We start from the raw sequence: 288358 nt of genomic DNA, 5'->3' as shown, positions 1-288358 counted from the left end.
CCACATGGGATGCCAGCACTGCAGGAAGCGGCTTTACCCGCTTCACCACAGTGCCAGCCCCTATCATTAATCTTAATAAACAATTACCTACTCATGATCTACAGAAATATTCACACTCTTTGAATCACTTCTCTCCTATAAATTCAATGTACAAATATTCCTACAAAAGCATCTTAATAGCAAAAAAAAAAATGTTCACTCAAAAACTGCTAAAAGAAATGAGGACGTAAACAATGGAGAGACAGTCCATGCTCATGGACTGGAAGACTGAATATTCTCCAAAGTGATTTATAGATTCAATGCCTCTCTATCAAAATCACAGCTTGCTTTAAAAAAAAAAAATTGACAATCTGAATATTAAAAGTCATATGAGGCTGGCGCCGTGGCTCAAAAGGCTAATCCTCCGCCTTGCGGTGCCGGCACACCGGGTTCTAGTCCCGGTCGGGGTGCTGGATTCTGTCCCAGTTGCCCCTTTTCCAGGCCAGCTCTCTGCTGTGGCCAGGGAGTACAGTGGAGGATGGCCCAAGTGCTTGGACCCTGCACCCCACGGGAGACCAGGAGAAGCACCTGGCTCCTGCCATCGGATCAGCGCGGTGCGCCGGCCGCAGCACGCCAGCCGCAGCACGCCAGCCGCAGCGGCCATTGGAGGGTGAACCAACGGCAAAGGGAGACCTTTCTCTCTGTCTCTCTCTCTCACTGTGCACTCTGCCTGTCAAAAAAAAAAAAAAAAAAAAAGTCATATAAAATGCAAAGGACTCAGAATAACCATAACCATCTTGAAAAAGATCCAAGGGTATACATTCCCTACTTCAAAACTTACTACAAATACACAGTAATTAATAGTTTGGACCATGTTGAGAACAGATATATGGATCAATGGAAAACAATTAAGAGTCCAGATAAATCCTCACACTTACAGTCAACTGATATTTTCAATTTTTAAGACTTTATTTTTTTTTCTTAGTTTTTATTTATTTATTCATTTGAAAGGTAAAGTGACAGAGAGCAAAAGACAGAAAGAAAGATCTTCTACCAGCTGATTCACTCCCCAAAAGCCCACAACAGCCAGGGCTGGACCAGGCCTAACCCAGAAGCAGGAACTCTACCCAAGTCTAATAAGTGGGTGGCAAAAATTCAAAATACTTGTGCCATCATCTGCTGCCTTCCAGGTACATTAACAGGAATCTGGATCAAAAACAGAGATGGGTCTCAATCCCGGGTGTTCTGATAGAAGATGCTGTGATCCCAAGTGATAGCTTAACCCACTGCACCACAACACCTGTCTTAGCAACTGCTTTTTGACAAAGGTCCCAAAGCAATTCAATGGAGGAAAGAATAGCCTCCCAACAAATGGCACTAGGACAATCAGGAAGCCACATACAAAAAAGATGAATTTAAACCCTTCTCTTAGCCTCATTTCATACCACACAAAAAATAACTCAAAATGGCCTAAACTATAAAGTGCCTTCAACACAGGATGTAAAGATTCTAAAATTAGACTGTGGTAATGGTTGTAAAACCCTGTGAATTTCCTTAAAATAACTGAATGGCATACATACAATGAATGAATTTCATCGTATGTAAAGTATAACTCATTAGAGCTGTTTTAAAATTGTTACCTCTAAAAGATGACAATAGCCACAAAAGAAATTCTATTGTCAGAACTATACACTCTATTGCAGAACTAACAAGGCTAATAATGAGACATCAGAAACCTAAGTAAATAAATAAGATAATGCTGGGATACAACAACTGCAACCATATAAAATTACAGATATTACAATAAAAGTAAATAGCTATAGTAGCATTTAACATGCCATGCATCATTCTAAGAATTTTATAAGTAGAAGGGGTCTTCAAAAAGTTCATGGAGTGGCCAGCACCGCGGCTCACTAGGCTAATTCTCCACCTGCGGCGCTGGCACCCCAGGTTCTAGTCCTGGTTGGGGCACCGGATTCTGTCCCGGTCACTCGTCTTCCAGTCCAGCTCTCTGCTGTGGCCCGGAGTGCAGTGGAGGATGGCCCAAGCGCTTGGGCCCTGCACCCCATGGGAGACCAGGAGAACCTGGCTCCTGCCTTCGGATCAGCGCGGTGCACCAGCCACAGCGGCCATTGGAGGGTGAAAAAAAAAATTCACGGAAAATGCATGTTATAAAAAAGAACATGCATGGATTTCAAAAATCTTTTGCACCAAAATACTTAAAAAAAAAAAAAAAGACTGATTGATTTGAAAGGCAGAATTAGAAAGAGAAGACATACAGAGAGAGAGAAAAATCCTCTATCTGCTGGTTCACTCCCCAAATGACAGCAATGGTTGGATCTGGGCCAATCTAAAGCCAGGAGCCAGGGGCTACTTCTGGGCCTCCCATGTGGGTGCAGGGGCCTAAGCACTTGAGGTATCCTCCACTGCTTTTCCAAGCACATTAGAAGGGAACTGGATCCAAAGTAAAGAAGCCAGGACTCAAAAGGACACCCACAAGGGGTGTCACCTTCATGAGCACCCACTTTATCCTCTCTGCTAAAATGTTGGCCCCCAAAAATACTTTTACATAAATATATTATTTAAGAGTCAAAGAAACAGGAGGAGAGAAAGTTCACATCTGCTGGCTCACTCCCTAAATGCCCACAACAGCCAGGGCCAGGCAGGCAGAAGCCAGGAACTCAATTCAGGTTTCCCACATAGTGGCAGGGATCCACTTTGAACCATCACCTGCTGCCTCCCGGGGTTTTTTGTGAGCAGGCAACTGGAATCAGTGCAGAGTCAGGACTCAAATCTAAAGAGGGATGTGGTGGTGTCTTAATCCATATCTTCACCACTACTCCAACTGCCTATCCCTAAACTTATCTTTTCATTCTATTTTTCCACAATGTCCCCTCATACTTATTTTAATCCTGCTATAACTAATCCATAAAGAGATTTTAAAACTAGCTCAAGGTGAAAACAGGATGCTACAATAATGGATGACTTCTTTTCTTTTCATCTTTACACAAAGAGCTTTAACATTACTCTTCTATTTACATACTTAAAACACAAGAGAATGGGATGGGCATGTGGTACAGCAGTTAAGATACCTGTGTCCCATACTGGACTGTCTAGATTGGAAACTCAATTTTGTTCCTGACTCCAGCTTGACACTGAGAGGCTGCAGTGATGGTTCAAGTAACTGGGTTCTTATCACTGAGATGGGAGATGTGAATTGAGTCTAGACCCGGCCACAGACTGCTGCAGGCCACAGTGAGCCAGCAAATGGGAGCATTCTGTCTCTCCCTTTCTCTCACTCTCTCTCTCTCACTTTCTCTCAAGTTCTCTCTCCTGCTTTCCTCTCAAATAAATACGTATATAAACCTGTGCATGTGTTTTTGTATATATATTTGATATGAATAAAATAGTGGGTATCATTGGTTGCCTCGCTATTATCCATTCACCCTTTCAATTTCTTAGCCAGATTTTTTTGAGTATCCACCCCTCCACATATAGCCCACATACTTCAGAGAAAACTTACTCCATTCCTAGGTATAGCAGTTGGTCCTGACTTGCTTAAGGGGGTCAGCACACATTTCAGTGGTGACAGCCTCTTGATGTAGTGGTCCAGTCAAGACTCTTGTTTAGAATATTAACACAGAAGTGTTGTCACTACCAAGGGATATGAACAAGAATATCTGTGGCCCCAGATACCACGGGAAGCCACCCTACAATCACGAGGGGAATTGCAACAGATTGAAACTGATATCATATGAAGCAAAACAGAAAGAAGTTGGGCCTTTAATATTACTGTAGAACTGCAAGTCATACCCTACCTTCAGATACATGAACCTATAAATCCTTTTAACTGTGCTCAAAGTAGTTCAAGTTTTCTATTATTTATAACATAATTACAAATTGATATCAAGGAAGTTCATTAACAAGCATGTTTCTAGATTGGATTACTCTTAATCTTTATATTTATGATGGAAGATTTTAAAGAAGAAATAATTCTAGATCTGCACATCAGAACAAAAACATGTTGAATAATTACCTTTCTAATAAAAGGTTCATATAACACTTTGAAAGGTAACCACCTATGATTTTATATGGATCACATTTTTTATCTGACATTTTAAAAGATTATTTTCTGAAATCTAGATTTAATTTTTTTATTTGAAAGGCAGAGTGACAGCTTTCATCTGCTGGTTCACTCGCCAAATGACTGAAATAGTCAGGGCTAGGCTAGGCTAAAGCCTGGCACCAAGAATTACAACTGGGTCTTCCATGTGGGCAACAAGAACTCAGGTACCTAAGCCATCATCCACTGCCTCTCAGGCACATTAGCAGGAAGCTGGATCATAAGCACAGAGAGCCAGGACTCAAACCAGACACTCTGATATGGGATGCAGGCACCCTAAGAGATGACTTAACCTGCTGCACAATACCCTCCCCTAGATTTAAAATTCTTCCTGAAAAATCAAAATATATGACATCAATGGGCCTACATTACTGCAAGACAACAATCAGCTGGAACAGAATAGCAACTGCCCCTTTAGGATCACCAAGTATACTCTGTACACAGTCAATACAAAGACTTAGCATGCTCTGCTCCTGCAAGTGTTCAGAGTTTGCACCATTAATATTTGGCAGGATATATGTCAAATGCCACTTAACAGGTAACAAAAAATTATAATCTACCTATTAAGTTTTAGCCTTCTAATTAACAGCACATAGTAACTTCCTGAACAAGAAGGTGGGCATTTGGTACAATTGTCAAAATGACATTTGGGAAACCTGCACCTCATATCAGAGTGCCTGGATTCAAGTCCTAGCTCAGCTCCTGACTCCAACTTCCTGATTATGTGCACCTTGTAAGGCAATAAGAGGCTTAGTCCCTTCCACCCACGTGGGAGATCCAAATTGAGTTTCAGGTTCCTGGTCTCAGCCTGGCCCAACCTCAGCTACTAGAGGCATTTGGGTGAACCAGCAGATGCGAGATCTAATTGTTTATCTCTGTATCTCTGCCTTTCAAATATACATGTGTTTTTAAAAATCATAACATTTTACCTGTCAGCAGTCCATGAGAAACACTATTCTTGAATTAAATAGCACTGAACACCTTTAAATACGTGATGGAAGCCTTAAGCATAGCACTTCCTGAAAACAAGCCAATATATTGATTCTTCCAGGTCTAAAATTTGACAATTACTTTAACATACAGACGAAGGCAAAAGAACAGTTTGAAATTTCAGCACGAAAAATGTAAAAGTTGGCCATAAGTTTGAAATACTTGAATACACTAGTGTACCATTAACGGAAATTTATCTGCAAAACAGATTGGTCAAGGACATTACAAGAGGGGTAGTAAATTTCAAAAGAATTTATAACACTGTAAGGTCAAGCCATATGAGCAAGCTAGGAGGCAGCATTTTATAAAGACTGAACTCTGGAGGAGTCATATGGCTCTACCACTTACTATCTGGACAACTCTGGAAGAGGAGAGGTTGTTTAATTTTAACAATACAAATCTTTAAAGTAGCTAATATTCAATCAGTAAAAAGTACTCAGTAATACATATATTTCTATTTAATAATATGCTTAAAAATAAGAAAAGCTATGGTAGATTCAGAGCTTATATTTACTAATGAAAAATCCATGGAGACAGGATAAAAGAGAATATGTGAGGGTTCAGTGACACTGATAATTACAAGGGTTTGTGTAAGTTGGATATTTTTCGTGGCTTATATTGCTATAATATTTCATCACATAGACATGTTACATATTCTTGTTTGCATCGTATTTTTCACAACTTTAGTAGTTTTAATCTAATTTGTACTACCTGTAAACAAGTTAACAATCAACTTGTGTAGCCACATATTGAATGAAAAAACTACATCAACTAACAACTTATTTTTACTTTTAAGGTCTTTTTTTAACCAACTTCTCGAACGCTATCTGAACATAAAAGAAAAAGAAACAAAAATCTACTGATGGAGGTTTCAACATTAATACTTAGTAGGACCAGTGAGTTTTGTGTCCTTAAGGAAAGCACTGCCTGAGCTACAAATATCTGCTTAGAAAGAAAAAAAGAAAAAAACACCACTCTGCATCAACGGAGGAGACAGTTATCTTCCTGAAAAGACTGCATTCTAATAATCATCACACTGAAGGTAATCTATGTGGCCTCTCCATGCCTCAGTTTACTCATCTGTAAAATGGACTGTACTGGGGTATGTAATCAAAGAGTTACTGAAAGAAGAATTAAATCACATATCCAAAACACCCAGCCCCTCTGACTAGCACCCAACAGATAGTAGTAACTTTTTTAAAATTATCAATTTATTAGTTAACACAACTTCCTTCTTTGAGTAAAATGAAAACTGAAGCTGACACATCTCAGTTGCAAGCATTTAGATGAAGCAGTACTAACAATCCTGAGATAGACTGATTTATCAGGTCAATGTTTCAGTTCCCAAGACTTTCCCTTCTAAAGCGTGCCAAGATGCCATACATCCAACGCAGGAGCACGGAAAGCACTGGAAGGGTCAACGGAGGGAGAGAAACTGCTGTCTAATCCTCTCAGCAACCTCCCCAGCTCTGCACAAGAGAATGATGGCGACCAGGACTTGTAACTGAACAGCCTTCTCTCTCCTTCCACACAGATACCTTTCTACTTGGTAAACATGACCCTGTGAAAGACTTAACCGACGACCTTAAAACCCCACCAGTCCCACGGTTCTAGGCAGCATATAAGCAAACTATTACTCTAGAATCTGGACTTTCTTTAATGAGGAAAATGCAAGTGACTCATGTTTGGTCATCCACCCCCACACACACATTCTAAAGAATAGAGGATTCTGAATCCTCCTGCCAAAGAATGCTGTACAAAAACAACTGATTATGGACTATACCACTACCATATATTTGTTTCTCATCCAAGGGACATGAGGTTTAGAAAAAAAATTTAAAAAAAGGAAAGTTCAACTCTATTTTGAGTTAAAGCAGTAGGTCAATTTACTATTCATCTCCTTGAGACTCTCAAATGAAAGTCACACATAGAAGAGCCCCAAAATGTTGATAACTGTTGAAGCTGGATGATGAATACCAGAGCTCATTACACTATTCCCTTTCTGCATAGTGCTTACAATTTCTGTAATGTTCAGATAAAGAAAGATGTGTATGTGTTGGTATTTACATAGAAACTCCCAACACAATAAACTGGTAGAGAAATAGCCAACTGTTCATACTCTGAAAGTATGCAATTTTCATGCAGCTACTTTCTCAGTCTAGAAGTTGTATTGCAGGTTACCAGGTAGCAGTAAAGGTCCAATGAAGGAAATAATTAACTGCCCTGGACTACAATAAGCCTAACCTTGAAAATATGGAGGCAAAGGGGAAAGGTGCTAAACGGCTATGACAATTATTGCCCATTTATATCAGGTCCCACCTGTTATATTTAACACAGGTAGCTGGGTGAAAGAGGGGGAAGAATTTTAAGGCCAATTTTCCTTTAGAGTCTTCAAACTGATGGGTAATGCAGGTTGGGATAAAGAAATCTAAAAAGTTTCCATTAAAAATGGTAAGCATTTTTAAGAACGGAATAGGGAAAAAGGAAAGTACTTCATATCCATCTTTTTAAAAATAATATCCATGGCTAACAGTAGTGTTGCAAACAACTTCCAATGACCAAATATTGCTTACTGCTGGACACAAATTTGCAAAAGACAAGATTATACTGAATCTGTCTCAATTCTTTTTTCAAGCTGACATTCAATTCTCACAAAATCACTTTAAATGTAATCCTAAATTCATTCCAAAGATTAACTTTCATCAGTTACATTTTAAAATGAACCTAATCAAAAATAAAAATAAATGCTAACTTTGCAGCAAATTAATCTTTCATCAGCACCCTGAACAAGAATTTTATGCTTAAAACTTCTTATGGAAAAACATAAGCTAGGCAGACTCAAAGACTTAAATGATCTCTCAAGTCCCAAAGAAGGTCACAAGATCTTACTTTAAATGTTAAAGAGAAATGCAGACTTAGACATACAAGCCTCCAAAGTACCGAGGACGCCCCTGGGACCCCTCCCCCACCCCCCAAATACTCCCACAGCAACATTTCTTCAGCACAAAAGGGATCTGTTCACGTTCACAAAACCTGGATCACCTAAGTTTGCATGTTTCCCTTTAAACTGAATAGGACGAGAAACTGTTTCATTTAGGTCAGTAGAATTTCTGTGTTCCTATCCATGGAAAATGCCAACATCAGCCTAAGAAAAGCACATGGCTTCAACTTCAACGTCTTGTTCTCTAACCCACTGAGAAAAGTATATGCTCATAAAATATTTAACTACTTACCAGGTTAAAGACAGTTTCTACAATATCCCTATTGGATACTTCTCCAACTTCGACCAGCCCCGTCAGCACGGCAAATTTCATTCTGATGCCCCTGATGGGGAGCCCAGGCTTCAGGGACAATGCAGCCCCTCCGGCGGAGGTTTCTTCTCTTCTCCCTCCACCTCCCCCGTCATCACCTGTTGGTGGCGGGGAAGGGACACGGCTGTCTTCACTAGCCATGGCCGGTTCGCGAGAAAGGACAACTCAGAGTCACCCTGGGACAGCAGTCGCTGCCCAAGTGGGAAGCACGAAACACGCAACGCCAAGACGGAAAGGGTCTCTCTTGCAACTTGTGGAGAAAACCCCAAAAGCAGTAGATGCGGAAAGTCCTTGGCGTCGCCCTCCTCCTCTTGGAGAATTATTTGTCCAATCTCTCTCCCCGAGGCTGACAACAACGCCAAACCCTATTGGAAGATTAAATATATGTTAAATAGGCTAGGTTTGGGTTTGGTGGGGGCAGGAGAGGGGAAATAGTTATTGTCCGTCAAATAAGTTACGAACGGCGTCCCCACAGGCAGCCCCCCCGAGCTCAGAGCTGGGTTCTGAGCGAAGGCGGGTCCGGGAGGCCCTGGAGCAGGTTCACTCCTCCCCCACACTCTCGCAGGTTCTAGGCGCAGGGCAACCTCTCTTCACAGGTGCACGCCGAAGAGAAACTGCCTCGGGGAAAACAGGGGTCGCAGGAACAGAGGGGACCCCCACGCCACCACAGAGGCAGAAAGTTTCTCCTCACCCGGATCCTCGGGACCCGTCCTTACCCCCCGGCCCGGGAGCAGCGAGACAGAGGTGGCGGCGAGATCCAGGGCAGGAAAAGGCGGGGGAAGGGGGCGGTGATTATTCTCAACGCTCGGCCCAGGGGGAGGACTGGAGCACCTCTCTCAGGCACCTGAGGTTCCACGGGGCCAGGAAGGGAGGTGTGTGTTGTGGCAGGGAGGGAGGAAGGCAGCCGGGGAGGCCCGGCGGCGAGGAGAGGAGGGAGGAGAGAGAGGTCAGTGCACCTGGTCGCAGCCTCCAAGTTTCCCTAGTCCGCTCCCCGGGAGTCCGCGGCTGCACAGAACTCCATGGCTTCCTCGCCCGCCCCCACCCCCTGCGATCCGCCTGTGCAAAAGCAGCCGCTGCAGGCGCTACGGATGCCACCCCGGAGGCTGCTGCGGGTGCTGAGGATGCTACTGCCACAGCTCGCCTCGCCACGGCTCGCGCGGCTGTCCCGGCGTCCACTGAAGCTGCTCCCCGCCGCCATGACAGCGCCGAGGGCTGCGGGGCGCGGCGTGCGCGTGCGCGAGCGCGCGAGGCGGTGGGGCGGGCGGGCGCAAAGGCGGAGGCCGCCGCCGTGGAGGGACGCGCGGGCGGCCTCACGGGGGGGGGCGGGGGGCGCTGAGCGCGCGCTTCCTGGAAAGACCGCTCGTGAGGGGGCGCCCCCGGCGGGCGCGCCGGTCAGGTAGCGCGGAGCGCGGCCCCGCCGGGAGAAATAGGAAAGGAGCGACCTTTCCTTCAGGGGCTCCCCTCGCTCCCCGCCACCCGGGAAGGTGCTCGCTTGCTTGGGCAAGCGCTGAGGCGCCGCTGCTGACGCGCCTGCTGTTGTTAAGTTACCGTACGGTCTCCGGGCGCGGAGGGAGCCCGCCCCTACGTTGCCAAGGTGTCTTCTCGGCCTTGGACAAGGACACCTGAGGGACCTGGACGAGCCCGTGAGGTGGCGGCGCCCGAGGAGCGAGGCTGCCGTCCCTGTCTGAGGGGAGCGCAGAGTCCCCACCCCCGCCCGCCTTCAGCTGCTGCCGGCCCGCCGACTCGGAGAGAGATGTCCACTGGGATGCCCGGGCAGCTGCTGCCGATCGGCGGGCGGGCGGGCGGGCGAGCGGAGCGGGGGAGGCCGCGTCGCCGAGGAATAGGAAGGATTCCGGGCTTGGCAGCTGCCGCCCCACCAGACCTCTCCCACATTCTGAGGAGGGGAAGATTCCGGAGACAGCTGCTCCCAGCCGCGTGGAGGCGGGGTTGACTGCGCTGTCGATCCTCCGAGGGGTTTTTTCCTTTCGTGATTTTCCAGTGTGAAAGGCAGATCAGGCTGAAAGATAAATTATAATAGGGCACAGAGCATCGGGCTCTTGAGAGAGCATGCTCTCTTCGATCCCCGCTATTAACGGTAAAGAATTCTTTCTGGTGCGTTAGTGAAACACAACGGAAGGTGGTTTTTCACCTTTGAGGTCACCGGGTCATAATTTTTTAAATGACTCCTAGCCCCCTAAAATGAAAGTGAAGCCAAAAGTGGCGTCAAACAAAAGGAATTGCTCCGGAGGATTCGGAAGAAAAAAAAAGACATAGGTTGGTTTGAGAGGTGAAATAAGTTTCCTGGGGAAAGGGTTATTAGAGGTGGCCTTGAAAAGTAGACAATTTTAACCATCACATGGACATCTGCCAGCAGAAAGGCAGGGTCAAAAGAGATTCACGAAGCCAGGGTGTCCGTCTTCAGAAAAGTCTTACCTCATGTAGTTGCAAATATTTGTTAAAGATTTGTTTGCCGTAAGTGGGTTTAGATAAAACTCCAAGGTGAGGCAGGCATTTTTCTGATGATCTGAATTGCAATTCAAGGGTGAAAGGCAACATCAAAGGGCAGGCATGTGACTCAGCAGATTGAGACACTGCATCCCATATCCGAGTCCTGGTCCTGCTCTCTGGTCCAGCATCCTGCTAATGTGCATCCTGGGAGGCAGCAAATGATGGCTACCTGTCTCCCACCTGGAAGACCTGGATTGAATTCTGGGCTGCTGACTTCAGCCTGGCCCAGCCCTCACTGTGGTAGGACACCGGGGGAGCAGACCAGCAGCACTTGGATGCTGCCTCTCTCTGTGTCTGTCTCTCAAATTTGAAAAAACTTTTAAAAAGTAATAATAAAGTTTAAATGTTAAAAATCATAGAGTGCTTCAGAGTCAAATATCTGCCCATCAAATATGAAGCTCTTTCAGGGCACAGAATACACATTGGAGGTATTCAATACATGTTATTTGTATTGATTTAAAACTCCAAAGTTGTTTGCTTTAATATTTCTGGCCGGAAACCCTTTGTCTGAGTTTACATAGCTACTACCAGGTAGAGAGAGGGAAATCTTGGTATAAATGGGTATTTTAACATGGAAGGCAGTTTTACCATGTGTTTATCTTTGTTAATATCAATGGAAGTTTTCTAGTTGAAACCCTTTATATGAACTATCAACAGGACTGCCTTACCTGTATCATACACCAAAAAAGGGTGAAGGGGGAGAAAAATATTTAACTCCTATAAAGCCAGGTTCAAATTTTCCTATCACCATCCAATTTGTATCTCTCTGACACCAAAATTTTGGCAGAATTAAAGACCAAAGCTTTTCATAATTTTACTTGTAATTCACATTTGTCTATGTTCATTTTATTTGAAAGGCAAAGACATAAAGATTTTCTATCTGGTGGTTCACTCCCCAAATATCTGCAACAGCCAGGGCAGGACCACGCTTAAGCCAGGAACCTGGAACTCCATTCCAGTCTCCCACAAGAGTGACAGAGACCCAAGTGGGTCATCACCTGCTGCCTTCCAGGGTACACATCAGCAGGAAACCAGAACTGGAAGCAGAGCCCAGACTTGAATCCAGGGATACACCTGTTGTACCAAACACCTGCCCCAATTTTCCTTGTCAGCATTCATTGGAGTCATAGAAGAAAAGAAAAGAAAAAAACAAATAGTGGATTGAGAACAAGGAAGCCTGCATAACTTGGAGGAACTCAAGCAAAAAGAATGTAATTTCATGCTGAAATCAAGATTATTGATCTACAAACCCTTACCTATATACAAAGAAAAGACACTTTGGAGCACAAAGACGGAATGGAATTTTCTTTCTGCTCCATATCAGAAAACACAAAATGCACCCAATTGTAACTTCTTAGAATTTTGCTAGGGTATAGATTAAATAATAACTCGGGAAAAACACCTATGTGATTTGCTATGTATCTGGGTGCATATCCTTGGATTTACAGTTTTCCGGTTATTTAGTACAGCTTGTGATATTTTAAACTGCAGATTCATGTCCCTAGCTTGCAGCTTCCTCGTGAAAAAGTCAAACACTGATGTAAGTATTCATTAAATCATACTAACATTAAGGAAAACTTCAAATGTTAGTAGCCCTTAGAAGTGACATTTTCATTGGTCTTTTGACTCTGAGAACAATTACAATATAAAGGGAAAAGACATCATGCATAGTAAGAAACTTCAATGTTTAAGATAAGTTTACGTGATTGTGTAAGTTCAAAACACTTCACATCAACTTACTATAATTGGGACATTTTTAAAACATCTCCCTCCCCCTGTAATGTCACATGAAGGATAGAGGCTTTGAAAAGGGAAATTCCAGTTTCAGCAAGAGTACTAGCCAAAGCATATCTTTTAAGACATAAAATATTAATGCAATATTTAGTGTAGTTGATATGAAATAAACTAGGTAGATTGGTTGGTTTGTATTTTCTATTTTCCCATCTGTACTTAAGTAGTGTGTAAGTAGGTAGCCCGTTCATAGAGTTCCCTTGTGATAGTAAGATTGTACCATTAGCCTGCAATGAAATGTGCTACCACGTCACCACTGCAATTTATGTAAGTGCATATCTCTACCACGACTGTTGGAATTGATCAGCTAAGTTCTGAATGGCTTGTGCAGCTGAGCTTCCTGAGAGGTCAATGCATCCCCCTGAAAATGGTAGGTTACCATTTTCATCATCAGGATGGAGGTGGGAGTTCAACAGGAAATGAGGCACCAGAAGGTTGACTTCGAGCAGATAAAATAACTTTTCTAGACCTCATTCTTTGAGACTATACTTTGAATCACTTCCTAGTGCTTGCAAGTAGAGGGGAAAAAGATGATTTCTGTCATGTGATAGTATGCTTAATGAAACATTCTCTCTCTTTTAAGATTTTATGTATTTGAGAGGTAGAGTTACAGGCAGAGAGAGGGAGATACAGAGAGAAAGATCTTCCATCTGCTGGTTCACTCCCCAAATGGCCCCAAAGGCTGGAGCTGGGCCGATCAGGAGCCAGGAGCTTTTTCCAGGTCTCGCACGCAGATACAAGGGCCCAAGCACTTGGGCCATCTTCCACTGCTTTCCCACGCCATAAGCAGAGAACTGGATGGGAAGAGGAGCAGCTGGAACAGGAACTTCTGCAGGCAAAGGCCTAGCCTGCTATACCACAGTGCTGGCACCGAAATATTATCTCTTAAAATTGTAGCTACTTGGAGCACCCATGTGGAGAATAATTGGGGACCTTCAGTGGACATCCCCAGCTGAATCTCAAGCCCTCAACTGCCTGCTTTATAAGTGAGCCATCTTGGGGCCAGCACGATGGTGTAACAGGTAAATCTGCTGCCTGCAGTGCCGGCATCCCATATGGCCACTGGTTCAAGTCCTGGATGCTCCAGTTCCCATCCGACACCCTGCTAAAACTCCTGGGAAAGCAGTGGAGGATGGCTCTAGTTTTTGGGCCCCTGTATCCACGTGGGAGACATGGAGGAAGATCAGGTGCCTAGCTTGGATCAGCTCAGCTCCCGCCATTGCGGCCATTTGGGGACTGAACCAGCAGATGGAAGATTCTCTGTCTCTATCTCGCTCTGTAACTGTTTTTCAAACAAATGAGATAAATCTTTGAGAGAGAGAGAGAGGGAGAGAGAAGGGGAATTTGAAGGGATCACATTTGGAGTTATAGGTCCATAGGAATTTTCCAAAAAGATTTTCTTTGTCCTGGGTTTTAACTTTAAGGATAAACACTCATTTTCTTATAGATACTCCAAATGATTTTCTCTGCAGAAAACAAGTACACCTCTACTAAATGTAAATTAAGATAGTACCGAGATAAGATCTTTACCTCTCTCATTGCAAATATTTATATTACCCAGTGTTGGCAAAAGGGAAATATACAGGGACTAGCGCTGTGACGTAGTAAGTTAAGCCTTCGCCTGCAACGCCAGCATCCCATATGTGTGCCAGTTCATGTCCCAGCTGCTCCCCTTCTGATCCAGCTCTGTGCTTATGGCCTGGAAAAGCAGTGGAAAATGCCCCAATTGCTTGGGCCCTCACACCAGCATGGGAGACTGAGAAGAGGCTCCTGGCTCCTGGCTTCAGATCAGCCCACCCTGGCCAATTGCGGCCATTTGGGGAGTGAACCAGCTAATGGAAGACCTTTCTCTCTGTCTCTCCCTCTCTGTAACTATAACTTTCAAATAAACAAATCTTTTAAAAAGGGGGGGGGGGGGATGTACAGCATTAATGAGAGGTATTTTGGCAATAAACTACACTTCTCAAGAACAGAGAGGATGGGGCCGGCACTGTGGCGCAGTGGGTTAACATCCTGGCCTGAAGCACCAGCAGCCCATATGGGCACCGATTCAAGATGTGGCTGCTCCACTTCCAATCCAGCTCTCTGCTATGGCCTGGGAAAGCAGTCCATGATGGCCCCTGCACCTGCGTGGGAGACCCAGAAGAAGCTCCTGGTTCACCATTGCGGCCAAATGGGGAGTGAACCAGCGGATGGAAGACCTCTCTCTCTCTCTCTCTCTCTCTCTTTCTCTTTCTCTCTCTCCCTCTCCTCTCTCTGTATAGCTCTGACTTTCAAATAAATAAATAAATCTTAAAAAAAAAAGATTTCAAACAATCTGGACTCTAAAATTTCCAGTAAATCTTGGACTTTGGTTTTTCCAGTTTGGGCCCAACTGAAAAAAATCGAAGGACCTATGTCTCTCATCTTATAGAGACACCAACTAATCAGGCTATTTGGATTATATTAGAAGTACTGTCAAGATGTGATGTGGTACCAAACTTTAAGTTTCTATAACGGAAAATGCTATTAATACAAATGGTTGAGAATTAAAAAGTCTAATGATCTTGTGTTACTAGACATGATAGTTATCTTAATGAGAAAGCCCCAGAGGCCTAAAGGGTTAAATACTTGTAAAATCCTACAGGTGCTTTCAAAAATACTGTGAAGTAAACAAGTGCCTCTTGTTGGCTGATGAGTTTATAATTTTAAACATGGCGACTTAAAGTCTTTTGTCATCCATACTTATATATGATTTGCTGCTCATAAAACTAAAGCGTTGTTGGTTCTGTGTTTAGCTGTCCTCCTATAGGTTCCTATGGACTTTTTCCAGCCACTTCTATTGTATTCAGTATTTTGGGATGGCTCTGTAAACAGATGAAGCCAATAATGTATTGACAGTACCAACTGAGAGAAAGTATGGTTAACTGAGGTTACTAAAAACAAAAAGCAATTCAAATCAATTGGCAATCTACAAAAAGAGTTAAAGATTTTAAAAGCTATTATTAAAATTGCTATATTGGTCTACTATGCTATGTTATATGTGTGTACATATTGTATGTCCACATGGGGAAATTTTATTAAGAGTTTTATTTTAAATGGCTTATAGATAAGATTGTCCATAAATTTAAGCTGCTAAAATCAATCAAAGATACATTTTAATTTGTGGGACCTGAATCTGTGTATCATATGGTTTAAACTTGTTGGTAGAAAGAAACTAAAAACATTTTAGATGGTTGTGCTTAAGTTTACTGGTTAAACGAACTACACCATGTTAGATATTTAAGAGGTGTTTTCAAATACATGATTCTTAAAATTTATAGAAGGCATTGGACCTTCTGGTAAATGTTTTCTTAAGTTGTTATCTAATGGTTGACACGGTTTGCTAAGTATTCATGTAATATTGCTATTGTCAGCAATCGATCTAGGACTTGCTCCCTCATTTCTCTATTCTAAGCCCAACTTGTTCTTTCATTTCTCTATTCTCTTCAAGGTAGGAAACTAATTCTATTATGAAGGAATCTGTAGGACGCACAATTTAATCTTTAGACCTTATAAAAGAGATGGCTAACATTTTTCTGTAATAGCATAGCCAAAATAAGAACTTAAATAATAATTTCATAGCTAGATTCACTTCACCATCAGCGAAGTAAGCAGTAAGTAGAAAAAACCTCCCTTTCAGACCATAGGGAAAGAAAGTTTTAAAGTGAGAATATAATTTTCCTCATGGGCATTGTCTACCTTAGAAAAACTACTACAGACCATGCCTATGACTATAGACTTGTAGTTCAGGCCACCGAAGATTAGAGATGGGACATGGGCACTCCCTTGACTTGCATCCTCTGGTCTGCTTTAACACAAACCAGGAGGAAAAGAAAGCTAGGCATCAGAAGCAATGGGTGGCAGGCCTATTAATGGCTGATCTGTACAGTGATCTGCCCTCAAGGAGACCCAACAGGCCAGTCCACTGCAGTGGCTTTCAATGTGGTAAGCATGGGCTTTAGCAGAAGTCAGCTTGTGAAGAGCCCTGGCAGCTCTGCCAAGAGTTGGATCACTGGAAATGGACCTGCCCTGGAGTCGAAGGATGCCCAGGTCAGAGCCACAGATCTTATTGGCTCTAAGCTGAAAAGCCCTTCACTCAGCCCAGCTTCCAAAGTGCCCACTACAGCTGAGGGTATGGTCAAGTAGGGTCAGCAACATTGCAGGCAGAACTGTAAATTTCTTGTTAGAGATGCCACCTGCCTTTACCTGGCCAGCTCTCCTCCCAGGCCAGCCAAGTAATGAAAGTCAACAGAGTGCCTTCCCCTAGGAGGTTCACACCTCCCTTAGGATATACCCCATGTGAAGAGATAGATAGGTCTGGGCCTCTTAACTTACAAGGCCTAAAGCCCACCAGATTATTATCAAGCCCCTTCTATCAGGTTCTATTTGCCTCTCAATCAGAAAACTTAATTGTAGCTTAGACAGCACCTTTCTTAGCTCCTCTAATAATGACTCTGTCCTTTGTTCTAGACCCTGTCTAGCGTACTTGGGCCTCATTCCTTTGTAATCATAACCTCTACTCTACCACCAATGGCTCTACTCCCAATCTGTGTGTACTGATGGTCCTCTTCCCCACTTAATGCTGTATAATTGTTCAAACCTGGTAAATGCCACTCTTAGGATCATTGGTTACTATCCTCACTCTGTCTTTTATGACCTTGTCTAAATATGATCAGAGTCGGCAAACTTGGAAGGCTTCCATAGCCTTGGCAACTCATGACGACAGCCTAGGGTGGTTACTGGCGCCATAAACTAGAGTGTCAATTTGTTGGGTCAACAACAGGAGCCACTGTGCACTTGCTCCTCATGTGGGATCTCTGTCCTTAATGTGCTGTACATTGTGATTTAATGCTATAACTAGTACTCCACCAGTATGTTTCACTTTGTGTTTCTATGTGGGTGCAAACTGTTGAAATCTTTATACTAAATTGATCTTCTGTATATAAAGAGAATTGAAAATGAATCTTGATGCAAATGGAAGGGGAGAGGGAGCGGGAGAGGGGAGGGTTGCGGGTGGGAGGGAAGTTATGGGAGGGGGAAGCCATTGTAATCCATAAGCTGTACACTGGAAATTTATATTCATTAAATAAAAGTAAAAAAAAAAAAGAATGGAGAGGAAACAGCACAGAGGTAGAGTTAAAATCATATCCATTTTAGTGTTATTTGTAAATTCAAAAACTCAGAAACAAGCTGAATCTTTAAAACAAATAGAGGTCGGTTAAATGAATTATTACTCTTCCATGCAATTGACATTGGAAATAGTTAATAGACATAGAAAATTACGATGTTTTAACCCAAAGGACTTTACCTTTTAAAGTCATGTGCCATTGATAACGTGACACTGAGGACAAAAAACACTTAAAGCAAGAGGAAATTCACCCATTAGTTCAAATTATCCCAAAATACACTTGCTGATCATCCCTATATGGGATGCATTGAATTAGACATTTAGGTTAGAAATGAAAAATCCACTCTGCCTTGAGAGCACACAGACATGTCACTGACACAGATATCACAGTGCAATATGTTAAACTTAGAACAACCTAAAAGAGAGATTTCCAAGTGAAGGTGATATCAGAGCTCAAACATACAGAAAAATAGGAATAAGTTAGAATTTTTAAAAGTCAGAGAAGGTAATTCAAGGATATGAAAAATCTCCGAAGTAGTTGGACATTATAACGTTACAACTGAATCTGATTGTGACTTTTAAGTCATTATATTTTTCTTCTAGATAAAAGCTACCGAACAGTGAAAATGTGGTTCTGTTGAGATGTATTGAAAACCCATCCCACCCTAGGTGCCCTGTATGTATGAGAAACTTAAGTTTGGATAATCCTCATTGCATGACATTAAATAGTATTATGATCGTATTAAACGTCAGTTTACTGTTTTTACTGCCCTTGAACAAAGGGAAGTGGAACTGAATCCACACTCAGACAATAGACTGAAAACAAATAATGGAGTACAGTCTATTCTTGTGGGTTTTAAGATGAAAATTCATATTAGCAAAGCCAAGTCTTCATGCCTAACTTATACTTGTCACATGAAAACGATGACTCTGGGAACAGTAAGTAGGTTACTGATGGAAACTTGATAGAAATGAAGCTAAACAGGTAGGATTGATCATAGAAACCTAACAGTTGGACCCTACTCTTCAGGCAACCTGCTGCCTTTTTTGCCTTTTTCCAAGCAAAAAAGTGATAGGATTTCACTAGTCTTTTAAGGAAATCACCAACCTTATTCAGTTTCCACTATACATTTATTTGGGTGCTGTCATCCACTGTACTTGCATAGTATTGATTGATACAGTGTTTAAATTACTTTACAATTTAAATTTATAAAAAGATGCAAAATTTCATGAGATAATGAGACAATAAATACATTCCTTATATGTGGATGCTTAGTTTAAGCCTTTTCCTCAAAATGTTGACAAAATGAAGAGAAAATAAAAATGTCAGATTATTTATCCTTGGATATCATATTATCTTTAGTGAGGTGCTATGGAAGCATAGAAGTATTACTTAGCTATTAAGCAAATATTTGAATTAAAAATATTTGAAAGGTTGATATTACTATGTATGGCACACAGTTCTTGGACACTGGTGTGCCACAGGCCTAGGAAAATATATATATAAAAAAAACTATATCAAACACAGAAAAGGAATCTTCAAGCCATAAATGCCTAATTCACTGGGTCTTAACCTTGAATCATTAGAATCACCTGGAACCTTGTTTATTGTCTTTTTAATTTATTTGAAAGGTAGATTGACAACAGGGGAAGGGAAGCAAGGAAGGAGGGAGGCAGAGAGAGAGAGAGATCTTCCATCTGCTGATTGACTCCCCAAATGGCCACAACAGCCAGGGCTAGTCCAGGCCAAAGCTAGGTTCTGGAACTCTATCATGGTCTTCCCCGTGGGTGGCAGGGGCCAGAGTACTTGGGCCATCATCTGCTGCCTTCCCAGGTGCATTAGCAGGAAGCTGGATCGGAAGCACGGCCAGTATCACTATCACAAGCATCAGATTAACCCATGGCACCACAATGCTGGTCCCTGGAACCTCTGTAAGTTTCACTGTCCAAGTCAATTAAATCAGAATCTCAAACAGAACCCAGATAGACAACAGCATTTTTTACAGCTTCTTGACTAACTCTATCATGGGGCCAAGGTTTTTAACCACTAAGCTAATTTTTATATACTTAATTTCATAATACTCCTTTGATACTTTATATACATATAAAGTTTATATATGCTATAAATGATATATACAATAATATAAATATAATGAATATATAAATATATATTGTAAAGTTTTATATGTGTAAAGTTTAATGTCAAGTAAAATTAACTTGTGGGGCCAGTGCTGTGGGATAGAAGGTTAAGCTTCCGCCTGCAGCACCGGCATTCCATATGGGCACCAGTTTGAATCCCAGCTGCTCCACTTCTGATCTAGGTTCCTGTTAATGTGCCTGGGAAAGCAGCAGAAGATGGCCCAAGTCCTTAAGCTCCCGCACCCACATGGGAAACCTGGAAAAAGCTCCTGGCTCCTAGCTTCAGATCAGCCCAGCCATTTGGGAATGAACCAACAGAGAGAAGATTCTCTCTCTGCCTCTACCTCTGCCTCTCTGTAACTCCGTCTTTCAAATAAATAAATCCTTAAAAAAAAAATGTTTATTTCTAAAGCAAAATGTATTTATTGGGAAATTAGCATTTAGAAAAAGTATGCCAGTTTTCAAGATCTAAATGAAATTATTGGAAGTTCTATGAAAAGCAGCTGCAGAAAAAAATAGCTGGAAAAATTATTTTATGCTGTATAATAACTTTAATACACATTTTTTCTATTGCTAAATTAAACTTCTTTTAACTGGAGGTTGTAAGACAACTTAACGTTGTGTTTAAGCTTTAAAAAAAACAAAAAGTATGTTTGTTTATGTCATTTTAACTAGTTGAGAAAAATTGAATACAGAAAGTAACACATAACAGTACTGATCTCGTTCCATGACTCATAATGGTAAAAGGTTAGAAGGCAAAAAAAAAAAAAAAAAGCCTACTATTGAATTGAGGTCCTGGAAAAATTAGGTAAGACTAACTTGAGTGGAAACAGTTTGGCAAGTGGTAAGCCAGTTCTAGGCTGAACACACATTTCTCTCATTGCCCCTTTTCTGTATTGTTCTTCACAAACAGATGAGAATTAAGCAAAGAGTGTAATTTTCCTTTTTTCTCCTAATTCTCCCCTAGCAATTGCTAACCAAAATCAACAAGGTACACAGAACAACCGAGCAAATAAACTTTATACTTTTTCTTGTTTTTAAGTTCCCAAGGATCTGCCTGCTAGGAAACCAAAATGAATTGATGTCATTTTTTTTAAGTAGTACTAAATTAATTCAGAATTGTGATAGTTCAGACAAACAAGGTAAATCTTGACTTTGCAATAGGAAGAATGAAAGAAAAGCAGAATCATATTTCTGGTGTTTCAATTCCAAATCCAGTGCAACTGAGTGGCTGTGTGAACAATAAATACTGATCAGGCAAGAATAAAAGCAAAGTGTTGGTGCCACTTGGCTAATCTTCCACCTGCGGTGCCGGTACCCCAGGTTCTAGTTCCGGTTGGGGCGCCGGATTCTGTCCTGGTTGCTCCCCTTCCAGTCCAGCTCTCTGCTGTGACATGGGAAGGCAGTGAAGAATGGCTCCAGTGTTTGGGCCCTGCACCTGGCTCCTGGCTTCAGATCAGCGCAGCGGGCCGGCCATAGCGGCCATTTGGGGGGTGAACCAACGGAAGGAAGACCTTTCTCTCTGTCTCTCTCACTGTTGAACTCTGCCTGTCAAAAAAAAAAGAAAGAAAGAAAGAAAATGCAAAGTGTTTAGGACAACACTGGTAAGTTAGAGACAGACAAGGGAAACATAATGGGTTGAAAATATATTTTTTAAAATACAGTAGCATCAAAATAATTGACTAACATGTTGGCTGTTGAGAGAACAAAGATGAGGAAATGGGAAAAACTTAGGTTCTCTAGGTTTCTGACTTGAGCAGTTGGTGGATATGCCATTGACAGGTGGAGCTGACTGTGGCTAAGCTGGGAGGTAGCTGGCAGAGAAATCAAGGACTTGTTTCACACACTTGTCACCAGTCTGGCTCTTGGAGACATTTTAATTCTTTTTTCTTCTGGGATAAATGATGAAAAGGAGATCCAATGTCAAGCCTGGGGCTCTTGGAAATAAAAAGAAGGGTAATCAGAGGAGAAAGAACTAGGAGACTGAGATAGAAGAGGCTGGTAATGCAGATGGAAAACAAGAGTGTGCGGTCAAAGCAGCCTAGAGAGGAATGCAATTTGAAGAGGAAAATGATCAGGATATGATTGTGCTTACTCATGAACTTGGTTAAAATATTGGCCATGGAAAATTATGAGACATATCTGTACTAATGAGTGTACCTGTGAAAGAGCAGGTATTTGTGTTACAGCTATATTCACATACAGTTCTCTCCCCCCTTTTCTCCCCACAAAATTTCCGTTATCTGTCATGAAATTGATGACAGTATCTTTGTTATTCTTCTTACTACATTTCTTTCTTTGAATCTAAATATATTGAAGAGTCTACATAATTACAAAATAATGCATGTTAATTGTGGAAAGTTTGGAACATGCAGAAATGTTCAAATATGAAATTAAAAAATCCATAATGACAAAATTTGAGGTAACATCTCTAATTTTTGGAGTACACAGATATTCTCACTAAGGAAATGAGTATTACAACATTGAGATCATGGTAAATATACTTCTAGCCTTATAATAAGAAATTTATTATTTACATGTTTTATATCACTAAATAGTGTAAACATGATCTTGATAACTGTACATTATTACATTAAATAAGGGTACTTCCATAAGTTTGTGGAAAAATGAAATTAAAATGTTTATTTTAGCACAAAAAAATTTTGAAACCCATGCAGTTTTTCCTAATATGCAATCTCATATCTTTTTTTTTTTAAGATTTATTTTATTTATTTGAAAGACAGAGCCAGAGAGAGAGAGAGAGATCTTCTATCCACTGGTTCACTCCCCTGATGACTGCAATGGCCAGAGCTGAGCTGATCCGAAGCCAGGAACCCACTGCACCACAGTGCCAGCCCTACAATCTCATACACTTTAAAGGCCCAGCATATGCATAGACTTCAAAACATTTTTGTACCAAAATAAATTTATTTTAGTTCTATTTTCCACAAATATTTTGAAGTACCCTCACATGACTAGAACATATTTTAAGCAATCTATTCTTTAAAAAAAAAAAACTTTTTAAAGCTCTAATTATTTATTTGAAAGGCAGAGTTTACAGAGAGAGACAGAGAGAGTCATAGACAGAGAGAGAGAGCAAGATCTCCCATCCGCTGGTTTATTCCCCAAACAGCCGCAATGTTTGCAACTGGACCAGGCCAAAGCCAGGATCCAGGAGCTTCTTCCAGGTCTCCCACATAGGTGCAGGGGCCCAAGGAGTTGAGCCATCCTCCACTGCTTTCCCAGGCACATGGCAGGGAGCTGGATTGGCAGTGAAGCAGCTGGGACTTAAACTGATGCCCAAATAAGAATTCCGCATCACAGGCAGCGGCTTTATGCCAGCCCCAAGCAATCTATTCTTTAAATTCAAGTTTTCCCCTATGCTTTGCTGTTATACACATTATAAAATTGTGCTGCAGGCTGTCACATCTAACATGTCTGGTTTAAATGCTACTTCCAAGACTGCTGATGTGCTTTTGGGAAATTACTGAACACATTACTCAAGTTTTAGTTTCTCCATCTATCAAATGACTGTATTAAGAATACCTATTGCGGGGCCAACGCTGTGGTGTAGAAGGTTAAGCCTCTGTCTGCAGTGTCAACATCCCACAGGGGCACCAGTTCAAGTCCCAGCTGCTCCACTTCCAATCCAGCTCCCTGACAATGGCCTGGGAAAGCAGCGGGAGACAGCCCAAGTCCTTGGGCCCCTGCACTCACATGGGACACCTGGCAGAAGCTCCTGGCTCCTTGCTTCAGCCTGACTCAACCCCAGCCCTAGTGGCCATTTGGGGAGTGAACTAGAGGATGGAAGGTATCTCTCTGTTTCTGTCTCTGTTTCTCTCTCTCTCCTTCTCTCTGTATCTCTGTCTTTCAAATAAATAAATAAATCACAAAAAAGAATACCTATTGTGAGGATTATAGGTAAAGTACTTGACATGGTACTCTGAGAGCAGTTTGTGAGTAACAAATGGAAATCATTATTACAACAGTTAAGTCATTACTCTATATTTTGGAAAAAATTTATAAAATTTTCTAGTCAATTTTTCTGATTGATGTTCTATTTACCAACTAATCTGTCTAGCATTTGGAATAATCCTATAATCTCTTTCCTTTAAGAAGGAAAGAGAGAGGCAGAGAGAGAGAGAGAGAGGGAGATCTTCCTTCCACTGGTTACTCCTCAAATGGTCACAATGGCTGGGGCTGGGCCAGGCTAAAGCCAGGAGCCCAGAACTCCATCCAGGTTTCCCATGTTGGTTGGCAGGGACCCAAGCACTTGGCCATCTTCTGCTGCTTCCCCAGGCACATAAGCAGGGACCTAGAAAGGAAGCAAAGCAGCCAGATTCCAACCAGCACTCTAATATGGGATGCTGACATCGTAGGCAGCAGCTTAAGCCACTGCACCACAATGCCAGCCCCGCAGTCTTTCTTTTTATCTTCCTATATATTTATTTAAAAGTCAGAGTAATGGGGGGGGGGGGGAGGGAGAGAGAGAGAGAGAAGGAGAGAGATATCTTCCTTTCATTGGTTCACTCCTCCAGTGCTTCCAAAGCCAAGGCTGGACCATGCAGAATCCAGGAATCAGGAACTCCATCCAGGTCTCCCATGTGGATGGCAGGGATCCAAGTACTTCAGCCAGTACCACTGCCTTGCAGAGTGCACATTAGCAGGAAGCTGGAATGGAGAATGGAACCAGGATTTGAACCCAGGCACTCTGATACGGGATGTGGAAGTCCCAAACAGTATCTTAACCTCTGTTCCAAATGCCTGCCCCGCACATAATCTTTGATTCAGTCACAAAGTCCATTACTTTCTTGGACCAAAGGAGGCAACACTTGAAAACAGGTTTTTGTTTACTCAGGCAGGTCATTGAGGTTTTAGAAGCAAAATGATTTAATTGATTTTCACCATTGTATCTCTAGTAATTCTTTCAAATCACATCAAAAGTGTTTATCTGTCAAAATATATCAAAAAAAAAAAAGAATCTAGAACTAAACACAACAAGTCAGTACAAATTCCTGTTGTGCTTGCTCTGCTCCCACTGCTGCCTACTTCCTCTCTGCCACATTTTTTAGAGGTAGTAGGGAGAAAGCTAGCAAAGTCCACAGGCATCCAGGAGATGGGAGTTACTGAACTGCATCCTGCCCAACACAACATGCCCATCACCCTACCTCCTCCCAACCTCCCCACTGCTCACTGACTGCAAACTGTACCCCGTTTCCAGTCTTAACATATCCTTTTGCCCTTGTGTCAACAAATACTTATTATTACTTCCTTTGTAGTGAACTCAGTTCTCAATGTCTTGGTCACTTTCTCATCACTGAAAATTCTTCAGGATTCTTTTTTTTTTTTTTTTTTTTTTGACAGGCAGAGTGGACAGTGAGAGAGACAGACAGAGAGAAAGGTCTTCCTTTACCGTTGGTTCACCCTCCAATGGCCGCTGCAGCTGGCGTGCTGCGGCCGGCGCATCGCGCTGATCCGAAGCCAGGAGCCAGGTGCTTCTCCTGGTCTCCCATGCGGGTGCAGGGCCCAAGCACTTGGGCCCTCCTCCACTGCACTCCCGGGCCACAGCAGAGAGCTGGACTGGAAGAGGGGCAAGCGGGACAGAATCTGGTGCCCCGACCAGGACTGGAACCCGGAGTACCGGTGCCGCAAGGCGGAAGATTAGCCTATTGAGCCAAGATGCCGGCCAATTCTTCAGGATTCTTACAGATGAGTTACTGGAATCAAAAGTTTGGGTCAGGGCTGGCACTGCAGTGTCAGCATCCCACATGGGAGCTGGTTTATGTCCTGGCTGCTCCTGTTCCTATCCGGCTTTCTGCTTGTGGCCTGGGAAGACAGTGGAAGAGGGCTCAAGTGCTTGGGCCCCTGTACCCCCATGGGAGACCTGGAAGAAGTTCCGGGCTTCTGGCTTTGGATTGGCTCAGCTCCAGCCGTTGCAGTCATTTAGGGAGTGAACCAGCAGATGGAAGACCTTTCTCTCTGTCTCCCTCTCTCTGTAACTCTACCTCTCAAATAAATAAGTAAAATCTTAAAAAAAAAAAAAAAAAAAAGTTTGGGTCAGGGGCTGGCATTGTGGCTTAACAGGTTAAGCTGCCACCTGCAATGCCAACTTCAAGTACGGGCTCCACTTCTGATCCCGCTCCCTGCTAATGGCCTAGGAAAGCAACAGAAGATGGCCCAAGTGCTTGAGCCCATTCACCTAAGTGTGAGACCTGGAAGAACCCTGGCTCCTGGCTTCAGCCTGGCCCAACCAGCAGATGGAAGATTTCTCTTTTCCTCTGTCTCTCTCTGCCTTTCAAATAAATATTTTTTTAAAAATATTTAAAAAAAAAAAAAAAGGTTGGGGGCTGGCGCTATGGCTTAATGAGTAAAGCGGCCACCTGCAGTACCAGCATCCCATATGGGCGCCAGTTTGAGTCCCAGCTGCTCCACTTCTGATCCAGCTGTCTGCTATGGCCTAGGTAAAGCAGTAGAAAATGGCCCAAGTCCTTGGGACCCTGCACCCATGTGGAAGAACCAGAAGAACTCCTGGTTCCTGGTTTCGGATCAGCCCAGCTCTGGCCATTGCAGCTATTTGGGGAGTGAACCGGCAGATAGATCTCTCTCTCTGCCTCTGCCTCTCTGTAATTCTGCCTTTCAAATAAATAAATTAATTAAAAAGAAAAAGCTGAAGTCAGATTATAGTTCTGACCCTCCCTCCCCTCCCAGCCCTACCTCCAAAAAGACTGCTTTGTGGAATATGAGCTGTCTTCTGTGAACTCTTTCTGCTGGGTCTGTGTGCCATGGAAACTAGAGAAGTGCCGGTACTTTATTTACACAGCCATCATTCCTATTTACAAAATCTCTCTGTGGACTTTGCAAAGTTTTTTTTTTTTTTTTTTTCATGATTGCACTGTCGATCCAACTCGAATCATCAGCCAATGAGCAGTTTCTGCTGGGGGAAGTGGGAGGAGTACCCAACAAACAGGTTTGACTGCCTGAAGATAACTGATCACCCTAATTTTAGCAAAAAAGAAAGAGGGAAACAAAGAAGGAAAGAAAAGAAAAAAGAAACATACAAAATAACATCAGTCTGTGCTCCCCAAGGCTGAGACAGAAAAGTTGGGGTTGCAAACAAATACTAAAAAGCTTTTCACTTTTTAATCATTTTAGGACTGCCTTGTAGACACAGCTTTAGAGAGCAGCCTGTTCTTGCCAACACCACAGTCTATTGTAGTCTCCTGGAATGTAAGACTTATGTCCACAGCATCTAACCAACTGCCAGGTCACTTAGACGGTGAAGAAAATAAGAGTTAAATAACAGCTACTCAGTCTGGGGGGCTATGAGTCCATTTAGTTTAAGCACTCGCACCTGAGTTCCATATTTAATAGAAATCAAAAGAAAGAGTATACTTAAGTAAACATTCTGTACCTGGTTCCCTAGTGAACCCATTTCAAATAAGAGGAAAGGAGACTTTTAATCTACCTGAAGCCAGTTTCCTATATTCTTATTTCTCTGAATCTCACTTTTTTCACCTGTAAAACAGGGCTAGTCATACCTGCCACAGAGGATTGATTGTTCTTAGCCTCAAGTGAGATAACTATTACCGCTGGATCCAGTAATCACTTTATTTTACTTTTTTTTAGATTTATTTATTTATTTGAAAGGCAGAGTTACAGAGAGACAGAGGCAGAGAGAGAGAGGTGTCTACCATCTGTTGGTTCACTCCCCAGATGGCTGCAATGGCCAGAGCTGAGCCAATCCAAAGCCAAGAGCCAGGATCTACTTCCAGGTCTCCCCTAGTGCTTTTTTAGGCCATAACAGAGAGCTGGATTTGAAGTGGAGCAACCAGGTCTCAAACCAGTGCTCACATGGGATGCTGGCACTGCACACAGTGGCTTTACCCACTATGCCACAGTGCCAGCCCTCAGTAATCACTTTAGAATGGCAGTTTTACATCTGTATTGTAATGAATCAATAATTCAGGAAGAAAACCCCATTTTTTTGAGGCTCACACAGCCTTTATAACTTAGTTTTTTTCCTTTTTTCTTTTTTTTTTTAAGTTTTAAAAAATTTATTTGAAAAATAGAGTTAGAGAGCAAGATTCCATCCACTCCCCAAATGGCCACAACAGCCAGGGCTGGTCTATGCTGAAGCCAGGATCCCAGAGCTTCCTCCGGGTCTCCCACGGGGGTGCAGGGGCCCAAGCACTCGTGCTGTCTTCTGCTGCTTTCCCAGGCACATAAGCAGGGAGCTGTATCCAAAGTGGAGCAGCCAGATCTTGAACAAGTGCCTACGTGGGATGCCAGTATCACAGGCAGACTTAATTTGTTACACCACAATGCCAGCCCCTTAGTTTTTTCTTAGTGGCACATTGGTAATAAATTCCCTTGTATATGAAAAGAGATGAACAATTCTTATCTTCAGGGTCATTTTTGATTGCCTCTTCCTCTTCACTTCCAGGGAATGCTGTTTAAGCCTCTTATCAACCATTACCTTATTCTGCTTTGAGTTACAATTGCATGTTTACCAACCTCTTTCCTCCACAAGACTGAACATTCTAGAAGTATTTTTTCTCCCCTACAACATCTTTTTTTTTGACAGGCAGAGTTAGACAGTGAGAGAGAAAGAGAGAAAGGTCTTCCTTCCGTTGGTTTACCCCCAAAATGGCTGCCAAGGCCAGCGCGCTGTGCCAATCCGAAGCCAGGAGCCAGGTGCTTCCTCCTGGTCTCCCATGCAGGTCAGGACCCAAACACTTGGGCCATCCTCCACTGCCTTCCTGGGCCACAGCAGAGAACTGGACTGGAAGAGGAGCAACCAGGACAGAATCCGGCACCCCAACTGGGACTAGAATCCAGGGTACCAACGCCGCAGGTGGAGGATTAGCCTAGTGAGCCGTGGCGCCACCCTCCCCTACAACATTTGATAGAGTGTCTTGTACGTAGTAAACTTTCAATAGAAGCACATGTTGAAATGAAAGAAGAGAAAGCATGGCCGGCGCCGTGGCTCAACAGGCTAATCCTCCACCTTGTGGCGCCGGCACACCGGGTTCTAGTCCCGGTTGGGGCGCCAGATTCTATCCTGGTTTCCCCTCTTCCAGGCCAGCTCTCTGCTATGGCCCAGGAAGGCAGTGGAGTCCTCGGGCCCTGCACCCGCATGGGAGACCAGGAGAAGCACCTGGCTCCTGCCTTCGGATCAGCGTGGTACGCTGGCCGCGGCGGCCAGTTGGGTGAACCAACGGCAAAAAAGAAGACCTTTCTCTCTGTCTCTCTCTCTCTCTCACTATCAACTCTGCCTGTCAAAAAAAAAAAAAAAAAAAAAAAAAAAAAAAAGAAGAGAAAGCTGAATATAGAACCTGTTGTGCGACCTCACAGCTTCCAACTGACTTCCAATGCGCTGCTTAGAACCCCTTTTAGCTCTTGGTCAATGGAAAAGGGACGAAGGGAGGGAGTATAGATGAGATATAGATAGATGCCACTGGAATGAGATGGAGAGGAAAGCATGTTAAGAAAGAAGGAAGGTGAAAGTTTTGAGTGCTGCAGATAAGGAAGGAGGAGGGCTAATCAATGACCTCTGGTTTCCTCTGGTGGTACAGGCGACCTTCAAGAGTACTGTCTCAATTACATGCTAAGGAAAAGCCAAGTTATTGTAGGCCTAAAAGTGAGTGGTGCTGGCAAATCTGTAGCTGGCAGAGAGTGTAGACCCTAATTCTGGGCTATGTATTCCTTCAGGTTGAATTCCAGCCAAGCTAAGACATGAGTACCTCCACAGTGAAGGCTCCAGCTAAGACAGCTGTGTCAAGCTCCTCTTTTTTTTTTTTTTTTTTGACAGGCAGAGTGGACAGTGAGAGAAAGAGAGAGACACAGAGAGAAAGGTCTTCCTTTACCGTTGGTTCACCCTCCAATGGCCGCCGTGGTAGGCGCACCGCGCTGATCCGAAGCCAGGAGCCAGGTGCTTCTCCTGGTCTCCCATGCGGGTGCAGGGCCCAAGGACTTGGGCCATCCTCCACTGCACTCCTGGGCCACAGCAGAGAGCTGGCCTGGAAGAGGGGCAACCGGGACAGAATCCGGCACCCCAACTGGGACTAGAACCCAGTGTGCTGGCGCCGCAGGCAGAGGATTAGCCTATTGAGCCGCGGCGCCAGCCTCAAGCTCCTCTTTATACACAATAATACCCATTTCCAGTTCTCTTTTTGGTCTTCCCACATGATGAGAGTCAACTATTCTAAAACTCTGTAGTCTTATCCTAACTTCTTCAGTTTAAGGAATTCTGATTTGCTCTGAAGCCAATAATATAAAAGCTGTAAGTTTCTTGTGGCACTGAACACATTCAGCCTAGTTTCAGAGGTTGGTAAATATATAATTTCCCTTATCTAAGAGATAAAGACACTTCACCAAGTATTAAAATTACTTTTCATATTAAGGCACTACCCACTCAAATCAGTAGATTCATTTTGTTCCCCAGGATGTCAAGTCTAGCACCTTACTCATGTTTTATGAGCAGAAAATATTTTCTGGGAGTCAGTGTTAAGCCTACTGGTTAAGATGCCCATGTCACACACCTGGATTCAATTCCCAGGTCTGACTCCTCACTCCAGCTTCCTGCCATTGAATACCCTGGGAGGCAGCAGTGATTGCTCCAACTATTTAAATTCCATCACCCATGTGAGAGACCCGGATTGAGTCCTCAGCTGCTGGTCTTGGCCCTGGCCCATCCTTGGACGTTCTGAGTATTTAGGGAATGGACCAGCAAATGGAAGTGCTCTCCCCCCAATTCTCTCTCTCTCTCTCTCTCTCTCTCTGCTTTTCAAATGAATATTTGCCAAATAAGAATATTACCAAATGAAAAATCACATCTCAATGTGATTTTGCATGTTTTACACAATTAACACCTTTGGACTCAAGAAATCAGTATACAAATATATGTTCAAAATAGTTCATAGGGGCTGGCATTGTGGCACAGAGGGTGAAGCTGACACCTACAACTCCAGCATCCTATTTTGGAGCACAGGTTCAAGTCTCAGGTGCTTCATTTTTTTTTAAAGGTTTATTTTATTTATTTGAAAGAGTTACAGAGAGAGGTCTTCCATCTGCTGGTTCACTCCCCAGATGGCCTCAACAGCCGGAGCTGCGCTGATCCGAAGCCAGGAGCCAGGAGCTTCTTCCGGGTCTCCCACGTGGGTGCAAGGGCCCAAGGACTTGGGCCAACTTCTACTGCTTTCCCAGGCCATAGCAGAGAGCTGGATTGAAAGAGGAGCAGCTGGGACTAGAACTGGCGCCCATATGGGATGTCGGCCAGGCTAGGCCTTTAACTTGCTGTGCCACAGCGTCGGGTCCTCGGCTGCTCCATTTTTGATCCAACTCCTCATTAATATACCTAGGAAAGCAGTGGAGGATGGCCCAAGTACTTGGGTTGATGCAACTCACATGGGATACCGGGATGGAGTTCTGGACTCCTGGCTTCAGTGTGGCCCGCGCCTGGCTGTTGTCGTCATTTAGGGTATGAATCGGCACATAGAAGATCTCTTTCTCAGAAACTCTCTTTCTCTGTCACTCTGTCTTTCAAATAAATAAAAATAAATCTCTAAAAAGAAATTTTAAAAAATGGTTCATAAATAATTTCATATGCTATTGATATAAAATACTACGACATAGTTCTATACAATCATATTTATGGATGATTTTAATTTTATGTTTGTATGTTTTTCCATATTTTCAAGTTTCCTAAAAATGAACTTGTAATAATTTTATAATCAGAAAAACAAGCTTTTAAAGTCTTTGAAATATTCATCTCTTCTCAGTTGTAAATAAATTTTCACATAAAAAAGATTTAGTTTTAAAAACTGAGTACACATACTCCAAGAATAATTCCTGATTATTCCTAATTATTCCTAATTCAGTCTTTGTAGGACTCTTCTTCACCCGGATGAAGCCACCAATTCATTGTGTGTCCATCAGTAAAATGCTGTCAGGCCAGGGCTGAGAGTTACACAATTTCAGGGGGCCCATTCACGTGAACACAGAATGCACAGACAGACTTCAGGTACTGTTCCAGGCACTGGTTAAACCCTGGAGAGAAAGCTGTGAACAAAGCAGTTCTCCCAGTGTGGTACAACTACGTGTGTAGTCATCTGTCTCCCCCAGTGTGATGTGAGGCCCCACGTAGATGTTAAGTCAGCTTCCTGAAGAAGGTGATGACCAAGGAGTTTACCCAGTCAAGGAGGATGGACTCAAAGAAGAGGATTTCAGTATGAAAAAGCAATAAAAGGGAAGGTAGGAGAGGATTGGGATTGACAAATTCTGATTGGTTTATTTAAAGAGACTAGGAGTAAGGCAGTGGAGAGAGATCCATCCCAGGGGATTTGTAAATCACAGTAAAGCATTTAGGCCAAACCTAAAGGCCAGGGCAACTAATGATGAGTCCTTAAGGATGGGAATGGTTTGGTCAGATTTGTGCATTTCCAAAGTAGATGCTGGATTAGAGGGAGGAGCTGCTTGAAGGCAGCGAGCCCTGTTTAGAAGTTTCTGCCTAAAAGAGGAATTCATAGCCTAGGGTCAAGAGAGGTTGGACTTAGTGCAGAAAAAAATGTATCTTTATTTTTATTTATCTCTAGTTGAAATTAAGGATTTTCTCTATTGAGTATAGGCAATAAAAATTAATATTTGTGACTCTACAACCAATAGAAATAAAATACCTTACAGTGCACCCTAACTACTGTAGATACCTTAAAACATTATTTGTCCTTATTACTGTGACATTATAGTTAACGCAATGACTTCAAATCTTGTTGTTACTGAGGGATTGATAGATTCATACATAAACTACGAAAGGAAAAGCCACCATAAAACACACCAAGCACTGGAGTAACGGAAAAGGTTTATTGTTGGGGGAAACCCGACAGGCTGCTTCCCCATGCAAAGAGAGAACAACAGCCTGTACTGGGAGAACAGGGTTTATATAGATTTGCAGAGGTGAGGAAGTGGGAGTGGCCAATCCTGTCAAGGTGGGGATGGAGCTGATACTTCTGATTGGGCTATTGGGTCACCTGACTTCTAGTAAGCCAGGCTGGGCTTAGGAAGATGGCACCATTTTACTAGCAAACTACACTTGAGTTTTAAATATTCTGATAACTTCAGTATATCATAATAGTTTCCCATATTACACATTTTAAAGCTTTACCTGATGGGCAAAGTAGCTCATGGCACCAAAAAGGCTCAAAGTCTCTCATGAGCCTCTAATTCTGAAATTCCTCTGCCCAGTCTCTTCTGCTTTAAATGCTGCTTTTCTCCATGCTCTAACTCCTGCAGGCCTCATCTCAGGTTCTTGTCACCTATGCCCCTTCCCAATCAGATGCCCCCTCTGCATATTCTGAAGACAACCTGTCCTTACCGCAAGCATAGTATTTACCACGTGCATCCAGCATCCCACAATTTAACACTAGAAATTTAAATATCACAAGTGGCCCTGAAACTGCAGGACGTGTAGTAATTTGTCAGTCCACTGAGGCATGAAATAGGATTGCTCCTGCTGGGATGGAATCACTGAACCAGTCAGGAACCTGACTGCCCAGGGCCACACTGCTATTTAATGCTCACAACAAAGCTACAAATTAAGTCATATTGTCTCCATTTTACAAAAGAAAAATGTGATGCAATTACAAATTAGCATAGTTGGAAGGTCTGGAGATGTTCAGTGGTCTTGTTCAGGTCCCTTTGGACTCCTGTACTGTTTCTGATCCAACCAGGTGGAAGAAAGTGAGCTCCTGGAAGTTTGGGAGGCACCCCAGGGCCCACACTGGGTCTGACAATTAGTAGGTACTCAATAAATGGTTTCCTGGTTAATGAGGACAGGAATTCTTACCAAAAGGGAATCTCCTGGAGGTCATGACCTCTATCTTGATCTCACGGAATTCCCAGCTCCTAAAACAGCCTGGCTCACAAAAGTGAAGGCATTTATTAATTGTTTATCTAACGACATTAATTGGTGGTTCACATGTGACACACATTTTCTTTTATTGAAGCTTTCCTATAAATGTCATTGAACAGCAATGTACAAAACTATAAATAAGGCCAGTTTTTCAGAGAATTAGCTGTTTCTGTCAGCTTTCAACTTTTATATTCTTTGAAATAATTTGAATATCAGTCTCCAGGTTCATCACAGAAAGTATTTACTCAAAATCTGGAAGAGAAATCTCTATTTTACTTTGTGCATTGGTCATCACTAAACAGACAACGGGCACACACAGGTCACTGTACTTTCACATAATCACATTTTCTCATAAGCTCAATTAAAGTAAAAAGAAAAATGCTTAATTATCTTTTTCAGACTAATCCTTTATCTTACAGAATGAAAAGATGAATACAAAAATAAATACAATTGGGGAAAGCCTTAGTAAGAGATTTTACTGTACTAAATGCAGAACTCACTCAGGTTTAATACAAGTTTTGGAGGAAGATGAAATCTGATGATAGTAATAGTCAAAAAAAAAGGAGACACCTTTTTTTGTTATCATTTTTAGAATGTGTTAAGAATAAAAACGTGTCCTGTCTCAAAATGCTTCCCTTCCTGATGGATCCAGAAATAGGCGCACAAAACCCAAATGCACAAATTTCTACTGAACAGCTCCTTGCCCTTTCCCTCTCTGGCTCCACTGAGCTGAGTTCACTCAGAGAATCACTAATAACTATGTGTCCTGTGTATATTTAGAAGCTACCCTGCAGAGGCATTTGTCTTTGCCTTTAACTGCACAGTTCCAATAAGAATTTCAGTTACCATTTCTGACATGTCACAATAGCTCAGCCTTGTGAAATTAACCACATTCACCCTTTTAAAATCATGTGTTTTCATGTGATCCCAGATGACAAAAAGGATTTGGTACTATTTCTTTATAAGTAGAAAATAAAATTAAATATATTAATTCTTATTAATTATATAAATACATAAAAATATAATAAAGGAAAAACAATTTCAGTGTTTGCTGAAATCTGGGGATACTTGGACAAATGGGAACATTTCCTTGAATCCTAATACATTCTGAGCCTACAGATAAGTGGTGTGACATAATGGGACCAAAATCCTCTCTCCATCAGAGTTCTAACACACCTTAAAAGCCAACAAGGGGATTAGTCATTAAGTTTTCTTACCATGCAAACATTTTCACTATGTTAAGTCACTTGTGCTATTTTTATCTATGAATTCATTACTACTCATGGCACCTAAAGACCTGAAGAAATAACACATACAACAGGACGGTTTTTATAAACAAGAAATCCTACTGGAGAAAAAGCCCACCTCTGGACAGGCCAAAGCAGAGACCAATGAGTGACTTTGAGTTGGGAAAGTATTAAGACACGTAGCAAGCAATATCAAAGATTGCACATACATCTTTGTAAGTGATCAAAGACTAGACATTCATTCTCTGAAGAAAGGAAAAGGTGAGGTCTCTAGACTATGGAAGTGCCTGGCACACCTGAGACATAAATCCTGTGTCCCAAACAGAGAGACTTACTGATTTTATGGATATTGAGATTTTGTTATTATGGAGAATACCTCCTCCCTCATCCTTCTACTCTCACTGATCACCCAGAATGCTACACCTGGGCACTTACCCACCTAGCAGGAGACTGGAAGTCTCATTATAGTGCATCAAACCTGAGGGTTAAACTTGCCATCCACACCACCCTATAGAGAAATATGTCAGCAACCCCTGTATTCTGAACATTCACTGAGTTCCTAGTTCCTTATACTTAGTCATGGGGGTGAGTCTCTAAGCTTAGTGATTATGACCAAGCTTCAGTACCTTGTCCACACCACATCCCTGTCACATGAGGGGATTCTAATAAGCTGTCTCCCAGGAGTTAGTAAGTCAAGAAATCCCTTCTAAATTATAAGAGAAGCCAAAGCCAGACTATGACCAGGTACTCTATTCAGTAGATTGACTCCTAAGAGCCTTCAAAATAATAACAATGTATATTTTTAAAGATTTATCTTATTTATTTGAAAGGCAGTGTGTGAGAGAGAGAGAGAGAGAGAGAGAGAGAGAGAGAGAAATAGATCTTTGTGTGTTGGTTCACTCCCCAAATGACCACAACAGGCAGGGCTAGTCCAAGCCAAAGCCAGGAGCCTGGAACTACATCCAGGTCTCACACATAGGTGGCAGGGGCCCAAGCACTTGGCCATCTTCTGCTGCTTTCCCAAGTGTCAGGGAGCCAGGATGAGAAGCAGAGCAGCCAGAACTCGAACCAGCATGCATATGGGATGCCAGCATTGCAGCTAGGTGGCTTAACCTGCTTATGTTCCAACACCAGCTCCAGATGATAACAATACTGACCGGCCGGCGCCGTGGCTCAATAGGCTAATCCTCTGCCTAGTGGCGCTGGCACACTGGTTCTAGTCCCGGTCGGGGCGCCAGATTCTGTCTCGGTTGCCCCTCTTCCAGGCCAGCTCTCTGCTATGGCCCGGGAGTGCAGTGGAGGATGGCCCAAGTCCTTGGGCCCTGCACCTGCATGGGAGACCAGGAGAAGCACCTGGCTCCTGCCATCGGATCAGCGCGGTGCGCCGGCCGCAGCGCGCCAACCGCGGCAGCCATTGGAGGGTGAACCAACGGTAAAGGAAGACCTTTCTCTCTGTCTGTCTCTCACTGTCCACTCTACCTGTCAAAAAAAAAAATTAAAAGAAAAGATTAATTTATTTATCTGAGAGACAGAGTTACAGAGAGGCAGAGGTCTTCCATTTGCTGGTTCACACTCCAAATGGCCAAAATGGCTGGAGCAGTGCCAATCTGAAGCCAGGAGCCAGGAGCTTCTTCCATGTCTCCTACATGGTTGCAGGGGCCAAAGACTTGGGACATCTTTTACTGCTTTCCCAGGCCATAGCAGAGAGCTGGATCAGAAGTGGAGCAGCTGGGATTTGAACTGGTGCCCATATGGGAAGCCGGCACTGCAGGTGATGGCTTTACCCACTACGCCATAGTGCCAGCCCCATTACTACAGTTTTCAAAACTAAATAATACATTCTCTAGGGACATACACACATAAGTGGTGGGGTTTTGGGGAAGAGCAGGTAAATGTTGGGCACAAAACTAAAATAATAATTATAGCCTCTGGTGAGAAAAAGGGAGGTGTGTTTGAGATGGGCACCAGGGCACTGGTGCTGGTGGCACTAGTTCTTCTATACCAAGACTTAGCATAAGTATGTAAACTAATATATGTATTTTATATACTGTTCCATATAAATGATGCATTCCACAGTAAAACATCTTAAAAAGAAAAAAAATTATTTAACTACATTTTATTAAAAGATAGCTTCCATGTCATTATCAACTTTGAGTTCAAAAATCACAGAAATTTTATAAAACCTCACCTCTCCTGTATTCATGGAGCATTCCCTTCACAAAGCAATTAAATGATATGATATTGCTGCTACATAGGAAACAGAAAACAATTTCCTTCCAAATAAATATAATGTAACATGCTTTTGCATGTGTAGGAGACCCAGAACAAGCTCCTGGCTTCTGTCTCCTGGTTCCTTGCTCCTGGCTTCAGCCGGGCCCTGCACTGGCTGTTGCTGTCATCTGGGGAGTGAACCAGCAGATGGAAGATCTTTCTTTCTTCTCTTTCTCTCTGTCTCTCTCCTCTTTCTATAACTCTGACTTTCAAAATAAATAAATCTTTAAAAATAAAGAAATAAAAATTTCTGCATCATTGCTGAGGTCAGGTAAAGGAATTTTACGAAGATTCATAAAATGCACAAATTCTTTTTAGCTTGACTAAATGTAAAAGATAGTTAAAAATTTTTAAGCATTCCTCTGGCCATTCTGGCTCAGGCAAACATCTACTTTTATCCATGCCTGGGGGCCATGGGATTCATCACTCATTCAAACTGCAATTCACCCCATTCCTGGAAAATGCTAATGCTATCTATGTGTTCTAACATGTACTACAATTGAAATGCAGCTATCAATCTAAAATTAAAAGTAAGTCATTTGGGCCGGCGCCGCGGCTCACTAGGCTAATCCTCCGCCTTGCGGCGCTGGCACACCGGGTTCTAGTCCTGGTCGGGGCACCGATCCTGTCCCGGTTGCCCCTCTTCCAGGCCAGCTCTCTGCTGTGGCCTGGGAGTGCAGTGGACGATGGCCCAAGTCCTTGGGTCCTGCACCCCATGGGAGACCAGGATAAGCACCTGGCTCCTGCCATCGGATCGGCGCGGTGCGCCGGCCGCAGCATGCCTACCGCGGCGGCCATTGGAGGGTGAACCAACGGCAAAAGGAAGACCTTTCTCTCTGTCTCTCTCTCACTGTCCACTCTGCCTGTCAAAAAAAAAAAAAAAAAAAAAGTAAGTCATTTGCTGTAGTTATCAACAACAAAAGCATTATCATATGAAACTCCTGGGGCCGATGTGGTGGCACAACAGTTTAAGCCACCACCTCCAATGCCAGCATCCCATATCAGAGTGCCAATTTGAGTTGCAGCTGTTTTGCATCCAGTCCCTGCTAATGCACCTGGGAAAGCAGCAGAAGATAATCCAAATGCTTGGGCCCCCACCACCCACGTGGGAGACCAGGATGGATTTCCAGGGTCCTGCCTTCAGCCTAGTCCAGCGCTGTCTGTGGCAGCCATTTGGGGAGTGAACCAGAAGATAGATGTTTTTCTCTCTGTTTCTCCCTCTCACTCTATCACTCCACTTTTCAAATAAATAAAATTAATCTTTAAAAAAAATCCTGGAAAAAGTATAAGGTGAAAAAACTATGCACAGTTTTTTGTTTTGTTTTGTTTTGTTTTGTTTTTTTGACAGGCAGAGTGGATAGTGAGAGAGAGAGAGAGAGGAAGGTCTTCCTTTTTGCCGCTGGTTCACCCTCCAATGGCCGCTGCAGACGGCGCATCTCGCTGATCCGAAGCCAGGAGCCAGGTGCTTCTCCTGGTCTCCCTTGCGGGTGCAGGGCCCAAGGACTTGGGCCATCCTCCACTGCCTTCCCGGGCCATAGCAGAGAGCTGGCCTGGAAGAGGGGCAACCGGGATAGAATTGGCGCCCCAACTGGGACTAGAACCTGGTGTGCTGGCGCCGCAAGGCGGAGGATTAGCCTGTTAAGCCACGGCGCCGGCCAAGATTTTTTTAAAATATTACTATAAAAAGCTAGAACTTATAAATCACTAAGTAAACCTACTAAGTACTACTATATAAGCACTGTTGTAGGTGCTTTTGATATGTTAGTGTATAAAAACAAAGATCCCTGACCTTATTTTCTAGTAATGGCACAGATGATTTTTAAAAAGGTACATTATATAGCATGTTAGAAATTTGAAGGAAAACACAGTAGGTAAAGAATGTGTGTGTTTTGTAAGTTGCAGCTTTAAATAGAGAGCAGGAGAAAGTGGTCTTTGAGCAGAGTTAGGAAGTACGGATAGGGAGACTTGCAGACATCTGGGAGAAGCAGCAGCCAGTTCACAGATGAGAGCATGCCTGCTGTGTCTGTGGAAGACAAATGACACTCTGAATATATACATTTAGAAGGTAGGTTTTAGGTTGGAATATGAAAGAAAGAGAGGGGTTGAGGCTATCTCTAAAGTCAAGGCCTCAGTATGTAGAAGAATTCAGTTACCATTATTGAGATAGAGGGAGGGCCACATTGGTGTCCTGAATATGAGGCTCTGAGTTCATGTAACTCATTCCTAAATGTTTCACTACTTATCAAAGTACAGTTGGCCCTCAATATCCATGGAGAATTCATTCCATGACATTTCCACTCTAAGTCCCCTTCTAAATTGGTGGGATATTTGCCCACTATGGTGTAACTCACCTTTGGGTTATCTGTAATATCTAGGGAGAAAAATGCTGGATATAAATATAAATAAATATACATCTAGCTATGCAAACAGTAGTCACACTGTATTGTTTAGGGACTCTATATGTTCATGTTCAGTGCAGATGTAGTTTTTTTTCAAATATCTTTAATTGCTGGTTCGTTGAATTTGTAGGTGCACAACCTTCAGACAGAGAGCCAAATGAATTTCACAGTGAAAGAGAATTATTTCTAACTATCAAGGAACTTAAAGTGTGATTCTTTGTATTCCTGAGAATCTGGGAAATGAGAAAACATTCACAATTTTTCTTTTAAAATCCACTTCTAACACCATTGTTACTTGCAATTTGCAACTGTTACTCTTGTTGAGCTACTTAAGTCCCTGCCACTTATGTGGGTGTGAAAGCCTAGTGATGCATGCTGGTACTGTCTATTTTACACCTAATTGTAGGAATTATCTCTAGCCTATCTTCTGAGTTTTAATTATCTTTAGAGAGAATTATACATAGAACTTCCACAATGATTACTCACTGTCCTGTATTAGTAATTCCTGAACCTATTCATTATGATGTAAATAAGATGAGACTATTATTCATAAGGTACACTTCACTATAGTGTCCCTTTCTAGTTCTACAAATAATCTAAATCTAAAAGTATATGCGTAGGCAGGCATCGTGGCACTGCAGGTTAGACCACTGCTTGGGACGTCCCTATCCTGTATCAGAGTCCCAGCTGCTCTGCTACTGATCCAGTTCACTGTTGATGCATCCAGAAAACAGAGGAAGATGGCCCAGGTACTTGTGTTCCAGAAACCCATGTAGAAGACATGGATTGAGTTTCTGACTCTCAGCTCAGCCTTGACACAACCCCAATTATTATGGGCACTTGAGGAGTGAACCAGAAGATGGGAGCTCTCTCTGTGTTTGTCTCTCTCTCACACCTGCTCTTTCTCTCTCTGCCTGTCTCACAGATAACTAACTAGCTAAATAAATAAATAAAATTTTAAAACAATACAAAAAATGTACAAACAATTTTCAGAAAGTTCATAAATAGGACATATAATTTAAAAAACTATGCACGGATTTTAATTTTTTTTTGCACCAAAGTCATCCTTTTTTAAAAAAAATTACTTTATTTGAAAGATTTACAAAGAGAGAGGGAGAGGGAGAGACAGAGAGAGATCTTCCATCTGCTGATTCATTCCCTAAGTGCCTGTAATGGACAGGGCTGAGCCAGGGCAAAACCAGGAACCAGGAGCTTCTTCTGGGTCTCCCATGTGGGTGCAGGGGCCCAAGGACTTGAGTTGTCTTCTGTTGCTTTCCCAGGGGCATTAGCAGGGAGCTGGATCAGAAGTGGAGCAGCCAGGACTCAAACTGGCACCCATATGGGATGCTGGTACATCACAGGCTGCAGCTTTACCCACTATACCCACTATGCCCTCCAAAATTAACATCCTTTAAGAAAATTATTTTAATTATATATAATATATATAATATATATATATATATATATATAGAGAGAGAGAGAGAGAGAGAGAGAGCAAGCCCTACCATCTTCTGGTTCACTCCCTAAATGCTTGCAATGGCTGGGACTGGGCTGAGGCTAAAGTTCAGAACTAGGAACTAAATCCAAGTCTCTGACATGGGTGGCAGAAGTCATCACTGCTGCCCACCAGGATCTGCATTAGAAGAAGCTGAAATCAGGAGCCAGAGGCAGGTACAGAATCCAGGCACTTCAATATATGGGATACACGGGGCTGGTGCCATGGCTCACTTGGTTAATCTTCTGCCTGCGGTGCCAGCATCCCATATGGGCGCCGGGTTCTAGTCCTAGTTGCTCCTCTTCCAGTCCAGCTCTCTGTTGTGGCCCAGGAAGGCACTGGAGGATGGCCCAAGTGCTTGGGCCCCTGCACCCGCATGGGAGACCAGGAGGAAGTACCTGGCTCTTGGCTTCGGATCAGCATAACTTCGGCCATAGCGGCCATTTGGGGGGAGAACCAACGGAAGGAAGACCTTTCTCTCTGTCTCTCTCTCCCACTGTCTAAGTCTGCCTGTCAAAAAAAAAAAAATATATATATATATATATACACACACACATATATATATATATAGGATACAGGGTCTTTTTTTTTTTTTTTTTTGACAGGTAGAGTGGACAGTGAGAGAGAGACAGAGAGAAAGGTCTTCCTTTTGCCGTTGGTTCACCCTCCAGTGGCCGCCGCAGTAGGCGCTCTGCGGCCGGCACACCGCGCTGTTCCGATGGCAGGAGCCAGGTGCTTCTCCTGGTCTCCCATGGGGTGCAGGGCCCAAGGACTTGGGCCATCCTCCACTGCACTCCCTGGCCACAGCAGAGAGCTGGCCTGGAAGAGGGACAACCGGGACAGGATCGGTGCCCCAACCGGGACTAGAACCCGGTGTGCCGGCGCCGCAAGGCGGAGGATTAGCCTAGTGAGCCGCGGCACCGGCCTGGATACAGGTGTCTCAACCTAGCAAACTTATCTTTTAATTTAATTTTTCCATAAACTTTTTGAAGTGCCCTCACATTTAGCATTATATTTATTTATTTATTTAGAAAGTCAGAGTTACAGAGAAAGGGAAAAACAGAGGGTGTTGGGGGGAGACCTTCATCTACTGGCTCACTCTCCAGATAGTCACAACAGCCAGAGTTGGACCAGACTGAAACCAGGGGCCAGGAGCTTCCTCCAGGTCCTCCACATGGATGGCAGGGGCCCAAGAACTCAGGCCAACTCTGCTGCCCTTCTCAGGCCTGCAGCAGAGAGCTGACTCAGAAGCTGAGCAGCCAGGATGCAAACATGTGCCCATATGGGATGCCAGTGTCCCAAGTGGCAGCTTTTCCTACTGTGCCACAATCCCAGTCCCCATATTTAGTACTGTAAATCTTATCTACTCCAGTTTCCTTTTATGAAAAAAAAGAGAATCTGGCCGGCGCCGTGGCTTAACAGGCTAATCCTCCACCTTGTGGCGCTGGCACACCAGGTTCTAGTCCCAGTTGGGGCGCCGGATTCTATCCCGGTTGCCCCTCTTCCAGGCCAGCTCTCTGCTATGGCCCGGGAAGGCAGTGGAGGATGGCCCAAGTCCTTGGGCCCTGCACCCGCAAGGGAGACCAGGAGAAGCACCTGGCTCCTGGCTTCGGATCATCGAGATGCACCGTCTGCAGCGGCCATTGGAGGGTGAACCAACGGCAAAAAGGAAGGCCTTCCTCTCTATCTCTCTCTCACTATCCACTCTGCCTGTCAAAAATAAATAAATAAATAAAAAAGAAAAAATTTAAAAAAAAAAGAAAAAAAGAGAATCTAAAACATAAGTATGAGTAATATGATGTCTTCAAATATTGCAGCTAACCAGTGGATGGTATCAGGCTCTCTCTCTGCCTTTCAAATAAATAAATGAATTAATTAATAAATAAGTGTTGTACTGATTTTTCAAAATATGAAATAAACGTTTATTGAATGGCTATTGTGGCATAATGCATTAGTGCACTGTAAATAAAGAAGCGCATTTCAAGTTAGGAATCACTGATCTGACTCAAAAATCCACTAAAATTAAAATAGTACTGGTTTTTGGTAAGTGGCAGAAAAAGAGGCTTCAACGTTGTTTCTTTCCCTTTAACAGAAGGAACAAGTCAGAAGACTTGGGCTTGGGCTGGTGCTGTGGGGCAGTAGGATAATCCTCCACCTGTGGCATCCGCATCCCATATGGGTGCAAGGACTGCTGCTCTACTTCTGATTCAGCTCTCTGCTATGGCCTGGGAAAGCAGTAGAAGATGCTCCAAGCGCTTGAGCCCCTGCACCCACGTAGGAGACCTGGAAGAAGCTCCTGGCTCCTGGCTTCCGATTGGCCCAACTCCAGTTGTTGTGGCCACCTGGGGAGTGAACCAGCGGATGGAAGACCTCTCTCTCTGTCTCTCCCTCTCACTGTCTGTAACTCTACCTCTCAAATAAATAAATAAAATCTTAAAAAAAAAAAAAAAAAAAAGACCTGGGCTCTAGATATGTCACTGCCTTTATGGTAAGGCCCTAGACCAGTCACCAGGTCTTCTGTGTCCTAGTTACTGGTCTGTAAAAACAGGTAGTTGGACCAGGATTTTTTCAGATTTCAGAGTTTCTGATTCTATGAATTTCCTACTGCCCCCTTCTCTCTTCACTGATAGTTTCAATAAAAAATCATAGAGAATCATGGGGAATGGGACGTATAGGCAACATTGAGCAATTATCAAGGCCCTCGTCCATTACCACACTCAGAAATTTTCATTAATCTTTAAAAAGGAATAAATATTATTTTATAGATTATAAAATGCATAATCTGTACAAGCAAGTATTTCAGAAATGTATAACTTAGGAAATGGTGGTCTACGACAATCACTTCTAGAATAATCTCTGGTAACAGTCGTTTTTACATAAAACTCTAGATTTGGGGTGGGTATTGTGGCACAGTCGGTTAGACCATATCAGGGATCCTGAGCTCAAGTGCCACCCTCACTTCCAATCCATTCGCTTGCAAATATACTTCCCAGGAGGCATTGGTAATGTCTCAAGTACTTAGGTCCCTGCCACCAATGTGATAGATCCAGGTGGAGTTCCAGGCTCCTGGCTTTGGTCTGGCATAGCCCTTGCTGCTACAGGCACTTGGGGAGTGAATCAATGGATGGAAGATCTCTCTCTGACTCTGTCTCTCAAATAAATGAGAATAAACAATTTTTTTAATCTCTAGATTTTAAATGTTCATTCATTAACTCTAACATAACCTAAATATATAATGAGCACCTACAATGTATCCAGATTATTTAAGATCATATAATTTTTTTACAGAAATTCCAGTGTATTATTCCTTCAATACATATGATTCAAGTCGTTTCCTTTTTTTTCACTTACTGAAGAATCTTGGAATGCTGTATGACCTTCTGTTGCTTCATTAATGTGTACTTGGGCTGTTTCCAATTTTCATAACTATGAATTAGCTCTCAGTGACTATTCTTGAACTTATATTTTCACATACTAGTGAAAATATTTCTCTAAAACAGATTCTTTGGAGTGTAGTTGCAGAATGTGTGCACATGTAAAATGATAGTCAACATCACAAGTTACCATCTACACTGATTACAACCTTTTTATGCTCCATCACCAATAAAGCAAGAACACTTATGTCCAAACACCCTCTTCCATGCTGGGTATTATCAATCCTTTCCATCTTTGCCATTCCAAGAGGAGGAACATGATCTCCTGTTATTTTAATGTGCAGCTCCTTAGTTTTCAGTGAGGCTGAGCATCTTTTCAGATTCATTCACACTTCTATGATCCATCATCTATATGGGTTTCTCATCTTCATTTATTTAGGAATAGTGGCAAGTTCAATAAACAGGAAATTTAACTGGAATATAAAGCTCCTGAAATATCTCTCTTCCAGACCAGGCCAACGCCAGAAAACAGGAGATTCATCCAGGTCTCCCATGTGGCTGCAGGGGCCTAAGGACTTGAGCCATCCTCCACTGCTTTCCCAGGCACAACAGCAGGGAGCTGGATCAGAAGAGGAGCAGCTGGGACTACAACCAGCACGCATAAGGGATGCCAGTGTTGCAGGTGGAGACTTAACTGTTAAGCCATAACATTGACCTCTTTTTCTTATAACCATCCATACTAATGGATGTGAAGTGGTATCTCATCATGGTTTTGATTTGCATTTCTCTAATGACCAGTAATGTTGAATATCTTCACGTGCCTACTGGAGAAATGCCCATTTCTAAATTAGGCTATTTTTTGTCATTCAGTCTAAGAGTTCTTTATATATTCTGATTGCAAGTTGCTTATGTGAAATGTGATTTGCAAATATTTTCTCCCATTCTTTGAGCTATCTTTTCATATTATTGATAATGTCCTTTGAAACACAAAATTTTCTAAAATGTTGATGATAAATTGATTTTTTTAAAAAATCTTCAGAAATATGGATAAATGATAATGTTTTCTTAAGACATAATGAAGTTTCATAAAATTTATAGCACAATGGAAAGTAATTCAGTGTGTAACAAGAAGTATAAGAGAAACTAACAATAATAAAAAGGAAAAATATTTTGATGGATAGCAAATTAAATTTCATGTAATTAATACTCAAGAATAAAGTCTGGGGCCAGTGTTGTGGCTCAGTGAGTTAAGCTGCTGCCTGCAGCACTGGCATCCCATATGGACTCCGGTTCGAGTCCTGGCTACTCCACTTCCAATCCAGTTTCCCTAGTGGTAAGCCTGGGAAAGTAGTGGAAGATGGCCCAAGTGCTTGGGCCTCTGCACCCACGTGGAAGAACCTAAAGAAGCTCCTGGCTCCTGGCTTCTACCTGACCCAGCCCTGGCCATTGCAACTATCTGGGGACTGAACCAGAAGATGGAAGACTCTCTCTCTCTCTCTCTCTCCCCTCCTCCTCCTCTCTCTGTAACTCTGACTTTCAAATAAATAAATAATTGTAAAAAAAGAATAAAGTCTAATATATTTTCACTTCTTTTCATATTTGTAAATATATATAAAGCAAATTGTGAGAGGTTATTATACAAAACACAAGCCAGAGGAAAAAATCCGTACTTACCTCTAAGCTTGACTAAGTGGAACTGAAAAGAAACCAGAGCTGATTACTAGTATTAATGGTCTGGTGAGCCAGCACTGTGGCACAGAAAGTTAATCCTCTGCCTGCAGCACCGGCATCCCATATGGGCACCAGTTTGAGACCTGGCTGGACTACTTCTGATCCAGCTCTCTGCTATGGTGTGGGAAAGCAGTATCAAGATGGCCCAAGTACTTGGTCCCTTGCACCCTTGCACCCATGTGGGAGACCCAGATAAAGCTTCTGGCTCCTGGCTTCAGATGGGGCCAGCTCTGGCTGTTGCGGCCATTTGGGGAGTGAACCAGCGGATGGAAGACTCTCTCTCTCTCTTTCTCTCTCTCTCTCTTTCTCTCTCTCTCCCTCTCTCTCTCTCTCTCTTTCCCTCCCCCTATCTGTAACTGTACCTCTCAAATAAGTAAATAAATTTTTAAGTGGTCTGGCTACATAAAAGAAGTTCTTAACTTTATATACTGAGTGATTCCAGTGATATTTTAATTAATAAAAGTTGATGTTGAAATAAACTTTTCTGATTAACTTGTCCTCTCTCATTGGAATTGTCTGTAGTTTAAGTTAAATTTGATATGCACTTGAAATTTTTTTTTAAGATAGAGTTACAGAGAGGCAGAGGCAGAGAGAGAGAGAGAGAGAATCTTCCATCCGTTGGTTCATTTCCCAAATGGCCGCAATGGCCAGGGCTGAGCCAGGCTGAAGCCATGAGCCAGGAGCTTCATCTGGGTCTCCCTAGTGGGTGCAGGGATCCAAGCACTTGGGCTATCTTCCACTGCTTTCCCAGGCACATTAGCAGGGAGCTGGATCAGAAGTAGAGCAGCCAGGATTTGAACCTCGAACTGGTGCCCATATGGGATGCTGGTTCTGCAGGCGGTAGCTATACCCACTATGCCACAGCACTGGCCTGCATGTGAAACTTTTTTTAAAAATATTTATTTATTTACTTGAAAGTCAGAGTTGCAAAGAAAGAGAAGGAGAGGCAGAGAGAGAGAGAGAGGTCTTCCATCTGCTGGTTCAGTCCCCAATTGGCCACAATGGCCAGAGCTGTGCCGATCTAAAGCCAGGAGCCAAGAGCTTGTTCCAGGTCTGCCACATGCATGCAGGGGCCCAAGGACTTGGGCCATCTTCAACTGCTTTCCCATGCCACAGCAGAGAGCTGGATTGGAAGTGGACCAGCTGGGACTTGAACTGGCACCCATATGGGATGCTGGCATTGCAGGCGGCGGCTTTACCTGCTACGCCACAGTGTCAGCCCCATGTGAAACTTTTAAAACAGTTCATTCACAGCATACAAAGTTACCACTTGTAAATTATCCTTACCCCAAGAAAGAAATAGGCATGAGAAACTGTGAACCACTATTGTGGTAACTCCTGCAAAATGTCTTCTCCAGTGTGTTTTTGGTTATTTGTTTCCTTTGTGTAAATACATCTTGTGCTTTAAATAAATAAGAAGATACTGAAAGTCAGGGAAGAAATGCATCAGAAATTCCGGTGGGGCAGTGAGGCTGAAGCAACAGGAAGCTCTGGAAGTCGGTGTGGAAGTGGTCTCTTCCACTTGGGTCAGCAGCATAGGCAGGAAGAAGGGCAATACAGGGTCAGAAACCTATCGAAGAGTTCTAGCTGAAAAGTTCAGAACTTATGCAGAATTAAGTAATACATATCAGGCAACAGCAGAAAGCAGTACCTTAACATTTGGGAATTCTTATGTGCTTACAGTAAGAATCCTCAAATCTGGCCCAAGTCTGCAGTGGAGTACGTAGCTGAAAGAAAGATATTAGCAGCTCTTGACATGAAGCAATCCTGATGAGACACGGAGTTCTCAGTTCCTGGTACACTTTTAAAACTTTGGAGCCATCTGTATTCTTCAAAGGGTTTTCTAACTACATTGGAAAATACAGAAGTTGAAGAAAGCATTTAATAAGCATCTGGAGAAAATCAGTGTTACCAAGCAGCACTAATGTGCAACTGATCAGTTAGAGTATTTTGGTTGTAAATAATTAATAAAAACCATTCACACTGTGAATAATACCCAAACAATAAGGAAATTTATTATGTCAGAGTACAAGGAAGTTCACAGGCAGGGCATGGTTGATTGATGCGGCTGCATAACAACATCAAGAAAGAATCTTCCAGCCCTTAATTCTGTCATCCAGGCAGTAGCAAGATAATCACAGAAATTCTTGGCACCATAACCCATACATGCTGACATTTAGAGAAGGATCATCCTTAGGAGTGAGAAAGTGCAAGAGTATTTCAAAAGTTGTAGAAACTGGAAGTAAATGAGAAGTTTATTTGGGTGCAAAATCATTTCAAGGGGTAGGCATTTTATGCAGTGGTTAACAATAAGCTTGGGGGTGCCAGTGCTGTGGCATAGTAGACTAAGCCTCTGTCTGCAATGCCATCATTCCACATAGGTGCCAGTTCAAGTCCTGGATGCACCTCTTCTGATCTACCTCTCTGCTTATGGCCAGGGAAAGCAGTGGAAAATGACCCAAGTGCTTGGGCCCATGCACCCATGTGAGAGACCCAGAGGAAGTTCCTGGCTCCTGGCTTTGGATCAGTTCAGTTCCAGCCATTGCAGCCATTTGGGGAGTGAATCAGTGGATGGAAGACCTCTCTCTGTGTCTCTCCCTCTCTCTGTCTGAAACTCTACCTCTCAAATGAATAAATAAAAATTTTTTTTTTAAAAAAAAGAAAGATTCAGCTTAGGGGGGCTGGCGCTGTGGCATAGTGGGCTAAGCCTCTGCCTGTGGTGTCAGCATCCCATATGAGCAATGGTGCATGTCCTGGCTGCTCCACTTCCAATCCAGCATCTGCTATGCCCTGGGAAAGCAGTGGAGGATGGCCCGAGTGCTTGGGCCTCTGTACCCACATGGGAGACCTGGAAGAAGCTCCTGGCTCCTACTTTCGGTTTGGCTCCAGCTGTTGTGGCCATTTGGGGAGTGAACCAGTGCATGGAAAACCTTTCTCTCTGTCTCTCCCTCTCTCTGTCTGTAACTCTACCTTTCAAATAAATACATAAAATCTCAAAAAAAAAAAAATCAGCTTGGGACGCCCATACCCCCTATAAGAGTGCCTAGGATCAAGTCTTGGCTCTGTTTCCAATTCCAGCTTCCTGCTGGTGTGCATTCTTGGAGGCAGCAGCTGATGGAGCAACTACTTGGGCCCCTGCTACCCACATGGGAGAGCTGGATGGAGTTCCTGGCTCCTGGCTTTGGCCTGGCCCAGCCCTGGCTCCTGTGGGCATTTAAGGAGTGCTGATCTCAATCTCTCTCTCTCTCTCTCTCGCTCTCGCTCTCGCTCTCGCTCTCCCCCACCCCCTCACTCCTTCCACCTTTCAAATAAGCATAAATAAATAAATAACAGATTTTAAATAATTTGAAATCCATGCATATGAAAGGTCTTCAAAAAAATGAACGGAAAATGTGTATTACAAAAAATGATGCATGGACTCCAAATGTTTTTGCACTTAACGAGTCTTATCTTTTCATTCCATTTTCCACAAACTGAAGAAACCTGCACAATTGTTCACATGCCTACTCTGGAATCAATAACTGGCAAAGGTTGGGGGCCGGCGCTGTGGTGTAGCAGGTAAAACCGCCGCCTACAGTGCCAGCATCCCATATGGGCACTGGTTTGAGACCTGGCTGCTCCACTTCCGATCCAGCTCTCTGCTGTGGTCTGGAAAAGCAATAGAACACATCCCAAGTGCTTGGGCCCCTGCACCCATGTGGGAGGCAGGGAGGAAGCTCCTGGCTCCTGGCTTCAGATCAGTGCAGCTCCAGCCATTGTGGCCATTTAGGGAGTGAACCAGCCAATGAAAGACTTCTCTCTCTCTCTCTGCCTCTGCCTCTCTGTAACTCTTCCTTTCAAATAGATAAATATATCTTTTTAAAAAAATGATAAAGGGATAAAAAAAAAATGATTGATTTAGACTGTTCATTTGGATGGAATAATAGTCAGGGTGTCAACTATTTATACTTAGTAAGATCTAATTTTTTGTTGGGATTTCCTTAGTTTTCTCTTAAATTATCTATTACTTAGTAACTTAACTTATTATTACACTTAATCTTAGCTAAAAGGCCAAGAAGCAATTAACTTATTATTAACTCTAAAAAAGATATCACTTAATATCTTTTGCTCATCTGTTTTCATAAAAACTATTTTTTCCAAACCTTGAAGCTATAACTGAGGTGCTACTGTCTTTCCATGATAATCTAGAAGGAAATGGATATCTGAGTAGTTGGCTTATAAAACAAACTTATGAAGTGATGACAGCTGTCTGGGAGATAACTGAGTTAACATTAACTATGGCATACACATATAAAATAGTTTAGTTACATGCTATTCAGTATGATTAAGGTTTAGAATTAATGATATAAAATACTAGTACTTGAACCAACCAGGGAGTACAAAAGAGGGCATTGTGACCTGTCTTAATCCCAGAAGACTGGTAGTTTGGTGCCAGGATGGTGGTGCAGTGGGTTAAGTCACCACCTGCGACACAGATAGCCTATTTTGGAGCACAAGTTTGAGTCCCAGCAGCTCTGTTTCCAATACAGCTCCCTTTCAGTGCACCTGGGAGACAGTGCAAGATGGCCCAAGTGCCTGGGCCCCTGCTGCCCATGTGGGAGACCCTGGTGGAGTTCCAGTTTCCAGGCTTTGGCCCAGCCCCTGCCATTGTGGCCATTTGGGTAGTGAACCAGTGAACAGAAGATCTCTCTCTCTTTCTCTCTCTCTTTTTAACTGCCTTTCAAATAAATAAATAAAATTTATTGGGTAAATTATACAACCACACTTGCACTTATAGTAAAGATTACAAGATGAGAGAGTAGGTTTTTAGTGAGTAGTCAGGACACCTGCATCCCGCATCAGAGAGCTTCAGCTCAGTTCCTGGCTCTGACTCCTGACTAGTTTCCCATCACTGCAGACCCTGAGAGGCAAAAGGTGATGGCTTAAATAACTGATTCCTGCCGGCTTTGTTGGAGAACTGGATTACATCCCCATTCCTGGCTTCAGCCTATGCCAGGCTCAGATGATGTGTGTACTAAGGTGGTGAACCACCAAAGTGGAACTGCCTCCATCTCTCCAATTAAAAAAAAATTTTTTTTAAAAGAAGTGGTAAATAGTTATACAACTGACCTCTTTCAGGTGACGTCAGTGTCGCTGTCTGTGGGCATTCCTGCCTGCACTGTGCCACAGAGGCAATATGGGAAGGCCTGAACCTTTTACTCTATTTTTCTTTTAAGTTTATTTATTTGAAAGGCAGAGTGACAGAGAGACAGGTAGAGACAGAGAAGTATCTTCCACACACTGATTTACTCTTCAAATTCCTACAACAGCCAGGGCTGGACCAAGCTGAAGCCTGGAGCCAAGAACTCAATCCAAATCTCCCATATCGGTGGCAGGGACTCAAGTAGTAGGGCCATTACCTGCAGCCCCAAAGGTGCACATTGGCAAGAAGCTGGAATTAGGAGCCATGCTGGGACTAGATCCTAGGTACTCTCATTTGAGATGCAGGCTTCCCAAGCAGCAGCTTAGTCCACTGCATCACAACACCTGTCTCAACCTTCCACCATTTTCTTTCTTCCTTCCTTCCTTCCTTCTTTCTTTTAAGCTTTGTTTGTTTGAAAGGCAGAGTTGGGGGTGGGGGTGGAGACACAGAGAGAGAGAGATAGAAAAAGGTCTTCCATCTGCTGGCTCACTCTCCAAATGACAGCAGTGGCAAGGCTGGGCCAGGTCATAGCCAGGAACTCCATCTGGGTCTCCCACATCGGCGCAGAGACCCAAGTCCTTGGGCTATCCTCCACTGGCTTCTCAGGTGCATTAGCAAATTGCTGGGTTGCAAGCAAACCAGCTAGAACTCCAACCAGCACTCTAACAAGTGATGCTGGACCTGCAAGGGACAGCTTAACCCACTGCACCACAATGTCAGCCCCCTAATCTTATACTCTTGAAAGAAATAAAGAGATCAAAAGAATTCAAGTCTTGGCCGGCGCCGTGGCTCAACAGGCTAATCCTCCGCCTTGCGGCGCCGGCACACCGGGTTCTAGTCCCGGTCGGGGCACCGATCCTGTCCCGGTTGCCCCTCTTCCAGGCCAGCTCTCTGCTGTGGCCCGGGAGTGCAGTGGAGGATGGCCCAAGTCCTTGGGCCCTGCACCCCATGGGAGACCAGGAGAAGCACCTGGCTCCTGCCATCGGAACAGCGCAGTGCGCCAGCCGCAGCACGCTACCGCGGCAGCCATTGGAGGGTGGACCAACGGCAAAAGGAAGACCTTTCTCTCTCTCTCTCTCACTGTCCACTCTGCCTGTCAAAAAAAAAAAAAAAAAAGAATTCAAGTCTTACTATAGATCACTACTGGAAGCTCAAACTCACCAGCAGATTCGTGTTTTCACTCTTGGCAGAATAAGTGAAAAGTGTTGACAGAGTTGTGAATTATTAAATAGTGCAAAATTCCTGAATGAAAGTACCCAAAATAATTTTTAAAGATGTATTTATTTATTTGAAAGTCACAGTTACACACACACATACACACACACACGGAGGTCTTCCATCCAATGGTTCACTCCCCAATTGGCCACAATGGCTGGAGCTATGCCAATCTGAAGCCAGGAGCCAGGAGCTTCTTCTGGGTCTCCCATGCAGGTGCAGGGGCCCAAGGACTTGGGATATCTTCTACTGCTGTCCCAGACCATAGCAGAGGGCTGGATTGGAAGAGGAGCAGCCAGGACTCAAACCAGTGCCCATAGAGGTGCCGGCACTGCAGGCGGAGGCTTTTATCCGCTACACCACAGCAGTAGCCCCACCAAAGTAATTTTCAAAGATGGATACTTTTTATATGTGTTAAGGGCCAAACTCTGATTGTGCAAATGCTACAATGAAAGAAAAATAATAAAAGGGTCTGATATTTTTCCTTGATAAATCTAACTTTCACTAATTGATTTCATTTAATAATACTTGCAGCAGTGGTATCTAAACTTTTCTAATCATAACCCACAATAAGAAACACCTTTTTTGTAGTGACCCAATACACACATACACACAGAGTTGTGTTTTTAAAAACTGAAACAGAAGTTTGCAAAAGCAATTAAACTTTCGGGGCTGGCGCTGTGGTGTAGTGTGCTAAACCTCCGACTGCGGTGCCAGCATCCCATATGGGCAATGGTTCCAGTCCCGGCTGCTCCTCTTCCAAGTTAGCTCCCCGCTATGGCCTGGGAAAGCAGTAGAAGATGGCCCAAGTGCTTGGGTCCCTGCACCGGCGTGGGAGACCCAGAAGAAACTTCTGGCTCCTGGCTTTGGATCTGCCCAGCTTTGGTTGTTGTGGCCATTTGAAGAGTGAACCAGCAGATGAAGACATTTCTCTCTGTCTGTAACTTACCTCTCAAATAAGTAAAATCTTTAAAAAATGACCTGTGGTTTGAAAATCATTGTTCTAAGATGAATGGATAAGGAACCCCTGGCTCCTTTAAGGCCAATCCTATGCCTGTCCCTCATAGCAAAAAGTAGATGGAGGGAGGCACAAAGTCAGGGACCATGTAACAAGTGGCTGGGCTGCAAAACCCCCAACACTGGTGTCCTGAGTTTCACCTTATCTTGGGAATTGCTCACAACTGATGCTGCATCCAGGAGGCCTCAGGAGGACCTATTTCCTGTTTTTAGCTTTGGTCCAGGGTGGACAGAGCTATTTTCTTAATCCTCTGTTGACATAGTTAAGCCAGGCTGAAACTTTTAACTATGATTTTTAAAAAAATTTTTTTTTTATTTTTTTGACAGAGTGGACAGTGAGAGAGAGACAGAGAGAAAGGTCTTCCTTTTCCGTTGGTTCACCCCTCAATGGCCACTGCCGCCGATGCACCGAGCTGATCCAAAGCCAGAAGTCAGGTGCTTCTCCTGGTCTCCCATGTGGTGCAGGGCCCAAGCACTTGGGCCATCCTCCACTGCACTCCCAGGCCACAGCAGAGAGCTGGACTGGAAGAGGGGCAACCAGGACAGAATCCGGCGCCCTGACCGGGACTAGAACCCGGTGGGCCGGTGCCGCAAGGCGGAGAATTAGCTTATTGAGCTGTGGCGCCAGCCTTTAACTATGATTTTACCAAAGGCTGAGGGATGACAAGAGGGAAACGAATAGCAAGGGTAAGAGGAACCAAGATCATCTTTTATTAAGATGAGGCTAATTCATGTCCAAGTATGGTGAAGGAACCTAAGGCAATCTCCAGGTGGTTTTGCCTGGCATGAAAGCTACAGAGGCCAACTGTCAGCTGGAACCTTGGAGTTCTGGGCTGGGGAGAGGCTACAACATGGGGTTTTCATTGTGTCAGCATGACTTTATCAACCTCTCACCCCACGCCCAAAGAACCCACTTAAAATTTAAAGATGATACTCAGGATGGAGGCACAAGCTTGGGGTTGCTCAGCACAGCCTTCAGGAGTTTGGTTAGCAACCCAACGCGCGCCTCTTCCTGTACACTGATAGCATCAGAGGGCTGGCTGTTTCTCTATTCTAAGCATACTTTTCGTTGGAACTATAACCAGATGTCCTGTATAAAGAATAACTAGGTGCACATTGACATGCTACTTTGATGCATAACCAGCTTTCTACATGTCTCACTTTTGTAAAAGGCTTGAAAAACCTGTCTTTGGACCCATGGAGACCCTTTGGAGCAGCCATGCAGATCACTTGGACAGATCACTCCTGGACTTAAGTCCTCACCTTTGACTTTGCATTCCCTCTAACTTTCATTTGGCAAACGGTCTCATTTTATTTTGATCAGTAGGTGCCAAGGCCTGCCTGCCTCTGAGCTGCAGAGTCATGGTTTCCTCTTCTTCCAGGAGAACCCTGACATGAGAATCACAGCAACTCCCAGCCAAACATCGTGAGTCCCACTCCTGGCCCTCCAGTCTCCTCTTAGGTCCCTGCCTCTTCTCTGATAGTTAACACGGTGAGGGTCCAAATCTGTGGTGGGAGCCCTAACACCCAGCTTTGAAGTGTGACCTTGCTGTCTGGATTTACAGTTCTCAGACTATCAAGCTACAAAAGCTTAGCATTTTCAGATGAGATATATAAAAAGACACTCTTTCTGAGTTGCCAAGGGGTGGATTAAAATAAACGTGTTCAAACTCCCAGAAAGCTAGTATGTTTGCACTGGCCATTCTGCAAGAAGACCATGATAAACTCATACAGATTAGAGCCACCACTAGAACAGCAAAAACACCACACTTCTCAACTGTAGGCTTTGGAGTCAGGTGGGAAGTCCAACTCCCCTTACACTTTTTTTAAGTATGCATTTATTTATCTGAAAGGCAGAGTGAGTGAGCAAGCGAGCAAGTGTGAGAGAGATCTTCCATCTGCTAGTTTACTCCCTAAATGACTGCAATGGCTAGGGCTGGGCCAGACTGAAACTTAGGATCCTGGACTCCACTGTGGTCTCCCATATGGGTGGCAGGAGCCCAAGCAAACAGGCCATCCTCTGCTGCCTTCCCAGGCACCTCAACAGGAAACTGGATGGGAAGTGGAGTAGCCAGGACTTGAAGCTGCACTCTTATGGGATGCCAGCATTACAGGCAGCAGCTTCGCTCACTGCACCACAATGTCAGCCTCTCCCCTTACCCTTAAGAGAAAGCTGCTAAATCTCTCTGTACCCGTTTACTCAACTATAACATGGAGAGAAGTTTTACTTCACAGGGTTGTAACAATGACTGTAAGCTTATCAGAAAATATTGTACTGGTAGGTAACTCACTTAGAAAATGAGCCAGAGGGGCCGGCGCTGTGGAACAGTGGGTTAACGCGCTGGCCTGAAACACCGCCATCCCTTATGGGCGCCAGTTTGAGATCCGGCTGCTCCATTTCTGATCCAGCTCTCTGCTATGGCCTAGGAAAGCAGTAGAAGATGGCCCAAGTCCTTGGGTCCCTGCATTCACATGGGAGACCCAGAAGAAGCTCCTGGCTCCTGGCTTCAGATCGGCACAGCTCCAGCCGTTGAGGCCAATTGGGGAGTGAACCATTGGATGGAAGATCTCTCTCTCTCTGCCTCTCCTCTCTGTGTGTAACTCTGACTTTCAAATAAATAAATAAATCTTGAAAAAAAAAAAAAAAGATCCAGAATGCCGGCTGCTGCTTATCTTAGACCACACTAAAAATCAACCTTGTATATTTCTTGCTTTAACAACAATAAAAAAAAATTTCAGGCTTCCCAATTTTTCTTGTCTGACATCTTCCTCGGGGAAGCTCCAGCCTGCAGCTAGAACAGTGTTGTACATCTTTTGGTCTGCTAGTTCTGCCTGCAGTGGGAATCTATTTTTATTTATTTTAATTAATTTATTTTTTAATTTATTTACAGTGGACAGGAAAACTGGGTCAGGACCAGGAGTAGGAGGGGCCTGCCCTGACCTGCCCCCACCCACAGCCACCCTAGCCCCTGCTGAGCTGGCAGCAGTTATGGGGTGGACATGGGAGCTCTGGGAAGGAGAGAAGGAGTGAAGTGGACGGGGAGGAGGAAGGCATAGAGAGGGAGGGGTCGGGTGGCACACAGGAGAGGGTAGAAGAAGAAGGAAGACTGCGGGGAGAGGGAGGGGAAGAGAGACAAGGAGCACTGAGAGGGAAGGGAAAGGAGGCAGGGGGTCGGGAGGACCTGCAGTGGAAACCTGACTATGGGCGCAGTGTGCATAAATGAAAACAAAAGGGTTTCCGTACGTTTCTTTCCATCCCTACCATGACCACTTTACTTTAAGGCCTCAAGAAATGCAGACTGGTAGGAGAGATCTTGTGCCTCCAGTCCGTCTCCAGACCATCTAGCTTGAGGCCAGATGGTTTTCTAAAGCAAGCTTCTGCAACACCAAACTGCTCAGAAAGCTGCCGTGGCCGCTCACAGCCCACCAAAGGGACTCAGAACTGTGATTTGGGGCAGCTGTCATACCTTATGAAGCAACTTGATTTCTTTCTTTCTCTTTTTTTTCTTTAAGATTTTATTTATTCATCTGAGAGGTAGTTACAGAGAGAGGGAGAGACAGAGAGAGAGGTCTTCCATCCTATGGTTCACTCCCCAAACGACTGCAACAGCCAGAGCTGAGCTGAACCGAAGCCAGGATCCATGAGTTTCCTCCAGGTCTCCCACATGGGTGCAGGGGCACAAGGACTTGGGCCATCTTCCACTGCTTTCCCAGGTCATAGCAGAGAGCTGGATCAGAAGTGGAGCAGCGGGGACTGCTGGTGCTGCAAGCAGAGGCTTAACCTACTATGCCACAGTGTAACCCCTCCCTCCCTCCCTCCATCCCTTCCTTCCTTCCTTCCTTCCTTCCTTCCTCCCTCCCTCCCTCCCTCCCTCCCTCCCTTTCTCCCTCTCTCTCTCTCTCACTCTCTCTCTCTCTTTCTGAAAGATGGGGCCAGAGTTGTGCAGCTGGTTAAGCCACCATCTGCGATGCCAAGATCCCATATCAGAGCACAGATTTGTGACCCAGTCGCTCCACTTCCTAATCCAGCTCCTTGATAATATGCTTGGGAAAGCAGCGAGAAATGGCCAAAGTGCTTAAGTCCCTGTCACCCACATGGGGGATCCAAATGGAAGTCCAGATTCCTGGCTTTGGCCTGGTGCAACCATGACCATCACAGCCATCTAGGAGTGAATCAGTGGATGGAAGCTCTCTTTCTATTTGTCTCTCCCTCTTTCTCTTTCACTCTGCCTTTCAAATAAATAAATACATATTTTTGAAAAAAAATTCAATTTTTAAAAAAAGTTGACATCTTCATTTTTTACAAGATTTATTTATTTTTTATTTGAAAGGAAAAACAGAGGTGCTGGCATTCTGGCATAGTGAGTAAAGCCACCACCTGTGATGTAGGAGACCTAGAAGAAGCTCCTGGCTCCTGGCTTCAGACTGACCCAGCTCCAACCACTGCAGACATTTGGAGAGTGAACCAGAGCATGGAAGATGTCTCTCTCTCTCTTTCTCTCTCTCTCTCTCTTTCTCTGTAATTTTCAAATAAATCATTTAAAATAAATAAATTAAATAAATAAATAATTCATTTTCAAATAAATAATAAATGCCTTTTCAAATAAATAAAATGGGGACTCCAGACCCCCAGAATCAGCAGCACCTGAGAATCTGCCAGGGGAACAATGTTCATCTTTGTGGTGAAACTTGGTTTGAATGCCAGCTTTCCCCTTAGAGGTGTGAGTGAGGGCCAGTTACTGACCCACTGAGTCTTACTACCTTGTATAGTAACTCTACCCTATAGCACAGTGTGAGGACAGAAAGATCAGCTCTACTAAGTTACAACTCCCAAGATGTAATTTTCTTTCTCATTGTCAGAATATAACAGAAGCTTCTACCTGTTTTCTCAGGACTATAGATTCAGCGTAGCTACCAGTGGCTTAAGTTACTTAAACCACTTCTAATTTCAGCAGTATTGGGAAGGAAAAATGCAGAAGCAAGAAAAGGAGTGGAAAAATGAGGTCGTGTGGTGTTTCAGCAGAGAAATAGAGACATTCAGTCTGAGTCCATTTTTTTAAGGTGCTCAGAAAAATACCATCCTGGTGTACACTCAAAAATAAAATGACAGCATTAAAAAAAAAATCCCTGTTTAGGAGCCTGCATTGTGGCATAGCAGGTAAAACTTGTAATGCCAACATCCCACATAGGTGTCGGTTCATGTCCCAGCTGCTCCACTTCTGACCCAGCTCTCTGCTCATGGTCTGAGAAAAGCCAACAGAAGATCACCCAAGTCCTGGGGCCCCTGCCACCTATGTGGGAGACCTGGAAGAAGATCCTGGCTTTGGCCTCATCCAGCCCTGGCTGCTGTGGCCATCTGGAAAGTGAACAAACCAGTGGATGGAAGACTTTCTCTCTCTCTCTCTCTCTCTCTCTCTCTCTTTCTGTAGCTTTCAAATAAATAAATCTTTTTTTAAAAAAAATCTCGGGGCTGGCGCTGTGGCACAGCAGCAGGTTAACATCCTGACCTGAAGCGCCAGCATCCCATATGGGCACCAATTTGAGTCCCGGCTGCTCCACTTCTGATCCAGCTCTCTGCTATGGCCTAGGAAAGCAGTAGAAGATGGCCCAAGTCCTTGAGCCCCTGCACCCAGGTGGATAACCCAGAAGAAGCTCCTGGTTCCTGGCTTCAGATCAGCGCAGCCTCTCCTCTCTCTGTGTAACTCTGACGTTCAAATAAATAAATAAATCTTTACAAAGAAATAAATAAAAATAAAAATAAATAAATCTCTGTTTACATATATATTTTTAAATATTTCTTTTATTTATTTGAAAGGCAGAGTTACAGAGAGAGAGAGAGAGAGAGAGAGAGAGAGAGAGAGAGAGAGGTCTTCCATCTGCTGGCTCACTCCCCAAATGGCTGCAGTGGCAGGACCTGGGCTGATCCAAAGCCAGGAGCCTGGTGCTTCTTCCAGGCCTCCCACGTGGGTGCAGGGGCTCAAGGTCTTGGACCATCTCCTACTGCTTTCCCAGGACATAGCAAAGAGTAGATTCGGAAGTGGAGTAGCTGGGACTCAAACTGGCACCCACATGGGATGCTGGCCCTCCAGATGGCAGCTTTACCCACTATGCCACAGTGCCGGTCCCTACATATATTTTACTTTTACTGAGAGCATGACAATAATCCCTTGAGGTGGGTACAGCAGGCATCACTATCTCCATTTTACAGGGACCTAAATCTCAAAGGGATTAAGTGACTCGCCTATGATTACAAAACTAGTAGGTGAGGAAGCTGGAATTAGAGCCTGGCCAATTAACTGCAAATCACATGGTCTCAAAGTTGCTGTTAAGGACTTAAGTTAAAGGATCTACTGAGGGTATAAAGGCTATTTTGCACCTATTTAATATTACAGAATGAATAAATATCTGACTTAAAAGTAAAAATCTTGTTACAATAAATACCATTGCATAGATGCACTCAATACCATTGTATAGGAGAGGAAGCAAAGAGACCCATTTAACAGGAGTTTCTGTGTTATCCACAATGAAGATATTGAGAGCAAAAGGTAGGAGGCATGAATGTGGGTATTTATTTTGATCAAACGTTGAAACAAGGGGTGGGTATTTGGTGCATTGGTTAAGTTGCCATTTGGGAGGCCTGCATCCTATATCAGAGTGCCTGGTTCAAATCATGGCTCATCTGCTTCCAATTCAGCTCACACTGACGCACATCCTGGGAGGCAGCAGGTGATAGCTCAAATACTCAAGTCCCTGCCACCCATGTGGGAGGCCAGATTGAGTTCTCAGCTTATGGCTTCAGACTAACACGGTATCAGCTGTTGTGGTTATTTGAGAGTAAACCGGTAAAACAGATCTCTGCTGCCTCCATCTCTCTGACTCTCATATAAAGTGGAAAAAAAAGAAAAAAGAATATGGGGCCAGTGCTGTTGCACAGTGGGTAAAGCCACCACCTGCAGTGCCGGCATCCCATATGAGTGCCAGTTCAAGACCCAACTGCACCACTTCCAATCCAGCTCTCTGGTATGGCCTGGGAAATCAGCAGAAGATGGCCCAAGTACTTGGGCCCCTGCACCTGTTGGGAGACCCAGAGGAAGCATCAGGCTTCTGTCTTCGGATCAGCTCAGCTCTGGGGAGTGAAATAGTAGATGGAAGATCTCTCTGTTCTGCCTCTGTCTCTGCCTCTCTAATAACTAAATTAATCTTAAAAAAAAGATTCCTTAATACAAAGCCCATTTTTCCCCTCTGATTTTACAGTACCTACAAAATGAATAGCTACATAAATAAGTGAATGAATGAATGCATTTTCTTTTTTTTTTTAAGATTTATTCATTTATTTGAAAAGCAGAGTGACAGAGAGGGAAAAACTGGGGTAGAGAGAGGAAGAGAGAGAGAGAGCCATATTCCATGTACTGGCTTACTCCTCCTAATGTCTGCAACAGCCAAGGCTAGGAAAGGCCAAAACCAGGAGCCAGGAACTCCATCAGTCTTCCCACATTGGTGGCAGCGACCCAATTATTTAAGTCATCATCTTCTTCTTCCCAGCTGCATAAGCAGGAAGCTGGATGGGAAGCAGGCAGCTGGAATTTAACTGGCACTCAGATATGGGATGCCAAAGTTGCGAGCAGAAGCTTAACCCACTGTGCCACAGCACCCACCCCAGTGAATGCATCTAAAATCATCGTTCATTTACTTCTTGTCAAAAGTGACTTTCCCATGTGTCAGCCTTGAAATCACTTATCTCCTGTTAGTCAAAAATTATTGGAGATCTACAGGATACTAGCAAACAACCCAACATACAGGTCATTGGAGTTCCTGAAGGCGTGGAAAGACAGAATGGATTAGAAGGCCTCTTTAGTGAAATAATCACAGAAAATTTCTCTAATTTGGAGAAAGAAAGGGACATCCAAGTCCAGGAAGCACATAGAACTCCTAATAGACATGACCAGAAAAGATTTTCACCACAACATATTGTAGTCAAACTATCCACAGTAAAACACAAAGAGGGGCCGGCACTGTGGTGCAGCAGTTTAATGCCCTAGCCTGAAGTGCTGGCATCCCATATGGGTGCTGGTTTGAGACCCAGCTGCTCCATTTCTGATCCAGCTCTCTGCTATGGCCTGGGACAGCAGTTGAAGATGGCCCAAGTCCTTGGGCCCCTGCATCCACGTGGGAGACCCAGAAGAAGCTCCTGGCTCCTGGCTTCTGGCTCCTGGCTTTGGATCAGCACAGCTCCAGCCGTTGCAGCCAGTTGGGGAGTGAACCATTGGATGGAAGACCTCTCACTCTCTCTCTTTCTGCCTCTCCTATCTCTCTGTAACTCTGACTTTCAAATAAAGAAATAAATCTTAAAAAAAAAACAACACAAAGAAAGCACTCTAAAATGTGCATGAGAGAAACGCTGGATTACTTTCAGAAGATCTCCAATTAGACTCACAGTGGACTTGAACCCATGGAAGGAAGACCTTTCTCGCTGTCTCTCTCTCTCTCACTAACTCTATCTGTCAAATAAATAAATAAATAAAAAAGACACAAAAATTGTCAACCCAAAATACTCTTCCCTGCAAAGCTCTTATTTATGAATGAAGGTGAAATAAAGACCTTTCATAACAAACAGAAATTGAAAGAATTTGTCACCACTCATACAACCTTACAAAAGATGCTTAAGGATGTGCTACACACAAAAACATGGTCATCACTACGTAAGAAAGTGAAGGTATAAAATCTCCCAGTAGAAGTACAAAGGAAATTAAAAGTAAACAGCAGGAATATTTATAGAAAAATGGCAGGACTGAGTAGTTACTTATCAAAAGTCACCTTGAATGTAAATGGCCTCATTTCTGCAGTTAAAAGACAAAGACTGGCTGAATGGATTAAAAAACAAAACCCATTTATTTGCTGCCTACAAGAAACACATCTCACCAACAAAGATGCCCTCCGACTGAAAGTGAAAGGATGGAAAAAGATATTCCATGCTAGCAGAAACCAAAAAAGAGCTGGTGTTGCTATCCTAATATCACATAAAATAAACTTTAACACAAAAGCTGTTAAAAGAGACAAAGAAGGGCACTATTTAATGATTAAGGGATCAATTTAACAGGAAGAAGTGACTATTATAAATGTATAGGCACCTAATTACAGGGCACCTGGATATTTAAGAGAAATGTTAATAGATATAAAGGGAGACATAGACTCTAATACAATATAACAGGGGAATTCAATACTCTACTTTCAGCAATGGACAAATCAACAAGACAGAAAATCAGCAAGGAAACAACAGAGTTAATTGACACTATAGGCCAAATGGACCTAACAGACATATACAGAACTTTCCATCTTAAAGCCACAGAATACACATTCTTCTCTCCAGTGCATGGAACTTTTTTTTTTATTTGACAGGTAGAGTTATAGACAGTGAGACAGAGAGACAGAGACAGAGAGAAAGGTCTTCCTTCTGTTGGTTCACCCCCAAATGGCCACTACGACCAGCGCTACACCAATCCGAAGCCAGGATCCAGGTGCTTCCTCCTGGTCTCCCATGAGAGTACAGGGCCCAAGCATTTGGGCCATCCTCCACTGCCCTCCCAGGCCGCAGCAGAGAGCTGGACTGGAAGAGAAGCAGCCGGGACTAGAACCCGGCGCCCATATGGGATGCCAGTGCTGAAGGCAGAGGATTAACCAAGTGAGTCACAGCGCCAACCCCCAGTGCATGGAACTTTCTCTAGAACTGACCACAGGCTAGACCATAAAGCAAGTCTCAGAATATTAAAAAAAAAATTGAAATCATATCATGTATGTTCTCTGATCAATATGGAAGGAAGCTAGAAATCAACAACTGAGGAATCTCTAGAACATATGCAAACACATGGAGACTGAACAACATGCTCCTGAATTTCTCAAAACACAAAGCAAAAAATTTCTGGAAACAAATGAAGACAATAATACACATATCAAAACATGAGATGCAGCAAAAGCAGTGTTGAGGAAAGTTTATAGCAATTAGTGCCTACATCAAGAAATTGGAAAGGCACCAAATAAGTGAGCTACCAATGCATCTCAGGGACCTAGAAAAACAACAGCAAACCAAACTCAAAACTAGTAGGAGAAAAGAAATAATTAAATTTAAAGAAGACATCAATAAACATCAGTGGCTGCGTGGCTCATGAATAAAAGTGAGTGCCTCTGGTTGGATATGTGCTTTATTTTTTTAAGAAGACTTATTTATTTGAAATGCAGAGTTACAGAGAGGGAGAGGCAGAGTCAGAGAGAGACAAGTCTTCATCTGCTAGTTTGCTCCCCAAATGGCTACAATAGCCAAGGATGGACCAGGACAAAGCCGGGAGCCAGGAGCTTCTCCCACGTGGGTGCAGGGACCCAAGCACTTAGGCCATCTTCTGCTGCTTTCCCAGGCCATTAGTAGGAAGTTGGATCGGAAGTGGAGTAGCCAGAACTCAAACTGGTACCCATATAGGATGCTGGCACTGCAGACAGTGGCTTTACCCACTACACCACAGCACGGGCCCCAGGATAGTGTTTTCTTAGTGGTGGCAATGATAAACAGGAATTCCATTTGATTGTACCACTTTCAAAATGATACTCATATTGCCACGTACAAATTTTATCTCAGTTTTCTTTCTCAATTCACTTGCTTTGTCTCCTGAGGACAAATTCCTTCTTCCAATCTGCCAGTCACAGCAAACCCCACAGCCTAAGGTGGGCAGGGGAGATGACTCTAACAAGAACAATACTCAACATTTCACAAGGTCAAACAGAAAGGTGTGGGCCTGAGTGTGAGAAGGCAGCTGAGAGAAAGGCAGATAATTATTTGATATTTATTTTGGGGAGAAGGGAAAAAGACAGTTAAGTTACCAGGTACTTACTATATGCTAAGCTCTGTGTATATACTGAGTCACTCAGATCTTACCATAACCACAAGAGGTTGGTATTAATGCCAGTTACCAGTGAGAACACAAAGACAACACATGGGCATTGGAATCACCAGTTAAGATGCTGCTTGGGACACCCGTGTTGACTCATATTGGAGTGCCTGGGTTTCAGTTTCAGCTCTGCTCCTGATTCCACCTTCCTGCTAATGTACACCCTGGGAGGCAGCAGTACTTGCATCCTGTCATCCATATGGGTGACCCAGAACAAGTTCTTGGCTCCTACCTTTGGCCTGAAACAGCACTGGCCTTGCAAGAATTTGGGGAGTGAAACAGCAAGATGTCTGTTTGTCTCAGTCTCACTGCCTTTCAAATACATTTTTCTTTTAAATATTTATTTTATTTATTTGAAATCAAAATTACAGAGAGAGAGAGACACACGGGGCTGGGTGTGTGTGTGTGTGTGTGTCTTTGATTTGCTGATTCATTCTCCAAATGGTCCCAATTGCTGAGGCTTTGTGAGACCTAAGCCAGGAGCCAGGAATCTCATCCTGGTTTTTCCAAGTGAGTGCAGGGGCCCAAGGACTGGGCCATCTTTCACTGCTTTTGCAGGCACATTAGCAGGGAACTAGATCAGAAGTGAAGCAGTCGGGACTCCTACTGGCGCCCATATGGGATACTGCGGCTTAACTCGCTATGCCACAGCGCCAGCTCCTCAAATAAATTTTTAAAAATTAAAAAGAAAAGAAAGATAATACAAAGTCACACAGCAGGTGAGAGAACAGTGACTTCAAACCAGGTCTGACTTCAAAAATCCATGTTCTTTCCACTACATCTTGCCGCCTTGCAGCACTTTAAAGTCCTTTCACAAACTTCATTTTCTCATTTTCAAATACATCATGTTCCTTATATAACTCTGAAGATTATTTTGGGACTTTAAGAGAATCTCTAGTTCTTGAATGTGTTCAGCATGCCTAATAGGATGTTCACAGTAGCTGGAGTCTGCAGACACTCTGGCGCATAACCAGCGCCAGTGGGCAATAAGATAAGGCACTTGGGCTGCAATGCAAATTGGTGCACTGGGTCCTTGACAGAGGAAACCCTACTACAGGGAAAAGCTGGCTGAACTAAACAGTATTTTGTAGTGACATAATTGATTTTATCCTGCCAAAAAGTCCTTATCACACTGCTAACTGCTAACAGTGTGCTGCCCAGCTGTGTTTGGGGAAGCTCTGACATCGGGCACACTTCACTAACCCCACCTAGGACACATCTGCAATAAGTGCTCACATCACATATTTTCTTTCTTTTTTTAAAGATGTATTTACTTATTTATTTGAAAGGCAGAGTTACAGACAGAGAGAGAGGGGGAGAGAGAGAGAGAGCACAAGAGAGCTGTCTTCCATGGGTTGATTCACTCCCCAGTTTACCACAATAATGGGGCTAGGCTAGACTGAAGCCAGGAGCCTGGAACCCCAACCAGGTCTCCCACATGGTTCACAGGGGCCCAAGCACGTAGGCCATTTTCCGTTGCCTTCCCAGATGCATTAGCAGGGAGCTGGATCAAAACTGGAGCAGTTGGGACTCGAACCAGTGCTCATATGGGATGCTGGCATTGCAGGCAGCTACTTAACTCATTGCCTCCAAGTACTATTTTCACTTTGTACACAAGAAAGTAAGAAAACGGCCGGCGCCATGGCTCAACAAGCTAATCCTCTGCCTTGCGATGCCAGCACACCGGGTTCTTGTCCCGGTTGGGGCACCGGGTTCTATCCCGGTTGCCCCTCTTCCAGGCCAGCTCTCTGCTATGGCCCGGGAAGGCAGTGGAGGATGGCCCAAGTCCTTGGGCCCTGCACCCGCATGGGAGACCAGGAGAAGCACCTGGCTCCTGGCTTCGGATCAGCACAGTGCACCGGTGGCAGCGGCCATTGGAGGGTGAACCAATGGCAAAAAGGAAGATCTTTCTCTCTGTCTCTCTCTCTCACTATCCACTCTGCCTGTCAAAAAAAAAAAAAAAAAAAAAAGTAAGAAGAAAGCAAAACTGCCAAAGAAAGCTGCTCACTCATCATTAAGTAAAAATATGAGTCAGGAATCACCCCCTGATGCATGAAGTTGCTCTTCAGGTATTCAGGACAAGAGTACACAGACACGAGGGACAGACATCACTGTCTTACTCCCGGACCCAGGTGGGGGTGGGGGGCAGCCCCATTAAGGAACACAATACAGTGTGAGGGTCCTGACTCTTCTTTCTCCCCACAACCAGCATAGCAGCCAATCTGCTGGCTCCAATCTGAAAATACAGGCAGAATTTTCACCCAGGGCAACTGCAGGTGACAGTTCCCGAGCACGTCATGTGAACTTGCATTTCTGTCAGTTGTGTCCTCTTCCGCTGCTCTCCACCCTCTGCATTTCCTCTTCTTCCTCCCTAGGCCAAGCTGCCACCATCTTTTCCCACTCCTTGACTTGATTCTTGCTGCAAGTGCATTGTATCCTCTGCACTCTGTGCCAGAACGTCAAGGCAACACAGGTTCAATCCCTTCAGTGGCTTCCCATCCCACGCAAACATCCAAAGCTCCTACTGTAGCCTGCAAGATCCCACATCATCTGAAGTAGGCAAAAGGCTATTTTCTAAAAAGGACAGAGTACTCAGGTCCTGGGAGACCTGATAGACATTCACAGAACACATACACAGGGTTGTGCAACAATCACCACTTTGGAAGTTCTTTTTATATTTGTTTAAATTATACATGTAATACTTAATATCATAAAAAAAAAACTTGATGAGAACAGCAGGCAAAAAGTAGTATCATCCTAGTATGACTATGTTGATTTCTTTGAGTCTGGAACATATGGGCTCACCATATAACTTAGGAGATTTTAAAGTGGTAAAGTTCCCTGCATTCCTTTAACTTAACTAGTTAATCTATTTATTTGAAAGGCAGAGAGAGAGAGAGAGAGAGAGAGAGAGAGAGAGAGAATATCTTCCATCCTGTCCCTGGTTCTCTCCACAAATGGCCCCAACAGTTGGGCTGGGTCAGACTGAAGCCAGGAGCCAGGAACTCCTTCCACATCTCCTACATGGGTGGCAGGGACTCCAGTACTTGAGGCATCATCTCCTGCTTCCCAGGCGCATTAGCAGGGAACTGCTTCAGAGGTGGAGTAGCTGGATGTCACTTGGATATAGGATGTGGGCATCCCAAGCAGTGGCTTAATTCACCTGCTACCCCACAAGGCCCACCCCAAGTACCTTGTAATTCATGTTTTTTTTTTCCCACATTGCTTTTGTCTTTTACAGTTATAACATGCACATAAATCTCTGTATTCCGGTTTGACCACTTTCTCGTATACATTTTCCATGTTTCTAAACAAAGTTTATACTCATAATTTATAATGGCTGCATGTCATCTGAATATAATATAATTTACCTAAACATTTCCATATTTTTAAGTGTTTTGTTTATTTCTATCTCCTAATTTTACTATTAAGACTCTAAATATTATCTTTATGCCCATAGATTTTTTCCAATTTTCAGTTTTACTTAGGATATATTTTCATATGACATGAGGACACGTTCATGGCTTTCAAATCATGCTTAATGGAAAGTTACTTATCAAATGACTTCTTGTAAAATAATAACAACTATGAGAGAGTGGACTAGTCTCACTGCAATCTGATTAAGATTTAGTAGCACAGGTTGAATCAATCTGAAATGCTTATGATCAGGAATGTTGCTAAGATTTTTTTTTCATATTTTGGAATATTTGCATATACACAGCAGAGACCTCTTGGGAGATGGGACCCAAGTCTAAACACAACACTCGTTTACATTTCATATAAACTTTTTTTAAAAAAGATTATTTGTTTATTTATTTGACAGAGTTACAGACAGGAGAGAGAGAGAGAGAGAGAGAGAGAGAGAGAGAGAAAGGTCTTCCTTCTATCGATTCATTCTCCAAATGGCTGCAACAGCCAGAGCTGCGCCGATCCGAAGCCAGGAGCCAGGAGCTTCTTCCTGGTTTCCCATTGGGATGCAGGGGTGCTTGGGCCATCCTCCACTGCTACCCCAGGCCACAGCAGAGAGCTGGACTGGAAGAGGAGTAGCCGGGACTAGAACCCTGCGCCCATATGGGATGCTGGTGCCGCAGGTGGAGGATCAACCTAGTGCGCCCCGTTGCCAGCCCATACATTTCATATAAACTTAAGACACACAGCCTGAGGGTGGGCATTGTGGTGCAGTGGGTTAAGCTGCTTGGGATGCCTGTATCTGGTATTGGATTGCATGGAGTCCCACCCATTGAGTCGCTTCAGATTCAGCTTTCTGCTAGTGCACCTGGGATGCTGTAGAAGATGACTCAGTACTTGGGTTCCTGTCATGTATATGGGAAACACAGATGCAGATGGAGTTTCTAGCTCCTGGCTTTGGCCTGACTCAACCCTGTCTGTTGCAGTCATTTGGGGAGTGAATCAGCGGATGGAAAAATCTCTCTCTCATCATTCTGCCTCTTAAACCAATAAAAATTAATAAACATTTTAAAAACAAGCAAAAAGACACAGCCTAAAGGTAATTTTAAACAATGACTTTTTAAAAATATTTTTATTTATTTATTTGAGAGAGTTACAAATAGTGAGAGGAAGAGACAGAGAGAAAGGTCTTCTGTCTGCTGGTTCACTCTCCAGGTGGCCGCAACGGCTGGAGCTGAGCTGATCCAAAGTCAGAAGCCAGGTGCCTCTTCCCAGTCTCCCATGTGGGTGCAGGGGCTCAAGCACTTGGGCCATCCTCCACTGCCCTCCCAGGCCACAGCAGAGAGCTAAATTGGAAGAGGAGCTGCTGGGATTAGAACCGGTGCCCATATGGGATGCTGGCACCGCAGGCGGAGGATTAACCTACTGTGCCAGGCGCCGGCCCCATTAAACAATGTTTTTAATAACCTTGTTCATTTAATAAAATCCCATAGTATGGAGTTTTCCATTTGCAGTATCGTGTCAGTGCTCAGAAAGTTTCTGATTTTAGAGCATTTTGCAGCTTATTAGGGGTGCTATTTTTTTTTTTTTTTGACAGAGTTAGACAGTGAGAGAGAGAGAGAGAGACAGAGAGAAAGGTCTTCCTTCCTTCCGTTGGTTCACTCCCCAAATGACCGCCACGGCTAGAGCTATGCTGATCTGAAGCTAGGAGCCAGGTGCTTTCTCCTGATCTCCCACACGGGTACAGGGGCCCAAGCACTTGGGCCATCCTCCACTGCCTTCCCGAGCCACAGCAGAGAGCTGGACCGGAAGAGGAGCAACCGGGACTAGAACCTGGTGCCCATATGGGATGCCGGCGCCACAGGCGGAGGATTAACCGAGTGAGCCACGGCGCTGGCCCCTTAGGGGTGCTATATTATAATTTAAGCATGTTGGATAATGTCATCAGTAAAAAGACTTAAAACTTGCATTCTGATCCCCAATAAAACCTTATCACTTCACAAAAGAAAAAAAAGAAAAAAGAAAAACCTTGCATTTTGCTTTATTAGGATTATGCAGTATTCTAAAATTTAAGATATCAAAGCAGGGCCCACACTATGGTTCAGCTTGTTAATGCCCTGGCCTGCAGCACCAGCATCCCATATGGGCATTGGCTCATATTCCAGCCGCCCTACTTCCAATGCAGCTCCCTGTGGTATGCCTGGGAAAGCAGTGGAGGATGGCCCAAGTACTTGGGCCCCTGCACCCAGGTGGGAGACCCGGAAGAAGCTCTTGGCTCCTGGTTTCAGACTGGCTCAGCTCCAGCTGTTGTGGCCATTTAGGTAGTGAACTAGAAGATAGAAGACCTCTTTCTCTGTCTCTATCTCTCTAACTCTGTCTTTCCAGTAAATTAAAAATAAGTGCTTGAAAAAAAAAAAGATATCAAAGCAAACCAGGGCAGGCCAGGTAAGGTGTGGTCTGCAGTGGCAGAAGCAAAGGAGAGAAGGGGAGGAACATAGCTAGAAAGCATGGCTCTTGGGGCAGCATTGTGATATAGCCGGTTAAGCTGTTGCCCGGCTGGAATCCCATATGGGAACTAGTTCAAGTCCCTGCTGCCCACTTCTGATCCAGGCCCCTGCTCATGCACCTGAGGAAGCAGTGGAAGATGGCCCATATCCCACTGCCCCTGCACCCATCGGGGAGGAGACACAGATGAAGTTCCTGGCTCCTGGCTCCTGGCTTTGGTCTGGCCCAGCCCTAGACATTGTGGCCATTTGGGGAGTGAACTAGTGGATGGAAGATCTATCTCTCTTCCTCTCTCTCTCTCTCTCTCTCTCTCTCTCTCTCTCTCTCTCTTTCTCTGTAACTGCCTTTCAAATAAATAAATAAGTCTTTAAAAAAATAAAAACGCATGGCTCTCAAGTTGTAAGACATGGTTATGAGAGTGATGCCTCCACTGAAATGAGCACGACTGTTTCAATGTTTTGGATAATTTCTTTGAGTGATGAATGGATGGGATTGCTTCATTAAAACAACCAGAGACTTTCTGAAATTTTATCATTTTTTTTTAAGATTTATTTATTTTATTTGAAAGGCAGAGTTAAGAGAAAGGGAGATATAGATAGAGAGATCTCCTATCTGCTGCTTCACTCCCCAAATGGCTGCAATGGCCAGCTGGGCCAGACTGAAGCCAGGAGCCAGGAGCTTCTTCTGAGTCTCCCACATGGGTACAGCAGCCCAAGCACTTGGGCCACCTTTCGCTGCTTTCTCACACTCATTAGCAGGGAGCTGGATTGGAAGTGGAGCAGCTGGGAATGGAATCGGCGCCCATATGGGATTCTGGCTCTGTAGGAGGTGGCTTAACCCACTACAGCACAGTGCTGGCTCCAAAATTATATACACACATACATACATCAGAGTTCTGGGTTTGAGTCCTGGTTGTTTTCCACTCTAGCTTCCTACTAATGTGCACCATGGGAGGCAGTAGTGATGGTTCAAGTACCTGAGTGCCTGCCAACTACAGGTACAGACGGAGTACCTGGCTCCTGGCTTCAGCCTGACTCAAGCCCTGTCTATTGTGGGCATTCTGAGAGTAACCCAGAAGAAGAAAAATCTCTCTCCCCTTTCTCTCTGCCTTTCAAAAAAAAAAAAAAAAAAAAAAAAAAAACCACAAGTAAATCAACCTTCAAAAACAGCTTTTACTACAAAAACAAAGTTAATGATTGAAATACAGACCTCGGACAAATCCCTTGGGTGTTCCTCTTGCTAGCACAAACTGGATGCCGCTGACTTCAATACTGCGTTCCCCTGTGACTTTCTCTCTTTTTATTTTTTTATTTTTTTTATTTATTTATTTTTTTTTTTTATACAGGGACTTTCTCTCTTGAACGAAGCGAGGAATCAGACCAGGAAGGAGGTGAATCTGGCTTTTGTTCTGAAGCGGGCAGCCTGGAGCTCTGTGACATTTTCCGCTGGGAAAGTTTTAAAGGAGCAAACTGCTGCCTGTGAGGTAAACTTGTCAGGGTTACTACTAGCACAGAACTGAGACCAAGAATTTATTAGGCCCACAATTACATTTGCAGGGACTAATTTACTTCCACTGGTCACTAGTTTTCACTAGTGTGCAATGAGATGGGTAAAAGAAGATCCACACAGTTCTTTGTAAAAATGATGTATTCATAATTTATGGAATGACCTGACAGTAAATGGAAGTTGTTATTTATTTTAAAATTTTAATCACACAGAGAGATGCACACAGAGCACTGGTTCACACTCCAGATACCCACAACGGTAGGGGCTGAGTCCGAGCAAAGCAGGGAGCTGAGCATTCAATCCAGGTCTCCAACATGGGTGGCAAGGACCCCGCCTCCCAGGCCATCACCGTCTGCCTCCCAGGGTCTGCATTAACAGGAAGCTGTAACCAGGAGCAGAAGCAGGAATCGCACCCAGTCACTCCCCCATGGGAGGCAAGTGTCTTAGCTGCGAGGCAATATGCCTGCCTCCACTGTTCTGTTTGTTTTAAAGTGTGGCAACATTTCAACATTGCAGTCCTGTTTTTGCCCTAATTACTTTGAGAATGTGGGCCGATCCACAAAGTCCAAAAGGCAACTGATGCTGTTGGATCTCAAACTTGTTTGTTCATTTAATAAATATTTTGAGGGGCTGCTATGTTGCAGGAGATGGGGCATGAATACAAGAAAAGGACTGCACCAGGTGCCCTCCTGTTCACAGTGAGAAAGGCACACAGTCAACAGTTACTAACAAATTCCCTGGTGCCCAGGCCTCGGGGAGCAGGTGCGAGGGGAAGCCTGCTTGTCTGAGGACTCCACTTCTTATAGCAAGAAGAAAGCAAGCTGACTGTCTTGGAAATGCACAGGTATCTGCCTGCTATGGAGGAGAAACACACAGAGGCAATAGAAGCCTGTGTGGTCCTAAGCAGTTCTAGGAGGCTGCAGCAGATGGACCTGTACAGGTTAGGTTGTGCTGAGAACAGAAAGCAGTCTACAGGGCCAGGGGAGAGTGTCCTCAGCAAAGGACTTGCACTTGTTTTAGAACTTAGGCTGAGAAACACAGAACTTCACCACATTGAAGTGCAGCTCAGTGATGCTAAGTATGCTCGTACTGTTGTGAAACAAGGGCTTTCTCCTTATCCTCCAGGCAATGAGATTTAGAAAATTATTCACAGATTTTAGAGGCAGAGCAGAACATTAGAAAGTTTGTCTTAGAGGGTAGGGGTGGAGGCTCTGCGGATTGGCTGGGGACTGTGGATTTAGAAGCCGCAGGGCAGCTCTCCGGCTTAGGCGCAGGGTTTTGTGCCAGAGGGGACGTAAGGGGAGGGAACCGAGTACACCGCTGGCTGAGTCCCAAGGCTGTTTGGGCCAGAACCTTCCCAGGGGCTGCACACTTGAGCCAGGGGGCTGTAAGTCATCAGGATGGGCTTTGTTAAACCCCTACAGTTATAGAGCCTGGAGGGAGATTGGTTGCAAAAAACTGAAAAATTTAGAGATTGTATTCCACATTGTCTTAACTTACCAATGTATAAGAGACATAAAAAAGTACACAGGTAAGCACATAGCTTGATAAACGTTCACAAGGCATGGTCATAACTGACACCAACCAGCACTGGTACCAACAGGCAAAACATTATTAGCATTCCTGGAATTACACCCACATACATATTTAACCCTACTAACACACTTAGGAAGTAGCTTGTATTGTTATCCTCATTTTCTATAGGAGGTTACATCCAAAACTTCGTGGAAATGGAATGAATAGTTAAGTTTGGAAGTGGCCATTCAGCCTAATGGCCTGCATCTCGCGGGGCTGGTGCTGAGGTGCAGTGGGTTAACGCCCTGGCCTGAAGTGCCGGCATCCCATACAGATGCCAGTTCGAGACCCTGCTGCTCCACTTCCCATCCAGCTCTCTGCTGTGGCCTGGGAAAGCAGTGGAAGATGGTCCAAGTCCTTGGGTTCCTGCATCCGCGTGGGAGACCCGGAAGAAGCTCCTGGCTCCTGGCTTCAGATCGGTTCAGCTCTGACCGTTGCAGTCAATTAGGGAGTGAACCATCTCTCTCTCTCTCTCTCTCTCTCTCTCTCTCTCTCTCTCTCTCTCTCTGCCTCTGCCTCTCTAAAACTCTTTCAAATAAAAAAAAATCTTAAAAAAAAAAAAAAATGTGTGCATCTCACATCAGAGTGCCTGGGTTCAATTCCAGGCTTTACTGCTGATTCCACCTCGTGGAAACCCTGCAAGGCAGCAGGTGAGGACCCAAGTAACTGGGTCCCTGTCACCTTGTCACCTTTACGGGAAACCTGGATGATTTCCCAGCTCTGGCCCAGTCCCAGCTATTGTGGTCATCTGGGGAGTGAACCAGTGGATGCGAGCTCTCTCAGTGTCTGTCTGTCTCTAAGTAAGTGAAAAAAATTTTAATTTTATATCTCTCCCTCACTGCCTTTCAAATGAGTAAACAAATCTTTAAAAAACAATTTAAAGATGTTTATTATGGTGCAAAAAAATTTTTTTTGAAAGCCATGCAGTTTCCCATGACCTTTTTGAGGGCTTCTCCAGTGCATGCAATTCAAATGCTTTTTCAACAAAATAAACCTATTCTTAAATTCCAGTTTCCCACCAACTTCGTGAAGTACACGACCCTGACGTGTAGAGCGTTTGCAAGGCTCAGTGCCGCCGAAACTCGCACTTGAACCTGGCTCTGTTGCTTGACGCCACACCCTGGCCGGCGAGTCCAGCCGGCGTCTCCTTCCGCGGAAACTTACTTCACGTCACAGCCTCGGACACCTCCGGCTGCCATTCCCAAGGACCGAAGGCCACCGGGCATCCGGCCTCCGGACACACGAGGGCGCTGTCGCAGCCTCAGTGGGCGGCCTGTCACTCGCTGTTGTCGCGATATTCTTGAGGCAGGAAGAAGAAACGATCAAAGGTCACGTAAACGACGCGCCCCGCCCCGTTCTGTACGCCTAAGTTCTCGCGCGAGTTGCACTTCCGCCCTTTTGGCTCTCTGAGCACGACCATGGCGGTCGGCAAGAACAAGCGCCTTACGAAAGGCGGCAAAAAGGGAGCCAAGAAGAAAGTGTAAGTGGCGGCTGTTGTGGAGCCTTGCTTTCTGGGGTTCTGCTGGAGTGAGCGGGTGGGCCCTTGGTCGTGGCGTGGGCCGGATGGCGAAGATGCCGGTTGGATTGCGCGGGCCGTGGGGAGTTGGTGCACGGCAAGCAGCGGCGGCCTGGCCGTGTTGGTTGCTGTGTCGTGGCGGGCTGGCTGCTCATCGTAGCTTTCGGGGCCTTGCGGAAGCGGCGGTTGAGCCGTGTTGTTGGGGAGAGTTCGGCTGGCGGGGCTGGCGGTGCTGCCTGAGTTGCGTAGCAGCCCGTGGAGGAGCTCCGCTCCCTAACTTCACTGTCGGACAAAGTTTACCCCAGAATCAGATCGCCAGTTAGCCTCTTAACAAGTGGTACTGGAAGGAGAAAGCTTAGAAAAGCACTCGGAATTATGTGATAATGTAGTGAATCTTAAAGGTGTTTTTAAAATTCAGGGTGGACCCATTTTCTAAGAAAGATTGGTATGATGTGAAAGCACCTGCTATGTTCAACATACGAAATATTGGGAAAACACTGGTCACGAGGACCCAAGGAACCAGTGAGTATCTTGTTCTGTTTTCTTAAACGGGGGCACGGGAACTGTAGCAAGCATGTTCTATCGTGAGTCCTGGCCGGGGAGACATTAAGGAACTGTCAGCTCCTGGTTGCAGCTTCGTACCGCTGCTGTTTTACACACTACTGAGATGTGTAGGTTATTTTGAATTTTTGATGAGCACTGTTGATCAGTCATCTAGATGGATATTTGTTAAAGCCAGGCATTGTAATTCTGTTACCTTAATGTCTAACCTCAACTCAGTGCAAGACTTTGTAGGCTTGGCTTAGCTTGTGTAGTTCCTAACACTAACAAGACTTTTATTTAATGCTCGTTTTGTAGAAATTGCGTCTGATGGTCTCAAGGGTCGTGTTTTTGAAGTGAGTCTTGCTGACCTGCAGAACGATGAAGTTGCATTTAGAAAATTCAAACTGATTACGGAGGATGTTCAGGGCAAAAACTGCCTGACTAACTTCCACGGCATGGATCTTACCCGTGACAAAATGTGCTCCATGGTCAAAAAATGGCAGGTGAGACTAAAGGCCCCCTGTGTGTGTATGGTGCAGCCGGGTGCGTGACCCAGCATATCAGGGTGTGATGACAGAAAGAAGGGAATTGGAATTTAGATTCGTTCTCAATTCCTGTTTTCCCAGTACTGTTGAATGTTAATTCTGGGGTAGGCACCCCTGAGTTTGAGCATAAGTAGGCAAGCTATGGTCCTTCTGTTTACTAACCGGTTTATGAATTGAAGCCAAGATTTAATAACTTGGTTATCAGGGAAGATTTTTTTTTACTTGTTGAAGATCCAGGTGTCAGTGGGCAGTGTCACCTTGTTTCAGAATATCTCTGGACTTCAAAATCTAGGAGCCTATAGGGAAAAAAAAGTGTCTTGGGCTACTTTGGATTTACCTCTGGTGATAGAGCATAGATAGTGGGAGATAACTGGTGTGCAGCTTAAATCTTGGCTCCATTTCCCAATTGTGTCCTCTTTGGAAAATTAAGCTTGCTATGCCTTGGTTTCTTTGTAAGACGGAGATACAATGCCATTTCATTGGGTCATAGTGATGAAATAAAAAAGGATCCATGTAGACATGATTAGCAAAAGTATCATTTCAGGTAATTAAATGTGTCTGGCTGATCATCCACCTTGGGGTATTTGCATATGGGAATGAATGATGACAAAATGTTTCGGTCCCAAATGATATACACTGATTATACCATTACGTTATTTCTGACATTCCCATAAGGTTTTATGGCTCTCGTTCTGGAAATGTTTTAAGGCCTCTTTGTATTGAAGTTCACTTTTTTATAAACTGAAGTATGAAATCTGGAAAATGCAAAGAAGGAAATCAGTTTCTGTCACTGTTTAAGATAGTTCTTTTCAAATTCAGGTTATACAACCATGAATGTGGGTTTTTTATTTTGATTTTAGCTATGAATTGAATATTGAATCCTTAACATGCTTCAGTTTGGACCTTACAGAGCATTTTTTAATGTACACAGTGATATTACAGTAATGCTTCACCTATTCAGATCACATTTTAAAAAGCAAACTCTAAATGTAGGCCATCATGTTCCTTTTTTAACCTATTTTCATCTTGCATAGATGGGCCATTGAGAGAGGAGTGGCTGTTAAATGCATACATGTATATGCAAAAGGTGTAAGGGTTAAGGTGTGTGCAGTAAACAGTAACAGTGGACTTGAAGACAGCTGTTTGGACTATTAGATTAAAAAGGATAGTCAGAATTGGAGTATCAGGTCACATCTACAGAGTTCTGTAAATTAGATGTTACTATGATAGTTTATACTGCAGTGAGTGTTTAGCATTCCAACTTTTTAATGTTAAAAGAGTTGCTATTTAAGTCTAATATCTGGCAGTATCTTTTTTTTCCCTAGACCATGATTGAAGCTCATGTTGATGTCAAGACTACCGATGGCTATTTGCTTCGTCTGTTCTGTGTTGGTTTTACCAAAAAACGCAACAATCAGATACGGAAGACTTCCTATGCTCAGCACCAGCAGGTCCGCCAGATCCGGAAGAAGATGATGGAAATCATGACACGGGAGGTGCAAACAAATGACTTAAAAGAAGTAGTCAATAAATTGTAAGTGTCTACTTTTTTTTAAATTTTTTTTTATTTTTAGGATTGATTTATTTTACTTGGAAGTCAGTTACACAGAGAGAGGAGAGGCAAAGAGATAGGTCCTCCATCTGCTGGTTCACTCCCCAGATGGCCACAACGGCCAGAGCTGCACCAATCTGGAGCCAGGAGCTTCTTCCTGGGTCTTCCACACAGGTGCAGGGACCCGAGGACTTGGGCCATTTTCTACTGCTTTCCCAGGCCAGCTGGGTCGGAAGTGGAGCAGATGGTGGCTTTACCTGCTGTGCCACAGTGCCTGCCCCAAGTGTCTACTTTTTAAAGATCTTTTTATTTCTGAGAGGGGGAGAAATCTTCATCCTTAGATGGCTACAGTGGCTAGCACCAGGGCATGCCAAAACCAGGAGCTTCATCTGGGTCTCTCACATGGATGGCAGGGACCCAAACACTTAAGCTATCTTCTGCTCCTTTCCTAGGCCAGTGGCAGGGAGCTGGACACAAACTTGTGCCCGTATGGGGTACTGATGTTGTAGGTAGTGGCTGCCTTCTACACCACAGTGCCTGCCCTGTGGCATCTTAACCGTGGCACGCTAGATGAGATGGAGTCCAACCTGTTTAAATTTTCTCTGAATTCTTCTGGTACTGTCCCTTTTCGAGAAAGTGTTAAATGCTTTATATGGACAGAGTTGTCTCGGCAGGAGAGGAGACTTTAAGGACAGGAAACTTTTTTGCCTCAATTAGGAAATACACTGAATACATAAAATCTGCAGTTAATGATGTATGGGAATAAGTGATGAAAAAAGTTTCGGTCCCAGATGATGTCCGATGATAAATTACATTTTTCTGATGTTCCCATATGGTAGCCAGATACATGATTCAGGTAATTTATCCTTCAATTTTACGTAAAGGTTTATATGGATTAAATGATGTAGACATTACAGGACATGGCTTATCCCCTTAAGTGTGAGAACCCAGGACGTTTATTCATCTGATCTATCACTGCTGGTGGTTTGCAGGATCCCAGACAGCATTGGAAAAGACATAGAGAAGGCTTGCCAATCTATTTATCCTCTCCATGATGTCTTCGTTAGAAAAGTGAAGATGCTGAAGAAGCCCAAGTTTGAATGTAAGTGAGAGCTCCTGGGATTCCTGAAAACCGGGGACACATGCATTGTCCTTTTTTTAAGGCCAGATATGGGTCCCCTTTTCGCATAGTATTTTAAAGTATCAAACATGGATGTGATGCACTGTAACCAACGGACTGTATTCTTTCTTTCAGTGGGAAAACTCATGGAGCTTCACGGAGAAGGTAGTAGTTCTGGAAAAGCCACTGGGGATGAGACGGGTGCGAAAGTCGAACGAGCTGATGGCTATGAACCACCTGTTCAAGAATCTGTTTAAGATTTAGACTTTAATAGTGACAAATAAAATGTCCTATTTGTGATGGTTTGCTTCAGAACATTCCTTTCAAATTTGATTCTACTTGAACTATTTTACTTTTGTCTTTCTAGGAAAATAAACTTGTACCCAGGGAATATTTGAATCTTTAAAGTTAACAAGGACCTTTTTGCTAAAAAACATGACTGTTAAAACTAACACTTGTTTTGAAAACACTTTGGCTGCTTTAGCATGTAAAGTGGAGTATCCTTGCTAATTATGAAACAGCATACTAAGGGGGGAATTGCTGGGTTGGGTGGACCCGATATAATTATATAGGCTTTTAACTATGGGAAGTTGGGCTTAGATGAAGGGGGAAGAAGACAATAAGCCAAGCAGAGTAAGTGGTTTCTAAAAGCTTTTAGAAACGGCAAGAAGTTCTTCGTGACAATGGAGATGGAATACCTCATGATAATCCCATTTTGCACACAGAACAGCACTACCACCAATGTAGTGGGTTTTTTGTTTTGTTTTTGTTTTTTGTTTTTTTTCCTTGTTTACAGAGAGTTCCTATCTGCTGGTTCACTCCCAGGATGGCTGCATAGGTTGTAGCTGGACTGGTCAGGAGCCAAGAGCTGCTTAGGGTCTCCCACGTGGTCCATCTTCTGCTTTCCAGGGAGCTGGATCTCAGGTGGAGCAGCAGGGACTCAAAACTGGCCCCCACTCTCCCAGGAAGCTTTTGTAGCTGCACCTGTGTCAGCATGCTTGGCTCTTGACCACACTGCTTTGTGGTCTTCCATGCTACAAGGATGTTCAGTGTTCACCATTAATCCTTGGCTCTACTTATTTTGGTGGTCTAAAGCTCTGGTGGATTCTTCATACAGCATTAGGAGTGCTGGCTTACCTTTGTGACCACACTGGCTAACTGGAAACTGGCTGCTTGCTGCTACCCCAGAAAGCCAGCAAGTTATTTTATCAGTAGCCCAGGTAAAGATCAAATGCAGATTGGGACCAGTGTTGTGGCGTGGGAGGTTAAAGCCCCAGCCTGCAGTGCTGGTATCCCATATGGGCACTGGTTCAAGTCCCAGTTGCTCCACTTCTGAATCAGCTCTCTACTATTGCCTGGGAAAGTAGTGGAAGGTGGTCCCAAGTCCTTGGGCCCTGCACCCAGGTGGGAGACCTGGAAGAAGTTCCTGGCTTCTGGCTTCAGATCAGCTCAGCTCTGGCCATTGTGGTCATTTGGGGAGTGAACCAGCAGATGGAAGACCTGTCTGGCTCTAACTCTCAAATAAATCTCAAAAAAAAAATTTTTTTCAGAGTCCATTTGATAGACTTTTACACCACTGAAAGAGTAAGTTGAAGCATCCTGTGCCACATTCCTAAACAGTATTGAGTCAAAACAGCCACTACCATGTCAAATTCCAGTAGAGTTGGTGGGTTTTAAAATTATTTGGGGGCTTCAGCCCACAATTACTATATGGAAAGAATCATTAAAATCATTCCAGTGCTTATGTCATAAAATGAAGCTTGAAGGGGCTTCAAGCTTCTGAGAGCTGCTGGGGATCCCTGTACATAGACTCCCTAAGTTCTGTCCTGCTGCAGTGACCAGAGCTGTGCTGATCTGAAGCCAGGAACTAGGAGCTTTTTTTTTGGGTCTCCCATGTGGGTGCAGGGACCTAAGGACTTGGTCCTTCCTCTACTGCACTCCCATGCCATAGCAGAGGTGGATTGGAAGTGGAGCAGCGGAGACCAGGACCAGAGCACACTATGGGATGCTGGCACTGCAGGTGGTGGCTTTACCAGCTACACCACAACACCAGCCCCGCAAATCACTGTTAACAGATGGGAATTTGCAATTGATTTTTGTTGAGAATTACTAACAGCTTTTAAGTGAAATGTTATCTCCTACTACATAAGAATGAATTTCATTTTGCTTATTAGACCTGTATTCTACCAAAAATAAATAAATAAATAAAAATTTTGTGAAAATTTGATTCCTCTGGGCTGGCACTGTGGCACAGTGGGTTAAACCACCTGTAGTGCCGTCCCAGCTGCTTCATTTCCAGTCCGCTTCCCTGCTAATGGCCTGGGAAAGCAGCAAAAGATGGCCCAAATGCTTGGGCCTCTGTACCCGTATGGGAGACCTGAAAGAAGCTCCTGGCTTCAGCCTGGCCCAGCCCAGGGTCATGGTGACCTTTTGAGGAATGAACCAGTGGACCTCTCTGTCTCTCCTCCTCTCTAACTCTGCCTTTCAAATAAATAAATATTTTTAAAGAACTACTTTCTTTGCTAAATGCTTATAAAATATACCCTACTTTGCCTCTTGGACCACAAGGGTAAGATACTTTCTGGCTCTTTATAGATAAAGATCAAGACCATGCCTATACCTGGTAAATAAGGAGATAAAACATCTGAATTCAACTGACAGGTTTTGGGCAAAACTTTGAAGTGAGGAAGAGCAAAGATTTCTGAAAATTTACAAAATACACATTGTGCGTCAGGCCCTCTGGGCCACCTCAGTGCACTGTTGCCGTATGTAATCCGCCGCTGCTGGGTGTTGGCCTGATGCACACAGGACATTTCAGAGAAGACTCCTACTCAGGGCACTGTTACATTAGCCATGGGTTCATGGAACACACGCCCCTGTCACTGGCCACCAGAGGGGAGTTGGGGGTTAGTCAAAAGTGCTGGCTGGTGCCGCGGCTCACTAGGCTAATCCTCCACCTGCGGCGCCGGCACACCGGGTTCTAGTCCTGGTTGGGATGCTGGATTCTGTCCCAGTTGCCCCTCTTCCAGTCCAATTCTCTGCTGTGGCCTGGGAGTGCAGAGGATGGCCCAGGTCCTTGGGCCCTGCACCCGAATGGGAGACCAGGAGGAGGCACCTGGCTCCTGGCTTCGGGTTGGCGCAGTGCACTTGGGGGGTGAACCAATGGAAAAAGGAAGACATTTCTCTCTAACTCTGCTTGTCAAAAAAAGAAAAAAAGTGGCTGGCGTCAAGGCTCAATAGGTTAATCCTCCGCCTGCGGCGCCAGCACCCTGGGTTCTAGTCCTGGTCGGGGCGCCGGATTCTGTCCCGGTTGCTCCTCTTCCAGTCCAGCTCTCTGCTGTGGCCTGGGAGTGCAGTGGAGGATGGCCCAAGTCCTTGGGCCCTGCACCCACATGGGAGACCAAGGAGAAGCACCTGGCTCCTGGCTTCAGATCAGCGCAGTGCGCCGGCGGCAGTGGCCATTGGAGGGTGAACCAACGGAAGAGGAAGACCTTTCTCTCTGTCTCTCACTGTCCACTCTGCCTATCTCCTACTCTGTCTCGAGTTGTCACATATGGATGAAGTACGGTGTGCTGTTTCTCAAGCCAGACTCCTCAGTCTCATGGGTCTTGACTGGTATCATCACACTCCACCACTGGGGCTGTCTGATAAATTCCAGCAAAATTCAGGGGTCTGTTCCTCAAGTGAGATTTGGGGACTGTGTAGATGGATTTACAGTGCTCAACCCCCTTGTAGCTGCAGAGATGTCACCACCTGAAAGGAAGCCTGACGCCTAACTGAAGGCTTTGGGTGTTGGAGACAGACCGCCTCACTAAACTGGCCTTGTTGGCCAAGTACAGCTAGTGTGTACAGGGGTGCAGCGAGCTTAGCATCGTTTGAATTGTGTTTGCAGCAGCAGTTAACAGTGACTTGGAAAACCATTTGTCTCCTACGCCACTGCCCGTATCTGCTGGCTCCATGCGGCCCTCATTTCAAAGACTCCCTAACTCTCTCTCTCTCCTCTCCTCTTCTCTCCCATCCCTCCCTCCCTCTAATTCTGCCTTTCAAATAAATGCTTTCCAAAAAATGCTTTAAAACAAAAACGTTCAGCATGCTGTTGTGGCTGTATAAGCTCTGCAGCAGCTGTACAGAACTGAAGTGGATGTGGTCGCTGCTCAGCGGGTAGAACCCAGGGCTGTTGTCAAACCTGGCCAATCTTTTCGATGAATCTTGTCAGGTTTCTTACTGATTCTTGGATGGTTGACAGTGGCCTAGCCACATGGTGTGCCACTCAAAAAACTGCAGATTAAAGACCCCCCTTCTTTTTTTTCCAAGACTTTTTTATTTTTATTTTTTTGACAGGCAGACTGGACAGTGAGAGAGAGAGAGACAGAGAGAAAGGTCTTCCTTTGCTGTTGGTTCACCCTCCAATGGCCTCTGCAGCCAGTGCGCTGATCCGAAGCCAGGAGCCAGGTGCTTCTCCTGGTCTCCCATGCGGGTGCAGGGCCCAAGCACTTGGGCCATCCTCCACTGCCTTCCCGGGCCACAGCAGAGAGCTAGCCTGGAAGAGGAGCAACCTGGACAGAATCTGGCGCCCCGACCAGGACTAGAACCCAGTGTGCCGGCGCCGCAAGGCAGAGGATTAGTGAGCCACGGCGCTGGCCAAGACCCCCCTTCTTAGGGATATAAATTGTGGAAACACTGTGGCTGCTGGAACCACTGGGGTCTCTCAGGCACCACTGTAAAGGCAAATCCTCTAAAGACCCAGTGAGATGCAACTACTGATCGAGTGGCCACCACTCAGACTGTCCAAACTTCTACCACCCGAGACTTTCTTGGGGCCAGTGCTGCGGTGTTAAGCTGCCATCTGCAGCTCCTGCATCCCATAAGGGCACCAATTCAAGTCTTGGCTGCTCCACTTTGATCCAGCTCCCTGCTAATGTGCCTGGGAAAGCAGCAGAGCATAGCACAAGTGCTTGGACCCCTGCCACGCATGTGGGAGACCTAGAATAAGCTGCTGGCTCCTGCTTTTGGCCTGGCCCAACCCTTGCCATTGTGGCCATTTGGGGAGTGAACCAGAGGATGGAAGAGTGCTCTTTCTCCGTCTCTGTAGCTGACTCAAATAAATAAACAAATCTTAAAAAAAATTATAGAACTCTTTCTCTTGGTGACCCTGGCCAAAAGCTGGCTCATTTGGCTTAAGTTAACTGAGGCCACACTATGGGGCAACCATTTTGCCTGGAGGTAAAGATGTAAATAAAGTCCCTTTATTCTTGGCTCCTGCTCCTGTTACATCAAACAGGTTTCCGACTATGCCACCCTAACCTCTGTCTTTTCCACACACCCCATGAGGTAGCTGTCACAAAATATGTCAGTCTCCAGAAAGGGACTATCTCCTCTTGGCTGCCTGCTATGTAACAGAGACAAAGGTCTGGGCAAAAGAAGGGATGACGGGAGAGAAGCTTAAGTTACAGGTGCCAGTTCTGTAGCAGAGGAGGGAAAGCCCAGCACCCTGGCCCATGAGGAGAAAACACTTACCTTATGCTGCAGGAGAGAGGGGAGGGAATTCTTAGATCTTGATTCCCAAACCTTGGCACTACTGCTACTTTAGGCCGGGTAATTCACTGTTGTGAAGAACCATCCTGAGTGTTCTGTAAGATGCTCAGGAAGTTATTGGTATCATCGGCCTCCACCCACTAGATGCCCATAGTATGTTCTCTCCAGTTATGTCAAAATATCTTCATATATTGCCAAATGGCCCCTGGGCAGCAAAATTGCCCCCAGTTGGAACCACAGTGCTCTTTTTTTTTTTTTTAAGATTTACTTATTTATCTGAAAGTCAGAGTTACACAGAGAGAAGGAGAGGCAGAGGAGAGAGAGAAAGAGAGAGAGTCTTCCATCCGCTGGTTCACTCCCCAGTTGGCCGCAATGGCCGGAGCTGTGCTGATCCCAAGCCAGGAGCCAGGGGCTCTTCTTCCGGGTCTCCCATATGGGTGCATGGACCCAAGGACTTGGGCCATCTTCCACTGCTTTCCCAGGCCATAGCATTGAGATGGATCGGAAGTGGAGCAGCCGGAACTCGAACTGCACCCATATGGGATGCTGGCACTGCAAGTGGCGGCTTTGCCTGCTCCACCACAGCACTGGCCCCACCACAGTGCTCTTGATTCAAAACCATGACCCGTATCAAGTGGCAGCTTCAGACCTTGATCTGCTGCCATCACTTCTGTCCATGTACTGTGAAAACAGAAAAACTCAGGTATCACTGTTGACGTCTGGCGCCATCAACAGCAGCTCCCAAATTTGAACGTATAAAGACAGGAGCATGAACAACAGTCTCAATGCAATCTGAAGATCATGCCTGTGAAGTCGCAGGGCACCTGGTGACACTGCCCTGTGATCTAATCAATGCAGTGAGGCTACAAATCAGGGCCAACAACAAATCCTGAACTGAAGTGGCTTGTGCCCAAGGGGTTTATATTTTTGTATGTGGGGAAAAAAATGTACCACTGAGGACAGGGGTGGCTGCTTTTTTGTCCCTCTATCGTCCTTGTAACTACTGAGCATGACTTCAAAGTTTGGCGGATCAGTTTAGCCTTCCTTGTGCAGATTACAATGAATACTTTGATCTTAGAATACCTGGTGCCTACACTGAGTCCTACTGGTCAACCCCGGGACTTGCTCATAATTCAGTGTCTGAGCCCCCAGCGCATGACTGATCAATACTACAGGGTGGCTTTATCTGCTGCTTTGAATCTTACTGATAATAGCCTTAATGAAATGTCGAATGGGACAATCTGAATGGATTTGCTCCTAGCCTCTGTTGGTTAGATTAATCAAGTGCCACAAGAGCAATTAACCCATGTGAAAATCCAAGTCTGGCCAAGAATGTGTCAGGCTGAGCTGTGGATTTGGGAGAGGCAGCCTGCTTGTGGGCCACGAGTGTTCCTGCACGTTCTTGCTAAGTATGCCAAGACTGTAGTCCTCTGACTGCTCTCTGCTTGGGCCACCTCTCAGGCTTGCACCTGCGTCCTTGCGAGCAACCCTGAGGATGAGGTAATGTCTCCCCAGGAAAAATGCAGGCTTGCTTCTACTTGCTGGGAAAGCGGTAAATCTTGGTGCTCCTCTCGTAACACAATCCACTGAATGAGGAGCTCTGTGCATCATCTCCTGGAGATTTGGAGGGCATGGGAAATTGACACAAACAAATATGAAACTATTAAAAACTCTTGGCTGTAATAAAATGTAGTTTACATTTATATAAAATATATTTATGTATCTTCTTGTCTTACCCAGATCTTCTTCCAGAACCTATGAAACCAGGGCAGACTAACTTTACAGCTTAAAGTTGGATTAAACATCAAGTTCTGCACAATTCCCAACGCTTGGCCTCCCTGATTATTCTGAAGCAAATACAACGTATCAAATGTAAACGTTTGGGCTTGTATCTCTAAAATGATTCATGAACTAGAAACATGACCACAGTCCTATTAGCATACCTCTGAATTCCAATAATGCCTTAATATCACTAAACACCCAGTCACGGGGTGGGCACTGTGGTGCAGCGGGTTAAGCTTCTTGGGACGCCCACTATCTCATACTGGATTGCCTAGGATGCACGGAGTTCTACCTCTGCCTTTCATCCAACTTCCCACTAATGCACCCGGGAGGCAGCAAATGATGGCCCAAGCACTTGGACCCTTGCCACCCATGTGGGACCTGAATGGAGTTCCTGGGCTCCTGGCTTTTGCCTGAACCAGCCTTGACCCTTGCAGCCATTTGGAGGGATGAACCAGTGGATGGAAGTTGTCACTCTTTCAAATAAATAGAATTAATCTTTAAAAATATCCAAATCTGGGGCTAGTATAGCGGGGCTGCCTAGGGTGCTGGCATCATATGGGCACCAGTTTGGGTCCAGGCTGTTCCACTTTTGATCCAGCTCTCTGCTATGGCCCGGGAAAGCAGAAGATGACCCAAGTCTTGGGGTCTATGCCCCCACATGGGAGACCGAGAAGAAGTTCCTGGCTCCGGATCAGCCAGCTCCGGCCATTGAGACACCAGGGGAGTGAACCAGCAGACAGAAGATAGAAGATACCTCTGTCTCTCCCTCTCTGTAACTCTGCCTTTCAGATAAAATAAATTTGAGTCTTTTGAAAAAAATTTTTTAAAAAGTTCACATCAGTTTCATTCTTAGTAGTTAAAAATTGAAAAACAAATAGGAGAATGGGTGAAAAAACTGGTATATTCATATGTTCAAAAACCACTCAGGGAATGAATAATTGCTGGGTCCACATAGGTAACTCTCAAAAATATTACACTGAGCAAAAGAAACCAGAAGAGAGAACAGAAGAAGAAACACTCACCTATGGTGACAGCAATCAGAACAGTGACTGCCTCTGGAGAGGCAGAGGAGGGTAACGGGGTTGGAAAGGGGTATGAAAGCGCTTTCTAGGGCGACAGAAATGCTCTACACATTGAGCTATATGATGTATCTAATTGTCAAAACTCACAAAACTACTACCCATGTATTTTATGTACTTTCTCATCCCAGTCACAAAATGAGCCCAACCAGCTAGCTCACGGATTTGCTGCATTTTCATGTCTATCTGTCCTCCTCTGGGTATGCTTTCCACACACCGAACTTATCCCTTCAAACCTACTTGAGTCTGGAACCAACTTCTTGGCTACCGTGGCGTTCAGGAGCCGGGCTGCACACACTGTGCTCTGTACCGGGGCCTGAGCACCACTTTCAGGAATCAGCTGGCCACACTGGATCATGCTGTCCCACTGTCCGGTGGGCACGGTCAGTGTTGTCACCACTCACGGGCTGATGGTAGCGGTTCCCACTGCCATGTCCTGAAGGAGATCTCCCTTTCTGCAGCACCGGCACCAGCATGAGTGACCTGGCTGCTGGCTTTGTGGGGACCACAGTGGGTGGGGTTCTGCTTGGCAGCCCTATACGAGAATAGGATCCAGATTCTTGTCTTTTCTGAAGTGCTGAACTCGTGTGGCCTCCTCCTCTTCATAAACAGCCTGTTTCTGTGTCCACCAACCAGAATATGACATAGTGTGACAGAGCGGAGGCCCTCCATCCCCATGCTGACACACCCACGCGGGGCAGTCCTTGTACACACACACAACACGTTAGTGCTCAGGCGGTCTCTTGTGTTCGAGCTGCACCCGCAACTCCTCAATGCAGTGGACGTCTGGACTCACAGCCTGGCCAAGCCACTCTGACAGCGAAGGCCTCTGTTAGTTCCCCCACATTCATCTGTGCTACTGTGATGAAGTGGATCTTATTTCATCTGTTTATTTTTTAATACCTTCAATACTTTCATATGTCTAAAACAAGATACCACTACTCCCTAGAGTTACCTTAGGTATACTCTTTTTTAATGCATTTTATTATTTTTTAAAATATTTATTTACTTATTTGAAAGGCAGTTACTGAAAGAGAGAAAGGGAGATAGATCTTCCTTTTTTTTCTTTTTTGACAGGCAGAGTGGATAGTGAGAAAGAGAGACAGAGAGAAAGGTCTTCCTTTGCCGTTAGTTCACCCTCCAATGGCTGCTGCGGCCGGCGCATCACGCTGATCCGAAGCCAGGAGCCAGGTGCTTCTCCTGGTCTCCCATGCGGGTGCAGGGCCCAAGGACTTGGGCCATCCTCCACTGCCTTCCCGGGCCATAGCAGAGAGCTGGCCTGGAAGAGGGGCAACCGGGATAGAATCCGGCACCCCAACCGGGACTAGAACCCGATGTGCCAGCGCCACAAGGTGGAGGATCAGCCTGTTAAGCCACGGCACCAGCCGAGATAGATCTTCCATCTGCTGGTTCTCTCCCCAAATGGCCTCAGTGACTGGGCTGGGCCACGCTGAAGCCAGGAGCTTCCTCTGGGTCTCCCATGTGGCTGCAGGGACCCACAGAGTTGGGCCATCCTTTGCTGCTTTCCCAGGTGCATTAGAAGGGAGTTGGATTGGAAGTGGAGCAACTGGGACTCAAACTGGCGCCCATATGGGATGCTGGCACTGCAGGCTGTGGCTTTAACCTGCTGCACCATAGAGCTGGCCCCATTAGGTATAGTCTTGTATTGGGGGAGTAAGCCAAATGTTCTGAGGCCCTCAAGTAGCAGCAACTCTACTCTCCAGCTGTGGGTCATTTGGGAGCCCAGAGACCAATGGTCATTCAGTCAGGAGGCTCTCCATCCAGGAAAGTACTTCTAAATGACTGGGGAATAAATACAGCTGTTTCTTTTATTTTAATCATAAAGAACTAAATATAGAATAATAATCAGGGTTAATTTTTGTGAAAAGTACAAAGATAACCAATAGATAGCATTCATTTCAGAACTATGAATTTAAGAAAATATGTATTTATTTGAAATGCGCAGTGACACAAAAAGGGAGAGATCGTCCACCTGCTGGTTCATTTCCCATAATCACCACCACTGACGGCTAGGTCTGGGCCAGGTTGAAGCCAGCAGCTCCATCCTGCTCTTCTGCATGTGTGGCAGGGGCCCCAGTACCTGGGCCTTTCTCCACTGCCTTCCTGAGAGCATTAGCAGGACGCTGGATGGGAAGTAGAGCATCTGAAACTCAGTATGAGTTGTCATGTATCTCTGATATGAGATGTCAGCATCTCAACTGGTGGCTCAACCCACTGCACCACAATGCCAGCCCCTCTAAATCATGAATCACTACTTTTTCTGAAAAAGATTTAGTTGAATTACTGTCTAGTTTGCAGGCTTAAACAACCACAGTAAGCTGGCGCCGTGGCTCAACAGGATAATCCTCCGCCTTGCGGCGCCGGCACACCAGGTTCTAGTCCCGGTCGGGGCACTGATCCTGTCCCGGTTGCCCCTCTTCCAGGCCAGCTCTCTGCTATGGCCAGGGAGTGCAGTGGAGGATGGCCCAAGTCCTTGGGCTCTGCACCCCATGGGAGACCAGGAGAAGCACCTGGCTCCTGCCATTGGAACAGCGCGGTGCGCTGGCCACAGTGCACTACTGCGGCGGCCATTGGAGGGTGAACCAACGGCAAAAGGAAGACCTTTCTCTCTGTCTGTCTCTCACTGTCCACTCTGCCTGTCAAAAAAAAAACAAAAACAAAAAACCAAAAAACAAAAACAAAAAAACAACCACAGTATACATACAACTAAAATTCCTTTAAAAAACAATCCAGAATGTGCCAGAGACACTGAAATATAGACGTTAGCTTAAAAGAATTTAGGTTTATCTGTTAGACTCAAAATACTAGAAAACCATGTTTTGTGCTGTATTTGTATGATAACCTAGGCTTGACACTGCTCTGCTGATACTGAGAGCACAGATATACCTGTACAAGATCTGATGTTCTAAACCTTTCAAGGTTTCCTATTAAATAGAAAAAGAAATCTTCAATGACAATTCAGTTCATGTTTGAGTTTCTAGGAACAAAAACAAACCCTACATAAAACTGTGAAGCCAACAGGAAATAAAAATTCCAGGCCTTACTCTATTCCATGTAGCTCTTTCCGATCCTAAGCACTGTACTAGGAAGTTCCAACTTTTGCAGAAAAGCCAACAAAACTGATCAATTATACTTGTTCAATTGCTAAAGGAACAATGTTATCAATTTTGAGCACAAAGGGAAAAACTACTGGATTGGGAATCAGTAGAACTGTTTTACTTTAGGTTCTTCTAGTAGTAATGTGACCTTAGGCAAATCATTTAATCTCTGCCGGCTGACTTCTGGTTTCCAAGGACTCTGGCATGGTTTAACAGGATGAGCTTGTAACTAAGTGACAGGCCGCTAGATGGTGGTGTTGTTCTAAATTAAGACTTGTATTTCATTCCTTCTTGAATGACAATGTTTACTTTTTAAAAGCATAGGTTAGAAAATGATTTCCTATTAGTTCTGAAAAAAAAAAATGCAAAGGATTATTCAATGGCATTCAAAATGACATTGAATCATGAATCACATCACCAGCGTGCATCTGACATTAATTAAAAGGGATAAACCATTAATGATTATACTGAACATATTCTGTTAGTAGTCCATGTATTCATCACTATTTTTCTAGGTATATTTATCAAAGCCTAAGAAACTGAATAAAAACTAAACAATGATTATCAAGAGTATTAACTTACAGCACTACTGAAAAATGTCTTTAAATGACAGTTTTAAGAATAAATTTTGATGCCGGCGCCGTGGCTCACTAGGCTAATCCTCCGCCTTGCGGCGCCGGCACACCGGGTTCTAGTCCCGGTCGGGGCACCGGATTCTGTCCCGGTTGCCCCTCTTCCAGGTCAGCTCTCTGCTGTGGCCAGGGAGTGCAGTGGAGGATGGCCCAAGTCCTTGGGCCCTGCACCCCATGGGAGACCAGGAGAAGCACCTGGCTCCTGCCATTGGATCAGCGCGGTGCGCTGGCCGCAGTGCGCCAGCCGTGGCGGCCATTGGAGGGTGAACCAACGGCAAAAGGAAGACCTTTCTCTCTGTCTCTCTCTCTCATTGTCCACTCAGCCTGTCAAAAAAAAGAATAAATTTTGATAAACACATGGATTTCTTTCATTCTGAATGTTACAAAAAGATTTCAAGGTCTTGATGTCCATCTAGCCATGTAACCAGGGGTATCATTCATAGAGATGTGCTGCCTTTTAGTGTCTACGTGTAAGATTATAATTAAATGGCTTCTTTACTTTTAACCTACTAAAAAAAAAAAGACTCAGATTCAGGATTTGAGGAGGTTGGGAAGAAAAGTATCAGGTTTTCACCTAAAATTACTGAAATGGAATACATTCCTCTTTCTCCCAATGAAATTTACTATGTATAAAAATTGTATTTCTCCTCAAACTTGGTTGAGTCTTGCTTTCAAACCCACAGGCTACATTTTTGCCTTCTGTCAGCTGAATGGGAAATGAATGGCCAAAAAAAAAAAAAAAAAAAAAAAGAGCATGATAGAGTGAAATGACATTAAGCTGCAGTTTGTTTCAATATAGATTTTTGTTAACAAAAAGGAAAGACAGTGATATAGTATTAATGTATATGAAAGTCCTCAATCCATCCATCCATCCATCCATCCATCCATCCATCCAACCAACCTATAAGGTGCAAACAACTGGAAACATAAAGATACAACCATTGTCAAAAAACTCAGATGAGAAAGGTGCTTTGAAAAGTTCAGTTCAGTTTATTACAGTGTCAAGTAGATATACAACTATTGCACGTATCATTCTGCTGACAGAAGGCCAAAATTTGAGAAGGATATTTTTCTCCAATGAAGATAGGTCTTTGAATGTTCAATAAAAGATTTTAAAATTATACAAGCAAAGATAGATAATTTATGCCCCATTCCATATCTCCATGTTGCTTCCTGCTGTCGTACAGCTGCCCCGGGGGATTTCATTTTGATAACATTTTGTCATTGATTTCTGAGGAAATCACTTTCAAGTGAAATCTGCTACAAATTTTCTTTGTACTCTCTTCTTTATCCAGAACACAATTTAGGAATAAACAGGTCCCATACTCCAAAATCAAATGTAACCAAAGAACGGAAAGATAAACTTAAGTCAAAGACAAAATGAATATTGCCTTTCTTACATAACTCTATGTTCATGTAACGGTGTGACCACTGGTTGCCTAACATTCTGGACAATGAGAAAAAACGACAGAAGCTAAAAAGTGGTCCAGCATATGAAACTCTTCTTAAAAATAGAAGAAAGTCAAGGACATTGTTGGGAAAGTGTTTTCCATTTCCAATGAAATTCTACTTCACGGATCTGTTTGGAAGATTGTCTTCAACCCATTTGGCTCTCGCCCATAACAAGCCATTCATTCAGTCATGTAAAGAACCACCATTACCTTAAGCTTGGAGGGTGTAACAACGGATAGCAGGAAAGTGTTTCTTCATTTATTCTAATCATTATGCAGGGATGCACAGGAAAAAAAGTGCTAGCCTTCAGTCCTCTTAAATTGCCTCTCATTCTGATTATATTGCAAAGAAATGAGCTGTGGAGCTTGGCACTGTTTTCCATCCTAACAGTTCTTCTGCATTCTAAGACACTATATGTGATTCATAATGTACTGCTACAACAAGACACAGCTTTTATGTATTACTGGGGTAATGCAAAGAAAATGAATTTTCCTTTGGGTACCAGTAATAGTCAAAGGAATGATTGCAGATTCAGAAGATGTGCTGTATAATAACCCTGTTAACATAAAGTGTATGTTGAGGAAAGAACTAAGTATGGCACACGCGTGGAGGGGTTAGTTGTGTTAGCACGGCATTTCAGGGACGGCTGTGGGTCTTTAGTCCAAGACACATCCAAAGCTGATGTTCTGCAGTTCCTTGCACAAATGGGAAATGCAAGGAGCGTTCGGTGAGGATCAGCTGGCTTCACCACGTCCTTACAGATGCTCCAACTCGTTAATGGACTGTTCCTGCTGAAGCACAGGTCTGCCCTGGTAATGAGGCTAATGTGCTCAAGCTGTTAGAATTAATTTGAATATCAAAAATGGAATTTAGATTACCAACCAAGGCCTGATAGTTCAGCATGTAGAATGTCAAATATACTCTTTTTAAACTAAAGTAAAAAATGAAGAAGCATGGTTAATTCATTGCGCTGATTAAAACAGATGTCCAAGTGCAACTTTTGCTTGTAAGCCTCCCCATGCTGCCATGGCACCAGACACTTTCCCTGGGGGATATGGGTAACCGCCTTGCTAAAAGCCTGTTAGATGTTTTCCCCACTGGAATCCTAGCTCATGGGTTTCCACACATATTTCTACTGTGAATGAAAGCTAACTACAAAACCTAGAAGTTTTCTGCTTTCAAAAAATTCTAGTGTACCATGGACATTGTGGATATTTTTGTTTCAGTTTAAAAAAATAGTGCAAAAACATATCTGATCGTCAAAGAGACAGTTCAAGTGAGTTCTTGTGCCAAGGAACACAGTCTAGCTTCACCTTTTGCTGACTTGTAGAAACTGAACATAGTTTTTGGGAAATATTCCAGATTTTCCCATTAGTTCTCCGCTCATCCAGTCATCATCTACAGATTCCAGCTCTGTTATTATATCCCCAGCCTGTAAGGAGACAGGAATTGAAAATAATTATTGGCTTCTTTTGACCGTATGCATGGTGAGTAGCATACCTGGAATGGCACGAATAAGGCTCTGTTTATACAACCCATCTATCCTGAAATGCCGAATTAAACGACGCACCATAAATCTGCTCCGCTCCTAATGATGCCCCGTACTTGTGCACCTCTTGCTCATTCCCTTCCCACTGTCAGCCTTGCTACACTTTGTCTTCCCCATTTATATTTTGTGCACTCCAAATTCACCATTCCTAATGCAAAATCACCCTTGAATAAAGAAGTTTCATACACACATATATGCTTTCCTTTCCTTCATCCAACAACCATTTACTGAGCACAGACTATGCGTCAGACACTGTTCTGAGCATTGTGGAAAAGAAGAAAGGTCTCACTGTAGAGTTAAAGACAAATAAGCAGCCATAGGGGGAAGGGAATATGGTGTAGCCACCTCATTAGGACCATCAGGGAGGACCCCAGGAAGCTAACATATGTGCACAGACTCAGGCCAGAGAGAGAGCCATGCGCTTGCTGTAAGCCTTGCCCTATTCTAAAAAGTTACAGGAACTCACCATTTCAACAACACTGCAGTCCTAGAGATGGACTACAACATTATTGTCCTCATTTTAGAGCTACATTTTCACGGACAGGAAGCTGACTTTCAGGCAGATATGTAACTTGCCAGCATTCTATGTCTACTCAGTGGAAAAGCCAGGATCCAAATCCAGTGTGTCTCCAAGGCTTGGATTCCTAACCACTGGGTTATAGCTGGCATATTTCCCCATGGATCTTTTTACCTACAAAGGCTTTCACTGTAATTACCTTTTATCAACATCCTAAGCATTTTGTACTCCATATTTATTTGTGCACAGATGGTATTTCTCCTCTACCACTTGGCTTGTTCCATCAATTTTTTCCTGTCTCAAGAGCTTTATTCTCATATTCTCATCAGGTCAGTCAAAGGGGCTGTGGGTCTTATTCATGTGTGAATTGCAACCCTTCGGCAGATGAAGGATTTTACTTCATTATGGTTCCTAATCATTTCTTAGAATCTGGGTTTAAGATTCTATGATGCTGTAAGATGACCCTGGCACTTTGAAGAATATCTTTAGGGGTGGGGACTGTGCAGAACAGGCAGTGTTCCACATCGGAGTACCTAGGTTTGATGCCCACCTCAAACTCCTGACTCCGCTTCCTGCTGATGCACACCCTGGAAGGTAGCACTGATGCTCAAGTATTTGGGTCCCTGCCGCCCATGTGAGAGACATGGACTGACTTCACAGTTTTAGTCAGGCCTAGCCCTAGCTGTTGCAGGCATTTTGGGGAGAGAACCAATGCTCTGTCTCTCAAATAAGTAAATAAATATATATTTTTGACAGGCAGAGTTGGCGAGAGAGAGAGACAGAGAGAAAGGTCTTCCTTCGGTTGGTTCACCCTCCAAATGGCCGCTACAGCTGGCGCTGCACCGACCCGAAGCCAGGAGCCAGGTGCTTCCTCCTGGTCTCCCATGCAGGTGCAGGGCCCAAGCACTTGGGCCATCCTCCACTACACTCCTGGGCCACAGCAGAGAGTTGGACTGGAAGAGGAGCAACCGGGACAGAATCCGGCACCCCAACTGGGACTAATACCTGGTGTGCCGGCGCCGCAGGCGGAGGATTAGCCTAGTGAGTCGTGGTGCTGGCCAATAAATAAACATTTTTAAAATGTATGTTTTATTTAGCTAAATGGATTTATTTATAGCTACAGCACACTGTCCTTTGGAAAAATGGTTTAAGGCTTTTCCTTATGAAAAATGGAAAGGAAACATGCTCTCAGAGGTCATTATTTTACTCTCTACTAAAATCTGTAAAAGTTCTGGCCAAAGTTCCTGTTATAAATAAGTTCCTTCTGATTTCTAAATCATAATATAATGGTTGACTAAATCTGTTTCCCTTAGCTCTGGTCCATACTTACATACCATGTCAGTTTTCTGAGGGCTGGGACAACTTTTCAAAAGAAGTTCTACCTAGTGATATTCTGTGGATATTTAATAAAATATTAAAGTCCAACAACACTGAAAGCAGTGCAGAATCCCTTAACAACAACAACAAAAAAATTCCAGAACTACCTTAGTCTTTGTAAAATAAATCAGCCTATTTTCTGGAGGATACCATGAACTGTCATTTAGACTGACAGAAAATAATTTAAGTTAAATGAAGGAACCCCCAAATTTGAATTCAGATTCTGTTGCAGTAAAATTTTTGTAAAGATAAAATAAATTTGAGTCGATGACTCTGAAGAATGAATACTAAGATAAGTTTCCAAACTTACAAGTTTTAAGGAATAAAACATTAGAAAAATTTTTTGAAGAATTTGCTAATAGCTTTTCATTTGGTACAGAGTATAGGAAATGTATTTATAACAGTATTACACAAACATTATAGTACTTATAATAAAAATGGCATTCTAGTATAAAAACTAACAGAATATTGTCATAATAAAGCGAAACTCCATCACGGAACAGGAACACTGTATGCTGACCTATCTCAGCAAGCCTCCCTTTACTCCCCCAAAGCCTGCACCTACCCAGTATCTCCTTGTTTGCTTTTTTTTTTTATAGCCAAGTAAGAATCTTGTTAGGGCATCTTCTATTTTAAGTCTTATCTTGTCCAAGCACTCTTAGATTTTTTAAAAAAAATTTATTCATTTATTTGGGAGACAGAGAGACACACAGAGAAACAGAGTGAGCTCCCATCTGCTGGTTTACTCTCCACATACCCCCCTGGGTGCTGGGCAGAAGCCAGGAAACTGGATCCCAGGCTCTCATATGGAACTCAACTACTTGAGCTATCACTACTCTCTTCCATGGTTCACATTAGCAGGACACTCAAACTGGCAGGAGCAGAGCTGGGACTTGAACCCAAGCTCTCTGGTACGAGATGTGGGTGTCTTAGCCTTTAGATCAAATGCCTGCCCCACCTTTGATGCTTTTATTCTTTCTACAGCATACTTGCCTAGGACTGAATATCTTCAATGATGGAGAATTTACCAAGGTGTAGCACAGGCTATACTCACAGCAGTAACTACTAAAGCCACCCTCTCTCTTCCTCTAGCACAATCTCAAAGTACTACCCTACGTGCTTTTTTCTGACTACAGTCCGACTATGGACTGGGAAACGGAATCATAAGAATACTCTATGACTGCTTTAAGAAAAAATAAGAGGTACCTTGGTGAAGTAAGATTAAGGTTAAATTTTAGGCTTCTTTAATAAAACAATTAAAACTTTTGCAAAGTAGCTCAATTGTTTGGGACCATTTCCCCAAAGCTCTGGTCAGGGCCTTTACTGACAGCAATCTGGTGTAGGCTACTTAAGACTACAATGGCAGATGGTTATCAGATGCCATTTGATTTCTCCACTGATTTCAAAGACAAATTAGTAGAGGCTCTGAGGGCCATCCTTACTAGGGCTACCACACGAACATGTTCATATAAAGAAGAGCTGATATTTTAAGGCCAAGGAGCAAGGAATTAGCTTGGGATTGTGGGTTCTGAAGCCAAGGTCTTCTTCAAGTATCTTAAAGCCCAGTTGATAATGTACATTATCAACCTTATATATACCCTATTCATTTTCTCTCATCTCTTCCCTTACAATGCAAGGCTGAGATATCTTTATTCTTAGGTGATGATCAATATTCTACTGCAATGTTCTACCCTTCAATTAAAGACATTTCCAAATTTACAGTGCTTAATATGGTTACATAAAGATATAAGCTCTGACCTTGAAGGTGAGCTCATCTTCATTCTCTCCATGGAAATCATACAAGGCTTTGGCCTTCCTCCCCTTCAGTGCTTTCGCAGACATACTTTTTGCCTCAGCTGTGAAGACACCAAAAATTCAAATATACAGAGACACAACAGATTAAACAAAAACCAAACATTTTACAAACCTCTTGTCACCCTTGGAATATGATATTTTGATTTAATTTTGAATTTATTTAACATGCAAAAAAGTGAAGGATACTCTCTTTGTTGGAAAAAAAAATATACAAAATATATTTAACAGACACAATTAGCCACTGTGTAGTGAAGGTATTTTAATATTTTTTCCACACCTCCAACAAAGGAGTATATGAATGAAGCCTGTACAACTTTATGAATCAATTCTTAGAACAACAGACACAGTAGCACAGCCAGAGAGACAAGGAACGTATGAGTTTCAAACATCTTGGCTCCTCTTTTAGTGTAAGAGCCACGTCTTGTAGCTGTCATACCTGGGCAAGGCCGCACAAAAACTGCTGGGAAGATGCCCTCTCTGTCATGCAGTCTGCCCCGGTACCAGTCGGAGTCCAGACGCTGGAGGAGCAGGATCCGGTCTCCCCTTTTGAAAGATAAGTCGTCACTGGTCTCTGCGGTAAAGCTGTGAAGGGCTTCACACCACTCTCCAGAGAGACTGTCGCCCTGGTACAAAGCACAGGTTTGGTAAGAAATCTGAGCTCTGGGACAGGCATTTGGGATGAAATGAATCTTAGGATGAAAGAACCCCACACTGGAGGGCCTGGACTCCAGTCCCAGCTCTGCACCTGACTCCAGCTTCCTGCTAGCACACAACCCTGGCCGGCAGCAGCGATGACTGTGGTAACTGGGTCCCTGCCACTCCAGTCCCAGCTCTGGACCGAAATCTCAGCCTCTGGTTTTGGCCTGGTCCAGTCCCAAATGTTGTGGGCATCTGGGAAATGAACTAGTGGATGAGGGCTCTGTTTGTCTCCCTCTTTAAAAAAGAAAAAGAACAACAACAAAAATTGAGTTCTACAAGGTCTAATGTGGGGGGGCGGGTACAGTGGCATAACGCCGCCTCCTGCAGTGCTGGCATCCAATATGGGCACTGGTTCAAGACCCAGCTGCTCCACTTCTGATCCAGCTCTCTGCTATGGTCTGGGAAAGCAGTGGAAGATGGCCCAAGTCCTTGGGCCCCTGCACCTACGTGGGAGACCCAGAAGAAGCTCCTGGCTTCAGATCTGTGCAGATCTGGCTGTTGTGGCCATCTGGGGAGTGAACCAATGGATGGAAGACCTCTCTCTCTGTCTCTACCTCTCTCTCTCTGTAACTCTGTCTTTCAAAAAATAAATAAATAAATAAAATCTTTTTAAAAAAATGGTGGGAAAAAAAAGGTGAGGGGTCATAAGATTTCAAATCCTGAAGGCTTCTTTTTTTTTTTTTTTTTTAAGATTTATTTATTTATTTGAAAGTCAGAGTTACACAGAGAGAGAAGGCGAGGCAGAGAGAGAGAGAGAGAGGTCTTCCACCCACTGGTTCACTCCCTAGATGGCCGCAATGGCCAGAGACCCACCAATCCAAAGCCAGGAGCCAGGAGCTTCCTCTGGGTTTCCCATGCGGGTGAAGGGGCCCAATGACTTGGGCCATCTTCCACTGCTTTCCCAGGCCATAGCAGAGAGCTGGATCGGAACTGGAGCAGTTGGGACTTGAACCGGTGTCCATATGGGATGCCGGCACTGTAGGGTGGTGACTTTACTCGCTATGCCACAGCGCTGGCCCAAAAGTCTTTTTTTTTTTTTTTTAATTTGACAGATGGAGTCAGACAGTGAGAGAGACAGAGAGAAAGGTCTTCCTTCCGTTGGTTCACCCCTCAAATGGCCGCTGCGGCCAGCACTGCGCTGATCCGAAGCCAGGAGCCAGGTGCTTCTCCCTAGCCTCCCATGCGGGTACAGGGGCCCAAGCACTTGGGCCATCCCCCACTGCCCTCCTGGGCCACAGCAGAGAGCTGGACTGGAAGAGGAGCAACCGGGACTAGAACCCGCCCGCCCACATGGGATGCCGGTGCCGCAGGCGGAGGATTAACCAAGTGAGCCATGGCGCCGGCCCCCGAAAGTCTTCTTTAAATTACCTAATACTCTGTGTTGCTATCAAGTTTCAGAAGTGTTTCCAAGAACTTTTTTCTTACAATACAACCCTAAATTGTAAGTGTGATAAAATTTGTGGTTTTCTGCTCTTAAGGCATATAGAATGCTTAAGCAAAAACTATTTTCTTATTAAGTTATATTTAAAAATAAGGCAAAAGCATAAAATACTTGTGCATAGTACTTATGACACTATGAAGAAATTCAGAGAAAGTATCTAGTTTTCAGTGAGGCTCTATTTACCTAAACCAGGGAGGATCACAAGGGGCAGTATGTTCATTCCCAGGTTCAGAGTCCACGGCATGGGACTTCATTAGTTCATACTTTTCATTTTATTTGGTGTAGTTAACTCTAAGACTACTAGTGGTGGACTAGTGTGAGGGAATCCTCCAATGAGAGCAGAGATTTCTCTCTGCGAGGGCAGGATGGAAACCCTGCGTTCAAGAAGCCCAAGCAGGCAGGAGAGGACTACAACAAGAGCAAAGGCAAAGGCTCCAGCCCCGCTCTGCCACTTCCCAGCTGTGTGACACTGGGCAAGGTGTATATATATATATATTTTTTTTTTTTTTTCTTTTCTTTTCTTTTTTTTTTTTTTTTTTCTGAGCCTTAGATTCACCCTGGGGTTGCTGTGAGGATTAAACAAAATAACACAGGTAGAACACCTAGCACAGTACTTGGCAGTTGGCTTTTTAAAAAATGTTTATTTTGATCTATTTGAAAGGCAAAAGTGACAGGGAGTGACAGAGATCTTCTATCTGCTGGTTCACTCCCCAAATGCCTGAAACAGGCAAGGCTGGGAGCCGGGACGAATCTAGCCTAGAACTCCATCCTGGTCCCCCAAGTGGGAGGCAAGAGCCCAAGTGCTTGAACCATCTTCCTCTGCCTCCCAGGTTGGATAAGCAAGAAGCTGGATGGGAAGAGCAGCCAGGACTCCAATATGGGACATTGTCGTCCCAAAGCAACAGCTTAACCCACTGGGCCAGAATGCCCATTCTAACTGTGGCTTTTAAAACAAAAAAATAGGGGCCAGCACCATGGCGCAGAGGGTTAAGCTATGGTCTGCAGTGCCGGCATCCCATACGGGTGCCAGTTCAAGTCCCAGTTGCTCTGCTTCTGATCCAGCTCCCTGATTATGCACCTGGGAAAGCAGTGGAGGGAAGTCCAAGTACTTGGGCCCCTGCCACCCATGTGGGAGACCTGGAAGAAGCTCTTGGCTCCTGGTTTTGGGCTGGCCCAGCCCAGGCTGTTGTGGCCATTTAGAGAGTGAACCAGCAGATGGAAGACTGATATCTCTCTCTTCCTCTCCCTCCCTGTCTCTCTGTAACTGACTTTCAAATAAATAAATAAACTTAAAAAAAAAAAAAAAGCAAACAAAAAACACTAATTCTAGCTCTCTTGCTCCTGTACTTGAGTACCCAACCCTAAAAACGAACTTAGGGGACTGGTGCTGTGGCGTAGCAGGTAACACTGTCTTTTAAATAAATAAATATTAAAAAACTGAAATTTAGTACTTCCCTACTTGCAGGCAATCATGTAAGTATTTTTTCAGAGAACTGTATCAGTTTCTTTCCTGTTTAACTTTATCAATGTGTGAGGATGAATTAAAGAGACACACAGCCTAATTCTAAGTGTCACTTTTCTAAGAAACACAATGACCCCTTTTAAATTTAAAGCAAACAACAGAAGTCACTATGTTCCTACTACTTTTATTTCTTTTTATTGAAAACATTTTTCTTTTTTAATTTGAAAGACAGCCATTATATGAGAGAGAGAAAGATAGATATAGATAGATATATAAATCTATCTCCCATCCACTGGTTCCCTCCCCAAATACCTACAACAACCAGTGCTGGGCCAGGCCAGAGCCAGGAGCTGAGAACACAATCCAAGTCCCCTACAATCGTGGCAGTGACCCAAGTCCTTGAGCTCTGGGCATCTGCTGCCTTGCAGGGTGCACATCAGCAGAAAGCTGGAACTGCGAGCAGGGCCAGGACTCAAAGCCAGGCGCTTGAATAAGGGATGTGGGGGTCTCAAGTGGTGTCACAACCACTGTATCAAACTCCCTCCCCCTCCTCCCTCCTTTAAGCACTTCTGGAGTCATTTCACACAGTGTAAAAATTTCAATCCAGTTTTTTCTCTTTCCCATTATTAGAATAAATGTTTCTGAACATTTGTAAAGTTCAGATATGTATAAATAAAGGTGTAGAAAAAACCTACCCATATATAAAATCTTACCTCCCAGAAGCAATTCAATTTTAACCAATTTAAATATATTTTCTTCTTATCTTTTATGCTAATATATTCAATTTTATATCTCCTTTGCTTATAATAATGTATGTTTTCCTCCCGTGACATTTATTTTATAAATCTAGTTTTTTCATAGCTTCAGAACACTTTCCAGTAATAGCCATGTAAGTATTTAGGATGTTCCAAATTTTTTCCTATTATATAATACCTCTATGATCATCTTTCTGACTAAAACCTTGTCTCTCTTTTTATCCTTTTCTTAGGATGATATATAGTAATAATTTGTGTAATCTTTTTTAAAACATTTAATGCTGAGCCAGTACTATGGTACAGTGGGTTAATGCCCTGGCCTGATACACTGGCATCCCATATAGGCGCTGGTTCGAGACCCAGCTGCTCCACTTCCAATCCAGTTCTCTGCTATGGCCTAGGAAAGCAGTAGAAGATGGCCCAAGTCCTTGGGTCCCTGCACCCATGTGGGAGACCTGGAAGAAGTTCCTGGCTCCTGGCTTTGGATCGGCACAGCTCCGGCCATTGCATCCATCTGGGGAGTGAACCAGTGGATGGAAGACCTCTCTCTCTTTCTCTCTCTCTGCCTCTCCTCTCTGTGTAATTCTGACTTTCAAATAAAAAAAAAAAAAACAACAAAAACAACAACAACAAAAAAAACACTTAATGCTTATAATCATTTGTTTAGAGTCCAGTTACATAACAATGAGAGAATCTTTGTTAACTGGATAGGGTAACTAGTGTTTTATTAGTGCTTTCTTGTACATTTCCTTGTTCAGTATTTTTTCAATATTAACCACTTATTGTATCTCTTTTATGAATTCTCCAATCATGTCTCTTTCCTCATTTTTCTATCAGGATGATATTATTTGAGAGGCACAGAGACACAGAGGAGATAGAAAGGGGGAGAGGCAGACTGGGAAGGACAAAGGGAGGAGGTGAGGAAGAGAGGGGGGAGGAGGGGGGGAAGACATAGAGCTCCCATCCACTGGCTCACTTTCCAAATGCCTGCAAGGACTGAAGCTAGAACAGGGCCAGAGCCAGGAATTCAATCCAGGTCTTCCACACGAGCGGCCGCAAGGACACAGTCACCTGAGCCATCACAGCTGCCCCCCAGGGTCGCCGTGATGTCAGCCGCAGCCATCTTTATAGCTACACCAAGCACTGGTTCCTTATTTAATTATGATTTTAATATTCCCCCAGGGTCTAAACCTGGTAGTCACTACAGTTATGTATTCAAACAATGTACCTGAGAATTTGAGCCAGAATCTTCTTTTTTGGTCTTCTGTGGTACCTTTGTGCCTATATTAAAAACAAGTCAAAACATTAGATGAGATCATCACACAGTATTAGAGAAAAACTGTTGGGTGGGAGTGAAAAGTCTGGGATTTCACACCAGTGTCTCCATGGACTGGCTATGTTACCCTGCCCCTTTCTGGATTGTTTACTTAAATGTAAAGTAAAGAGGGACACATGTTAAACTGTATAATCCATTTCTGCTTAAAAGTCTTTGCAACACCTTAAATGAAGCTATGGCTAAATATCTGAAACACTCAAACAACCAGCATTTTGAGAGATGGCCACAAAAATGAATATCCTATACAAATAACTATTTCAAAAATAATTTTTCCAGCCAGTCTTAAAATGTGGTGATATAGATTATTATCATGCAGCTTCAGTATTACTGTATTTTTTGGCTCATATGAATTAAGACATGATTATGTTCTTTGTACTCACTTAAAACATCTGCACTAGAGGTGGGAGAATCCTCAAGAAGTTCTACAAAGTTAAGGGGGAAAATCCCAGTTCTGTCTCCAAGTTCTCCTCTGGCCCACTCCTCATTCACGTACTCTTGAAGAATGATGATTTCTCCCTCTGAGAAACTTAGCTCATCCCTCTGGTCTCCAATATATTCAAACCGAGCAACACATCTCGAGCCTCTGAAAAAAGAACACATGGGTTAAACTATGGAGTATGACCTTCTAAAATGCTTTAAAACCTTCATTCAGTCTTCCAGTAAATATCTGTTCTGTGTTTACAATGCAACAAGGTATACTAATTTTAAATTTTTCATGAAAAAGAGTAACTTGCACTTCTAAATGATAGTATTTTTTAAAGATTTATTTATTTATTTGAAAGTGAGAGTCACACAGAGAAAGAAGGAGAGGCAGAGGCAAAGAGAGAGAGGTCTTCTATCTGCTGGTTCACTCCCCATCTGGCTGCAACGGCTGGAGCTGCGCCGATCAAAGTCAGGAGCCAGGAGCTTCTTCCAGGTCTCTCTTGTGGGTGCAGGGGCCCAAGGGCTTGGGCCATCTTCTACTGCTTTCCCAGGCCATAGCAGAGAGCTGGATTGGAAGTGGAGCAGCTGGGACTCAAACCAGTGCCCATATGGGATGCCGGCACTGGAGGTGGCAGCTTTCCCTTCTACGCCACAGCACAGGCCCCAAAATGATAGTATTTTTCAAAAGATTTATTTATTTACTTATTTGACAGGCACAATGACAGAAAAGAGAAAGAGAGAGAGAGAGAGACTGATTTTCCATCTGCTCCTTCACTCCCCACATGCCAGAACAGTGGGGGCTGGGTTGAAGTCAGGAAGCAGGAACACCATCTGAGTTTCCCACATGGGTGGCAGGGACTCAGGTACTTAAGCCATCATCTGCTGCCTCCCAGGTGCATTAGCAGGAAGCAGAACTGGAAGCAGGGTCACAGAGACTCGACCAAGGCATCTGGATATGGGATGCAGGGATCCAAGGTGGTGGCTTATCCCACTGCATCACAAGTGCTTATTTTTTAGATGTGAGCCTATTCACTCAGTAAGACTAACACTCAGGTCATAGAGTACAAGAATCACTCCAGAACAGCAGGTGGTGGTGAGTTTACACTGCCATGTCTGTCTTCTGATCATTTTTGCGTCACTTCAGAGTTTCTATTGTCTGCACATGTTTATATCCTTGGGCCAATCCGCGGCCTACTTTGAACCCTTCCAATCCTAACTGCACGGAGCTCGGGAGGGCTGGCCCTGAGACTCTCTCGGCAAAGCATCCACCCTTCCGCTCAAGAATCAAGGCAGAATGAAATGGGAATCAGGTGGGCAAGGCAGATGCTCTAACACTTACTGAATGCACCAGTGAGTCGAGCATATGAGGGAACGTCAAAAAGTTCATAGAAAATGGAACCAAAAGACAAAATGGAACCAAAAGATATTTTTTCATAATACGCATTTTCCAAGAAGTCTGTGAAGATCTCTCATATCTAACTGTGGATTTCCAAAATGATTTCTCTATATCCTTTAAAAAGCCCTCATTTCTGAGACTTGGAATCATCTCTAAATCATCTACAGTTTCCACTGAAAATAAGATAAAAACAGAGATAAAACCTAATCTCTAGAAGGTATGATTTTTATATCACACCTTTGATTTGAAGGATATGAAAGGAAGTTTCAATAGCAACAGGCTAAGGAGAAGCAATCACTTGGGAGGGAAAAGATTGGCCCTAGCTCCAAATTTTGATTTAAGTCAGGCCAATGGATCAATGGCTGTGCAAATCCACTTTAAATTCAAGCTGCGGACACACACATGCTGGTTAAAAACGAGACAAAAACTGAATCTGAAATAGAATCCAACTACTGCGACATGAGAGGTCTTCTTGTTTGTGATAACCTTTGCATTTATTTCCTAAAGCCCGCTGGGAGCAGCTCCTTATGTCTGACCTATTCGAAGACAGGTTTACAGTCTTCTGCAGGTAGTGACGTCTTTTAATTTGCTCATTTAACTAGAATAAAAGTTGCAGTGTGGCAGTGTTTTAAATCACAGAGGAGTTACAATGACGCACAAAAGGGTAACATAAATTCATGTAAAGGTCTTCAGACACAAAAGGCTTCTTTACCTTAACTCTTCCTTTTCTTCTAGTTGCATTTAAGAATAAGACAACACAAAATATATGTAGCAGGTTTTTGTAGGATTCATACTTTATAAGATTTAATTATTTTCTATGATAAAAATATTTTAATCTTTTGAAAAAAAAAAAAAAAACTTAGTAAGATAAAAAGCAGGAGACCAAAATAAAATGCGCTGGTATCAAACCCCCTCTGTTTAAGTGGAGGCCAGGCTGCAGGAAGCATCAGGACAGATTTGCTCTGCTGCTGTCAGGATAAGCATCTACTGATAAGGAGAGTTGCTTAGGTCAACTTCTACCAGCATGTGGCTGCTTCATCCGAATTTTAATCCACTATCACTTCTTAAACAAGGAAAGCTTTCCTTGTAAGTAAAAAACAAAACAAAACACGCTAAGCATCTGAATGATCAGACCATATGAAGTGTTCAAATTTGGTAATTCTTCATGACATAAACACTTGCCTTCTTTGTATTCCCAACAAACGACCACAAATAAAACTTACTTAATACAGTGAGAGGGAGCTGAGTATCCTTTCCCATTCCCTCCGTCTGGAATATCAATCTGGTGAGGACAAAAAGCACGGTAAGTTTTATTTTTTAAATTTTAAGACAAATTTAAGGTTAAATAATTAGGAAATGCACAATTGAAACCAACCAGTTAGCCAAGTGTTATTCAGCTAATTAAATGGTACCATTGGTGCTAAACAGTAAGAAATCCTCGATTTGGAATTAAAAGAAAGTGCAACTTGTGAAGTAGCTTTCCTCAGAGTCAATCCTCTGATATGCTGGAACGAGCACATTAATATCATTCTACCTTTGACAGAGTTTTCACCAGCCCATGTTCTCAAAGCTGAAAACACCAGTTGAGGACTTAAGATAGAACCCAGGCATCAGGTGTTCATACGCCAGACACTGATCAGCATTACCACACCCACTCAAAATATTGGGAGAACTCTGCAGTACTTCTCTGACTTGAAGACAAAACATTTTAATCTAACTTGTGGGTTCTCTCCATATTCCTAAGATTGGAACACATTTTCCCCCTTCCTTGTGAATCTGTACTTCGTGAACATCTACTACAGGGTAGGCACTTTATATAACACCTCATTTACAAGGCTGAATTACAATGAGAACTATCTGGCCAGAAAGCAAGCAGTCTGAAACTCTGCAAGGCTCGGAGGCTTAGATTAAACAAGTCAGTGCCCTTCTTGAGGAATTCTAAAAGTTCAATATTTAAAAAAACAATTTTTTGAAACTTGTGGTCTTAAAATGAGACTTACACTAATATTGTGGCAGATTCAGTGCGACTGATTTCAGGGCGGTTATTGCATTTTCTTTTCTTTTTTTTTTTTTTTGATAGGCAGAGTGGACAGTGAGAGACAGAGAGACAGAGAGAAAGGTCTTCCTTTGCCGTTGGTTCACCCTCCAATGGCCGCTGCGGCCGGTGCATCGTGCTGATCCAAAGCCAGGAGCCAGGTGCTTCTCCTGGTCTCCCATGCGGGTGCAGGACCCAGGGACTTGGGCCATCCTCCACTGCCTTCCCGGGCCACAGCAGAGAGCTGGCCTGGAAGGGGGCAACCGGGATAGAATCCAGCGCCCCTACCGGGATTAGAACCTGGTGTGCTGGCGCCGCAAGGCAGAGGATTAGCCTGTTAAGCCATGGTAGAGAGGTAGAGTCACAGACAGTGAGAGGGAGAGACAGAGAGAAAGGTCTTCCTTCCATTGGTTCACTCCCCAGATTGCCGCAACGGCTGGAGCTGCACTGATCCGAAGCCAGGAGCCAGGAGCTTCTTCTGGGTCTAACATGTGGGTGCAGGGGCCCAAGCATTTGGGCCATCCTCTACTGCTATCTCAGGTCACAGCAGAGAGCTGGGTTGGAAGAAGGGCAGCTGGGACTCGAACCAGTGCCCATATGGGATGCTGGCACTGCAGGCAGAGGATTAACCTACTGCGCCATGGCGCTGGTCCCATAATTTTTTTTAAAGATTTATTTATTTATTTGAAAGTCAGAGTTACACAGAGAGAAGGAGAGACAGAGAGAGAGAGAGCTTTTCCATCCGCTGGTTCACTCCCCAATTGGCCACAACAGCTGGAGATTTGCCAATCCGAAGCCAGGAGCCAGGAGCTTCCTCCGGGTCTCCCTCATGGATGCAGGGGCCCAAGGACTTGGGCCATCTTCCACTGCTTTCCCAGGCCATAGCAGAGAGCTGGATCGGAATTGGAGCAGCTGGGATTAGAACCAGTGCCCATATGGAATGCCAGCACTGCAGGCAGCAGCTTTATCCGCTATGCCATAGTGCCGGCCCCTATTCTTAATATTAATTTACAGAATGTGGTTGAGTTTCTCCCAAGAATCAGAGCACATACACACAGGACCAAATTTTGAGACCTACATTTCCTAATCCAAGAAACTTAAACTCTTGAATTTGAAAAAGATTTTTCTGTTACATTTATTTTCTAAATTTCTGATATAATGAAAAAATTGTGTTTATTCTTCCAAATAAGTTGTTAATGCTGAACTATTTAAGCTAGCTTTACTGATATTTCACAGTATCCATAAATTAAATCAGGGACTGAGTCATATCTTTCCTAGTGACACAGATGTGTAAGGGGCAGTCTGGTTTTATGTCTCACAGCAATCTGGGCTTCAGATGCAAAGCTTTACCACACTGATATGCTTTCTCAAGTTAGGCTAGGAGGGTATATAAAACTGATATTTTAATAAAATTTTTCCCTGTCAGATTTGAAATTATTAGGTAAAAATCCATTAATGGATCACTATTCTAGACAAGAAGTGATAACAAAACTTCAGGGAACATGTCTCCAGGACAATCAAGTACTATTCAGTTCATGTTTACTACATGTCTCAAAGGGCTAACACATATCCTCAGGTGCTTAGCAACCTTTCAAGAACAGCCAGTTCATCGATTGGCCTGGCATGGTCTTTCACTGTAGAATTTCAGCAGCATCTAGGCACTAGGTTCTATCATACCATAATGTAACAGTAATTAGCCACTACCAAGTTGAACAAATCTTTTAGTTTTCTAAATACTGAATGAATTAATGGAAGAAAGAGAATTACATCCCAAGAATCTAGGCTTCCGGTTGTTTTTTCCAACCTGTAAGTCACATAGAATCTATGAGTAGATGTCCAAATAATAAAAAGCATGAGCCACTTACAATTACTTTGACATAGTTGGCAGGAAACACACCCGTCTGGTTTCCACATTTCCCTCTGTACCAATCTGTATCTATCTTCTCCAAAAGATAAACAATTTCTCCAGCAGTGAGGCTCAAATCATCAACTTGCTCTGTAATACAAATGATGGAATGAATGATAAATTATCCTAGCTGCAGACTTGACTAAAGCAAAGCTCAGAGCATCATTCTGTTCTACCCACTGAGGCAGCATGTTTTACTGATGCTGAGGAAAGATTATACTCATCAAATTTATTAAAAAAGAAAAACTAGTCTTTTTTTGTATATTGTTATGAGTTCCCTAAGACCAAATTAGACACATTTACCACACTAACAGAAAATGGTTAAAAATCAAACCAAACCAACCACTGTGCCGACCAATGATTCCTTCTGTGCCAACAGAAACTCTCTGCTGATACACAGTGAACAAAGGATTTTATAGATATAATATTCTTATAATTATTCTCAATCATGCTTAAAGACCATTTCAATTTGAAATATTAACAAGAGAGTGCTACAGCTCTTTAGCAACTAAATTTACCCAAAATAAAATCTGTATTTTGATATCACTGGTAAGTATTGGTTGAGACAACTCTTAGGACAAAAGAACTTATTATAATTAACTTTATTATAATTATTAAATACTACTCACTATTTTGAGAGAGTTAAAGAGTCTGTAATTTGCCGATGTTCATCTGTAAGGGAAATTCTCTCTTCCTCCCCCGGGGAGTTTCAAAGGGAGGGGCACGCAGCTAAGGTTTTGGAATGGTGGGGATAACTGACCCTTCCTGAGGGGGGAAGGATGGATGAGCCGACCTTGCCAGCACAGGACTCCACCGGCACAGAAAATGAAGGATGTCCCAGGAAGGAGGCTGACCCAGGAAGGAGGCCTCCTTCCTGGAGCCCAGGGCTCTAGCATGCTGTTATTTATGTCCTTACCTGCTGGGAAATCATGAAGAACCACGGCCTGAGGAGCACTACTGTCAAGAGGCTTCTGAGCATGGCTTGGGTCCTTGGGGGGAAAACAGAGCTGTGAATGAAGTGTGTAGGACAGATGGTGGATTTTCCTTCTTTCTTTTACTAGAGCCCTCAACACAATTATGAGCAGAAGATGCAAATCACACAAGTGAAACAAAATGAGGGAATTATCAAGTTGGAAGGACTGTGTCATTGCCAGGGGAGGACAGAAATAACTCTCAATCAAAATATCCCCCATGGGGGCTGGCACTGTGGCTCAGTAGGTTAATCCTCCACCTGTGGCACCACTCTAGTCCCAAGAGGAACAGGCTAGACAGGGTTTCCCACAAGGGGTCAGTACAGCTCAGACCATACTGGTAGGATGGGTGTGTCTATGTAAATCTATTTCAAAGATCTTTCTAGTAAGGCTATGACTGCTAATATAAGCGGTATGACAGTTATAAGGCTAGTCAATATTTATTGTTCATTCATTATGTGCTACTCATTGTTGCAAACCTTATGTGCATTAGCTCATTTAACTTGTTAAACACCATTAGATATAATTCATATACAATAAAATCTATCCACTTAAACTATACACTGTTTTAAAAGATTCACAGAATTGTGTGACCATCATCACAATCTAAGTTTAGAACTTTTATCACCCCAGAGAAAACTCTTGTCCACTACCCAGCCAGTCACTCCCTATTGACCCTTCCCACAGACCTAGGCAGCCACCAATCTATTTTCTGTCGGCACAGATTTACCTATTCTGGGCTTTTTTTCCTCCAAAGATTTATTTATCTATTTGAAAGTCAGAGTAACACAGAGAGAGAGATTGATCAATCTTCCATCTTTTGGTTCACTCTCCAGAGGGCTGGGCCAGGCTGAAGCCAGGAGCCTGTAGCTTCATCTGTGGCTGCCGCATTCCCAGGCCATTAGCAGGGAGCTGGATCGCAAGTGGAACGGGCATCCATATGGAAGGCTACAGGCGACAGCTTTTCCTGCTCTGCCAAGCCCATCTGGGCTTTTATATAAATGGAATCATATAATATTTCAATTCTAAAACCAACTCTTCAATAAGCTATTATTCTTATTGCACACTTAATTAATTAAATCTAGAGAGGTCAGATAACCGCCCAATGTGGTAGAAGTGAACCTGAAACCCAGGTATGTCTCAACCACACACTAGGCAACAACCTTCCCCTTTTCCCATAATGTCAGAAGCAGCCACAACTGATACTGTTCAGTACTTTTTCTATATCAAGTTAGGGAAATGCATAAGTCATTCTTAGAGAACTTGACCTTAAAAACAGGCTTTTGGCCGGCGCCGTGGCTCAACAGGCTAATCCTCTGCCTTGCGGCGCCGGCACACCGGGTTCTAGTCCCGGTCGGGGCACCGATCCTGTCCCGGTAGCCCCTCTTCCAGGCCAGCTCTCTGCTGTGGCCAGGGAGTGCAGTGGAGGATGGCCCAAGTCCTTGGGCCCTGCACCCTATGGGAGACCAGGAGAAGCACCTGGCTCCTGCCATCGGATCAACGCGGTGCGCTGGCCACAGCGCGCTACCGCGGCGGCCATTGGAGGGTGAACCAACGGCAAAAAGGAAGACCTTTCTCTCTGTCTCTCTCTCTCACTGTCCACTCTGCCTGTCAAAAAAAAAAAAAAAAAAAAAAAACAAAAAAAACAGGCTTTTAAAGAGTTTATTTTTGTAAAAAATGTAAGGATAACCATGAACCCAGCAGCCTGAAGCAGGAGTAATTTTATTAACAACAGTGATAATGTAATGGCCACCAGAGGCCAACTCTGCAGGTCTACAGGACAATGAGAAGGTGACATTTAAGGTGGAAAAACTTAGGGCTGATAGAAGAGAGCAACTTCGAATTTTTAGGTTTTAGTTTTCAAAAAGGGAAGCGTCTTTGCAGTGTAAGTCCCAGTACCCGGCGCCCCAACCGGAACTAGAACCTGGGGTACCGGCGCCGCAGGCAGAGGATTAGCCTAGTGAGCCACGGCGCCAGCCTTAAGAAGCTTTTTAAAAATACATCTCTGTGAAACATTCAACAGCAATTTTCTTGCTCAACAAATGATGTTCAATAATCACTGTATCTTCCTAGGTTCCAGAATTCTGTTGAGCCTGAACTGTGACTTGAGGTTACAGGATTCCATTTCATCATTTTATGAGCTATCCAGAGAAATAAGGTTTACATTAAGCAAGGGAAGAACTTTTCTTACATCAGATTTAGCTTCTATAGGGCCCCTTTTAAAATAATTATTTGTTCTGCTAGGAAACTAATCTCCAGCCCTTTGGTAAACATGTTTATATATTTTTTAAAATTCAACAGTTCTCACAGTTGAGAAGTTAATGACTGAGCCTTCTGGCTGTTATAAGTCTGCATGTCATGAACTAGGCAAAACCCATGGTTGTCACTCTCTGTATTAGGGTGATTAGCATGGCAGTGGCAAGCCTCCTCAAAGTAATTTTTTCTAAAAATAGAATAAAATTTTTACTCTGGCTAAACTAAATGTGTTAATAAAAACCAAGGATGAGATATAATTAATAGTTCTATTAAACATACTGCCACATTTGATATGAGGGCTGTGCAATATTAATTCCTTACATGCGGTCTGCTTCTTAGATGCTCATCAAGTGGGGTGATAATCTTCATCCGAGACAGGTGAACTCTGCCGGTATCTTCTCCCTTTTGGCATTCCAAGTAATTATCTTCTGCCTGTTTCAGCATCACAAGTACGTCCCCACGCTGTAAGGTATAATACCACTCTCTGAAGCAATTATTATTTAATAAAACATTATTACTTTCTCACATTTTAATCTCTGGAGCCTCAAGCATTTAATAATGTGTAACAGCAGTGACAGAGGCCAGTGTTTTTTTTTTTTTTTTTTTTACATAACCCAGTAAAGAAAGAGCTCTACTCACCTTACAAGAGAGTTCTCCAGGGTTGTGTGAGATAATGTCTTCATTGGCAATTCCATGAGGCACAGACAGCTTCAATGTAAACCAGAGAAAGGATTATTCACAATCAAATAACCTTGCAAGTTGCTGATCATTTAGGGCATTAGCTTTCATCAGACTACAGTGCAACTTCTGCTTGCACCTGACTTTTCAAGCGCTAGACCTCGGAGGCTTGCCACTGATCGTGGATACTAAAGTCTTTGGGGCGTCAGAGCAGAGCCCATGGGGCCACAAGGCTGAATGTGTCCTGAAGGTCATTTTAAAATACCACAACCAGGACGTTCCATTCTACAGCTACTAAGTTCACTGGGAATCTGAAGAATACCCAGTACTTGACCTCACAGCCTATCAAGGATGCCCTTAATTCAGGGTTCTCACAATGGTTTCCTTCTGAAGCCTGACAGGTGACTGAAACCCTTCTTATAGTGCTTGACTAATGGTTTCCATTTACCCTGAATCTCATCTTCTAGAACCTCTGATTCCAGTGTCTGCTTATACTCATTTCCCGCCTGACCCATCACCTCCTGGTACACTCAGCTCTGTCTGAGCTTAGAATGGTTTTTACACCTGTAATCCACTCTTGCCATAGAGGCTCTCTGCCCTACTTTGGTGAAACTTTAATTGAGGAATGATGTCAAAGGGTCTGCGCAGGGCCGGCGCCGCGGCTCACTAGGCTAATCCTCTGCCTGTGGCGCCGGCACCCCGGGTTCTAGTCCCAGTCGGGGCGCCAGGTTCTGTTCTGGTAGCTCCTCTTCCAGTCCAACTCTCTGCTGTGGCCTGGGGAGGCAGTGGAGAATGGCCCAAGTTCTTGGGCCCTGCACCCACATGGGAGACCAGGAAGAACCACCTGGCTCCTGACTCTGGATCGGCGCAGTGTGCCGGCCATGGCAGCCATTTGGGGGGTGAACCAACGGAAATGGAAGACCTTTGTCTCTGTCTCTCTAACTCTGCCTGTCAAAAAAAAAAAAAAAGAATGTACAAAAATAAAAAAATAATGGGTCTGTGCAATAGGAAAAGCACACCCAGAAGACAGACTCACACAAGCTCATTTACAGCTCTCCTGTCCAGAGTCCTCGGGCTTCCAACGTACCCACATTATGGCAAAAGTCATATGAAAGATGAAAAGAATGAAGAAATTATTGCTAATGAGATAAACCACTGTAAATAGCCATCATTTTGAATGCATTAGAGTTCTTTCTTTTTTAAAAAGATTTATTTATTTATTTGAAAGACTTGGTTACAGTCAGGAGAGGCAGAGTGATCATCTATCCACTGGTTCACAGAAGTGGAGCAGCCAGGACTCAAACTGGTACCCATATGGGATGCTGGTGTCACAATTGAGTGCCTAACCCACTATGCCATGACACAGGCCCTTCTTTGAGTTCTTTAAATGCTGTATTAACATGGCTAAGAACCACAGTGAAAGCTGGTTCCCCCTTAGTAAGGGCTCTTAACATAGAATGGCCAAAGCAAGTACAGACTTCACAACTGTTCTCATGGAACAGCATGACTGCTGGAAGCCTGAGCTCAGAGGCGGTTAATCTATGCTCAGATCTTGGTTCTACCACTGACTGACGACCACCCTGTGCAAAGTACTTAATCTCAGATGATGATAACAGCATCCAACTCACAAGGTTCATATGAGGAGAAAGTTATTCAATACATAAAGGACCTTCAAAAAGTAAATGGAAAATGCATATTATGAAAAACTATGCATGGATTTCAATTTTCTTCCCACCAAAATAATTTATTTTATTTTATTTTTTTATTTTTGACAGGCAGAGTGGACAGTGAGAGAGAGACAGAGAGAAAGGTCTTCCTTTGCCGTTGGTTCACCCTCCAATGGCCGCCGCGGTTGGCGCGCTGCAGCCAGCGCACCACGCTGATCCGATGGCAGGAGCCAGGTGCTTCTCCTGGTCTCCCGTGGGGTGCAGGGCCCAAGCACCTGGGCCATCCTCCACTGTACTCCTTGGCCACAGCAGAGAGCTGGCCTGGAAGAGGGGCAACCGGGACAGAATCCGGCGCCCCGACCGGGACTAGAACCCGGTGTGCCGGTGCCGCAAGGCGGAGGATTAGCCTAGTAAGCCGTGGTGCCGGTCCAAAATAAATTTTTAATTACATGTTTCAATAAGTTTTCAGAAGTACCCATCTTATAAGTTCTTTGAACACGTCCTGGTTCAAAATTAGTACTCAATACACATTGGATACTATTTAAAAAAATAATTAACTAATCTATCCCAAAGAACACCCTTTGAGTTTTGGCAATTAAAGTTTCATCAATTTAAATCCTTCTTATCTACCCACATCCTTCTCAAAGGAGGATTGTTTTGGAAAGTCTGAATAGCTTAAAGAAAAAGCAATTTCTGGCTCAATGATGGAAATTCAGAACAATATGAAACTATTAATTGTTCTTGTTAAGTGTTACTCTCTCTTGGGGCTAGTGCTGTAGTGCAGTGGGCTAAGGCACCACTTGCAATGCCAGAATCCCGTCATAGAGTGCTGGTTTTGAGTTCCAGCTGCCCTACTTGCAATCCAGTTTCTTGCTAAGGTGTCTGGGAAAGCAGGGATGATGATCCAACCGCTTCTGCCCTTGCATCCCACATGGGAGATCAGGAGGGAGCTCCTGGCTTCAGCCTGGCCCAGTTCTGGCTGTTGCAGCCATTTGGAGAATAAACCACATGGAAGATCTGTGTTGCTTCCCTCCCTCTCTCCCTCCCTGTGTGTGTGTGTGTGTCACTGCCTCTCTAATTTCTGCCTTTTAAATAAATAAATCTTCAGGGCTGGCATTGTATCTGGTTAAGCTGCCGCCTTTGATGCTAGCATTCCATATAGGCGCCAATTCAAGACCTGGCTGTTCCATTTCTGATCCAGCTTCCTGCTAATATGCCTGGGAAAGCAGCAGAAGATGGCCCACGTCCTTGGGTGCCTGCCACTCATGTGGGAGACCTAGAAGAAGCTCCTGGCTTTGGCCTGGCCAGCTGCAGCTGTTGCAGCCATTTGGGGAATGAACCAGCAGATGGAAGATCTCTCTCTCTCTCTTTCAAGTAAATAAATAAATATATCATTTATTCCAATTATTTATTTTTTTTGACAGGCAGAGTGGACAATGAGAGAGAGAGAGACAGAGAGAAAGGTCTTCCGTTTCTGTTGGTTCACCTCACAATGGCTGCTGTGGCTGGCACACCGCACTGATCCGAAGCCAGGAGCCAGGTGCTTCTCCTCGTCTCCCATGCGGGTGCAGGGCCCAAGCACTTGGGCCATCCTCCACTGCCTTCCCGGTCCACAGTAGAGAGCTGGACTGGAAGAGGAGCAACCGGGACAGCATCCGGCTCCCTGACCGGGATTAGAACCTGGGGTGCCGGTGCTGCAGGCAAAGGATTAGCCTATTGAGCCGTGGCGCCGGCCCTCCAATTATATTTTTAATTACCTATTTTCATTTACTTAACAGAGACGGGGCCGGGACTGGGCATAGCGGGTAAAGCCATCGCCTGCAGTGCGGTATCCCATATGGGTGCTGGTTTGAGTCCTGGCTGCTCCAATTCCGATCCAGTTCTCTGCTATGGCATGGGAAAGCAGTAGAAGATGGCCCAAGTCCTTGGGCCCCTGTACCCATGTGGGAGACCTGAAGGAAACTCCTGGCTCCCGGCTTCGTATTGGCTCAGCTCTGGCCATTGCGGCCATCTGGGGAATGAACCAGCGGATCTTTCTCCCTCTCTTTCAAATGAATAAATAAATCTTAAAAAAAAAAAAGAAAAAAAAAAAAAAAAGGAAGAGACACAGAGACCAAGACAGATACCACATCCACAGGTTCAATCCCAAACACCTACAGCAGTCAGGCCAGCACCATGCTGAGGCCAGGAGCCCAGAGTTTTATCTGGGTCTTCTATGTAAGTGGCAGGTACCCATTACCCTTTACCTCCCAGGGTGCACATTAGCAGGAAGCTGGATCAGGAACTGAACCGAAGTGCTCCAGCATGGGATGCAGGTGTTCTAAGTGGCATCCTAACTGCTGTGCTAAATGCCTGCTCCAAATATTTCAATTACTGATGACTGCTGATAACTGCTAAACAGAGTACGATAGGTCTACAAAAGGGGAAAAATCCATCCTAATGAAAATATCCTTTCTACTTCATTTTGAAGTTTATTCAGTGGGTAAAGTATCTGCAAGACATAAGCTGTTCAGGATATATACTCTAAACCATCTATCAAAGTCACGGTCATTCACATAACCTAATGGGTCAGGTTTTTCAGAGATTTTGTCTGGTCAAGCCAGCAGCAAGTTATAATCCCTGTCCACCCTGCTCATCTCTTCCTGTATTTCTCCTGATACAGAAACCCTGCTTTGAAGACCTGTTTCATTATGGCCTACTTATCTAAAGGACTGTTAAGGTAAAGGAGGTTAAGGGAGAGTTCTACATTTCTTTTATTATCTTTTTCTAAGGAATAATAGATCATATGTGTGTGTGTGTGTATGTATATATATTTTAGAACAATTCTCTTGACTACAAACATTTTTAAAAGCTACATTTACCATGTATTTCCTGTAGAGAGGGTGTCCTGGTTTGGGGCGAGGGGGGTAGCACCGGATCTTGATTTTTAAAGACTTGACTCTTGGCTTTTGAGAGTCCAAATGCCAAGTTACTTTGTTTTCTCTGAAGATCCATGTCAGAAGAAGAGCGATTAAAAGGCAGCTTTTTATTTGATGTTCTGGTTGAAGGAAGCTTGGGGGGAGGTGGTCTCTCAGGGGCACTCTTGGCAGGAGGCTGTCGAGTGGGAATGGCTTTTCCATCTACAGGTCTGAAAGTCAATGAGGTAGCTGGGAGTCAGTGTTCTGGTCAGTACTGGGTTCTGGTCTGCCTGTGCGCGTGCGCTCGCTCTCTCTCTCTCTCTCTCTCTCTCTCTCTCTCTCTCTCTCACACACACACACACACACACACACAGCTTTCTGCTAGTGGAATACAATTTACCAAAACCTGCACTTTTGCATAAACGACTGCTGTGGAAATGTCCTGATGTTTTAGCTTCTTCTTCTCTTGCATTAGAGATCCATTAGTTCAAGACAAACAAGTATTTACTATCATGAACTCTCCAAGGCCCCAGCTGCTCTTATATACACTATGACAAATTCAGGAAACAGGCCGGCGCCGCGGCTCACTAGGCTAATCCTCCGCCTTGCGGCGCCGGCACACCGGGTTCTAGTCCCGGTCGGGGCACCGATCCTGTCCCGGTTGCCCCTCTTCCAGGCCAGCTCTCTGCTGTGGCTAGGGAGTGCAGTGGAGGATGGCCCAAGTCCTTGGGTCCTGCACCCCATGGGAGACCAGGAGAAGCACCTGGCTCCTGCCATCGGAACAGCGCGGTGCGCCGGCCGCAGCGCGCTACCGCGGCGGCCATTGGAGGGTGAACCAACGGCAAAAGGAAGACCTTTCTCTCTGTCTCTCTCTCTCACTGTCCACTCTGCCTGTCAAAAAAAAAAAAAAAAAAAAAAAAATTCAGGAAACTAAGCACTTTCTACCGCAGTCTGAGATGAAAAACTCATAAGGAGATATCATGTGTTATGTGCTGGGCTCTTGTATATGATTAGAAAACACCAAAATCTAATATTCATGTTATAGGAGTTACTACTATAAGTCTAATTTAGATTAATATAAAGAACGCTGGTTCTGAAAATGGGATAGGACAACTACTACTCTGAATGCCTTTTCAACACAGTAACACCTTCTGACAGCAATGCAGCCTTTGTTCAGATGGCTCTGGAAGTCAGGAGGCAGGCTGCCTCTGAGCTCACAAAACTTAGCTCTGTTAGAAACACCCAGAACCAGCCGTGTCTCTCTTCATAGGGAGGGTGTGTATATCTCCAGTTCAGAGAGGAGTCTTGCTGATGTTTGTGTTCTGTGATTTTTTGGACTGTGTTAAAAGAAAAAGAACACAGATTCCTAAATCTGCTGTCAAAAACAGACTGCAGGCTAGCAGCCTGGGTGACTTCACGAGTTTATCTCTAAAAAGATCTAAGGCCACCAACGCTTAGTCCTGGTGGAGGGCAAAAGAGCTGGGTCTCTGAGCCATTAGTTTTTCTCTGACATTTTCCACAGATACTTACCTTGGTGGCAATCTTGGGGGTCCTCGCACAGAACCTCCAGTCTGACCAGTGTGGTCGGATTCCTATAAGTAATAGAGAATACATCTTAGTTAAGATTAATTTAAAACAAGAGCTTGTCAACAGGAATTTTGGACAACCTTCTGGTTGGATCTGTATGTGGAAATGTAGCCAAGTTACAGAAATTAACTTAAAAAAATTTTTTCTATCTTAAACAATATTATTATAACTTGTACCAAAATCATCCATGTCCTAATGCAAGTGAAAACTCAGAGGAAGAAATCAAGAGGTCTTTCTTCTGTTACAGACCATAGCCTGATCAACTGTACTGCATGGCTATGTACCCAGCTAAGGGATAACTAAACCAAGATAGGTCACACGGCAAAACTTTAAGCAGACACTGCAAGGTATTAAAAAAAAAAAAAAAGGTCTTCATCTACCCCCTCATCACATGGGAAATGCACTGCTCCTAAGTTTAAACACAAAGTGAAGTGGTTACTAGTTTGTTGTGCTCTTAACGGGCAGATCTCAACATGATTGGATGGCTTCAGCATTTGGCAGTGTGTCCGAAGCTAAAAGGAGGTGGGAACATCAAGGCAGCTCAAGGGATGGCCTGGAAGGAAGGCCTGTGAGGAGGAATAAAAAAGGTCCAAAGTGTTAGCAACGTGACAGCAACGAGGCTTGCTGGGCTGAGAATTAGAGTTTTGTAGGACAGAAGGAAAGAGTAAGGGGGACTAATGTGAAAAATACAAGACAGGGACAGTTGCAATGTTTAGCCAAACAGCAGATGAGAGAAACTGGAAGGGTGGAGATTGACAGGACGTTTTTCCTCAGGAAAGAAACTAAAATTGTGCGATTTAAATAGGTGTCCTGAATTGGAAAATAAATATTCTACATGGAAAGTATTTTCCAATCTTCTGTTGTGCGGGCATTAAAAGATTCCAAGTGAAAAATTACGTTTTTCAAGAAAAACTCTTCACTAAAATTTTCTGAGTTTCCCTTTTTTCTTCTTTCCTACTTTGCTAAGTTCCAAATCCTGAGACCTAGGAAATAATATTTCTCCAAGACCTCATAAGGGAAAATATGCAAGTTCTTTAAAATTACATGGATCCTTTTGGTAAAAGGAGTTTAATTATAGCTTGGGGATTTGGGGGGCTAACAGATTGTTTTCTTCCTTATTTTATAAACAAGTTGAAACTCATTTTCATGATTTTAAATTCATACTGAATATATACAACTTTTCCTTAAATACCAAATGATTAATTGCCAATGACTGTGATCATTTAAACATGTTTCAGTGTTTTAAAATCCCATTTTAAAAAACAAATTAAGCTTGCCCTGAAAACTTGGTTTCAGTAATGAATTCAGTTAATGTAGTGAGGCAAGGCACCAGCTCATAAACCCTGCAACTGTCCAGAGTTTAATCCATGCCATAGAAATATGCTGCTGCCTGTATCTATCTCCTTCTGACAAATACTGCTATAGTACCTGAAAAGTGCGCTTATTTAACTGACCACCCTTAAAATGAAAACAAACTCTAGCAGACAGGGAGGAACCTTTGTTGCTTTTCTCAAGATCATAGTTTACTAGGTACCTAAATAATTAAAGGAAAAATTTAAAAAGTAGATATATAAATATGGCACGAAAAGGTGTGGATAAAGTAATGTAATTAATATATCATGGGGCCGGCACTGTGGCGTAGCAGGTAAAGCCGCTGCCTGCAGTGCCGGCATCCCATATGGACACCAGTTCTAGTCCCAGCTGCTCCATTTCCAGTCCAGCTCTCTGCTATGGCCTGGGAAAGCAGTGGAAGATGGCCCAAGTCCTTGGGCCCCTGCACCCACATGGGAGGACCTGGAGGAAGATACTGACTCCTGGCTTCAGATCAGCCCAGCTCTGGCCGTTGCAGCCAATTGGGGAGTAAACCAGCGGATGGAAGACCTTTCTCTCTCTGCCTCTCCTTCTCTCTTTGTGTAACTCTTTCAAAGGAATAGATAAATCTTTAAAAATATATATATCACATATAATTTTGTACAAAATATTAGCTGCTTTTTCCCCAGAGTAGTAGTATTTTTATGAGAAATCTTGCATCTTTTAATTTCTCATTATTCTACAGTGAAAAATTCATATTGGAAGAAAAACTTGTATATAGTCAATTCCTCAGCAATGTTAGATATTCTCAAAGACACTGCTACAACTGAGACCTTCCAAACACTGAGAACCCAGGACAGTTCCTGTAGGAGGCATTGTTTTAGGGTTTGCTCGAGTGTGGGTTCATGCCCAGGTCTTGTCAACAGTCTTCCCAAGTTCACTGATGAGGCACTTCCTCCTTTTCAGTATCCCACAACCGGAAAGGCCTCGGCTTTTTGGTGGTTTGTTTGCTTGCTTGCTTGCTTTCCCAAGTGTGACGCCCTTGACCTTTGGCTCTGGGTGTGTTTGGATACACATTTCAGTTCCTGGCACAGCTGGTTTTCCTTCTTGTACTGTCCCTGCAGATGCCACCTTTTCCTTTATTTGCACTGAAATTATATTCTTATTTCAAAAGCGATTCCCCGGGCTTTGGCCTTATGTAAAGAGCTGTTTCTCCCAAGATCACACTCCCGTCTACTGGAGGAGTGGCCTCCACAGATGTTTCTTCTCCCTTCTCCAACAACTTGTGCCAAGTCTTACATCCTTTTTTTTTAAAGTGGGACTGAGATTCACATTTATTATTAATGCAGAATAATGAGGTACAAAAATTGTAAGTGGTTTCATTCATTCGTGTATTAGTTCAGTGAGAATTTTTGCTTAGTCATATCAAAATAGCTCATTTCTTTTTGTTACAAAAATTGTTTACACCTAAAAATGTTTGTGTTTTCTTCCTCCCACTCCTACTCTAAAAATTTCACTCTTTTTTTTTTTTTTTGACAGGCAGAGTGGACAGTGAGAGAGAGACAGAGAGAAAGGTCTTCCTTTTGCTGTTGGTTCACCCTCCAATGGCTGCCGCGGTTGGCGTGCTGCGGCCGGCGCACCGCGCTGATCCGATGGCAGGAGCCAGGTGCTTCTCCTGGTCTCCCATGGGGTGCAGGGCCCAAGCACTTGGGCCATCCTCCACTGCACTCCCTGGCCACAGCAGAGAGCTGGCCTGGAAGAGGGGCAACCAGGACAGGATCGGTGCCCCGACCGGGACTAGAACCCGGTGTGCCGGCGCCACAAGGCGGAGGATTAGCCTAGTGAGCTGTGGCGCTGGCCCAAAATTTCACTCTTTTTAAACTCTGTTTTCCTCTTTATCTTACTTGGAATTCCAGGTGGTGTATCTGGCAGTTAAACACAAACAAATTACTTTTACATGGTTTCATAAAGGCAGAATCAAATACAAAGGCACGGTCTAAATGATTTACATATTTAAGTACCATCCTAATGGCAAACTGGTGCTGGGTCAAAAATATGTGAGTGAAAAGTCTATGGGACTGAGCAGCCACATGAAACCAGCTAACAGACATTTATGAGTTTGTTAACATAAGGCATATGAGGAAACAATGACTTACTACTTTCCATTTCTCCTCAAACAGAATAATAAGTAATAAAATGCACACATTTGAAAAAATTTTATAGTTTTTTAGCTGATTCTTCAAACTTTGCTCATCAACACAAAAGTCAAGGATCAGGAAAGAGTTAGCTACCATAACATTCAAAATAATCTCACCATGTTACTTATTTCAGAATCTTCATTCCCTAAAATTTATGTATCTTCATATTCCCAAAACATCCCTGCTGCTTTCCTTAAGTAACTCAGAGCACAGAGAACTGAGAGAAGGCAAAAATCAAGATTTGTTTCCAGGAAGAAGACAAAGGCTGAGTGACACAGGTTTGCTGAGGTATCCTTGTTGCTACTGTTTAACATTCTGATCAACGTTTCCTGGACACCGAAGCCTTATGCCATGCTCCAGGGTGGATCTACCACTACACCATCCAATACATGGGGTCACCAACTCTATGGGGGCACAAACTCTGAGGCTTCTTATTTTTTCCGCTGAATAATATATCCCCAAAGTGGGAAGACTTGTATGTGATGCTCAGAAGGATCACACAGGTAGTCGCTCTCAGTGTTTCCAGTGCCTCTTTCTTATCTACGACTCTTGTATCTGGGTCCACTGTGGTCACAATAAACTCTGGGGCAAAACAATACCTTTTTCTAAGATTTATTTTATCTATTTGAAAGGTAGAGTTGCAGAGAGAGAGGGAGAGACAGAGAGGTCTTCCAACGCTGGTTCACTCCCCAAATGACCCAACCAGCCAGGGTAAGGCCAGGCTGAAGCCAGGAGCCAGGAGCTTCTTCTGGGTCTTCCACATGGGTGCAGGGGCCCAAGCATTTGGGCTGTCCTCCATTGCTTTCCCAGGTATGTTAGCAGGCAGCTGGGCGATATCTTTTTCAATTCTACCCATCCCAGATATCCACCTAGGCATCACAGCTTCGCACCATAATATTTGGCCTGAATTGTTCCATTTTGATTTTCTTCTCCAGCCTCGTATTCCATTCCACCAGGGAGGCTTCTAAGAGGATCACGAGTAGGCTGCAGAATAGACGGGCCACCTGGTAATTCTGTACATAAACAGAGAAGTTTCTTGGATGCTCTTCCCTTCACCTTCATGTCAAATGGAACCAACCTGAATGCTTCTGCTCTCAGTAAGTTGGTGGAGCACAGAGTGTCAAGACCAAATGTTCTACAGTGGTGGGGTGCTTGTGGAAGACGGCTTGCTGGGTGACACCAGCTGGTCTATCCCTGGAGCACTGAACATCAGGTAGTTTTCCTCATAGGTGATGGAGACCAGGACAAGGCAAGTCTCCTGCTGCGTAGTAACAGTATGTCCATCTTCCTTAATCACCAGCCAAAACCTGTCCCGCAGGAGGCTCTTATGCAGCATACGGCTGTGTTCAGCTGTGCTCACCAGCACGCCTGTACAAGACTTGACTGGGTAGATCCAGAGCCATGCCACAGTGTCCACCTGGTATAGCCACCAGTGCTAGCTGGACCATATGCGGTGCCAGGCCACAGCACCCAGCACCACTGTGGCCAGTCCCACAGTGTGGTGACCCTGAGGCATGTGGGCCAAGACTGTGTGGGGAGGTGTGGTGTGAGGAAGCTGAGGCAGGCCAGCACTGAGCAGCCTACGGCGCCCATGGCCAAGTGAGCCTGCACACAGATGGGGCAGCGACCACTTCTTACATCCTGAACTCAGAATCAGCCTCTGTCTCCTACTGCACACACACAGACTGTTTATTCTCGTTGGCCAGCTTCTGTGCCACAGCCCTGACTCCTTACACATACCATATGGCATCTCCTGCTTCGGTCTGCACCAGTTGGGAGCCTCCTTGGGAGATGCTCTGTGGTCTTGTGTTCCCACAGTGGGATGGGGCAGACAGAGGTATCTGTTCCTGCTGACAGAACGGCTGGAAGTGTTCCTCACTCTGGAGTCCCTCACCATTTAAACGAAGAAAGTGGGTTTGGCCAACTGCAGTCACCTTACCCGCAGATGGAACATTCCCTAGCACTCCTGGCAGGAGGACTGAGGATTTTTGTTTGTGCCTCAATCGGGAGCCACAGCTGGCCAAGACCATGCCTAACCTCACAGGTAACTACACTTGTAAAATAGTCTGAGATCCTTGGCCACATCTTTAGTCTTTATGTCTTCTGGTCTAAAATTCATCCAGTTATTGAAATTCTCCAACAAAAGGAACTTCTTGGGCATATGTTTGATTTCAGGTCTTAGAAATCTCTTCGTGTGATTTCAGGCCCATCATTTAACTTGAGGTCTGTTTCCTATTGTCTTTTTCTTCACTCACAGTGTCTATTTTGGTATGCATTTATCACTGTCAGTACCATACACAAATGCTCTGACTCCCTGAGAACAGGATTTTTCTATGTTGTTAAAGTTACGTACAAATGACATTACGAATATAGTATCTCTCTAGATAGTTTAGTTTATTCCAACTTCCTTGTTTTTTTTTTTTTTTAAATGTGGGAGTTGCCTATAGACTGCTTAACATCAAAGTGCAGTAATGCCTAATATTTCAATAGAGCTTTACAGCTTAAAAAGCCCATCATATCAAATACTGAATAAAAAGTATACTTTATTCATTACCCTCCTATTCTGTTTTCCTAACCCTCTCAGAGTAGGACACCACCTGTGTCAAGTAACTTTTCCTCCATGGAAATGTGGCATTGTCTTATCCAACAATAGTATGGTTGGACCCTTTTATCCTCTTTTGGGCTTTCTTGGCACAGTCTTAATAAAAATTTATTAGCAAGTACTTTGAAAATGCAAGTGATCACTAAATTTTAATTGATTCTAAAGAAGATCTCATTAACTTGATATTGGCTAATTTAATTTAATGTCTCATTCAAGGAAATTCTTCTTCTCCAAATGATTAGGTAAGTTTGCCTATATAACAAACAGTTAATGCACAATGTAAAACTATTTTGAAATATGAACCGAAAAGTTGTTCTAAGACCTTAAAAACTGACTTCTCTTGAAACAAGCACTAAAGATCATTACCATATGAAAATTTTTTAAAAACTGAGGGTATGGTGCTGACACTGAAATAAAAAATACATATACAAATAGCGTTCGACTATCCTCTTAAGAAGTACAAGGTAAAGAACTTTTTTTTCCCAAAGATTTATTTATTTTATTTGAAAGGCAGAGTTAGAGAGAGAGAGAGAGAGAGATCCTCCATCTGCTGGTTCACTCCCAGATGGCTGGCCAGAGCTGTGCCAATATGAAGCCATGAGCTTCTTCTGGGTCTCCCATGCAAGTGCAGGAGCCCAAGGGGTGGCCTTCTTTCACTGCTTTCCGAGGCCATAGCAGAGAGCTGGATCAGAAGTGGATCAGCCAGGACTTGAACTCGCATCCCATATGTGGCTTTACCTGCTACGTCACAGAGCCGGCCCCAGAAACTTTTATAAATTAAAAAAATAGGTGCCAGCATTGTGGTGTAGTGAGTTAAGCCACATCTTGTGACGCTAGCATCCAGTATGGGAGCCAGTTCAGGTTCCGGCCGGTCCACTTCCTATCCAACTCCAGGCTAATACACCTGGAAAAGCAGTAGAAGATGGCTCAAGTGCTTGAGCCCCCGTACCCACATGGGAGACATAGATGAAGGTCCTAGCTCATAGCTTCAGCATGGCACAGCCCTGGCCATGTAGCCATTTGGGGAATGAACCAGCCAATAGAAGATCTCTCTGTGTGTTTCCCCTTCTAATTCTTCTTTTCAAATAAGTAAGTAAATAAATAAATTTTCCCTAAATTTCAGATTAAACAGATTCTTATAGTAAGTATTTTTCTTTTTAAGGTTTATTTATTTATTTGAAAGGCAGAATTATAGAGAGAGAGAGAGAGGGAGGGAGAGAGATCTTCCATTTGCTGGTTTATTCCCTAAATGGCTGTAATGGCGGGGCTAGGCTGATCTGAAGCCAAGAGCCAGGAATTTCTTCCAGATCTCCCACATGAGTGCAGGGCCCCAAGCACTTAGGCCATCTTCAGCTGCTTTCTCAGGTACATTAGCAGGGAGCTGGATCAGAAGAGGAGCAACTGGACTTAAACCGGCACCCATGTGGGATGCTGGTGTCACAGGCAGTGGCTTTACCTGCTGTACCACAGCACTGGTGCCAGTAAGTATTTTAAAATTGTGTCATAAGTTGAATATATTAAGTAACTGACAATTTGACTAAATCTTCTTCTACAAATATTAAAGGTTTTTAAATATTTTTAATAACTTCCTCATTATTAGTGTCATTAAAAAGATGTCACTTTACTGATACAGAAAAATTATGTTATAATACAATATCATGAATTGGCCTAATTCTTTTTTAGAATTTCAATAATGAAGGACACATTAAGTATATGGAGCTAAGAATTAGTTTCTTTTTTTTTTTCTTTCACAGGCAGATTTTTGACAGTGAGAGAGAGAGAGAGAGAGAGAGAGAGAGAGAGACAGAGAAAGGTCTTCTTTCTGTTGGTTTAACCCCCAAATGGCCGCTACGGCTGGCGCACTGTGCCAATCCAAAGCCAGGAGCCAGGGGCTTCCTCCTGGTCTCCCATGCGGGTGCAGGGCCCAAGGACTTGGGTCATTCTCCACTGCCTTCCTGGGCCACAGCAGAGAGCTGGACTGGAAGAGGAGCAACCGGGACAGAATCTGGCGCCCCAACTGGGACTAGAACCCGGGTGCCGGCGCCGCAGGCAGAGGATTAGCCAAGTGAGCCGTGGCACCGGCCCAGAATTAGTTTCTAATAAAGGTTTTCTTTTTATTTATCTGATCAATAGTACAGTAATTTAAATATCAAATGAGTACTTCAAATTAGTGCATAGCTTGATCCTCAAGTTAATACAATCTATTATGAGCACTTACCAAATTTCTAGTTTTGTCAACATTACTAGGTTTTCCACAAACTGTACTGTAAGTGTTTCCAATAGGTTTTTCAGCGGGGAGAGGAGGTGGGCTTTGTGGGTCCTCATGTAAACCTGGGGAAAAAAAAGCAGTGGTTCATCAATAATGTCTAGTCTTTGGGATTCCAAAGAATGAAATGACTGCCATTTGGTTTTTTAGGAAATAACTATCATAAACAATCCATACAAAGGATAATTAAGCAAATGAAGAGTTCCCAGCAAACTTCAGAAAATTGATTAGTAAGTCAACATCAGTTAACTGTATGTTTTACAGAGAGTGAAAATAATACTAAATAATTGTAACAGGGGCTGGTGCTGTAGTGTAACGGGTAAAGCCATGGCCTGCAGCACCAGTATCCCATATGGTGCCAGTTTGCATCCCAGTTGCTCTGCTTCCGACTCAGCTCTCTGCCAATGTTCCTAGGAAAGCAGTGGGAGACGGCCCAAGTACTGGGGCTCCTGCACCCACGAGGAAGATCCAAATGAAGCTCCTGGCTCCTGGCTTTGGCCTGACCCAACCCTGGCTGTTATGGACACTTGGGCAGTGAACCAGCAGATGGAAGATCGATCTCTCCTTCTCTCTCTCTCTGCCCCTCTGCCTCTCCTCTGTAACTGACTTTCAAATAAACAAATACATCTTAAAAGAAAATCACAACAGCAAACAGCAGTTGTTGAGAACCTTCTATATGCCAGGCACTGAATTTCAGCATTCAAAAGTTGCACACTTAATGCCTAGGCACTTCCACTTATACCCTTTTCTCCAACATCTAGCTGATAGATTTGTCACACATAATTGTTAGTCACACATGGAGGTTTAAACCTAAATATTAATTAATTAGATGAAATAAAATTAAACTCTCAGTGTTATAGCTGCACCAGCTACGTGTCAAGTCCTTAGCAGCCACTGTGGCTGGAGGCTATCATTTTAGAAAGCAAAGACATGGAACATTTTCCATTTTTGTAAAAAGTTCTACACTAGACAATAACCTAGTTACATTACAGACAGAAAAAAAAAAAAAAAGCTGAGAATAAAAGAAATAAGCTACCCATCCCAGGTCTTTACTGCTATTAATTGTCAGATTCAGAGTTTTAGACCCAAAAGCCTGTGTTCCTTGTAAGAAGGCACAATGCTGTTGCTGCTTTTTTTTAAAAAAAAATTTTATAGATTATTTACTAGAGAGGTAGAGTTACAGATAGAGAGAGGGAGAGACAGAAAGAAAGCCCTTCCATCCACTGGTTTACTCCCTAAATGGCTGCGATGGCCAGAGCTGGGCCAACCCGAAGCCAGGAGCCAGGAGCTTCTTCTGGGTCTCTCACTTGCGTGCGGGGGCCCAAGCACTTGGACCATTTTCTACTGCTTTCCCAGGCCATAGCAGAGAGTTGGATCAGAAGAGGAGCAGCTGGGACTTGACACGGTGCCCATATGGGATGCCAGTGCTGTAGGCAGAGACTTAGCCACTATGCCATAGCGCCAGCCACCCCCCTTTTTTTCTTTTTAAAGATTTAATTTTTTTGGTCAGAATTAGAAAAGAGAAAGAGAGAGACAGAGGAAGAGAGAGAGGGGAAACAGAAAGAGAGACCTTCCATCTGCTGGTTAACTCCCCTGATGGTACAATGTCCTGCACTGGACCAGGAGCTTCACACAGGTCTCCTGTGTGAGTGGAAGGGGCCCAAATACTCGAGTCATCCTGTCCTGCTTTTCCCAGGCCATTGGCAGGGAAATGATTGGAAGTGGTGCAGCCAGGACATGAACTGGCACCATATGGGATGCCGGCATCACAGGCAGCAGGGTTGCCCACTAAGCCACAACACTGGCTCCGGCACACTGCTTCTTAATTCAAGCCTCTACCATTCAAAAATATTTAAATGTATTTTCTAATTCATTAGATCCAGATTAATCGACTTAATTACACTCATTAAAAACAAGCAATACCTTTACATGCACTCCACATCCTTATCTAGCAAATGCACCCCCAACTTATTAAAAAATAGGAACAAGGATGACCAGATTTAATTAGTAACAGCTAATACAAACACATGTGCAACAATACTTGGAGAGTGGACCACTGTGGCACTACTGAAGGAGGCCAAAGCTGCCTGTTCCAGTGTTTGCTTCAGGTATTAAAAGGAAATGGGAATTACTTTTTCAAATGAACACTTTGTACTTCCATTCACATGAAAAACCTATAACAAGAGGATGATTTATCAGGTTTCTGTTTTATCCACAGACAGGAAACTACACTCAAAGGAAGAAAAATACCAGGTCAGCTACCAGGTAAACTATGATTGAGAGAAAGGCAAGCCTTCTTAGCGAGAGGCAGGGCTGCTCTGGGAATTAAGACACACACAGGAGTACCCAACTCAGTCTCCATCTTGAGGACTGCTCTGTGCTGAAGTTTCCTCATTCTCACAAGGATATAATACTGTCTTGACAAATATTTACAAGTGCATAGTAGTATGAGAGCTGTGTGGAGCTGGGCTGCTGGCAGGAAGGGCCACGTGGAGTGACTGGGATGGTTATGCATGGGCTGTGGAGGCAGTTTTCCAGTTTTAAATAATGTGGCCAGAGAAGGCCTCACTGAGAAAAAGCAGCACTTGAGTGAACACTTGAAGGAATGGTGAGGGAGGGAGCAATGCAGTATCTGGGACAAGGATTTCCTAGGCAGAAGACACAGATTCCAAGGGGGAAGTAGCTGACCCGTTCAAAGATCAAGGGCTTTTGCACCACAAAGCTGGTCTTCCCCTCCCTTGTCCATTCCATGTTCCTCAGACACTAAAAAATAGTGTTCTTTTTCCTTCACAGCATGTGACTACTTCGTAACTACAATTTCAAAAATTCTGGAGAACTAATTAAGGTGTGGACAGAAATGACTGTCTAGGAACCACTTCAATCCTCCTGCATTTACCAGCAGACTTCTTTTTAACAGTTCCTGGAGCTGTGTCAGAATAATGATTCAAGGTGCTTCCTCAGTATATCCTTTTCAGATCTATTAATCCAGTTTACAGGTGTCCAGGAAAGTAAATGTAGCAGGCGCGAAACTGCTTAGCCTGAGAAAGGTCCGCTTACAAGGTAGGTCCTTGCTTGGCTGCCATTTGGGAACTTGGATTTGGGGACAGTTCCACCATTCCTAGAACTGACAGAAGAATACTGCTCATGTTCAACAGCTGTTTTTTTCCTGAGCTTCTGGAATTAGGTACATGTCAGAATTTCTAAGGGTGCCTATATAAGACACCCCCAATGAAAAGTCTGCTTGAAAATATTTCACAACTCATTACTAGGGAATTTAAATATGTCTGTGTGACTCCACCAACAGAGATTCTTGGAACCATGTACTCAGACTTACCTCCAGACTTCAAGGTAACAGTACACAGGCAAACAACCCAATGAGCTATCATGTTATTAATCAGTAGGCTGTATGACACTGTCAAAAGGAATATGCCATCTGTTTGTTAAACTAACACTACACTATAACCTCCTAAGAAATAAGAACCAACTAGAATTTGGTACCCGACTTTTTCTCCTCATTCTCCACAGCAACTCAGTTCAGTCTTCTTGCTGCTTAGTTACAAGACATCCACTAACAATAAAACTGTCAAGAAGAGACTAAAACCAGTATGATCCCTTTGGTAGTGCCTTATTAAAAATCCAAACCCCTAAGTTACAGGGTATGCCTACAACACAGTTGTCATCAGTGATGTTATCTGTTATAATACAAACGTCATCAGTGAAATACCGGGACATTTGCTTTGTTGTTGGGACAAATGGAACAGGCAGAATCTCTTACTAGACAAAGCATGCATCCAACTGGGCTATGCAAAGGTACTGCATATATAAATGATGTCAGACACCCATTCGGAAAGTTGTATGATCACTCTGGGTAATGCCAGAAGTACACTGGAAGCCACCATGTGCAAACACACACACTTTACTCATACATTTTAATAAACACAGAAGATTAAAGTAAACATTTCTAACCGTTTGGCTTTTCCTTTATATTACCAAGTTTCTTTCTGAAGTACTTATTAAGGCTTCCATAGAATTTCACTTACAGTATTATTTAAAGCATCGAGTAAAAAAGTATATAAAAATGCAGTGTTACTGCAAATTTTAAAAGTATTTTTATGGTTATATATATATTTATATTTAAACCTTTTGGTTACTGCACTTCACACAAAACTATAGATTATTCTAACTGAATAATGTGCTCCTGACAGACACACACAACTTTCTATTCTATTAGGTTCAGTTACTTTCCCACCACATCTTTACTAAAAGCATGAACCAGTGTTCTGAGTTTCTCAGTCTCTCACTATTCTCTGCCTAAAGACAATATGAAAGAAAAATGAAATCCAAATTTACTGTACTAATTCCCCAGGGAATTATGGAAAACACAAGCTTGCTTTCAATGTCCTTGACTGTGAATATTAATAAATGACATAGTTTCAGAAGCAGGCAATGATAAATACGCATACATTTCTCCCAGGCTCTTGGAGAAGTAAATAAAGAAGGCAGTGAGAGAGGGAGCACTTACATTTTCCCGGTTTGGCTGGAATTCGAATTACAGTGGGTTTCCTGGCGGTTGCTGGTTGAATTGCTCTTTCTTTTGTTGGTTCTGTTTTTGTGGGGAGTTGAAAGGGATCTAATGAAAAACATAGTTTATTTTGCATGTTTTAGTTAACAGAGACTCAAACAAAAAACCTCATTCATAATTTAAGAGTCATATTTTTCATGCCCCAGGGAAAACTATTCATGGATAAACAAAATCTCAGTTTGCAGAGACAAAAACAAAGTTGGAGCTCATAAAAAGAAATAATTTAGTACTCTGTAAATAATTCATATGGCTTTTCTTCTGCTCTGATGAGAGACATCCAGGATGCTCCTGAATTATGTAGAAGCTATCTTTTAGGGGAGCATATCATTTCATAAACGTCCACCTAAAAAACCAGGGGCAACTCAAGAGGAGGCAGTTTTTCCTCACATCTTAAGCCGCCCCGACCCCCAGGAGGGAAGGACTGACTCCTCTTCCCTACAACTCTGTGCCCGAGTGGAATATTTACCCATAGGTCTCACCAAGAGGCCTCATCCTCCCAAGTACCATGCTTGGCAGTCTTGGATTTATGGTTTAGTAAAACTATACTTTAATAACGTGAAAATAAGAAAAGCTTTATTTTAGAAATAAAGATATCTCCCTTCCAATATTTAATTTTGGGCAAGGATACATAGCACATCTTGATGTTTACCCATTTATATGAAACAGACAGCATGCAACTAAGGAAAAAACTTGAAATAAAAGCCCAACTATAAAACTTTTTTGTTGTAACTAAAACAAGTTTTTCTTTAACATAAATGTCTTTTTCAAAAAGTCCACCTGAACTTACAAAATTACATAGAAGCAGTAGGTTACAGTGCTCCACAGCACACTGAGCCAACACCAGTTACCAATAATGCATTACACAGTGTACGAAGAACTGGAAGGGAGGAGCAGGGAGACCCCAAGCATACAGAAGACACACGAAGTGGGAATGCTAATTCCCTGACTTGATCAGTTTATGTGTGTGGGAATACATTATAGCACCCCACTGAAAATCTACAAATATTTTAAGTTAGCAAAATATCTGTAATAGATACTGTATACAGCCATGAGGCTGTATTTGCCTTTTATCAACAAAAGACAAATGAATATATTATAATTCTGCACCTGTCCTGCAGATCTTGCCTATAAGGAGATACCCCTTATAGTGTGCATACTATAGCTCCTGTGATGGACAGCATTCACATTTTGCCTGTTACAAGCTGCAGTCCAACAGTTTCTTTTGCTGACCACATCTTTGCAGGATATAGGAAGAACTGAGCTGAGAAAAAGAAGCTCTTTCTGCGACCCAATATTCCCTTCCTCTTTACCCAGCTCTCAAGCAACCAAAGCATCTTGTATCATGCCAAAGGCAACATTAGACACTCACATGTTTGTGTTTCTCACATACTGGATGGGCAGTTAAGATGGTATAATAATGCACTCCTATCACAGTTTCTTTCTTTCTTTCTTTCTTTCTTTCTTTCTTTCTTTTTTTTTTTTGAAAGGCAGAGTGGACAGTGAGAGAGAGAGACAGAAAGGTCTTCCTTTTCCATTGGTTCACCCCCCAAGGGCCGCTGCAGCCTGCGCACCGCGCTGATCCGAAGGCAGGAGCCAGGTGCTTCTCCTGGTCTCCCATGGGGTGCAGGGCCCAAGCACTTGGGCCATCCTCCACTGCACTCCCTGGCCACAGCAGAGAGCTGGACAGGAAGAGGGGCAACCGGGACAGAATCCAGCGCCCCGACTGGGACTAGAACCCGGTGTGCCGGCGCCGCAGGAGGAGGATTAGCCTAGTGAGCCGCGGTGCAGGCCCACAGTTTCTTTTCTATCACCTAAGCAGAAGTCTCAGATGGCTTGCTAACTAAAATAATTATTATAAAACTACTCAGAGGAAAAAAAATATTAGATGACTCCTCTATGGAAATCTAATAGCACATGAGTGAGATGACTCCTAAGTTCAGAAAACCAATTCAAGTTTATCAAAAGAATATCATCAAATTTACAATAAGATTATTGTAATAGTAGCACAACTTTTCCCCACTGTAACCTATCTCCCTCCCAAAACAAAGTTCTGCTTTTTAATCAAATAATCAGATTCCTTGAGCTAATTCCTTATTATTATAGCCTTACTTTTTAGCTTCTGAGTAATACTTCTGATATAACCAGAAACTTTTAACATATAAAATAGCAAAAAAAAAATCTTTTCGCCCCACTAACAGTAATTATTGTCTAAAATTTTGTCAGAGGAGGGTGTTGTGGCATAGTGCTGAGCCACCACTCAGGACACCCACATCCTGTGATGGAGTACTTGTTCAAATTCCAGCTCCTCTGCTTCCAATCTAGCTCCCTGCTAATGTGCCTAGATGCAGATGGCAGCTCAAGTGCTTGGGTCTCTGCTACCCTTATGGGAGATCTGTATGGAATTCCTGGTTCCAACCTGGCTCAACTCCACTTGATGCCACTATCTGGGGACTGATCCACTAGATGGAAGATAGGTGTCTGTCTCGCTGCCTTTAAAATATATAAATTCATGGCTATAAAATAAAATTGTTCTATAAATATTACATGCATTAGATATTTTGAAAAAGAAAATTGAATAATTTTTTATCAATTTTTTGTAATCTACTTTTTTTTGCTTTTGCTCAATATTGACTAGGTACTTACTACACATCAAACACTATTCTAGATGCTAGGAATATATTCATCAACAAAGTAAAGGACTGTGCGTTTTTGAACCCTGCAGTCCTGCAGGGAGACGGAGACAGTACATATTAAACAGAAGAGGTAAGTAATTCATGATGGTGTATTAGAAGGTGAGAGGCACAACTGAGGAAGGACAAAAGAGAGAAAACAGGAACAGGTGTGGGCAGAGTGAAGCAGGCTGCAGCATGAAACAGGAGTGCAGTGGTGAGAGGAAGACCCCACTATGGACACTGCTTGCATCTTTCCAACACTGGCACTCCATGTATTCCAGTAGTTCTTCCAACTTGAATAATGTACTTCTGGTATTTAGGAAACAGCAGCGCCAATGGGTAAAAACGAATAGGTGCACTTAAATTAAAGCTCATTGTTGCAAACATTACTGAATCTGAATTCTCCAAACAGGTCAGCTCTCTGGAGTAACATTAGCTCAAATGAAAGAATTTGAACACCTCATATAATTTTGATGTTATTCAGGCACAGAAATATACATTGCCTTGAGTACTTTCTCCTGTTCATTTCTCTCCCTATCACCCATGGCCCCTGCTCTGCCTCCTTGGCTTGGCTGAAACACACGACATCCATAGTCACCAGTCCCTTCCCCTGCTGTTGCAGCGACATGACTTTGTCTCCCACTTCCTGCCCACCCTCACCCACCTACCCCCCAAACATGGCTACTGTGCCCCATGCTGTCAGGTTCTCTCAGGGCTCTGTTTTCTGCTGGGAAAACCAAAACTTCAAGAAAGATTTCAAGGCTAATAGCTGTTCACTGTGCTCTACCTTTCAAGTGGCGTTTCTGTTTTAACAGCTGTTTGTGGGACTTAGCCTCTGTTGGTTGCTGGTATCTGCTTTAGTTAATGATGTTTTTGGGTGGGTGTGGAGGGGGAGGAAAATTTTAAGCATGGAATGACTTAAATTGTTTCCTAACTCAAATTAAATTCTGGGCCAGTGTGCCACCTACACATTCTTTTACATTCCAAGAATGGACAAGGGGCACGGGGAAAGGAGAAAAGAGGCCAGTCAGCACTGCCGAGGGGCACGGGGCAGGGGCTTCCAATATGTGATTGCTGTTGGAGGAAACAGCCCCAAATCCTGCATGTGGATAGGCATGTTTCATCTACTATGTAGGAGGGTCCAATAATTTTTTCTTAACCAAAGTAGTACAGGTGTAACTTATACACAAAGTATTCAAAATATCCTAGCTACCCACTCTTCCTTTTTTCCTGGTATTTTCTTTTTAATATCATTAGCTGCTCTTTAATAACTAGAACTCAGAACATGTGTAATTATTGTCCTATACATGTCTTGGGGGGGGGGGTGGGTTTCTTCTTTCTCATACAGTGAGGCAAGAAGTCTTAGTGTTCCCCCATTGCAGGCTGCTTGGCAGGCATGGTCTGTTTGATGATCTCGCCCAGCAGTGCTCACTGTGTAAGCATGGCACCTGCCTCTCTGTGTGTTGTCTGAGTTGTGATCCACTGGAGTGCAGATGGGTAGTGAGGACAAACAACATTGCTTCAATGAGAAGGTGGTGCCAGAGGCCTGTTTTACATGTTGCTGATGGTGTGCAAGCCTTTCCCTAGTGACATGAAATGTAAGAGGATAACATATAGAGCAGGGATAGCACTTCTTGTCTGGGAACTCGAGGCACTGCCAGGGAGGAGATGGATCATTTTGGTACTAATTAAACCGTTTCAAGCCCATAACCTTTGACCCAGTAGTCCCATGTTTGGAAATGGATTCTTTAGAAATAAAACCATTAGTAATGTTTATGGGAGTATTTACTGCAGCATTTTTAGTAATGGCATAAAAACCTTCCCCAAACTAAAAACAATTTTAATGTTCACCAGTAGGGGAAACACTGAATGAACTCTGATATACCAGGGAATATTAGGCAAGCATAAAGAAACAGGAGTGGGACTTTATTATTACCTGAAGAAGTTGATAAATCTCATTGCTGGTGGAAAAAAGCACCCTGCTCACTAGTAGGTATGATAGGATGAGCACTTTTTGAAGAGGAGGGTAAGCTGGAATGTTGGCATGCTCTGGTAAGGCAAGCCCAAAGGTGTAGATGGGAGCATACTTGCTCACAGTTTACTGCAGGGGGGTGTGGATGGGCTGGGAGAGATTTATTTATTTATTTATTTATTTTTTGACAGAGTTAGACAGTGAGAGAGAGACAGAGAGAAAGGTCTTCCTTTTCCGTTGGTTCACCCCCCAATGGCCGCCGCGGCCGGCATACCGCGCTGATCCGAAGGCAGGAGCCAGGTGCTTCTCCTGGTCTCCCATGGGGTGCAGGGCCCAAGCACTTGGGCCATCCTCCACTGCCTTCCTAGGCCACAGCAGAAAGCTGGACTGGAAGAGGAGCAACCGGGACAGAACCCGGTGCCCCAACCGGAACTAGAACCCGGGGTACCAGCACCGCAGGCAGAGGATTAGCCTAGTGAGTGCTGGCCTATTTTTTCATTTTTAACCATGATCACTGAATTATTAGACTTGTTACAACAAAGACATATTACTTTTGTAACAAAAAATTAAAATAATTTTATTTTAGAGTTATCCTTTATTTTATGTAAATGTGGCCAGTACAGATTTAATTTTTAGGAAAACTATATTTTATTTTTTAAAAGATTTATTTGGGGGCTGGTATTATGATACAATGTATTAAGCTGCCACTTGAAATGCCAGCATTCCATATTTCAGCAATGGTTCAAGTCCTGGAAGCTCTACTTCTGATCCAGCTCCCTGTTAATGTGCCTGGGAAGGGAGCAGAAAATGGCTCGAGTACTTGGGCTCCTGCCACCCACGTGGAAGCCTATAAGAAGCTCTTGGCTCCTGGTATTGGCCTGGCTCAGCCCTGGTTGTTTCCTGCCACCTGAGGAACAAACCAGTGGCTGGAAGATCTCTCTGTAACTCTGCCTTTCAAATAAATAAATCTTTAAGAAACAGAAGACTTAGCTGAAACATCTTTGCTGAAGAAATCAAAACAAAGTACTTAAAAATAAGAGGGAAATATTTTAGTTCATTTTTTAAGGCAAACATGGCCATAAAATAACTAGAGAAATAAAAAATTCTTTTAAAGATTTGATTTAAAAGGAAATAATGGCAGATGTTTTTGAATTTATCAAGAAAATATTTTATTTATATAAAGGGAAAATGTCATGTATGAATTTATCTAATTTAAGTATATCTAATCAATAATAATTAGCTTCTGGTTGTAACTGTGAGTCATATAACTGTTTGGAAAAATCATGATTAGCTGTTTTTAAAATTTCTACTCAATTCCAAGGCTGAGGACCATTGAGGGGGGTTCTTATTTTGTGGCAAGGATGATAAGGGACAACTATCTCAGGTTCTTTCAATTATTTTAACAATTATTTTTTACTTGTTATTTTATTATTTATTTAATAAAGGTGATTAACGGTTTTGTTACAGGTACGCCTTTTACATGATCTGCAGTTCAAAATGGACCAAAGGTATACAGCGAAACCAGATCCCCCACCCTCTCCTGTCAGCCAGTTCCCTCATAAAGACAACCTTTGTTTCCAACTTATTATGTATCTTTCCAAACACATTAGACGCACTGTAGAACTTTTAACACAAACAGCTAAAATCCCATTCATAATATTTTGTATCCCATTTTCACCTAATAATTTTTTGGGGATTGGTGTATAATAGGAGATAATAGATCTGATTCTTTTTTAATTATCACACAATACTCACTGTAAGGACACATCATAATTAATTCAAGTAGTCCACTGAGGTCCACTTCTGACATTCTATGCAAATCAATAATATGGAGCCCTTGAAATTCTACAAATTGGGGCTGGTGCTGTGGTACAGTGGTTTAAAGCCCTGGTCTGTGGTGCTGGCATCCCATATGGGCATCGGTTTGAGTCCCAGCTGCTCTACTTCCAATTCAGCTCTGCTATGGCCTGGGAGGACAGTGGAGGGTGGCCCAAGTGCTTGGACCCCTGCACTCATGTGGGAGATTAGGGGGAAGCTCCTGATTCCTGGCTTCAGATCAGCCCACTCCAGCCACTGTGGTCATCTGGGGAGTGAACTAGTGGATGGAAGATCTCTCTCTCTCTGCCTCTGCCTCTCTGTAACTCTGCCTTTCAAATAAATAAATGAGTTAAAAAAAAAGAGAGAGTGATTCTGCAAATTATACTTAAAATCGTACATACATGAGCTAACAGGCTATTTTCACAGACTACATCAGATTCTAAGAGTTCTGTGCTCTGCAAAGGGGTAGGAAGCTTGCTGCCATAATTCTATTACAGACTGTCTGCTCTTGCTCCTACAAAAAAAACCACAAAAAACAAAAACAAACAAACAAAAAAAAAAAACAGAGCATCGCAAGAAGAGTTTCCTATCCAAATATATGGCAAGTTAAAGACATTTTTCTCTACATTTATTTGCACTGTTTATTCTGTCTACCTTGCAGCCTCTCATTCCACTCCAATTATTCTACATCTGTTGCCAAATAAGCAGGCCCCTTTACACCTATATCCGCATGGTCTTCATTACTGGGTTGAGAAAAACACTGATGATAGATAAAGCAGTTTTCCACCCATTACCTGTCTCTAATAATATGCTTGTCATCATAATTAGTTTCGCCATCCCTGGCTTTTCTGTCATTTCTTTCCCTTGAGTTCTGTTAATAACAGAAATTGGCTGCTAAACTATTATTCTAGTCTGTGTAATGGGGCTGACAGCAGAAGCACTCTGCTTTTTTTGACATCTGGGTATGATTTCTAAAGGTGTGAAGTGGAACTGCTAATACTTCACAGCTCCATTACACTATCCTGGAAGGCATTCTACCCAAGAAAAGAATCCAATATTAAATTGCCTGTTTTATGAGTTTTCCCTTAATAATTTTTCTAATCTTTATAATGTTTTCATAGCTTCAGTATTTTCTGATTTCTACTTCCTAAGATTAATATGGCAACTTCATTTTATGAACACTATTTTATTAGATTTTCTTTATTTTTTGAAGGAAAAGGGAAATAGAAAGATGTATTTGTGAGTTCCTCCCCTTTCTCTTGTGTTCCTCTCCCAATTTCTGCCTGATGCCTGGATGACTGGGCAAGGCTTCACAAACAGACCATCAATCTTTATTTACAAGGATAATGATACTGAAACACCATAGCAAAAATCACAAAGTCCCAAATCACTAAATAAACAAAAACCCGGCCGGCGCCGCGGCTCACTAGGCTAATCCTCCGCCTTGCGGCGCCGGCACACCGGGTTCTAGTCCCGGTCGGGGCACCGATCCTGTCCCGGTTGCCCCTCTTCCAGGCCAGCTCTCTGCTGTGGCCAGGGAGTGCAGTGGAGGATGGCCCAAGTCGTTGGGCCCTGCACCCCATGGGAGACCAGGAAAAGCACCTGGCTCCTGCCATCGGAACAGCGCGGTGCGCTGGCCGCAGCGCGCCTACCGCGGCGGCCATTGGAGGGTGAACCAACGGCAAAAGGAAGACCTTTCTCTCTGTCTCTCTCTCTCACTGTCCACTCTGCCTGTAAAAAATAAAAAAAAAAAAATAAAAAAAAAAAAAATAAAAATAAACAAAAACCCCTCCACATGTAAAGGAGTCCTAAGATGATCCTAAAAGACTTTGGAAGGCAATAGCAGAGAAGCAACAAGGACCAGTGTGTACTCTAAAAAATCCCTTAGGTAGTCACGGAATGGAAGATGGCAGGTCTGAGTGAGTTCAATTTTGAAAGCCGCTGCAGTAATCTGAACATAAAGGCCTAAATAAGGGGTGTAGTACAAGGAGACTTGGAATGGAGATCAGGCAGAAGAACTGTTCAGAAGGTAAAACCAGCAGGATAGGTAACTAATTGCATATGATGGCAGAGATGCAATCACAAACCCCTGGGGTGGGTATCTGGTGTAGTGGTTAGGAGGCCGTTTGAAATGCTCATATCCCATACTGGAGCACCTGAGTGGGACTCCCATTATGCTCCCAATTTCAGCTTCCTGCGAATATGTACCCTGGGAGGCAGCAGGTGAATGCTCAAGTGGCTGACATTCTGCCAGCCATGGATGAGACCTAGACTAGATTCCTGGCTCCGGCCTGGCCTAGCCCCAGCTGCTGTGAGCATGAAGCAGTAGATGGAAATATGCTTGCTCTCTGTCTCTCAAATAAAATACATAAATAAATAAATTTTAAAAAGATAAGACCCTCCCCCCCAAAATAACTACCTTACTATGTTTTAGGCAATATGATAAGGCTTTCTTGTATCCTGACATTTAACCTAGCAATGTCCTCCATGAGTCTTGTTATTACCATGTCTTATAGATGAGAAAACTGAGGCACTGGGAGGTTAATTAAACTGATCAAGGTCTATGGTCATTGTGGTAGACCCTGGCAGGCTCCAAAACCAACAGCTAGCTACTGTGGGGCATGGTAAGGAGACAAACATCGGAAGAGGAGCAGATCTAGAAACACAAAAAAAGTATTTGATTCAGCACTATGCCACAGTCAAGAGCAATGGCTAAAGTCAGACAGGGCAAGAAAATTATACATTCTGCCAAAAGACTGCCCAAATAATTAAATGTTGTGCAATGATGTGGCAGAAATTAAACAAACAAACAAACAAAAATAGAAAAGGCTGAGTATGAAAGATGAAATTATATTCATGTTGAGTATATATTGTTGACTTTCCTTTTTGAAGATGAGCATAATTATTCTGTAGTTATCTGCCTGATGATATAAGATAAATTCTTAGGGGTTGGCACTGTGGTGCAGAAGTTAGTTAAGCTGCTGCCTGTAATGCTGGCATCTCATATGGGCACCAGTTTGAGTCCTGGATGCTCCACTTCTTATCCAGTTCCCTTCTAATGAGCCTGGGAAAGCAGTGGAAGATGGCCCAAGTCCTTGGGCTCCTGCACGCACATGGGAGATCTAGAAGAAGCTCCTGGCTCTGGCCTGGCCCAGCCCCTGCCAATGGGGCCATTTGGGGAGTGAACCAGTGGATAAATGATCTCTTTCTTTCTGATTCTCTTCCTTTCAAGTAAATAAATTTTTTTAAAAAGATTTATTTACTTATTTGAAAGGCATAGTTACACAGAGAAGGAGAGGCCGATAGAGAGAGGTCTTCCATCCACTGTTCACTCCCCAATTGGCCATAACGGCTGGAGCTGTGCTGATCTGAAACCAGGAGCCAGGAGCTTCCTCCAGTTCTTCCCACGTGGGTGCAGGGGCCCAAGGAATTGAGCCATCTACCACTGCTTTCCCAGGCCACAGCAGAGAGTGGTATTGGAAGTGGAACAGCCGGGTTTGAACCCGTGCCCATATAGGATGCTGGCTCCACAGGCGGCGGCTTTACCCACTACGCCACGGCTCTGGCCCCTAAATTTTTTTTTTTTAAAATAAATTCCTAGCAATTATTAACCAAGTTGCCACATCCACAGAATCCAGCAGGTTCTATAAAAGGTGATATTTCTTTGGCTTGCACTGTTTCCACCCCTTACAGCTTGCCACTATTGGATTTATTCATCCCTATCCTTCTCTCAAGCTTGTAACACCAAAAAGGTTTAAACAAGAAAATCATATTAGTAAAGAAAAAATTTTAAAATGTTGCCTGGTTTAAGGATTCATGAAAATGTTGGGTAGCAACATGATAAGGCGAAAAATAACCCAGATTTAGAATTACAAGCCTGTATGAATCCTGGCTTGGAAAATTGTTAGTCTTATGACACTTACGAGTTATTGCTCAGCCTCATTTTCTTATCTACAAACTGAGGCCAGTGATGTCTAACAGAGGGCTGTTGTAGGTGTCAAAAAAAATAACAGATGGCTGAGTATCTAGCACATCATTAGGAACATTGCAGAAGCTCTGTATACTCTAACGCTTTCCTCTCCCCCTTTATGGATAAGAGTTAATCTTTTAGTTTATATGCAATTGCTGGTAGCAATCTTGTACATTTAACAAATATTTAAAATGTCTGCTATATTTAAAATACACCTGTGCTGAATTCGATTTAAGATTTATTTATTTATTTGAGAGGCAGAGTTATAGGCAGAGAGGGAGAGACAGAGAGAGAGATCTTTCATCTACTGGTTCACTCCCCAAATGGCCACAATGGCCGGAGCTGGGCCGATTGGAAACCAGGAGCCAGGAGCTCCTTCTGGGTCTCCCAGAGGGGTGGAGAGGCCCAAGCACTTGGACCATCTTCCACTGTCTTCTCAGATCATTAGCAGGAAGCTGTATCGAAACTGGAACAGCCAGGACTCAAATTTGTGTACATATGGGATTCGGGCACTGCAGTTGGAGGCATAACCTACAACACCATGGTGCTGGCCCCTAAATCTGATTTTAAAATCAGAGTATGTACCATTATTATGCATATTGAACATTTATAAAATGATAGTTAACTTCTTAAACTACTATTAAGTTTATATGTTCACAAATTCCACCCAAATAAGAAAACAGCATTAAAAGGAATCTTGTCACTGACAAGTAGAGCTTAGTTTGGCAAATTAAAGATACAGTGTGAAAAAAGAACATAATCTCCACCTCTTAAGAAACTTAATTGTCCTGATCTTGGCAGGAAACGTACAACTGCTGTAGTTTATTTATAAAAATTTGCATTCCCAAGGGAAGATGCTCTGTGAAATTACAGAAAAACATTTTGCAACATATGGCTGAATCTTCATTCCTTGCATTGCTCTTGTAGGGGTACTCCCTCTGGTCCCTCTCCTAGCATCTCCAGTTGCAGGTGCTTCAATCCAGGTAACCCCTTCGGGGCCACTGACTTTTCATCTATGAACAGCTTCTTCTGCATCCTCCTAATGTTATGTCCTCCCAGCCTCCCAGGTTTTTTTTTTTTTTGGACAGGCAGAGTGGAGAGTGAGAGTGAGAGTGAGAGAGAGAGAGAGAGAGAGAGAGAAAGGTCTTCCTTTTTGCCGTTGGTTCACCCTCCAATGGCCGCTGCGGCCGGCGCATCGTGCTGATCCAAAGCCAGGAGCCAGGTGCTTCTCCTGGTCTCCCATGCGGGTGCAGGGCCCAAAGACTTGGGCCATCCTCCACTGCCTTCCCGGGCCATAGCAGAGAGCTGGCCTGGAAGAGGGGCAACCGGGATAGAATCCGGTGCCCTGACCGGGACTAGAACCCAGTGTGCTGGCGCCGCAAGGCGGAGGATTAGCCTGTTAAGCCATGGCACTGGCCCAGGGTTCTTTCAATGTGAAGCCTGAACTTCCCCCCACCAGAGCAAGGAAGCTGGTGCTACAACCTAGCTTAGTCCCTGGCCTACCAGCTGACTTCTGGCTCATCTGTCAGTAATCAGTGTGTGCTTCTCCCTCTTTTCTTCTGCCTCCATCTCTCTCACTCCATATTTTTCCTTCTCCCTCTGTCTCCACTTCCCACCCAGCTCCATGTCTGTTTTTTAAATTTAATGTTATTGTATCTATTTATTTGAAAGGCAGAGGTACAGAGAGACAGAAAGAGAGATCTCCACTGGCTAGTCTTACTCCTCAAATGGCCATAATGACTGGGACTGGGCCAGGCCCTAAGCCAGTAGCAGAGAACTCCTTCCAGGTCTTCTACATCACTGGCAGGGGCCCAACCACCTGGGCCATCTTCTGCTGCTTTCCCAGATGTATTAGGAGGGAACCAGCGCTCACACAGGATACTGGTGTTGCAGGGCGAAACACCAGCCCCAGCACCACGTTTCTTAATGGCTCTTGTGGATTTAGGGCAGAATGGTGACTGCAGAAGCCTAAATAAGCAGGGACGCTGTGCTAGGAAGATGCCCTGCAGCTGGCTCCCAGGAAACACAACCTTTCAAACTCAAACTAAGGCCGCGCTAAGGGCAAGTGAATATCTACAACGGCTTAAAGGAGTGCACTTTATGACTCAGGGCCACTGTAGGAAGAATGATTACTGAGTTCACTGTTTGTCTCTACCTACATATAGATTAATATTCTGTGTGGGTGTGAGTGTAGGAATGTAGGAATGTAGCAATGTAACACATCTCCCTATTCAATGATTCAGTCTGTTAGGTATTACCAGATTTTGATTTTCAGTGAATTATTCTTTTTTGATTTTTTCTTTTTTTTGACAGGCAGAGTGGACAGTGAGAGAGAGACAGAGAGAAAGGTCTTCCTTTGCCCTTGGTTCACCCTCCAATGGCTGCCGTGGCTGGTGCGCCGCGCTGATCCAAAGGCAGGAGCCAGGTGCTTCTCCTGGTCTCCCATGGGGTGCAGGGCCCGAGCACTTGAGCCATCCTCCACTGCACTCCCGGGCCACAGCAGAGAGCTGGCCTGGAAGAGGGGCAACCAGGACAGAATCCGGCGCCCAGACCGGGACTAGAACCCGGTGTGCCGGCGCCGCAAGGCGGAGAATTAGCCTATTGAGCCACAACGCTGGCCTTATTCTTTGGTTTTTTCAAACTGATTGGTAACCACACTTAAGTCTCGGTTGTTTAAGCTTGATTCAATGCATGTATTCAGCCTATAAGAAAAGTATTTTAATCTGTAACCAAATTCAAGCTTGCAGAATAGCCAATTCAAGCAACTGACTGGTTATTCTGTTTAAATCCTCATTTTGACCAGCTGAATAAAACTTACTCAATAAACTCTGACTCTTCAGCCAGTCTCAGATTACTTACCCAACACTGTGTTCAGCCCTGCTCCCTTTCTGTCTCCATCTACACATAGACACACCTCAGTAGCATATGGACGGGGAACTAAGCACCCACGTGCCATGTAAGATACCCTCTGATGAGTTTAGATTCCCCTCTCCTTCTGATTTTTACTCACCTAGAACCATCTCTGAGCAGACAAATTCTTCGGTCAGGTTCCCAGGTGGGGTGGGTAAAACATCATCATCAAAGCTGATGAGGTCAATGTCCCCTAAGGGCTTGCTTTGTGGACCTGGAGCCGTGGGGCTGGCTGAGGGCCCTTCTCCCAGTGACCTGAATGCTTTGGCTTGTGATGCCACTGAGAGTCGGGGAGGAACAGTGACTGGTCTCAGTGGAGTTGAAGGGTAGGTGGGGTTTTCTGAAGAAACTGATTTCTTCGGCAGCAAAGGTCGTGGAGCAGGAGTTGGGACTTTCTTCCCGCCAGCAGGGCTCTCAGCAATGGGCCCTCCTCCTGGAGTCTCATGATTAACACTTCTTATAAGGCCAGGATTTGGTTTCTTTGGCAATTCAGGTTTGGTTACTGGGATGCTTCCTGCTTCTTGTGGTGGAGGGTATGAGGTGAGCCCTTCCCGAGAGGTCACCCTGAGTCTGTTTTCAGCCCACGAGTCCCACTCTCCAGAAGCTCTGTTAGCAGCTGGTTTGGGAGCCACAGAGGGCTTCCCTGGAGCAACAGCAGGCTTTGGGGGCAGTGTGCGGGGAATAACCTCTGGTTTCTTAGGAAGTCCCAAGGTGTCTAAATTGTTCTGATCCTCAAATGCTTTGATCCTTGAAATGATACTATTTTGGCTTTGTTCTGTGTTCATAATGTTCATCACTGCCTGACTATCTAAGTTGTTGGTACTGTCCAACAGAGACTGGGGCCGGCCTGGGGACAACTCTTCAGTGGTGGCTGGGCTGATTTTCTGGTGACTTAGTTCTTTAATGTGAGTATCTCTAGTTACTGGTCTGAGATTGCTTTTTGATCTTGGTCTTGGCACTGGGCATCTTGGAACACTGGGATTTTCTGGACAGGTTTGCTCTTCAGAAATATCAAAGACTATTAAAGGTGCCACATTTGTGGGAGGGTTACTGGATAAGACTTCTGGGGAAGGCTGACGAGGCTTGAGAGGTGCCTGTAGTGCTAACAAGACAAAAAAATGAACACAAAGAAGTAGCAATGTTATAATTAAAAAAGAAGACGATACACAGACTTTAAAAATACACAAGAAATATCAAGATACAGATTTCCTTAATTACTAAAAGTGACTCTGAAATCAATGGGGAAATGTTTTATACTCAGCTTCTTTCGGGAATGTTCAAGTTATTTATAATTGTTCATTTAACAAACGTACATTATATAATATTTTTAAGACACTATTAAATTAAATTCTTATTAGCCTTATCATATGAATTATTTCTTTCTGATTGTCAAAATTCTAATGTTTCTCATGCTTTACTTTTCTACAGCAACTCTAATCTCCACTAATCAAATACTTTCAAAAACCCAACAGGATGAACATCCTTAGTTAGCATCCTATTAAGTTTACGTTGCTAAATATAACATCATTCTCAGTGGGAATAGAGGGCATTAGCATTAATACCCACCATGAATTAAAAGGATGATGTTTTGTGATGTGAACTAGGGTGAGCCTAAGAGATTAGGGCTGCAGCTCATAAGAACATCTATGATAAGAACCACTGCATACCCAGATAAAGCACACAGGGATCACACGCACTGGGAAGCAGTGCTCAATGAATTATGCACAAATTGTAAATTATTATAAAGGCTGTAGGCCTACCGATTACCTCCCTAGAACCAGGGCAGAATTAAGGAGGACAAATTACTTGAATTACTTTGAGGCAGGTTGTTGTCTATTTCTTCTGAGAAGTCAGTCTGAGTTGCGGAAGTAATAGTGTGCCTTGGAGGGGCAGCAGCATTATTATTATTTGTAGTATTTACTTGAACTTGGTTGATTTCTTTGATGACTTGTTCATAAGATGGTGGAAGCTACAAAATAAAGAACAGAGATTTTAAGCATCCACAACCAGTCTCATTGCTCTTATCTTTGAATTTCATTCTAAAAATAAAATGCAAAGTGAGAATGTGATGGTTATTCACCTCAGCAGGAACCAGCTCACTTGGCCTCCAAGGGCCTGCTGCAGAAGACGGGGGAAATCCCAGACCAGAGGGCGGGGCTCCTGGAAACCATGAAGTTGGCCTCAGTGGCTCAGCTGCCACAATGGTGATCTCTGGGCGCCTGCTGGACAGAAGCCTCAGTGAGATTGTGGTGTGGTAATAAACTAGCGTTCATCTGCAGACGTTCAAAGGCTCACACAAACCATTATCACCCAACAGTTCCAAGAACTAACTACCAGTCACAGGAATGGCCTGATTGGTCTGGGCTCTCTCTTACAGGAAAAGCCAGACAGGCTTCAAGGGAGGATACCATCATCCACTTCTTCAACTTTGGCCAAAAAGTTAGAGGGATACCTGGGGCACACTTAGCTCTGCCTTGGTTGATACGGATACAGACTGAGTAAGGACTATACAACCTCTTTACTCTAGGGCTGTGTTGCCTTTTTGCCTATAGTACAAACATAAGGTAGAAAACACACCAAATGGAATTGTTTGGTTTTCCATTTTCATGAAGCATCTACTCTGAAATGAAAATGACCATATAAAAAGAGTATCTTCTTGCTCCTCATTCCATCTCTTGAGTTTGTATGCTCACTTTTTTTTTAAAGATTTTTTTTTTTTTGGACAGGCAGAGTTAGACTGTGAGAGAGAGAGAGACAGAGAGAAAGGTCTTCCTTCTGTTGGTTCACCCCTCAAGTGGCCACTATGGTCAGCGTGCTGTGGCCGGCGCACTGTGCCAATGTGAAGCCAGGAGCCAGGAGCTTCCTCCTGGTCTCCCACGCGGGTGCAACCGGGACAGAATCTGGTGCCCCAACTGGGACTAGAACCCGGGGTGCCGGCACTGAGGCGGAGGATTAGCCTAGTGAGCCACGGCGCCGGCGAAGATTTATTTATTCAAAAGTCAGAGAGTTACACAGAGAGAAGACAGGCAGAGAGAGAGAGAGAGGTCTTCCATCTGATGGTTCACTCCCCAATTGGCCACAACAGCCAGAGCTGCGCCAATCTGAAGCCAGGAGCCAGGAGCTTCTTCTGGGTCTCCCATATGGGTGCAGGGGCCCAAGTGCTTGGGCCATCTTCTACTGCTTTCCCAGGCCATAACAGAGAGCTGGATTGGAAGAGGAGCAGCTGGGACTAGAACCAGCACCCATATGGGATGCCGGTGCTTCAGGCCAGGGTGTTAACCCACTGCACCACAGTGCCAGCCCCTGTATGCTCACTTTTAGAACCTGTTATGTGACTCAGTGTCCCTGGTCAGTTTTGTGTCTGACTTGATCACTAATCTTCAATACTGAGTGGTGCAGTGGTTCAGGTATTGCTCTTTCACGCTTTTCTTAATCTGGATGCACAGGTTGCTTAATGAACATATTTTAATAGGGGCTGGCATTGTGGACCAACAGATTACAACACCACCCACAACACTGGGTTCCCATGTGAGCGCCAATCTGAGCTTCTGATCCAGCTCCCTGCTAATGTGCCTGGAAAGACAGTAGACAATGGCCCAAGTGTTTGGGCTCCACTTAAATGGGAGACCTGGATGGAGTTTCGGGCTCCTGGCTCTAACCCAGCCCAGCCCTAGCTATTATGGGTATTTGGGAAGTGAACCAGCAGATGAAGATCTCTCTCGCTCTCGCTCCCTCTCCCTCTGTCACTCTGTCTTTTAAATAAGTCTTTAAAAAAGCATTTTAAGTGACTTCAGCAAATAATTATGGTCAGAATAATATTCTCAAGCCTATGATACTTCTCTCATTCAAAATCATAGTATTTCAAACTTAGGGATTAATCTAGAAGATGAATTAGTGCAGCACACACAGTAATACACTGCTAATGAATGAGAAATAGTGAACTTGCTAGCTGATGGCACATTTTTATTTCAATTACACTGCTAGCAGAAAATAATCACACTATTAAATATACACCAATACCTCCTGTCTCGATGAAGTTCACTCTGAATAGAAGTCCGAGAAGCTAAAAAAGAAAGAATACACTGATATAGTACAAAATTGGCAATAAAGCTTTAAAATTTTATAGCGCATACAACTGTAAAAAGTTAGCTTACACTTGACATTATAAAAAATGTATGAATTTAACACCCCTAAGCAAAAAAGTAAATCAACATGATCTTTTTATATGGCATAAAGTTAATTTTAAAATATATACTTGAATCACAAGAAAATATAGATTTCAAAAGCTTCCCAAAGAACATTCTGTTATTATGAAAATAATGTAAAGAACAGAGAGAAGAAGACAGCTATTAAATATAAACTGCATGATAGGAGCATTAAGATGCCATGAAATTCAATGGGCAGAAAAAAAACTTAAAATATATATTCTAATCTACATGATTATACTTTCGTGACATTTGTTTATACTCTATTATAAGAAAATAGAAGTTTTCATTCATTTTCTAACTTTTTTAGAACTTTATAACATTTGCTTTATTAATGAGAGATGACAATAATATAAAAGGCATTCAAATCATTTTTATAAACATGCTTACAAGTACATATTATTGTATATGAAACACTTTTCTCTCAATTCTCAAACTGAAAACACTTAATGACTTCCATTTTTTTCCAATTTTATTTTACAAGGCAAATCAAGTCTTAGCCAACCTGGAAATGTGTCACACGTGATTTCAATCTTTATGTAATAGGAATCTTATCTCTATTTCCAAAGAGAACAGTATGAAGAACACTTGAGGGAGGGAACTTTAGACACTATTCTGTATATTTTGTGCACAAGGGAAATCGTTTCAGATAAAATTATCTCAATCAGTTCTGCTCATTATCTTTCCAATGCTTCTGATTTGAAAAGATTGGAAGCACGGATCTTTTCTTTCTTCTTCCCATTAACTTCTTCTCTCTTAAAAGGAAGCTGCCAAAGCTGGGAGAGGGAGGATGGAGGTGGAAATGACATTTAGGGTGGGATTAGAACTGTGACAGCCGAACCTATGCTGGGTTGGCAAAGCAAATATCTATCAGCCAAACCCCAAACCGCGGGATCTGGACTCGGAAGATGTCCTTATATTCCCAGCATCAACTGGTTTGACTGTTACATTTTTATGAAGAGCTAAACCAAGCTGAGATACATTTTGTCTACTGGAATCAAAAAGGACAGAGAAGGCAGAGCGGTGCAAGGTGTCTGATTAGTAAGAATGGTTTTGTCAGGTCAGAGGCTTGCCCGAGTGTGCTGTAATCGTATCACCACCGAAGCTGGAATCTGCAGACAGCGCTTTTAAAGATTTCACGGTATTGTCTCAAACATACCTCTTCCACGGGGCATTTTTGCTGTGCACTATTCATGAGTGCTAAGGGAAAAAAAGAAGGGGTTATAGAAGAGGAAAGGGGGAAAAAAGAGTGAACCAAGTCGCATATGCACTAAAAAGAATTCAGCACGAAGCCTGTCTTGCCATGCCAGTTTTCCCTTACTCTGCACACTTAGAAAGAAAAGAGAAGTCAATGAACCAGTTTCAGAGAGTAAAGAAATATGTTGCTACCAAGACTGTGCAGATCAGAACACCCACACACATAACTATAGTGAAAAACAATGCCTGTAGTTTTTAACAGTACAAAAAAACCCAAAAAAACAAAAACAAAAACATAAATCCACTTTGGAGAATTAATTTGCTACTTCAATCGGGATCAATTTTGAAGTATGATTAACATTTAAAAGGTAACTCAGAACTTGATTTACATTCTTTTTTTCTTTTTTTTTTCCTTTTTTTGACAGGCAGAGTTAGTGAGAGAGACAGAGAGAAAGGTCTTCCTTTGCCATTGGTTCACCCCCCAAATGGCCGCTACGGCCGGCGCGCAGCATTGATCCAAAGCCAGGAGCCAGGAGTTTCCTCCTGGTCTCCCATGCGGGTGCAGGGCCCAAGCACTTGGGCCATCCTCCACTGCCTTCCCGGGCCACAGAAGAGAGCTGGACTGGAAGAGGGGCAACCAAGACAGAATCCAGCGCCCCGACCGGGACTAGAACCCGGTGTGCCGGCACCGCAGGCAGAGAATTAGCCTAGTGAGCCGTGGTGCTGGCCTACATTCTTTTAAATCAGTGGCTTTTACCTTGATTCTGTCTCTTCACCCCAAAGGTTATTAGTAACAGGTACCCCGGGCAGTAAAACAGGGCTCCCAGTCACGCAGCTCTCTTCCGCCACATCCTTTGAGAATCACTGCTTCCCCTCTCTCCTCCGTTTTTTTTTTTTTTCCTACATTCATTCATTCCCATGAAACCTCTTTTCACTCATGATCCATAGAGAATGGCTAACACTTTTTGTCAGCATTAGGCAACTTTAATAGCTTTAAGTACTTTAGATATTCATGTTGGATTTTCATGTAGTGTCTTCTTCTTCCTGCTAATTTTTCAATTATCTACTTAAACATCACATTCTCATTTTCCAAGAGTAGACAGACTTGATGAAGATATTGTCAAGAGAATCAGATTTGCCACTAATGCCCATGGAGACCAACATGTTCCCTTTAACCTCTCTGCCACAAGCTACTCTCTCAGGTGTTTTGGGTTAATGGTGCAGATTAAAGGTAGCACTTTCATTTAAATCCCCATGGTCTTTTTTTTTTTTTTTTTTTAAGGCTACCTATTTATTTATTTAAAAGGCAGAATTAGAGGAGAGACAGAGAGAGATCTTCGATCCGTTGGTTCATTCCCCAAGGGGCCACAAATGGACAGAGCTGGTCCAGGCTGAAGCCAGGAGCTTCATCCAGATCTCCCACAAGGATGGCAGGAGCCCAAGCACCGCAGCCATTTTCTGCTGCTTTCCCAGGCACATTAGCAGGGAGCTGGATCAGAAGTGGAGCAGCTGGAACATGAACTAGTGCCCTATGGGATGCTGGTGTTACAGGTGGCTTAACATGCTGTGCTGTGCTACAATCTGGGTCCCTATCTGATCATTTTAAAGAACTGTTTTCAGATTTTCTAGGTCAAATGGTTAAATTCTAAATATAAAACACATTCAGGGGTGGGTGTTTATCACAGTGGTTAAGTAGCCATTTGGAATGCCAGCATCCCAGGTCAGACAGCTTGGGCTTGAGTCCTGGTTCCATTCCTGCTTCTTATTAATGCATATAGTTCAAGTACTTCTGTTGTACCACCTATGTGGGAGACCTGGATTGCACTCCTGGCTCACATCAGCTGTTGTAGGTAGGAGTAAACAGTGGATAAGAGATCTCTGTCTCTCAAAAAAATAAATAAAAACATACTCATATCAGGCTGTTTACAAGAGATGTGAGATGTGGATTTATATTACCACCAACAAAGAAGCATCTCAAGTTCTAGCCTGGAAAGACTGTCAGTAATGGTCCCACTCATGCTACACAAGAGGAAGAGATTGAGATAGAGGTTAAATGAATCACACCAGGTTCCATAGCCTATTAGGGGTAAACCTGGGAGTAATTTATTTCCTGAAGCAGTTTAACTCCTTGTAGAACCAGGAGAGCCAGATTCAACTCCTGATTTCAAATAATTCAAAAGCCATTAATTAAATGATGATGAGAAAAACTCACTGAATAATTATTATACTGTAAACAGCTTTGCTATAGAACCACGCTATGAATGAAAGTCACAGTAACAAAAAACTCACTGTATTCATTTAGGACATGGAATGAGCTAAACATATTCGATATGATAAAAAGATCACCTCTGGAATGGAAAGCTCAAAGGTTCAGTCTCCCCACCATCCGTGTGTGAAGCAGTTCCTGACTTGTGGCAGGTCATCTGTATTATCTAAGTCTGAGTTTCAAAGAATAATTTTCTCCCAAAAAAGTAATGAAAAGAAGAACATAATACTCCAGATATATCCAATTTGGAGAGATCAAAAACTTTACCAAAAATATCTAGCACTCACAAGAATGAAAGCAAAAGGAAGGACCCTCATGGCTTGACTGGCACCAGAATTTTTAGGCCAGAATCTGGAATACAATCAGTTAGGAAATATCACTTTAAAAATGTGATAAAGTCTTTTCCCTTGCTAAGTTAGATGACTGAGTCTGTGACAGTTGAGTGCACATTTGAACAGGATTGCTAAAATGAAAATTATTTGCAACCTTTTCTTCAGGAGGTAAAAAGAAAACGTAATGTTACAATTATTACTCATTCTGTATTTGCACAGTATCACAAGAGGATCTGTTGGGACTTCTTGCCTAACATCAGAAATAAATACAAAGCAATATTTTTTCAGCGTTTACAAAGCAATAGACACACAAGAATTAAAAATAACTGGGATGGTTAAAAAATAAAAACATCACATACTGCCACCAAATATTTTCCCTCTGTATCCTCTCCTCCCAGCTCACCTCCCTCCACCCCTTTCTGCTAGGTCTCTATTTTATCAATTTTCTCTTCTCTCACACTCTAGACTCTGATCTCTCCAGTGATTCCCCACTGCCTATGGATGTCTTCAAGCTTTATCATGCTATACAGTCTAGGAACATATTTAAATCTCTTCACTTGACCCTGCTGCCTCCTCAAACTATGCCCCTCCCTCTCTTTGATTGAAACCCAAGTTCATTAAAGAATATTCTACCCCATCAGTCCCAACTTGCACTTATTCTGTATTCCATTCATTGTTCAAAGTGAAGTTTGACCTCCAACTTCAATGTTCTACTGAAACTGTTCTCTTCAAAGGTGTCTTCTGAGTCACACCTGGGTCGCGAAATGACAGATTTTCAGCCACTCTATTTGTGGTTCACCCATTCCTTTCTTCTTTTTTTTTTTTTTAATATGTATTTTACTTATTTTTTAAAAAAGATTTCTTTATTTATTTGAAAGTCAGAGTTACACAGAGAGAAGAGGTAGAGAGAGAGAGGTTTTCCACCTGCTGGTTCACTCCCCAATTGGCCACAATGGCTGGAGCTGTGCCAATCCAAAGCCAGGAGCCAGGAGCTTCTTCTTGGTCTCCCACGTGGATGCAGAGGCCCAAGGACTTGGGCCATCCTCCACTGCTTTCCCAGGTCATGGCAGAGAGCTGGATAGGAAGTGGAGCAGCCGGGTCTTGAATCGGTGCCCATATGGGATGCTGATGCTTCAGGCCAGGGTGTTAACCCACTGCGCCACGGTGTCTCCCACGTGGATGCAGAGGCCCAAGGACTTGGGCCATCCTCCACTGCTTTCCCAGGTCATGGCAGAGAGCTGGATAGGAAGTGGAGCAGCCGGGTCTTGAATCGGTGCCCATATGGGATGCCGATGCTTCAGGCCAGGGCGTTAACCCACTGCGCCACGGTGTCAGTGCCCACCCATTCCTTCCTTCCTTTCTTTCTTTCTTTTTTTTTTTTTTTTTTTTGACAGGCAGAGTGGACAGAGAGAGAGAGAGACAGAGAGAAAGGTCTTCCTTTGCCATTGTTTCACCCTCCAATAGCTGCCGCGGCCGGCGCACCGTGCTGATCCGAAGCCAGGAGCCAGGTGCTTCTCCTGGTCTCCCTTGCGGGTGCAGGGCCCAAGTACTTGGGCCATCCTCCACTGCACTCCCGGGCCACAGCATAGAGCTGGCCTGGAAGAGGGGCAACCAAGACAGAATCCAGCGCCCCGACCGGGACTAGAACCCGGTGTGCCGGCGCCGCAAGGCGGAGGATTAGCCTAGTGAGCAGCAGCGCCGGCCTCACCCATTCCTTTCAAAACCTTCTACTCTTTGACTTTTAACATACAACTGACTCCTGGTTTTTCTATTAAAATTTCTTTTCAGCAATTTTCTGCCCATTTTCCCTTAGCTGCCTTCTCCTTAAGTCTGCCAATGGCAGGTGGGCTCTGGGATAGGCAAGCTCCACCCTCAGGATGTATGGAAAGTCAGGTACAGATTATGATTCCTGACAAAGTCCTGGGATCCAAGGAGAGGTAAGGCAAGAAGCCAGTGAACAAGTCTGGAGCAGCAGATGGGGACTGAATGAGAGAAGGCCCTTCCCTTTGGCAGGACTTCGTGTAGTGTGCCATGCATCATCACTTGGAGGACCCGTGAAGCAGAGCTTGGCCCCAGACATCAAAGTTTCTCAAAATTCTGTCCCGTGATGTCCTATCTTGTGCATTTTCCTCCCTGAATGTTTATCTTCCTCCAGGGTTTTGTTTATAACTTGATCATGCCAAGTTATATCTCTAGCCCAAAAATTCTTGCCTAAATTCTAGGCCTCAATTTCCTAAATTCTTTCCCTGTCCCATCCATTCTCCTATGGCACCCCAAGGGTTCTAAGGCATATAAAACTATCATTTTAAAAATTTTTTCATTTTTATATCTAAATTCCTTTCACTATACATGGTGGTATTTCCACATCTTTATAATTCACCAACAAAGAAAATAAATGGAGTGGGGGAAACATGGCATTTTTTTCTATTGCTACCTTATAGAATTTTCACCAAAATGGTTCAAATGCATGTTCTTCATGATGCATGGATATCGCAAATTCATATTAAATGTTATAAACTATGTTTCTAAAAATAGTCCACCTTCTCCTTAGGGTGCTGATTTCAGCTCAAATGATGCAAAAACCTCTAAAACCCTATCTTTTTCTGTAATAAAGAACCTATGCTCTATTTGGAATAGGGAACTTTACAGTCTTTTACCAAAATAGTGTTAAAATCCTACACCAAGGGGCCGGCGCTGTGGCATAGTGGATAAAGCCGCTGCCTGCAGTGCCAACATCTCATATGGGTACCGGTTTGAGACCCGGCTGCTCCACTTCCGATCCAGCTCTCTGCTATGGCCTGGGAAAGCAGTGGAGGATGGCCCAAGTCCTTGGGCTCCTGCACCCATGTGGGAGACCCAGAAGAAGCTCCTGGCTCTTGGCTTCAGATAGGCACAGCTCCAGCCATTGTGGCCAATTGGGGAGTGAATCAGTGGATGGAAGATCTCTCTCTCTCTCTCTTTGCATAACTCTTTCAAATAAATAAACAAATCTACAAAAAAAAAAAAAATCCTACACCAAGAGCAATTTTGAAAACTTTAACCAAGAGGTGAAGCCCAAAAGTATAAGTATGCCATTTCCCAGGGAATTCTATCCGTAGCACTCTGTGCTGTATGTATAAACAGGAGTCCAACTTCACAGGCATTTACACAGTTAAAAAAATATTGTGAAGAGAACCTGGGAAAGCAAATGAACCAAAAAGGACAGGTCTAACAGTTTTTAAATCCATCACATATCTCTAACTATAGAAAATGGTTACATAAAATCTATATGAGACCACAGAAACGAGATCACTAGTTCTTTTTTTTTTTTTTTTTAAATGGTTGTGTTGTATAAGAGAGAAGTATTGGGGCTAGTATTGTGGTGCAACAGGTTGAGCTGCTGCTTGCCACACCAGGATCCCACTCTGGAATGCCAGTTTGAGTCCTAGCTACTCTGCTTCCAATCCAGGTCCCTGCTAATGCAACTGGGAAAGCAGCAGAAGATGGCCCAAGTGCTTGGGCCCCTGCCACCCATGTGGGAGGCCAGGATGGAGCTGCTGGCTCCTGAGTTTGGCCTAGACCAGACTTGGCTATTGTGGTCATTTGGGAAGTGACCAGTGGATGGAAGATTGATCAGTCCTTCTCTATCTTCCTCCCTCTCTCTCCCTCCGTTTCTCTCTATATTGTTCTGCCTTTCAAATAAAAGTACATAAAACTTTCTTAAAAAATATTTTTTTAAAAAGAGAAAAGCATTATTCTGAGAAACTGGTTTATCAATAAATGAAGGCTGCTTGTCTGAAATGCTTGATTACTTCTTAGGAGAAGCTACTCTTGTTAGGGTCTTTGTAGATTCATCAAACACAATCACTTGCTAGAAATCTAGACCATTATTAGAAACTATTACAGAGGAAAAAGAAGACAGGAGAAAACAAACTTACATCTCTTGATTACCGCTCTAATAGATGATAAGGGTCCTTGGCTACAAAGAGAGAGAAAAAACAACTTATTACACATTCATCAGTCTTTTGAGCAGAGTTATTCATAGAGCGTGGTCCTTTCTCGGACTCACTGTGGCACCACGCAGCCATCTGACACATCAGTTACTGACTTACCCTCTTTACAAAATAAAAACCAAAGAAACTTGTAGAAAAAAAAATTGCCTTACAATTGCTTTCTAACTACCTACATACTGCATATTCCAGTGAACATATGAACATCACTTGTAGACAGGCAGCATTACATGAGGCTCTTGTGAGCTTTAATCTTTGTAGCTCTTCTGTGTTTCAAATGAGAATTCCTGTCTTCTCATATCAAAATTCATCATCTATACAAAAGCAAGTCAATTTGACCTAAGGAGTGGCAATGTTTCTACGATTAGAATATAAAACAACACAATATAAAAATAAAACAATCTTCTTCTTGCTCTGAGTTTTGTTCACGAGCTGGCTGGTTCTGGCTCTGACTAGTGTGACCTTGGGAAAGTCAGAAAACCCTCCTGAGCCCCTGTTTACTCACTGGTGGAGACCCTCCCCCTAGAAGGGACGATGGCCCTAGTTTCTAAGGGGATTTTCTTTTTGGGAGGTTTGTTTTTATTTTGTCCTTATTCAAACCAGCTGGGATGCTTTTGGAACCATTTAGAAACAAATACAAACTTGAAACTTTAATGACATGATTTCAAAAACATGAAAACAAACAACAAAGACCCCTGCTTATAAAATTATATGCTTTTTAAATTATATTCTTTATTGGATTTTTTTTTTTTTTTGACAGGCAGAGTGGACAGTGAGAGAGAGAGAGAGACAGAGAGAAAGGTCTTCCTTTACCGTTGGTTCACCCTCCAATGGCCGCCGCGGCCGGCGCACTGCGCTGATCCAAAGCCAGGAGCCAGGTGCTTCTCCTGGTCTCCCATGTGGGTGCAGGGCCCAAGCACTTGGGCCATCCTCCACTGCACTCCCGGGCCACAGCAGAGAGCTGGCCTGGAAGAGGGGCAACCGGGACAGAATCCGGCGCCCCAACCGGGACTAGAACCCGGTGTGCTGGCGCTGCAGGCGGAGGATTAGCCTGTTGAGCCACGGCGCCGGCAGAATATTCTTTAAACATTTATATTTATTTTTGAGTTTATGCTTTTTAAAAATATATGCATGTGGTCACCTGTTTCTGACACAATCGAAAACTTCAAGAAGATATAATCACTTATCAGTTCACCTTAGAGGAAGAGACTTTAAGAATATACTTGTCCTGAAGAAGCATACGCTGGAACCAAGAACAAAGTGCTGAGAGGTGGGGCCCAAGGATAGCTGATTAGGCTACTAGGACTCTGCTCTCAAGAGTGGATGAACACTGTTACTGTGGGAGTTGTTTTAAAAGGGGTGAGATTAGCTCTCCCTTGCCCTGCTGCCCATCGCCAGTAAGAAGGCCCCTTAACCTGGACTTTCCAGCTTCCAGAATCATGACTCAGCGAATCTGTTTCTTATAAATTACCCAATCAATGGTACTCTGTTAGAGCAATAACAAAATGGATTAAGACAATATCATTCTACCAGATAAGGAATAAAAACTTGATCTCCAGAGGTCTCTGATACCATGATGCAAGGACTGCAATAGGAAGATGTTAACTGCTTTCAGTAATCCTGGTTTTGTGAAACAACTACTTGAAGGAAAAAAAGAATTAGTGTGAAGTAACACAGAAGGAGTAACAGCCCTAAAAAAGCCTGAGGCCTGCAGGAGAAACTTCTTGGGACAACAGCTCAGTGGACTTGTATGTTAACATTGTGTCCATGGACTTAGAGCCAGTATTAAAAGAATCAACATCAGTTTTAGGAGCAGGACAGGAAAAGCCAACATGACATGTGTGAGCCCATGCAGGGCAGAAGGGTTGTCCGCAAGTACCTCATGGTCTCCTTGCTCACTACCACCAGTTCAGGGGATAACACTTTTCAAATAAAAAAAATTTGTGGAAAGTGACTGGGGTGGAGATCATGGGAAGTGTTATGGATGGAACCGAGTGCTCTCCCAAAAAGATATGCTGAGATCCTTGCCCGCAGAAGCTCAGAAAGCGGCTGTAATTGGACGCAGTCATTGCAGATGTAGTTAGTTAAGATAAAATCACACCGGAGTAGGATGGACCGAATCCAATACGATGGGTCACTTAGAAGACGGCTTTTGAAAGCAGCGACAGGGAAAGCTTCATGTGATGAAGACCGAGGCCTGCACTGATGCAGCAAGCAGCCAATGCACGCTCTAGACCCCTGGCATAGCATCAGAGGCTAACAAGGGGCAAGGAAGGACTTGCCTATGCGTTTCAGAAAGTTGGCCCTGCTGGCTCCTGGCTTACAGGTTTCTAGCCTCCAAAATTGTGAAATAAGAAATTTCTGTTAGGAGCCAGCACTGTGGCGTAGCATGTTAAAAAGCCCTGGCCTGAAGCGCTGGCATCCCATATAGGCACCGATTCTAGTCCCGGCTGTTCCTGTTCTGATCCAGCTCTCTGCTGTGGCCTGGGAAGCAGTAGAAGATGGCCCAAATTCTTGGGCCCCTGCACCCGTGTGGGAGACCCGGAATAAGCTCCTGGCTCCTGGCTTTAGATTGGCTCAGCGCTGACCATTGCGGCCATCTGCGGAGTTAATCAGTGGATGAAAACCTGTTTCTCTGTCTCTGACTCTAACTCTGCCTCTCAAATAAATAAATAAAAAATTTTAAAGAAATTTCTGTTGTTTTAAGTCACCCAGTCTGGGATTCTTTGTTACTCTAATCCTAGAAAACTAACTATGGTTGAGTATTCCTAATCCGAAAACCTGAAACTTTTGAATGCTGACTTAATGCTCAAAAGATTTGAAGCATTTTAGATTTCAGATTTTTGGACTAGGGATGCTCAACTGGTCAAGTCTATGAAATGTTTTTAAACCCACCTCTGAAATCTTTAACGCTTCTGGTCCTAAGTATTTCAGATAGGGAATCCTCAACATGTACTGAGGCCCTTCTTGGGGTGCTGAGTAGATATGATCACCCACTAAGCTGTATAGTTTGTGCACTTTTCTGTATGTGATATTTCAATAAGATGTTGGGAGGGAGGATGAAACCTTGGCACAGAGCAGAACAGTGTAGATTCTATAACTCAAAATATGTAGCATTATGTTTAGGCTGAATCTGTAAAAAAATCAATACATCTGTCTAGAACAGAATGACCCAGATTCCAAGGTTTTTTGATTTTTGGAGGATAACAAGTGTTCTACGGTAAGAAAATATTAAAGAAGGCCTGTGGCCAAATACATATCCTTGGGAAGCAGTTTTGGGAGATACCGGAGTAGCCTCCTATATGTGTGGTGCATACCACTTCACATCTCAATTATAGCTATGGATGCAGAAACTAGGAAGATGATCCTTTATTGCTCTCTTTATACAGAACAAAGGCTAGAGCTAGTGCCAGGTTCCTCAACTATGACACTGACACTGGCTGAAGGACAGCAAAGGTGTTCTTGTATATTGTAGAAGATTAGCAACATCTCTAATCTGTACCTGCTAGAAATCATATCACACCTCCTTTAGTTGTAATGACCAAAATGTCTCTAGACCTTGTCAAATGTTTCCTGGGGACAAAAATAACTGTTGAGAACCACTGAGTCAGTGACAGTAGAGTAACGAGTTTTACATTGATGGGAGAAGTTGGTTCCACTGTTTCTGGTGGCTGAACAATTTGATAGTGGCAGCGGAGGGATAAAATTGGGAGTTGTTTGTGAGTGAACACAACAAAAGCAATGAAGACAGAAGAAAGAAAGAAAACGAATTTCTTTTCTTTTCTTTTTTTTTTTTTTTAAAGATTTTATTTATTTATTTGAGAGGCAGAGTTACAAACAGTGAGAGGGAGAGACGGAGAGAGAGGTCTTCCATCCTCTGGTTCACTCCCCACTGGCTCCAACGGCCGGAGCTGCACCGATCTGAAGCCAATAGCCAGGTGCCTCTTCCTGGCCTCCTGTGTGGGTGCAGGGGCCCAAGGACTTGGGCCATCTTCTACTGCTCTCCTAGGCCACAGTAGAGAGTTGGATCGGAAGAGGAGCAGCCAGGACTAGAACTGGTGCCTACATGGGATGCTGGCGCTGCAGGAGGATTAACCTACTGTGCCACAGTGCCGGCCCCAGAAAACGAATTTCTAACACCAATCTCAAGCGCAGGTTCTATAGTAAAGTGGTACTATGGCTACACCAAGTGGAAAAATAAGTCTTTGTGTTAGTAAGAATTACCTGCACTGATTAAAAGACATTTATCTCCTAACACAAAATAAAACGTAAGTCCTGAACTGCTGCATCACAAAAACATTGTTGCATGTGATTTTAATAAGCAAGTCTTTGGCCAACCCTGATTTTCTTCCCAAAACAAAAAGCAGGAATGTTACAGAATAATTTGTGTTTCTATTTTGTATGTCAGAGATAATTTAAGTCACCCTACACAGATTATGTAACAGAGGGAAGAAAATGTTGGCAAATTATGTTTTGCCACAGAGACAAATATAAAGGCATAATGCCATTTTAACTGAATCTAATATCACCATCACAATATGTAGTGTTAGAGCTGATAAACTTAGGGGAATCAGAAAGAATAAGTGTATTATTTGAAACCAGTGAAAAAAATACTTAGTAGTTCTTTACTCTGATGAACCTACATAGTTTAAAATTGATAGGGGAGGGGGCTGGTGCTGTGGCTCAACAGGCTAATCCTCCGCCTAGTGGCGCCGGCACACCGGGTTCTAGTTCAGGTCAGGGTGCCGGATTCTGTCCCGGTTGCCCCTCTTCCAGGTCAGCTCTCTGCTGTGGCCCGGGAGTGCAGTGGAGGATGGCCCAAGTGCTTGGGCCCTGCACCCCATGGGAGACCAGGAGAAGCACCTGGCTCCTGCCTTCGGATCAGCATGGTGCACCAGCCGCAAAGCGCCAGCCTTGGCGGCCATTGGAGGGTGAACCAAGGGCAAAGGAAGACCTTTCTCTCTGTCACTCTCTCTGTCCACTCTGCCTGTCAAAAAAAAAAAAATTGATAGGGGAGGGCTTAAATTTCCTCTTAAGGACTAGAGAATTAAAATTGGCAAGGTTGAGGAATGACTTTTGAGAAAAGTTAAAGACGATAACAAAATTACTGGGGAGGGAGTTCACTCACCATTGATGTAACTGATCATTAACATAGATAGCAAATATTAAGTTACATCAACTATTTTTCTACTGAAACTTTTTCAAGCACAAACAAATCATATCTATAAGTAATATTATTCATACATTTAGTTACAGAATAGAGTTAATAAATATTGAAATGAGTTACAGTAACACATTGCACATATTAAATAATTCACAAGATAAACTGATAGTCATACTTATCAGCATAAAGAATAGAGAGAGCAAAAAGCAGCAGGATGCAAGGCATGCCCACTGCAAGGCTGTCACAGGCAGCACACAAAAGCTACAGTTAGCAAGACGCTATATTCTCACGTCACATGCCTGAGCTGGCTAATTCACCTCCTTGATGGAAATGTTTCCTTATTTGTAATATGAGGATACTAATGCCTCTCTTTTGTCTTGTTGCTGAGAATGAAGGGGAAAAGCTACGTTAAAATAGGTAATACAGTGCCAGGCATACATTAGAGTCACAAAGAACTTATAATTCCTATGTATTTTTTATATATTTAAATTTCTGTACTTTATAGGGTACTCAAAAAGCTCAAGGGAAAATGGAATTAAAAGATAATGTATGGGGTTAAGATGTTGATTGAAATGCCTGCATCCCATACAGGATCGACTGGGTTTCTCAGCTCTGGTCCTAATTCCATCTGTTTGCTAATGTGTACCCTGAGAGTCAGAGGGTGATGGCTCAAGTAGTTGTGCCCTTTCCACCCTCATGGGAGATCTGCATTGGGTTCCTGGCTCCTGGGTTCAGTGTGGCTAAGCTCTGGCCATTGTGGCATTTGGGGAGTGAACCAGCAGACAGAAGCTGTAGCTGTTTCTACCTCTCAAATAATAAAAAAGATACCGCACATTCCCATGAATTTTTTGAAGATGCTTTGTCTATGAGGCTGATATTTGGAGTTATCCTATCTGTTCCAGTTGGTTTGACCTATACAGTTATTATAACTCTTCCTTATGAATTCAAATAGCTCTTATTTCGGCTGGAAATATTATTCACACTTGACAACCATTCTGAGATTCACAATGCATGCTTCTCATATACCTAATCTCCTATGAAGCTGAAGCAATAATAAGACCAAGAGAACAAAACAAACCCACAGGCTTTTGTGAACACTGTATTAGCCCTATTGAGAATATAGATCTCCATTAATTTAGGTCATCTTTCCCAGGATATTCTGTACAACTGGGTGTGACAATCAGTAGCACTAGAGATTTAGCTTCACATTACTTTAAATCTACTAAAAAGAAATCCCACTTTTAAAAAAGTTCAAAGATCCTGGAAGAGGCTTTCAACCATGTTATTTATAAGTACAGAACACTTAAAATTAGAATATGTTGGCCTATCTTTCCCAGTTCTTTAAGTTCTTTTAGTCCCTTCACACATGCAGGTTTTATGGCTTGACTTCTTAATTAGACTGCAAGCTTCTCAAGGAGAAAGAATTTCATCTACTTATTTGTATAGTGCATCTCAGTGGAAATGCTGTCATGCGCTCAGCTGAACTAATGTGAACTCAATCCTACTCACAGAACAAAGAAATATTTAAATAGTGCCAGTGATTTCACCTACGATGTACTTAATAAACATCCCCAAGAAAAATTTTGACTTTCCTGTTTCAATTTCCAATAATACCTTGTTGAATGCACATCTAGTCAAAAGCATCTGCATCTGGTGTTTAAAATTAATGTGCAAAGTGTTTCCTTGATGAGCATCTGACACTCCCCAAAGATCAGTACTCTACTAACAGTAAACAGAAATCAGGCAGGATCAGGATGGTCTTTTTTTTTTTTTTTTTTTTTGGACAGGCAGAGTGGACAGAGAGAGAGACAGAGAGAAAGGTCTTCCTTTGCCGTTGGTTCACCCTCCAATGGCCGCCGCGGCCGGCGCGCTGCGGCTGGCGCACCGCGCTGATCCGAACGCAGGAGCCAGGTGCTTCTCCTGGTCTCCCATGGGGTGCAGGGCCCAAGCACTTGGGCCACCCTCCACTGCACTCCCGGGCCACAGCAGAGAGCTGGCCTGGAAGAGGGGCAACCAGGACAGGATCGGTGCCCCGACTTGGACTAGAACCCGGTGTGCCGGCGCCACTAGGCGGAGGATTAGCCTAGTGAGCTGCGGCGCCGGCCAAGGATGGTCTTATTAAGAGTGCATACAACACTTTCTTAAAAAGATTTATTTATTTGTATGAAAAACTTAGAGGAAGAGACAGAAATAGAGACTGAGATAGAGATAGAGAGAGATTGATTTATTGATAGATAGAGATTTTCCATTTACTGGTTTACTTCCCAAATGGCTGCAATGGCCAGTACTAGACCAGGCTGAAGCCAGGTGCTTTTTTTGGTTCTCCCACATGGATGGCAGGGGCCCAAATACTTGTGCCATCTTCCACTGCTTTTCCCAGGACATTAGCAGGGACCTGGATTGGAAGTGGAGCAGCCAGGACTCAAACCTGTTATGCCACAATGCCAGTACTGTGCATACAGTTCTAACATGACAATTCTAACATGATTGTATTTTAATTGTAAATTGATAAAATTTCAAGATTAATTCTGCCTATTTACAGTTTTTTCATTGTACAGTATTTTTTTAACATGTCTCTTCATGTTAAGATTCTGGTATGGCGGTCGGTGCTGTGGAGTAGTAGTAGGCTAAGCCTTCACCTGTGGCTCTGGCATCCCATATGGGCACCAGTTCATGTCCCAGCTGCTCCTTTTCCAATACAGCTCTCTGCTCATGGCCTGGAAGGCAGTGGAAGATGGCCCAACTGCTTGGGCTCCTGTACCTGCGTGGGAGACCTAGAAGCTCCTGACTCCTGGCTTCAAAACGGCTCAGCTCCAGCCGTTGCAGTTATCTGGGGAGTAAACCAGCAGGTAGAAGACCTTTCTCTACGTCTCTCCCTCTCTGTGTCTGTAACTCTACCTCTCAAATAAATAAATAAAATATTTTTAAAAAAAGACTCTGGTATGTATATAGTTTCTCCAAAATTAGCACAAGCTCTAACTAGGTATGCTGCTAAATTTCAAACCACATATAGTACACAGTAACATACAGTGATGGGAATCAAATATAACTTGTCTGGGTAGGTTATATTATATGATGTGGAACAGACACAAAGACTAAGAAGAGTTCCAGGGCAATAATGGCAAGTCAGCTGCTTAAAGATGTGGCACTTACTGCAACATGGAAGAACAAAAGCTAACCACAGAAAGGTTTAGAACTATGACTCTAATTATATAATCACGTCCAACAAACACTTTTGAATGAACCAAGGTATTAATAACCATGATAAGTCTTTTCTGGAGTTACCTCTTTTCTGCAGAGTCAGCCTAAAATGATCTACAGAGTTCTATATGGGAAAAAACTTAAGAGGGGGCTAAAGTCCAACCCTCTCTTTTCTAGACATATAGCAATGTAGCAGAATTAACTTTATGATTAACATTTATTGGTAAACAGCATAAAAAGGATAGCAGCGTTCTAAGTATTTATTGTATGTCTGGAAAACATGCAGTATAATGAAATATTAGACAAATATTTAGTAGTTTTATTCATCCATAACATACCAAAATTGATTTTTCAAAGTTCTGTCTTATTAGTTGATAATTTCTGTATTTTGACCAAAAGACAACCGTGCACATAACTTTTATGGGTAAACTTTCAGAATAGCTGTTATCAAAAGGACAACAAAGCAAGGACAAGGATGTGGAGAAGAGGAGAGAATCCTTTTTTCCCATCATTCTTATTTATTTGAAAGGCAGAGTCACAGAGAGAGGGCTCTTCCCATCCACTGATTCACTCCCCAGATGGCTACCTACAGCCAGGGCTGGACCAGGCTGAAGCTAGGAACCAGGAGCTTCTTCCAGGTCTCCCAGGTGGGTATCAGGGGACCAAGGACTTGGGCCATCCTCTGCTGCTTTCCCAGACCACTGGCAGGGAGCTGGATCAGAAGTGGAGCAGATGGGACACAAACCGGCACCATGTGGGATGCCAGCGTTCCAGGCGGTGCTTTACCTGCTATGCCACAACACCGGCCCCAAAAAGGGAATCATTACACACTGTTGGTGGGAATGTAATTGTACAGCTTTTAGGAAAACATTATGAGGTTCCTCAAAGAATTAAAAATGGAACTACTATATGATCTAGCAACCTCACTGTGGGTATATAGCAGAAGAAAATGAAATTGGTAGATCAAAAGACACATTTAATGCAGTACTATTCACAATAGCCAAGATATGGAATAAACCTAAAAGTCCACTAACAGATGAATGGGTTAAAGATGTGATTTATATACAGAGTGAATAATGAAAAAGGATGAATTATAAAAAGGATGAAACCTTGTTATTTGTGATAACATGTATGGAAGTGGAAGATATTATATTAAATGAAATAAACCAGGCACAGAAAGAGAAATGCCACAGGATCTCACTCACATGCAGAATCTAAAGATATTGATGTTCTAGAAATTGAGAGTAACAGCAGATACCAGAGGCTGAGAAGTGTAAGCAGGATGGAGGGGAGGGAGGGATGAGGAAAGGTTGGTGTACCGGTACTAAGTCTGTTAGAAAGGAGAACTAATTTTTTTTTTTTTTTTTTTTTGGACAGGCAGAGTGGACAGTGAGAGAGACAGAGAGAAAGGTCTTCCTTTGCCCTTGGTTCACCCTCCAATGGCTGCCGCGGCCGGTGCGCTGCAGCCAGCGCACCCCGCTTGATCCAAAGCCAGGAGCTTCTCCTGGTCTCCCATGCGGGTGCAGGGCCCAAGCACTTGGGCCATCCTCCACTGCACTCCCTGGCCACAGCAGAGAGCTGGCCTGGAAGAGGGGCAACCGGAACAGAATCTGGCGCCCCGACTGGGACTAGAACCCGGTGTGCTGGCGCTGCAGGTAGAGGATTAGCCTATTGAGCCACGGCGACGGCCAGAAAGGAGAACTAAATGGGGGCTGGCTTATGTCCTAGCTGCTCCTCTTCTGATCCAGCTCTCTGCTGTGGCCTGGGAAAGCAGAAGATGACCCAAGTGCTTGGGCCCCTGAACCAGCATGGGAGACCCAGAAGAAGCTCCTGGTTGCTGGCTTCTGGCTTCACATCAGCCCAGCTTTGGCCATTGCAGCCACTTGGGGAGTGAAGCAGTAGATGGAAGACCTTTCTCTCTGTCTCTAACTCTACCTCTCAAATAAATAAATATTAAAAAGAAAAAAAAAAAAGAAAGGAGAAATAAGTTCTGGTTCTGAGTTCCACTGCACAGTAGAGTGCAATAAAACTTAGATAATGATCATGTACTAGATATTTCAAAAAAGCTAGTAGAAAGGATTTTAAATGTTTTCAGCACAAAAAAAATGAGACATGTGAGGAGATAGATATCATTACCCTGATTTAAACTTTACACAATTATACATACATCAAAAAATTATATGGTACCTTATAAATATGTACCAAGTTTTTGTGCCAATTTAAAAAACAGAAATTAAAAATAAAAATTAGTCAACTTTAATTTTCAACCAAGAAATTTAATGCCTATGCTATTCAGGGCCTAGTGAGAAGCCTACGGACAAGAGAAGCCTTACAATTTATAGTATGCTTTTCTTAAATTCAAAACGTGCATACAAACACATACACACATATATGTTTTAGAGGTTCACTGATTGATTTGAAGGCAGGGTTACAGATATATAGAGACAGAGAGAGGTCTTCCTTTCACTGGTTCACCCTCAAATGACCTCAACAGCCAGGGAAGGGCCATGCTCTTAATTCAGGTCTCCCACATGGGTGAAAGGGGTCCAAGCACTTGGTCCATCTTCTGTTGCTTTCCCAGGCACATTAGCAGGGAACTGGATTGGAAGTGGAACAGCCAAGACTCAAACCAGCTGCTCATTAGGCAGCAGCCTAATCCACTATTCCACAAAGGTACTAGATAATTTGAATTTTAAAACACATAAAGTTGGCCGGCGCCATGGCTTAATAGGCTAATCTTCCGCCTTGCGGCGCCGGCACACCAGGTTCTAGTCCTGGTCGGGGCGCTGGATTCTATCCCGGTTGCCCCTCTTCCAGGCCAGCTCTCTGCTGTGGCCCGGGAGTGCAGTGGAAGATGGCCCAAGTGCTTGGGCCCTGCACCCGCATGGGAGACCAGGAGAAGCACCTGGCTCCTGGCTTCAGATCAGTGAGATGCGCCGGCCGCAGCGGCCATTGGAGGGTGAACCAACGGCAAAAAGGAAGACCTTTCTCTCTGTCTCTCTCTCACTATCCACTCTGCCTGTCCAAAAAAAAAAAAAAAAGTAAAGGCATCCATTGACATCTATGCTAATATATATATATATATATATATATATATATATAGAACACAAGAGAAAGTTGGAGGTATAGAAGGAGAAAAAGAAGAATTAAGATGTTATACACAACCTGATAAGTATATCAGAGAAAAAGTGTAAGGATTATTTAATGTGGTACAATTAATGCAGAGCAATATAGTGTCTGCATTTTTATTTCATTCCCGACTCACTCTGAACCAGTCAGTATTGAAACCTGAAATAATATCCACATAACACAGGTGTCTCTTGTCTATTGAGCAGGTGGCAAAAAAAAAAAACAACCAAACAACAACAAAAAACAATCAGTAACAGAACTCAAACATTCTAGAAGCAGGTGATACTTGGACCTGGGCCAGCAACAAAATATTACAAAGGGGTATGTGCATGAATGTAAATGGCTGGGAGGATGCCTTAACCTCAACATGTGATAAGTTTCAAATTAGACCATATTTATCTGAACGAACCAGTGACATATTCTCTGATCAAGAAAAAATCCTTAATATTAATTAAAAAAAGAAAAAGAAGAATCAGTGAGTTTAGTGACAGGAGAGAAAGTAAAAAAAAAGATAACTTTGCATTTCTCCACTCTTTCTAAGATTTATTTATTTATTTGAAAGGCAGAGTACATAAATACACAAAGAGAGACAGAGAGACAGAGAGAGAGACCTCTGATCTGCTGGTTCACATTGGTTCCACTCGTTCACTGGTTGAAGCCAGGAGTCTGGAACTCCATGTGGGTCTCCATGTGGGTGGCAGGGGCCCAGGTACTTGGGCCATCTTCTGTTGCCATCCCAGGCTCATCATCAAGGAGCTGGATCAGAAGTGGAGCAGCTAGAACTTGAACCAGCGATCACATGAGACTCTGGCATCATAAAGGCAGCAGCTTAGCCCATTGAGTCACAATGCTGGCCCCCTGTGCTTCTCAATTCTTCATGAGATTAAACAGAACATCAGTAGGAAAAATATTTTTTTTTATTATAAACACTTTTATTTAGTAAATATAATTTTCCAAAGTACAGTTTATGGATTACAATGGGTTTTCCCCCCCATAACTTCCCTCCCCCCACACCCCTCCCATCTCCCACTCCCTCTCCCATTCCATTCACATCAAGATTCATTTTCAATTATCTTTATATACAGAAGATCGATTTAGTAGATATTAAGTAAAGATTTCATCAGTTTGCACCACACAGAACATAAAGTGTAAAATACTGTTTGAGTACTAGTTATAGCATTAATTCACATTGGACAACACATTAAGGACAGAGATCCCACATAAGGAGTAAGTACACAGTGACTCCTGTTGTTGACTTAACAATTTGACACTCTTGTTTATGGCATCAGAAATCTTCCTAGGCTCTAGTCATGAGTTTCCAAGGCTATGGAAGCCTTTAGGGTTTGCCGACTTTGATCTTATTCCGACAGGGTCATAGTCAAAGTGGAAGTTCTCTCCTCCCTTCAGAGAAAGGTACCTCCTCCTTTGATGGCCCGTTCTTTCTACTGGGATCTCACTCACAGAGATCTTTCATTTAGGTTTTTTTTTTTTTTTTGGCAGAGTGTCTTGGCTTTCCATGCCTAAAATACTCTCATGGGCTCTTCAGCCAGATCCAAATGCCTTAAGGGCTGATTCTGAGGCCAGAGTGCTGTTTAAGGACATCTGCCATTCTATGAGTCTGCTGTGTATCCCACTTCCCATGTTGGATCTTTCTCTCCCTTTTTGATTCTATCAGTTAGTATTCGCAGACACTAGTCTTGTTTATGTGATCCCTTTGACTCTTAGACCTATCAGTGTGATCAATTGTGAACAGAAATTGATCACTTGGACTAGTGAGATGGCATTGGTACATGCAATCTTGAAGGGATTGTATTGGAATCCCCTGGCACATTTCTAACTCCACCATTTGGGGCAAGTCCGATTGAGCATGTCCCAAACTGTACATCTCCTCCCTCTCTTATTCCCACTCTTATATTTAACAGAGATCACTTTTCAGTTAAATTTCAACACCTAAGAATATATGTATGTTAATTACATAGTTTAACCAATAGTATTAACTAGAACAAAAAAAAATACTAAAAGGGATAAAGCATTAAATTGTACATCAACAGTCAGGACAAGGGCTGATCAAGTCACTGCTTCTCATAGTGTCCCTTTCACTTCAACAGGTTTCCTTTTTTGTGGTTGGTTAGTTGTCACAGATCAGGGAGAACATATGATATTTGTCCCTTTGGGACTGGCTTAATTCACTCAGCATGATGTTTTCCAGATTCCTCCATTTTGTTGCAAATGACTGGATTTCATTGTTTTTGACTGCTGTATAGTATTCTATGGAGTACATGTCCCATAATTTCTTTATCCAGTCTACTGTTGATGGGCATTTGGGTTGATTCCAGGTCTTAGCTATTGTGAATTGAGCTGCAATAAACATTAAGGTGCAGACAGCTTTTTTGTTTGCCAATTTAATTTCCTTTGGGTAAATTCCAAGGAATGGGATGGCTGGGTAGTATGGTAGGGTTATATTCAGATTTCTGAGGAATCTCCAGATTGACTTCCATAGTGGCTTAACCAGTTTGCATTCCCACCAACAGTGGGTTAGTGTCCCTTTTTCCTCACATCCTCGCCAGAGGAAAAATATTTTAAGTGTCTGAAACTGATCAAAATATTGACACCTCCAAATGTATTTAAAAATTAGGTCAGTATGAAACCCAGACTTTATATGAAACAGTGAGGCAGATACTTTTTTAAAACCTAAATTTAGAGGCTAGATGCTTCACTTCTGACACAGCTTCCTGCTAATGCACATGACAGAGCAGCAGATGGAAGATCTCTCTCTCTCCCTCTCTTGCTGTAACTCTGATTTTCAAATCAATCAACCAACCACTTTTTTTAAAAAAAGTGTGTATGCTAAGCATTTATTTCTTAACTTACTTTTACTTGATCAAAGGTTTTAGGTGTCATTGCTAAGCCATTATTTTTAAGTCTCAGAGGCTTCCTAGACATTACAGTTCTATCTTTTCAACAAATATCCAGTAATGTCTAAGGACAAAACAGCCAATCAGGGCATGTGTTTGGTGCTGAGGTTAAGACACGACTTGAGATGCCCACATCCTGTATCAGAATGCCTAGATTAGATTCCTGGATATTCTCCTGATTCCAGATTCCTATAACATAGACCCTGGGAGGCAGCAAATAATGGCTCAAGTACTTGGGTCCTTGTCACCAATATGGAAGGCCATGATTGAGTTCCCAGGTCTGGCTTTGACCAGCCCAACCCCAGCCATTGCAGGCAACTGAGGAATATATCAGTGCATGGGAGAGATTGCTGCTAAACAACCCCTAAACTAGTTAGAGGTGTTGCTACAGAACCCCCAAACTGGGTCTGCTTGTCCAGCAGGCAGAAGGCCAATCACTGACATTGGGGTAGTGGAAGAAACTTTACCGCAAAGCACCGAGCAAGGAGCCAGTCAACCACTGCTCAATTCCTGGACTCCCTGAGGAGTTAGGGGTGACAGTTCTTATAGATTAAAATTGGGGCTGAGGGGCTGCTATCACGGCATAGTGGGTAAAGCTGCCACCTGTGATGCAGACATTCTACATGGGTGCTGGTCTGTGTCCTGGCTATTGCACTTCTGATCAAGCTCCCTGCTAATGGCCTGATAAAAGCAACAAAAATGGCCCAAGTGTTTGTGTCCCTGCTACCCATGTGGGCAACCCGGAAGAAGCTGCTGGCTCCTGGCTTTGGCATGGCCCAGCCATGGCACCCATCTGGGGAGTAGAACAGTGGATGGATGGAAGATCCCTCTCTTTCCTTTTTTAAAGGTTTATTTATTTACTTGAAAATCAGAGTTCATAGAAGGAGAGGCAGAAGCAGAGAGAGATCTTTTACCTGCTGGTTCACTTCCTAAATGGCCCCAACAGCCAGGGCTGGGACAGGCCAAAGCCAGGAGCTTTATCCAGGACTCCCTCGTGGGTGTTGCAAAGGGGGGAAAGTTACCTTTTTGATGGAGTAATCTAGTGGTCAGCATCTTAATTAAATGGTCAGTGTATGCATCAGGGGTGGGGAACGTCCAACCCAAGGGCCATATAAGGCCTAAAAATCATTTGGTATGGCCCCACCAAAGCAGCTGGGGAGGCAGGACTCGAAATTTAAGAAATCTAGGGGCCAGCACTGTGGCATAGCAGGTAAAGCCGCCGCCTGCAGTACTGGCATCCCATATGGGCTCCAGTTCCAGTCCCGGCTGCTCCACTTCCCATCCAGCTTTCTGCTATGGCCTAGGACAGCAGTAGAGGATGGCCTAAGTCCTTAGACCCCTGCACCAGCATGGGAGACCCGGAGGAAGCTCCTGGCTTCGGATCAGCGCAGTTCCGGCCATTGCAGCCAATTGCGGAGTGAACCATTGGATGGAAGACCTCTTTCTCTCTGCCTCTCCTCTCCCTGTGTAACTCTGACTTTCAAGTAAAATAAATCAATCTTAAAAAAAAAAAAAAAAAAGATTGTCACCGGCGCCGCGGCTCACTAGGCTAATCCTCCGCCTTGCGGCGCCGGCACACCAGGTTCTAGTCCCGGTCGGGGCGCCGGTTCTGTCCCAGCTGCCCCTCTTCCAGGCCAGCTCTCTGCTGTGGCCCGGGAGTGCAGTGGAGGATGGCTCAAGTGCTTGGGCCCTGCACCCCATGGGAGACCAGGATAGGTACCTGGCTCCTGCCATCGGATCAGCGCGGTGTGCCGGCCACAGCGCGCCTACCGCGGTGGCCATTGGAGGGTGAACCAACGGCAAAAGGAAGACCTTTCTCTCTGTCTCTCTCTCTCACTGTCCATTCTGCCTGTCAAAAAAAAAAAAAAGATTGTCATTCTATGAGTCTGCTGTGTGAACTGCTTCTCAGGTTGGAACATTCACTCCTTTTTAATTCCATCTATTTTTATTATTAGAGCCTTAGTCCTATCCATATGATCATTAACACTTAAGATGGTATTTTTACCACCCAGCTTAAGGGGACCTGGGGTCCCATAGCAAGCTTTTAAACTGCACCCTTGAAAGTAAGTCCATAGGAATGTATGTAGACCCATATAGCTTTACAGTTACAAACTTCATACATTTCATAATTACGTCTTTAGGAACATGGTGATTCTTCCCACCATGCCCACCCTCCCACCCATACTCCCAGCCCCTCCTCCTCCTCAGTTGATGGGCATTTTGCTTGATCCCATATCTTAGCTATTGAGAATTGAGCTACAATAAACATGCGGGTACAGATAACTCTTTCATATGCTGATCTCATTTCCCTTGGGTAAATTCCCAGGAGTTGGGTGGCTGGGTCATATGGTAGGTCTATGTTCAGATGTCTGAAGTATCTGCATACTATCTTCCATAGTGGCTGTACCAGTTTATATTCCCACCAACAGTGGATTAGGGTACCTTTTCCCCAGCATTTGTTGTTTGTTGATTTCTGTATGAAAGCTATTCTGAGAGGTGAGGAGAAACCTCACTGTGGTTTTGATTCGCATTTCCCTGATGGCTAGTGATTCTGAGCAATTTTTCATGTGGCTGTTGGCCATTTGGATTTTCTCTTTTGAAAAACGTCTGTTTAAGTCCTTTGCCCATTACTTACTGGGTTGTTTGTTTTGCTGTTGTGGAGTTTCTCGATCACTTTAAATATTCTAGTTATTAATCCTTTATCAGTTGCATAGTTTGCAAATAATTTCTCCCATGCTGTTGGTTGCCTCTTCACTTTCCTGAGTGTTTCTTTTGCAGTACAGAAGCTTCTCAATTTGATGTAATCCCATTTGTGAATTTTGGCTTTGGCTGCCTATGCCTCTGGGGTCTTTTCCAAGAAGTCTCTGCCTATGCCAATGTCTTACAGGGTTTCCCCAATGTTCTCTAATAATCTGATGGTGTCAGGCCGTAGATTTAGGTCTTTAACCCATGTTGAGTGTATTTTTGTGTAAGGTGTAAGTTAAAGGTCTCACTTCATACTTCTGCATGTAGAAATCTAGCTTTCCCAGCACCATTTGTAGAAGAGAGTGTTCTTGCTCCAGGGATTGGTTTTAGCTCCTTCGTCAAATATAAGTTGGCTGTAGGTTCTTGGATTGACTTTTAGCATTTCTATTCTGTTCCATTGGTCTAACCATCTGTTTTTGTACTAGAACCAAGCTGTTTTGATTATAACTGCTCTGTAGTATATCTTGAAATCTGGTATTGTGATGCCTCTGATTCTGTTTTTGTTGTATAATATTACTTTAGCTACTTGGGGTCTCCTGTGTTTCCATATGAGTTTCAGCATCATTTTTTCTATATATGAGAAGGTCTTTATTTTGGTTATAAAAACTCATACATTTTGGAACCAGCATTGTGGCATAGCAGGTAAAGCTGCTGCCTGGGATACCAGCATCCGATATGGGCACCAGTTCATTTCCTGGCTGCTATACTTCCAATCAAGAAGCTCCTGGCTCCTGGCTTCAGCCTGGCCTAGTCTTGTTTTGGCTATCTAGGAAATGAAACAGTGGATGAAGATCACTCTCTCTCTTTCTCTCTCTCTCTATCACTTTGTCAAATAAACAAATAAACCTTAAAATATACATTTTAAGACTTAGTGACTAAGACTGTAAATGACACACAGAAACAGCTATGGAAACAGCTGAGCTCATTCTAACAACACAAGGATTTGTTTTCCTCCTGGAATTGTAACAGAAACTTGAATTGTGGACAGGCACAAAACTTTTACTGTAAATGTTCTGCAATTTTTCTTCCAAATTCATCATTGGTGTTACCATAATGGCAGCTTAAAATTGTCCATGGTGGGAGTATTTACACCACAAAAATCAGCAAACCAGGGTTTAATATATCATTTTATTGACTACTTTGAATTCAGAAAGTGTCAGAAAAGATGTTAATAATGTAGACTTGATTTAAAAACCTATTGTGGGACAGCGCTGTGGCAAAGCGGGTTAAAGCCCTGGCCTGAAGTGCTGGCATGCCATATGGGCACTGGTTCTAGTCCTGGCTGCTCTTCCAATCCAGCTCTCTGCTATGGCCTGAGAAAGCAGTAGGAAATGGCTGAAGTCCTTGGGCCCTTACACCCACGTGGGAGACCAGAAGAAGCCCCTGGTTCCTGACTTCGGATCGGCTCAGCTCTCTAATTGTTTTTCAAATAAATTTTAAAAAATTTAAAAATAAATGAATAAGAGCATGTTGTGTGTAGAGCTGTTACATTATGAAACACACAAAACATTAATGAAATACTCTTCTAGTATTGGAAAACTATTATCTGAATCAGCAATAAAGTTGCTCATGCAATTGACAAAGGAATGGAAACTGACATGTTTTTGTTTAACTTTCACCTTACTCAATGCATCTTACTCAATATGAACAAAAATATTAATATTCCTATTGAAATTACACTCAGAGAGCTGGCTGTTAAATATTTATCCATATTACTGAAAAATGACTAAAATGTTAATAGTTATCTCTAAGGCAATAAATGATTTGTCATTTACATATGTCTGTATTTTTCAAGTTTTATATAATGAGTATAATTACTTTTAAAAACTTGCAAGTTATTTTTAAAGGTTTGCTATAAAAAACAAATTAGTTGGTTCATACCAAATTCATGACCTCTGAATAATTAAGATTACTTTAAAATCATCAGCCAATAAATCATCTTATGGAAATAGCTGAGGTAAAATATAATTTCTTTGTAGGGTTGAAAAACCCTTACATCCTAACATAAATTACAAAAGTGAACTGCAGCATGTATCCAACTTCCAAACAGTTTACAAAAGCATTTGTGTTTCTCAAACTAAAATAGTTTTAAAAGCTTATAAAATTAACCTAAGAACTATCAAAGCACTGATTTTACTTATTTTCTTTTAAAAAAAAAAAAGACTTATTTATTTATTTATTTATTTTTGAAAGGCAGAGTTACAGACATCTTCCATCTGCTGGTTCACGTCCCACAAGGCTGCAACAGCAGCCCTGGGCCAGGCTGAAGCTAGGAGCCAGGAGCTTCATCCGTGTCTCCCATGCAGGTGGCAGGGGCCCAAGCACTTTGGCCATTTTCTGCTGCTTTCCTAGGCCATTAGCAGGGAGCTGGATTGGAAGTGGAGCAGCTGGGACACAAACCAGTGCCCACATGGGATGCCGGCACTGCGGGAAGTTACCTGCTATGCTACAACGCTGACCTCCCAGCTTTATGTTTTTTAACTCAATCCACACATCCACCCTTAGAAGAAGGAATGTATATTATCCCAGCTTAACAGATGAGAAAAGAGTTGATGTAATTTAAATATTCAAGGTCCCTGTTGTCATGATCTAAAATGAGTTCTTCCACTACTTTATAAAAAGTTCACCTACAGAGCTGAATCGTGGCATGAAAACACAAAAACACTACTCAAGGGTATATCAAAAAAGTTTGTTCAGGGGGTGGCATTGTAGCACAGCAGTTTAAGCTGCTGCCTGTGATGACAGTAACCCATATGGATGCTGGTTCAAATCCCAGCCACTCCACTTCCAATCCAGCTCCCTGCTAACGTGCCTGGGAAAGCAGCAGAAGATGGCCCAAGTGCTTGGGCCCCTGCACCCAGGTGGGAGACCCAGAAGAAGCTGCTGGCTCCTGGCTTTATCCTGGCCCATCTGGGGACTGAACCAGTGGATGGAAGATCTCTCTGTCTCTGCCTCTCTCTGTATAACTCTTTCAAATAAATAAATCTGCAACTAAAAAAAAAGGGGGGGTTAGAAATGTATGTCTGGTTCCCTTTTGTGTTCTTTTAGGAAATCCTACTTTTAAGAAGTTTTTTTTTTTTTTTTCCTGGCCTTATGTTAATAAAAGATGACAAAACAATAGAGGCTTCTATTACCTGGTGTCACTGTTCTTAGGACAAGCAAGGTATTTCCTCCTTCACACAATACTTTAGAGAGATTTTGTTCATCTATAAATACTTTAAAGTACTACTTTGCTGTTTTCTCAATATATTCACGGCACCCAAATCTATGTGGAAATAAATTATAGAATCAAGATTTAGGAGAGTCTAAAACCAGTGTAAATGAATTAGGTATATAATTTTCATTTCTAATAATATTACCATCAACTTTTCTATTGATATTGTATTATTTTCTGAGATAAAAAAACTAAAAATCCTTTAAACTCAAATTCAATAAAAAATTTTAGTTATGAGCATGCAAGAGTATCCTGAGAATTTGTACAAACAGGAAATATAGCTGAACTTAGCATAACACTGAGAAACAAGGCAGCTACATATGAAACCTGTCATTCTTCCTCATTCTTTCTGGTTCAATCTTCACATTTCCTGCCCTCTTGCTGTACCTAGACTCTCTCTGCTTGTCCATCAGCATATATATCGCACCAAGACCAAATCTAAATCATTTTCAGGCTCCAGAAACTATGGCTACAGTTTCAAGAGAAAGGACTTACTAGTACAGTTTACAGGTCAAGAGGTCCACCAGTTGTGGCCAAATGGGATAGAACATGTGGAATCCTGGCCCTGGTGCTTATCTGACAGCTGGGCTAGGGGCGTGGAAGGCAATTCTTAGAGAAGCAGGCAAGGGCTGGCTGTATCACACCACCATTACTGCATGTGGATAGATTTAATAGTACTGCATCATCAACCCATTGTTGAAAGCTATGGAAACAAACTAAACACTGAAACACAGTCCAAGAAAAGCCACAAGGAAATCAATTACAGTACAGGGGTTGTTTTCAGAGTGGCTGCTAAGAGCCTTGAAACCCAAGACTACAAGGAAGTGTCCTAACAAAACCTATTATGCTTTTTCCATTAGTTATTTTATTTCTGAGTGGCTTGTCTTTTCCTACTTTGAGTATGTGGAAAAGAAGTCATGCTATATTAAAACTGAGAGGAGGTTAGGGGTCAGGGAATGTGGAAGTTATAATCTGTTATGTGACAAAATCCGCATTAGCGTAAGACCAAACCTGTACCTTCTCTTCAGATAGGCAGACAGTATCTTACTTCCTGACAATCTGACTTGATCAGTCCACAACAGCTGGAGCTGGGCTGATCTGGAGCCAGGAGCCAGGAGCTTCATCTGGATCTCCCACATGGGTGCAGGGGCCCAAGGAGTTGGGCCATCCTCTACTGCTTTCCCAGGCCAAAGCAGAGAGCTGAATTGGAGGAGGAGCAGCCAGGACATGTACCGGCACTCATGGGATTCCGGCACTGCAGGCGGAGGTTTGGCCTACTACTACAGTGCCAGCCCCAATAATTTACTCTTCTAGATTTCTCTTTTGAATATTCTCTGTAATGAATATGTTCTGCTTTATAGTTTGAACCAGGAATGTAATTGCTTTTTTTTTTTTTTTTTAAAAAAAAAAGCAATAGTAGCAATTCATCATATGGAAAAACTTGGAAGAGTGCAGTTCAGTTTATAAGAAGCTTCTCCAGCTGGAGTTTCTTTTCAGAGTCTATTAGAACACCTACTGGACAATGAAAGGTGATAATGTTCTGCCTGTCATCCCTGGACAGCATCCTGTACTGCCTATACTAGGCAGTGTGCCAGGGATGATATTATCTCGAGGAAACAGGTTTATAATTGAGAGGATGTTTGGCTTTCAGACACAATCTTACTCTGATGCCTTCAGACAATGGATACTTTCCTTTTATTCTTTTATTTTCTCAATTATCAAAGGGTGTTGATTCTCCATCCACCTGAGTCACATACAAGTCCTTCAGGATGTGTGACTTATTCCTGGTGCACTCACACACGAACAGGCGTGTGCACTGCATCTCTGGAGAGTCAGCCTACAGCTGGCATGAGATCAGAGTGTTCCGATTTGCTACACAGAGGAGTTTCCAATCAACATGGAAGCTCCCAACACTGAAACTGTATCCTCGGGACCAGACCTGATTTCTGGTTTCGAGGATGTACCCATACAGACAAGATTGAATCCTGGTAAGTATCAGTTTACTATCAATGAGAAGGGAGGTCACTGGGCAACTGAATGATCCTTTATCAATTATGTCCAGACTAAGGTTCTTCCAGGAATTAACACATGCTTGTGGTTTATAGTACTAGTCAACACATTTAAAGAATGTGATGGGACTGGGAATGGAAGAGGGAGGAGGAGAGGTGGGAGGGCAGTATGGTGGGAAGTATCATTAAACCTAAAGTTGGGCCGGCGTCGTGGCTTAACAGGCTAATCCTCCGCCTTGCGGCGCCGGCACACTGGGTTCTAGTCCCGGTTGGGGCGCCGGATTCTATCCCGGTTGCCCCTCTTCCAGGCCAGCTCTCTGCTGTGGCCCGGGAGTGCAGTGGAGGATGGCCCAAGTCCTTGGGCCCTTTACCTGCATGGGAGACCAGGAGAAGCTCCTGGCTCCTGGCTTTGGATCAATGCGATGCGCTGGCCACAGCGGCCATTGGAGGGTGAACCAGCAGCAAAAAGGAAGACCTTTCTCTCTGTCTCTCTCTCTCTCACTATCCACTCTGCCTGTCCAAAAAAAAAACCAACCTAAAGTTGTACTTATGAAGCGCATGAAGTCTGTATTCCTTTAATAAAAGGTTTCTTTGGGGGGGGGGAATAAATTTAAACAATTAAAAAAATGATTATAATGAAAAAAAGAGAAGGTGATAATGCTGTGCCAGTAAAGGAAAAAGCATTTAAGCATAAATTTAAAGTCCAGTTGTACAAGGATATTTACTAGTTGGAATAAAACCATAACCTAAGGACAGACTGAGAGCCACAAACATGTAAACAAAGCTCACTAAAGGCTCTATGATACAAATTTTGTATAACTGTACAAGTGACTGTTTCTAAATTACACTGCAGAAAGTTAAAGAGCTAATATAAAGTATAACCCAAGGGAAAGAGGAAAGAATTAAGAGGAAAAAATATAAGAGCCCATGGCGCTCCCTGCACCACTAAGAAATGACCACATGTGCCCTCCAGAGAAAAAGTAATTAACAAATATCAGACCAGCTACTGTTCCAAAGTTTACTCCCCACTGTTAGCTTAGCTTAATTTGGAGCAACTTCAGAGAAGCCTTCAGACTAAGTATTCTGGCAGTGGTAGGTTAACTGATGGAAACTTTTCATTTACCCAACTGATAGCCCATATAAATGCTTTATTTTCATTTCCATCATACTATTGGAAGATGCTAAAGTTACATTTCTTTTTTTTTTTTAAAGATTTTTATTTATTTATTTGAAAGTCAGAGTTATACAGAGAGAGAAGGAGAGGCAGAGAGAGAGAGAGAGGGAGAGGGGGAGGGGGGGGGGAGGGAGAGGGGGGGAGGGAGAGAGAGAGAGAGGTCTTCCATCCACTGGTTCACTCCTCAAATGGCTGCAACGGCCAGAGCTGCGCCGATCTGAAGCCAGGAGTCAGGAGCTTCTCCTGGGTCTCCCACACGGGTGCAGGAGCCCAAGGACCTAGGCCATCCTCCACTGCTTTCCCAGGCCACAGAAGAGAGCTGAATTGAAGTCGAGCAGCTGGGACTTGAACTGGCGCCCATATGGGATGCTGGCACTGCAGGCAGCGGCTTTAACTACTATGCCACAGCGCCGGCCCCAAGTTACATTTCTTAAAGCCTCAACAAAACAACATAATACATATTCTCTCTAGAATGGCATAAAATGTTAATAATCCTTTCACATCTCTCATTGCAAAAGGATCTTTTCCACAAAAAACCTGTGTACACTTTAATTTTTCACCTTGTTTATAGCATTACAGATGGTACAGCCAAAGTAATGCCTCTCCTATAACTTACAAAACACAATGCCAGGAAGTAATTACACACAAGCTGTAGTATATAGAGGTACAGGAATCAAAACATATGGGCAGGGAAATGATACAAAATTTACAGCAGTTAAACCAAGCCCAACAGAGCATGACATTTTAATAGACATATTTAGAAAGGAGAAAAGCAAAAACAAGTTAAATCTTTTGCTTTTAGCCTATTTATTTAAACCGTAATTTGTTGATGGTAAAATATCAAAATAAAATCCTCAACATCTTTATAAAAGCAACAGGGTTGATCTAAGCGCCTGCTAAATTCTTTATTTCCAACATTATCAACTATTATTTCCAAGTGTACTGAACTTTACAAACGTTCTGCATGTTAAGTCTCTTTGTGAGGTGACTTTTCAGGCCACATTATGTGTGTGTTGAGGGCAGAAGGAGGTTTGTTGTGGGCCCCACTGAACCTGGAGCAGTAACAAACCATCATTAAGTTATTTGAGATTTAGTAAGAAAACAGACATGTAGGGCATATAAAATTTTAAAGCCTTCAGTAATTATGAATGAGATTGGAAACTTCAGAAAAAAGCCTATCTTGGAAGAGACAAAAGTTTTCTTATACATCTATAAACCAAGATATAAAATATAAAGATATGTATGGTAGCATTATTTCTAACTGTAATAAATTGGAAACAACCTAAATACTATTAATAAAAAACTGGCTGAATAAATTATAAGACACCTATACTGGAAACTGTGCAATAATTAAAAAACAACCAAGTAGAAACTGACATGGTAAAAATTTCTAAATAATATTAAGTGAAAGACAAGTTCACAGAAATATACATATATAAATATACATACTGGGGCCGGAGCTATGGCACAGCGGGTAAAGCCACCACCTGAAGTGATGGCATCCCATATGGGCACTGGTTTAAGTCTCAGCTGCTCCACTTCTGATCTAGCTCTGATGGCCCAGGGAAAGCAGTGGAAGATGGCTCAAGTCATTGGGCCCCTGCACCCACATGGGAGACCCAGAAGATGCTCCTGGCTCCAGATCAGCCCAGCTCTTGCTGTTACGGCCATTTGGGGAGTGAACCAGCGGATGGAAAACCTTGCTCTTTCTCTGCCTCTGTCTCTCTGTAACTCTTTCAAATAAAATAAATAAATCTTTTTAAAAAAATACACATACTACACACACACCCATTCTCCCATTTATTCTACATATTAAATATTTTAAATAGTATTATTTTAGAGATTTTATTTATTTATCTGAGAGGTATAGCCACAGACAGTGAGAAGGAGAGACAGAGAGAGAGGTCTTCCTTCCGTTGGTTCATTCCCCAGATGGCTGCAATGGCCGGAGCTGCACTGATCAAAGCCAGGAGCCAGGTGCTTCTTCCTGGTCTCCCATGTGGGTGCAGAGGTCCAAGCACTTGGGCCATCTTCTACTGCTTTCCCAGGCTATAGCAGAGAGCTGGATTGCAATAGGGGCAGCTGGGACCAGAACCAGTGCCCATAAAGGATGCCGGCGCTGGAGGCAGAGGATTAATCTGTATCAGGGTGTCAGCCCCAATAATATATTTTTTAAAGATTTTATCTATTTATTTGAGAGGTAGAGTTACAGACAGTGAGAGGGAGAACAGAGAGAAAGGTCTTCCTTCTGTTGGTTCACTCTCCAAATGGCCAAAATGGCAAGAGCTGTGCCGATCTGAAGCCAGGAGCCAAGTGCCTTTTCCTGGTCTCCCATGTGGGTGCAGGGACCCAAGCACTTTGGGCCATCTTCCACTGCCATCCCAGGCCACAGCAGAGAGCCAGACTGGAAAAGGAGCAACCAGGACTAGAACCGGTGCCCATATGGGATGCTGGTACCGCAGGAGGAGGATTAACCTAGTGCGCCATGGCGCCGGCCCCAGTATTTTTAAATTATGGCAATTTCTAGGATTTTAAAAGAGGTCTAGAAAATACCACAAAAAATTTCACTTAGCTTAAGAAATAAAACAATATAGATAATACATTGATAATATAATAATACTGGAAGCTCCCTGCAGATCCTTTCCTGATCTCTTTCTTTGGTAATCAATATCCTAAGTTTACTTCTTTTTATGCTTTTATTACATACAGGTAGTTATAAAAAATACAACATATGGACATATCATTTCTATTTTGCTGCATGGACCCTTCTGGAAACAACTATGTCATAATGCAAAAACTGCCAGAAACAATATGCAAACAAACGGGCATGTCTGTGTTCCTTTAAAACCACACTTGCAAACAGAGGTGACAGGCCACAGTTGGCCTATTTGCTGACCCCTGCTTTTTACAGGTACAGTATCAATACCTATCTTTTCTACAACTTGCTTTGTATAATCCAGAATTATGTTTCTGAGATTCATCTATGTCATCATATATATAGCTCCCTTAATCCAAACATTGCAACTCTGAACTGACAAAAATCTTTGCTTGGCCGAAAAACCTTCTCCAAAGCCCATCTGTGTATTATTCTTGTCTATAAAATCTAGTTTTAGCAAAGAACCTTGCTAAGACATTTAACAAGAACTTTGCCATCCTTGGGATTTGGTCACTTTTTAAAAAAGATTTATTTTATTTTATTTATTTGAAAGACAGAGTTAGAGAGAGTGGGGGAGAGAGAGAGAGAAAGTCTTCCATCCACTGGTTCACTCCCCAAATTACTGCAGTGGCCAGAGCTGAGCCAATCCAAAGCCAGAAACCAGGAGCTTCTTCCAGGTCTCCTACACAGGTGCAGGAGCCCAAGGACTTGGACCATGTTCTTCTGCTTTCCCAGGTCACAGCAGAGAGCTGGATGGGAAGAGGAGCAGCCAGGACATGAACAGGCGCCCATATGGGATGCTGGCCCTGCAGGCCACTGCACCACAGCGCCGACCCCTTTGATCACTTCTAACATTCATCTTTCACTATCTCTACCCCTCTACACCCCATCCCATCCATGTCTGACTACTCTGGCCTGTCTTCAGCAAGGCTCCTGCTAAATTAGGTTAGCCAGAATCTTCCTTACCCCTAATGTTTTGCTTGAATTCCTTGACTCTCAATTTCCCGCTTGCCTGTGCTATATTTGGAGTTCAGCCCAATACTCCCCAACTACAAAATTCAATTGCAGTGGTCCCTTTACCTATTGCAATGATCCTGAATAGTCTTCCCTACTACTGAACCAGATTACATAATCATATACATACTTTGCAATAGCAATCTGAGATTCCTGTGCCAACTCATGAAAGTAAAATGACATTCCATTATCAAGTCAGAACGCATCTTCTTAACACTAGCAAGGTGAAGAAATTTTTCACATATTCAATTGCTTACTTAGATGTCATCTTTTGTATGCTCACTGTTCATATTTTACTGAGTTATTTGCCTTTTTCTTTCCAACAAGTATTTTTTATGTATCCAGGACCCTAATCTTTGTTCTATATGTACTGCACAATCATGGCTTCCATTTTCACATGCTTTCCTAAAAATTTCCTAAATTTCCTAAAAATTTTCCTCAAGTTACATTTATTGAGAAGCAGAGAAACAGAGACAGATAGAGCACCTCTCTACCGGTCTACTCCCCAAGTATTTGCAACAGCAGGGATGGAGCAGGCAAGGCCAAAGTCAGGAGCTGATAACATAATCCAGTCTCCTATGTGGATGGCGGGAATCCAGTTACCTGCTGTCTCCAAAAGGGTCCACATTAGTGGAATATGGGAATCTAAAGGAGAGCCAGGGATTGAATCTATGATGTAGGATTTAGCAATTAAACACCAGGCCAAATGCCTGTCCCTACCTCCTTTTCTTGATTTTCAAAATTACACTGGTTATTTAAAAACTTTAAGATCACTTTGTTGAATTAGAAATTTTTTGTGGTTGTGACTTTTTGTTTTTATACTTTTATTTAATAAATATAAATTTCGAAAGTACAACTTTTGGATTATAGAAGTTCTTCCCCCCATAACCACCCTCCTACCTGCAAACCATCCCATCTCCTACTCCTCCCTCTCTCATCTCATTCTTCATTAAGATTCATTTTTAATTATATACAGAAGGTCAACTTAATATATACTAAGTAAGATTTCGACAGACTGCACCTACACAGAAATACAAAGTATGAAGTACTGTCTGAGTACTAGTTTTACCGTCAATTCACATAGTAAAACACATTAAGAACAGAGATCCTACATGGGGGAGTAAGTGCACAGTGACTCCTGTGTTGACTTAACAATTGACACTCTTATCTATGATGTCAGTAAGCACCCGAGGCTCTTGTCATGAGCTGCCAAGGCTATGGAAGTCTCTTGAGTTCACAAACTCCAACCTTATTTAGACAAGGCCATAGTCAAAGTGGAAGTTCTCTCCTCCTTTCGAAGAAAGGTACCTCCTTCTTTGATGGCCCGTTCTTTCCGCTGGGATCTCACTCACAGAGATCTTTCATCTAGGTCATTTTATTGCCACAGTGTCTTGGCTTTCCATGCCTGAGAAACTTTCATGGGCTTTTTAGCTGGATCCAAATGCCTGAAGAGCTGATTCTGAGGTGTGGCTGTGACTTTTAATGAAATTTCCTTAACTTTTATAAATGGGAATCAAAGGGACTGTGGCAGATAGTTTTAAGAAAGCTTTAGGGAGATCAAACAAGAATCAGTTGTAATGTTTCTTAAAATTTTATGTATTTATTTATTTAGTTTGGAAGGCAGAGACAGCCAGGCCTCCCATCCTCTGATTCACTTCTGAATGCTCTCCACAGTCCCTGGCTGTGCCAGATGAAGTCAGCATGAGGACTCAATCTGGGTCTCCCAAGTGGGTGACATCTGTGTCAATACCTGCTGCCTCCCAGGGTGCACATTTGTCAGGAAGCTGTCAGGAGGGGAGCCAGGCCTGCGGGCATCTCAACTGCCTGCCCCTCAAATAGTAACTTTTTGAGATTCTTTATTCTGCACCTTCTTTTTTTACTGTTGTAAATTATTTCCTCAAAGTAGATAAAACATTTGAGATGAAGTAGCTGGTCATTCAGACCCCAACAGTCATTGAGATCTATTATTTACAGCTGATGGGGTGGTACAAAGAGCTCCTATTTTCCATTCATGGTACTGACTGCCACAGGGCTTATCTTTATTATCTTTAGCTTCTACTTCCCTCTAATTAGTTTCCCAAGCTGCTATTCCATGGCACTTTTTCTAGATGTTATTAATAACTATGTCGGACAGAAAGAAAGGGAGAAAGAGAGGGTAGGAGGGAGGGAAGGGAATATCATTATGTTCTTAGAATGATCTACAAATCACATTGAATCTATTAAAAACCCATTAAAATAAAATAAAAACAACTATGCCTGGGAATCAGAAGCTACAAATTTCAGTAATTTTTAAACTGATGTGTAGTATGGTGCTCACTTTAATAAATAATGCACCATCAGGGGCCAGTGCTGTGGCATAGCAGGTAAAGCCGCTACTTGCAGTGCCGGCATCCCATATGGGCACCGATTTGGGTCCCGGCTGCTCCATTTCTGGTCCAGCTCTCTGCTATGGCCTGGGAAAGCAGGACAAGATGGCCGAAGTCCTTGGGAGACCCAGAAGAAACTCCTGGCTTCAGACTGGCGCAGCTCTGGGCATTGTGGCCAACTGAAGAGTGAACCATCACATGAAGACCTTTCTCTCTCTCTCTCTGCCTCTCCTTCTCTCGTTGTAGAACTCTGACTTTCAAAAAATAAATAAATAAATAAATCTTAAAAAAAATAAAATAATGCACCATCAGGGTCTGAGGGGTATTGTGATAGTAAAGAAATATGTCTAATTTTGTTGATCGCTCCATTTCACAAACTTGTTTGTACGTGAACATTCATTTCTTAAGATACTGACTATCCTAACAGAACAGTGTTCTGTGGGGCATCAATGTTTAAATTATTATGGTTGAGACAAGAATTCATACAGGTCTGACTTCCGCACTTATCAATAAGCAACAAGCAAATAAAAAAATCAACATCAAAACAAAGCAATCAAAAAACCCCTACCAAACCTATTAATCATGCTTAAACACTTTTTGGTTTTGTTTTTAAAGTTTGAGGGTCTTACTGTTGGTCAATACATGGTAAGACTTTTCCTTTAAGTTGACAAGAGTTATGCTTTCCCTCTTACTTCAACAATGAAGCGAAAGAACAGGCAGACACCTCAGATTTATTCACCGCTCTCTGTGAAAGCTAGAGTGTTGGTCTTGTTAAAGCACAAACAAGAGAAACACATTTGTCTTGGCTGGGCTTTGAGCTCATTCATTCTTGCTTCCGAGTGGACTGAGGAAAACCAAAAAATATACCAAAATTAAGTGACTTTTTGTTTGTATTTTCTTTCTGTTCTGTTGATGCATCAGGTGTTAATCTGCTTGATGCACTCCCAGCCTGAAAGAGTAGCCTTGCTTAGCTAGGGATGGCAGGGGAAGAGGTCACCGCCCACCTCAAGAGCCAACTCTGGATAGAAAACAATGGCCTTTCCTGAAAAAATGCTGCTTTTTTACAGGCATTACTCCTTACTGTCACAGTAACAAACACGTTCAGTAACAGTCACGGGCAAGCTTTCATGAGTCAGGTTCTTCTCAATTTGCAAGGGAAAAATACCGACGTTCCCTTTTCTTACCTTTGAAATACAGCTGGCATTCACTCATTCAGCAGCAGTTATGTACTAAGTGCTTTTGTGGACCTGGCACTCTATAGTAGCACAGTCTTATAGACCTCAACAATAGAAATTAGAGATTAAAGGATAATCAGAATACTTTCCCAATAACCTCAAGAGTACCACAACATTGCTTAAAACAGAACTATGAGGACTTGGATCTAGACTTTACAGGGTAAACACACTCTCAATAGATGCTCCATGAGGCTGGAGACTTTTTGTGTTTTCTCAAATAATTGAAGCTCTCAACAAATATTTATCAGGTATTAAGCAAGAAAAGGGGTCGAGTCATGTAAATAATGACTTAGCCATGCAAGAACCTTCTTTTTATTCCCAGGGCTTCCTTGTTTAGATTTTCCTTGACAATATCCGTTCACAGAATAGCTCGTTTCATCTGTGATGAGCAGTTGGGAAATTTTTCCTCATATTGTACAGAAATCCATCCCCTCCCCCAAAGTTCCACCCACATTCTGTCCTTTGGGACTGCCAGAGAGACACAGAAGAGTTAGTGTTGGTCAGATTTTTGTTACTTTAACTAAAACACCTGAGGAGCAACTCGGAGAGGAGGGAAGGAGGTTTGTTCTGGCTTACAGCTGGAGGTGCACAGTCCGTGATCGGGCGGCTCTAGTGGCCTAGCATGTGTGGAGGCTGGCCATGGCACAGCAGGTAAGGAGTGACCACATGGCCAGCCAGGAAACAGGGAGACACAGGCAGCACACTCTTTGTCAGGGGTGGGGAGCATCCCGTCCACAGGCTGTTTAAGGCCCATGATATCCTTTGGTCTGGCCCTGCTGAGACAACCACAGGCAGGACTCAAAATTTAATCAATCTACAGCAGGATAATTTATAAGTTGGTAAGTTTGTATGGCCATGAATGATGTTACAAATATCCAAATGGCCCTTGGCAGAAAAAAAAGATTCACCACCCTTGCTGTGGTCTCTCCTTATAATGTCACCCCACCTAACAATCTATTCTAATCCAATCATTCCACCAAAGCTGCCATAATTGGATCAAGCCTCCACCCTAATCCATCCACCATTAGCATTAATTCATTAACTGTTAGAATAAAGCTTTGAGATTCAAATGTCTGCATGGGTTTTCGAGACAAGTCCTACTCAATCTGTAACATTGTTCCTTCCACCATTCCTTTCTGTTTTGAAAAGTTCAAGTCTACAGAAAAGGCAAGCAGTAAAATTAATACCTGGATGCCTGTTTTCTGTTCACCACTTATTAAATTTCCCATATTTGCTTCTTTGTTTCTCATTCTGGGTTTGTCCCTCACCTCCCCGAGTTGTTTTAAGAATAGGTTGCAAACTTAAGACTATACCGGGGCCGGGCGTGGGGATAAAGCTGTCGCCTGCAGTGCCAGCATCCCACATGGGCACCGGTTCAAGTCCTGGCTGCTGCTCTTCCAATCCAGGTCTCTGCTATGGCCTGGAAAAGTTCAAGTCCTTGTGCCCCTGCACCCACATGGGAGACCTAGAGGAGGCTCCTGGCTCCTGGCTTTGGATCAGCATAGCTCCGGCTGTTGTGCCCAATTGGGGAGTGAACCAGCAGATGGAAGACCTCTCTCTCTCTTTGCCTCTCCTTCTCTTTCTGTGTAATTGATTTTCAAGTAAATAAATAAATCTTAAAAAACAAACAAAAAAAGATTATACCATCTCTAGCCCTTTGGCATGTATCTCCTAAAAATAACATTCTCCCACAATAACCTTCCTATTCCATATTGAAAAAAGTATTATGAAGATACTATCTACATTCAAATTCCCTAATTGCTCCCCTTCCAATTTTTGAAAATTGAGATTTAATCTCAGATTTAAAAAATTTTATTTATTTACTTATTTGAGAGGTAGGGAGACAAAGAAAAAGACACACAAAGAAAGAACTCCCATCTGTTGGTTTGCTGGGAACGCAAACCAGGTTTTCCACATGGGTGGTAGGAATCCAATTACCTGAGCCATCCCTGTTCCTGCCAGAGTTGGTGTTAGCAGGAAGCTGGAAGCTGGAGCCAGAGCTAGGAATGAAACCAAGCTACTCCGATGGGAGACATGGGCATCTTAACTGCTCACCCCTTCAGTTTCTCGTAATTCAGAATATTCTCTGAGTTTTTTCAAGAAACGACCTTGTTGTTGTTAGGACGATCAATCAAGTGCTATCTCTGTGTGCTGCTTTTCACATCATCTAGAGGCACATATCAGCTTGTTTTGTTTTTGTTTTTTGACAGGCAGAGTGGACAGTGAGAGAGAGAGAGAGAGAGAGAGAGAGAAAGAGAAAGGTCCTCCTTTTGCCATTGGTTCACCCTCCAATGGCCGCCGTGGCCGGCGCGCTGCGGCCAGCGCACCACGCTAATCCAATGGCAGGAGCCAGGTGCTTCTCCTGGTCTCCCATGGGGTGCAGGGCCCAAGCACTTGGGCCATCCTCCACTGCACTCCCGGGCCACAGCAGAGAGCTGGCCTGGAAGAGGGGCAACCGGGACAGAATCCGGCGCCCTGACCGGGACTAGAACCCGGTGTGCCGGCGCTGCTAGGCAGAGGATTAGCCTGTTGAGCCACGGCGCCGGCCCATATATCAGCTTGTTTTACCACAAGGTGTGAGGACCCTTTTTTCTACCAAGGGCCATTTGGGTATTATTTTTTTTTAAACAGGCAGAGTTAGGCAGTGAGAAAGAGAGAGAGAGAAAGGTCTTCCTTCTGTTGGTTCACCCCTCAAATGGCTGCCACAGCCGCAGCCCTGCGTCGATCCGAAGCCAGGAGCCAGGTGCTTCTCCTGGTCTCCCATGCGGGTGCAGGGCCCAAGCGCTTGGGCCATCCTCCACTGCCTTCCCGGACCACAGCAGAGAGCTGGACTGGAAGAGGAGCAACTGGGACAGAATCCAGCGCTGCAACCGGGACTAGAACCTAGAGTGCCGGTGCTGCAGGCGGAGGATTAGCCTAGTGAGCCGTGGCGCTGGCCCATTTGGGTATTTATAACATCACTTGCAGGCCATACAAAATTATCAACTTAAAAAATTAGGCTGCTATAGATTTCTTTTTTTAAAAAAATATTTATTTATTTATTTAAAAAGCAGAGTTAAAGAGAGGCAGAGGCTGAGGCAGAGACAGAGGTCTTCCATCCAATGGTTCACTCCTAAAAAAGGCCCCACAGCCGGAGCTGCGCTGATCCGAAGCCAGGAGCCAGGAGCTTCTTCCAGGTCTCCCATGCTGGTGCAGGGGCCCACAAACTTGGGCCATCATCTGCTGCTTTCTCAGGCTATAGCAGAGAGCTGGATGGGAAGTGGAGCAGCTGGGACTGGAACTGGAGCCCATATGGGATGCCAGTACTGCAGGCGGCGGCTTTACCTGCTACGCCACAGTGCCGGCCCCTAGATTTCTTAAATTTCGAGTCCTCCTTCCCCAGCTGCTTTGGTGGGGCCATACCAAATGATTTTTAGGCCTTATATGGCCCTTGGGTTGGACGTTCCCCACCCCTGATACATACACTGACGATTTAATTAAGATGCTCACCACTAGATTACTCCATCAAAAAGGTAACTTTCTCCCCTTTGCAATTAAAATCTGTGGGCACAACAGTTAAGAAGCCCATATCCTGTACTGGAATCCCTAGGATTCAAGTTCTGGCTCTGCTTCTGATCCAGATTCTTATTGATGAGCACCCTGGAAGACAACAGATGAAGGAACATGTATGTGGTCCTCGCCACCACGTGGAAGATCCAGGTGAAGAGTTCCAGGCTCCTGCATTCAGTCTGGCCTAGACCTGGCTGTTCTGGGCATTTATGGGGTGAACCAGTGAATAGAGGATCTCTAATTAATCAAGTTTTTAAAATATTTCACCTATGGGTATTTTAAGGCAGGATGAGTATCTGTTCCCAATAAATTTCAACATAGTTTAGCTGCCACTGATCCAAATCGCAAAATGATGATTTTCTAAATTCTATCATTCCCTTTACATGGATTTTTTAAAATCCCATATATCTATTATCATTTTTATCCTTTTGTGGCTTTCTAAAAATTTTTTTTTATATTCAAATGGTCCTAAATTTGGCCAGTGGAAGCTTACTGAAACTACTACATCTGTTGACAAGATCCCATTAGTCAGGCACTTAATAGCTTTCTATCGCCATCAGGAATCCAGTCTCATATTCTACCTTCCTCTGCACCAGACCATCAGCTATTTCTCCATGTGCAAGGGCTCCCTGTTGTACAGAAGAGCATTTATAAGGACCAATTCTGCAGGTCTCTTCTATGGATCAGTCTTGGTTGTCTGAAGCTAGTTATCACTTCTCTCTCATGCCTCTCCAAACTTTCATGCCGAAACCAAATTCTTGCCACTCATCATGCCAACCTTTGGATGATTTAGCTTTAACTTTTATGCTGCTCTTCTCTTTGATCTTCCCTGTCCCAACTCAGCTGCTAGACTCTAGACCAGTGGCCCCCAACCTGGCTATACATCAGAATCCCTTGGAGACTTTAATAAACAGATTTGAAATAATTACTCCAGGCTTACTGAATATAATCTCTGGAGTGGAGCACAAATTTCTGTTTTGTTTTTTCAATTCCCTATGTGAAATCAATATAGCCATTTCACTGCATACTTCAATCTGCTACCATGTTTATTAGATATCTTTAAGTATAATCACACCAATGCAGACCTTTCCGAGGCCATCACCTAAAAATTTTTTAACTTGAATTTACACAGAAATTCTTATGTCTTTTTCAAATATATTTGTATTTCTTAAATAACATTTCTCCTACGTTTTTATGTTCCGCTAGAGTTTCAGTTTAAGGATTCGCACTGAATACTAAAACATTATTTAATTTAGTCCAATCTTTGTTATATCAAGGTTCTTATGGATCCTAATTTTATCATCCTAGGTATTTTTTTTAGCCTTCTAAATTTATGTCACTTATAGTTAGGCATGCTCTCAAAGTCTTTTCTTTTACCTTATCAATCTTATTTCCATGACTGTAGAGGTTGATACTTAATTGTATAAGTTTGTCAAAACTCAAAAGACTAAACTCAGAAACAGTAAATTTTAACACACATAAATCATATCCATCCCCCTGCCCAAAATTAGTCAACACTCCAAATAAGCAGCTATATTTTTCTCTCACATTAGATCTCACTAATTTTGATTCTGATTTTGATTTTGACTGACAATTTCTGCAAAGTACATTGCTAATGTAAGTAACAGAGTTTTCACAGATTTTATATTTTTATTCATTGAGGCCAATGCACTCTAAAGTGTGATCACTTGAAAAAGCCTCAGGGTTTCATTTGCTAGACCAGGCAACCCAATACACGCATTATCTACATTGTATCAGTTTTCACAGCACAAAATGTGTTGAAAAAGGGACGGAACATGTAATAAAGAGAAATTAGTATCAGAAAAATCATAATCTTGGGGCCGGCACTGTGGTGCAATGGGTTAACACCCTGGCCTGAAGCGCCAGCATCCCATACGGGCACCGGTTCGAGACCTGGCTGCTCCACTTGCAATCCAGCTCTCTGCTACGGCCTGGGAAAACAGTAGAAGGGTCCTTGGGCCCCTGCATCCACCTGGGAGACCCGGAAGAAGCTCTTGGCCCCTGGCTTTGGATTGGCACAGCTCCAGCTGTTGCGGCCAATTGGGGAGTGAACTATCAGATGGAGGACCTCCCCCCAACCCTGGCTCTGCCTCTCCTTTCTCTGTGTAACTCTGACTTTCAAATAAATAAATCTTTAAAAAAAAAAAAAAAAGAAAAATCATAATCTTACATAGAACTGGGAGATTATATCTAATATAGCTAATACAGCCTTGCCAGTCTTGCTGAGGAGAGGAAGTCAGACAATTTTTCACCTGGAAGCGTGAAAAGGATTTTTAAAAATACTGTTCAGTGCTGGTGAAGGTCTAGCAAAACACTCTCAGTGTGGGTGGCTGGAAGCCTTAACTGATGCAACCCTCTTGACCATCTGAAATGCCTAACAAAAACTTACAAAGAATCCGAATACACAATGTATATATGTAATATTAAAAATCTAGAAAGAAATAGGCCGGCGCCGTGGCTCAACAGGCTAATCCTCCGCCTTGCGGCACCGGCACACTGAATTCTAGTCCTGGTCGGGGCACCGGATTCTGTCCCGGTTGCCCCTCTTCCAGGCCAGCTCTCTGCTGTGGCCAGGGAGTGCAGTGGAGGGTGGCCCAAGTGCTTGGGCCCTGCACCCCATGGGAGACCAGGAAAAGCACCTGGCTCCTGCCATCGGATCAGCGCGGTGCGCCGGCCGCAGCGGCCATTGGAGGGTGAACCAACGGCAAAAAGAAGACCTTTCTCTCTGTCTCTCTCTCTCACTGTCTACTCTGCCTGTCAAAAAATAAAAATAAAAAATAAAAAAAATCTAGAAAGAAATAAACAACATTGTAGCAGGAGCCAGCCATCTCTTTCTGATGAGAGACAGACTGGATTTTGTTTTGTTTATGCTTTGTATTTCTGCATCTTCCAAATTTCTACAATTAGCATCTGTTAATTTTATAACTAGGAAAATGGCAATAAACATTTATAAAAATACTACTTAAAAGGAGGGGGGGAAAGTATATCACCAACAGAAGGACGTGAGAACTAAATAATCTTTCATGAAGATGTATCTGTCACTGATATGAATTCTGAAAATAATGTCTTCCCAGTAGTAGCAATTTCATAAAGAATTCTTATTCAGAAAATGAACAGTGTTTCCCTTGTGAAGCTTCTCTGAATACCACAGAAACTCCAATATACAGCCACTCTAAAGCAACATTTGCATTGCCTCCTGACAATGTTTTTTCAAATGAGAAGCCTTATATAGAATTATTAAATATCACAAGTTCCTACCTTGAGGAACGATGCTCTGGTTTATTTCGTTCGTTGCGATCTATAAAGAAAGAAGACAGTGACATGTCAAAATGTTCTTGAAAAGCCCTGGGAAAGCAGATCTTAATACCAGCTGCCACACACTGGACTTCACAAAGAACTGTTCAAAGGTAGCTGTGCTTCCCCTGGTATAAGGCTCTACATGAGAGCTGAGAGGATTTGCCTGACAGAGAAGGTAGAAAGGACACAAGAAAGGACAGGCATAAAAACTTTTCACAGTTTGTTAAAATCATCTACTTGGAAAATACATGATTACATGTGTTATTTCATTTTGAAAGCTCTTTGCTGTGTTCAACACTTTACTAAAACCAAGACATTTAGCAAAGGAAAGAAAAGTAAGGAAACTGAAAAGCCACAGATTACTCAGCTCAAAAAAATCATTCCATGAATCATGGTTGGCAGCAGCTTCTAACAGAATGGGGAGGGGAACAAAATGAGCAGTCAGCTACAACAACATCTGCAAATACACTAAGACCAGTACTGCCTCATTCTTAACTCTCTACTACCCAGAATATTTCACAAGCTGAAGTTCAATTTTCACCAACAATTAGGTGTAATGTGCTATATATGTCACACTTTTGGCTGACAGAATTGGGGAGGACAAAGTTCTAGTGGACAGAGACCAGCGTTTCAGTTAACTGTCCTACAATGCACAGGGCAACCCCCACACAAAGAACTATCCCACTCAAAACAGCAACACTACCAAGGCTGAGAAACTCCACCACAGGGTAAGAAGTTCTTAAAAGTGGTGTAAAGTGCTATTAATGAAACTGAAGCTTACTACATACAAGAGAAACAACCGCAAAACCCACGGGTTGTGTTTTTGAATCACAGTAACAATGTTTTCCCTAGCATATGGTTAAAAATAAAAAACAAAGCAAAAAGGCTCCAGTGTTATGGAAAAATTAACAACATACACAAACCACAATATGCGATTACTTTTTAAAAATATGGAATATTTTAAAATATTTTAAGACATTGAATATTATCAACATATAATTTTCTGTATTATCCTCTGAATTAATAGTTAAATGACAGAATTTAATACAGAAGGAAAGATTAGATAGGAATTATTTTTTCCCCTGAATTGTAGTGCTGGTAGAACAGCATAAAGAGAAAAATGAAAACAGACTCAAACCTCTGGAGAGAAATATGGGAGGAAAGGAATAAGGCTTACACAGTAAAACAAATGCACCAATTCTTTCTACATAAGCTCATAATAAAAAAGAAATTAGATTAGTATAACATGAAGACTTTTCTGAAAGACTAAAAAGTAGAAAGAGTCATACTACAACATGTTTACCTAAATATAATGCTCTCCAAAAGAACAATGCTAATGTTTCTGGTTCAAATTTTTCTATACTTTAGTGTTATCGAACTTGGTTTTCCAGTTTTATTTTAACTTGGTTTTATTCCTCCCTTAAATAAAAAATACCATGCCTTTAACCTGAGTATTAAATATTTAAAGTCATAATAATACAGCGTATATATTAATCATTTTTCAATCATTCCTCTCAGATTTTTAGCCTGAAGGCTTTGCTAACACAAGTAAAGTAAGAAAAGCTAGAAACTGGATATGGAACAACTATCATCAAACAACAAAGCAACAACTCTTACCTGTGGCTAAAGATGAGCTAAAACTCTGTCCGGAAAGTTATTTGCTGTGGCTGTGGTCCTAGTTTCTCGCATACAATTTATTTAGGAATTTTATAGAGAATTTCCCCACTCTTCTTCCCAGTGGTGCAACACACAGGGAGGGGAGAAACAGAGTCATGATACATGTAAACAAGACTCAGCATCCAAGGGCTTCCCTCCAAGGCCTTCTGATTGGCAGATGTGCTGTGACCCGTCTGCACAGCTGGAATGTGGCCACTCAGGAAGCAGACGGCTCACAGCTTTACTGCATTCTCAGTTACAGCAGGAAAGTTCTACGCTCATTCTTATACTTTCTGATCTAAGAAAATACAAGTATCTTTCCACAGTACTTCTCTACCTAACTGATCATTAAAAATCAAGAAAATAATTTATCTATTAGAGGATATATTAAATATTTCTTCCCAAATGTATGTTCAATGTTGTATGTATTATATTCCTACATAAATATGTATGCACAGCATTTATAACACATTACTCCTAAGAACCCATACTGCTGATAATTTGGAGATGAGAGTAAATCATCCATTACTTATGTTATGCTCTATCTCCCACAACTTGACAATGAAAAACAAATGTGCGCCTATGTTCTTGGCTTGAGGTTTTCTGTCAAAGTACACAAATAATTGGATTTCACATTTTTGCGGCAGAAATAAGTATGTGGTGTGCATTCTGTATGTCTTTTAATATACTATACTTACAGTTTAAACTACTTTTTATCATATGCAAGAATACTGTGCAATTGTCAAGAAATACATTAGTGGAAATGCCAAATTTCTGGAAAATAATAACTGATTATTATTTTGTTCCAAAAGCCAAGAATGAACAAAACAAATTACTGAAGGCAGATTTAGGCTCTGCTTTCCTGCCAATAATAACAAAACATTTGGATGAAAGTCTCCTGAGGAGAATGAAAACAGATCTATAGCAAACATGGAAATTTTATCCAGCTCTACACAGTACCTTATTTAAGGGTATAAATTTATTTACTTCAGATCAAATGTTTAACCACAGTTCCCTTTTTTAAGAGTTTCTAAATTTTAAATAATAATTCTACTTGTACTAGTTTCCTAAACTTTTGCATATTTAGAAATCATATGACTAACTTACTAAAGTCTCAGCATTTCTATGAAAAAAGCAACTCAAAAATGTATTTGCCAAATACTATTCAAGTGGATCATGTGCTAACCCCAGGGACCCACCAAGCAGAGTATGATGGTTTAAAGTCTGTCTTGTAGGCTGGTGGGCTCGCTCTCGCTCACTCGCTCACTCTCTTTCTACTCTCTCTCTCTCTCTGGCACACAAACCTCTTGAATTACCTCTCCACTCATCCACAGCTCTTGGGTAATATAACTAATTGTGGAAATACAAGAACATCCTGCAATCATAACAAACACAGAAAACAAAAAAGAGCCGGCACAAGGCTTCTGATGGCTGCGAGAGTCCACATGTTATGGGGAGCTGTGAGGGTCGCAATGGAGGGACCATGGAATATCAAAGGGACTGCTGCACAGTAACAGGGAATGGTGGGACTCTATCAAGATCAGAACTCATCAGAAAAACTCTGTATTATCCAGATTTTCCTTTCATTATAATTTCTAAGTAATGTAGACTTAGAGGATCCAAATGTTTATATATTTAGATGTCATACGACTGACACAGAAATGGGCCCCTGCTCTGACAGGAAGTTTTTTGGGGGAGGGGGAAATGGCTAGACAAAATTTACCGGTGTACAATCACTCAGTGTTCTGAATCTATTATTATAACAAACACTTTGAAATGGAGATGACAAAAATGCAAATGTCATCTTTTGCTTTGATTAAAACTAAGAATGGCCAACTCAGAACTTATTAGAATGTGCTGTAAGACACTCAGGCTTTGATGGGTTGGCTTTGATCAATTAACTGGAAAGAAAATCAAAACTTAGTGGGTGGGGAATTTACTTACTTTACTAATTCAGTAAAATAGGAAGAGAAAGGCCTTCAATTGTTCTCTGAAATTAGAAAGAAAACTCAGTCTACAGGGATGAATGCACACAAGCATATTCACAGTCGAATAGGAAGCAGTAAAGGGAGTGTCTTATACTTACTCTGGAGACCAAAATCTCTCTTCAGGAGGAGTATTATCTAAGAAGAAATTGTATAGCATACTTGGAAGCATTACTGTCAAGTTCTAACTTACGAGTATTTATAGTATGTTATTTCTTTTTAAAAATTTATTTATCTGAAAGGTGGAGTGACAGAGAGAAAGACAGAGACAAAGGGAGGGAGGAAGAGATCTTCTATCTGCTGGTTTACTCCCCAAATGGCCACAACAGCCAGGGCTGAGCCAGGCCAGAACTCCATCTGGGTTTCCCACATGGGTAACAGGGGCCCAGGTATTTTAGCCATCATCCTCTGTCTTTCCAAACACATTAGCAGGGAGCTGGATCAGAAGTGGAGCAGCTTGGACCCAAACCTGGGCTCTGATATTGGATGCCAGCATCACAATGGGTGGTTTAACTCACCACAATGCCAGCCCCCGGTATGTCATTTTTAAAATATGGATTGATCCCACATAAATCCTTTGTACCATTCAATATTTAGAAGGTTTTATAGAATCTGAAGAAAAATTGTAGTCATGTTCTGTATACTATGTTGCAGTCAACAAAAGACCACATATACAACGGTGGCCTCTTAAGACTATAATGCAGCAGAAAGACTCCTATCTCCTAGCAAGAACCCAGCCATCCTAACACAGTAGTGCACAATGCATCACGCACATATATGTGGTGATCCTGGTGTCAACAAACCTAATGCACTGCCAGCTGTATGAAAATATAGCACATGTAATTATAATTACAGCCAGTACCTGCTACTTGATAATGATAATAAGTGACTATATTACTGGTTTATGTATGTACAAGGCCATACTTTAAATCATTCTAGAATGTACTCCTTATAAAAAAAAATGTTTACTGTAAAACAGAATGCTGTGTCACACAAACAGCAACCTTGTGGGTCTCAGGTTTACTGCAATAACAGGCCATGTCAGGGTAGGAGCTGTGGAACAGCAAGTTAAGTCGCCTCTTGGGATGCCCACATCCCTTACTGGAGTGCCAGTTCCAGTCCAGGCAGCAGACAACAGCTCAAGTGTTTGAGTCCCTTCCACCCACATAGGATAACTAGATGGAGCTCCTGACTCTGGCCTTGCCCAGCCCTAGCTGTTGGCAAGCATTTGGGGGAGTGAACCAGCAGATGGAAGATCTTCCTCTCTGTCTCTTTGTTGCTATGCTTATCAAATATATGGAAATAAAAACATTTAAAAAAATGAGACCGTGTCAAGCGACCATAACATACAATTTAGTGCACATGTTTGTGCAAAGTCTATGATGTTTGCATAGATAAAATCATGTAATGATGCATCTCCGCCCTGCTGAACATCATTACGGCTGTATTTGCACCAACATTCTTATTACCTCTTTGCTTACGATAAGCAGATTAAATTAAACAATGAGTCATTATATAACCTAAGATACTCATGGTCCATGAGTCTCACTTTGGTGGCTTTAAAAGATAGTAAAATTGAGGCCAGTGTTGTAGTATAGCCTGTAAAGCCACCAGCTTTGATGCCAGCATCCCATACGGGCACTGGTTAGTTTCCTCTCTGCTCTACGTCCAATTCAGCATTCTGCTAATGGCCTGGGAAATACAGTGGAAAATGGCCCAAGTGTCCTGGCTCCTGGCTTCTGCCTGGCCCAATGCTGGCTGTTGAGGCCATCAGTGGAGAGAACTAGCAGATGGAAGATCTGTCCCTCCCTTTCTCTCTGTAGCTCTTTCAAATAAATAAGTCTTTATAATATATATAAGGATATATATATATATATATGAATATCTCTCTTCCAAACCCCATAACTCTGCCTGTCAAATTAATATACTTTTTTAAAAATTGAAATCTTTCATTAATTCTAAAGTACCTAAACTCATTAAAACACAGCACTCCAATCATATGGAGGAAGAAATTAGAGATGAAAATAAAGCTTTTATAGATCTATATATTTTATGTATTTGAGAGACAGAGTGCTCCCATCCATTGGTTCACATCCCAAATGCCCGAATTGTTCAGGGTCCAGCCTGGGACCACAGCCAGGAGCTGGAAACTCAATCCAAACCTCCAACGTGGGTGGCAGAGACTCAGTTTGAACCATCACTTGCTGACCACCAGGGTGTGCATTAGCAAAGTCAGCAGCCAGAGCCAGGAATCAAAGCCAGGAAGCCTGATTTGTGGGCGTCTTGACAGCCAAGCAAAAAGCCTATCTCAGGGAAGCTTTTTAAATACATGATTTATGTTCAACAAAGACATACACTATCTCTAGAATCTAGAACTTCCCACTTGTCTAAACTGTTGTGTCCCAAATGGATTCTGGTTCCAATCTCTTCCTCTCCAACCCAAACTTACTGCTGGCCAGATAAATCCAGACCCTAGCAAATTTAGAAATCTGGGAACAGAGAACAGCACAGGAATTAAAGAAAATTATGAATCACTACATCCCATAAATCCTGAGAGGATTAAATGAGGTAATGCCAGTGCTTAGCACCTTGTGTGCCATAGAAGTCAGCTGGCCAGGGCCAAAGTTGTGGCACAGCAGGGTAAGCCATGATGCCAGCATCCCATATCAGAGTGCCAGTTGCTCTGCTTCTGATCTGGCTTCCTGTTAATGTGCCTGTGTAACATATTCACAGGTTCTAAGAATTAAGATGTGGACATTTTGGGGTGCAGGTGGGGCACACATTACTCTAACACACTTCATCTGAACTCTTATAATGTCCATCAGATCCTCTGGAAACTTAGCAGGTGACAGAGTGCCACTCAGTCCTGGGAAGCAAGGTGGGGAAGGAACAGACACAGAATCTGGCTTAAGGACAGGATGACAGCAATCTTCCTTACTGTTCCCACCTCGAGCTCCCTAATAATTCTCTTACCTCTCTAATTACATTCATACCCTTTGGTTATAAAATCTTTTTTCAAAAAGCAAGTGTGTGATTTAAGGAGGAATAAAAATATCTTTTAGTTAAATATAAATCTGTATATTTTGGACTGCCAAATTAAAAATATTAAGTCATTCCTAAAGGTTTCTCTTAAGGAGTCACAAATCTCAGCTGGAATAACATGTAAGAAAGGTCACCAGAGTGGGGCCGCATTATGGCATAGTGGGTAAAGCCAACACATGCATCACCAGTATCCTACATGTGTGTTGGCTTGCGTCCTGCTGCTTCACTTCCAATCCAGCTCCCTGGCATAGGCCTGGCTCAGCCCCAGTCGTTGGGGCCACTTGGGGAGTGAACCAGTGGATGAAAGATCTCTCCATCTCTCCCTAACTCTCACTTTCAAATATAAATAAATCTTAAAAAAAAGAAAGAATCCAGAAAACAAAATATTAAAATTGTTATTTCAAATATCAAAAGACTGATAACACCCTTGACCCAAGTTGCTTTTTCAGCTGTCAGGGTAAAACATTTTATTTCCTTAGGGGGTAAGAGGTCTGTTTTTACTATCTCCTCTTCCTTTAATTCTATTATTCAGGTCTCATAATGATGTCTTACCTTGTACAGCTGACTCTGCCAAACGAACAAATGCCAGAAATCAACATAACCAAGGGATTCCTTCACCATGGAGGAGCCAGAAACAACGAGAGGACCACAGTATCTCAAACACCAGGCACCTTGCTCTGGTGTCAAACATTCGGCTCTGTAAACCTTTTCTATCTGGATAAGGAGTTTTCTGATCTGGGTTTCAAACTGAGATTTTTATCTGCAGTGGGCCAGTCCTGGTCTCTATTCTACAGCAATTAAAAAGAAAAAAAAAACTTTTTATTTTTATTAAGAAAAGGTAAAACCGTACCCGTATCTTGTCAAACTCCTTTACTTGGGGAAAGGGAACGTGTCCTCTGTGCAACACATCACCTCTTGCAAACTCTAGGCCATCCATCTCCTCCCTCCCACATAACCATTCAAAAGAAAACAGGAACAAAACCAAGCAGAATGCCCAAGCATCTGATTCTGTTCTTCACTGTGCCAGATGCCTCTGAAGTGCTCAGTTCTGATTTTACTCAAAGAACTGCTGAGTGCAAAGAGACACCTGAGAGACATCTACCACCTTTGCTTGGAAGCCTTAGTTGCTCTTCTATTAGAAGGTGGGGAATCTTCTAATAGAAGATCAACTAAGTAGAATCATGCCTCCACTTCTCCTCATGTTGCAGTGTTCAGCACCTACGGGCGGTTAAGACATCTTGACTCACATTTTAATTCTCTTTACATCTTACTGCTTCCACTATTACAAGCTCTTTAAGCAGAGCATTTATGTACCCTGTAATGCCTGGCACAGCAACTCCACGTAATAAGTAATCTGTCGTTGAATACACTGGTGTAAGTGGTCTCTGCACTTCTGCAAACTGCAGATCAGCTAAGCCAAAAGGCATCTGCGGTGTTTCTTTTGGGAGAAGTGAGGTGTTATTAATTATGCACACACAACTGTTTCAAATAACTTTAGTTTGGAAAGAAAGCATTTTCAAGTGCTACTTCAGAATTGCAGAATTAGTAAAGCCATAACATTCATACAATGACAAAGGTCCTGTTTAAGGGCAGCGGAAGCAGGGAGGCAATGTAATTATCATGAAGCCCCAAATGAGGCTGCACAGGGGATTCCCTTCTCTGGCTCCTAGGTCACAGAAACCACTGAGATAAATTCGAAAATTGGCTACCAGCATAACAATGACAACTGTTAACTCATCAAATGTTTATGTTATAAGGAGTCTTTTTTTTTTTTTTTTTTTTGACAGGCAGAGTGGACAGTGAGAGAGACAGAGAGAAAGGTCTTCCTTTACCGTTGGTACACCCTCCAATGGCCACTGCGGCTGGTGCACTGCGCTGATCCAAAGCCAGGAGCCAGGTGCTTCTCCTGGTCTCCCATGGGGTGCAGGGCCCAAGCACTTGGGCCATTCTCTACTGCACTCCCGGGCCACAGCAGAGAGCTGGCCTGGAAGAGGGGCAGCCGGGACAGAATCCGGCGCCCCAACCGGGACTAGAACCTGGGGTGCCAGTGCCACAGGCGGAGGATTAGCCTATTGAGCAGTAGCGCCGGCCATAAGTAGTCTTAACACATCCTCAATCTTCACAGAAGATTCATAGATCTTTGCTTTATTGATGAGAAGGCAAAGTCTCAATTTAATAAAAGGGACGATGAATTTTTTTAACCTAAATCTTAAGAACCCCAAAAGCCCTGTTCTTTCCATTACATCGGAGGGCTGCAGATCCCACTCACTGGAAGAACTTCAGGGTAAGTGTAAAAATGCTGTTCACCACAGCCACACTTATATTTCAGTATCAGATGGTTTGTTTACAGCACCAAAGCCAGGAGCCAGGTGCTTCCTCCTGGTCTCCCATGCGGGTGCAGGGGCCCAAGCACTTGGGCCATCCTCCACTGCCTTCTTGGGCCACAGCAGAAAGCTGGACTGGAAGAGGAGCAACCGGGACAGAACCAGCGCCCCAACCAGGACTAGAACCCGGGGTGCCAGCGCCGCAGATGGAGGATTAGCCTAGTGAGCCACAGTGCCGGCCTGACTTAGGATTCTTATGGCAAGATATCTGAGAGGAAGAACATCCACAGTTTGTATCAATAATTTTCTGTTCTGTTACTAACATTAAACTTATGACCTCAATAGATTATAGATAGCAGTATGCAGTAATAGGAAGGTGGTAGTTTAGCAATAGCTATTTATAAATCAACAGATGTGAGACAGGCTTGAATTTTGTTGAAATGTTGTTTCATTGTTAATTCCTATACCCTGAGAACAACATTTTAAGGAATTAAGTGACCTCAAAGAAATTCTGTAATTTTGATGGGATACCAATCTGGATGTTGAATTGTTTTTCTAACACAATTAACCTTCTTTTCATTGCAAAGCAAAGTCTACTCTTAAAAAAGACAGTTAAAACACAGAAACATTAGGAGCCCAGGGGGAAGACCTACAAAATACAGTAACAGGCAAGAACAGGTTCTGGACAGCTTATGTGTTATTTATGCAAACAAGACTTTGAGATTTCAGAGTTTGCCAGTCATCTACACCTGAGATTTCCACACTTTGACACAGACACACATTAAAATACATCTGTGTGCATCACTCAATGATTAACCCATTACAGCACCAACAATTAAAAATAGGTCTGAGAAACCGTGATGATTTGACCAGGGGATACCTCTAGCAATACAGAAATGAAATACAGAACCTATTTTACTTGATTAGAAGCGAGTAAAAAAATAAAAATAAAAACAAAACCGGCAAGTATGAAAAAACAACCAAACCAGGTAAGAAATGGGCAAAGGACCTGAATAAGCAGTTCTCAAAAGAAGAAATACAAATGGCCAACAATTCTATGAAGAAAAAAACCAAACACCACTCAATATCACTATCACAGAAATGCAAATCGAAAAACCATAGTGAGATATCACCTCACCCCTGTCAGAATGGCCGTTATCAAAAAAGACATTGATTAACAAATACTGGTGCCAATGTGGAGAAAGCAGAACTTTCATGCACTATTAGTGGGAATGTAATTAGTGCAGCTACTGTGGAAAACAATAAGGAGATTTCTTTAAAAACCAGGAATAGAACTGCTACTTGATCCAGCAATCCTACTACTGCATATATATTCAAAAGCCCTGAATTCACTGTATCATGTTTACAGCTACATTGTTCACAATAGCCAAAATACAGAATCAACCAAGGTGTCCAAAACCAGACAAATGGATACCGAAATTGTGATAACGATACAAAATGGAATACTATTCAGTGATAAAAAAGAATGAGACACTGTCATTTGCAGCACAATGAATGGACTGGAAGATATCATTTTGAGTGAAGTCATCATACCCAGAAAGACAAATACCACATGTTCTCCCTTACGTGTTGGAGTTAAAATTTAAAACAAAGCTCTATCTGAACACAGAATCTTGATTATTACAGGTTGGAAGGGATGAGATAAAAGGAGATTGGATTAAAATAAAAAGGGTAAGCTGGGTACAGTTCATTATTTGTGACAACTATACTGAGATGTTAATAGAGAAAATGAGGTCAGAGGTATATTGAGAATTTGTATTACTGCCTCATAATTTCTTATTTGTAAGTTTAAAATTATTTTGAAGTGAAATGTTAAGTAAATAAATTTTTAAAATGAGAATAGCTATTATGTGCTTTCTTCCCACAAAGCCATGGGTGAACCCTTGCAGATATGCAGATACAAGTGAGTTAGACCAGTCTTGGCCTTGGCCAACCTCTGGCTCAGCTTGCTTTCCTATAGATTTCTCTGATAGTCAAGCTCTGGCACAGAAACATAATCAAAATATAATTATGGTGGTGCAGTGGGTTAAGCTGCTGTCTACAATGCTGGCATCCCATACGAATACCAGTTTGAGTCTCAGCTGTTCCACATCTAATCTAGCTGCCCGATAATGCATGAGGGAAAGCAGTGGGAGATGGCCCAAATGCTTGGGCCTCTGTCACCTACATGGGAGACTGGATGGAATTCCAGGCTCCTAGCTTCAGCCTGGCCAAGCCACGGTGGCTGCTTGGGGAATGAAATGGGATGAAAGATCTCTCTCCCCCTTTCTCTGTACTCTGCCATTCAAATAAATTAAATAAATCTTAAAACAATGAATGTCTTAGAGTATAATGGCTAGGGAAACAAAGACACAACACAATCCTACTCTCAACTAACAGTCATTGAGACACAAGAGCAAGTAAGTTCTCATGTACGCTTCTAGTATAAAAAGTGCAAAAAAAGACTTGCAATATTCTTGACTGATTTGAGAATGTAAGATTTATAAATGTTAAATATCAAAAATATTTGTACAAATTCCCAGGTACCTTTCAAATAACAATTTAACCGAAATCCATGTGTTTCCTATGCATATCTTTCTTTTTTTAAACGTTTGAAAATCAGAGTTACAGAAAGAGAGAGAGAGAGACACAGAGAGAGTTCTTCCATCTGCTGGAATATAACAGCAGGGGCTGGGTCAAGATGAAGCACCACGCTGTTCCGATGGCAGGAGCCAGGTGCTTTATCCTGGTCTCCCATGGGGTGCAGGGCCCAAGCACTTGGGCCATCCTCCACTGCCTTCCCGGGCCACAGCAGAGAGCTGGCCTGGAAGAGGGGCAACCAGGACAGAATCCGGCGCCCCAACTGGGACTAGAACCCGGTGTGCCGGCGCCTCAGGTGGAGGATTAGCCTATTGAACCGCGGCGCCGTCCCATTTTGAAGTGTTATCAATCACTTGTAATGGTGTATCTACCTTACAGAAAAAAAATTCTTAAATCAGTTGACACTCTAATCACTTGAATTACAGGATGAGAAGTGTATAATCAAATACTGAACATTAAATAAACAAATATTAGAAGCCACTGAATTATGAAATTACAAGGAAGGTTTAGTCGCAATTAAGAAATCCTCAAAGGTTTCCCATAGTAGATCACATTGACTGGAGCAAAACTCTTGGTTAAAATTTGAGAAGGATATTTTGGAAAAATATTCAAAAGTGTGAAGGTGCAAAGAATTAAGGGAAGTTGAGTAATTAAGTTGTAGACAGAGCTTAGACTGCGAAGAAAACACACTAGGTGATGATTTTACAAAATGCAGAATTGGATTGCATTGGGAACATTCATGAATGCTACCTGTGCATCAGTGTTTGCAGTGTTCTGCAGGCAATGAATAAAGGGTAACTTGGGATGGACTGGAGGGCAGGAGTGAAGAACGGAAGCAGAAAGATTGCTAACAACAGTAGAAACCAGGATGAGAACCCTGACCTATAGCAAGAGTGAAAGGAAATCAAAGTGGGAAGGTTGACGATAAAGGATGAAAACAGGATTAGGAAAGGAGAGTATGTGCTGAGGGAAGAGGCTGGAGTGACTGATATGGTGCATGGAAAATGCTAGCATTAACTGAAGTCACAACAAAGGAAGTTGAGGGAGTACCTATAAATAAAGATTTATTTGGGCCGGCGCCGTGGCTCAACAGGCTAATCCTCCGCCTTGCGGCGCCGGCACACCGGGTTCTAGTCCAGGTCGGGGCACCGATCCTGTCCCGGTTGCCCCTCTTCCAGGCCAGCTCTCTGCTGTGGCCTGGGAGTGCAGTGGAGGATGGCCCAAGTCCTTGGGCCCTGCACCCCATGGGAGACCAGGAGAAGCACCTGGCTCCTGCCATCGGAACAGCGCGGTGCGCCGGCTGCAGCGCACTACCGCGGCGGCCATTGGAGGGTGAACCCACGGCAAAAGGAAGACCTTTCTCTCTGTCTCTCTCTCACTGTCCACTCTGCCTGTCAAAAAAAAAAAAATATATATATATATATATATTAAAAAAAAAGATTTATTTGAAAGGGAAAGTTACACATACAGAAGGTAGGAGAAGGGGAGGGGGAAGGGGAGGAGGGGGATAGAGAGAGAGAAAGAGACAGACAGGTATCTTCCATCTGCTGGTTCCCTCCTCAAATCGCTGCAATGACTGAGGCTGCGCCAGGCCAAAGCCAGGATCCTGGAACTCCATCTGGGTCTCCCAGATGAGTGGCAGAGGCTCAAGGATTTGGGCCATCTTCTGCTGTTTCCCAGGTACATTTGCAGGGAGCTGGATGGGAAGTGGATTCGAACCAGGAGCCTATATGGGATTAACTGTGTCATGTGGGGGCTTATCCCACTGCACCACAATACCAGACCTGGAAATAGTTTTTACATACATCAACTTTGTGGCATCTAAATGAAAGTGCATATATATTAAATTAAATTGGGCCTAAACCTGCTCCATACTTAGTGAATTATAACCTAATATAATATAAACAAACTGCAACCTAACTTGAGAGTATAGTCTTAAAATAGTTGAGTTTCAGCTAACCACAGGCTGAAACTGATAAAACAAGTCCAAAAAAAGCAAACACCAGAACTGTAACTAGCCAGGCTGTTTCTGCCTGGCACTTCTGTATTCCCTCTTTACACACTGCCTGCCCACTTTGCAGGGTGAGAGCTCTGTGAACCTTCACCAGTCCAGGTGCTTCTCAATTCATGAATCCTTTCTGTGTTCACATAAAACTCTGCTAAATTTAAGTTGTCTTAAGTTTTCCTTTTAACACATGGAAATATTTACTAGACAAATTCAAGATGGCTGAACAAGTCATCACATTCATCTGCTCTCCCTCTAAATGTGAAATGACAATAAAATAAAACCCTGAATGGAACTATAACAACACTAAAAACACGAATCAGAGCCATCAAATGAACCAGACATCCTGAGAAATCTGAAACAGGGTCTAAAGCATCAGAGATGAAGCATGAAATCTCCCACTGGAGAGGAGAGCTCCCTCTGAGTCACAGTAAGAAGTGGGCCCTTGGGCGGCCATGAAGACAGTTAAAGAGCTACCTTCAAAATGCCAGATGTAGCTACTCAATATTGCTCATCCTATTCCACAATCAGTTACACCTCACAGCCAGCCAAGGCTTCTCTTTCAAGCTGGCAGAAAACTACCACCCATATTGAGTTGGTGAAAACTAGGTTTCAACTAGGTTCCCAGAGGGGAACTTGGGGCTTGCAATGGAAGACAGTAGATTGTGATTTAGAATTTAAGGTAACTTCAGACAAGAAATCATTGGGAAACAACCAAGGAAAGTTATTTCTTAGAGGTAAGACACAACAAACCAATCCATCTGTGGGTACACTTCATCCCTCAAACAATTACTTCCCTATTCTGGCAATTTTGGGGGTCCCAGTTTGAATTCCTGTCCTCCTAAAGGAAAACTCACCAGTTGGCAGGTCCCACTTATATACTGGTTTCAATGATTAGTTATATCATTAAAAAGAAAGTGTTGGGGTCGGCGCTGTGGCACACTGGGTTAATACCCTGGCCTGAAGCGCCGGTATCCCATATGGGCGCTGGTTCGAGACTCGGCTGCTCCACTTCCAATCCAGCTCTCTGCTATGGCCTGGGAAAGCAGAAGATGGCCCAAGTCCTTGGACTCCTGTACCCACGTGGGAGACCTGGAAGAAGCTCCTGGCTCCTGGCTTTGGATTGGCACAGCTCTAGCCGTTGCGGCCATCTGAGGAGTGAACCAGTGGATGGAAGACCTTTCTCTCTGTCTCTACCTCTCTCTGTAACTCTGTCTTTCAAATAAATAAAATAAATCTTTAAAAAAAAAAAGTGTTTTGGAGGAACAAACCTACTACCTACATCAGTCAACTTAGTTCTTTATTGATAAACATGCATGTAATAACTAATGTTAAACAAATATCTAAGGAAAATCAGTATAAAAGAGAAAGACCAAAACGTATGACCAATTCTGGATCAAAGAGGAAAACAATTTAGGGAAAAGAATATTTAAGACATTCTAATTGGTATCTTCCTAGATGAAAAAGCATATTGCATGTATAAAAGAAGAGTCTGTCCTGAAAGAACAACCAGAGAACAAGAGCAGTTCTTATAAATTAAATATAATCGTGAAAATAAAAGATGAAGCAGATAGGCTGAACAGACACAACTGAAAATTAATCTTAGAAATAAGTTGACAGAATTTTAAAGAATACAAGTCAATAGCACAAGAAGATATAAAAATTAAAGAGTCATGGGAAGTAGACTCAGGAGGTCCACATCCATTATACATTCAAGTTCCTTCTCCTGAAATGTTGAACCAGCATTAGATATTAGAAAAGGGACAATAAAGGGAGATAAGATGTTCAAAGAAAGAGCGGATGGAAAAGTTATGAACCGGAAATCATCTACCCCGACACTTTTACAAAGGAGCCTCCAGAGGAAATTTCTTAAGAACATGCTCTAAAATTCTGTTAGGAAAATACCTCTTGGAAGTATGGACAAAGGGAAAAGGAAGACATAATGTTATGGGTCTGTTTACTGAATTATAGTATCTGAAGGGAGGATTGCTGGAGGAGATCTGATAAACCCAAAAAACTAAAAATCACAAATCAGGAAAAAATAGATGAGATAATAGGAATGAAAGAGAAGTGGAGCAAAGTTCTGTTCACTAGGTATTTAGTTAGTAAGTGGAAGATTTTGCATACGAAGCGTAACTTCTCAATCATTCTCATCACTGATCAAACAACACAAAAGCATGAGCAACACTCATATAACTCATATTTAACTCTAGGCAGTTGCTAAGAACATACAATGAAATGCCAGTTTGCACCCACTAGAACAGCTACAAAAAAGGGCAGACAATATTAACTGCTGACAAGGACGGGGAGCAGCTGGAACTCACATACTGCTGGTAGGAATGTAAAACGGTGCAACTACCTTGGAAAACTGTCTGGCAATTCTCATAAGGTCATACAAGTAGAGAGTCCCTAAGACCCAAAGATTATTTTTTTAAGATTTATTTATTTTGAGAAGGAGAGGGACAGGGAGAGGGACAGGGACAGAGAAAGGGACAGGGAGAGGGAGAGAAATAGCTTCCATCAAATGCCCTCAACAATGAGTGCTGGGCCAGGCCAAAGCCAAGAGCTCACCTCCCACATTGATGGCAGGGGCCCAAGCACTTGGGTCATTGCCCACTGTTTTCTCCAGGCCGTTAGCAGGGAGCTGGATCAGAAGTGGGGCAGCCAAGACAGTAACCAGCACCAATATGGAATGCTGGTGTTACAAGTGGCAGCTTTACCTGGTATGCCACAAAACTAGCCCCAAGATTCAGAAATTCTATTTCTAGGTATATTCCAAGAGAAATGGAAATATGCCCACATGAAATCCTGTATACAAATGTTTTTAGCAACATTACTGATAACAGCCAAAAGGCAGAAACCACTCGATATTCATCAGCTGGTGATGAATAAAATGTGGTAGAGCCACACAATGGATTATCATTTCACAATAGAAAGGAATTAAATATTGATACATGCTACACATGGATAAATATTCAAAACATTATGTTAAGTAAAAGAAGCCAATCACAAGAGAATGCATATTATATGATTCCATTTGTATGAAACATCCAGAATAAACAAATGTATAGAAAGATAAAACAGATTGGTAATTGTCTGGTCTAGGGGATATGAGTGAGGGTTAAAGGGCTCAAGGTTTCCTAGGGTGATAAAAATGTTTTAAAATTTATTATAATGAGAGTTGCACAACTCAATACACTAAAAACCCACAAAATGATAATCTTTAATTGGTTGAATTCTATGGTATAATTCCAATCAAATACAGTTGTTAACAACAACAAAAAAGGTGCTGACAATAACCGTGATGAAACCGGTTAAAGACTGAGGTGTTCATTTTATTTTTTAAAATTTCCTTTAAACATTTATTTATTTATCTGAAAGCCAGAGTTGCAGAAAGCAAGGGAGAGTCACAGAGAGAAATCTTCCATTTGCTGGTCTACTCCCCAGAGGGCCACAACAGCCAGGGCTGGGCCTGGCCAATGCCAGGAGCCAGAAGCTTCATCTGGGTCTCTCACATGGGTGGCAGGGGCCCTAATACTGGGACCATTTTCCACTGCTGTTCCTAGGCCACTAGCAAGGAGCTGGATTGAAAATGGAGCAGCCAAGACATTAACCAGCACCAATATGGAATGCCGGCATTGCAGGCAGCAGCTTTACTTGCTATGTGACAATGCCAGCCCCGAGCTGTTCATTTTAATACTTAACAGAAGTATAATGAGCTGGAACTCTTAAATATACTTTCAATTGATATAATTTGGTGTGATATTCAAATATTAAGGTAGATTTCTAATTAACATTATAGAAATGAATTTGATTCTTTAATAAAATGATACATGAGTATCACATGCTGGCCTGGCCAACCATATTTATGCTAAACTGAAAAGTTAATAGTAATTGGACAGCGCCACGGCTGACTTGGCTAATCCTTCACCTGCGGCACCAGCACCCCGGGTTCTAGTCCCGGTTGGGGCGCTGGTTCTGTCCCAGTTGCTCCTCTTCCAGTCTAGCTCTCTGCTGTGGCCCAGGAGTGCAGTGGAGGATGGCCCAAGTGCTTGGGCCCTGCACCCCATGGGAGACCAGGAGAAGCACCTGGCTCCTGGCTTCAGATCAGCGCAGTGTGCCGGCCATGGCGGCCATTTTGGGGGGTGAGCCAGCGGAAGGAAGACCTTTCTCTCTCTCTCTCTCACTGTCTAACTCTGCCTGTCAAAAAAAAAAAAAGTAATGGTAATTATCGAAGCTCTGCTTACTGACTTCCATTATGTGCTACATGGATAAACTCTAATCCTCACTGCCCTGTAGTTATTCCCATTTTAAAATCTGGAAACTGCAGGACTCGGAAGCTAAGTAAGTTCTTCAGGTTTACAAGACTAGTAAAGGGCAGATCTGGGACTGGATTCCAGCTCAGCTGACTCCAATCACACGCCGTGGATGGCTTTTCCAATAAGTGCATTCCTGGTATACCTTTAAAAACAGACAGTGAAAGAAAGTAAGAATATTACTTTTCTATTAACAAGCAGGAATTTATAATACAAAGGAAAAACTGCATTGGAATGGAAAAGAGACAATGTATTCAGAAGTACAGCTTCTGTATGTCTTTATGTGATCTTTTATATCCATGGGTGACAACTGATTAGGAAATTAATATTCTAAGACAAAGCCTCTGGTGAGAGTTTCTAGAATAACAAGAGTTATATTTGCCTAGGGCTGTAAGATTCTAAATATGATTCATGAGAAATAAAAACAATAAATGATCTTTCAATAAAAAGCTATATGAGAAAATCTCCTGGGTATAGATAAAAAGGGGGGTATAGATCTGGCATTGAAAGTGCACCTCAGCATATGCATCTAGATGGAAAATAGAGTAAGCAGAAGAAATTTCCCAATAAAACTCCACTTGACAGACACACGTGGCTCATTTTGACTACTAGACAAACTGAAAAGATTCAGAGAAAATGTCCCTAAACTTTTCTTCCATTTCCCTAGAAACTGATGGTACAAAAAGAACAAAGACTTCTCACTGGTTATCTGTCTTCAATCTTTGGGAATCAACTTGGAGTAAATAAAGCTGCAGTCAAGAATTTGTATACTTCCTGAGTAATCTGGGTCCAAATATTTATAAGGAAAATCATTTAATATCTAAACTGGCACTACATTTTAATGACCAAAAGATTAGAATAACTTCAAATGAAAATGTAAGCCTTTATATTAGGACATGGACAAGAAGTGCCTATTGCTTTTTCCCTCTGCAAACACCATTAAGATAAAGGAGTCAGATTGTACAAACAGATGTCACAGACCCTTCCAAACAAACATGAGGGTGAACACAAGTGACTCCTGTCTCTGCCAAGAAAAGGCTACCACTGGCAACACTAAGTTCTTCATTGTTTTAGGTTTTCATCTGATGCTGCCACTTGGAAGAAACTGTCACTAATGGACAAGAGATTGAGAGGAAAACAAAAGGTTTTCATAACACAATGGTAATTATTACTGTTACTATTTTGAAAACTGAACCAAAACTTGAGATACTACTGGATCTGTCCCATATGTTTCCGAAGCTATTTCTTAAGTCAAAGCATGACAACTGTTGGGAGAAAAGCTAGACAATCAAAAAGCTCGATTTTTTTTATCCTTGAGTATTGAGGAAGACTGCAATTCTCTGATACAATTTCAGGAAAGACTGAGTTGTACCGCTGGCGGACAACTGCTGCTAAAAAGAAAACAAAGCACAAGTAGAGAGGATTTCAGATCTTAACTAGAAATGAACTGAAGCACATCTCCAAATATCACAGCCTCTTGGAAGAGGGAAAAACCTAGTGGACTTTGAAGACTTGTGGGCATTATCTGTATTTGTTCAAGGTATCAGCAGGTGTTGACTGGAAGGGAGGCTGAGCAATCTTTGTGGTTTAATAAAATTGCTATTAGCCCCTGAATTTAATAATGAAAAAACAAAAGCTGAATCGACCTTTCAGATTCTATCATAAACAAGACATGGGCATCTTACTGTGACACTGTAGAATCTTTTTACATCTAGAAAAATAAACAAGAAACCCCTGCCTAGGGCAGAGCTGTGGTGTAGTAGGCCTGCGGCACCAGCATCCTATGTGGGCGCTGGTTCCCATCCAGCTCCCTGTTGTTAATGCACCTGGGAAAGCAGCTGAAGATGGCCCAAGTACTTCAGCCCCTGTACCCATATGGGAGACCTGGAAGAAGCTCCGGGCTCCTGGCTCTTGATCAGCCCAGCTCTTGCCACAGCAGCCATTTGGGGAATGAACCACTGGGTGAAAGAGCTCTCTATCTTTCCCTCTGTCTGTAACTCTGCCTCTCAAATAAATAAATAAATCTTTTAAAAAAATAAAGTCCTGCTTAATGGAATGTTTTTCACTTAGAAATGCCCTAGTACTACATGAGTTTGAGTAACTACACCTTTAGATTTTGAAACTGTTCAAACCTTTGAAAGGGATACAAGAGTTAAATTCATCATTCAAGGAAAACAATTTGCAATGAAGTCAAGAAATAAAGATGCTAATAGCTGATTCTGAATTGTTTCTTTCTGTTTCTGAGGGCCACAGGAATTATGTTTTCCAAAATTATCTTGTAAATAAACAAACAATAAACACAGCTAAAACTGAGTTTTAAATGTAAATCCAAGGCTTATTTTTAAAGGGCCTGACTATAGTATGTTATAGTTAGGGAGGAAAAAGGATGCACGTCAAGTGAAATGTGCATTTCTGAAGAGCCTAAGTTGCTCTAACAATTTGAAACAATTAAACATTTTTCCAATACTGAACTGAAATGTTATCCAAGTGTCTCTCCATATGGCTATTTCTAAAATCCATAGATAGAAAAACCCTGACACATAGATTTCTAAAATCTATAGATAGAAAACCCTGACAGAACTCAAACGAGCACCCTTATGGGATGCCAGTATTGCAGGTACCTATATGCCAACAACTTGGAAAATCTAGAAGAAATAATTACTGTACACATACAAGATACTAAATTTAAGTCGTAGGACACAGAAAACCTAAATAGAACTATAACCAAGCCAGAGATTCAATCAATAATAAAGACGCTCCTAACAAAGAAAACCCCAGGGCCAGATGGCTCCATTGCTTAATTCTACCAAACTTTTAAAGAACTAATTCCAATTCTTCTCAAATTATTCAAAACAACTGAAAGTGAGGGAATCCTCCCAAACTTGATCCGAAAAATCCAGCATCACCTTACTTCCAAAACCAGAAAAAGATACAAGAAAGAGAACTATAAACCAATATCCTGATGAATATAGATGCAAAAATCTACAAAAGACTAGCTAACTGAATCCAACAACACATCAGAAAGATCACTCTTCTGGACCAACTGGGATTTATCCCTGGTATGCAGGTATGGTTCAACAGATGCAAATCAATAAATGTGATACATCACAATAACAAACTAAAGAATAAAAACCATATGTTTGGAGCCAGTGCTATGGCATAGTAGGCTAAGCCTCCACCTGTGGTGCTGGCATCCCATATGTGTGCCAGTTTGTGTCCTGGCTGCTTCTCTTCCAAGCCAGCTCTCTGCTTATGGCCTGGGAAAGCAGTGGAAGACTGCCCAAGTGCTTGGACCCCTGTACCCACATGGGAGACTCGGAAGTAACTGGGGCTCTTGGCTTCGGATTGGCTCAGCTCCAGCAGCTGTGGCCATTTGGGTAGTGAACCAGTGGATGGAAGACCTTTCTGTCTCCCCCTCTCCCTGTCTGTAACTCTACCTCTCAAATAAATAAATACAATCAATTAAAAAAATTCATATGATTATCTCAATAGATGCAGAGAAAGCATTTGATAAAATACAACATCCTTTCAAGGTTAAAAAAATAAAACCTTAAGCAAATTGGGTATAGAAGGAACATACCTTAATACAAGCAAGGCAATTTATGACAAACCCACAGCCAGCATTATATTGAATGGGGAAAAGCTGGCAGCGTTTCCACTAAGATCCAGAACCAAACAATGATGCTCACTCTTTTTTTTTTTTTTTTTTGACAGGCAGAGTGGACAGTGAGAGAGAGAGACAGAGAGAAAGGTCTTCCTTTGCCATTGGTTCACCCTCCAATGGCCGCCGTAGCCGGCGTGCTGTGACCGGCGCATTGCGCTGATCCGAAGCCAGGAGCCAGGTGCTTCTCCTGGTCTCCCATGGGGTGCAGGGCCCAAGCACTTGGGCCATCCTCCACTGCACTCCCTGGCCACAGCAGAGAGCTGGCCTGGAAGAGGGGCAACCGGGACAGAATTGGTGCCCAGACCGGGACTAGAGCCCGGTGTGCCGGCGCCACAGGCGGAGGACTAGCCTTTTGAGCAGCGGCGCTGGCCAATGCTCACTCTTATCATTATTATTCAATATAGTTCTGGAAGTTTTATCTAGAGCCATTAGATAAGAAAAAGAAATCAAAGAGATACAACCGAGAAGGAGGAAGTCAAATTACCCCTGTTTGCGATATGATCCTATACATAGGGGAACCAAGACTCCATTCACTAAGAGTCTATTGGAATTTGTAAGATCAGCCTCATTCACATCAGCTACAAAAACTTCTAAACACTTTGGGATAAATTTAATCATGGGTATGAAAACTTTACAGTGAAAATTACAAAACACTAAGAAATGAAGATCATGGACTGGATGAATTAGTATCATCAAAATACCCATACTATCCAAAGCAATTTACAGATTCAATGTGATCCAAATCAAAAATTCTTTTCAGATCTGGAAAAAAATGACCTTAAATTTACATATAATCACAAGAGACTCCAAATAGCTAAAGCAAGCCTAAGCAATAAAAATAAGGCTGGAGGCATCACAAAACCATATTTCAAGACATACTACAGGGCAGTTAACAAACAGCTTGGTACTGGCACAAGAATAGAAATGGTGACCAATGGAGCAGATTAGAGACCCCATAAATTAATCTATGCACCTACAACCATCTAATCCTTAACAAGCTTAAATCACTCCATGGAGAAAGGACATTCTCCAACAAATGGTGTTGGGAAAATTGGATCTCTGGATGCAAAACTATGAAGCAAGACCCTTACCTTATACCCTATTAAAAAAAAATCAACTCACAAGGGAGCAGGGATCTAAATCTAAGACCTGAAGTCATCAAATTACTAGAGGAAAACATAGGGGAAACACTGCAAGGCATTGGCATATGCAAAGACTTCTTGGATAAGACCCCAATAGCACAGGCAATAAAGGCAAAAATAGGGGCCGGCAATGTGGCGTTAATCCTCTGCCTGTGGTGCCAGCATGCCATAATGGGCACTGGTTCTAGTCCTGGCTGCCCCTCTTCCGATCCGGCTCTCTGCTATGGTCTGGGAAAGCAGTAGAAGATGGCCCACATCCTTGGGCCCCTGCACCAGCATGGGAGACCCAGAAGAAGCTCCTGGCTCCTGGCTTCGGATCAGCATAGCTCTGGCCATTGTGGCCAATTGGGGAGTGAACCAGTGGATGGAAGACCCCCCAGCCCGTGGCCAATTGGGGAGTGACCCAGTGGATGGAAGACCTCTCTCTCTCTCTCTCTCTCTGCCTCTTCTCTGTGTAACTCTTTCAAATAAATAAATACATCTTAAAAAAAAAAAAAAGATGGACTAAGGATATGAACATGCATTTTTCAAAGGATGAAATCCAAATGGCCAACAGACCCATGAAAAGATGCTCAGGTTCCTGAGCCATCAGAAAAATGCAAGTAAAAACCACAATGAGGTTTCACCTCTTCCCAATTAGAATGGGTATCTTTCAAAAAATAAAAAAATAATAAAAGCTGGTAAAGATGTGGGGGAAAAGGTTCCTTAATACACTGTTGGTAGCAATGTAAATTACTACAACTACTATGGATGACAGTCTGGAGATTCCTCAGAAATCTGAAAATAGATCTACCATATGACCCAGCCATCCCACTCCTGGGAATTTATCCAAAGGAAGTGAAATCAGCATATGAAAGCATTATCTGTATGTTATTAAATGTTTATAGCAGCTCAATTCACAATAGCTCGGATATGGAATCAACCCAGATGCCCATCAACTGATGACTGGAAAAAAGAAATTGTGGTATATATACACAATGGATTGCAACTCAGCCATAAAAAAGAATGAAATCCTGTCTTTTGCAACAAAATTGATGAAATTGGAGACCATTATGCTTGGTGAAATAAGCCCAGTCCCAAAAAGACAAATATGTTTTCCCTGATTTGTGGTAACTATTATACAGAACACAAAAAAATGTAATATATATGAGCAAAATTGACATTTTGAGATTTAATTATTATTTATAGCCCTTGTCTATCCTCTTGAAGAACAATGGTTTTTCTATTTCCTACTTGTTCAATTCTTTAGTGGAGGGTTAAACTTTTGATTATAAAGTAAACTGAAAGCATGTCATTGTAAAAATTATAATAAGGAGGAAGAAGGGTGGAAGGAAGGGTGAAAAGTATCATTACACTCTTAAAATTGTAAATATTAAACACATGGAATTTATTCTTTATATAAAATTAAAAAGTAAAATTAGATTGAGGAATAATTACACACCATAAAACTTATCTGCTTGAAATATATAATTCAATGCTTTCTAAAATAAAGATCTATTTATTTAGAAGTCAGAGTTACAGCTGCAATGGCCAGGGCTGGGCCGGGCCACAGCCAGGAGCCAGGAGCTTTATCCTGGTCTCCCACATGGGTGCAGGGGTCCAAGTACTTGGACCATCCTCCACTGTTTTCCTGGGCACATTAGCAGGGAGCTGGATAAGAAGCGGAGCAACTGGGACTCAAACCGGCACCCATATGGATGCCAGCACTGCAGATGGCAGCTTAATCAATGATTCTTAGTAAGCTTACAGTGTTATATCATCATCACTACAATCACTTTAGGTGATTTTCATCCCCTAAAAAGATCCCTTGTGCCTCCTGCAGTCAATCCCTGCCACAATCTCCAGTCTTTCCACTTTAACAGTCAATTCTATAACCTTAATGAATGTTAATAGATGTTTATATTATATGGATCAAATAACATGGTAGAGTCAAATCTTGTATATACTGTATACATTATGATATTACATAAAATATATTTACCTTTAAGAAATTATTGTGATACTGTGCATACATGGTATTATTTTCTTATGGCTCATTAAAATTAATTATAGAAAAAACAACAGTATGACTGGTCTCATTTTCAAATGTTTAGTGCTGAGACTTCCGTAATCATAATAGTCCCACTGGTAGCAAGGAATAGAAACAAATACTAACATATGATCATAATAACCACCCTGCCATCTAAACATATCAGAAACTGTCTTTACTTTGTATCAAGAACATTTTTAAACTGCACATTTTAAATACATTACTCTTAAAGTTCTTATTTTTCCTAACGAGAGACTGGACAAAATCTATTTTTGAAATGGACAAAGTGTTTTACCCATAATGATCAGAAATTTAACAATTAAAATTAAGCACATATGATTAAGAAGTGTCAGCACTTTTAGTTAGCATTGAATAGAGATTGCTCTAGTTAGGAAGCATTAATGTCATTTAATTTCTGATTCCTGCATCAAAGTGCTCCCCATACAGCAAAGAATATTAAGTACAGGTTTAAATTTAATTTAATTAGAAAATATTTTCACATGTTCAAACAGGAATAATCCAATCAGTGCATTTTTAGATCTAGTTATTAGGATAAATTGCTTTGAGTATTAAGAAATTCTTCCAGTGGTAAAGGTCAACAGAAAGCAAACTCTTGCAGCACTGCAAAGAGCATGAATTTTGAAACCACACACATGGGTTCAAATCTCAGGTTCACCAACCACAAGGTAGGTGTTCATTCTTTTCCCTCTTGTCTTTCCCTCCCTCTTCCTGCTTGGCAGCCCCCTGCAGAAACAAAAAAAGAAACAAAAAGCTTCAGGAGAAACATGCTCCCACGATTTTCTTAACATGAATTTACACTGATTTAAATGTATTTTTTAATTCAGAAACTAAAACAACTAAATTAAGTTTTTCCCTTATCAACACAACATCCTTGCTGGCCATCTGTTACTCTTTTATCATCTTCTACTCAAAGACATAAAGTGAGCCTCAAAAACATTTAAGTGCATATTGCAAAACTGTTTTGAGGTTTAAACAGATGTATACTTCCGTGACTGTCTGACTTATAAAGCACTCAAAGGTATATAATTATTGTGCTGACAAGTACAAACTCACAGTAGAGGTATCCAGAAAACACATTTACTCGTATATATATTTAGAGCCTGTTCTTATCCTTCACCCGAGGTATGTACTCATTATGTATCTATAAAAGTCACAACATTCAATGATATTTTCTCAAGTAAAAGAATTTTGCTGACTCTTCTAGCTTTATATTTATGACCTGTTTTCAAACATTTTTTTGCAAGAAGTATTAGAAAGTTAAAATCAGTAAGAAACATGACTTTAACTGGCTAGACATCATAAACATAAGTTCCTACATAGAATAAGCATGAGACAATTGAAATAGCATTACTAAAACTAAATCTGCATTACTAAATCTCAAATATGGAAGGTCCCCCCCTTCCAAAATAGGTCAAAGTTTAAAGACCTGAAAATCTGATTGCTAATATAAAATTTCTTTCCAATTTAGTTGCCAGAAACTTAGAATTAAACTCAGATAAAAACCTGAGTTTACCTCTGAAAAAAAAAAAAAAAAGATAGGATTTGGAACTATTGTCAGAGATGAAAGAACAGAAATCAGATCTGTTCTCTTTTTATTACTTTGATGATTTATATTACTCTTACTCTTTAAGGAATTAGTTAAAGCCTCCACTATTTTTTAAAAAAAATTTTTTTTTTTTTTTTGACAGGCAGAGTGGACAGTGAGAGAGAGAGACAGAGAGAAAGGTCTTCCTTTGCCATTGGTTCACCCTCCAATGGCCGCCGTGGCCGCCGCGCTGCGACCGGCGCACTGCGCTGATCCGATGGCAGGAGCCAGGTGCTTCTCCTGGTCTCCCATGGGGTGCAGGGCCCAAGCACTTGGGCCATCCTCCACTGCACTCCCTGGCCACAGCAGAGAGCTGGCCTGGAAGAGGAGCAACTGGGACAGAATCCGGTGTCCCGAACGGGACTAGAACCTGGTGTGCCGGTGCCGCAAGGCGGAGGATTAGCCTATTGAGCCGCGGCGCCGGCACTAAATAGACAGTTTTCAAAAGAGGAAAGCCAAATGGCCAACAGACACATGAAAACATGCTCAGGATTACTAGCCATCAGGGAAATGCAAATCAAAACCACAATGAGGTTTCACCTCACCCCAGTTAGAATGGCTTACATACAGAAATCAACATACAACAAATGCTGGTGAGGATGGTGGGGGAGGTACCCTAATCCACTGTTGGGGGGAAAACAAGATGGTAAAGCCACTATGGAAGTCAGTTTGGAGATTCCTCAGAAACCTGAATATAGCCCTACCATATGACCCAGCCATCCCACTCCTTGGAATTTACCCAGAGGAAATTAAATTGGCAAATAAAAGAGCTTTCTGCATCTCAATGTTTATTGCAGCTCAATTCACAACAGCTAAGACATGGAATCAACCTAAATGCCCATCAACAGTAGACTGGACAAAGAAATTATGGGATATATACTCTATAGAATACTATACAGCAGTAAAAACAATGAAATCCGGTCATTAGCAACAAAATGGAGGAATCTGGAAAACATCATACTGAGTGAAATAAGCCAGTCGCAAAGGGACAAAATCATATGTTCTCCCTGATCAGTGACAACTAATTGAACATCTAAAAGGAAACCTACAGAAGTGAAACAGACACTATGAGAAACAATGACTTGATCAGCCCTTGTCCTGACTGTCAAGGAACAACTTACTATTTTATTCCTTTTAGTATTGTTTTTTATTCTACTTAATACCATCGGTTGAACTCTTTAACACACAATTATTCTTAGGTGTTTAAATTTAATTGAAAAGTGATCCTTGTTAAATATAAGAGTGGGAATAAGAGAGAGAGGAGAGGTACAGTTTGGCACATGATCACTCGGACTTACCCCTAATGGTAGAGCTAGAAACATGCCAGGGGTTCCAAATCAATCCCATCAAAGTAGCATGTACCAATGCCATCTCACTAGTCCAAGTGATCAGTTTCAGTTCATAATTGATCATAATGATAGGATTAAGTGTCAAAGGGATCACATAAACAAGACTAGTGTCTGCTAATAATAACTGATAGAATTAAAAAAAGAGAACGATCCAACATGGGAAGCGGGATACACAGCAGACTCATAGAATGGCAGATGTCCTAAACAGCACTCTGGCCTCAGAATCAGTGCTTAAGGCATTAGGATCCAGCTAAAAAGCCCATGAGAATTTCTCAGGCATGGAAAGCCAAGATACCATGGAAAAGAAAAAAAAAAAAAGAAGACCTAAATGAAAGATCTCTGTGAGTGAGATCCCAGTGGAAAGAACGGGCCATCAAAGAAAGAGGTACCTTTCTCTGAAGGGAGGAGAGAACTTCCATTTTGACTATGGCCTTGTCTAAATAAGGTCAGAGTTTGTGAACTCAAGAGGCTTCCATAGCCTTGGCAGCTCATGACAAGAGCCTCGGGTGATTACTGATGTCATAAGTAAGAATGTCAATTGTTAAATCAACAACAGGAGTCACAGCTCCTGTCCAGATTATTGCAACTTGTGGCCAAAATTATTTTTGGTTTCTATTCTAAAGCCCAATACATTCCCTTCTAAATGGGGAACAATGTGGCTTGTTATCTTGAAATCTTTGATTCCTTTATTTGGCTCTAGAATTGTCTTCTCACAGGCCTTTGTCCAGCATAAAACACCACGTAAAGCAAAGATGGGCTCATAGATACATGCTAGCTCCTCGGTTCACACAAAATGTCAAGACAGTTCACTGTCATCTAGAGAATATAGACCTCACCAAAGCACAGCTGGGAACAGCGGTATCTGATAGAGGAAAGAGGCATCTTCTCTGAGTTCTACTTTTTTAAAAATTTATTTATGTATTTGAAAGAGTTACAGAGAGAGATCTTCCACCTGTTGGTTTACCTCCCAGATGGCAACAATGGCCAGGGTGGAGCCGATCTGAACCCAGGAGCCAGGAGCTTCTTCCAAGTCTCCTATGTATGTGCAGGAACCCAAGTACTCAGGTCATCTTCTGCTGCTTCTTCCGGGCACATTAGCAGGAAGCTGGATTGAAAGTGGAGTAGCTGGACTTGAATCAGAGCCCATATGGGATGCTGACATTGGAGGCAGCGGCTTTACCCGCTATGCCACGACACCAGCCATTGTGGCCATCCGAAAGGTGAACCAGTGGATGGAAGATCTCTCTCTCTCTTTCTCTGCCTCTCCCTCTTTCTCTGTTACAGCTCCCTGCTAATGAGCCTGGGAAGCCACCAAAGATGGTTCAAGTGCTTGGGCTCCTCCCACCCGCATGGCAGACCTGGGGGAGTTCCTGGTTCCTAGCCCCAGACTGGCCCAGCCCAAGCCATTGGGGTCATTTGGGGAGTGACTCAGTGGTTGGAAGATCTGTCTCTCCCTCTCTCTGTCACTCTGCCTTTCAAATAAATAACAAATAAGTCTTTCAAAAAAAAAAACTATGCATGAAGTTCAAACTTTTTTACAACAAAAACTTCTAATTTCATTTTTCCAAGAACTTCAAGTACTCTGATACAATCTTCCCTTTTTTTTTCTTCAAGCTTTCTAACCCAGTTTATTTTATGTAACTATGACGCCCTCCTGCACCCACACACTGATTCTGAAACATTAAAGAGTCTCTCAATAACTGCTCTGTCATCATGTAATTAAAAATGGCAACCCACAATTGCTCAGCAACATTTGCGCAGCGCTAAGATATGCGCCTTTTCTAAGTTCAAAAGTGCTCAAAGCCAATACACGGGAGAGGCAGGAATGAGGCCAAATGACTTGTGATACACACAAACGCTCTTTCATTCAGCTTTCATGGTCCCCTATACCCCCTTTAAAATGAATACACTATAAATTATACATAAAAACCACCTGAGTTATTTCCTTACCCATCTCTCTCCCACTAGAGTATTAATTCATTTTCTTAAAAAGTTTATTTGAGGGGGCCAGCGCTGTGGTGGAGCAGGTTAAAGCCCTGGCCTGAAGTGCCAGCAGCCCATATGGGTATCAGTTCTAGTCCCTAGTCCCAGCTGCTCCTCTCCCGATCCAGCTCTCTGCTATGGCCTGGGAAAGCACTGGAAGATGGCCCAAGTCCTTGGGCCCCTGCACCCATGGGGAAACCTGGAGGAAGCTCCTGGCTCCTGGCTTTGGATCAGCACAGCTCCACCTGTTGCGGCCATCTGGGGAGTGAACCAACGGATGAAGACATCTCTCTCTCTGTCTCTTCCTCTCTGTGTAACTCTGTCTTTCAAATAAATAAAGTAAAATCTTAAAAAAAAAAAAAAGTTTATTTGAAAGGGAAGATGTTGGTGGGGGGGTAGAGATAGGGAGAGAGAGGGAGGGGGAGAGAGGAAGAGAGAGGGAGGGGAAGAGAGGAAGAGAAGGAGTAAGAGGAAGGGAGGGAGAGGGAGGGAGAGAGGGAGAGAAGGGGGGAGGGGGGAAGGGGAGCGAGGGAGGCAGAGAAGGGAGGGGGAGGGAGGTGGGAGAGAGGAGGAAATGGGAGAGAGAGGGAGAGGGAGGGGGGAGGGGTAGATGGAGTGAGGGAGGAGGGGGAGAGGAAGTGGAAGGGGGGGAGGTAGGGCCAGGCAGGGGAGAGAATGGGATATCCGCTATTTAAGGAAGGCAAAAACCAGATTACAACAGGTAGAAGCTTCGGGAAAGAAAGAAGAAATCACTGATCAGCCAACCAACTGGCTATCTCCTCTTGATTTTCTGAGTCCTCTAACCATTCCAAAGGCCAGAGGCCAAAGGCCAAAGCCAGTCTGCACAGCCTTTTGTGATCCAGGTTCAGGGATCTGCCCCAGGTTGGTTTACCACTGGTCAGGGTGGAATCAGACAGGCACAAACTAGAGCAGGTTCCTGAGATGGGGCAGGGGCACAGAGGGAGGTCTGTGAACCTAGACTCCCCTGCGAACCCCCCACCCCACTCCCAGCAGGGACCCTGCACACTGAGGGAGCCCTTCCAGAGCCCCCTCCCAGCCTGCTCCTCTTCCACCTCTCTCACCCCACCCTGCAGGCAGAAACCCGACACCCTGCTCTTCCAGGACACTAGGAGGCTCCAGCCCCAAGGCCTCCCCCTGGCTCCCGGGGAGCAGTACTTCCTGTTTGTTCCCTTCAGCATCTGAGGGGGTTAGAGCCCACAGGAGAGAAGTGTGAAGTGGAGGCGGCTGCTCCCTGCTGGTCTCTCCCTGGGGGGTCTGCGTCCAAGCACAGACAGTGTTGCTCCGGAGGAGCTATGGGCCCTGCCGCCGTCCTGCTGCTCCTGCTGCTGGGGAGCTCAGGTGAGCCTCCGGGGGTGAGTGTGAGGTAAATCTCAGCAGGGAAAGGCGCTTCAGCCCCGGAAGGCTCCTCAGGGCCCTCCAGCTCAGCAGCAATCAGTCAAGAACACCCCCACGTTTCCCCCTCTCTCCCCAGGTGCAGATGAGGAAAAACCAAAGAATCTGCTGGAGTCAAGTAAGGCACCCTGGCCAGAGGCAGCATGCCCGGCTGGCTCCAGAAGGGAGGGGAATCTTCCAGTTTGGGAGATGAGCAGGGACGGGTGGGCCAGAGGCCTGGGGAAGGAGGGGCAGGAGCCCAGGGCAGGCTTCCAGGCCGTTCTCCTCTTTGTTGGCAGTCTGTGGGCGGCCCGCAGTCACATCTGGAATCGCCTCAGGTCGAGAGGCCAACGTGGGCCAGTGGCCCTGGCAGGTCAGCATCCGCCGGGGCTCGCTTCACATCTGCTCGGCCACCCTCATCTCCCAGCAATGGGTGCTGACAATGGCAAACTGTTTCTGGTGAGTGCTGACCTTACTGCAGAGGGCACCATCAGGGGACTAGGGCGCCCGCAGTTCCTGCGCTAAGGCTGAGGAGGGGTTTCTAACAGTCGAAACTTATTTCCTACCTCGGCTCTCAGTTCAACAACTACTCTCAGACTTCAGGCTTCTTCATAACCTACCTCGGCTCTCAGTTCAACAACTACTCTCAGACTTCAGGCTTCTTCATAATTGACAATGACCTTGACTGAAATGCATACCTTTAAATAGCTGTATTTCCTCACTCATTTCTCCTCCATTTAAGCCTCTACCCAGGAGATATTCCCCAGAGAGGGCCATTACCTTACAGCAGGCTCACATCTTCATATCACTCTGGATGCACAGACCGGGAGCCCTCTTTGCACTCCCTAGGTGAATTTAAACATTTCTCATGGTTTAAATGTCACATATTTGCTGATAACAATCAAACCTCATCTCTAGCCTTAAATCCTAATCCTGATGTGTTTCCATTAGGAGTCTAACACAGCTCAAGGGAACATGGTCCAAAGAGAGCTACATTTTTCCCCACCACTACTGTCTCCCAATCTACTTCTGTCTTCCTGATCTCACTCATTAATACAACTAGCTGCTCAAGCCAGAATATATTTCACTTCCCCTCATCTTCCATATCCAATGCATATAGCAGTCGTGTTAATACTACTTAAAAATACACTTTGACTCTAACATAGCTGCCCCTGCACTGCAATAACAGGTTTTGTTATTTTCATCCACACACAAGAAAGTGGTTTTTAAAAATTATTTATTATTTGAAAAGTAGGGAGAGCAAGAGAGCTCATTCTCATTTGCTGGTTTAGTCCCCAGATATCCACAGCAGGCAGAGCTGTAGCTGGGCTAAAGTCAGGAGCTAGGAACAGAATCCAGGTCTCTCACATGGGTGGCAGGAACTCTATCACTGGAGTTATTGTGGCTGTCTTCCAGGGTCCGCATTAGCAGGACGCTGGAATTAGGAGCAGGAGCCAGGTATTGAACCCAGACATTCCAATATAGGATGTAGGTATCTTAACTGGCATCTCAATCACTAGGCTAAATGTGCACCCCTCAAAAAGTGATATTTTTAAAAATCAGAAGTCAAATAATGGGGGCTAGCATTGAAGCTTAATGGATTAAAGTTCCATCTGCAATACTGGCATCCCATATGAGCAATGGTTCAAGTCCTGAGTGCTCCACTTCTGATCCAGCACCCTGCTAATGCACCTGACAAGGCAGCAGAAGATGACCCAAGCGCTTGGGTCCCTGTCACCCACGTGGGAAACCCAGATGGAGTTCCAAGCTCCTGGCTTCAGCCTAGCCCAGCCCCAGGCACTGAGGCCATCTGGGGAGTGAACCAATGGACAGAAGATCAATTTCTCTCTCTCCCTCTCTAATTCTGCCTTTCAAATAAATAGAATAAATCTTAAAAAAAAAAAAAAAGTGATATCATGTCACTTCCTCCTTCAAATTCTCCAATGACTGCCAGGTAGGTGCCAGGAATAAAACCTAGATACCTCACTGTGGCCAATAACCCATCAATCACCAGGTATTTGTTCACTTTTCTAACCTCATCACAGTTTTGCATTCAATTTCCAAAGATAAACTGCCACTTCCAGGCACCTTCAAGGCCTTTGCATACTCTATTCTCTCTATCTGGAATGCTTTCCTTTTCTCTCTTCCTATAACAGACTCTTACCTTTTGTGACTCAGTTGAAAAGTTACCTCTTCACTGATCACTCAAACTCCCTTTTGTTTTACGATCCTCAAATCCTGGGTTTTCTTTATAACATTTATCACAATTTTAGATTTTGGACTGCACTTGTTTACTTGTCTGTTGCTTGTCTTTCTCTCTCCTCTCCTTCATACATACACACATGCACACAAACACACACCTCTCCCTTAAGAACACAGTCCTATACAGGCCAGATCACGCCTATCTTAGTCTCACATTCTCAAGAGAGGCTCAATACTTGGTGAAGGCTTAGGAAGAACTAAAGGAAAAATGCAATTTTCAGAACAATGAGCTCTGCTGTGATACCCCACAGTAGAATCACAAAAAACCCATGGTACTTGTTCTCTTCTCAGGTCAACGGATGTCACAAAATACAGTGTATTGGTGGGGTCGCTTCAGATCATTGGCTTCCCAGATCCCAGAATGACAATTCCTGTGTCCCGGATTATCACCCATCCTGACTACCAAGGAAACAAATTTGGTGCTCCTGCTGTAGTAGAACTGGCCTACCCAGTTTCTTATGGTCCTGTTGTCCTGCCTATCTGCCTCCCCTCATCTGAGGTCCAGCTAAAGAATACATCCTCCTGCTGGGTGATTGGCTGGAGCTATTCTGGGACATATCAACGTGAGCCTAAGTAGATTTTTTCACTTCTATTTCTTCAACTGACATTCTCTCCCCCTGCTCATTATTCCACCCCTACCACCAGATTTTGCAGTCTCTGGGCAATTACTTTGGGGTACTACAGACTTTAAATTCTTCTTGAACCTTTGCTTCATCTGTACTTAAAAAAAAAATTATTTATTTGAAAGAGTTACAGAGAGAGAAGTATACACCAAGAGAGAGAAAGAGAGAGACCTTCCATCTGCTGGTTCACTCCCCAGATGGCCCCAAAACCAGGTCTGGGCCAGGCCAAAGCCAGGAGCTGATTCTGGGTCCCCCACATAGGTGGCAGGGGCCCAAGCACTTGGGCCATCCTAGAAATGAGGCAGTACTTTACATACTATGCCACCATGCCAGCCCCTCATTCATATTTCTTGCTATAACCTCCTTATTTATACCTGATTTAGTTCTTGCTTAGTAATAATGCAAAGACCTTAGCAGCAAGTAGGACAGGGCACTGAAGAGAGGATCGTTCTGCTCAGTCTGAGAAGTAATATAGTGCTCCTTGTGCACCTGCATGGAGCAGGTGTAGGCCACTGGGTATGGGAAGCAGAAATGAAGTGTGTTCAGGAAATAAGTCCACCAGTCCAAGGTAGTTGGTCAGATTTACAAGTAGAACAGAGATTCATTCCTGTGTTAACAGCTTTAATTCTTCTTAAAGACAAGCACTTTAATCTGTACCATTCAATGTTTCATGTTTTCTGGATCACAAGATTATTCTGTTATGAATTTGTGCCACTTGAGGAATGGCAACTGCCTTTAGCCTTGCAAAGAGTCAAGGAACTTACTCTTTAGGCTACTTCCCAAACCAGAAATCAGGATGCCACCTAATATGGGGGCAGAGCATTTGAAATGCTAGCTGTCTTTGAAAATCAGAGGTCGAAAACATCTGTATTCATAGAGACTCACAAAGTCGCTAAAAACTGCTTTCTACTTCTTTAAGACAGTGCTTACTCTTTCTGTTCCTACAGATACTAAGGCATCTTACACTCTAAAGGAGCTGAGAGTGCCTCTCATGGATCTGCAGACATGCAATAACTACTACCAAAATGCAAACTTGACGAATGGAAATGAGTCCATCATCAGTGAAGCCACGATTTGCTCTCTGATCCCAGTGAAACACAGGGATCAGTGTATCGTAAGAATTTATTTCTAGGGTACCCTTTGTAGCCCTTCCATCCCCCTGGATCCTTCTACCACATCTTCTATTTTCAGAGTCCCTGGGTGAACTCAAGAGTGTATTCACAGGCCCTAGCTCCTTTCCTTTGCCCCTGCACTAACTAGCCAACTTTCCTTTTCCCTTCAGGGCAACAGAGGAGACCCTCTGATGTGTCAAGTTGATGATTTCTGGGTCCTGGCAGGAATTGTGACCTGGGGAACAAACTGCATTCAAACCAACGAGCCTGGAATATATACAAACATCAGTTTCTACAAATCTTGGATTGAGACATCAGCCACCTCATCCACTGAGCTTTCTGCTACACGCTGGATGGACCTCTTGGGGCTCCTCCCTGTTATGCTTCTGCCTCTGATTTTTCTGGGACCACTCTAACTGCCTGAGGTCAGTATGGCCAGAGTGAAGTGACAACTGAAAATAAGGTAGAAGGGTCATTTCAGAAGCTGAGTATTTTGAAAAGATTTTGAAGAATCAGCAAGACTGATGCAGTTCTGCCTTCTGATAAACCTAATCTTTTTGTTGCCTTTTTGCCCCCAGGTCAGCCTGGAAAGCAAGATGCCCAGAGTGACTTCTGGGATGAAGGATAACATAAACCTCCTGAGTGCACTGTATACATGTGCTGAACATCACACTGTACCCCATAAGGATACATCGTCACCTTTCAATTCAAATGTTTTTTAAAAACAAAGCATTTTTTAAATGAGTTGATTCTATCAATTAGTCCTTGTTCATTCTTTTGATGAAATCAGACGGGGGTTGGGGAAGCAGAGAAACACAGAAACTTACGGACAAAAGGAATCTGGGAATCACCTGGCACAACCAACGCTCACATTTTATAAATGAGAAAGCTGGAGTCCAGAGGTTAGTTTATTCTTGTTTGAATCCAAGATGAAAACCATCCAAAACTGGGACTAGACTGGGTCCTGGAGAATAAGCATGGATTTAGAAGGTTTTTAATTTGGGGCCAGCGCTGTGGCTCAGCGGGTTAAAGCCCTGGCCTGAAGCGCCAGCATCCCATATGGGCGCCAGTTCTAGTCCCGGCTGCTCCTCTTCCGATCCAGCTCTCTGCTATGGCCTGGGAAAGCAGCAGAAGATGGCTCCAGTCCTCGGGCCCCTGCACCCGCGTGGGAGACCTAAAGGAAGCTCCTAGCTCCTGGCTTCGGATCGGCGCAGCTCTGGCCATTGCAGCCATCTGGGGAGTGAACCAGCGGATGGAAGGCCTCTCTCTGTCTCTCTTTCTGCCTCTCCTCTCTCTGTTTAACTTTCAAATAAATAAATAAACCTTTTTAAACAAAAGGTTTTTAATTAAAAAAGATTATTATTTACTTGAAAGGCAGAGACAGAGCTATATCTTCCATCTGCTGGTTTATTTCCCAGATGGCCACAACAACCAAGGCTGGGCCACGCCCCAGGAGCTTCATCCGGGTCTCCCACATGGGTGGCAGGGGCCCAAGGACTTGGACCATCTACTGCTGCTTTCCTCAGGCCATCAGCAGGGAGCTGGAATGGAAGTGGAGCACCAGGAATTCAAACCAGCAGCCATATGGGTTGCTGACGTTTTAGGTAGCAGCTTTACCTGCTACACCACAATGTCGGCCCTGTCTCTTAAGTTTCTTATAATCTTTCTTATAATCTAGAACAGTCTCTCCCCATCTTCATAGCATTGACTTTTTACAGAAACTAGGTTAGCTACTTTATAAAATGTCCTACATTCTGGATTTAAGTTTTTATTTTTATTTTTTACCTCCTTATGCTGTAATTTAACTTACTCCTTTATCCCTTGTATTTGCTATAGTGAAAGTAGCTTCAGAGTCAAGTCTCACTTTCTTTTGACAATACCTCATAGGAGTTAGCTGTGTGCTTTGCACTATGTGATACCAGGAGGCACAGGTATGGGTTGTCCCACTTTTACTGATGTTAACATTAATCACAGCGTTCAAATGGTAACAGCCTAAGTCCTCCACTAACCTTCCACCCAGGCTTCCAACTATTGATAATTAATCACTCCCTGAATCAATTACTTCATGAGTGGCTACAACTGGTGACTTTCCAATTTCCTAGTTCAATCACAATTATCAGTTGGCATTCTACTCTCAACTAAGCCGAATTTGTTACTCTGAGCTACAGTTTGTACAGAAAGGCAAGATAACTATTTAATGCCTGTGTTTACCTTCCAGTTTACAAGCAGGATAACAATTTAATTTTTTACCTTCCAATTTTCAGAATAAAGCAAGTTCCTCAATTACACTCACAGAGTTTATTTCCAATTAATTTAACAGACACCAAAACCAAATTATAGGGTTTTTTTTTTAAACTTTAAACAAAATGGGAAAGAAGAAAATCTGTAAACAGTCCCACTAATACATAAGCGCTATAAGCTGGGACTTCAGATTCATTCAGTGATAAAAAGTGCAAAGACCTGTGGCAACCACAAGACTCTCAAAAGGAAAGGAGTGTCTAGGCAAATCCTTTCTCTGGGGATAAGCCAGCAGAAACATCTGTCCAGAACTTTGGGATTTCTGCACAATGAATAATAACTTGAAGGCAAATCTCAAGCTGAGGTCTTTTTTTAAATAAGTTAACATTTAAAATTATCTGTGAATAACATAAGCTAATTGGTATGGCCACACAGATGGATGCAATATGAATAAAAAGTCTTTTTCTTCAATGAAGCAAGCAGAACACGGCAGGATGCAATATTAATTTCAGAAAAAAATAAGGTAAAAAATACTAAGACATTACAGAATGATAAAATCACAGTGAATGATCGAAAGCCAAAATGAATGTACAAACCACCAAAAAGAAAAAAAAAGTATAAATATAAAAGAAGAACAATTTCAAAGGTACAGAGAAACTAACAAAATGTAATAGAAGCAGTAAATTTCAGCCCCACCAAGCGGACACAAATGGAGACAAGGGGATCTGCAAAACCTAAGTTTGGTAAAAATTCATAGTGTGGCAGTCAGAAAACAAGCATGTAGAGAGTGGATGTTTTTCAAGTGTTCACTATTTATTTATTTATTTATTGAGAGGTAGAATTACAGACAGTGCGAGGGAGAGACAGAGAGAAAGTCTTCCTTTTCCGTTGGTTCACTCCCGCAAATGGCCACAATGGTTGGAGCTGAGCCAATCCGGAGCCAGGAGCCAGGATCTTCTTCAGGGTCTCCCACGTGGGTGCAGGGGCCCAAGGACTTGGGCCATCTTCCCCTGCTTTCCCAGGCCATAGCAGAGAGCTAGACTGGAAGTGGAGCAGCCGGGACCAGAATTGGTGCCCATATGGGATACCGGTGCCGCAGGCAGAGGATTAACCTAGTGTGCCATGGCGCCGGCCCCTCAAGTGTTCAATTCTAAAAATTCTTTACAAATATATATATTTAAAGAGGTAAAAATCTTTATGCTACTGTCCTGAAAGATAACAAACCTCACCTCTGCCCTGCCCTAACAGTCTCTGCTGCCTAGTTAGCTATACTTCTGCATCCCCATTTTTTTTTTCATTTTTTTAAACTTTTATTTAATATAAATTTCCAAAGTACAGCTTACGGATTACAATGGCTCCCCCCCCCCCCATAACTTCCCTCCCACCCGCAACCCTCCCCTATCCCGCTCCCTCTCCCCTTCCATTCACATCAAGATTCATTTTCAATTCTCTTTATATACAGAAGATCAGTTTAGTACATATTAAGTAAAGATTTCAACAGTTTGCACCCACATAGACACACAAAGTGAAAAACTGTTTGAGTAGTAGTTATAATATTAAATCACAATGTACAGCACATTAAGGACAGAGATCCTACATGAGGAGTAAGTGCACAGTGACTCCTGTTGTTGACTTAACAAATCGACACTCTTGTTTATGGCATCAGTAATCACCCTAGGCTCTTGTCATGAGTTGCCAAGGCTATGGAAGCCTTTTGAGTTCACCGACTCTGATCATATTTAGACAAGGTCATAGTCAAAGTGGAAGTTCTCTCCTCCCTTCAGAGAAAGGTACCTCCTTCTATGATGAACTGTTCTTTCCACTGGGATCTCACTCACGGAGATCTTTCATTTAGGTCTTTTTTTTTTTTTTTTTTTTTTTTTTTTTTTTTTGAACAGAGTGTCTTGGCTATCCATGCCAGAAATACTCTCATGGGCTTTTCAGCAGGATCCGAATGCCTTAACAGCTGATTCTGAGGCCAGAGTGCTGTTTAGGACATCCGCCATTCTATGAGTCTGCTGTGTATCCTGCTTCCTGTGTTGGATCGTTCTCTCCCTTTTTTATTCTATCAGTATTTTCAGACACTAGTCTTGTTTATGGGATCCCTGTGACTCTTAGTCCTATCATTATGATCAATTGTGAACAGAAATTGATCACTTGGACTAGTGAGATGGCATTGGTACATGCCACCTTGTGCATCCCCATTTTCTTCCCTACCCACATAAGGGTATTCACAAACACAATCCAGTCATGAGTCCATGTATTGGTAAGAGAAAAAACTGCACCAAAGATCGCCTGGGAATCTGAACTGAAAATAAGTAAAAACCTGGGCAGTTTTTAGGAGGACAGACAGAAACAGCATGAAATGTGGTTGAGCCACATTTAATGGTGGAGAACCAGAGTAAAGCTGAACTCCTGTTACAAGGCCTTGTGCTGTCATGAATCCAGAGCTCCCTTCCAGCTCTGGCCTCCAGGTCTGTCCTATGATAGTTCCAAATGGCACTGCTACCCTACTGTTATTGTTTCATACTTACCTGTATTAGTTTGCTGGGATTGTTAAAAATCCCATAGTACTGTACCCGGAATGGCTTATTTGCTCACAGTTCTGGAGGCCAGAAGTCCAAGACCAAGGGGTCAGCAGGGGTGGTTCTTCCTTTGGGCCATGCGAGGAGGATCTGTTTCAGAACAACTTCACTTGGAGATAACCACCTTCTTTCTCCCTCTCTATGTATCTGTGCCCAAATTTCCTCTTCTTTTAAGAACAGGATTCATGCTGGATCAGGGCACACCCGATTGATCGCACTGTAACCTAAGTACCTCTTTACAGACCCTATCTCCAATTATGGTCATGTTCTGAGGTACATGATATTAGACCATCAACATGAATTTAGAGGTAGACATGATTCACCCCAAAATACTATCTTTAAAATAATCCTCTCTTGATTTAAACTGGCTTAAGTGGACTTTTGATACCTGTAACTGAATAATCCTTACTGAAACAGCTACATTTTCTGTTCTATCATTTTCAAACTAGTCAGGTATTTTTTTTTTTTTCAATTCTCCCAATAGTTTAAGCTACAGAGGGTACTAACACGCTTTAACAGTTCATTGAATTCTACTTCTACAGAGCTAGGCCCCTGCACACAACTGGTGCAGAAAGTGTGGCAGGCACAGAGAAGACTTCACGGACAGATGTGGTGGAGTGGCACTCAGATCCCAGTTCAGACCGAAGCATTCATTTCCATAGCAGCCAGGCATGCTGGCTGCTCACACTTCACACCTAAGTCTAACCAAGGACTGCCAACAGAGCCACCTCACCCCACATTGGAGGCAGCCCACATTCAACGACACAGAGGTCCAAGAGCCCACTCCTCTCGCCTCCATTCAGCCTATCACCGAAGTGCCGCCTTCAGTTTCAGAACGACTTGCAGAATGGGTTGAAGCCTTTATTATAAATGCCTTACAGTTCAACACTCCCGCTTACCCACACCCATCACCAGAGGTACTGATCCTGAGACCAGTCTCCAATAAACTCCTTGCACATAAATCTCTGTTTCAGAGCTTATTTCCTAAAAAACCTGTCTTCCAGTATATCATACAGCTAACACTTTGACGAAGAAGAAAACAAGCAAGGGAAAAAAATAGGTAAAATTAACCAGATCCTGGGTTAATTTGTCCTTTTCCATTTCTTGCTTTATTTTTTTTTTAATTTTTTTTATTTGACAGAATTAGACAGTGAAAGAGATACAGAGAGAATGGTCTTCCTTCCGTTGGTTCACTCCCCAAATGGCCGCTTTGGTCCGAGCTATGCTGATCCAAAGCCAGGAGCCAAGTGCTTCCTCCTGGTCTCCCATGCGGGTGCAGGGGCCTAAGGACTTGGGCCATCCTCCACTGCACTCCCAGGCCACAGCAGAGAGCTGGACTGGAAGAGGAGCAATCAGGACTCGAACCCAGCGCTCATATGGGACGCAGGTGCCACAGGTGGAGGATTAACCAAGTGAGCCACGGCGCCAGGCCCCCATTTCTTGCTTTTTAAGACTCCTGTCTACCTTCCATTTAACTAGAGGCAAAGTCCAGCTGAGTACCTTCAACCTACTATGCCACCTATGCCTTTCCATCTGCTACCCCTACAAAGCAGTAACCAGACACCTTACTCTTCCACGACAGCAGGGGGCGCCATAGCCCCAACACTTCACCCCGGGGCCTGCAAGCTGCACTTCTTTTTTTTTTTTTTTTTTTTAAAGATTTATTTATTTTTTTCTTGAAAGTCACAGTTACACACAGAGAGAAGGAGGGGCAGAGGCAGAGCGAGCGAGCAAGAGAGAGAGGTCTTCCATCCGCTGGTTCACTCCTCAGATGGCCACAACGGCCAGAGCTGCGCAGATCCGAAGCCAGGAGCCAGGAGCTTCTTCCGCGTCTCCCACGCGGGTGCAGGGGCCCAAGACTTGGGCCATCCTCTACTGCTTTACCAGGCCATAGCAGAGAGCTGCATCGGAAGTGGAGCAGCCGGATCTCAAAGCGGCGCCCATGTGGGATGCGGCGGCTTTACCTGCTACGCCACAGCGCCACCCCGTTCTCACGTCGGATCCCTTCAGGATCGTGAAGACCAAAGCGTCGGATCCCTTCAGGATCGTGAAGACCAAAGGAGAAAGAGTGTGAAGCAGAGGAATCCATCCAGGAGAAGCTGCTCCCAGCTCGCTCTCAGGGGAGCTTGAGTCCAAGAAGCAGGAAGTGCTGCTCCTGAGGAGAGAGACATGGGCCCTGCCAGCTGTGCCTTCCTGATGTTTCTTTTGCTGGGTGAGTCTCTGCAGTGGCATTAGAAGAAAGGCAGTGGTTTATTTTCCTCAAGCAGTTCCTGGGGGCGGTGTCGTCGTGCAGTGGGTTAAGCCACCACCTGTGACACTGGCATTCCACAGAGTGCCCATTCATTCCCGGGTGCTCCACTTGTGGCCATTTGGGGAGTGAACCAGTGGATGGAAGATTTCTGTCTGTCACTCTGCCTCTCCAATAAAAAGATACATCTTAAAAAAAAAAAAAAAAGGAGTCATATAGAATAGTATGACGCTTCACCCACGGGATGTCACTAAAGAATAGAATAACTTGCGCAAGTCCAGAAAGGTGAGTATATACTCAGCTGTGTTCCAGGGTTCTCAGGTATAGGAAACAGAACTACGATCTTGGTCTCCGTGGCGCTTATAATCATTCCACACCAAATATGTGAATGACAAGGGTTAGTGGGTAATTCATGCTCTGAAAGGAAAGGGACGTCTACAGTGCAGGGTCAGGAAGTGTGATTTTAAATAGGGTGGACAAGGAAGCCCTCACTGAGGAGGAGCCATTTGAGCCAAGGCTTAAAGCAAATGCACAAGGATCCAGGAAAAAAGCACTTCAAGCAGAGGAAACTGGAAGTACAAATAGCATTCCAATGATTTCAAGCGTAAGCTTGGTCATTTATTTTTCCAGTCCATAGTAATTTAAAAGAAGGGTATCCTGGGGCCTGTACTGTAACATAGTTAGCTAAGGTTTCTGCATGTGGCGCCAGCCTCCCATATGAGCGCGAGTTGCCATCCCAGCTGTTCCTCTTCTGATCCAGCTCTCAATGGTCCAAGTTCTTGGGCCCCTGCACCCACCTGGGAGACCCGGAAGAAGCTCCTGGCTCCTGGCTTCAGATAGGCCCAGCTCCAGCCGAGGCCATTTGGGGAATGAACCAGCAGATGGAAGATCTTTCTTTCTCTCTCTCTCTCTCCCTCTCTCCCTCTCTCCCTCTCTCTCCCTTTATCCCTGTTCCCTCCCCCACCCCCTCCCTCTCCCCTCCTGCCCTGTTGCTCTTTCAAATAAACAATTTTTTTTATAAAAGGGGTATCCTGAAAGTAGCAAAGAAGAAAGATAAGTGAATACTGCAAAATGCTAATTCAATTAAACACAAAAACATAAAGCTGATAAGTCTCAAGAGCAGCTGACAGAATCATTCCATTTACAACCTAACATATTTGATATTCCTGATGGTACCCCTGAATTATCAGGAGTTAAATTATGTTCCAGGTAGCTGCTGAAGAAGGCAGGTCGGTATGTAACCACCAAGATTCTCCGTAATTGGTAGACACTGTAAGTTTTGGCCTTTAACATCAATATGGGAAATTTAAATATAAGGGAGGCTTCTCTGTTCAGTGAATCTAAATATGTTATTATATATTAATGACACCATTTGTCTTCCTTAGGGTCTTACCCAAGCTCTTTGCTGAGAAAGAAAGATCTGAAATCAGGTGAGTGGTCTCCATTTGGGCCCAAGACTGCTGAGTCTGACATAAGAATAGCACAGAATATGGAATCTAGGTAGGGTTCCGGTCCCAGAAATGAATGCAAGTTTGGAGATGATGGGGAGGTGGGGACCAGAGAAACAGGACTGTCAGATTTCCATGTTTCCTTTTCTCCTCTTTATTTAGTATGTGGGCGACCTGTACTCTCAAGCCGCATTGTCGGAGGTCAGGATGCTGTGGAGGGGCGCTGGCCCTGGCAAGTCAGCCTACAGCTGGCAGATGCCCATATCTGTGGAGGTTCCCTCATCAGTGAGAGATGGATCCTGACAGCGGCACACTGCCTACAGAGGTGAGTCCCAGCTGGGAGCCAGAATGCAGCAAGCTCTCAGTGACTATCTGAATGACTTCATGAAGTGACAGACCCACAAGGGTAGGACAGGTAGGGACAGGAAACCCTAGGTCACCTCGGAACTAGGGACAGGGCACAGAAGTGGAAATTGAAACGACAGAAACAGGCACTATAGTAGAAACTTTTCTTTTTTTTCCAAATCACTCCTAAATGCAAATGACACATTGCTTTATGCTTTCTGGGGGTCCCAAGCACAATCAGAGTGCGGCACTCTCCCTCAGAGCTACCATGTGAGAGAAGCAAGTTGAGGTGTAGAAGACAGTCCCAGGGGAGGTCCATGTGGCACTGAGTCCATCAGCTAGAGAAGACCGGAAGCCTGCCAGCATCAGCGAGGGGGAGAACAGGTCCTCCCCTAGACAAGCCTCGGGAGGACTGGAGTCTACCGTGAGTTCTACATGAGACCTTGAGTCAGAGGCACCCGGCTAAGTCACTCCCGATTCCTGACCCACCAAAACTCTGAGACGTGTATTTTTCTAAGGCATTAAGCTTGTGCTAACTTGTTATGTAACAACAGGTAACCAATACATATAGAAATCAAAGTAACACGACTTCTCAGTAATAGTCAAAGCTCAAAGAAAACAGAGTAATGACTTCAAAATACTAAGAGAATTACTTCAACTACAATCTTATTCATTTATAAACCATCAACCAAAGGTAGGGTGGAAATAAGATATTTTTAAATCGGCAAAGTACCAAAAATGTAATCTCTCAGATTTTCTAAGAAAGCCATAGAAGAATGTGCTTCACCAAAATAAATGAAGGTAAATAAGAACATCTGAGATACAGACAAAAGGAGATACAACCCAGAAAAGAATCCCAAGAAAATGAGAAATGGTAAAGGAAGGGGCCAAGATGATAGCTGTATGTCAGTTAAGATTGGAACAAGAGGGCAGAGGATTCCAAAAACAGTATTAATAGAATGCCTGGGCCGGCGCCGTGGTTCAATAGGCTAATCCTCTGCCTGTGGTGCCAGCATGCCAGGTTCTAGTCCCGGTCGGGGTGCCGGATTCTGTCCCGGTTGCCCCTCTTCCAGTCCAGCTCTCTGCTGTGGCCCGGAAGTGCAGTGGAGGATGGCCCAAGTCCTTGGGCCCTGCACCCACATGAGAGACCAGGAGAAGCACCTGGCTCCTGGCTTCGCATCAGCGCGGTGCACCGGCCACAGTGGCCGTTGGAGGGTGAACCAACAGTAAAGGAAGACCTTTCTCTCTGTCTCTCTCTCACTGTCCACTCTGCATGTCCAAAAAAAAAAAAAAAATAGAATGCCTAACAAGTTTCCAAGTATCGAGGGGAGATTTGCACCTCTGGCAGAGAATCTGGGGAATGACTGATGAGATTAGCGATGGGTACATAGTACACAGAAACAAGTGGGACCACATTATGAACTCCAGGAGAAGCAGAAGTTTATAAAAAAATGTAATCATAGTATTCACTATTCACTATGACCCAGTACTGGATAATGTTTACAAAGTCGTAAGAGTATCTACACTAAGTACTGATCTAACAAAAAGCTGTAATACTGGTTAGAGGATTTGTGGAAAGGAAGTAGTAGGTGGGGGATGAACAAATGATGTTTAAAAGCTCAGCCCTCACCTTCCACGACGGAACTCAATATTCTAAAACTGAAAAAAAGATGGGACAGGCGTAGTAGTGGAGCCTATTAAGCCACTGCTTCAGGAATCAGTATCCCACACGGGAGTACCTGAATCCAACTCCTGCCTCTCCTGCTGACCCAGCTTCCAGCTAAATATGCACCTTGGCAGGCAGCAGGTGACCACTGAGCGCCTGGGCCCCTGCCACCCACGTGGAAGATCCAGATCAAGTTCCAGGCTCCTGGTTTCAGCCTGGGTGTGCAGCCTTAGATGTTGCAGGCATCTTGGGGAGTGAACCAGTGGATGGAAGATCTTTCTGTGTCTGTCTTTGACATCTGCCTTTCAAATAAATCAAAATAAGCCTTTACAACACAAAAAATTAAAAAATAGTAATATATAGGGTTTCTTGAAAATACTAAGGAAATTGCTAAGCGCTAAAATACTTGAAAGTGATTTCCTCTGAATAGTGTAGACTGCAGGTGGTGGGACAGAGTGTTTTTTACTTCTTTATGTATTTTGGACATCTTATCAAACTACCTAGCACTTTAAATTTAGCCAAGTATATGGGTAACTTGATTATATTTTGTCTTAAAACTGTACTTGGCAATAAAGGTCTAGTGTACAGAACAGAAATCAAAACTGGCAATAAAGACCAATGATTACTGAGCATACAGGCAATGGCTGAAACCATGAAGACTGGCAGAGGTAAATGAAAGAACCAGAGATAAAATTAACGACAAAACCCTGGCCATAAGCTTCTAACAGGAGACTGCAGAAAAAATATCCACAGAGGAAGGAGAAGAAAAGAGACCCACTCTAGCCCAGGCTGGGAGCACCCTGGTTAATTCCCAGTCTGCTACCACTCTTTCTAGCTTAGATACCAGGTGCTATGGGTACCTTGTTCTAAACAGCTGTAGGCCATAGCATGCTTCACGTTTGTTCTCCTTCTTTTCCCCTTAGGACATGGAATACTTTTTTATACAGTGTATGGCTGGGATCCACTAAAATAGGCTACTCAAGTAAAGCTGTGAAATACTACGTGTCCAAGATCATCATCCATCCCAAATATAACAACAGAACCGCAGACATTGCCTTGTTGAAACTGGCTTCCCAAGTCACCTTCACTTCTTTCATCATACCCATCTGCTTACCCACCATCGCAAAGCAGCTGAAAATTCCCCCTTCTTGTTGGGTGACTGGATGGGGAAAAGTTAAGGAGAGTACAGGTAAGAATGGGCAGCAGGAGGACTTGTTTTATACATCACCTTTTTGTACCCAATCTAGAACAAATTTTAGGCATATCCTTACTACGGCAAATATTTTTCAACAAAACTGACCAAATGATATTATCTAGAAGTCTTCAAACGTTTTTGTCACTTACATGCTTACTCTTAGGTCCTTCCTAGACTCTAGCTACAGCTGGCAGAGCAGATACTAACAATGGAAGCACCTTATTCACCACTCTCAGAGGTTAATAAGCCTGACTTAAAATTTACAGAGTCTGGCGGGTTTTTTTTTCCCTCCTTTTTTTTTTAAAGGATTGTGTCAACACTTTGCCAATTTGGTGTAGAGATAAGACAGGAACTAATCTGGAAGCAGGAAAACTGGAAAAGCAGAATTTTAATGTACTTTTAGAATACTAAACCACAAATAATTCTGAATCATTCATTGTTTTAAATTTAACTGTATCAAAAGTTCCTTCCATAGGCAAATAGAATTGGAAAGCGATCATATTCTGTTTTTGAGTCCCCCATTTAGAGACTTAGCATGTCATGATTGAATGTTGCCCCTGGGCTTTTCCAGATTGCTTTAACCTTTCATTCCTGTCTTCCTCTACAGATGACAATCACCCTTCTGACCTCCAGGAAGTAGAACTACCCATTATTCACCGCCAGGCTTGTGAACGACTTTATAATCCAGTTGGTGTTTTCTTTCCAGAAATGGAGCCAGTCATCACAGAAGACATGCTTTGTGCTGGTGATACGCGGGGAATGAAGGACAGTTGCCAGGTTAGAGCTTGTTCTTGACTTAAAAAAAAAAAAAAAAAAAAAAAGGTCGGGGGGAGCTGGCGCTATGGCGCAGCGAGTTAACACCCTAGCCTGAAGTGCCAGCATCCCACATGGGCGCTGGTTCTAGTCCCAGCTGCTCCACTTCCGATCCAGCTCTCTGCTGTGGCCTGGGAAAGCAGAAGATGGCCCAAATCCTTGGGCCCTTGCACCCGCGTGGGAGACCTGGAAGAAGCAGGAGCTTCCTGGCTTTGGATTGGCGCAGCTCTGATCCAATTGTGACCAACTGGGGAGTAAACCATCAGATGAAGACCCCTCCTTCCCTCCCTCACCCACCCCTCCGCCTCTCCTCTCTGTGTAACTCTGACTTTCGAATAAATAAATCTTTTAAGAAAAAAAAGATTTAAAAAAAATTTATTGATTAATATTTGAAAGGCAGAGAGACAGAGAGATCTTCCATCCACTGGTTCACTCCTCAAATGGTCCCAACAGCCAGGGCTGGGCCAGACTGAAGCCAGAAGCCCAGAACTCCATCTGAGTCTCTAATGTGGGTGGTATGGGTCCAAGTACTTGAGTCATCTGCTACTTTCCCAGGTACATGAGCAGGAAGCTGGACAGGAAGCAGAGCAGACAGGACTCATGTTGGCGCTCAAATGGGATGTGTGCACCACAAGCGGCAGCTTAACCAGCTGTAGTTTAACCAGCAGTACCACAACACAAGCCTCTTGACTTTTTTTTTTTTTAAATAAGAAATAATAACTTGAATCCCAGTTTTCCTACCTGTAAACAACAGTAGACTGGGAGTCAGGAGCTAAGCATTCTAACAAGAATTCTTGTGTTACCCTTGACAAAATAACTAATATCTGAATATAATCTCTTCAACTGTAAGACTATTGATTCAATACTAACCATTGGTCACCAGAATTATAGGTCCATTAATTTTCATAAATATATTTACGAAATAAACCCCTTAATATAAGAGATTGACACAGAATTACCAACTTTTTCATTTTTTCAAGAACATTTCATCCTACACTTAAAAAAATCAGCCTTCATTTGTATCTTCATTCCACTGAGTGTTGATATGCTGTTCTCCTCTAGATGCTTTCAATTATTTTTATCTTTGATTGTCAGTAGTCTGAATGATGTCCTAGGTGTGATTTTTTTTTTTTTTTGCATTTATCCTATTTGAGATTCATGGTGGTTTTAGATTTTTAATTACTTTCTTTCAACAAAACTTGGGAAAGACAAACTTTTTTGTACATAATTTTAACTCATAACTTCCTCAGAAAGTATTCTACTTTGTTTTTCTCTTCCCCCTTCTAATGGAAATCATAAATTTGTAAGTTATACATTTTTCATATTTTCATACAGTTCCACTTTATCTTTTTTTTTTGTCCTTCAAAATAAATATCTTTTAATCACTATTCAAAAACCATTGTCTTTCTGCTATTTGCATTTTACTGTTAAATTTATTTAGTGAATTTTTTATTTCAGGTTCTTTTAGTTCTAGAATGATCATTTCGTTTTATTCCTCCTCTCATTTGCACATTTTTCTGTATCTCTGCCAATATTTCCATATCAACATACTTGTATTATCTGTACCACTATCTGTATATTTTCCTTCTCATGCATTTATCACAGATCACAACAGCTGCTTTAAGTTCCTTATCTGGCGATTCCAAAGTCAGAGGTATCTTACGGTTATTCTCCACTGATTGCTTTTTCTCCTGAGTAGTAATTTCCAGTTTATCTTTGGAAACATTTTCCTAGTTTTTGTTTGTTTATTTGAACTTCTAATAATTTGGGATTATATCCTGGACAAGTGACACAGTGTATAGAATAAGGATTGTTACGTTTTACTAAAGAATGTGTACTTCCTGTTTCAACAGGGAGTTAACCTGGCTGACCTTAAACTCCAAATCATATCTCTCTGGTGATAGGTAGCAGCAGTTCTTTTAGTCTCAGCCAAGCTGCTTGGAGTCCAACCTGCACATGTATGTGTAGTTTGGGGAGTCAGATGATAGATTTGAACAGAGTTACACACAGAATTTGAGGCGTGCTCTGTCTCTGTCTCTGGACTCCTCCTCTTTGTAACTCAAATAAATAAATTAAAAAAAAAATGTGGCTGGCATTGTGGCATAGTGAGTAAACCTGCTGCCTGCTTCTCCAGCATCTCATTCGGGCACTGCTTTAAGTCTCAGCTGCTCCACTTCTGATCTAGTTCCCTGCTAATGGCTTTGGAAAAACAGTATAAGAGGGCCCTCATGTTTGGTCCCAGGCCATCCACAGTGGGAGACCGGATGAAACTCCGGGCTTCAACCTGGCCCAGGCCCAACTGTTGCAGGCATTTGGGGATGGAAGATCTCTGTCTGTCTCTCCCTCTCTTTCTGGCACTCTGACTTTGAAATAAGACTTGGATTGTGCTCATGATCCCAACTTCAGCTATGGTTCAGCGTGGGCCATTGTGGGCATTTAGGGAATGAACCAGCAAATCAGAGCATGCTCCCCTTACACACACACACACACACACACCTGCTCATGCTCTTGCTCTCTGTCTCTCATATAAACCAATTTAAAAAAAAATTTTAGGGACTGGAGTTGTGGCATAGTGAGTCAAGCTGCAGCCTGTGATGCCATATCCCGTATGGGTGCTGGTTTGTGTCCTGGCTGCTGCACTTCCAATCCAGCTCCCTGCTAATGGCCTGGGAAAGCAGCAGAAGATGGCCCAAGTGTCTGGCCCTTGCCATCCATGTGGGAGACCCGGATGGAGTTCTGGTTTCAGCTTGGCCCTGGCAATTGCAGCCATCTGGAGAGTAAAGCAGCAGCCCTTTCTGTAACTCTTTCAAGTAAATAAATGAACCTTAAAAAAAAAAAAAAAAAAAAAAAAAAAAAAAAAAAAAAGACATGGAACAAGAATGCCTACTTAAAAAAAAAAAAATTAGTATAAGTAGTAAGAAAGAAGGCCAGCCTACCAACAAATAAATAGCTGAGGCTGGGCATTTGGCACAGTGGTCAAGATGCCACTTTGGAAGCCCATATTCTGTATCAGAGTGCTGCTGGAGTCCTGGCTTTGCTACATACCATGGGAGGCAGCAGATGACGGCTCAAGTACTTGGGTACTTGGGTCTCTACCACTACATGGGAGACCTGGACCAAGTTTTGGACTACCAGCTTTGGCCTGGCCCAGCCCTAACTGTTGCAGGCATTTGGGGAGTGAACCAACGAATGGGAGATCTCTGTGTTTATCTGTCTGTCTCTGCCTTTCAAATAGATTTTTTTTAAAGCCCAGGCCCAGATGGCTTCACTGGTGAATTCTACTCAACATTTAAAGAATACTAATTCTTTACAAACTCTTCCAAAACGTAGAGAAGGAGGGATACTTCCTAACACATTCTAAATAGATCAATATTACTTTAAGACCAAAACCAGACAAAAACACCCTAAGAAAAACACAGACCAATATCTCTTATGAATATAGGCAGAAAAATCCTCAACAAAATACTAGTAAACCAAATCCAAGATCTGACAAAATCCAGCTACCCTTTCCTGATTAAAAACTTCTCAATCTGATAAAGTGCATCTACAACTCAGTTTGGGGGCAGGCATCTGGTTCAGCACTTAAAATGCAAGCATCCCTGAGTCTGATGGTCTGTTCTATCTAGCTCCTGATGCCACTGGCTTGCCAGTGCAGACCTTGGGAGGCAGCAATGATGGCTCAGGTAACTCGGTTCCTGCCACCCACAGGGGAGACCTGGATTGCAGGTTCCTGGCTGTAGGACTGGAGAGTATTCTCACAGACTCTCTCAAATAAAAATCTTATTTTTAACAAAAACATTACTCAGTCATTAAAAGGAATGAAGACTGATATATGCTACTAAGGTGGGTGAACCCCCAAAAAATGTATGCTAGGTGAAAGAAACCAGACACAAAAACCAACATACAATGTGATTCCATTTACATGCATGTTCAAAACAGGCAAATCCATAGAAGCAGAAAAAAGATGACTGAGTTGGCCTCTGGTTGGAAGGAGTGGGAAGAAACAGGACTGACAGCTAATGAATATGGGGTTTCTTTTGGGTGTGATGAAAATGTTCTAAAATGAGTTGCAGTAAAGATTACATAACCACATTGTAAATATACAAAGACCCATTTAATTGTATACTGTGAGTAAATGGTATGATATGTGAATTGTATCTCAGTAAAGGCATTACAAAAGGAAAGGTTAGATTGAGACATGCTACTAACTACCACAATCACTTTATATAAGAAAGTGTAGCTTTTAGCACTGAAAAAAGGGCACCAAGAATCTAGAAGCAGAAAAATAAGTTCATTTAATTGAATAAATTTTAGCTACTGAAAAACTCATCACATTCTTACTTTATCATATCAGAACATTTCTGAAATTACTGATTTCATGAAAGTCCTTGCCAATTTCAAATTCTATGATTCTAGAATTACTGTGATCACTCCCTAGCAGTAAAAAGTCCAGCTCTTTTCAGAGTTTTGTAGCTCCAGGGGTCTGACACATGGTTCTGGAAAATTCTTCATGGGCGAACACTGAGGTGCAATGGGTTAAGCTAATGCTTGGGAAGCCTGCATACTATACTGGAGTACCACGCCAGCTTGAGTCTCAGCTACCCCACTTCCAATCCAGCTTCCTGTTAATGTGCCTGGGAAGACAGCAGGTGATGGCCCAAGAACTTGGGTCCCTGTCACCCTGATAGGAGACCCAGATGGATTTCCTGGCTTCTGGCTTCAGTCTGGCCCAGCCCCACATGTTGTGGACACTTCGGGGAGTGAATTAGCCAGTTAAAGATATCTCTTTCTCTGTCACTCTGCCTTTCAAATAAACAAATTATGGGGGCAGAGGAAAGTGGGGGACTCTGTATCCCTTGTGAGTATTCCCCTCTTCATGTTTCTTTTCATTACAATCATGATCTCTATCTCTTCCTTAGGGTGATTCTGGAGGGCCTCTATCGTGTGACATTGATGGTGTCTGGATCCAGATAGGCGTGGTAAACTGGGGATTGGAATGTGGTTCATCTCTTCCTGGGGTCTATACCAATGTGACCTATTACCAAAAATGGATTAACGCCACTATCTCAAGAGCAGAGGTCTGGCGTGGCAACAATCTGGACTTATCTAACGTCTTGGTCCTTACTGTACTACTCTCTTTGGCTTTCCTGGGACCCTCCTATGCCTCTGGCACTAACATTACTAGGAGAGTAGGCAATATAGCTGAAGCTGCTGGTTGAGTATTGGGCTGGAGAGGGAATTCATGGAGAATAAATCTCAATCACCAGGAATCCTGATGTCCTTACTTATAACTTGAAGGGATTTTATTGTTAAGTTTCTTGATTTTGGAAGTATGTTTTATTGGTTTGAATGTGAATAGCTAAAAAATAAGGCTGTCCCATCCATAATGGTATTTTTTGCCCCTAACTAATGCACCTTGCAGGACAGGAATGATGTCCTCTATGAATAATTATTTGTGAACACAAATTAAATAGCTATTGGAGAGGCAGGCAAGGCAAAAATTATATGTGATGGCAAAAGGAAAGGTCTTGAAGGTATTACATCAAAGGTCCACTTTATGCTCATAGGTTGCATCATGGGATTCTTACCTGTCCTATACCCTAGTTCTCACTTCCTCCACTAATCTACACTTTCCTTCCAACACTCTTCTATTCCTTAGCCTGCAACAGGGGATTTAATTAGAAATGTCTATATGTAATTCAATTCTGTATTTTTCTGAAATTTTTGCTTTTAAAAATATCAATGTTATCTACTACTAACAATGGATTGTTATGAACTCAAGACCCGACTCCTTGAGTTTCAACCATCTAGACCTATCCAGGTTGCCTGTCACTTCTGTAATAAAGCAACTTAAATATTTAGAGCAGAAGATTATATCCCTGCTTCCTTTTGTCAAACATGGGCTATGCTACTCCCTTCTAAGCCTAGGCTGCCAGAAGCTCAGAACTAAGATTGGCACTTAAATCTGTCATTACCTTTAGCCTAGATTTTCCAGGATAATTCCATTCACATCCCTTTAAATCATTCTTTATTTCTTATAAAAAAAATCATACTTTTAATTCCATTTCTCTGCAAACTTTAAAAAACTATTTTCATTTTATTTGAAAGACAGAGAGACAAGACAGGATAAGCAGAGTATAAGATAAACAGAGAGACTGTCCATCTGCTAGTTCACTCTCAAATGCCTGTAACAGCTGAGGTGGCTGGGCCAGGCTGAAGCCAGAAGGCCAGAACTCAATCTGGTCTCTCACAGGGGTGTCAGGGACCCAAGGACTTGAGCCATCATCTGCTGCCTCCGAAGGCAGGCAGGAAGCTAGAACAGAACTGAGGAGCTGGGATGTGAACCAGGCACTCTGATAAAGGATGCAGGTATCCCAAGCAGCATCTTAACTGCTGTGCCAAGTATCTGCCCCTTTATTGCTCATTTTAATGAACTTAAATTTTATTACATCCATATCTTTTATGGTAAATCAATTTTCAAATGTAACTGTTTGGGCAAAGAAATACAGTTAACAGGAAGGCAGGGCAGATTTGGAAACAAAATTCTTGCTAACCCTTAATATCATCTTGTATCCAGATTGTCATTATAGTCCTCCATTTATTTTCCACAACATTCAGATTGTTTTAAAAATATTTTTTACACCTTTCTCCCCTTTTCTGCCTGTTTATAGCATGTCAAAGGCATCCTGTTGCTCACAGAATAAGGACCAAAGTCCTTAATATGGCCTACAAAGCTTACAAAATCTGACCCCAAGCTGCCACTTCAGCTTCATTTAGCAGCACTTCACTCTGTTTTCTATGCTCAAATGCCCTCAAGTGCTTCAAACAACCTCTTAGCACCAGCTTTTGCTTCTGCTATTCCCTCTTCCCTGCAGCCCTTGCCTAATTAATTCTTTCTATGCCTTGAATCTCAGTTCACCCCTCACATCTTCAAAAAAGGCATCCCTGGCTCTTCTGGCCAGAACAAATCCTCCTGAAATTCGCTGTCATAGCACTAGGGAAGCTTTCTCTGCAGAACTCAACATAACCATAATTTAACTTTTGTTTATGTAGTTGTCTGATTAATGCATGTCTGTCTTACTCAAAGGTAAAGTCCATTTTTTTACCCACCTTTTATCCTAGTGTCAGTATCTGTTGAATCAATCAATGAATAAATGAATAGTAAAACCCAATTAACTTATTTGTCTGCCAACTATACCGTGAGAGCCTGGGTATTCTGTTTACTGAGGTAGCCCAGAATCTGACACAATGTCTTGTACAAAGTGGACTTCCACAAAGAATAAAGAAAGAAAAGTTCACATAAGGCAGGAGAATAGAAAGGATTCTTAGAGTGGGTGTTTAGCACAGTGGTTAAGATGTCACTTGGACTACTGGAGTGCCTGGGTTTGATATTTGCCTCTGCTTCCAATTCCAGCTTCCTTCTAATGTGTACTCTGGAAGGCAGCAGGTGATGGTTTAGATACTTGGGTTCTTGTCACCCAGCCAGGAGACCTGGCTTCAGTCTAGCCCAGCCCCAGCTGTTGTGGCCATTATCGGGAGTGAACCAGCAGATGGAAGTTCTCTCTCTCTCTCCCTCTGTAACTCTTTTACATAATCTGATCCTCCTACCAAAGAAAAGAACCAGAGAAGAACAAATGGGAAAAGAAAGCATACAATTATGTGAGCCAGGATGATACAGCAACAGAACATAAAGGTCAAGGAAGTCAAAATATTACTTCCTATCATTCCTCTAGACACTTAGCTCAGAATGGGAGGAAACCACTACACAGCATAGGGTCTGGCAGAAATTCTCTCAGGAATCAAAAATTCAAACTTCAAACTTCTGAAAGGACCAGTTCAAACAAGTGAGAGACAGAGCTATTAACAGAAGAGGATCACCTGATCTCACCATCCTGGCTATTACCAGCTGGATGTACCATGGCTCCTGGGAACCCGCCACAACAGTTGCCTACCAAGTGGTAAGGCACTTAGACTAGCATCTTACCCAACAGATGCAATCAATACTGGATGAGACAGACTCCTCCTGTGGGGAAGTCTGAATGTGAGTCATGTTCTGTGTCAATGTGCAGTCAACAGTACTAAGTGCCCACCATGCAACATTCTAGGCAATAGCGATCCAGTAACACACACAACAAGCCAAGCCTGCCGCCTTCATGGAGCTTAAATTCCAGAGAGAGAGAGACAGATAAAAGAGACAGATAAATATCATCAAATGCAAAAGAAATGCATACTATGTCATATACAAGAAAGTCAGGTGAAGAAAAGTAAAACCAAAGTGGCAAGGTGGGTTATTTCACCTTGGATAGGGTGGTCAGAGAAGCTTCTCTGGCATTGAGAGGGGCCTGAATGAGGCAAGGAAGCAAGAGAACATCAAGTACAAAGTTTCTGAGCTGGGTGCATGCTATCCATGTACAAGAACAACAAGGAGGTCAATGTGGCTGAAACACATGAGCAAAGGTGGGAAGCAGCAGGAGTAGGAACTGAGACCAGATAGGGAGCAGGGGCCAGGCACTGCAGAGTCTAACAGGCCTCAATAATGAGTCTAAATTCTATTCTAAGTGAGGGGAGAAGCAGGGAAGGGCTCAGAGCAGTGGAATGATGAAAGAACAGCAGAGTAAAGAATCCCACACCAGTGTTCCTGGGAAGGTGGCTAAAACGGCAGAAAGAGCAGTCAGGTTGTAGGAGGATCAGATCAAGAAGCAAACAAAGGAGCCAGTGCTGTGGCACAGTGGGTAAAGCTGCGGCCTGCAGTGCCGGTATCCCATATCGGCACTAGATCAAGTCCCGGCTCTGCTATGGCCTGGGAAAGCAGTGGAGGATGGCCCAAGTCCTTGGGCCCCTGCCCCCATGTGGGAAGACTCGGAGGAAGCTCCTAGCTTTGGATCAGCACAGCTCTGGCCACTGCAGCTATCAGGGGAATGAACCAGTGGATGGAAGACTTCTTCTCTCTCTCTCTCTCTCTAACTTTTTCAAATAAATAAATAGATAAATCTTTAAAAAAAAAAAAAAGTAGCAAACAGAAAGAATCAGGTAGCAAGGCACTAAAGCAGAGTTTAGTAAATCGCTAGATGGCAGCTGTATCCTGAACATCAGGAGATTCCATGAGGCTATGTGTTGTTCTATGTCTTCCCCTATTCCTTATCTGCGATGTTCTTCCAGTGAGCTTCCACTTACCAACGTGACCCAAGAAAGGTACAAACCTAAGTTTCTTACCATATACTTTCTAATTTTCACTAAGATACTTACCTTCCTGTTTTGTTTTTCACTTATTACCTAGACTAATGTTCTCATTCCTTCATTCCATTCCCACCTCAAAGCCTTATCTCATCTGTTCTTTGGAATACCCTCCTTTGGTACACCCAACTCACTTATTTCTGTTCACTGATTAGAAAAGGAGGCAGGATGGAGCTGTGGTTAGCAGGTGGGGCCGCCACCTGCAGTGCCGGCATCCCATATGGGCACTGGTTCGAGTCTCGGCTGCTCCTCTTCTGATTCAGCTCTCTGCGGTGGCATGGGAAAGCAGTAGAAGATGGCCCAAGTCTTCAGGCCCCTGCACCGGCATGGGAGACCCGAGAGAAGCTCCTGGCTCCTGGCTTCAGATCAGCGCAGCTCTGGCCATTGCAGCCAATTGGGGAGTAAACTATCAGATGGAATCAATCAATCTCTCTCTCTCTCTCTCTCTCTCAAATAAATAAATAAATAAATCTTTAAAAAACATTAATAGAGAACGGGTGAATTGTATGTTCTGTGAATCGTATCTCATTAAAGCTATTTTTTTTAATGAACAAGGATATCTCTTGCTTTAACAAATAATGACTTGTCTAATATATTTAGGGCTCTCTAAAGGTTTCTTAAACAATAACTTGCAATTGTACAAAACATCTGAACCATTTCAAAAAATGGCTCAAATCAGCTATATACACTTTTTGACTAAATTGCTGAAATACAAATTGAAAGTTTAATCCAGAGTATGCACATGGTACCTGCTTATAAACTACTGGAGGCCAAAAAATTAGTAAGCATCCGTATTCACGAAACTGAAATGTCATCAAGCATTTGGTCACTGCCAACACAACTAATCAAACAAGAAATTGAATAGGGACATTTTCACACTCTACCTTTGGGAGTTTCATCAAAGCATCTATCTTAAAAATCAATTTCAATTTACAGAGTGTTTTACTTTTTAAATATCTGATTTTGATATGCTCCAATTTTCATTGTCATATGGCTTAAGGGATTTTAACTAAGGCGGGAGATTAACAAACAAAAGGTGCTGGAAATCCACTCAGCTATTTGTCTCCTAAAAATGGGGAAAAACTATACTTTTAGTTATTCATAATTCTTCTCTTCATAACAAATAGATGATGTCAAGAAATGACCCAGGGCTGGCGCTGAGGTGCAGTGGATTAAAGCACCCCCCCTCCCCACGCATGCGCCTGCAGTGCTGGTATCCAATATGGGCACCAGTTCAAGTCCTGGCTGCTCCACTTCCGATTCAGCTCTCTGTTATGGCCTGGGAAAGCAGTAGAAGATGGCCCAAGTCTTCAGGCCCCTGCACCTACATGGGAGACCCAGAAGAAGCTCCTGACTCTTGGCTTTGGATCAGCTCAGCTCTGGCTGTTGTGGCCATTTGGGGAGTGAACCAAGCGGATGGAAGACCTCTTTCTTTCTCTCTGCCTCTACTTCTCTATGTAACTCTGTCTTTCAAATAAATAAAATAAATCTGTAAATAACAAAAAACAAAAATAAATGACCCAATTTTTTTCATTTATTTCATTAAGCTGTAAAGATACTAAAAAATTGCAAGAACGTCACTAAAAGAGGATTTAGAATTAAAAAATGCTGACACTATTAGCTTTATATTATTTCAACAACAGGCATTTTATTGTTTCAGATGCTTCATTTCACTCTGAAGCCATCAAATTTGACTAGGTATAGTTTTGTTTACAACTAGAAATCAGCTGCCTGCAGATTTTTAAAAAACATGTTCCACTGGCAAGAAGGGGAAGAGGAGAAGGAGTCATAATCACCAGAGATCAGATTAATTTTACTCTACAACCAGTGATTGAGAGGAAATGTTCATTGTCTGAAGAACAAGAACGATTGAAATCTTTAATGGAAATTATAATTGCCTTTCAGGATAATTATCTTCAACTCAAATTCTCTCCAGTGTTTACAACCACATTAAGCCTTCACTTCCTATCTCCACATGGCTGGAATAAAGTGAGATCTAGTTCCGTGCCACTTTGTGTGCCACTCTCACTGTCTCACACAAGAATTAACTCTGAACACCCAGAGTGAAAGGAATAGGAAAAGATGAGAGCCTACAGCTCCAGAATGATAAAGACAGTTTGCTTTTAGTGCCAGGTGTTTGATGTAGCAATTAAGATGCCAATTAAGATGCTCACACCCTATAATTAAGTACCTGGGTTCAATTCCCAGCTCTGGCTACTGACTCCAGCTTCGTGCTAATGCAAACCCCAGTGATGGATCAAATTAATTGAGTTCCTAGCTCCCAGCATTAGCTTTGGCCCAGTCACAGCCACTGCAGACATCTGAAGAGTGAACCAGCAGATGGCTATCGCTTGCTCACTCTCTTAATAAGTAAAATTTGAAGAAAAAAGAGACATTCTGCTTTTAGTGGAAATTAACGATAAAAAGTTAAATCTACATACAAGTGGGTAGTAGAAGCAAGATTAGATTTGGAGATGAGTTGATGGACTGCTTGAGGGTGAAATAAGTGGGTATGACAACCGAGATATGAAGATGGGAAAAATAAGGGGAAAAGAGAAGTCAAGAATGACTCGTAGGTTATTTGCCTGAGAAGTGTCATACCATTAATTGAGATGTGAAAGACTGTGGAAGAGAACAGGTTTGACAGGCTATCAGGTCAAGTGAATAATGAATGCTGTCCTCCTAACTATAGCCATGTACTAATCTTCAGAACCAATGAACAGGGGCCAGCACTGTGGCAAAGTAGGTTAAGCCTCTGCTTACAGTGCCGGCATCCCATATGTGCACCAGTATGTGTCCTGGCTGCTCCATTCCAATCCAGCTCTTTGCTAATGGCCTGGGAAATCAGGGAAAATGGCCTAAGTGGTTGGGCCCCTGCACCCACGTGGGAGACCGGAAGAAGCTCCTGGCTCCTGGCTTTGGATCAGTGCAGCTCTGGTCATTGCAGCCACTTGGGGAGTAAACAAGCAGATGGAAGATTTTTCTCTCTCTCTCTGTCTTTCCCTCTCTCTGTGACTCTGCCTCTCACATAAAAAACCTTAAAAAAAAAAAAAAAGAACCTATGAATATGATACCACATACAGAGTAAAGGAGATTCTACATATAGAATTAAGTATCTGTAAGTGGGAAAATTATCCTGGAATATATGGTGCACCCAGTATAATCACAGGCTTCCTACAAGAGTGAGGCAGGAGCATCAGAGTCAGAGATGCTCATAAGAGTACGCAGAAGTAATGATGGAAGCAGAACAAAAGAGCAAAGAGACTACGCTGCAAGCTTTAACAAGGAGCCAGAAGCCAAGGAACACAGCAGGCTTCTAGAAGCTACGGAGGCAAAAGCACAGCTTCTCCCCAAAGCCTACAGATGTAATGTAGCCCTGCCAACACCTTGATTTCAGAAACACGGGACAGTAAATTCAAGTTGCTTTTAATCCACTGAATTTGTTGTTAATCTGTTACGACATCAATAGGAAATATAGACATGTTCGATTTGAGAGACCTTGGATTAGATACCCAAATAGAGATGCTAAGCAGGCAGTCTGAAGCTCAGAAGATAAGGCAGCATTATCAAATCAAAAGAATCTCTGTGAGGGGCAGGTGTGTGGCACAACTGTTAAAAATGTCACTTGGGATGTCCACATCCATATTGGAGTCCTTAGATTCAAGTCTCACTCCACTTCCACTTCCACTTCCAGTTTCCTGCTGATGCACACCCTGGGAGAAGCAGATGATGGCTCAAGTACTTGGGTCTCTGGTAACCACATGGGAAATCCAAATTCCAGGCTCCTGGCTTTGGCCTGGCCTAGCCTTGGCTGTTGAAGGCACTCGGGGAGTGGACAAGCAGATAGAAGATTTCTCTCTCTGTCTTGCTTTCAAACAAATAAATTTTCAAAATTTAAAAAAAAAAATGTCTGAGGGGACAGCACTGTGGCATAGTGGGTAGAGCCACAGCCTGCAGTGCCGGCATCCCACATGGGCACCAGTTTGAGTCCCAGGTGCTCCACTTCCAATCCAGCTCCCTGCTTATGGCCTGGGAAAGCAGTGAAAGATGGCCCAAGTGCTAGGGCCTCTGCACCCACGTGGGGAACAGGAAAAAGCTCCAGGCTGTTGGTTTTGGATCAGCCCAGCTCTAGGTGTTGAGGCACCAGGGGAATGAATCAGTGGATGGAAGATTCTCTCTCTCTCTTTCTCGCTCTCTCTCTCTCCCTCTCTGTAACTTTGCCTTTCAAATAAATAAATAAATTTTAAAAAAGGAAAAAAAATGTCTGAATTATGGACCCTCTTCTCTACCTAACCCAAACACTATACCCTGAAAAAGTATTCACCCACGTTCACATTTGTTCACATAAGATGTTCAAGATCCCTGTAATTCATGGAACCCCAAAAATTTAACACAAGCAGTCACAAAGCAGCCTGTTTTAACCCTTACAATAAGATTGCTAACTCCTTAAGGAAATCAAGTAACTTTTTATATTTAAAAAAAAGAGAGAACTAAATCTTTGAAAATAAGCCTTTTCCCTAAATCTGCTTATTAAAAAAGTCAAACTATTGAATTAAAAATGAATCTTAATGAAAAATGGAATGGGAGAGGGAGTGGGAGGTGGGAAGGGAGTGGGGGTGGGAGGGCAGGAATGGGGGCAAGAAACACTATATTCCTAAAAGCTGTACACATGAAATTTGTATTCATTAAATAAAAATCTTTAAAACAAAAAAGTCAAACTATTACAGAAATACCTAACATAGAAACTTCATATCCCCCATAAAACTACAGCTTTCCTTATTATCCCCATATTTCTTATGCTTAGGGATTCTCAATGTGCTGACTCATTTTTAAATTAAAACTCTGCTTTTAAATTATTATTAAGCTTGTTTTTAAAAATTAGCTATGACACCAAAAAGCTGTATTTTCAACAAGTTGTAAAGCTTCAGAATTCAGAGTTAATTTTATTAAAACTTCTAAATTATTAGGCTAGTTAAAAAGGACAGCTGTTGGCTGATAAAAGAGCTTTTGGGTCAGTGACTTCTAAATAATTTTTGGCCTTAAAAAGTTAAAATCACTGGAGCACCTTCAAAGGCGAGTATTTGAACTTCAGGGGCAATCTCCTAACCCCCTGTGAGTTCAATGAAGCTATTTTTATTTCTGAAACAGAGGGTTAGCTAATATGAGCGGCCTCTAGGAGACAGTACCACAAAAAAAAAAAAAAGACAAAAAAAATACACTTGTGTTTCACATTCCTTTTGGTTAGAGACTACCGCTAGTGTCCTACCAGGAAAAATATATTAACTCATCTAAAGAAGCCCCAGAAACAACCAGTTTCAAATGGGTACACTTTAAATTTCTAAAAACAGGCTGCAGACAAAGGAAAAGAAAATTCCTACCAATCTAGCTTTCTGTAGAGCCCACTGGCTACCACCTAGCTGAGCCAAGTTCCAAGAAGGAATAATCAGAGGCTCATGGCATTGTGGCACAGCCAGTGACGCTGCCACCTTTGGTAGTGGCATACCCTATCGAGTGCAGGTTCAAGTCTCAGCTCCCTGCTTCTGATATAGTTCCCTGCTAATGTGCCTGAGAAAGAACATGGCCCAAGTGCTTGGGACCCTGCCACCTATGTAGGAGACCTGAACGGAGTTCCAGGATCTTGGTTTCAACCTGGCCGAACCCTGGCTGTTGAGTCAGTTGGGGAGTGATCCAGCAGATGGAACATTCTCCTCTCTTTCTGCCTCTCTTGCTCTCTGTCTATAACTCTGCCTTCCAAATAAATAAATAAATATTTTAAATAAATTTTTCAATAATAAAAATAGAACAAATTAAATAAAAAAAGACAAAATAATCATTGATCTTAGGTCAGAAGGCACCTGCTTTAGACCATACTCAGTATTATATATAATTAGCTTTGCATGGTATTTTTTAGCAAGTACTTGGGTCTCTGCAAGTGAAAAACATTTACCAAATGTTGAGTAATGAAAATTTGCTCTGGAAAAAAAATCTGGAATTTTTTTTAAAGATTTATTTATTTGAAAGGCAGAGTTGGTGGGGGCAGAGGGAGATATAAAGAGAGAGAAAGAGAGAGAGAGAGGAAACAAAGAAAGATCTTTCATCTATTGTTTCACTCCCCAAATGGTCACAATGGCCACAGCTGGGCCAGGCCAAAGCCAGGAGCCTGGAACTCCATCCAGGTCTCCCATATGCGTGCAGAGGGCCAAGTACTTGGGCCACCTTCTGCTGCTTTCCCAGGTGCAGCAACAGGGAGCTGGATCAGAAGTGACACCCAAATGGGATGCCAGTGTTGCATGCATGCTGTGGCTTAACTCTACACCACACCACCAGCCCCTGGATGATTATATTTTTATAGCCATGAAAATAAACTGAGCCTAACAGGATGGAACTAAGAATAACCAAAGTGAAAAAATAAAACAAACTAAAAACCACAAAGGGAATAAAAGATGGAAGGTTGGTGGCTAGCATTGTGGCACAGTGTGTTAAGCTGCTGCTAGCAACACCTGAATCCCGTATTAGAAAACTGGTTCAAGTCCTAGCTACTCTGCTTCCAATACAGCTCCCTGGTAATGTACCTCAGAAAGGAGTGGGTGATGGTTTAAGTGCTTGGACTCCTGCCACCCATGCAGGAAACCAGGATGAAGTTCCTGGCTCCTGGCTTCAGCCTGGCCCAGCCCCAGCCATTGTGGACATTAGGAGAATGAACCATTGGATAAAAGTATCTTTCTCTCTCTCGCTCGCTCTTTCTCTCCCTCTCTCAAAATAGGTCACTCTTTCAGATAAATAAATAAATCTTAAAAAAAAAAATAGATGCATGGTCATGTTAAGAAATCAGAGCTTTGGGGTGGGTGCTGTGGCATAGCAGGTTAAGCTACTACCTGCAATGCCAACATCCCATATGGGCACCAGTTTCAGTCCTGGCTGCTCTACTTCTGACCCAGCTCCCTGCTATTGCAACTGGAAAAGCAGTGTAAGATGGCCCCAAGTCCTTGGGCCCCTGCACCCACTTCAGAGGACCTGGAAAAAGGAAGCTCCTGGCTTCTGGCTCTGCCGTGGCCCAGCCTTAGCTGTTGCAGCCATTTGGGGAGTGAACCAAAAGATGGAAGATCTCTCTCTCTCTCTCTCTCTCTCTCACACACACACTGTGCCTTTCAAATAAATAATAAAATAAATCTTAAAAAGAAAGAAATCAGAGCTCTAAGAGAAGGATTACAATGTATAGGGAGCTGAAATACTTTAATGCAAAGGAATAACATGATCAGTTCATATTTTAGGAAAATCACTTTGGTGGTTGTACAGGCGATAGAGAGAAGCAAATCAGGAAATAGAATGATGTCACAAGGTTGCTATAAATGGCAAGAGATGCCTGGACCAGGATAATAGCAATGAAAATGGAGAGAAGAGCCACAGAGGAGACAGAAACTGTCAACTGTCTATATAGGTAATCATGGTGATACAGGGAGTTAAGTAATCCCAGGTTTCTGGCTTGGACTATTTGAGTGATATCTCTGAATGAGATAAGAAACCCTAGAGGAGAAACAGTTTAGAGGAGAGAATTACAGTTAAATACACTAAAATTCTACAAAGAAGAAATCCAAAGACATTATATTCATACACTGAGCACTAACTATGTAATCTGAAAGAACTACAATACAAGCATACACTGAGAGTTCACCGCAACGATCTCTGTAAAAGGACCATCCATCAGCTCAAGGCGCCAGGAAGCTTGCAGGGTTTTCTACAGAAGGACACCTCCCTGTGCCGTTAACATCAGGGTAACCAAAGAAATGTAAGTAGAAGTGATACAAGGCACTCCCGAGCAGAAGTTTCAAATGCTGGCACAGAACTTGTCAACTGTTTTTACGGATTGTGACTGCTCCTTCAGCCAGGATCCCAGGATATTAGTACAGGTGAGGCTGAACTATAACTCACGAGTTCAATGCAACTGTTTTAAAATAATGACTTCTACAGTTGTTTGAAACCACAGCATTAACAACAAAATATGGCAGGTACACGTGTCTAACAAATACTATGTATGATTTATTAGTGTTCACCATCTTCAAATTGCTTTTGTTGGTGATTTGCTTAGAAGCAACCTGATTGGGTAAAAAACAACAACAACAACAACAACAAAAACAGTTGGCCCAAGCATCCCAAAACAGGAACAAATTATTTAGACCCTGAAAGGAAACTTGATACACAGGAGTCAGCAATTTTTTTTCCTTGTAAAAGCTAGACAGTAAATACTTTAGTTTTGCAGGCAATACAGACTCTGTTTTAACTAGTTAACAGATGCAGGACAATTTGGCCCTCAAATGTAGGGCAAAAACAGCAACTGACAATATATATATATATATATATATATATATGAATGAGCATGGCTATGTTCCAATAAAACTTTATTTACAAAAACAGTGAGGGGCCGGCACAATGGCTTGGTGGACAACAGTTTGAGTCCCAGCTCCTCCACTTCCAATCCAGCTCTCTTCTAATTCATCTGGGAAAGCAGTAGAAGATGGCTCAAGTGCTTGGATCCCTGCACCCAAGTGGGAGAACCGGTAGAAGCTCCAGGATCCAGGGTTTGGTCTGGCACAGACTGTTGTGGCCATTTGGGAGGTGAACCAGAGGATGGAAAATCTCTCCCTCCCTCTATCTCTCCTTCTCTAACTCTACCTTTTTTTTTTTTTTTTTTGGACAGGTAGAGCTACAGACAGTGAGAGAGACCTTCCGTTGGTTCACTCCCTAAATGGCCGCTACAGCCAGCGCTGCGCCGATCCGAAGCCAGGAGCCAGGTGCTTCTTCCTGGTTTCCCATGTGGGTGCAGGGGTCCAAGCATTTGGGCCATCCTCCACTACCCTCCTGGGTCACAGCAGAGAGCTGGACTGGAAGAGGAGCAACCAGGACTAGAACCGGTGCCCATATGGGAGGCCGGCGCCACAGGTGGAGGATTAACCAAGTGAGCCACGGCGCTGGTCCCGTTGCTATAATCATTAAAGTAACTCATCTAAGGGAAAAGTTTAAAGACATACTATATTATAAGCAATAAATACATTTGGCTGCCAGGCAATTATTTCTTACTGAATTTTAATTTACTTTTCTTTCTTGTAATTTCTAAAGTAATAATTATTGCAAGAAGCTCAAACAACACAAAAGTATAAAGTGACACGCTCCAAATCCTCCTCAATTCCACTCCTCGGAGTATTAACCATACGTTGCTTTTGAACATGACTGATTTATTTGTATTGGATAATACAACAAAGCTCCTGAGCCACTGACAACAAAGAGGATTTAGAGTCCCTCAGGTTAGATAGCCCTTGGAAATCAGGTCTTAAAAATGCAACAAAGTGGGAGCAAGTGTTTAGCCTAGGAGTTATGATGCCTGCATCCCAAATTGCAGTGTCTGGGCTCCATCCTTGGCTCCAGCTCCTGATTCCAGCACTCCACCAAAGCAGACACTGAGAGGCAGTGGTGACTGCTCAAGTAATTGGGTTTCACATGAAAGACCTAGATTGCACACCCAGCTCCTGCCTCCAGCCCCAGCTGCTGTGGGCATTTGGGGAAGGAATTGGCAGAAAGGAGCCTCTCTCTGCCTCTCAAATCAAAATGTAAAATAAGCAACAAAGTGTTTCAGGAGTTGAGAAAACAAAGCTGCTGTCCATGCAAGGTTTGAATAAGGGGTCTTGAGCACAGTTCTGTGACCAGCCAAGTGAGGTTCTTCTTTATAGAAGAAACAAGTTGATAATGTCACTGTAACATGCGGGAGAAATGTTCAAAAATGGGTATAGCCTACCTTATCTTCTGGTATTTTCTAAGGAAAACTTGGCTGATTTGTTCATTTAAAAAAAAACCTGACAATCTTACTTTATTTTTTTAAAAAATCTAGTATCTTTTAATGCTTGTTCATTCATTTTTATTTATTTGCAAAGCAGAGCAACAGAGGGTGAGAGAGAAAGAGATTTTCCATCTACTGGGTCATCCCCAAATACCCACAACAGCTGGGGCTTAGCCAGGCCAAAGTCAGAAGGCAAAAACTCCACTGAGGTCAGGGACCCGGGTACTTGAGCCATCACCTACTGTCTCTCAGGCACATTAGCAGGAAACTGAATCAGAAGGAAGTGGGACTTCACTCTAGGCTTCCCAACTGGCATCTTAACCCACTCCTCATACCTGCCCTCATTTTTTTCAAAAAGCTACATTTATTTGGGCAGAGTAAGGAATTCCAAAAGACCATACAGTAAAAGGAAAAGAAAAAAAAAAAAAAACCTGGCAGAATCAACTTTGTCATAACTCCAGAAACCAACCAAAAGCTTTCAGCAATCAATGAAATATGTAATCATGATTTTGAGAAGAACAGCAAGCTCTCTGGCATTTTAACTTGCTCCGGGTCCCTTCCCCCAATCTCCAGCTCAGCAGTAGACTTAAAAACATCTGTGTGCATTCCTGATACTGAAATGATGAGAGACAGCAGATTGGATTTCATCCAAAAATAACTGTAATAATTTCACTTGACCTGTCTGGTGGTTCCCAGGAAGGTCAGCACAGAAGACCTGCCTTTCTTCCACCCAATTTGGAACTTTCCTAGTGTTAAAGTGACCAGCCAGGGCATCTGCTAAAAACATTTACAGGCAAATAAATGCATCATTTGCTGCTACATGAGGATAACAGCTGGGCCAAACAATGGACCAACGTAAGAGGTCGAGGAAAGGCTGGAGAATGAGATGCTTTGGGGAACAAGGACTTTGAAAAACTCCCACGTAGCCCTGGGAATCTAGAAGGCCAGCTGCATTACCACAGGGGGCACATGCTCAGAAAAGATCTGAGGGGATCCTAAATTCTCACCTCAGGCCATACCAGAGCAGTAGATCAAGGCTAAGAGGGAAACTAAGCTGCCTGGCTAAGCATTGGAGGTGCATAACAACATGCAGCACGGAGCCCACCTGCAAAGACCAGAAGGTTCTTTTTGGGTTCGGAGCATTTAAGATAAATTCTGTCCAGTCACTAGCTGACAAACTAAGGAAACAAACTCCTATGTCACATGACAAATAACACAGACTTTATAAAGTTACTGTGGGAGACCCGGATGAAGCTTCTGGCTTTGTCCTGGCCCAGCACTGGCTGTTGCGGCCATCTGGGGAGTGAACCAGCAGATGGAAGATCTCTGTCTCTGTCTCTGTCTCTCCCCCTCTCTCTGTAACTCTGCCTTTCAAATAAAAAAAATTTTTAAAAGATCTATTTATTTAATTATTTGAAAGGCAGAGTTATAGAGAGGCAGAGGCAAAGAGAGAAAGAAAGGTTTCCCAGCCATTGGTTCCCTCCCCAAATTGGCCACACAGGCTGGAGCTGCGCCGATCCAAAGTCAGGAGCCAGAAGCCTCCTCTGGGTCTTCCACACGGGTTCAGGGGCCCAAGGACTTGGGCCATCTTCCACTGCTTTCCCAGGCCATAGCAGAGAGCTGGATCAGAAGTGAACAGCTGGACTCAAACAGGCAGTGGCTTTACCTACTACATCACAGCACCAGCCCTAAATAAATAAATCTTAACAAAAAAAAAAAAATTGCAGACTAGGAGAAAGTATTTTCAGATCACATATCCAACAAAGGATTTGAACACAGAATAAACTCTCAAATCTCAATAATACAGGAAGTACGGACCCAGGGTACAAAGGAAGGAACAAAGTTCATTTGAATATTTTTTTTTCATTTGGACATTTATATCATCAATCACTCATAGGCCATACAAAATTACCAACTTAAAAATTAGCCTGCTATGGATTTATTGAATTTCGAGTCCCATCTGAGGTTGCCTTGCTGGAACCAGGCCAAATAATTTCACACTTTATATAGCCATGGCCAGCTGTTCCCCACCCACATCTGAGTATGTGACTTTGATTCCATACTCTAGTCCTGACTTCAGCTTCCTGCTAATGCAGATCCTGGGAGATGGCTGAGACGGCTCCTGCACTTGGGCCCTGCCATCCAAGTGGGTGACCCAGGTGGAGGTTCAGACTCCTGGCTTCCACCTGGCCCAGGTCTGGCTGTTGCAGGCATCTGGGGAGTGAACCAGCAGATGGAAGATCTCTCCCTCCCTTTCAAATAAGTAAAACTAAATAAATTTTACAGAAGATGATAGATGTTAGAGAATCAAACTCCAGCTTCATCTAACTTCTCTTTACCCCACTTTTCTCATCTTAAAAGCAGGATTAAAAAAAAAAACAAACTGCCTTGCAAGGGTTGTTAGGATTACAGAGTTCCTCCCATATGAGGGAACTTCAAAGAGTTCACAGAAAATGTAATTAAAAGGTTAAAAGGTTAACTTTGGTGCAAAAGTTGTGAAATATATGCAATTGCTCAATATTTTTTTCCACGAATTTTTTGAAGACCTCGTACATTAAGAACTAAATAAATAACAGAATATTTTGCTCAGGTATGTTAAAAAGTTGGTACTTTCTCTCTCTGCCTCTCCTCTCTCTGTGTAACTCTTTCAAATAAATAAATAAATCTTAAAAAAAAAAAAGTTGGTACTTTTTAAAAAACCTACTATGTATGTAAGAAAGATAGGGACTCAATCTAAAAAGAATGCAGGAATACTGGAATTAAAACCCCTAATTCTTCCTTATCTTCATTAAACATTCATTGGAGCTCCATGAGGTGGTCAACACCAAATTATGTTCTACAAGGGTCACAAAACTCCAGCCCTCAAGAAGCTACTGAAAGGTTTGCTGGAATGTCTAGTAAGTAGGTGTCATGTTTGACACTCATAGCAAACGTGCTCTAATGCAGGATGAAGTTTAAATGTCCAGGATCACTGCGCCCCCGGAAAACTCCTTTGCCAGGTCACATAAAGTCCGCCCACCCTGGACTTGGGCCTCCCCTCGGCGCTCTGCTCCATTCTCAGAAACATCTTCACCATCCACGCCCACCCCTGACCAGTGGGGCGAAAGTGGGACTTTTTCTATTTTTTAAGACTTATTTTGGGGTCCCACGCTGTAGCATAGCGGGTAAAGCCACTGCGTGCAGTGCCGACATCCCATATGGGAGCTGGTTCAAGTCCCGGCTGCTCCACTTCCGATCCAGCTCTCTCCTACGGCCTGGGAAAGCAGCAGAAGATGGCGCAGGTCCTTGGGCCCCTGCACCCACGTGGGAGACCTGGAGGAAGCTCCTGGCTTCGGATCGGCGCAGCTCAGACCGTTGCGGCCAATTAGGGAGTGAACCAGCGGATGGAAGACCTCTCTCTCTCTCCGCCTCTCTGTAACTATGCCTTTCAAATAAATAAATCTTTTTTAAAAATTTATTTCATTTAAAGTCAGAGAGAGAGAGGGAGAGAGGGATAGAAGAACTAGAGATATTCCATCATTGGTTCACTCCCCAATGGCCAAAAAGGGCCAAAGGTGCGGCCAGGAGCCAGGAGCTTCTCCCGGGTCTCCCACGGGGCGCAGGGGCCCAGGCTCAGCAGCAGGGAGCTGGGTCGGCAGTGGCGCAGTTGGGACTCCAACCCGTGCCTGTACGCGGCTTACCCCATTAAACCACAATGCCAACCGCCCCCAAGGAAGCGGGGTTTTTAAAACAAAGCAGCACCTGTGTACAATCACTCCTGAAGACCACCACCGTCCTCCTGGTGTCGCCCTCCTTACCTGAAGGTTCGCCTTCCTTCCTTGGCCGAATACCCACACCTGTATTGTGACTGGACAATGTCATTCCCTCCGCGGCTCGCGAGACTCCCGGCCGCGGGCTCCGAGAACAGCGCTCCCCCGGAGAGGGGGCGGTGGGTGAGGGCCAGGTCCCGGGGGTCCTCGGCTGTGAGTCCCCGGCCCCAGACGAAGGACCTCTGCGCCCAGGAGTCCGAGGCCCCGCGTGGCCGCCTGAAGGTCGCGACTAAGAGCCCCAGGGAAAGCGGCTGGAACGGCCTCTGCACACTGGACTGGACATCACGAACCACTCCGCAGGTCAAAGCCAGGTGCTGGCCATCTTTTTGCACCAGGTGACACACATGTAAAACTCAGGGGACGAATGGCAAATTGGAAGACGTGACGTCCTAGCGCATGACTGCGTAAGGTTTCCCCTCAACAGGGTGGGCCGCAGGAAGAGCAGGGGCTGGCTTCCCAACCTTGGTGGTAAGGAGTCCGGTTAGAATAAAATGTAACTGAGCTAAAAATAAGCAAGTGCTGGGTTAAGGTTCTGCTTTGTTTTGTTTAAATCAAGACTAGTTGTGGTGCTGTGGGTTAAGCCATGGCTTGGGAGCCGGCATTTCTTAGCAGAGCACTGGTTCTGGTCCCGGCTGCTCCACTTCCCACCCAGCTCCCTGCTAATGGTACCTGAGAAGGCAGCTGGATGATGGCCCAAATGCTTGGGCCCCAGCACCCACGTGGGAGACATGAATGGAGATCCAGGTTCCTGGCTTCAGTCTGGCCCAGCCCTGGTTGTTGCAACCATTTAGGGAGTGAACGAGCAGACAGGAGAGCCCTCCGCCCGCCCCCCAACTCTGCCTGTCAACTTAAATCTGTTATTAAAAAAAAAAATCATCAATATTTTATTTGACAGCCTAAGTACGGAACATATCTGCTGTGCATGGTCCTGAGTTACATGGATATAACAATGAACAAAATCTCACGAAACTCCTCCCACTGTAGAGTGTTTGGGGGTATGTATGCATGGAGTCTGCCTGAAGTTGGCAGACCCTCTCTCCATTCTGAGAAACCTCAGGATAGCACCCTCCATCTCACACACACACACACACACACATACAATCCCTACACACTGCCACTCCAAGGTCCCACCTGACACAAGGAGCCATTGTGGGTACCCCAAGACTCTAGCATCTTGCCCCAGCAAAGATACCTGGGATGGGTCTGAAAAGGCAGCTACCTATAGGTGTGCCATAGACCTGGGAGATAAAGGGGCCAGGACTGTGGCTGGTCAATATACTCAGAGCTTCCTTCTGGGGGAGGCTGTAAGAAAAACAAGAGAGCTAATCACTCTACCTCCAGAAGCCATGGAAGCAGAAGAGACAAACTGAGCCACAAGAATGGTGGTGTTACTAACAAACAGCAAGTAAGCCATTCCAATTGACAAAGGCATATTTTTCAGTGTAGCTATTGGCTGTCAGTTCCTTAGAATTGCTCAATTTCTTCTGTAATAAATGCTTCTTTTTCAGGTGTTTATTGAAAGGTGGAGTGACAGAAAGGGAGAAACAGATCTTCCATCTGCTAATTCACTCCCCAAATACACAGAAAAGCCAAGACTGAACCAGGCTGAAGCCAGGAGCTCCAACCAGGTCTCCCACATGGGTGGCAGAGACCCCAGAATCAGAGCCATCATCTGCTGCCTCCCAGGTGCATTAGAAGGAAGCTGGATTGGAAGTGGAGGCAGTACTCAGCCCCAGGCACTCTTATACAGGATGTGGGCATCCTAAGCAGCAGCTTACCCACTGTCCCCCTAGGCTTTACCTTATTTCTAAATAACCCCTGAAACTACTTCTTTCAACTTAACCTGTGTATATGTAGAATAAACCTCCATCAGTTCAAATTAGCAGAACAGGTCTCTTTCTCACAAGCTCAAAGAATGTATAACTAACACAGTGCCTTCCACTTTCTTCACCGGCAGTTCAATATACTATCCTCTATGCAGAACCAATTTAGTCTGTAATAGAAGGATTGAATAATGCCCATTATACATGATTAAGCTGCCACTTAAAATACCAGCATCCCATATTAGAGGACTGGTTTGAGTCTCAGCTGCTCTGCTTTTGACCCAGTTCCCTGTTAAAGTGCCTGGTACAGCAGCAGATGACGGCTGAAGTACCTGGGCCCCCGCCACCCACATGGGAAACCGGGATGAAGTTATGGGCTCCTGGCTTCAACCTGGGCTAGTCCCAGCCATTGTGGTCATTTGGGGAGTAAACCAGCAGATCAAACATCTGTGTGTGTGTGTGGTTCTGTCTTTCAAGTAAATAGCCTTAAAAAAATGATCTCATGCCTCTTAGGATGGCTATTATCAAACAGTCCAAAGATAAGTATTAGCTACAATGTGGAGAAAAGAGAACTCCTACAATGTTGGTGGGAATGTAAATTGGTACAGTCATTCCAGAAAACACTATGAAGTTTCTCTAAAAAATAAATAAATAAAAATAAGGAGCCAGTGCTGTAGTGTAGCGGGTTAAAGCTGTGGCTTGTGGCACCAACATCCTACATGTGCACCAGTTCAAGTTCAGCTGTTCTACTTCCAATCCAGCTCTCTGTTGTGGCCTAGGAAAGCAGTGGAAGATGGCCCAAGTGCTTGGGCCCCTGCATCCACATGGGAGACCAGGAAGAAGCTCTTGGCTCCTGGCTCTGGATCGGCACAGCTCTGACCATTGCGCCCATTTGGGAAGTGGGTCAGTGGATGGAAGATCTCTTTTTCTGCCTCTGCAACTGTGCTTTTCAAATAAATAAACTTTAAAAAAAAAATTAAAAACAGAACTATCAAATGACCCAGCAACCTTACTTCTGGGTATACATCCAAGGGAAATAAAAATCTATCTTCATGAGATATCTGCATTCTCATGATAACTGAGGCATTAGTCACAGTAGCAAACCACCTAATGGAAACAACCTAAGTGGTGTACAATGGAATGCTACTTGGCCTTTTTTTTTTTTTTTGAATAGCAGAGAGAGACACATCTCCCATTTGTTGGTTTACTGCTCAAATGACCACAACAGCCAGTTCTGGGCCAGGCCAAAGTCAAGAGCCCAGAACTCCACCCAGATCTCCCACATAGGTGTCAGGGACCCAAGTATTGGAGCCATCATCTGATGCCTTCCAAGATGCACATTAGCAGGAAGCTGGATCATAAGAGTAGCAGAGACTCAAAACCAAGTAGTGACTTAACCACTGAACCAAATGCCTTTTAAAAAGAAGAAAATCCTGCCATTTGCAACAACGTGGATAAACCTAGAGTCCATTATGCTAAGTGAAATGATGCAGTGCCCCCCCCCCAAAAAAAAAAAAAACTATAGAAACAGTAGTAGAGTGGCTACTGGGGACTACAGGGAGAGGGTACAGTGGGTAGAAGAGATGGGAGATGCTGGTCAAAGGGTACACACTTTCTTCCCCAAGATGAGTACGTTTTGGAGATGTAGCATTCAGCATGGTGAGCACAGGCAGGAACAATGTATTGTATACTTGAAATCTGCTGAGAGATCTCTAAGTATTCTTACTCATACACGAAAGGGAAATATGTGAGGTGATAGATATGTTAATAACTTGATTTTAATAATAATTTCATAATGTATATATAAAGACCTATGCATTTTGAATACATACGATTTTTATTTGTCAGTAAGCTAAGAAAGAAAAAATGCACAGAGGATTTGGCTTACTAAATTTGGTTTACTAAAAGTCGTCATGTGAATTACTAATAATTTTTTTAAACATCCAACTTAGGGGCTGCCGTTGTGGCGTAGCAGGTAAAGCCACTACCTCTCACTCTAGCATCCCATATGGACACCAGTTCATGTCCTGGCTGCTCCACTTTTAATCTAGCTCCCTGCTAATGGCCTTGGAAAAGCAGTCGAGGATGGTTCCTGGCTTCAGCCTGCCTCAGCTCTGGCTGTTGCAGCCATCCAGGGAGTAAATCATTGGATGGGAGTATCTCTGGCTTCATGGCACAGTAGGTAAAGCTACCACACGCAGCGACTGCATCCCTTATGGGTGCCGGTTTTTATCCTGGCTGCTCCACTTCCCATCTAGTTCCCTGCTAATGGCCTGGGAAAGCAGCAGAAGATGGCCCAAGTGCTTGGACCCCTGCACCCACATGGGAGACCCAGATGAAGCTCCAGGCTTCAGCCTGCCCTAGTGCTGGCCCTTGCAGCCATCTGAGGAGCGAACCAGCAGATGGAAGATCTGTCTCTCTTTGTCTCTCCCTCTCTGTCTGTAACTCTTTCAAAATAAATCAATCTTTTAAAAAAATTAATCTTAAAAAATAAATAAAATGTTCTATTTACAAAATATTACACTGAAATTATTCAACATCATATTTTTCAATAGGGTAGTAAGCCAGTCATTCTCACCTCACATAAAACTTCAAAAATCCTGTTGCTCAGCAAATATTCCAGAAGTAATTAAGAGGAAGGAAATCTGAGGGTGGGGTCACGAGCACACACCCAGGTGAGTCTGCTGCCCTGCCCACAGCAGAGGTCACTGCAGGCCCTGTTACCGACAGCATGGACCAGAGACCGGCAGCAGCAGCACCTGGAACTTCTGAGAATATAGTCTAAGGGTCACCCCAAACCTACTCATTACGGTCTACACTTCAACGAGATCTCCAGGTGATCTGTAGGCATATTAAAGTTTAGAAAAACACTGTTCAGGTTTCCTACTGCTACAAAAATATGAGAGATACTGCACCATGTTACAAAGTGGAGTACCTTCAGAAATGTTCTATGAAGTGAAAATTGGAATAGAAGAGGTGGAAGATAAAATGTTTGTGATGTTAAGGCATTTCACACTGTTATGCATCTAATTAAAAGTAATATTCAAATGCAAGCCTGTACATTTTAAAAATTGCAGTAACACTCCTTGTTCCAGGTGAATTCCATTTACTGGCCACTCCCTCCACTGGAGATAGTTATACCTTAACCAAGCAATCTCCAGCTAGCTCCAATGCTAGCTTAGCCCCACGAAGCTAGCATTGCATGTTGAGGAGGGTACTTGGGAAGGAATGAACAAATAAGGGGTGTGGTGGCACTACAGCAAGAAGGGATCATGTACATGGGTGAGCCCCATGCTGGGAGCTTTCCAGTGTTATGTGAACTATTTGGAAATGGTGACACTGATTGACAGAAAAACTGATTTTCTACCTCTTATAGAAGCACTTTCTTATATGACCCTTGTTCTTGGCCAGATCTCAAAGAAAAAGTATTTAGCATTTATCTTCTACTATGATGACTCTCTGATTAATGTTATCTTCCAGAAATAAAATTCTAGTACAATGGAGGCAGCCATATTGAAAAACAAATGAACTTGCAATGCCATGCAGCAGCCCTGGAATGCAATTCAGAGCTCATAAACAATGCAATTCTTGATTTGCTTGCTTGCATCAGGGCAGGAACAAAAGCACCTCCCTTCACAGCTCCTATTCATTTATTCTGAATTAAGCTGGTACTAGGCAAGATGACAGAACCAGATGACTGTGTTTTCAGATTCAACAGGCTTCCTTTCCAATACACTTAAACTTGTCCAAGGATAACCCCAACACCCTTCAAGAACTATAAACCACTCTCATGAGTTTACAAGCATGTTCCCCATAATGAGGCTGGAGAAAAGAGGATGCACAATTCCCACCTCCAAGTTGCAAAAGCTGGGAGGCAGGGAGGGAGGGAGGGTGTCATAAAACCTAGTAGATTTGTCCATGGTCACACAATAATAAAAACGCAGAGAATAGGAACAAGACTCTAGGTGAGCCAGGGTAACCTCATGTTGACAAGATGCATTATAGTGTAGGGTAAGTGGAGGGAGACAAGATCAACTGAGAATCTCCATCAGTTAGGAAATGCATTCAGTTACCAATTACTGAGGCCCAAGATAAAGTGACTTAAACAAGGCAAGGTGTATTTTTTCTCAAAGGAAGAGCCAGGCAATCAAAACTCATTTGGTGACTCTACAATCATCAGAGACTGAGATTCCATCTATTGTTCCGCCCCACCGTTCTCAGTGCCTGGCTTCCATCCTCAAGGTAACCTCATGGCCCAGGATGGCTACTGAAAGCTGCACATCCTTGCTCCTGGTAGGGGCAGGGAAGGAAAATGGTAAGGAGAAAGGGCATTCCGTACAGTCGAGTCAGCTCCTTTTGAGGAACACTCAAGCTTCATGGGTGAGCACACCGCCACACCCCAAACTATAGGAGCTCCACTTACTAAGGAAGAAGCAGGCAACTAGGAGCCTGTGCCACAGAAGCCCATTCTGTCACTACCAGCTGTGTGACCTGGAGAACACCTTCACCCTTTCTAGGCCTTGGGTTCTTCCTCCGTGAACCGAAGGAAACAGTCACACCTACTTCATAGGAATGGTAAGCAGACTGAATGAGAAAAACACATGTGAAACAACTGGAATATTACCTGGCACCCAGTGTGCAATAAATATCAACTCGCTGTCATGTGATTATCCTAGTCCAGTGCTTTTTCAAATTCCTCTCCTACTCTAGCTTCCTCTCCATTTCCAAAACTGGGAAGGAATTTGTATTAGTCATTTGTACCTACTGATACTCTATTGTGAGTGAGTCTCAGGTATAGGTCACTTCAATTAGACACATAAATTTCATGCCTTTTGCTTCTAATTTGAAAGTAAATGCTACACATCAGCACACACTGATATTCTAGATAGGATTCGTGTAGAGGAATTGAACTTGTATTAACCAATAGGCAGGCCCTAAAGGCAATTCCAATGCATACCTTTAAGACTGAAAAAGCAGAGGGAGGGATTAAAAATTAATGATCTCTCCCATGTAAAAGAATTCCCAAAAATGTTATGTAAGTACTCCTCTTTAAACAAATACTGCATGAGGAGGACATCTGGCCGGGTAGTTGACACTGCTTGGGATGCCCACAACCCATATTGGGGTGCCTGGGTTGGAGTCCCAGTTCCACTTCCAATTTAAGCTTACTGCTAGTGCACACCCTAGGAGGCAGCAGGTGATGGCTCAAGAAGCTGGGTCCCTGTCACTCACATGGGAGACCCAGACTGAGTTCCCAGCTCTGGGCCTCGGCCTGCAGCCCAGGGCATTGGCAGGCATTTGGGAGTGAACCAGCAGACGAGGCAAACTCTCTCATGCCCATTCTCACCCTCCCTCCCTTCCTATTTTTCTCCCTCTCCCTCTTCCTATCTCTTTCTACCTCTCAAAAAAAAAAATTTTTTTTTTTTAATTTTACAGAGGGGGCCTGCAGGACAACTCATGCTACGGTAATGGACCTCTCCAAGGGAGGCAGAGTTGTGCCTGTTGTGCCATTGGCTTCTCCCTCATGGATGGAGGAGTTCAGAAGGAAGCCAGGAGGAAGATCAAATTCAGCACATTGGCAAACTTCTACAAACCAAGTCAGAAGTTAATTTTCTTCTAGTCTCCTAGACTCATAAAATGTAAAGTTGGAAGCCTTGTGCCTTCATTTAATAAAGCAAAAACTAAGGCCCAGAAAGATGTTGTAAACTGCTGATGGCTACAACGCTAATGAGAGAGGGAGACAGAAAGCATTAGAGCCAAGTATTCACAGACTTAATCTCTAAGTACCATTGGAGGCAAAGCTGCACTGACCTGAGGGAAAACAGAGTGAATACATCGCCCCTAGATCGTAACATGCCAATGAAGTTGTAGAAGTGCTCGATGAACAATGTCAGAAAGGGAAAAAACAGAATGAAGGGATGCAAATGGACTGTAAGATCATCAACTTCACCACTGTTACACTGATAGCACTTCGAACATCACTGCTGGTATCACAAAAATTAGCTTTTCATTTGTGATGATAAAGAAAAGCCCAGGGACCAGAGCTGTAGCACAGCAGGTTAAGCCACCACCTGTAATGGGTTCAAGTCCCAGCTGCCCCATTTCTGATCCAGCTCCCTGCTAATGTGCCTGGGAAAGCAGCAAAAAGCCTCAAGTATTTGGGCCCCTGCTGTCCACTTGGGAGGCCTGGAAGAAGCTCTGGGCTCCTAACTTTGGCCTGGCTCAGCCCCGGCCATTGCAGCCCTTTGGGAAATGAACCAGCAAGTGCAAGACTGTCTCTCCCACTCTATATATAACTCTGTCTTTCAAATAAGTTAAAAACAATAATTTTTTTAAAAAAAATCAAAAAGTAAAGCTCAGCATCACCAAATGAAGAACTAATCTAAGTATTTGGGGTCTTATGGGATCAAGATATTTCCAACATTTGCACGAACTCCAAAGCAAAGCAACTACACTGAATGATTAAATGGTGAAATTTCAGATTTACCCCTTTTCCTCTGCCACCATGAAGCCCAAAACTATTCCCAAATGGAGAAAAGCATAGACTCAACAAAGGGTCAGATATCTTAACAACAATAAACAAAAAGTAGACATGAAATAAACAGTAATAACTGTGTAGTTACCTACTCTGTGTGCTTGGCCATGTTCTCAGGACATTTATATTATATATATATACACACATATACAAATTAATTTAATCATCAAGTCCTATGCAATAGGCTTTATTATTATTTCCACTTTATGAGTACAGAAGGGAAGCAGAGAGCTTAGGTAACGTGTCCAAGATCAGAAAGTTAGCAACTGGAGAGCCAAGAAATGAACCAAGAGTCTGGTCCTCTTGTGTTATCGTCTTCTGGTTCTCTGTGTTATCGTCTGTTTGACAGTCACCATGGATTACTTAATATTCCTAGTTCTCTTCTTTAAAGTGTATTAGTCTTCTCTATAAAAGCAGGGAGCCTATGTCTCATGTCTCTTTCTATTCCCAGGATTTTCTGCATTCATTATACTGACGGGGTCAACCAGACAGGTCCACTTAAAGAATCTTGTGAGTGCAGCATTTTTAAATAACATATAAATATATCTATAGTTTCCATGGGACTTAAAATAACTTTCTCAAAATAAATTAAATAATTTTGCAATCATAATAACAAAAAAAAAAAAAAAAAAAAAACCTGGAGGCCCAGAAAAACGAATGCAATTCTCAAAACTAACCAACTAACTAGAGAGAAGCTCTGAAGAATATGAGCTGGAATGCTAAGTGTATAAATTAAAAGAAATCCTAGTTTATGACTTGTGACACAGAGCAGACATAACTGAGTTGCAGCTATCTGTAGTGGTGTAATTCTAGATGAAGTCTTCTAGCATCTCTGAGACTCAGTTTACACATCTTTAAAGTGGGAATAATAGGGCTTGAAGACTCCCCTCTCAGGTTATTGTAAAAGTCAAACTAAATGAGGTTGTGAAAGCCCTTCTAAGCCGAAAATTACCAGATACAGTGAAGTACTGCTAAATATAGCAGCCAACATGCCGGTATAAGTGTTTGGAGCATCAACATTAACTGACTTCTACTAGTGGTCAGCATGATGGCCTAGAAAAACAGACTTTCACTTAAAAAAAGACCTGGATTCAAGCTGAATCCATATCATAAACCATATACCATACCAAATACCAGCTGAGGGACCTTAAGCTAGTTTCTGAGCCTTGGTTTTTTTCAATTATAAAATATAAAATCTATTTTATTTATATGTATATAAATGTACATAATACATTTTATGCTATATCTTTATAAAATATAAAATTTTATTTATATAGAAATTATATAAATATGTAAATATATTTCTACAAACATATACAGAAAATATCTCTTTCGAAGGGGCTACTGTATGAGAAGCACCTGAGATGTGGCAAATACCATGATTGTTATTCTGTGCCCTTAAACTGATCATATTGAAGTTATTTTACTCAAGGCACAAAAGCCAACAGTCACCGATGCTCTTTGACTTGCATCCCAATAAACCCATAATCAGTTGAAAATATCCCAAGTCAAAAATGCACTCCATACACCTACCCTATTGAATATCATAGCTTAGCAACACAGCACACTATAGCATGTCAGCTGTGTCCCCTCAGGATCACAGGGTTGATTGGGAGCTGCAGCTGCTGCCCAGCATTGATGGGGAAGACTTTACCATGTATCACCAGCACAGGGAAAACCAAAATTCAAAGTACAGTTGCTACCGAATGCCTACTGCTGTCACACCACTGTAAAGTCAAAAAATCAGTAAATCAAACTGTCATCAAGTCAGGCAGGGACCATCTGTGTGTCAATCCTTCCTGGGTTGACCATAAACACATTAAAATACAGAGAGAATACATTTTTTCCTATTTTATTAGGCCCTATTTTACGGCTGCCACTCTTCCAGGTTATCTTGGGGAGGAGCCACCATTTTGCATACCTGCCCTGTGAAGGAGTGACATAAATCTGCTCTAGTTCTGTTTGATAGCCTAAGGACAGCTAGGACACTTCTCCCCAAAGAAAGCTACAGGGCAGGCACTTGGCTTAGTGGTTAGGACACCCGTGGGAGGCCCACATCCCATATCACAGTGCCTGGATTTAAGTCCCAGCTCCACCATCCAGTTCAGCTTCCTGCTGCTGTGCATCCTAGGGAGCAGCTGTAGAACAGCTGAAGTACTTGGGTCCAGGCTCCTGGCTTTGGCATGGCCTAGCCCTGGCTGTCCGCAGGCATTTGGGGAGTAAGTCAGCAGACAAGAGCTCTCTGTCTCTCTCTTCCTCTGTTACTCTGCCTTTCAAATAAATAAAAATATTTTTTAAAACAATTATTTTAAAAAATAGCCACAAAGTTTTTAAGACTCAAGAAATGAGGTATAGGTGAATATTTTCATGACTTTGGGTTAGGGATAACATTCTTAAGGGAGAGGGGGAAGATAATTTATAAAGGGAAAGATTCACAAATGAATCCACACTAAAACAGTCGCGTCAAAAGAAACCATAAAGCAAATGAAAAATAAGCCATAGATTGGAAGATGATATTTATAATACATAACCAACAAAAGTTGAGGCTCCAGGGCGCAAGTGTTTAGCCTAGTGATTAAGATACCCATGTCCCACATAGGGGTGCTTGGGTTCAATTCCCAACTCTGACTCGACTCCAGGTTCCTGCCAATGCAGACCCCGGGAGGCAGCAGGGATGGCTCAAGTACTTGTGTTCCTGCCACTCACCCATATGGGAGACCTGGACTGAGTTCCTGGTTCCTGGCTTTAGGCTGGCCTCAAACCTGGCTGTTGCAGGCATTTGAAGAATGAACCAGCAGATGGGAACTCTCTGTGTGTGGCTCTCTCTGTCTCTTTGCCTCTCAAATTAATTATTTAAAATAACATATTTTAAATATGGTATATTTATGCAATGAAAACAAACTACAGCTACATGTAACCATATAAATAACTCGTGCAAACAATGTTGAGTGAAAAAAGCATGAGTCAGAAGCAGTGGTTTTGGCATAAGCATCAGTAGCCTTTACCCTCCCTTCCCCCACTCCAAGGTCTGGGGCAAGCTGTCCTTCCACTCGGGAGACTAGCCATTCTGATTTGCCCTCAAGTGAAGGGTTTCCTGGGATGGGAAATTTTCCATTGTAAAAGCTAGGACAATGCCAGGAACATTCAGAAGAGCTGGTCACCCCATCTTCCTCCTGTTCTCCCCTACCCTCCGCGTCTTACCCTTCCTAGCAGTAACTAACACACTGGCACTAACACACCAAACTTGGCTGTGCAGAAAGAGATGAAGAACATTCAATTAGTGGTACAAAGAAGAAAATCAACCACACAGAACAAAGCTGATGTTAAACACTGGGCTGCGTCAATCAGCCATGAAATCCTTTAAGCTGCTGAGGAAGCCCACAATGGACACTAAGTCCCCTGTGTTAGTTGGTGAGAATCTCCATGTTTATCTCATGGTCTCTCATCAGGCCTTTTCAAAAGGCCAAATTTGCTGAAAGAACAATTTCTTAGAATTTAAGCCTCGGTGTTGGGTGTGATTCCTCTCTTAATTACAGCAATTTGCAAAAGGCATCACCCCTTGTGATCCAGCAGCATCTCTATCACCCGGGGGAACATATTAAAAATTTGTGTTCTCAGGACTGCTACTCTGTATCAAATCAGTCAATTAGGATCTTGGACATTACCAACCACAGTGAATATTTCACAGTGTAGATTCACGATCTTTAGCAGCAGTAGCTGAAACTCAAACAATGGTACACTCTCCGCTCCCCAGGGATCCTTCCTACACTTGCCCAGAAAAATCTCATGAGCCATGAATTCCTACAGGATTACTTTTCACTAAGGAGCAGGCATTTAGTGTAGTGGTTAAGACACTTGCAACCCACATCACAGGGAGTACGATTTCCAGCTCCACTTTCCTGCTAATGGTAACCCTGGGAGGCAGTGGTGATGGCTCAAATAATTGGGTTCCTGTCCCCCACATGGGAGAACTGGATTGTATCCCTGGGCTCCCAGATGCTGTAGGCATTTGGCCAGTGAACCAACAGATGGGAGTTTTCTCTCTCACTCTGTCCCCCTCAAATAAGTAAACAAAAAAGAACTAACTTTCAGTGAACTGATCCTTAGCACTTGGTTGCTCCTACAATTCTGCAAAGAGTCAACTGGACTTTTCATTTATTTTAGCATCATGTTGAAGATTATAGGAGTAAAGTTGAGGCACAATGGATTAAGCTGCTCTTAGGATGCCCACACCCCACATTAGAGTGGCAATTTGAGTGCCGCCTATTACACTTCTGATCCAGTTTCCTGCTAATGAATCCTTGGGAGGCAGCAGATGATGGCTCAAGGGCTTCATCCCTTGCCACTCATGTGGGTGACTTGGATGAAATTCTGGGCTCCTGGCTTTGGCCTGGCTCATTCTCAGCTGTTGTGGGCATTTGAGGAGTAAACCAGAAGACGAGAAATCTCTCCCTCTCTGTCACACAATTTCCAAGTAGATAAACATTTTTTAAAAAGAAAAAAAAAAAAAAACTAGAAACAGACCAAAAAATATACATTATTTTAAATGCTAGGGAAATATAACAAAAATATTTTATGAAGGCAAGCACCAAATCAACTATCATCCCATACTGAAAGATGAAATTGTAACTACACAAACCCAATATTCTTTAAAAAAAAAAAAAAGATTTACTTATTTATTTGAAAGTCAGAGTTACAGAGAGAGAAGGAAAGGCAGAGTCTTCTATCCGCTGGTTCACTCCCCAAATGGCTGCAATGGCCAGAGCCGTGCCAATCCAAAGCCAGGAGCCTCTTCTGGGTCTCCCACATGGGTATAGGGGTCCAAGAACTTGGGCCATCTTCTACTGTTTTCCCAGGCCAAAGCAGATAGCTGGACCGGAAGTGGAGCAGCCGGGACTCGAACCGGCACCCATATTGGATGCCGGCACTGCAGGCAGTGGCTTTACCTGCTATGCCACAGCGCTGGCCCTCCAGTATTCTTAACATCTTTTTTTTTTTTTTTTTTTTTTTGACAGGTAGAGTTACAGACAGTGAGAGGGAGAGACAGAGAGAAAGGTCTTCCTTCCATTTGTTCACCCCCCAAATGGCCGCTACAGCCGGAGCTTCGCCGATCCGAAGCCAAGAGCCAGGAGCCAGGTGCTTCTTCCTGGTCTCCCATGCGGGTGCAGGCACCCAAGCACTTGGACCATCCTCCACTGCCCTCCTGGGCCACAGCAGAGAGTTGGACTGGAAGAGGAGCAACCAGGACTAGAACTGGTGCTCATATGGGATTCCAGCACCACAGGCGGAGGATTAGCCAAGTGAGCCACGGCGCCAGCCCCTCTTAACATCATCTTAAATACACATTTATCAGGACCAGCACTGTGGTGTAGCAGGTGAAGCCACTGCCTGTGGTGCTGGCATCCATATGGGCACCCTGGATGCTCCACTTCCCATACAACTGCCTGCTAACACACCTGGGAAAGCTTGGAAGATGGCCCAAGTACTTAGGCCCATGCACCCACGTGGGAGACCCAGATGTAGCTCCTAAAGATGTCCTACCAGGACTGTCCTTATGTGATGAGATCTTGCCTGAAGTTCTTGGTCTTCAGATGGAAAGAACTCATTCCAAGACATTTCATAATTTCAAGTTATTACCTGTTTTCTTATGGGTTGATTAAAAGAACAGTCATCGTGAACAAACAAAAATCAGAGCACTAAAGAATACACACTGCCAAGCGTAATGATTCCACTGACATGAAGTTGTAAAACAGGTAAGGCTCACAACACTGTACAGGGATGCACATGTACTTGGTAGAACTGTACAGAAAAGAAATTAATCACAAAAGTAAAAAGCAAGGTTACCTCCAGGGGCAGGAGAAAGGCTACGTCCGGGAGCCAGGAACTATTAATACTCAATTTCTCGTCTTGGTCATGAGTTTAGAAAAGTTTTCACTTTATAATTTACAAATGCTGTATACTGATATACATATGTGTGTGTGTTGCAAAAATAAATAGATGCCCTTGCACAGTCACACCTAAATTTAGCAGGCAGTGAAAGAAGGGTTCACAGAGTCCCTCAGGTCCATAAACCCCAAGTTTACAATATCTAGTCTGGTGAGACCAGAGACAAGGAAAATCTTTAGCCTGCATAGAGGTGAGGTGGGGAGTGAATGTTGAGAACAGGAAAAGAAAGATTAGAAAGCATCAGAGGAAACATGAAGCCCCTGGATCGGCTGACACTCTCACTCAGAGGAGGACAACACGGCAGCGCAGACATAACCAACAAATGCCCAAGCTTGGTAAGGAATGTGATGGTGTCTGAAAAACATGTGAACTAACTAGGGGAAAGAGGAGCACAGCTTGCCATGTAAACCATTCCATAATTTATCCCCCAAATAAAAGCCCAAACTGCAAGTTCAACCTTCTACCCACTCCGTGGTACCGCAGTCCCCTCACCCTGTGGTGAAAAGGGGCACATAAACAGCCAACTGGGAACACCGATTTCTGAGTGCAAAAAGTATACACAATGTCATGTCTCAGCAAAACATTATCACAGAACCTAGAAAACCCTTTGCCAGCCTTGGGAAGTTATGGAACTGGTAAACAACAAGTTACAAAAATAGTCTTTCCACCAGCCTTGGAATATTGCAACTAAATGATAAACATTCATCTGGGTCTTAAGTAGTCTGGACTCTGAAACAGTCCTTTAAATAGAGTATGGAGTTCAGTTTTTGGCTGAAGGTTATAGGCATCCAAGCAAGCCTGTTTTCAATCAGGAATTCAAGGCAGGTTCATCTTTCTAATATTCCTTCATTGTATTCTTGCAAGAAATATTTACTTACACTGGTAATTACCCATTATTTCACAAGGCCTGCGTTTACACCCAACAAAACTATCAATTATTTCCAAAACAATTGGTGTTTATGTAGACTGTCAAATGCCTTATCTTGATGAAAAGTCCTAATAATGGGCATCAGGAATTTTCTTTAAGCTTCCAGGACTCTACCAAGGGCGTCAAATTGACTATTCCTTCACTCAAGTTCTTTCCTTTTATCCCACTTCCTACACACACACCCCGCCGCGTCTGTTCCCCACGGATCCAAGATTTTCTCTTCCCACTCTTCTTAGCGGCCACGGGTGCCACAGAGAGCGCTGCTCAGAGCTGGCTGGGGCATTCACCACCTCCCTCTCTCTAAAGCAGCTCTCCACCAGCGTTCTTATCCCGGTCTTTCTCATTTCCTCCTCTCCTATTGTCGCCATCCCCGAGGAGGTTTGTCCTTCCTTCTTGTTTTCAGATAACTGGGCTCAGCCAGCTGGAACCAAAGGCCAAAGAATTTCCTCTCCATTATGTTCGATTGAGAAGGCACCAGAAGAGGAAAGAATTGGATCTACACTTACGCTTCCAATTACGCGTCCAACGGTTAGCTCCGTGCTGCTTGTGTGCGCACAAACAACACAAGATCAGGCCCGGAAACGATGCCTTGTGACATGCTTGGATTTTGGACTTCAATGTAATGGGGCTCAGGGAAAGAGAGTGTGCTCACAAAGTAACTCGAAAGCAAGTCCTATAGAAAACTGGGGAGCTCCGGCCTGGGGGGCGGGGCGGAAACCCCAGGTCCGAAGTCCAAGGGTCGCCGGGTCGCCGACGCCAGCTTGGACTCAGTGCAAAGCACGTGGCTGACCTGGCTGCGGCCGGGGAGGCCAGTCCATCCCGAGGGGTCGCTGTGCACCGCGGCAGCCAACGCCAGCGAGTGCCCCACCGGCCTCTGACTCATCCCGAGATAAGGAATCGCCCGGGCCACCAACTCCAAGCCAGCAGCTACCGCCGGGCTCCAGTCTGCACGCCAACGTGGGGGAGTTTCGGTTCCCGGGCCACTCGCAGGTGGAGACCCTTCTGAATTTCCTCGGGCTCGGCCCGAAAGTGAGGCTGAGAATGGAAAGGCTGCTCTACCTTCCTCTCTCCTCTCCCTCTCGGTCTCCCTCCGGAGTTAAAGGTGCCGGTGCCATCCGGACGGGCGAGAGGGCTGCCGCCGCCCCGGGCAGGACCTGCGGCGGCCCCGCCAGCGCCCTCCTCCCCCTACCCGCCCGCCCCAGGCCCGCCGGCGCCCGCCGCGCCCCTCACCTGCGGCCGAGTGGCCGGAGAACGCACGGCCCCGGGCGCGGCGCGGGCCCCCAAGCTCGCGGCGCTCGCGCAGCTCCTCCTCGTCGTCCTCCCGCCGCCGGCCCTCAGCCATGGGCGAGGCGCGGCGGCGCAGCCGGGGACAGCGGGCCCCGGGAGCCGCGCGCCGGCACCTTCGGGGCCGGGAAGCCGGGCTGCGGGGACGACGGCGGCGGCTGAGGAAGCGGCCGCCTCAGAGAACTCCACCTGCGGCGGCGGCGGCAGCCGCGGTGTCCCCGCCTCCTCACGGCGCACCGGCGGCCTCGCTCGCCCCGGGCTTTCGCTCGCCCTCTCTCTTCGCCCGTCCCCGCCCCGCCGCGCCGCGGTCCAGCCCGGGACCGGGCGGGTTCGAGCTGGGCCTCGCCTCCTCGGGGAGGGGTCACCGGCCGCGGAGGCCGGCCCACCGCCGCGCACGCTGGAAACACCCGCTCGACCAAAACCAGCGTGCACAAGATAAATAAACGGGATGGGAAGGGGGCGAGAGAGGAGGTGGCCTGGCCTCTTCCTGCCCTTCCACAACATTCCCGTGTCAACAGGAAACCCATTTGCTTGACGCTTGAACAAAAGGAGGAGGAACCTGTTCTGACCGGGACCTGGGGAGATGGCGCGGCCGGAGCCGCTGAACTTGGCGACGAGCTTGCCTCGGAGTTGGGTTTCTTTCCCTCTTCTCTTCACTCCTTAAAATTTAGCCTCGTTGGAGCACGGAGGATTCCCAGGGCAGTAAAACTACTCTGCCCGATACATGATGTTTGTCCAAACCCATAGGTTGTGACACCAACGGTGAAGCTCAGTGTCAACCATGAACTTCGGATGAAAATGATAGGTTCATCAGTTGTATCAAATGTACCAGTCGGGGGAGTGGAGGGTGACAGTAACGGGAGAGGCTACGCAAGTTGTAGGGGCTGGGATTGTATGGGAATTCTCTGTACCTTCTGCTCAGTTTTGCTGAGAACCTAAAACTACAAAAAATAAAGTCTAATTTTAAAAAATTTCGAAACAATTAATGGGAGGTGGCGGGTTAACCTGGTGGTTAAGGTACCTACATCCTGTATCAACAGGACCTGGGTTCAATTTCCAGCTCTGGTTCCTGATTCTAGCTTCCTGCTAGAGCACACCCTGGGAGGCAGCAGGTGATCCCTCAAGTAGTTGGGTCTCTGCCACTCAGGTGGGAGACTGGGGTTGAATCCCTGGTTCCTGGCTGGGCGTCGAGCATTTGAGGATTTGAACCACTAAGTGGGAGTTCTTTCTGTCCCTCAAATGAATTTTTTTTTTTAATGTAAAGATTAAAAAGTCACTGTGCTCCAGTTACTTTGGGATTAGGAAAGAGCCACAATCCATAAAAAGACGGGCAGAAAAATGTGTTTATGGAATCCCATACCTGATCATTTGTAGAGGGGTGATTTGGCCAAATAGCAGAGCTGTTTGGTTAGCTGGAGTCAGAAACTGTAATTTGGAGCACTTAACTGTGGGACCTATCCCCTGTGAAAGTTGGGCTGAGATCTGTGGAACCAAAGGTATCAGGCATAGCTGTGTAATGGGCATCTTAGATTCTGCAGGTATGTGCTTTCTCAGGGAGAGGGGCAGATTCTAGAATCTCACAAGAAAACTCCAGGTACCCAGGCAGCAGGCAGACACACTGCGTGAATAGGAAACTCCTGTGTGAGATGAACAGGCTCTTCTGTTCAGCCTCTTGCTCCATTTCTGAGAGCTCCTAATGTTCAGCATCTAAGAGAGAAAAAAGAAAGGGAGAAAGGGGTCGCTGAAAATAGAACAGCCTGCAGTACCTGAGCGCTGTTCCTTTGTCTTTTCCATTGTGGCTGGCGCTGCCTGAGAAGATCTTCCCGCTTTTAAGCAGATAAGAGCCACAATTGATTTTGGGGAATTGAGGTCAAATGCACAAGTTAAAACATTATTACCTCCTAAGCCGGTACAGAGACAGACACTTGGAGAACTGGAAATTAAACCAGGAAAAGGAAAGAGCCTAGATGTTTAGGGTTGTTTTAGTTGTTTGGGTTCACTTGAAGTTGAAAGCATATTTGTCATTGCCTTCCAGGACAAGAAATAATTCAGAAGCTCCTGTCTTGGCAATAGCACAACTTTAGTAGCTACTGGGCTCAGTCTCCACTATTTTTCAGAGTCTTAGGATGGATAATTCTGAGACTTGTTCTGGATCTCCAATACAGCCAAAGTTTGGAAATTCACTTCCTTCTTTTGGGGTGCGTGCTCAACCCCTCTACATTCAGCCAACATTTACAGTAATTGTAGTATTGCATGCCAAGCATCACACTAAGAACCATGGGAAGATTCAAAAAAAGAAAAGTATTCGCTATTGAGCCCTCCAGTGGGAGCTTTTCACATATATTTTTCTCATTTCAAATGAGCAAAACATGGTCCTTGTCCTCTAATGAGAAAGATACATCTACTTTACCATAAAATGAGGAATATTTGGTAAGTTCTACCATAAAGATATACCTTCAGACAGGAGTTCCACTAGGGGAAAGAATTGTATTTACAACTGGATAGGCACATGCAGAAAAAGAACTGCAACCCCCATCTGACGCCATGTGCAAAAATGAACTCAAAATGGATATTGACCTAAATGAAGAGCTAGAACTATAAAACTCTTCAAATAAAAATAGGATTAAATATTTGTGACCTTAGGTTGGGAAATGATTTCTTAGATGGGAACAAAAATATATAAATGAGAGAAGAAAAAATAAACTGATTGACAATATGTAAAACTTTTGTGCTGAGCCAGGCATTATGGTATACTGGGCTTAGCCACCACCTGGACACCCACATTCCATATCAGAGTGCCTGGAATTGAGTCCCACCTCCACTTCTTTAAAAAGAAATTAATTTGTTTGAAAGGCAGAGTGAGAGAGAGAGAAAGAGAGATTGATTTTCCATCTTTTGGTTTATTCTCTAAATGCTTGTAGTAACAGCTAGAGCTGGGCCAGGCCAAAGCCAGAAGCCTAGAACTCAATCCAGTCTCCCATGTGGATGGCAGGAAACTAAGCACTTGAGCTATCATCTGTTGGTTGCCTCCCGAGCCCATTAGCAGGAAGCTGGATTGGAAGCACAGAGTAGCTGGGACTCAAACCAGGTACTCTGATATTCATATTCTAAGCTGCAGCTTAACCCACTGAGCCACAACACCCACCTCAGTAGTCTCCCCCACACACTTTTGATCCAGCTTCCTGGATAAAAACTTACAACTCAACAATAATATATTTTAAAACAACTTAGTCCAGTTTTAAATTGGGCATTCTTCAAAGAAGATCAGAGTATATACAAATGGCCAGTAAGAACATAGAATGATGCTCAACTTCATTAGTCATTAGGAAAATGTATATCAAAACCACCATGAGAAACACTTTACACCTACTAACATGGCTAAAATAAAAAAGGAAATATTGTGTGAATAAGGATGTAGAGAAACTGCAACCTTCCCACATGGCTAGAGGAAATGTAAAATGGTACAGTCTGTCTGGGAGACAGTTTTGTGGTTCCTCATAGAGTTATCAGTAATACAGCAACTCTACTTCTAGACATATACCCAAGAGAAATGAAAACATGTCCATACAAAAACCTGTACATGAATGTGATGTACGTTGTCATAGTCACATTAATCATAATGGTTAAAAAGTGGATACAACGAGATGTTCATCAACTAGTAAACAGATAAACAAAATGTGGCACATCCATATAGTGGAATATCATTCAGCCATAAAAATGAATGAGGAGTGGATATTTGGAACAGCAATTAAGATGCTGCTTGGAACATCCACATCCCATATCAAAGCCTTGGTTTGGGTCTAGGTTCCAATTCCACCTTCTTGTTAATGTACACACTGGGAGGCAGCAGGTACTAGCTCAAGTACTTGGGTACCTGCCACCAAGGCGGAACACCTGGACTAAGTTCCAGACTCCTGGATTGTGCCTGGCTCAGCCCCGTCTGTTGCAGGCATCTGGGGAGTGAAACAGGAATTAGAAGACCTCTGTCTGTCAGTCTCTGCCTCTTTCTCTCTGCCTTTCAAATAATAGATAAATAAATAAAGTGCTAATATATGTTACAACATGGATGAATCTTGAAAACATTATACTAAATCTTAAAAAGTAAAAAAACATTAGATGCCACCATTGTGGCATAATGGGTTAAGCCACTACCTGCAACTGATAGTTCCTTGTATGCGTGCCAGGTTCAAGTCCCAGTTGTTCCACTTTTGAACCAGCTCTCTGCTAATCTGCCTGGGAAAGTAGTGGAAGATAGCCCAAGCACTTGGGCCCCTTCCACTCACGTGGGAGATCTAGGTGGATTTCCAGGCTCCTGGCTTCAGCCTGGCCCAGCCCCAGCCATTGCAACAATTTGAGGAGTGAACCAGAGATGGAAGATCTCTCTTCCTCCCCTCCTCAACTCTACCTTAGAGATAACTAGAAAAATCCCATTTTTAAAGTTATTAGGATGGCTGATTCATTTCTATTAAATGTCTAGAACAGGCTAGTATATAGAGACGAAAAGTAGGTAGTGATTGCCTGCTTGCCTTGGAGTGCCGTCTATTGGGTACAAAGTTTCTTTTTGGAGTGATAAAAATACTCTAAATCCAGAAGTGGTGATGGTTGCCCAATTTTGGATACTAAGGGATGAATTTTATGGTATGCTAAATACACTAAAGGACGAATTTCATGGTATATGAATTTTATTTCAACAAAACTCTTTTTTAAAAAAGGTACAATCAACTCAGCATATAAACACAGGACACAGAATAGAAAGAGGAGAGTACTCCAGAGTGATCATACTGAACTAGAGAAAGCAAGCAGGAACTATATGCAATAACAATTTTATCATATGGAAAAAAAATCATAGGTGTGGCCAACCAGCAACTAACTACACAGGCTAAACAAGCTACCCACCCAAATGATGGAACAAGAGCCAAACCCATAGAAGGAAAATGATAAGAAACTTGAAATGAAAATTTGTAGGCTAAGAGTAGAATAAGATTCACCTGAAAAGTTAGAGGAATTAGAAAAGACGTGTAAGCGATACCAATAAAGAGCCCCTAGTGAAAAGGAAAATGACCTTGGCTTCTCACTTCATATATACGACTTAACCTGAAGCAAAATGCTATGCAAAAGAAACACAACAGAAGATAAGAATATGCTGAATTAATATATATGTGGTGAGTGTTTGGCAAATAGAAACCCAATAATTGTTTAATGACTGAATGGATATGATTCCTTCCCCCCACCACTGCAGAGTCAGCAGAATTTACAAGTCTCAACTGGTTTGATTTTAAAAGTAAATTTCTGGAATTAACAGCTGCAGCTCAGACCAAAAAGAAGAAAAAGTAAAGTGGGGGGGGGGGGCGGGGGGCGGCGTTATGGCATAGTGGGCTAAGCCTCCACCTATGGGGCCAGCATCCCCTATGGGTGCCGGTTCCTGTCCTGGCTGTTTCACTTCCAATCCAGTTCCCTGCTATGGCCTGGGAAAGCAGTAGAAGATGGCCCAGGAGCTTGGGCCCCTGCACCCACATGGGAGACCTGGAGGAAGTTCCTGACCCCTGGCTCCTGGCTTCAGATCAGACCAGCTGTGGCCATTTGGGGAGAAGTGAACCAGCAGATGGAAGACCTTTCTCTCTGTCCCTCTCTCTATCTATAACTCTGCCTCTCAAATAAATAAATAAATAAAATCTTTAAAAAAAATTAAAGGTGGATAGGAATATACAGTAGATTTTGTAAGCACAGCATCTCCAAAATTTTGGTTCTTAGCATGATAGAATTTTTTAAAAGATTTATTTAGTTATTTATTTGAAAGTCAGAGTTACACAGACAGAGGAGAGGCAGAGAGAGAGAGAGAGAGAGAGAGAGGTCTTCCACCTGCTTGTTCATTCCCCAATTGGCTGCAATGGCCGGAGCTGTGCCGATCCAAAGCCAGGAGCCAGGAGCTTCTTCCAGGTCTCCACACGGGTGCAGGGTCCCA

The 288358-nt window shown here is 43.2% G+C and overlaps 5 protein-coding genes, 2 non-coding genes and 1 pseudogene across 11 annotated transcripts in view; 5 read left to right on the top strand and 3 right to left on the bottom strand.

Annotated features, from left to right (window-relative positions):
* Positions 1-10032, bottom strand: part of LRBA (LPS responsive beige-like anchor protein) — a 730178-nt gene extending 720146 nt beyond the window's left edge. For 2 of the 5 annotated variants that reach the window (XM_062199506.1, XM_062199510.1), the window contains exons 1-2: positions 9095-9595; positions 8326-8768 (exon numbers count right to left, since the gene is read on the bottom strand). In XM_062199506.1, the coding sequence (XP_062055490.1) occupies positions 8326-8544 (219 nt within the window). In that variant the 5' untranslated portion in view covers positions 8545-8768; positions 9095-9595. Of the gene's footprint in view, positions 1-8325; positions 8769-9094; positions 9596-9951 lie in introns of those variants that run through there. The other 3 variants (XM_062199509.1, XM_062199508.1, XM_062199507.1) reach the window with 3 other exon arrangements.
* A 65094-nt stretch (positions 10033-75126) lies between these two features.
* RPS3A (ribosomal protein S3A) lies at positions 75127-79483 on the top strand. Its single transcript, XM_062199505.1, has 6 exons — positions 75127-75235; positions 75690-75793; positions 76130-76317; positions 77685-77893; positions 78904-79013; positions 79167-79483. The coding sequence occupies exons 1-6, from the start codon at positions 75174-75176 to the stop codon at positions 79286-79288; spliced, it is 795 nt and encodes a 264-aa protein (XP_062055489.1). The 5' UTR covers positions 75127-75173; the 3' UTR covers positions 79289-79483.
* LOC133766118 (small nucleolar RNA SNORD73) lies at positions 76955-77026 on the top strand. Its single transcript, XR_009866669.1, has one exon. It is a non-coding gene; the product is annotated as a small nucleolar RNA SNORD73 (small nucleolar RNA).
* On the top strand, positions 78673-78738 carry LOC133766119 (small nucleolar RNA SNORD73). Its single transcript, XR_009866670.1, has one exon. It is a non-coding gene; the product is annotated as a small nucleolar RNA SNORD73 (small nucleolar RNA).
* A 13090-nt stretch (positions 79484-92573) lies between the features above and the next one.
* On the bottom strand, positions 92574-282469 carry SH3D19 (SH3 domain containing 19). Its single transcript, XM_062199504.1, is given in 22 exon segments — positions 92574-94065; positions 97835-97932; positions 98328-98514; positions 103477-103529; positions 103965-104167; positions 106627-106685; positions 109304-109434; positions 110261-110333; positions 112893-113033; positions 113211-113279; positions 117778-117822; positions 117824-118043; positions 119344-119405; positions 127730-127842; positions 132300-132407; positions 145802-146803; positions 147517-147670; positions 147782-147920; positions 149722-149764; positions 157619-157659; positions 195341-195380; positions 282343-282469. Coding segments are annotated over 22 exon segments (3216 nt in total). The 5' UTR covers positions 282455-282469; the 3' UTR covers positions 92574-93942.
* On the bottom strand, positions 123721-124863 carry LOC133765769 (mitochondrial amidoxime reducing component 2-like; annotated as a pseudogene).
* LOC133765768 (serine protease 33-like) lies at positions 226395-230886 on the top strand. Its single transcript, XM_062199324.1, has 6 exons — positions 226395-226440; positions 226574-226612; positions 226773-226932; positions 229027-229298; positions 230306-230472; positions 230641-230886. Exons 1-6 carry the CDS (start codon positions 226395-226397, stop codon positions 230884-230886), a joined length of 930 nt encoding a protein of 309 aa, XP_062055308.1.
* LOC133765767 (serine protease 48-like) lies at positions 237348-248227 on the top strand. The gene is made up of 6 exons (XM_062199323.1): positions 237348-237505; positions 237854-237862; positions 239152-239314; positions 241924-242189; positions 242803-242972; positions 247928-248227. The coding sequence occupies exons 1-6, from the start codon at positions 237463-237465 to the stop codon at positions 248225-248227; spliced, it is 951 nt and encodes a 316-aa protein (XP_062055307.1). The 5' UTR covers positions 237348-237462.
* Positions 282470-288358: the final 5889 nt, after the last annotated feature.

This window comes from Lepus europaeus, chromosome 8, assembly GCF_033115175.1.
Source record: "Lepus europaeus isolate LE1 chromosome 8, mLepTim1.pri, whole genome shotgun sequence".
Taxonomy (NCBI): domain Eukaryota; kingdom Metazoa; phylum Chordata; class Mammalia; order Lagomorpha; family Leporidae; genus Lepus; species Lepus europaeus.
The sequence above is the reverse complement of the archived record's forward strand: the minus strand, read 5'-3'. Positions and strand labels throughout refer to the sequence as shown.

Bases quoted from the DNA above. Each gene is read 5' to 3' on its own strand.
- RPS3A (XM_062199505.1), top strand. From the start codon at position 75,174: ATGGCGGTCGGCAAGAACAAGCGCCTTACGAAAGGCGGCAAAAAGGGA. The intron at 76,318-77,684 runs GTGAGACTAAAG...TTTTTTCCCTAG, and splicing joins CCATGGTCAAAAAATGGCAG to ACCATGATTGAAGCTCATGT. The intron at 79,014-79,166 runs GTAAGTGAGAGC...TCTTTCTTTCAG, and splicing joins GAAGAAGCCCAAGTTTGAAT to TGGGAAAACTCATGGAGCTT.
- LOC133765768 (XM_062199324.1), top strand. From the start codon at position 226,395: ATGGGCCCTGCCGCCGTCCTGCTGCTCCTGCTGCTGGGGAGCTCAG. The intron at 229,299-230,305 runs GTGAGCCTAAGT...CTGTTCCTACAG, and splicing joins CTATTCTGGGACATATCAAC to ATACTAAGGCATCTTACACT. The intron at 230,473-230,640 runs GTAAGAATTTAT...TTTTCCCTTCAG, and splicing joins AACACAGGGATCAGTGTATC to GGCAACAGAGGAGACCCTCT.
- LOC133765767 (XM_062199323.1), top strand. From the start codon at position 237,463: ATGGGCCCTGCCAGCTGTGCCTTCCTGATGTTTCTTTTGCTGG. The intron at 242,190-242,802 runs GTAAGAATGGGC...CTTCCTCTACAG, and splicing joins AAAAGTTAAGGAGAGTACAG to ATGACAATCACCCTTCTGAC. The intron at 242,973-247,927 runs GTTAGAGCTTGT...TCTCTTCCTTAG, and splicing joins GAATGAAGGACAGTTGCCAG to GGTGATTCTGGAGGGCCTCT.